The 273,041-nt window shown below is 49.4% G+C and overlaps 17 protein-coding genes and 2 pseudogenes across 44 annotated transcripts; 13 read left to right on the top strand and 6 right to left on the bottom strand.

Annotated features, from left to right (window-relative positions):
* The first annotated feature begins 32,422 nt into the window (after positions 1–32,422).
* Positions 32,423–43,601, top strand: LAIR1 (leukocyte associated immunoglobulin like receptor 1). 3 transcript variants are annotated; one of them, XM_041738845.1, is made up of 10 exons: positions 32,424–32,573; positions 37,115–37,200; positions 37,561–37,596; positions 39,250–39,531; positions 41,539–41,577; positions 41,831–41,941; positions 42,017–42,059; positions 42,146–42,183; positions 42,353–42,405; positions 42,891–43,601. In XM_041738845.1, exons 2-10 carry the CDS (start codon positions 37,167–37,169, stop codon positions 43,035–43,037), a joined length of 783 nt encoding a protein of 260 aa, XP_041594779.1. In that variant the 5' UTR covers positions 32,424–32,573; positions 37,115–37,166; the 3' UTR covers positions 43,038–43,601. The 3 variants fall into 3 exon arrangements, with proteins under 3 accessions (XP_041594791.1, XP_041594779.1, XP_041594786.1); XM_041738857.1 differs by lacking the exon at positions 37,561–37,596 and having other exon boundaries at positions 32,423–32,573; XM_041738852.1 differs by lacking the exon at positions 32,424–32,573 and having other exon boundaries at positions 37,101–37,200.
* A 10,552-nt stretch (positions 43,602–54,153) lies between these two features.
* Positions 54,154–61,551, top strand: LOC121478664 (annotated as a pseudogene).
* Positions 61,552–66,216: 4,665 nt separating this feature from the next.
* LILRA5 (leukocyte immunoglobulin like receptor A5) lies at positions 66,217–73,567 on the top strand. The gene is made up of 4 exons (XM_041733839.1): positions 66,217–66,298; positions 66,481–66,765; positions 66,899–67,201; positions 73,263–73,567. The coding sequence occupies exons 1-4, from the start codon at positions 66,217–66,219 to the stop codon at positions 73,397–73,399; spliced, it is 807 nt and encodes a 268-aa protein (XP_041589773.1). The 3' UTR covers positions 73,400–73,567.
* Positions 73,568–77,585: 4,018 nt separating this feature from the next.
* Positions 77,586–82,196, top strand: LOC121484312 (leukocyte immunoglobulin-like receptor subfamily A member 6). The gene is made up of 8 exons (XM_041743367.1): positions 77,586–77,646; positions 77,888–77,976; positions 78,198–78,233; positions 78,396–78,680; positions 78,834–79,133; positions 79,360–79,641; positions 79,945–80,244; positions 81,916–82,196. Exons 2-8 carry the CDS (start codon positions 77,928–77,930, stop codon positions 82,050–82,052), a joined length of 1,389 nt encoding a protein of 462 aa, XP_041599301.1. The 5' UTR covers positions 77,586–77,646; positions 77,888–77,927; the 3' UTR covers positions 82,053–82,196.
* A 12,831-nt stretch (positions 82,197–95,027) lies between these two features.
* On the top strand, positions 95,028–101,319 carry LOC121484308 (leukocyte immunoglobulin-like receptor subfamily B member 3). 6 transcript variants are annotated; one of them, XR_005985987.1, is made up of 13 exons: positions 95,028–95,111; positions 95,269–95,304; positions 95,474–95,758; positions 95,903–96,205; positions 96,428–96,724; positions 96,935–97,237; positions 97,517–97,567; positions 98,460–98,588; positions 98,915–98,957; positions 99,036–99,073; positions 99,269–99,321; positions 99,834–100,119; positions 100,319–100,421. XR_005985987.1 is itself a non-coding variant. In XM_041743355.1 (13 exons), the coding sequence occupies exons 1-13, from the start codon at positions 95,078–95,080 to the stop codon at positions 100,463–100,465; spliced, it is 1,764 nt and encodes a 587-aa protein (XP_041599289.1). In that variant the 5' UTR covers positions 95,028–95,077; the 3' UTR covers positions 100,466–101,319. The 6 variants fall into 6 exon arrangements, 4 of the variants coding, with proteins under 4 accessions (XP_041599289.1, XP_041599290.1, XP_041599291.1 ...); XM_041743355.1 differs by having other exon boundaries at positions 100,075–100,119; positions 100,319–101,319; XR_005985988.1 differs by lacking the exon at positions 99,036–99,073 and having other exon boundaries at positions 100,075–100,119; positions 100,319–100,411.
* Positions 101,320–111,827: 10,508 nt separating this feature from the next.
* Positions 111,828–117,976, top strand: RPS9 (ribosomal protein S9). Of its 2 annotated transcripts, XR_005985991.1 has the most exons (6): positions 111,828–111,909; positions 112,062–112,177; positions 112,291–112,413; positions 116,710–116,896; positions 116,978–117,154; positions 117,718–117,802. XR_005985991.1 is itself a non-coding variant. In XM_041743376.1 (5 exons), the coding sequence occupies exons 2-5, from the start codon at positions 112,081–112,083 to the stop codon at positions 117,893–117,895; spliced, it is 585 nt and encodes a 194-aa protein (XP_041599310.1). In that variant the 5' UTR covers positions 111,832–111,909; positions 112,062–112,080; the 3' UTR covers positions 117,896–117,976. The 2 variants fall into 2 exon arrangements, 1 of the variants encoding a protein (XP_041599310.1); XM_041743376.1 differs by lacking the exon at positions 116,978–117,154 and having other exon boundaries at positions 111,832–111,909; positions 117,718–117,976.
* On the bottom strand, positions 117,962–124,638 carry LOC121484309 (leukocyte immunoglobulin-like receptor subfamily B member 3). Of its 5 annotated transcripts, none has more exons than XM_041743359.1 (12): positions 124,506–124,638; positions 124,226–124,314; positions 123,972–124,007; positions 123,524–123,808; positions 123,073–123,372; positions 122,565–122,846; positions 121,963–122,262; positions 120,432–120,560; positions 120,038–120,080; positions 119,924–119,961; positions 119,651–119,700; positions 117,962–119,170 (listed from the first exon to the last, which is right to left on the bottom strand). In XM_041743359.1, the coding sequence occupies exons 2-12, from the start codon at positions 124,272–124,274 to the stop codon at positions 118,991–118,993; spliced, it is 1,692 nt and encodes a 563-aa protein (XP_041599293.1). In that variant the 5' UTR covers positions 124,275–124,314; positions 124,506–124,638; the 3' UTR covers positions 117,962–118,990. The 5 variants fall into 5 exon arrangements, 3 of the variants coding, with proteins under 3 accessions (XP_041599293.1, XP_041599294.1, XP_041599296.1); XR_005985989.1 differs by having other exon boundaries at positions 119,054–119,170; positions 119,476–119,700; XM_041743360.1 differs by lacking the exon at positions 123,972–124,007 and having other exon boundaries at positions 123,524–123,716; positions 124,506–124,599.
* An 18,091-nt stretch (positions 124,639–142,729) lies between these two features.
* On the bottom strand, positions 142,730–149,097 carry TSEN34 (tRNA splicing endonuclease subunit 34). The gene is made up of 5 exons (XM_041743371.1): positions 148,941–149,097; positions 148,019–148,265; positions 147,553–147,796; positions 147,146–147,403; positions 142,730–143,226 (listed from the first exon to the last, which is right to left on the bottom strand). Exons 2-5 carry the CDS (start codon positions 148,259–148,261, stop codon positions 143,039–143,041), a joined length of 933 nt encoding a protein of 310 aa, XP_041599305.1. The 5' UTR covers positions 148,262–148,265; positions 148,941–149,097; the 3' UTR covers positions 142,730–143,038.
* On the bottom strand, positions 143,419–143,567 carry LOC121486030 (annotated as a pseudogene).
* A 514-nt stretch (positions 149,098–149,611) lies between the features above and the next one.
* MBOAT7 (membrane bound O-acyltransferase domain containing 7) lies at positions 149,612–161,962 on the top strand. Of its 2 annotated transcripts, XM_041743365.1 has the most exons (8): positions 149,612–149,859; positions 150,578–150,656; positions 150,761–150,890; positions 151,377–151,503; positions 153,388–153,547; positions 155,594–155,954; positions 157,796–157,972; positions 160,958–161,962. In XM_041743365.1, the coding sequence occupies exons 2-8, from the start codon at positions 150,581–150,583 to the stop codon at positions 161,343–161,345; spliced, it is 1,419 nt and encodes a 472-aa protein (XP_041599299.1). In that variant the 5' UTR covers positions 149,612–149,859; positions 150,578–150,580; the 3' UTR covers positions 161,346–161,962. The 2 variants fall into 2 exon arrangements, with proteins under 2 accessions (XP_041599299.1, XP_041599300.1); XM_041743366.1 differs by lacking the exons at positions 149,612–149,859; positions 150,578–150,656; positions 151,377–151,503 and having other exon boundaries at positions 150,777–150,890.
* A 220-nt stretch (positions 161,963–162,182) lies between these two features.
* On the top strand, positions 162,183–175,871 carry TMC4 (transmembrane channel like 4). 2 transcript variants are annotated; one of them, XM_041743353.1, is made up of 15 exons: positions 162,184–162,317; positions 163,237–163,450; positions 165,166–165,311; positions 165,458–165,690; positions 165,784–165,905; positions 171,942–172,089; positions 172,804–172,971; positions 173,175–173,338; positions 173,597–173,723; positions 173,961–174,058; positions 174,269–174,452; positions 174,741–174,871; positions 174,981–175,136; positions 175,431–175,509; positions 175,613–175,871. In XM_041743353.1, exons 1-15 carry the CDS (start codon positions 162,239–162,241, stop codon positions 175,688–175,690), a joined length of 2,127 nt encoding a protein of 708 aa, XP_041599287.1. In that variant the 5' UTR covers positions 162,184–162,238; the 3' UTR covers positions 175,691–175,871. The 2 variants fall into 2 exon arrangements, with proteins under 2 accessions (XP_041599288.1, XP_041599287.1); XM_041743354.1 differs by lacking the exons at positions 174,741–174,871; positions 174,981–175,136 and having other exon boundaries at positions 162,183–162,317.
* Positions 175,872–176,010: 139 nt separating this feature from the next.
* LENG1 (leukocyte receptor cluster member 1) lies at positions 176,011–179,217 on the top strand. Its single transcript, XM_041743372.1, has 4 exons — positions 176,011–176,326; positions 177,225–177,404; positions 178,047–178,309; positions 178,925–179,217. The coding sequence occupies exons 1-4, from the start codon at positions 176,195–176,197 to the stop codon at positions 179,196–179,198; spliced, it is 849 nt and encodes a 282-aa protein (XP_041599306.1). The 5' UTR covers positions 176,011–176,194; the 3' UTR covers positions 179,199–179,217.
* On the bottom strand, positions 179,200–192,252 carry CNOT3 (CCR4-NOT transcription complex subunit 3). Of its 5 annotated transcripts, none has more exons than XR_005985986.1 (18): positions 192,114–192,252; positions 188,565–188,642; positions 188,384–188,451; positions 188,066–188,140; positions 187,854–187,943; positions 187,579–187,707; positions 187,385–187,480; positions 186,180–186,402; positions 185,951–186,084; positions 185,581–185,637; positions 184,032–184,419; positions 183,830–183,953; positions 183,152–183,350; positions 182,104–182,203; positions 181,798–181,996; positions 181,343–181,558; positions 180,694–180,819; positions 179,200–179,515 (listed from the first exon to the last, which is right to left on the bottom strand). XR_005985986.1 is itself a non-coding variant. In XM_041743348.1 (18 exons), exons 2-18 carry the CDS (start codon positions 188,587–188,589, stop codon positions 179,417–179,419), a joined length of 2,265 nt encoding a protein of 754 aa, XP_041599282.1. In that variant the 5' UTR covers positions 188,590–188,642; positions 192,114–192,252; the 3' UTR covers positions 179,200–179,416. The 5 variants fall into 5 exon arrangements, 4 of the variants coding, with proteins under 4 accessions (XP_041599282.1, XP_041599285.1, XP_041599284.1 ...); XM_041743348.1 differs by having other exon boundaries at positions 181,426–181,558; XM_041743351.1 differs by having other exon boundaries at positions 181,426–181,558; positions 181,798–181,963.
* A 2,905-nt stretch (positions 192,253–195,157) lies between these two features.
* Positions 195,158–212,241, bottom strand: PRPF31 (pre-mRNA processing factor 31). 2 transcript variants are annotated; one of them, XM_041743363.1, is made up of 14 exons: positions 212,106–212,241; positions 210,298–210,482; positions 210,137–210,197; positions 207,952–208,035; positions 207,264–207,361; positions 206,262–206,368; positions 204,558–204,727; positions 202,641–202,798; positions 198,882–198,971; positions 197,825–197,952; positions 197,672–197,744; positions 197,080–197,208; positions 196,886–196,984; positions 195,158–195,545 (listed from the first exon to the last, which is right to left on the bottom strand). In XM_041743363.1, the coding sequence occupies exons 2-14, from the start codon at positions 210,472–210,474 to the stop codon at positions 195,420–195,422; spliced, it is 1,500 nt and encodes a 499-aa protein (XP_041599297.1). In that variant the 5' UTR covers positions 210,475–210,482; positions 212,106–212,241; the 3' UTR covers positions 195,158–195,419. The 2 variants fall into 2 exon arrangements, with proteins under 2 accessions (XP_041599297.1, XP_041599298.1); XM_041743364.1 differs by having other exon boundaries at positions 212,100–212,118.
* Positions 212,242–212,297: 56 nt separating this feature from the next.
* TFPT (TCF3 fusion partner) lies at positions 212,298–219,932 on the top strand. 3 transcript variants are annotated; one of them, XM_041743374.1, is made up of 6 exons: positions 212,298–212,694; positions 213,131–213,389; positions 215,814–215,884; positions 219,012–219,081; positions 219,174–219,386; positions 219,778–219,932. In XM_041743374.1, exons 1-6 carry the CDS (start codon positions 212,672–212,674, stop codon positions 219,895–219,897), a joined length of 756 nt encoding a protein of 251 aa, XP_041599308.1. In that variant the 5' UTR covers positions 212,298–212,671; the 3' UTR covers positions 219,898–219,932. The 3 variants fall into 3 exon arrangements, with proteins under 3 accessions (XP_041599308.1, XP_041599307.1, XP_041599309.1); XM_041743373.1 differs by having other exon boundaries at positions 212,299–212,694; positions 219,174–219,392; XM_041743375.1 differs by lacking the exon at positions 212,298–212,694 and adding an exon at positions 212,792–212,972 and having other exon boundaries at positions 219,174–219,392.
* A 44-nt stretch (positions 219,933–219,976) lies between these two features.
* NDUFA3 (NADH:ubiquinone oxidoreductase subunit A3) lies at positions 219,977–222,275 on the bottom strand. The gene is made up of 4 exons (XM_041743377.1): positions 222,178–222,275; positions 221,881–221,955; positions 220,575–220,652; positions 219,977–220,132 (listed from the first exon to the last, which is right to left on the bottom strand). The coding sequence occupies exons 1-4, from the start codon at positions 222,185–222,187 to the stop codon at positions 220,041–220,043; spliced, it is 255 nt and encodes an 84-aa protein (XP_041599311.1). The 5' UTR covers positions 222,188–222,275; the 3' UTR covers positions 219,977–220,040.
* Positions 222,276–222,538: 263 nt separating this feature from the next.
* Positions 222,539–228,463, top strand: OSCAR (osteoclast associated Ig-like receptor). Of its 2 annotated transcripts, XM_041743370.1 has the most exons (6): positions 222,539–222,627; positions 223,011–223,140; positions 223,796–223,828; positions 226,206–226,505; positions 227,367–227,648; positions 228,163–228,463. In XM_041743370.1, exons 2-6 carry the CDS (start codon positions 223,104–223,106, stop codon positions 228,333–228,335), a joined length of 825 nt encoding a protein of 274 aa, XP_041599304.1. In that variant the 5' UTR covers positions 222,539–222,627; positions 223,011–223,103; the 3' UTR covers positions 228,336–228,463. The 2 variants fall into 2 exon arrangements, with proteins under 2 accessions (XP_041599304.1, XP_041599302.1); XM_041743368.1 differs by lacking the exons at positions 222,539–222,627; positions 223,011–223,140; positions 223,796–223,828 and having other exon boundaries at positions 225,957–226,505.
* A 4,686-nt stretch (positions 228,464–233,149) lies between these two features.
* LOC121480672 (T-cell-interacting, activating receptor on myeloid cells protein 1-like) lies at positions 233,150–255,982 on the top strand. Of its 6 annotated transcripts, XM_041737466.1 has the most exons (12): positions 233,150–233,247; positions 240,086–240,132; positions 240,698–240,883; positions 244,093–244,128; positions 244,771–245,061; positions 245,330–245,626; positions 252,305–252,349; positions 252,758–252,841; positions 252,945–252,972; positions 253,373–253,437; positions 253,916–253,953; positions 255,546–255,982. In XM_041737466.1, exons 3-12 carry the CDS (start codon positions 240,841–240,843, stop codon positions 255,687–255,689), a joined length of 1,071 nt encoding a protein of 356 aa, XP_041593400.1. In that variant the 5' UTR covers positions 233,150–233,247; positions 240,086–240,132; positions 240,698–240,840; the 3' UTR covers positions 255,690–255,982. The 6 variants fall into 6 exon arrangements, with proteins under 6 accessions (XP_041593400.1, XP_041593423.1, XP_041593390.1 ...); XM_041737489.1 differs by lacking the exons at positions 233,150–233,247; positions 240,086–240,132 and having other exon boundaries at positions 240,425–240,883; positions 244,883–245,061; XM_041737456.1 differs by lacking the exons at positions 233,150–233,247; positions 240,086–240,132 and having other exon boundaries at positions 240,425–240,883.
* A 3,237-nt stretch (positions 255,983–259,219) lies between these two features.
* Positions 259,220–266,526, top strand: LOC121478660 (T-cell-interacting, activating receptor on myeloid cells protein 1-like). Its single transcript, XM_041733823.1, is given in 6 exon segments — positions 259,220–259,278; positions 263,165–263,196; positions 263,293–263,385; positions 263,972–264,262; positions 264,537–264,833; positions 266,077–266,526. Coding segments are annotated over 6 exon segments (933 nt in total). The 3' UTR covers positions 266,238–266,526.
* Positions 266,527–273,041: the final 6,515 nt, after the last annotated feature.

The raw sequence follows: 273,041 nt of genomic DNA, 5'->3' as shown, positions 1-273,041 counted from the left end.
CATGATGATGGTGGTAATGATGGTGGTGATCGATGATGATGGTGATGAAGGTGATAATGGCAATAATGGTGATGATAAAGGTAATGGAGATGGTGGTGGTGGTGATGATGATGGTGGTGATGATGATGATAGTGATAATGGTGATGATGATGGTGGTAATGATAGTGATGGTGATGATAGTAGTGCTGATGGAAATGATAATGATGATGATGGTGGGGATACTGACACTTAGTGACAGGGAAGAATGAGGATAGCTGCCCTCACCTCGCTCTCTCTCTCATCATCTCTACCTTGGTCTTCTCCAGCACACCTCCAATTCCAACTCCAGTGGTTGGAGTCATGTCCTCCACTGTCGTCAACTAGATAGGCTGCATGGGGCCTGGAGATGACAAAGTTCTTGAGATGAGAAGCCATGAGTTGTGCTACGTGACTCCAGGCAAGTGAATCCCCATCTTGGAGTCTCTGCTTCCCTATCTGTCAAATGAAGGGAAAGAAGTGAGATTAGCCTGTCTGAAAAGCCCTTGTTAGATAATTTTCTACATCGTGTCTGAGCCAATGTTTGCAGAACCAGCAGGACTTGCTAAGGGGGAGAAGAATTCCAAATTCCATAATGTGTGTAGTTGGGCTCATGTATCTGTGGGTGGGCTGAGGTGGTCATTGTGACTCAGTGACTCAAGAGCACTCAGTGGCTCCCATTGCCCATGGGATCAGGTCAAACAAACCCTCTTAGTCTTGCTTTCATGTCTTCCACCATCTGGCCTTATGTCCACCCTCCCCAATATAGATATTTAAGGGTAGTAGATTTCCAACCCATGGAACCTCAACCACACTGAGAAACACATTTTACAGTGTGATCTGGCACACACATGTCAGAAGTGAAAAGTCTCACGAGCAAAACTGACCTCCACTCAGCACGATGCTCTCAGATCTCTCCCATGCTAGTTCTATTTCAGAAATAAAAATCTGGTCACAACCTAAATTTTTCATGACTGGCTAATGGGTCTTGACCTGCAATCTGAAAAACACTAATCTTGAATTCCAGAGAACAATCTGGGTTGGTGTTAGAAAAGGAGTAACTCCTACTGAAAAGATGTAGGCTACATTGGCTTCTGGGTTGGGGGATGGCAATGGTGCAGTGTTTTATTCCTGCACCCCTTCTCACAAAGTGTGTGCACGCATGAACAGACATGCACAAACAGGCACACACCACTCCCTGTCACTCCCCTTCAGAAAAAGGTTTGTTGACTGAATCTCCCACTTTCTCCCTCTGTCTCCTCTTGTATCTCTCTGTCTCTCTCATATGATTTGGGTCCCAGAAGGTCCGCATTCTTTAAGACTTTACTTCCAGCCTTTACTGATTGAGCCCAAGGCATCCATCCCAGTCAATGGGAGAGCTGAGATGATGTCTGACAGAAATTTGTTCTCTTTGACCTCCTCCTGCCCTTGCTCCCTGAGTCTGTTTCTCATGACAAATGTTTTTCCCAGGGTAGTCCCTAAGCATTTCTAGGGTTCTTGGCTGAATACCACTGCAATGCCATCTCAAGCTCTATAGGTGTTAATTCAGGGCTGGGGTCCCTGAGAAACCCCCATTGGAGAAGGGCTCAGAGAATGTGGTTGTTCCTGTCTGGTTTCAGGCAATGATTGCCATATGGGAAGAGGGACCCAGCAATGCCAGATGTTTCAAATTTCCAGGAGAAGACAGAAATTTAGATACTTTTAAAAGCAAAATCCCTCAGCTCTTAAATGTTAAAACTAATTCAAATACCAAAAAAAAAAAAAATACTGTGTGGGCCAAATAAAACCTGTCTGTGGGTTGGAGCTGGCTGATTTATAAGCTCTGGTCTAGCCAGATGCTCAGCAGCACCAGCAAACAGAGGAAGGGACCCACAAAGAGGCTGCGGAGGAGCAGCCCAGAGATGCAGGAGGGAAGCCAGAGACAGGCAGCAATGCCACCTCCTCCAGGAAGGCCTCCTGACCTACCTCTCTCGATGGAAGGCCAAATCAGCTCCTGGCTAGAGGGTTCAGCATGTACTCCACAAGACTCAAACTTTGGGATACTTGTCAGCTTAACAAGGTGGTTGAGTATATGTTGTATGAGTCCAATCTGATGGTGTTCTAGAACAGACGAAACCAACCTATGATACCAACAGAAATCAGAGCAAGGGTTACCTCTGGGAAGGTGGGGACAGGGCTGACTGGGAAGGGGCTGGCGGAAGGCATTATTCTGTATCTTGATAAGGGTTTGGGTTTCACGATTTGATATATGTATATATTACACAATGATTATCACAGTAAGGTTAGTTAGCACATCCATGACCTCACATAGTCGCATTTTGTATGCGTATGTGGTGAGAACTTTCAGAATCTCTCCTAACAACTTTCATGGTACTGTTAATTCAAAATCTCTCTTAACAATATGGTATTGTTAATTATAGCCAAATGCTGTACATTAGATCCCCAGCACAAATACATTTTACACCTGCAAGTTTGTGCCCTTCAACCACTTTCACCCCTTCCCCATCCCCTGCCCCCACCCTGGGCTACCACCAATTTGTTCTCTGTATCTGTGGATTCAGGGTTTTGATTCTACACATGATTAAGATCAGACAGTATTTGTCTTTCTCTGACTTAGCTCATCTAGCATCATGTCCTCAAGATTAATGCATATTGTCACAAATGGCAGGATTTCTTTCATCTTTATGGTTGAATAATATTCCATTTTACATACATATGTAAATGTGTGCATATATGTAAATATATTTGCGATTTATGTATGCATATATGTTGAAAGATTTACATATATGTCATATATGCATATATTTTTTTTAAGATTTTATTTATTTATTCATGAGAAACACACAGAGAGAGGCAGAGACACAGGTAGAGGGAGAAGCAGGCTCCAGGCAGGGAACCCAACATGGGACTCAATCCCAGGACTCCAGGATCATGCCCTGAGCCAAAGGCAGACGCTCAACCACTGAGCCACTCAGACCATATATCTTTGAGTTAGTGGTTTTGTTTTCTTCTGATAAATGCCTGAGGTGGAAATGCTGGATTATAAGTATTTCTGTTTAATTTTTTGAGGAGCCTTCATAATGTTTTCCACAGTGGCTGCACCAGTTTGCATTCCCATGAACAGTGCTGGAGGGTTCCTTTTTCTCCACATCCCCACCAATACTCATTGTCTCTTGGGTTTTTTATACTAGCCAATTCTGGCCGGTGTGAGGTGCTATCTCACTGTGGTTTTGATTTGCATTTCCCTGATGGTGAATGATGTTGCACCCTTTTCATGTATCTGTTGGCCATCTGCATGTCTTCTTCGGGAAAAATGTCTATTCAGCATCTTTGCCCATCTTATAATTGGACTCTTTGGGGTTTTACCCACTGGAATATTTTTTCAACTTCTTTATGTTTGAAATTTTTCGTAACAAAATATTGAGAAGAAAAGAGTGGGGCTGTAACAAGAGTAACAGGATAGATAAAGCAGTATTGGAAATAAATATATATAATCCAAACTGATTTAAATAAATGACTGGATGGTGTAATAAATGTGATAAATGGAAAAGAATAGACAAATCCTATGCAAAAAAATCCCAAATAATTTATGTTGATATTTTGCCCCCAGGAGATGGAGCAAGAACTCCCTACTCTTTGAGGTTGGGCTGAGCATGTTCCCTTCCTTCTAAAGGGAACAGCATGAAAATTGGGGAAAGAGACTAACTTTGTAGTTGAGAAACCTCACCAACACTGCCTCCCAGGGATTAGGACCTGCATTAACCATGATCAGCCATGTTGGTTATGCCCTCCATATGGTATGCTGAAAATAGTACTTACCTCTGTGGTTTTCTTCTCCGTGACCTTAGTCCAATGATGAGAAAAATATCTGTCAATCTCCAACTGAGGCACATTCTACAAAATACCCTGACTAGTGCTTCTCAAAACTGTCAAGTTCATCAAGAACTAGAAAAGTTTGAGAAACTATCAGAGCCAAGAGGAGCAAAAGGTGACTTGGTGACAAATACAATGTGTCCATCTGGGTAGGGTACTGGCTCAGTAGCACACCCGGTAGGAACTAAGGAGATCCTAATACAATGTGGATGTTGGTTAACAATAATGCCTCCACATTGGTTCATCAGCATGACAAACATACCATAGCCATAGTGATAGAAGATGATCAAGCAGGTGTAGGGGAGGCTGGGTGAAGGGTATATGGGAACTCTCTGTACCAGCCTTGAGATTTTTCTGTAAACTTAAAACTAATCTAAAATAAAATTTTTACTTAAAAAAATCCAAATTAAAAAAAAAGGTAGGATAGTAAAAAAAAAAAAAAAAGTCTGGGCTCACTGGTGTGAACAGGAAACAGCTTTATTCTTTCTCACCCTGCCTTCACATACCATCTGTTTGAGTCCCCTGTCCCTCCCCCATGGCTATATCTGGAGCAGATCTTCCAGATTTTCTTGCCATTTTGGGGTTTTCCAACTGTCCCATTTTTGGGGGGGTCAATAGTCCAGCCTAACTCAGTACCAAAACATCCATCTGGCATTCAAAATCATTCCCTGTCACCTGGGGGATCCCTAAGCTGAGATCCCACAGACCAAGGGTGTGGAGGGGGCACAGCGTCACTTCGTCCACTCTCCTCTTTGGATCCTTGCAATGCCACCTCCCTTTCTCTGGGTCTATTAAGAATTTCTGCTTCCCTTCCTCAGAGTCAGATTATGGTGCTTATGTTCTTCAACCAGAGACCACCAGAACACACCTGGAGTGAAACACGATGGGTTTACTCCTCACTGTGGTGGCAGGTGGCACACACCCAATGACAGGCTGCCCTGGCTGCCCTGGGTCCCCCCTAAATTCTTGTGTTGCAGTCCTAACCTCCAACTACCTCGGAGGTGACTGTAATTGGAGACAGGGTCTTTGAAGAGGTAATTCCGTTAATGAGGTCATATGGTGCGTCCTAATCCAATGTGACTGATGCCCTTCTAAGAAGAGGAGATTAAGACACAGAGAGGCAAAGAGGGAAGGGAAGACCGTGTGAAGACACAGGGAGGAGGTGGCTCTGATCCTGACGGCAGTTCTGATGTGTTTTCCTCCCACACCACCAACCAGTTCTTGCATACCAGCTGGGCATCTTCCAAGTCAAGTCAATTCTGACACTATCTATCTGGAGGCAGAGCCAGGTCCCACAGGTTAGGGGTTCAGTCCTACAAGGCTGCCCCCCATCCCCCGCACCCAACACAGAGCTCAGATTCCAATCCCAAGGCCAAGTTGTCACCCAGCCTCCTGACTCAGCAGCTATAGATTCCGGTTCCTGTGCCTCCCTCCTGGTTCCATGGATTTGCTAGAGTGGTTCACAGAACTCAGAGAGACATTATATCAGTTTATTATAGAAGGACGTGACTCCACAGAGACCTCATTACATAGAGCCGTTGGGGATTGAACTGTCTCCAGCCCCCTACCCTCCACACTTAGGAGCCGTCCACAGGTCACTTCTTTATTTTTTTTATTATTATTTTAAAAAATTTCACTGGAGGATTGTTCACCTGGGGCCAGCAAATCTACTACATTTCGATTTGCATTGGGATGTGTTGTGATTTATTTTTTAAAATTTTATTTAAATTCAATTTGCCAACGTAGTATAACACCCCGTGCTCATCCCATCAAGTGCCCTCCTAGTGCCAGTTACCCCATCCCCTCACCCACCTCCCCTTCTGCAACCCTTTGTTTGTTTCCCAGAGTTAGGAATCTCTCATGGTTTGTCTCCCTAATTTTTCCCCCACTCCATTTCCCTCCTTTCCCTTATAGTCCCTATCACTGTTTCTTATATTCCACATATTAGTGAAAGCATATGATAATTGTCCTTCTCCGATTGACTTCACTCAGCATAATACCCTCCAGTTCTATCTATATCGAAGCAAATGGTAGGTATTCGTCCTTTCTGATGGCTGAGTAATCTTCCATTTCATATGTAGATAGATAGATAGATAGATAGATAGATAGATAGATATAGATATAGATATACACACCACATCTTCTTTATCCATTCATCTGTCAAAGGACATCGAGGCTCCTTCCACAGTTTGGCTATTGTGGACATTGCTGCTATGAACCTTGGGGTGCAGATGTCCTTGCATTTCACTACATCAGTATCTTTTTTTTTAAAGATTTTATTTATTTATTCATGAGAAACACAGAGAGAAAGAGGCAGAGACAGAGGCAGAGAGAGAAGCAGGCTCCATGCAGGGAGCCTGATGTGGGACTTGATCCCGGGACTGTGGATCATGCCCTGGGCGGAAGGCAGACGTTCAATCACTGAGCTACCCAGGCGTCCTACATCAGTATCTTTGGGGTAAATATCCAGTAGTGCAATTGCTGGGTCATAGGGTAGCTCTATTTTTAACTTCTTGAGGAACCTCCACACTGTTTTCCACCAGCTTGCACTCCCACCAACAGTGAGACACACCTTCATGTCTCTCATCGCTTGGGGAAATAGCAAGGGCTTTAGATGAAGACCAAATATACATTTCTTATTATAAATTGCAATATGACAACAGCAATCTATAAGCCAAGGAGAGGTGCTTCAGAAGACACCAGCCATACTAACACCTTGATCTTGGATTTCCAGCCTCCAGCACTATAAGAAAATAAATTTCTATTGTTCAAGCCCCTGGTCGGTGGTGCTCTGTTGCTGCAGCCTGGAGACTAGCACAGGGGGTGCTGGTAATGAGCTCTCACGGAATTCCAATGTACCTGGGTCACTTGGGTCACTTTGAACAGGGTCAAAGAAGAGTGATTTGCTCCAGATTTGGGTATTGTCAGAAAGTGGGGGGTTTCAATGAGATTGTTTGCATCTCCAGGCCATCCTGGCGGGGCTGAGAGCTGCACATCCATGCTACAAGTCCAGAGCTCTTTTGTCCCTGTCTCAGTGGGAAGCAGCCTGCCGGCCAGGTCCCCACTCTCATGTCCTCTGGTCCCACCCAGGCCAGAGACTGCTTCTGGCCCCGGAACACCTGCAGAGCTGATGGGCATCAGCATCAGGCTGGACCCAGAACTCCCGCCTGTGTGGTGTGCCCTCTTCCTGGCCACCTGCAGCAGGGTCCAGTCTGGCCTGAGAATCCGGGCATCTGACCTTCACACAGGTTGTGCCAAACCTGGGAAGTGGGCTTACCTGCTCTTCGCCACTATCCTGCCTGACTCTCCTTCCCATGCTCGGCAGGACACATGGGGTCTAGGGGTGGAGGCTCCATTCCACCAGCTCCCGCCTTGTTAGAGGAGGCTTCTGCTAATGTGCTGTGGAGCCAGCCAGGGCGGTCCAGCCAGCTGCTCACCTGAACCCCCATGCTTCGGGGACACCATGCTCTGGCTCAATCCCCTGCAGGCATCAAGAGGCTTTACACTATGAGTTTTGTTATTATTCAGGTACAGCATGGCCAACAGACCAGGAGGCAGGCAGCTGGTACTAGGAGGATGGTTGGTTATAGTCACAGACTCCAACAGGACAGACACCTAGCTGGCAGGTGATGGACGTCTCATCGCATCCTTCCAGAACAGAGAGAGAGAGAGAGAGAGAGAGAGAGAGAGATTCGGCTGGCATGCTCTAATCTCTTCGTATAAGGATGGGGACCCCACCTCATAGCCTTGGCTAATAATCACTTCTGCAAGGCCTCCCTTCCTAAAGGTGTCACATTCAGGGTTAGGGCTTCCACATATGAATTTGGGGCAGGGGGACAAACGTTCAATCCATCGCACCCTACGAGAAGGGAATGCAGGCCCTACTCTGCAAAGTATACTTCAGAGAATACCATCCTCTTATGAGTCTCACCTCAAAATGTGGAACTGGGTCAATGTGGCACTGCTGGCTGCTAGGGACAGGCTCTGTGGGGACGTCTGAAGCCTCTCCCTCACCGGGAAGACGTTGTTGAGAACCTCAACCATAGAGCGGAGACGGTGGGAAAATTTCCCCTCTCTTAAAACCAGCTTAATTGAGGTATAGCTGACATAGAAAAAATGGTACACATGTCTCGTATTTGGTTTGCTGACTCTGGATGCGTGCAAACACCATGACGCCTTCACTACAATCCAGGTGACCTTTGCTGCCAACGCTTCCCAGTTTCCTGCTGTCTCTTTAACACACTTTTAAATACTCTCCTGTGGGAAGGCTTTTGCATCCTTCCAGAAAAACAACCACCGAGCTCTCCAGAACTTTACCTATACATCAGTTTTGTTTTTGTTCTTTTTTATTTTTGCTTTTTGCTGTTTTACATTTTTTTAAATAAAAAATGTTTTAAATGGAGTCAAATCCACATGACATACAATTTAGCATTTTAACCATTTTTTAAAGATGTTAAAATTTATTCAGTTGAGAGAGAGAGAGAGTGACAGAGAGAATGAGAACACAAGCAGGGGGAAAAGGGGAAAGGGAGAAGCAGACTCCTCGCTGAGTAGGGAGCAGGGACCGATATCCCAGGACCCCGAGATCATGACCTGAGCCAAAGGCAGACACTTAACCCGCTAAGTCAGCCAGGCCCCCCCAATCCTAACCATTTTTAAGTGTGCAGCTCAGTGGCATTATATACATGCACAATGTCACACAACCAATTTCCAGAACTTTTTCATCTCACAACACTGAAACTATTCCCACTAATTGTCCCCACTCCCCCTCCTCCAGCCCCTGGTGTTCTACTTCCTGTCTCCATAAATTTGACTCCCGGGTGCCTCACGTAAGTGGAATTGTACACTAACTGTCTTTTGTGACTGGCTTGTTTCACTACACGTCATGTCCTCAAGTGACTCTGTGTTGCAGACTATGTCACCATTTCCTTGCAAAGGCTGAATAATATTCGGTTGTGTGCATGCATGGCATTTGGCTTACCCACTCACCTGCTGGCGGCCTTGGGGTGCTTCCACCTCCAGCTGCTGTGTGTGAACAGTGCTGCTGCGAGCAGGGTACCCAGCTTCTGCTGGAGATTCTGCTTTCCCTTCTCCAACTGAGGGTGCGTCCAGGACGTAAATCACCACTGCGTGTTTGCTTTGTGTTTGCATGTTCCACTTTTTATTTTGAAGTAACTTTCAGATTTAGAGGAGAGTTGCAAAGACAGTCCGGAGTTCCCAGGCACCCCTCGTGCTGTGTTCCCTAAGGTTTAATGTCTGATGTGAGGAGGGTTCACGGTCACGGTCAAAACTAAGGGACCCACACAGGCACAGGAGCATCAGATGAACTACAAATTGTATCCTGGTACCCCAGTTCCCACCGGATGTCTTATCTCCAATCCAGGATCCCATGTGACATTTAATGTCCCCTGCGCCGTGACAGTCCTTGCTCCTTGTTTCTCCTTGTTTCTCACAACCTCAACAGCTTTGAGGAACAGGGATTCTGTCCAAACTCCCTTAACTCGGTTGTGTCTGATGTTTTGGTGTGTGTGTGTGTGTGTCTGTGTGTGTGTGTGTGTGTGTGTTTCCATAATTGGACCGAGACTGTGGATTTGGGGGGGAAGAAACCCCCCAAAGTGATGTGCCCTTCTCGTTACACAGGCTGTTTTTCCCTGATGCTGTGTTATTTTCTGGTGGTGATGGGGACCCCTGTGCACAGCACTACCTATGTATAAATTGTGGAAGGAGCTATGGGAAAAAAAGGTGGAGAGCCATGAGGAATAAAACCAGAGCCTCATTTTATTTGGTCTGATGAGGAAATATTTTAGAGGAAGTGATTCAAGATTGTACCTGAAGATGATAAGAAGCTGTGGAGAGTTTCAGGCAGAAGTCATGGCAGATGCAAAGGCCCTGAGGCAGAGATAAGTTTACAGCTGGAGGAATAGGGAAAAACTATGTGTGGGGGGTGATGTGGACGGAGTGAGCAAGAGGGGCAGGGTGCCAGAGGCTGGCACTGGTGGAGATGCAGCCAGGGCCACCTCCTGCGGGGCCTGCAGTCTAGAGGAGCTTAGAGCTTCTCTTCATGCGACAGAAGCCTTTGGGGGATTCGGAGTAGTGCTGGGCGTGGCAGTGAGTCTGTGAATGCAGTTTGACAGGACAAGGTGCGCAGGCCCAGACACTGTGGATACATTCAGCTCTAGTAGGTGTGCTAGAATAAAACCATTTTCACTATAGCCTGACAGGCACATAGAGACAGGGACTGGCCACCAGCTCAAGAAAAGGCAGCATAACCTGCAGATCCTATAATCCCTTCTGAGCGAGGCCAGACAGGTATGCCTCACCTGTGCTGGCAGAAAAAGGAACATTCAAGGACTTTCCCTCTCTCTCTCTTCTTTCTAATTTCTTTTGCTTTCTCTGCTTTGCACTTGCTGTCTTTGGTGGGGTGAGGGCTTTGACATGGTCCTGCCAGACCGGAAACTTTGCTCAGGAGATTGGGCAGAGAAATGAAACAGAGCTGGTTTGGTGGAGGAAGGGAAGCCCCGCCCCCACAGCATGGCCTTCCTCTGCCCCCACAGGGTAGGTTTTAAAGGGGGTGCCAGACACACAGCCGGGTTCAGATCTCACATCTGCTGCTTGCAGGCCTTGGACCCTGTGACTAGGAATACCCAGTGCCCAAAATGGAGATGACCATTCTCACCTCATCAGGTGCCACAAATTAATAAATCAATGCTTGTCCAGAGGCATCCGTGGCATGTGGCATGCAGTCAGTGCTCAATAAGTGATAGTTCTTATTTTATTTTAATGAGCTGACATTCACAAAACATAAAGGAACCATTTTAAGCATCCTGTTTTGAGGTTCACCCTCCTTCCTGTTTATGACTAACCATCTGTTGTGTGGATAGACCACATTTTCTTTATTATTCTTATTTTCATGATGACTACCTCTATTACCACTATCATCCCTGCTACTGTTGTTACAACTCTTGGGGATGTTTGCCAAAGAGGACGGAGAAGCAAAGTGGACGAGTCTGGAGGGCACTGACATGATTTCGAATCCCGGAACCCTCCCTGTGTAATAGGTCTGTGACTCCATGGAGAACACACTCCTGATCCGGCCTTGATTTTTTTTTTTCTTTTAGCAGCAAAATGAGGCTAATGATCCCCACTTTGGGATAAAGAAGATGTGGTATATTTACACAATGGAAAATTACTCAGCCATCAGAAAGAATGGAATGTTGCCATTTGCAACAATGTGGATGGAGCTAGAATGCATTATGCAAAGTGAAATAAGTTAATCAGAGAAAGATAAATACCGTATGATGTCACTCCTATGTAGGATTAGGAAACAAAATAGGTGAATGTATGGGAAGGGGGGAAGAGAGAGAGGGAAAGGAACCATAAGAGACTCTTAATGATACCTGGAGGAGGAAGGTGGGTGGGGGATGGGCTGGATGGGAGATGGGCATTAAGGAGGGCACTTGATATGATGAGCACCTGCATGTAAGTGATAAATCGCTGAATTCTACTACAGAAACCAGTATTGCACTCTATGTTAACTAACAAGAATTTAAATAAAAATTTGAAAAACAAAACAAAACAAAAAACAATCCCTACTTCTAGAAGGCTGGTTTTTTAAAAGTTTTTATTTAAATTCCAATTAGTTAACATAGGGTTATATTAGTTTCAGGCATCCAATATGGTATTTCATCACTTCCATACATCACCCGGTGCTCATCACAAGTACCCTCCCACATCCCATGACCTGTTTCCCCCATCCCCCCACACTACCCCTTTCTGGTCACCATCCTTTTGTCCTGTATAGTTAAGAGTCTGGTTTTGGTTTGCATAAGGCTCTTTTTAATTTTAACTTTTAATTTTTAAATTGTGGTAAAATGCACACAACATAAAAATTTAGCATTTTAACCATTTTAAGTGTTCAGTTCAGTGGCATCAGATGCATTCACATCATAGTACTGTCACCACCTCCATCCATTCACAGAACTTTTTCACCTTCTAAAACAAAACTAAAACTGTCTCCATTAAACACCACTTCTCCAGCGTCTCTCACCCAGCCCCTGGCAACCCCCAGGCTATATTCTATATCTTTTTTAAATTATTGAATTTTTTAAAAAATTTCATTCATTCATTCATGAGAGACACAGAGAATGAGGAGAATGAGGCAGAGACAAAGGCAGAGGGGGAAGCAGGCTTCCCGCAGGGAGCACGATGCGGGACTCCATCCCAAAACTCTGGGATCATGCTCTGAGCCCAAGGCAGACGCCCAACCGCTGAGCCACCCAGGCGTCCCTATATTCTATATCTTGATAGAGTTTGGGTATCTAATTGTCAAAACACAGCTACTGGTATATTCAAGACCTGTGCATTCCATTTCATTGTATGCAAACTTTAACACAAAATAAAAAGAAAGGAACTCCAAGCAAAGCTTGAACTCTAGGTAGTGAGGCTCTTGCTGAAGCATCCAGGGTGAAGCATACCAATGTCTGCAACTTACTCTGAAATGCACGCAAAACACCCAAGATGGGTTGGTGGACAGCTAGGTGATAAAATAGGTAGAGGAATCTGTTAGTGCTGAATCTCTGTGTTGCACATGTGGGTATCTGCTGTAAAAATGCTTTCAACTCTTCTGTATGTTTGAAAGTGTCTTTTTAAAAAGACTTTATTTATTTCTTCATGAGAGACACAGAGAGAGAGGCAGAGATACAGGCAGAGGGAGAAGCAAGTTTTTCTGTGGGGAGCCCAATGTGGGACTCAATCCCAGGACCCCGGAACCTGGAGGTCATGTCCTGAGCTAAAGGCAAGTGCTCAACCAGTGAGCCACCCAGCACCTGTCCTTCTGCTCTTTTAATGGAGGCTTCATCACATAGCCATGCCTAATGAACTCACTGGCCGCTGGTGATTGATTCTACCTCCAGCCATCATTAGGTGTTTCCCCAAAGTCACTTATTCACATAACAAAAAAACATATTTATCGTTCTCACTTAGGAAATTCCAAGGACTTTAGGAGCTCTGTGCCAGGAACTGGGTGAAGGCCAAATACATATTTCTTATAAATCACAGTATCACAGGTAGATGGTGGGCATGGGTCCTGGGCTCACCCTACACGTAATCTCACGTGGTGATACCTTCCTCTAGAGGGAGTTAAGGCCAGGATGCTTTGCCCCTTTATTTCCTGCTCATTTTCAGGGCTTGATTCTCTCATTCTTCCTTAGATTCCATGAGCCACACAACATCTTGGGAATATATTTCTTCTCTGCCATAACTATCCAAGTGTCTTCTGCTGCTTGTGAACCAGGACTCTGAGTGAGTACAGTCCAAATAGGAGTACAGTCACTTACAATCACTGGTACTTTTACCAACTAACCTGGCATAAGGGCTCAGTGTGTAGACAGTGCTTTCATTCACTGGTCGTAGTCTGTCGAGCTGCTGGAACAAAATACCATAGACCGGGTGGCTTATGAACAGCAGATGCGTATTCCTCAGTTCAGGCTGGAAGCCCAAGATCAAGGCGCCAGTTCTTTGGTGTCTGGTGAGGGGCTGTTCTCTCTTGCACCATATGAACAAACCAGGGAGAGATGTCTTACTAAAACCCAACCCTGCTGGCACCCTGATCTCAGGTTTCCCAGCCCCTCGAACTGTGAAAAACAAATGTTTGTGGTTTAAGCCACCCCGCCTGTGGTATTCAGCCCAAAATAAGACTGGACTGGGTGATTCTTTGCTGTGGGGGCCGCCCTGCACATCTCAGGATGCCTCGCAGCACCCCTGGCTTCCACCTGCTAGATGCCAAGAGATTCCTCTCTCTCAGGTTGTGGCAATCAAAGCTGTCTCCAGACATTCCCTGATGCCTGTATTTGGGACTCTTCTATTATTACTGTTGATTCTATGACTCCATGCTAGTCACCCAGCAGATTCTGGGGACTCCACTGTAATTACCCAGCTGGCTCTGGAGCTCCTCCTGCAATTATCCAGCTGGTTCCTGAGACTACACCATGATTTCCTAGCTCATTCCAGTGACTTTACATCCTTCAGTGATTTTGCATAATTATGGCCAACTCCTAGAACACTGCCATAATATCTGGCCTTCTATAGAAATCCAATCATAATTGCCCAGTTTTCTTACTTTATGTATTATGTAGAGTCCTGTTGAGGTCTCTGGGATTTCAGTCCCTTTTCTGGGTAGCAGGAACATAGATGGAATTCTGATTCTATCTTGTCCCCAAAGAGCTTATAGGCTGTTAAAGGAGAGAAATTAAGGCACTGTATTACCCAGAGACATGACAGAGACAGCACAGAACCTGGTGGGACCACAGAGGACTATAGAGAGAAGACAGCAGGGCTTCCTGGACAGCTGGGTAGTTTGTACACTGCACAACTCCAGGTCACCATTCCACAAACTCTATTTTCAATACAGTCCCCTGGAAACTTTGAACGCAAGACCACTTCTGGGACTTCCCAGACAGGCATCCAGGCCTGCTCTGGAGCTCCTCATGCAATTATCCAGCTGGTTCCTGAGACTACGCCATGATTTCCTAGCTCATTCCAGTGACTTTGCATCCTTCAGTAACTTTGCGTAATTATACAAATTCCCCACCCCTCACTCAGACACCAACCACACTGCTCCCCCTGGTCATCTTTGAACAAGCACCACAGGCATCCACTGCAGGCTTTGCTCCAGCTGCTGCCTCCACTCACTGGGAGCTGTGTACCGCCAGCTGACCACTGACCAACGTCACCTCTTGCTCCAACTGTTGCCACATGCCATGTCCTCACGCTTTCCCTGGCTTCCTCATGAACATCAAATCCCTCCCCTGCCCCCCAGGTGCTCTAGATTCTTGGACCTCCCCTCCACTTTCTAAATTATTTTTTAAAGATTTTATTTATTTATTAATGAGAGACACACACAGAGAGGCAGAGACATAGGCACAGGGAGAAGCAGGCTCCCTGTGGGGAGCCTAATGTGGGACTTGATGGCAGGACCCTGAGAACATGACCTGAGCCAAAGGCAGACGTTCAACCACTGAGCCACCCAGGTGTCTTCCACTTTCCTATTTTCCAAATCACTCTTCTTCTGGTAGACCTCGAATTTACTGCTGTCCGTGGTGTATGGCCTGTTTCCCTTTGCAGAAATATAAGCTTCTCAAGGGCAGGGATCCTTGTCTGTTCATCTGATGAATCTCAAGAGTATCGAATAGTATCTGGAATACAGTAGAGGATCAGCAAATACTTACTGAATGAAAGAAAAATTAATTTCTCAGATGAAAAAAAAAATTGTTTTCCCTTTGACTTCTAAGAGCATTTCTCCACTTTGCCCACAAGAGGGAGAACAAGATACATGCTAATTCCTTGCAGCCCCAGGTGGATGGTCTTTGATGAACCTGCTCCCGTTCTTGGATTTCAGCACCTCTTTGAAACATGGGAGACACAAAGCCCCCATGTGCCTATCTCCCTGTGTTGGTGGAGACCCAGTCACAGGAGCACACTCGAGGAGAAACCCACCTCCAAATCATCGCACTACCAGGAAACCATCAAAGGACGCCAGGATGAGCTCACAGGGGAGGACTCTTATCCAACATTTTGATTTTGTTTTTTTAAAGATTTTATTTATTTATTCATGAGAGACACACACACACACACACAGAGACAGGCAGAGGGAGAAGCAGGCTCCCTGTGGGGAGCCTGATGCGGAACTTGATCCCAGGACCCCAGGATCACGACCAGAGCCAAAGGCAGACACACAACCACTAAACCACCCAGGCGCCCCGAGGATGCCGATTTTCATAAAAGCACAGCCCATGTTCTGAGGTGAGCTGCCGCTGCCCCATCCCTCGGGCACCTCTGTATAAATACCTAGGTGTTATCCTCACACTTCCCTTCTGGGGCTGGTACTAGGAGTCGGTGGCACACAGCTTGGACATTCCTTGTCAGATGAGCCAGGGGGTCTCGCCTGACAGCCTCCTCCCAGTTCTGGGGCCTGGGGGTGCATGCCCGACTCTGGTCGAATGTTAGACTTTCTCACCACATTCTATGCTTGTCTCACATCCTTCCTTGAATATTCTTCAATCTCTCTGTGCCTCCACCTGGGTCCAGTCATCTGGCCACATTTCAGCTCACGATGTCCCTTGTGAGTCCAGTTTACTATCAGTTGAGTTCATAATTTCAGTAGCTACATTTTTCAAAATTCTATAACTTTCATTTATTTTTTATTTTAAAAATATTTTATTTATTTATTCATGAGAAACACATAGAGAGAGGCAGAGACATAGGCAGAGGGAGAAGCAAGCTCCCTGCAGGGAGCCTGATGCAGGACTCGATCCCAGGACCCTGGGATCACGACCTGAGCCAAAGGCAGATGCTCAACCACTGAGCCACTCAGGTACCCCTAGAATTTTCATTTATTTGCATTTATATCCTCCAACGCTCTCCATTTCTTTGTTTGACACCATAAATTATGGTTATTCAACGCCCAGTGTGGTCTATTCTTATTACATTTCTTTCCTCTGAGCTTTCTGGCCTCCTCTTGAACTCATGATACATGGTTGTTTTTGATGACTTGCCCAAAATGCTGTGCAACAAGTTCAAGGCGGCTTTGCCTCTCTGTGGCAATCTTTCTCTGGTTTGGTTTTGCTTCTGGCAGGGAGATGGCTTGGGACCAGGTGCCTCTATTTAAAACTGGATTTCTGCCCTACTGAGATCTTACTAATGTCCAATTGACCTTCATCCCCTCAGGTCCCATCCCAGAGCCTGGGGTATTTATGGTGTCCCTCAACAATGATGGGTCCTTCAGCTTGACACCCTTGATTTGAAATGTCGTTTAATTAGACTGCCAAATGTTCCTTCAGCTTTTCAGCCACACATGTACTGCTTTTACTTTCAGAATCAGTAAACTGTCCATGTAAAACTACCCTCAAAAATAAATTCCCCGATCTTGGCTTTCTTCTGTTTTACATCTTGGAATCATCGATTCTGCCTGCTTGGAAGCTCTCCAAGGCCTGCAAACACATGTTTTTGTTTTTGTTTTTTTTCACATGTTTTAATTTTATTTTGTTTTATTTTATTTTGTTTGTTTGTGTGTGTGGGGGGGTTTGTTTGTTTGTTTGTTTGTTTGTTTTACAGTGGAAAATGTAGTTTAAAACAACCTAGTCAGACGTTTCTGGAAACCAAACCTTCCATCAGCCTCTTTTTGGGGGACTACCTTCCTGTCTTAAGTCCATGCATTTGTATAAATCCAAACAAATCATCTCTCTCCTGGAGGTGGAGAGCTTCCTAACTGATCTAATTACACAGCTTTTGTTTCCTTTAATAAATGTAAAGTATAATTTATTAAATTACTGTTAAACATAGTGTAGCAATACTAGGTGAGAGCATAGGATCATCAGGATTGGAATCCAGGTCCACCTCTTACTTGATGAACATGCTATTCAAATTATTATTATTATTATTATTATTATTATTTTAATTTCAAGTTTTTATTTAAATTTTAGTTAGTTGACATACAGTGAAATACTGGTTTCAGGAATAGAATTCAGGGATTCATCACTTACACATAACACCCAGTGTTCATCACAGCAAGTGTTCTCCCTTAAGGCCCATCCCCCATCCAGCCCATTCCCCCCCACCTCCCCTCCATCAGTTCTCAGTTTGTTCTCTATCATTAGGAGTCTCATGATTTCCTTCCCTCTCTCTCTTCCCCCTCCATGTTTATCTATTTTGTTCTTAAATTCCACATATGAGTGAAATCACATAACTGTCTTTCTCTGATTGAGTTATTTCACTTAGGATAATATCCTCTAGTTCCATCCACATTGTTGCAAATGGCAAGATTTCATCCTTTTGATTTCATCGTCTCTGATAGCTAATGTTATATATAACATCTCTTTATCCAGGCACCTGCTGATGGACATCTGGGATCCTTCCACAGTTTGGCTATTGTGGACATTGCTGCTATAAACATTGGGGTGCAGGTGTACCTTCAGATCACTACATCTGTATCTTTGGGGTAAATACCCAGTAGTACAATTGCTAAGTCATAGGGTAGCTCTATTTTTAACTCTTTGAGGAACCTCCACACTGTTCTCCAGAGTGGCTGCCCCAGTTTGCATTCCTACCAGCAGTGTGAGAGGGTTCCCCTTTCTCTGCATCCTCACCAACATCTGTTGTTTCCTGTGCTGTTAATTTTAGCCATTCTGACTGGCACGAAGCAGTATCTCATTGTGACTTGATTTCTATTTCCCTGGTGCCAAGCAATGCTGAGCATTTTTTCATGGGCTTATTGGCCATGTGTAGGTCTTCTTTGGAGAAATGTCTGTTCATGTATTTTGCCCATTTCTTCACTGGATTATTTATTTTTGGGGTGTTGAATATGATAAGTTCTTTATAGATTTTGGATACACTAATCAAATTAATTAATCCTCTAAGCATCAGTATTCTCATTTATAAAATGGGTCTAGTAATGGAAACTCCTTTCCTGAGCTATGATGATGATTAAGTGAACTACCCATTTGTAAGACTCACAATAGCATCTGGCACATAAGTGCTCAGAAAATGTTTGCCATGATTTTTACTGCCTCCTCAGGTTCTGTCTCCATAAACGATTCATAGTGAATGTTTCAGACAAAAATCTGATTATGCCAGGCTTATGTTTCACACTTCACCCATAATCTTTAAAGATAAAATCCCAAATCTTTACACGGTAATTCAGTCCCCACTATTTCCCGCTTAGTTCTCCCATCTCTGGCTCTTCTGGAATTGCTACAACTTGTCTGAGCTGGCAAAGTTGTTTCCTGACTCTCCCACAGAAGCTTTCCCCTCTGCCCAGACTCTTCCTAGCCCTCCACTCTGCTTTCCCAGGCCAGGAGTTTATCAGTCCATGCACTCCTGCCGAAACAGTGTTATTATATCCACACACAAGGTCAAGTCCCCTTTTCACCCAAGCTCAAGGCCACTGCTTTCTTTAGTGCCCTTCCTCCATGAGCAGGGGTGGCTTACTGAGCACCAGAATGTCATGGCTTCTCTTGGATAGCACGGCATGACCACCAGAGACAGCCGCCCTACTGGGCACAGTGTTACCTGCCTCATGGCACCCACCGTGGACTTGTGACTTGGCCTCACCTTTGGAATGTGAGCAGAAGAGATATGTGTCACTTCAGAGTTTTGTTTTGTTTTGAAATGGATGTACCATTTTTACTCTCTCTCCTTTCTGGTGACAGAGTACTCCAAGGTCTTGGGAGGTGTTGGAGCCAAAATATAGAAGAATCCTGGGAACATGAGTCGCCCCATGGAGGAGCTCCAAGTGTCAATCTGGGACACCCATACCTGACTGAGCAATAAACATTCCATTGCCATGAACTACTGATATTTTTGAGGTTGGTTTATTAAAAAAAAAAAATCTGGGACACCTTGGTGGTTCTGTGGTTGAGTGTCTGCCTTTGGCTCAGGGCACGATCCCAGGGTCCTGAGATTGAGTCCCACATCAGGCTTCCTGCAGGGAGCTACTTCTCCCTCTACCTATTTCTCTGCCTCTCTCTATGTGTCTCTCATGAATAAATAAATAAAATCTTTTTTAAAAAACTAAGGATACTGTAGGTTACATATAACCACTGCAATTATATAATTATTTGAATAGTTCAATAGGTCAGTTCAATTGGTGTCTTCCTCATTAGACCATGAGCTCCATTAATTTGTGTATCTCAAGCATTTGGGACAGGCACAGGCCCCTTACGAAGTACCCAATAAATATGTATTAGTTGGGGGGGGGAAAGAAAATTCACCAAATCACATTTATTAAAATTCCTTGGGGAGATAACTGGCTTGAGGTACTGCATTCTTTGTGAGATACTTACATCTAACACTTGAGTCAGTGCTCGGAATCCCTCCCCACACCCCAGAGCCAGGGTTGCCAATCTGGACTTCATGTTTCAGACTGAAATAATGTTCAAGGAGGGCGTGAGTGTGGAAAAGAAAGTCAGGGAGTGGGATGGAGCAGTTCTGTCCCTTCCTTCTAGTCAAAGGAAGGAGGGACTAGGTCTTATGGATGACCTTTCTGTTAGACCCTTGGTAAGAAAACCACAAGATGGTTGGGACTGAGTCTTTGACTCCCACACTCTGTCCATCTGTCTTCACGCCTGACTGCATAGGAACACAGGCCATGTCTCTGCAAGAGACAGTCACTGTGGCAGCCTAGCACAGTGTCATGTGATCACAGTTGGTGATTTCTGGTGGGACAGATACCCAGATGTTGCCTAATCTTGGGTCTTATTCCTTGTGTTCAGACCAAAAGGAAAATGAATGGGCCCCATGGAGTCCTTCAAGCCCAAAGTCAAGAACCCAGAGAATGGAAACTGACTCCCACTCACATGACTAACCTCTCTCTCTTCTATTTGGTTGTGACAGGTCTCTTCAAGTTAACCAAGATGCATGTTATTTTTCGTGTCTCTGTGATGTTACTCGGAACTCCAATTTGTCCAGTTCCTCCTATGTCTTGAAGAGTCAGTCACCCCAGATGGTGCATAGGATGGAGGGGTTATAATAGTACACTCCCTTGCTATACAGACTCATGTATTTCTTCTTTACTTCCCACATGAGGTGGAGATGTCTGGTTGCTCACTGGGAATGTGTGAGTTTTTCCCTTCGCAAAGGAGGAGTGTCCTTGGGAGATGGTCTCCCTTGCAACCACGTTTGCAAGAAATTGTGTTCTTCAAAATACACCATAGGAGAATCAAGCCTCATCTAGAGCTAGAATAGATATTCACAATGCATATACCTGACGAAGAACTTTGTGATAACAAGAAAAATAGAAAGCTTCCTACCATTTACTCACAAAAGAGAGTCAATGCAATTTTTTAAGATGAGGAAATGAGAAAAGGACTCATAGGGACATTTCACATAAATTAAAAAAAAGATATCCAAATGACCAAAACCATATGAAAATGTTCCCAGCAGTATTAGTCACCAAAGAAGTGCAAACTGAAACCACAGGGAGATACCACAACTGGTAGTGGCATGTCTGCAACAGAATATGTAAAACTCCAGCAGTTGGTAAGGATGTACAGTAACCAAAGCACTCAAATGCACCGTGTATAAATCGATACAATCACCATGAAAAATGTTGGCCATACCTGCTAACAGTGGATAAGAATGCAACACAAAACACAAGGATTACACTCCTACATTTGTACCAACTGACATGCACCTATACACTCATCTATATTAGACTCATGTCTAATAGACATGTCTTAGGCTATTCAGAGCAATACTCTCCGTCCTAGACAAGAAGCTAAATAAATGCCCATTAACACTAATGGATAAATACATTGTGGTTATCACACAACAAGATATTCAAGAGCAACGAGAATTGATGGTCTACATTTTTACACATTATTATGGATCAATCTTACCAAATTTGGTGGAGTAAAAGGAGCCAAACACATACAAAGAGACTGTAGAGTATATTCACCTCTGGGTAAAGAACACAAACAAGCAAATTGAATCCATGCTGTTAGAAATCAGGATATGCATTACTTTTGGAAAGAAGTAACTGGAAAGCAGAATAAGGGGGCCTTGTGTGTGCTAGTAATGCTCTGTTTATGAACCAGGGTGATGGTGACATGAGAGTGCTCCATTCGTGCAGTTTTATTAAACTGTGCATTTGATATGCGTGCTCTTTGTCCATTGTACCTCGGTGAAAGTAAATACAAACACACCCCAAGACTCATCACAGTAAAAGTGCTGAACACAAAGAATCTTAAAAGCAGTGAAGGAAGAAAGGGCACATTACTTTCAAAGGAGCAACAACAGCAATTACAGTTCATTCACAACATAGATGACTAGCATCACTAGGTATTTATCCAAAGGACACAAATATAGTGATCCAAAGGGGTACCTGTACCCTAATGTTTAGAGCAGCAATGTCTACAATAGCCCAACTATGGAAAGAGCCCAGATGTCCATCAACGGATGAATGGATAGAGACGATATAGGGTATATACAATGGAATATTACTCAGCCATTGAGAAGAATGAAATTCTGACATTTGCAACAATGTAGATGGAACTGAGGGTCTTATGCTAAATGAAATAAGTCAATCAGAGAAAGATAATTATCATATCATCTCACTCACCTGTGGAATTTAATAAATGAAACAGAGGATCACAGGGGAAGAAATGAAAAAATAAAATAAGATGAAATCAGAGGGGGAGACAAACCATGGGAGTCGCTTAACTATAGGAAACAAACTGAGGGTTGATGGAGGGTAGGGATGAGGTAACTAGATGATGAGCATTAAGAAGGACATGTGAGGGGTAGGCAAGATGGCAGAAGAGTAGGGTCCCCAAGTCACCTGTCCCCATCAACTTACCTGGATAACTTTCAAATCATCCTGAAAACCTACTAATTCGGCCTGAGATTTAAAGAGAGAACAGCTGGAATGCTACAGAGAGAAGAGTTTGCGCTTCTAACAAGTACAATGTGTTTGTAGCCACTCTGCACTGAGCAAAATGACTAGAAAGAAGAACTCACCACAAATGAAAGAATCAGAAACAGTACTCTCTTCCACAGAGTTACAGAATTTGGATTACAATTCGATGTCAGAAAGCCAATTCAGAAGCACAATTATAAAGATACTGGTGGCTCTGGAAAAGAGCATAAAGGATTCAAGAGACTTCATGACTGCATAGTTTAGATCTAACCAGGCCAAAATCAAAAATCAATTAAATGAGTTGCAATCCAAACTGGAGGTTCTAACAACGAGGGTTAATGAGTGACATAGAAGACAAGTTGATGTCAAGGAAGGAAGCTGAGGAGAAAAGAGAAAAACAATTAAAAGACCATGAGGAAAGGTTAAGGGAAATAAATGACAGCCTCAGAAGGAAAAATCTACGTTTAATGGGGGTTCCAGAGGGCACCGAAAGGGACAGAGGACCAGAAAGTGTATTTGAACAAATCATAGAGCTGAAAACTTCCCTAACGTGGGGAGGGAAACAGGAATTCAGATCCAGGAGATAGAGAGATCCCCCCTAACATCAATAAAAACCATTTAACACCTTGGCATTTAATAGTGAAACTTGCAAATTCCAAAGATAAAGAGAAAATCCTTAAAGCAGTGAGAGTCAAGAGATTCTTAACTATATGGGAAGAAGTATTAGATTAACAGCAGAACTCTCCACAGACCTGGCAGACCAGAAAGGGCTGGCAGGATATATTCAGGGTCCTAAATGAGAAGAACCTGCAGCCAAGAATACTTTATCCAGCAAGGCTCTCAATCTCTCATTCAATAGAAGGAGAGATAAAGAGCTTCCAAGATAGGCCAAAATGGAAAGAATATGTAACCACCAAAAATATTGGTGGTTAGGAAACATATCTTTCCTAAGGAAAGAGGAAGTCCAAAGAAACAATCCACAAAACAGGGACTGAAGAGGTATTATGATGTCACTAAATTCATACCTTTCAATAGTAACTCTGAATGTGAATGGGCTTAATGATCCCATCAAAAGGCGCAGGGTTTCAGACTGGATAAAAAAGCAAGACCCATCTATTTGCTGTCTACAAGAGACTCATTTGAGACCGGAGTACACCTCCAGCCTGAAAATGAAAGGTTGGAGAACCACTTACTATTCAAATGATCCTCAAAAGAAAGCAGAGGTAGCAATCCTCATATCAGATAATTCCAATTTTATTCCAAAGACTGTAGTGAGAGATGAAGAGGGACACTATATCATACTTAAAGGATCTATCCAACAAGAGGACCTAACAACCATGAATATTTATGCCCCTAATGTGGTAGCTGCTAAGTATATCACTCAATTAATAACCAAAGTTAAGACATACTTAGATAATAACACTTATGCTGGGAGACTTCAACATGGCATTTTCTGTAAATGACAGATATTCTAAGCACAAAATCCCAAAAGAAACAAGAGCTTTAAACGATACACTGGCTCAGATGGATTTCTCAGATATTTACAGAACTTGACATCCAAATGCAACTGAATACACATTCTTCTCAAGTGCACATGGAACTTTCTCCAGAATAGACCACATACTAGGTCACAAATCAGGTTTTAACTGATGCCAAAAGATTGGGATTGTCCCCTGCATATTTTCAGACCATAATGCTTTGACACTAGAACTAAATCACAAGAAGAGATTTGGAAGAAATTCAAACACGTGGAAGTTAAAGACCATTCTGCTAAAAGATGAAATGGTCAACCAGGAGATTAGAGAAGAATTAAAAAGACTCAGGGAAACTAATGATAATGAAGATACAACCATTCAAAATCTTTGGGATACCGCAAAGGCAGTCCTGGGGGGGGGGGGGACACATTGCAATACAAGCATCCATCAAACACTAGAAAAAACTCAAATACAAAAGCTAACCTTGCACCTAGAGGAACTGGAGAAAGAACAGCAAATAAAACCTACATCCAGCAGAAGAAGAGAGTTAATAAAGAATCGAGCAGAACTCAATGAAATAGAGACCAGAAGAACTGTGGAACAGATGAACAAAACCAGGAATTGCTTCTATGAAAGAATTAATAAGATAGAAAAACCATTAGCCAACCTTATTAAAAACAAAAAAGACTCAAATTAATAAAATCACGAATGAAAAAGGAGAGATCACCAACAATACCAAGGAAATACAAATGATTTTTTAAAAAATATTATGAGCAGCGATATGCCAATAAATTAAGCATCTAGAAGAAATGGATGCATTTCTGGAAAGCCACAAACTACCAAAACTGGAACAGGAAGAAATAGAAAACTTGAACAGGCTGATAACCAGGGAGGAAATGGAAGCAGTCATTAAAAACCTCCCAAGACACAAAAGTCCAGGGCCAGATGGCTCCCAGGGGAATTCTACAAACGTTTAAAGAAGAAACCATACCTATTTTACTAATGCTGTTTGGTAAGATAGAAAGAGATGGAGTACTTCCAAACTCATTCTATGAGGCCAGCATCACCTTAATTCCAAAACCAGGCAAAGACCCCACCAAAAAGAAGAATTATAGACCAATATCCCTGTAAAGACAGATACAAAAATTCTTAACAAGATACTAGCCAGTAGGATCCAACAGTACATTAAGAAGATTATTCACTATGACCAAGTGGGATTTACCCCGGGATGCAAGGCTGGTTCAAACTCGGAAAGCAATCAAGGTGATAGATCATATCAACAAGAGAAAAAACAAGAAACATATGATCCTCTCAATAGATGCAGGGAAAGCCGTGGACAAAATACAGCATCCATTCCTGATCAAAACTCTTCAGAGTGTAGGGATAGAAGGAACATTCCTCAGCATCTTAAAAGCCATCCATGAAAAGCCCACAGCAAATATCATCCTCAGTGGGGATACACTAGGAGCCTTTCCCCTAAGATCAGGAACATGACAGGGATGCCCATTCTCACCACTGCTATTCAACATAGTACTAGAAGTCCTAGCCTCAGTAATCAGACAACAAAAAGAAATAAAAAGGCATTCAAATTGGCAAAGAAGAAGTCAAACTCTCCCTCTTCGCCAATGACATGATACTCTACATAGAAAACCCAAAAGACTCCGCCCCAAGATTGCTGGAACTCATACAGCAATTCGGCAATGTGGCAGGATACAAAATCAATGCCCAGAAATCAGTGGCATTTCTCTACACTAACAATGAGCCTGAAGAAAGAGAAATTAAGGAGTCAATCCCATTTACAACTGCACCCAAAAGCATAAGATACCTAGGAATAAACCTAACCAAAGAGGTAAAGGATCTATACCCTAAAAACTACAGAACACTTCTGAAAGAAATTGATGAAGACACAAAGAGATAGAGAAATATTCCATACTCATGGACTGGAAGAATTAATATTGTGAAAATGTCAATGCTACCCAGGGCAATTTACACATTCAAGGCAATCCCTATCAAAATACCATGGACTTTCTTCAGAGAGTTGGAACAAATCATCTTAAGATTTGTGTGGAATCAGAAAAGACCCCGAATAGCCAGGGGAATACTGAAAAAGTAAACCAGAGCCGGGGCATCACAATGCCAGATTTCAGGTTGTACTACAAAGTTGTGGTCATCAAGACAGTGTGGTACTGGCACAAAAACAGACAAATAGATCAATGGAACAGATTAGAGAATCCAGAAGTGGACCCTGAACTTTATGGTCAACTAATATTCGATAAAGGAGGAAAGACTATCCATTGGAAGAAAGACAGTCTCTTCAATAAGGGGAAAATTGAACATCCACATGCAGAAGAATGAAACTAGACCATTCTCTTGCACCATACACAAAGATAAACTCAAAATGAAGAAAGATCTAAATGTGAGACAAGAATCCTTCAAAATCCTAGAGGAGAACACAGGTAACACCCTTTTTGAACTTGGACACAGCAACTTCTTGCAAGATACATCTATGAAGGCAAGGGAAACAAAAGCAAAAATGAATTGTTGGGACTTCATCAAGATAAAAAGCTTCTGCACAGCAAAAGAAACAGTCAACAAACCTAAAAGACAACCTACAGAATGGGAAAAGATATTTGCAAATAACGTATCAGATAAAGGGCTAGTATCCAAGATCTATAAAGAACTTATGAAACTCAACAGCAAAGAAACAAACAATCCAATCATGAAATGGGCAAAAGACATGAACAGAAATCTCACAGAGGAAGACATAGACATGGCCAACAAGCACCTGAGAAAATGCTCCGCATCACTGGCCATCAGGGAAATACAAATCAAAACCACAATGAAAAAAAAAAAAAAACCAAAAAAAACAAAACCACAATGAGATACCACCTCACACCAGTGAGGATGGGGAAAATTAACCAGACAGGAAACAGCAAATGTTGGAGAGGATGCTGAGAAAGGGGAAACCTCTTACACTGTTGGTGGGAATGTGAACTGGTGCAACCACTCTGGAAAGCTGCGTGAAGGTTCCTCAAAGAGTTAAAAATAGATCTGCCTATGACCCAGCAGTTGCACTGCTGGGGATTTACTCCAAAGATACAGATGCAATGAAATGCCGGGACACCTGCACCCCGATGTTTCTAGCAGCAATGTCCACAATAGCCAAACTGTGGAAGGAGCCTCGGTGTCCATCGAAAGGTGCATGGATAAAGAAGATGTGGTTTACGTATACAATGGAATATTACTCAGCCATTAGAAACGATAAATACCCACCATTTGCTTCAACATGGATGGAACTGGAGGGTATTATGCTGAGTGCAGTAAGTCAATTGGAGAAGGACCAACAGCGTATGTCCTCATTCATCTGGGGAATATAAATAATAGTGAAAGGGAATATAAAGTAAGGGAGAAGAAATGTGTGGGAAATATCAGGAAGGGAGACAGAACATAAAGACTCCTAACTCTGGGAAATGAACTAGGGGTGGTGGAAAGGGAGGAGGGGAGGGTGGGGGTGAATGGGTGACGGGCACTGAGGGGGACACTTGACGGGATGAGCACTGGATGTTATTCTGTATGTTGGTAAATTGAACACCAATAAAAATTAATTTATTAAAAAAAAGAAGGTGTGGTTTATGTATACAATGGAATATTACTCAGCCATTAGAAATGACAAATACCCGCCATTTGCTTCGTCGTGGATGGAACTGGAGGGTATTATGCTGAGTGAAATAAGTCAATCAGAGAAGGACAAACATTATATGGTCTCATTCATTTGGGGAATATACAAAATAGTGAAGGGATTAAAGGGGAAAGGAGAGAAAATGAGTGGAAAATATCAAATGAGTGTGACAGAACATGAGAGACTCCTAACTCTGGGAAAGGAACAAGGGGTAGTGGAAGTGGAGGTGGGCGGGGGGTGGGGGTAACTGGGTGACATGTACTGAGGGGGGTACTTGATGCGATGAGCACTGGGTGTTATGCTATATGTTGGCAAATTGATCTCCAATTACAAAAAGAAAAAATAGAAGGACGTGTGATATAATGAGTACTGGGTGTTATATGCAACTGATGAATCATGACCTTCACCTCTGAAACTAAAAATACACTATATGTTAATTAAATTTATTTTAAATTTAAAAAATTTAAAGTATAAAATAAAACCACAGGGGAAAGAAAGAAAGAAAGAAAGAAAGAAGAAAGGAAGGAAGGAAGGAAGGAAGAAAGAAAGAACCAGTGTCAGCAACACTAGGATGCAGTCTCTGCGAGTGCTGGAGGAGCTGCCAACCCACATCTCCAGAGTAGGAGCACGCCCTTCAGCTCCAGAGATGAGAAAAAGATTATTTCAGGCAGGGGAAAACTGTTTATCACCAACAGATGGGGACCAAAAGTATAAAAGGTTCAGGGAAAAGGAAATTAATTCTTGCCAATGGGAACAGAGACACACGATGGAGGAAGAGCCTTGGAAAAGATAAATATTTCTGTAAAGATAAGCATTTTGGATGCTGATCTCATCATTACTGAATTAATAAAAACTTTGGCACATGCTTATTATGTATTTGAAAGAGATTTCAAAAATCACTCTACTTTGTCATAAAGTGAAAAATGACCTTGGATGTATATACATGCATGTGTGTATGATAACAATGTATTTATGAAACTGTAAAGGGAAATGTACCAGGATTCCAGATGTTGGTTACTTTAGATGAGGAAGGAACGGGACAGGATGGGCTACCAATTTTACCAATTTTCTGGCTTCCCTACAGGATGTTGATTTCACAGGGTTTGTCTCTAGCATTCTGTTGAATTTTCTTTCTTTTTTTTTTGTAAAGATTTTTTATTATTTGTTTATTCATGAGAGACACACAGAGAGAGGCAGAGACATAGGCAGAGGGAGAAGCAGGCTCCCTGTAAGGAGCCCAAGGCAGGACTCAATCCCAGGACCAGGGATCACACTTGAGCCAAAGGCAGAAGCTCAATCACTGAGCCACCCAGGTACCTCTCTGTTTAATTTTCTTGAAGTTGGGCTCTAACCATCACTCTGGTGCTGTATGTTTAACAAATCGCTCTCTGAAAGAAAATGCCTGATATGCAGCGTTTGCCGATTTCTGTAGTATAAGCACTCAAACCCTGACGCCTTTCAAGCTGCCACAGTGACGTGCCGGAAATAGAGGCTCACAGTCTTGTGTCAGGATCCTGTTTGATCTGGTGGACTCCAGCACATCATCGAATATAGCACTGAGTAAGGAGAAAGTTGTATTCACAAGGGTCTAGGGCTATAGGGGTGTCAGAAAAATAAAGGTCGAGGGAGGGGCAAGGTGGCGGAGGAGTAGGGTCCCCAAGTCACCTGTCCCCACCAAATTACCTAGATAACCTTCAAACCATCCTGAAAATCTACGAATTCGGCCTGAGATTTAAAGAGAGACCAGCTGGAATGCTACAGTGAGAAGAGTTTGTGCTTCTATCAAGGTAGGAAGACGGGGAAAAAGAAATAAAGAAACAAAAGGCCTCCAAGGGGGAGGGGCCCCACAAGGAGCCGGGCTGAGGCCAGGGCGAGTGTCCCCAGGACAGGAGAGCCCCGTCCCGGAGAAGCAGGAGCTTTACCAATCTTCCTGGGCGGAAAGGGGCCCGCAGGGAGTTAGAGCAGGACCCAGGAGGGCGGGGATGCCCTCGGGCTCCCTGGGACACTAACAGACACCTGCGCCCCGGGGGGACTGCGCCACACCCCGCGGCCGAGCTCCCTAAAGGGCTGCAGCACGCGCACGGCTGGACCCGGGAGCAGCTTGGAGTGGCTCGGGCGGCGGCTCCACAGAGAGGGGGCTGCGCGGCCGGGAGCGCGAATCCAACAGCGCAGGCCCGGGAGCACAGGGTGCCGGGGACACAGCCCAGGATCTGGCCTCCCCCCAGGACAGGAAGAGGCCGGGAGGGCCCAGGACAGCAAGGACGCTCCTGCCCCGAGCTGAGCAGATCAGCGGCCCCGCCCCCAGAGCATCCAGGCCCCTGCAGGCTGAGGGCTCCATAGTTACTGCCGGAGCTGACTCCAGGGCTCCAGAGCTGGCCGCCGCCACTGTGGCTGTTCCTCCTGGGACCTCACGGGGTAAACAACCCCCACTGAGCCTCACAGTGGCCTCACCGGATAAACAGCTTAAATATCTTTGGCTGAGCAGCTCCCCCAAGTGCTCACACCTGAAAATCAGCACAGCAGGCCCCTCCCCCCAGAAGACAGGCTTGACGGACAGGGGAAAAACAAATTATTGACCAAGCAGCACTGGAAAGTTCCAGGGGAAGTCAAGGGACTTACAGTATACAGAATCAGAGGATACTCCCCCTTGTTTGTTTGTTTGTTGTTTGTTTGTTTGTTTGTTTGTTTGTTGCTTTTTGATTTCCGTTTGCTTCCCCCCTTTTTTCTTTTTCTTTTCTTCTTTTTCCTTTTTTCTCTTTTTTTCTTCCTTTTTTTCTTTTTCTTTCCTTCTTCCTCTTCATTCTTTTTCTCCTTTTCCCAGTACAACTTGTTTTTGGCTACTCTGCACTGAGCAAAATGACTAGAAGGAAAACCTCACCTCAAAAAAAAAAGAATCAGAAACAGTCCTCTCCCCCACAGTTACAAAATCTGGATTATAGTTCAATGTCAGAAAGCCAATTCAGAAGCACTATTATACAGCTACTGGTGGCTCTAGAAAAAAGCATAAAGGACTCAAGAGACTTCATGACTGCAGAATTTAGACCTAATCAGGCAGAAATTAAAAATCAATTGAATGAGATGCAATCCAAACTAGAAGTCTTAACGACGAGGGTAAACGAGGTGGAAGAACAAGTGACTGACATAGAAGACAAGTTGATGGCAAAGAGGGAAACTGAGGAAAAAAGAGACAAACAATTAAAATATCATGAGGATAGATTAAGGGAAGTAAGTGACAGCCTGAGGAAGAAAAACCTACGTTTAATTGGGGTTCCCGAGGGCACCGAAAGGGAAAGAGGGCCAGAATATGTATTTGAACAAATCATAGCTGAAAACTTTCCTAATCTAGGAAGGGAAACAGGCATTCAGATCCAGGAAATAGAGAAATCCCCCCCCCTAAAATCAATAAAAACCGTTCAACACCTCGACATTTAATAGTTAAGCTTGCAAATTCCAAAGATAAAGAGAAGATTCTTAAAGCAGCAAGAGACAAGAAATCCCTGACTTTTATGGGGAGGAATATTAGGGTAACAGCAGACCTCTCCACAGAGACCTGGCAGGCCAGAAAGGGCTGGCAGGATATATTCAGGGTCCTAAATGAGAAAAACATGCAGCCAAGAATACTTTATCCAGCAAGGCTCTCATTCAGAATGGAAGGAGAGATAAAGAGCTTCCAAGACAGGCAGGAACTGAAAGAATATGTGACCTCCAAACCAGCTCTGCAAGAAATTTTAAGGGGGACTCCAAAATTCCCCTTTAAGAAGTCCAATGGAACAATCCACAAAAACAGGGACTGAATAGATATCATGATGACAGAAAAATAAAGGTCGGGAAGGGGGAGAGGAAGGACTTTTTTTTCCTTTTTTTTATTTATGATAGTCACAGAGAGAGAGAGAGAGAGGCAGAGACACAGGCAGAGGGAGAAGCAGGCTCCACGCACCGGGAGCCCGACGTGGGATTCGATCCTGGGTCTCCAGGATCGCGCCCTGGGCCAAAGGCAGGCGCTAAACCGCTGTGCCACCCAGGGATCCCGAATAAGAGGATTTTAGATAAAATTCTCCAGGAATAGTTTTTATAAGTATCATACCTACTAATTATACAGAATTCCAATGTGTATTCAGTAACTTGTTGACTTTTATGAAGGAAAATTGATGGCTTGATATGTGTACTGAGGCAAAATTCTACTTGGAATAATCATTTTAATTTGTGTGTTTAAAAAATTTTTATGGGGCCTCTGGGTACCTCAGTCAGTTAAGTGTCTGTCTTTGGCTCAGGTCATGATCCCAGGTCCTAGGATCGAGTCCCGCGTCAAGTATCCTGCTCAGTGGTGAGTCTGCCTCTCCCTCTCCCTCTGCCCCTTCCCCTGCTTGTGTGCATGTGCTCTCTCTCTCTAAAATAAAATCTTTAAAAAACATTTTTAAAAATAAAATAATTTTACAAGAACACTTATATATTTAATTGGTAAAGGAATATTTAGTTGGGTAATAATACAACTTTGTAGTTAAGGAAAAAGAGGAAAGAAAAACTTTAAAGGCTTTAACATAAGTGTTTGGTGACAACAAATTGCAATCCCTTTGACATGAAGCTTGGATAGAGCTGGAGCTCATGTCTGGTACTAACCAGGGGTGCAGGTTACCTGATATAGCCCTGGGTCTCCTGTGAAGAAACTATCCAGGAAACTAAGTTCTCTTCTTAGCCCAACCTGGGGACTATCAGAGAGCCCCCCCAGAGCAGAACAAAAACCATTCATTTTTACGGATGATTGCTAGCTCGCAGACTATCTAAACGGCGGTGTTGGTGCCTCCCACACCACATCCTGCACATTTTTCAGCTGTGCCCCAGATCCTACAGAAGCATTTTCACATCCTCACGTTGGTTTCCGTAAGTCCTGGAAGGGACAGGAGGAAAGGGTCATACTGGAATATCCTGTCCCAAAGGGTGGGAGCCCGTGGGAAGTGGGGTCCACTGACAATGTCCTGGCCAGCCTGCTCAGACTCAGAGCCAGGATAACACCAAGTTACTGGGAGCTCAGATTTGTGTGGAAGTGGATCATCATTCATGAGCCTTCCTTGCATTGTTCACGAGCCTTCCTTCCAACAAGGCCAGAGGATCTGGACCCAAGTGGGTGAGTCAGTCCCTATCCCTAGGTTGATTTTTTTTCTGAAGAGGCAGAAGTCATGGAGCACAGAGGTGTGGGCTAATGCAGATGCCTTGGGGAGGGCTTTGCAGTTCAGTCTCCTGGAAACAGCAGGAATCAGAGACATTTGGGCCTGCTAGGCTCAGATTCTGTTCTGCAGACCCCTGATGCTCAGAAATAGGGGTCTTTGAGATCTAATCAGGTACTCCCTTGGGTAACAAGGGAGAGACCCAGAGCCATACTGTGCAGAACCTTCTGAGGACCAGGATCCAGCTCGGGAACCACACGGCGTCTATGAGGTCATTACCCCCATCAAAGTCCCAGGAGGACTGATCTCAAGGAGTGACCCACGCTGTGGTATTTTTTGAATAGTTCGGTTATTCTGATGTGAACACATATTTTTTTAAAAGATTTTATTTATTTATTCATGAGAGACACAGAGAGAGGCAGAGACACAGGCAGAGGGAGAAGCAAGCTCCCTGCAGGGATCTCTGCACAGGATTTGATCCCAGGACCACAAGATCACAACCTGAGCCAAAGGCACGCTGAGCCACCCAGGTGTTCCTTCATCTTTTTGTTTTTAATTGAGATACAATTTCCTCATAACATCGTGTGAATTGAAGGTGTACAACATGTTGATTTGATACATTTATATTGCCATAGGGTTGCCATTGTGGTGTTAGCCAACACCTCTATCATATTACATATTTACTATTTCTTCTTGTGATGGGCATAACTAAGATCTAGTGTCTTAGCAGGTTTAACCTTTAGAATACAGTTTTATGGTCTATAATCACTGTAGTGTTTTGGGGTTCCAGGGTTTATTTACCTACTCATACAAATATACACTCTTGCACAACATCTCTACCAACCAACCCCCCCACACACACACACACAGGTGCTGGTAACCACTCTTACACCCTGTTTTTTCACTGAACTCACCTTTTAGTAACATTTCATGTTGCATCTTATATCACTGTATTCCTATAGATTTTGCCTTTGCAAACATTTAGCTTATATTTAATCAGCAAATTTGTATATGTATCCGAATCTTTTTTTTTATATGTATCCGAATCTATTAAAGCAAACATCAGTCCAAGGAAAGGTTTTGCTGAAGGAAGGTGTGCTCTGCTTATCCCATACTGAGCCTTAACATCAATATTCTCCAGTTTGGGATAAAAATTTTAGAAGAATACAAAGGCCGAGGGGCTTTCTAAGAGGAGTGAGGGATGATAGCTACCCATCACCTTCCCTAACTAAAAAACCACCCAGAATAGCCAACTTGATAGACACTATGACCTCAGTTTTCTGAGGAGCCTATAGTACTGGTGCTTTCAGCCATTCCTATTCTAAATTGCCAACCCATCCCCACATCTTCCTGGGCATATGCAGGTATGTTGAGAGTATTAATTAGGATCCAACCAGGAAAACAGAAAGTCTTTTATGTATTTGAAAAAGAGAAAGAAGTCAATGCAATATGTACTCTGAATTGAATCCTGGCACAGGGAAAGAACATTAGTGGGGAAAAAATGGATAACATCCAAATACAGTCTGTAGTTTAGTTAATTACTGTATCAATGTTAATTGCTTGGTTTTGACAGATGGGGCCCGGTTATGCAAAATATTGATGTTAGAGAGTCTGGATGAAGGGCATGTGGGAACTCTCTGGGGCTTTGCAACTTCTCTGCAAATCTAGCGTTATTTTAGGGTAAGACGTTTGTTTAAAAAATGTTATGGAGCAAATGAATTTTTTCCAAAAAGAGGAGAAAAAGAAAAAAGATCAGTGGTTGCTGGGAGGGCAGAGAGGTTACAAGGACTCTTTGTGGCAACGGAAATCTTCATGATGATGGTGGTTTCACAGCTGCCGGAGCTCATCGGATTGCACACATTTGTGGATGCAGTTTGTTTTATGGGATCATGCCTAAATAAAGCTGATTAAAAATCACTCATAAAGACTACGCAAGGATCCCTGGGTGGCGCAGCGGTTTGGCGCCTGCCTTTGGCCCAGGGCGCGATCCTGGAGACCCGGGATCGAATCCCACATCAGGCTCCCGGTGCATGGAGCCTGCTTCTCCCTCTGCCTATGTCTCTGCCTCTCTCTCTCTCTGTGTGTGTGTGACTATCATAAATAAATAAAAATTAAAAACAAAACAAAACAAAAAAACAAAAACAAAAATAAAGACTTCGCAAAAGGGCAGCCCGGTGGTGCAGCGGTTTGGCACCACCTGCAACCTGGGGTGTGATCCTGGGATCGAGTCCCACATCGGGCTCCCTGCATGGAGCCTGCTTCTCCCTCTGCCTGTGTCTCTGCCTCTCTCTTTCTGTGTCTATGAATAAATAAATAAAATCTTTTTAAAAAAGACTATGCAAAAAACAAAGCAGGGAGGATTTTGTTCGTGGGAGGCATTACTCCAGGGAATAAGGGTTGCAAAGCAAAGCAGGGGACCAGGCCATGATGCTGAGGACAGCTAGTGAGCAAGCCAGAGTTGCAGAGAAAGGAGGCAATGCCACCAGGAATAGATCCCGCAGGGGAGAGGGAGTGGGAAACAAGGGGGGAAGGAGACAGAGACAGAGACAGAGAGACAAATAGATCCCAGGGGGAACACACACAGAGAAAAAAGATGAGGAAGGTGCAGATTCGCGGGGCTGGCTGGTATAGGTCATTTTTCAAGAGCAAGCAGTTTTGGCCTCCTGTTTCAAAACAGGTATTCTTGACAGCCCTTAGAGATGGGTGAGTAATTTCAGTTCACTCTTACAATAAAATGGAAGCTTCAGATTCTGGCCTAGCAAAGGGAGAGTCTCCCCAGACTCCTCCACCAGGGTGACCTCTGGGCTTTAGCCCTTAGCCTCTAGGATATGCAAGGCCAGGGAGAGAAGACTTACCTCATCACCGTCAAGGTGAGAGCCAGGTTCAGCCATCCAGCTTGACTCTGGGGAATCCCAACTTCCTTTAATTTCTGACTATTTAGCCTTCCTATAGCTTTCATATCTTTAAGGCACTTGAGAATATTCTTTAAAATATTATATCAAGCAGCTTTAGGTTTTTAAAAATAATTGTTATAATTGAAGATGGAGTGTTGGTCCATATTCTTATCCAATATTTTGACAGAAAACCTAGGATTTTACTTATTAAGAATTCCAGGGAGAAGGGCACCTGGGTGGCTCAGTGATCGAGTGTCTTACTTCGGCTCAGGTTGTGATCCCAGGGTCCTGGAATCAAGCCCTGCATCAGACTCCCTGCAGGGAGGCTGCTTCTCCCTCTGCCTATGTCTCTGCCTTTCTCTCTGTGTCTCTCATAAATAAATAAATAATAATAATAAAAAAGAATTCCAGGGGGATGGGGTCCTTGGGTTGGTTTAGCAATGCGGGGACCTTCTACAGATTCTAGACCTCATGTTGTCCTACACCAGTTGTTTTGGCCTCCTGTTTTGTTCAAGCTTGTTGCCTCATGGCTGTAAGGTGGTTGCTACTGCTCTATCACATTGTCATGCTACAGTTGCTAGTGAAGAACAGCAGTAAAGGGGCAAAGGTGTCCTGAGACCCTACATTTTTAAGGGAGAAATAGGATTCCCAGTTATTGTGGTATATTCTGCTCTCAGCATCATTGGCCATACTTGGTCATGTGCCCCACTCTGGATTAATTACTGGAAATGGGATTGCCAGATTGCCTTCACCCAAACTTTATTTCCCACCCTGCCAGCCCCAAGCTTAGAGCAGAGCCACTCCAACAGCTCTAGGTTCCTGTTAGGAGGGAACTAGTGAGCAATGACTGCTGTGTCGCTACCATCAGTGTCCCCATGGCCATGCCTGGGAGAAATGGCTCTTCCAGGTCGGCAGAGCAGTGGACACAAGAATCTGTGCCGAGGTTCCTGTCCTTTTGGGCTCTGTGATGCATAAGTGTGCTCCCCACCCCGGTTCTGCTCTTTATTTAAGCAGACGGTTGGGTGTCCCATCTGGTCCCGCGCCTGAGGTCTATGTCCTGGCCATTCCACCCCTTGATGGGTTTTGCATATACTCGTGGGCACCCTACATTTCCCTGGTTCCAATGTCACTGGGGGAAGACGGGAAGGGAACGTAGTGTTAGCATAACATTTTTAAAGTTCTCAACATGTGACTGAGAATTTAACGAATATTATGATAGTCAATGCTGGGAGGAGGATTCTAGGCTTCCCATTTCAAATATGAGGAAATATTGGTGTAAAGTGGCATAATGTCTTGCCCAAGAACAGATGGTCTTTTTTTGGAGCTGGGACAGATACTCAAGTCACTTTGTTGCACACATCCATGTCCTGCCTGGTCCCCGAGGTTGAAAATTAGGTTTTCCCCTCAGGGGTTCATCTGGGGGTGAGTTCAGCCTCATCCAAGCATGAAGGAAGAGGCATCTTTTGGAAGCCAAGGCCCTCGCTCTGTCTCATAATGGGACAAGTGGGAAGGGCAGGGGAACATGCTTCCTCTTTGTGGGGTACTGCTGATGTAGAAACTTGATAACATGCCTCAGCTGACACATCCTGTCCCCGTGTCGGCTGCAGGCTCTATCCTACCCAGTGGCTCCAGGACGGTGCAGGCTGCAGGGATCCCGGCATGTTTCCCCATGTGACCACCTTCCTGGCCCTCAGTGAGTCCCGAAATGGAAATAAAGGGTTAGGGGGACAGCGTGGGTGGGCAGGAGATTTGGGGAGGGGGCCCTGCTTCCCTTCCCAGTCCTGACCCCAGTCCAGAAGACTCCAGGATCCTGGGGGAGTGAAGTAGGTCAACACCCTACCTCCTGCCCCAGACAACCTAGGTCAGGCCATGTGGGTTCAGTTCTAGAACAGAGATTAATTCAGACTCCAGAGGGGCTGGGGGAGAGAAGCACCTATTTGGAAGAGGGGGCCGGGGACTTGTCTTGAGACTATTTCAGAGCAAGAAGATGGACTGGGGTGGCCCCTGATGGAACTGGGAGTGGTCTTCTCTCTCACCAGATCCTCTCTTTCAGCGCTCTGCCTGGGTGGAGGGCTCCACGCACAGCAGGGTGAGTCTCCTCCTCATCCTCTTTGCATCCCAAAGGCAGCTCTGGACAGGATGGTGCTGACCCTGGGAGGGCCTGGGAGGAGGCCCTGAAATTTGCCCCAAATTGCAAACGATCCCCAATGTATGACCCTTGCAAACTCTCTCCCTATTCCCCACCTGTGCTTCCGACAGCCACCCCCCTAAACAATTAGAACTGTGCAGGACCAGGCTGAGCCCAGGGCTCTCCCACACAAGCCCAGACCCCCCTCTCAGCATCCCCTTGGCAGAGAGCAGAGTCGTCAAGTGCCAAGTCCCAGACACCATCCTTGATCCCAACTTCATCCTCGATACAAAACACATCACCAGTGACATGATTTTTCGAGGATAATTTTAAAATTTCACTCACATTTTTGGAATTTATTTTTCATATTTTTTTTCTATTTGGGGCAAAATATTAGAGTTTTAGAGTCCTTTCATCATCTCTGCTCAGATCAAATAAGACCCACGAACTGCTCTTTGGTCTAGATCTGTCCCATCCTCACACTGTCCAGCTCACTTACCTCCAGATACCTCATCTTTCTTTCTCAAAAAACACCATTTCCCCTTCAACTCTGGGCCTCCTCACACACTGATTTTTTTTAGGTCAAATCCCCTGGCTGCTGCTCTCTGCTCAGTGTGCGTGCTTCACACTGGACACTCTGCTCTTAGCTCAGATGCCTCGTCCTTCCAACCTCCCCAAGAGGACCCCTCAATTCCCGTACTCACCCCCAGGGCATGCATCACAGTCTGCATCTGTGGACTGAGACAAGTATTTGATGAGTGTCTGTCCTCCCTCAATACTCAGCCCCGAGAAGGCAGGGATCATGAGTGTGTTTCTCATGTTTGTAGAACCAGTGGCACATGGAGAGCATCTATACATGGATACATAGATGCTAAAATACAGTAGAAGGAAGGAAGGAAGAAAATGAAGGAAGGAAGGAAGGAAGGAAGGAAGGAAGGAAGGAAGGAAGGAAGGAAGGAAGAGAGAGAGTAGGCAGGCAAATGAGCAAAGAATCTCTCTCAGCTCCTGCCTCCTGAGGGATTTTTTTTTCTTTCTTTTTATTGGAGTTCAATTTGCCAACATATAGCATAACACCTGAGGGATTTTGTAACTTTGATGCTGCCTTCCTGTTTTCAGAACTACAAAACCCCTCTTCCTCCACCGCCAGCCTCGCTGAGGCAGATGGGGGTTTTTAGGAACGTTACAAACAAGGAAGTAGAAATAAGGCTGAAATGAAAGTAGAAAAGACAGAGCAAACCCAGAGATGGGTGCTCCACTTGCATTGCAGACAGGAATCCTCATCCACTGAGGTCTGTGGGACCAGGTGAACTGGTGTCCCAGCACACCCCGCACTGGACTTCAGCTGGAGCTTCGTAGATTGCGCCCCCTAGCTGAGTCTAGCCCGTCCAGAGCCATTCCTACAACTCCAGACTCCTGCTTGCTTACCTTGTTCCCACAAATGACCTGTCATCCTCATCCACTGTTTTTGTCCCAGCCCACCCCACCCCCCTTCAGCCCCAGAAAGTGGCCGTGGGTAGGAGCCGTCTGTATGTATGACCTCCCTCCCACCTCCCAGGAAAGGACAGGCTGTCTCCTCAGAACGGACCCCAAGAACCTGCTCTGCTTCCCTCCTAGGGGTCCTGCGCAGCCCCTCCATCTGGGCGGAGCCGGGCTCTGAGATTCCCCGGGGGCAGCCTGTGACCATCGTGTGCCAGGGCCCTGCTGAGGCTGAGACATTCCGCCTGGAGAAGGAGCGAAGTGCTCTACATAAAGATGTGAGGAACCCACAGCATGAGACGCAGGCCAGATTCCCCATCCCTGCAGTGGGTGAAGACACTGCCGGGCGCTATCACTGCCTCTATAATAAAGATGGCACCTGGTCTGTCCGCAGCAAGGAACTGCAGCTGGTGGTGACAGGTGAGGACATCTCACCTCTGCCCTCAGATTTCTCTGGGCCTGAGTGATGGCCGGATGTGGCCTTCAGATGGGTGCTCAGGGTACAGAGAGGCCAGGCTGAGTGGGGTAGACCCTGGGGGTATCCACCTAGCATCGGTCCTTCTGCCCTGGTCACAGAGGACCCCCCTCCCCCAACACACACACACACACACACATCTATTCTTCAGCTGGTGAGTAACAATGCTTGGGGACAGTGCGGGGGGGAGGGGTGCTCTATGCTGGCAATCGGGCTGCAGGCCCAGCCTCCACCCCCTAGGCTTGGGTTAGGGACTGGTGAGACCACAGTGAGGGGCTGCCACCTGCAGGGCACCAGGACACTAACTGGTTGAACTACTTGTGCCAAGTGCTGTGAAAGCAGTCAATGCTGGTAGCACAGGATGTGGGAGGCACTCTCTGACCTTCTGAGAGCTCCCCCCCCAACTCCTCTAATGTGCAAAGCCTTGCAGGTTTCATGCCCAAAGGCACAAAGCTCTGAAGGGGTGGAACCAGCCCAAGGCGGGGTGGGGCAGACCTCAGGTGGTGGCCACCCCCTTGTGGGCAGGGTCCTACTCTTGGCAGCTCTGCAAGGAACCTGGGTCTAGAGGGACAGAGAAACTAACAGCTCATCTTCCAAACTCAGACTCTGCGGGAGAGACCAGGGCTCTTGATGGTTATGTCCCCACAGTGGCATTAGGTCAGGTAGAGGAAGAGAGAGCCCCTCTAGGAGAACCCTGAACCCGATGTGTGGGGGGGCGCACAGCCTCACCCGCTGCCCCATCTATTGCTGTTCAGACTGAAGTTCGGAGCAGAAGCTCCACAGTTCCTGCAGGGATTGAGATTCCAGCCCTGCCTTGGGACTCTGTATCCGGCGGTGAATCACCAAAACCACGCCTGGCCCAATTTCCTTATGTGCCAAGGGGCAATAAGTGTACTGACCCTGGAGCCCTGTTTCAGGGATATAGGGGTTGGTTTACGCAGGGCACGGCACTCAGGTCTGCTGAATGGGACAGCATGAAGACGTGCTGGTCTTACTAACGTGAAGGAACGGTTTTCTTCTTTTTTAAGATTTTTAATTTATTTATTCAGAGAGAGAGAGAGGCAGAGACACAGGCAGAGGGAGAAGCAGGCTCCATGCAGGGAACCGGATGCGGGACTGGATCCCAGGATTCCAGGATCACACCCTGGGCGGAAGGCAGGCGCTAAACCACTGAGCCACTCAGGGATCCCCTAAAACACTAGATTTAAAATGTATATTTATATTTATTATATATGACAGCAGGTAGGGTCCTGCACCATGCATCAAGGACAAGGCAATGAGGGGGGACATTGAGGACTCAGCCTCTAAGGCAGCAGGAGGGAGGGAGCACCGTCCAGAAGAGACGACATGGGGGCTCAACCCTGTGCACTCTGAGGAGCCCTGCAGCACCTCGGTTTGGCTACGAGTGAAATGGATGAGTGGCGCATGCGCAGAGCCCAGGGCCACGCTGGTGCGGAATGATTGGCATCAGGCCACAGGAGGACGTGGAGTCTCGGCCTGTTGCTCACGGAAGGGGGCTGTGAGAAACAGAAAGAGTTCCACCCCCTCCATGGGGGCTGCTGTGAGAAACAGAAGGAGTCTCAGCAATGGGGATGTTTGCACGTGGGATGGGCATCCAGAAGCAAGCAACGGAGGGGAGGGTGGAGGGCAGGACCATCCCACACATCCCGCCAGAAGTCATTAGCCAGTTGTGACCACTGAGCCCAGGAAAAGTGGCCAGCACAGCTGAGGATCTCACTTTTAAATGTATTTAACTTAAATTTCAATGGAAGTAGGCCGGTGAGGTTATCATACAGGACAGCACGATGTAGAGCATGTCCATCCCCGTACAAAGTTCCATGGGTCTGTTCTAGAGGAGCCCCCCTTTGGGGTGCTGGCTTGGGAAGACTCAGCCTTCTCTGTCAGCTCAGGCCTCTGACCTTCTGACTGTGTGCTTCATTACTCCTTCCTAGAAGTCTCACGGGTGCCCTGGGACGACAGTAGCAGTCTCGGTGAGTGAGTGTGCTCCTTGGGGAAGGGGAAGGAATGGACTCTGGTGTTGGTCATCGTCCAGCTCTGCCAGTGCCCCCTGGACAGAGGACTTCAGCACTCAGGAACCTGGTTTTGGAATAATGCTTCTCATGTCATAGGACTATTATGCACTTCAGAGATTTTATACCTAGGTGTGTACATGCCCGGTAATGCAGTAGGTGGTCAATAAATGCACGTCCTGATAATCTGGTTCCATCTTCCCTGTTCCCCCAGGCCTGTCAACAGAGCATGTTTATATTCTTATTGGGGTCTCTGTGGCCTTGTTCCTTTGTGTCCTCCTGCTGGCCCACATCTTCATCCATCGTCAGCAACAGAAAAAACACAGTAGGTCTCAGGGAGAGGGTCGGGGTGTTGGGAAGAAGACCTCTCTTTTTAATTCATACCCCTGATTGTCCTCAGGGCCCTCCAGCAGCAAAGGTGAGGAGCAGAGGACCCAGGAGAGGTAAGGTCCCCGAGACTGACCCTGGACCTTCTCCCAGTCCTCTACCTCCATGCGGGCCCCCAGCACTCACTGTTCTTTCCCTCCAGGGTCAGCCCGGCTGTTGACATCCGAGAGAGGACACCAGGTGAAAGGCCAGGGAGGAGGGACAGGCCTGGGAGAGGGGAATGTTTGGGAACATTCTAGGATGTTCCAGATGGAGTACAAGATTGAAAGCTGAGGCTGTGAATTTTTGGGCAAATTTGCCTTCCGAGACCCACCCCAGAGACCTGACCCCTTGTCTCTCTCTCCTCCAGATCTGGCTACAATCAGCAGACTTCCTGAGAGGGACAGGGAAGGGAGCATCTCCGTAAGTCCTTGTGTGCATTATCCATTGCCACATGATAAATGAGGCTTAACAAAGTTATCTCCATTTGTTTGCTCAGCAATTTGGAACCAGGTTAGCGGGGTAGTTCTGGCTCAGGGTCTTTTTGGAGGTGGCTGTGAAGATGTGGACCAGGGCCGCATCAGCTCACCTAGGGCTGGAAGATCCACTTCCAGTATGGCACCCCTGACTGACTGGCAGGGCCCTCCGTTCCCCCCCACTGGGGCTTCTCCATGGCAGCTCCCCAGAGAGAGGTCACAGAGGGAGGGGCCGAAGCCACATTATCTTTTGTGGCATGCCCTCATTCTGCCGTAGCCTACTGGTCACACAGTCTAGCCCTGATCCTAAGTGGGAAGGAGCTAAACAGGGGTGATCCCAGGAGGTGGGATCATGGGGGTTACATGGAGGCTGGCTACTAGTCTTCCCTTCCCACAGTCCCCTACCTTCTCACCTGGGTCTCTCTCTCTCAGACCCCTACTGCAGGAGGCCCCCAGGACGTGACATATGCTCAGCTGGACCACCGTATCCTCACACAGAGGACAGCTCCAGCCACATCCCCACAGTCTGTGGAGCCCATGGCTGAGTCCAGTACCTATGCAGCCCTTGCCAGACGCTGACTCCATGCCCACCTCGCCTCTGCTCCTGGACGCATGGGGCGTCATTCCTGCAAAAGCATGAAGTGGCCATTTGGAGGGCTTCCCAATGGAATCATCCCTTTCTGGAAAGCCATACAGTCAGAGATCCTGGAGGCAAGGCCAGTGTCAGGAGGCCTCTAGTCAACATTTAGAAGATTCATTAACCATGTGGTCCCTCCTGACATCAACTAGATCCTTGGAGAGAGCCTGTAGCATTTATTTCCAAAGACCCAGCTACAGATTCCTGGTAGTTTCCAGAGACCCAGCTATAGTCACTTGGCTGTTTCCAGAGACCCAGCTATGGTCATTTGACTGTTTCCAGTGACCCAGCTATGGTCTTGCAGTCCCACATATGATTCCAGTTGTGTCCTGTGTATCCCCAACTGCCCCTAGAGGCTCCGTTTTAATTGTCCTCAGCTGGCTCTAAAGACTTTCCAGAGTTTGGTAGTTGATCTTGAACTGGGACTATACTTGCGCAGCTAATATCTGAGACACTGTTTCCTGCACTATGCTTCTCTTTGTTCATCAATAAAAGTTTTCACAGGCCCACTCTGCAGCAGTCCTGTGCAAGGAACCGGAGTACACAGGTAACTCGGTCCCAGTCTCTGCTCAGAGTTTTGAGCAGAAAACAAGATAAAAAAATGCATCAGTGTTTTCTGGATGAGTGTCCTAGGAATGAATGAGGGAGATATCTGAGGGGACGTGTGCCTGAGTAAAAGCGCAGATGATACAGCCCCACACATGCCCACAAATGCATGCATGCACTCACATACACACAGACACACACCCCTGCACACGCACATGCCCACCAATGTACACACAGACACACCTACACAGGCACATGTTCACAAATGTACCCGTGCACACATATACACACAGACACCCCCCATGCCCACAAATACACCCATGCAATGTCCCCACAGACACATACACCTGCACATATGCACATGCCCACAAATGTACCCATGCACACACTGTACACACAGACACACACACCTGCACATATGCACGTGTTGCAAATGCATACACACATGCACGCATGCTACTAGACAGTATATATGGACAGTCTGAGGGAGTTCGTGAGGCCGTGATTGCACAGGGAGGGCTCCTGAGGTGTTCAGTCCATGCGAAGGAATGTGGCAGCTTTCTGCTTCCCATCCCTACTCCAGACTCATCCACACTGGCCGCCCTGCATTTTCCAAAACAACAGGACCGTCCAGCTCTAAGACCTTGTCTTTCATTGATTTTCACTCTCTCATGTCACCCAGCTAATGCTCTTTCAAATTTGGGATTGGACATCATTCTTCCTAACAGGCTTATAGCAACTCCTCCATGTAAAGTGAGGGGTATCAGCTTCCTGCAGCTGCTATAACAGGTGACCACACTCCTAGTGGGTTCAGACAACACAATTATTATCTTCAGTTCTGCATGTCAGGAGTCTGAAATAAATTTCTTTGGGTCCCAAATCAAGGTGTCCACAGAGCCACGTTCCTTCTGGGGGCTCAAAGGAGAGTCCATTTGGTTACCTTTTCTGGATTCTAGAGGCTCCTGCATCCCTTCCTCTGTGGCCCTCTTTTCATCCTCAGGGAGCTCTATGACTTCTTCACGTCCCGCTCTGATTAGGACTTCTGTTTCTGTGACACCTCCTTCCCCTGTCTCTGATCCTCGTGATTACACTGGGACCGCTGGACAATCCAGGATCATCTCCCATCTCAAAATCCTTAACTCACTGACAACAGTAAAGAACCCCTTTGTCATGTGAGATAAGGTAATGTGTAAGGCAGCACATGAACAGGTTCATCTCCCACTAGTCAGCAAAATGGTGGATGTCTGATTTCCCCTGCCCCTAGAACCTCCACCTAAGAGGAGGTCAGATAGGAGACTGTGGAGATTGGAGATCAGGTGCCCACAGCGACAGGTGGCCCCTGTGTGGTGCTGTGGTTGCTCACCAGCACGATACCCTCCCTTCTGGGCTCTCAGTGACACTGTCTTTCCAGCCTCCCTCACAGCTAGGTGTGTCCTGGGACAGGGGCTGTCCAACAGTGTGTGCTCAGGGGTGGTGGGAGCTGCTCCCCAGCCTGGCCTGTGCATACTCTCCCTTTTTTTAATTGAAGTTCAATTTGCCAACATATTGTATAACACCCAGTGCTCATCCCATCAAGTGCCCTCCTCAGTGCCCCATCTCCCCACGCACCTCTGCAACCCTTTGTTTGTTTCCCAGAGTTAGGAGTCTCTCATGGTTTGTCTCCCTAATTTTTCCCACTCATTTTCCTCCTTTCCCTTATAATCCCTTTCACTATTTCTTATATTCCACATATGAGTGAAACCATATGACAATTGTCCTTCTCTGATTGACTTATTTCACTCAGCATAATGAATTCGATGGAACCCTCCAGTTCCATCCACATTAAGCAAATGGTGGGTATTCATCCTTTCTAATGGTTGAGTAAAGTCCATTGTAAATATATACCACAGCTTCTTTATCCATTCATCTGGCAAAGGACATTGAGGCTCCTTCCACAGTTTGGCTATTGTGGACACTGCTGCTATGAACATTGGGGTGCAGGTGTCCTGGCATTTCACTACATCTGTTACTTTGGGGTAAATACCCAGCTGTGCAATTGCTGGGTCGAAGGGCAGATCTACTTTTAACTCTTTGAGAAACCTCCACGCTGTTTTACGCAGTGGCTGCACCAGTTCACTGTTTGCAACAGTGCAAGAGGGTTCCCCTTTCTCCACATCCTAACTCCACCTTTTGATGCAAGGTGGCTGCCAGAGCTCCAGCCATTGCATGTGCTTGCAGATTGTAAGTCAGAGAGAGGCAGAAATAAGGAAAAGGCCCTCCAGGCTTAACTGCCATCCTTTAAGCTGCCGTCCCGGGAATCCCACCACCAGGTTCCTCTGTGTCATTTCACAGACATGGTCACAGGGCTACGGATCTGGGGTTCTCAGTATTAACCTGTGATGCTCTGTTGAACAGTGACGGAGAGCCCAGATGTTGAGGGCAGGAGCCATCTGTATGACCTCCCTCCCACCTCCCAGGGAAGGACAGGCTGTCTCCTCAGAACGGACCCTGAGAGCCTGGTCTGCTTCCCTCCTAGGGGTCCTGCCCAGACCCTCCATCTGGGCCGAGCCGGGCTCTGAGATTCCCCGGGGGCAGCCCGTGACCATCGTGACCATCGTGTGCCAGGGCCCTGCTGGGGCTGAGACACTCCACCTGGAGGAGGAGGGAAGTGCTCTACTTCGATCTGTGAGCGACCCAGTGCACAAGACTCAGGCCAGATTCCCCTTCCCCGTGGCAAGCAAAGACACTGCCGGGCGCTATCGCTGCCTCTATTATAAAGACAGCACCTGGTCTGACCGCAGCAAGGAACTGCAGCTGGTGGTGACCGGGGAGGACATCTCACCTCTGCCCTCAGGTTTGCCCCCAGCTCCCTGAACCCTGTTCCCTGCCGCATCCCCTGTTCACAGGCTCCTCTGCCCTCCTGGCCTCTTCAGGCCCTCTACTCCCTCTCTCCCTCTGCACACCTGTCCCTCTGCCTTCCACCTGGTGGTGTTAGGTCCCCGGAGCCCTGGTCTCATCTGGACACACGAATGGCCTGGACGCTCAGTCCCAGCATCAGTCGGGGAGGCACAGAGCTGGGCATGGGGGCTGAGTGGGGAATGGGCTTCCAGAGACTGAGCCCTCTCACTCAGGATGGTGTTAAACTGTCCTTTCCTGGACGGGGCCAGGATCTGTGGGGCCCCAGGGCATGTGTCTTGCTTGCAGGCAGCCGTGGTCTGAGTGGGGCAGGGTGGACTTCCCCCAAGTGCATAGTGCCGAGTGCCGGGGCTCCCCATGTCCTCCCAGCTCCCACACCAACGGAGCTGAGGGGACTCTGGGGACTCTGTGCCAGGCACTGAGGTGGTATGTCCTCCTGATAGGGACATGCACTGCTCCTCTGCCTTGTGAGGGAAGAAATGAGGTCGTGACTGTGAAAGGCTCCCTGGGCCCCGAGTAGGCAGCCCCAGCCTCAGACTGTTGATCACCCATCCCTCCTGTCCCCGCTGAGTCCGCACACTCTGGCCCTAAACCCATGACCTGGGGAGTGAAAGTCAAGGGTGGTGTTGGTCATGAGGAGAAAGCTCAAATGCACCAAGTCAGGCCCAAGCATTCATCATTGCTTTCTGACTCCTAGCAGCCCCCCACCCATGGAAGGGGGTCCCAGACAGCTGAGTCACCTGGGAATGTGCCCAAGGGCATGCTGGGTTGGGTCAGGTTCTGGCACCCAGTCCCAGTGGTCCTGGGGTGGGCTGGGTCTTACCCACCTGTGAGTGACTCTCCTGCCCTTGTGCTTCCAGCAACCCCCTCCCCGAATTACACAAATTACACGGTGGGGAACTGTGTCCCCCTGAGCCTGGCTGGTATGGTCCTGCTGATCCTGGTGGTGATTCTGGCAGAAGCTTGGTACAGCCAGAGCAGGAGCCAACAGGGAGCACAGGGATGGAGCCAGGAGGTCTCCCAAGGGAGCCTCGACCCCAGGGTCTCAGGGGGGACACCCCCAGGGTGCTGAGGTTCAGGCTGGAGCCCAAGGAGACCTGGCACCGCCCTCGGGCTGTGCGCCCTCGGAGCCCATCCTGGGTAGTGAGTGCAGGGGTGCAGCGGCCATGCCTCCTGCCTCTCCAGCGTCTGCCCCTCTGTGTGTCCCAGCTCTGTCTCCAGGTCTGACCTGCACCATCAGGCCAGCCCTCCCGCCCACTGCTTCCCGGGCGCCCCTCCTCTCGGGGTTCCTAGGCTCCCTTCCCTCCAGCCCCTGCCTCCTCTTCCTTCTCCTCCCACCTGGTTCAGAGGCTCTGTGACGCTCAGCTCAGGCCAGTCCTCAGTGCTCACCTCTCCCTTGGGTGATACCAGCGTCTGGGGCTTCCCTTTCACATTTCAGTGGAGGGCTCCACGGTGGAATCTCCCTCCCCACCCCTCCTGGAGCCTGGCATCCCGGCTGCCCTCTGGGAACCAGGAACTGGCCACCTCAGACCCCAGGGGCTCACTGACTCCTGACACCTGCCTCACTCAGGGAGGCCCCAACTCTACCTGCCCTGGGGCTCCACACACCCTGTGTCTCCTCCTCCAGGATGGTCTCTGCCTTCTTCCCTCTGCAGGCTGCTCCTGGTGTTGCATCGGGAGTCCAGGGAAGGGCATGCAAATGAAAACCTTGGTGCCCTAGCACCACACACTCCTTAGGACGGCTTCTGTGTGTTTCACGTAGTCTCAGGGAAAGTCACAAGTGTCTGGAGGAAGTGGAGAGATTGGAACCCCGTGCAGGGGTGGAGGGTGTACTGGGGGGAAGTTCCTCAGAAAGTAAAGAGAATGTCTGTGTGACCCAGCAGTCCCAGCGCTCGGGGGGCCGGCAGGAGGAAGGGAAGCAGGGACCTGGCAGCCTGTGTGCTCATCCACACCAGGGTCGTGCACAGTCGCCAGGACAGTCACAGCCTCCTGAAACGTGGAAGATGGAACCTGAACCATCAGGGCCAGGGCCAGGCACCCAGCAAGGACTCCACCGGCCAGTCGGGCTTCGAGGATGGAGGAAAGAGCCCCGTGGCCAGGAAGGCGGGTACCCCAGGAACTAGAATCTGCAGTGAACTGAGGTCTCCCCTTGAGGCTCCAGGAAGGGAGGTGACCCCGCAGACGTCCCCTGGCGGCCCCCTGGTGACCCCGCGTCAGGCCTCTGGCCTCTAGAACTGACCTGTTGCTGTGGCTCCAGTTTGAGCTCACCTGTTGTGGCAGATGAGGAGCTCAGGCCCCTGTATCTGACACTGTTCTCAGTGACCCCCAACCTTCTGGAGACGGATTCCTGTCTGGCCTCATCCCCTGACATTTCATCCCAGACCTCTGAGCACCAGTGCCCAAAGCCCAGCCTGGCCACATTCTGGATGCATGGGCTTCACGTCTGAGGCTCTGCAGTGGCAGGTGGGTTTTTGGCAGCGCCCAGCCCCAGCTGCTCATGTCACACTTGTATCTCTGACATTGCAAACCCTGCTCCTAAGAGTCAATGTGACAGTTTTTCCATCTGCCCCGTGGCTCTGGTGTTAATCGGATGGAAGCTTACCTTGACTTTTATTTGTTTATATTCACACCAAGATGTGCTTTTCCCATATCTCATGGTATAACTGTGTTTCGGAATATGCAGAACACTCGTGGGTTTCAAAAGCTAACCCCCCCCGAAGTGATGCGTTCGGGAATGATCCACCTCCTTCATCCCCTTCACTGAGTGCTCCCACACAATGCAGGTGACTATGTTTGTCAGGTTCTGGTTTTCAGGATGAACAGTGATCCCTGGAAAGATAAGTCTGCAGACATGTCATGTTGTTTCACTCCTTTCTTAGAAGGAAGTTAGCCCATTAATGTGAGTACTGTGCACCGTGCTTTCTACCCTTCCAGATTCCTACTGCTCCTGTAAGAAGCTCCTACACTCTCGGTTCTGGGAACTGTGTGCACTCATGCCCCTGTGGTTGTTTGGATGAGGACTCAGACAGGGTCTCCTTGTAGCGGCTAAAGTTGCTAAACAAACACTCATGAACAACAACGGATCAAAGAAAAAAACTAACAGAAACAAAAAAAAACTCTCCAAAGAGACAAAAACAGAAACACACATACCAAAATTTATTTTGGGGCTGCTGCAAAAGCTTTTCAGAGAGCAAAGTTTATCATCATGAATGCATCTCTTAAGAAATTGGAAAGATCTCAAAAACACAAGCTAACTTTACACTTTGAGGGACAAGAAAAAAAATAGAGTAATACCAAAGTTAGCAGAAGGAAGGAAGGAGAGATGAGAGTAGAAATAAATGAAATAGAGACCCACCCACCCCCCCAAAAGAAAAAAAGATCAATGAAACCGAGAGTTTGTTATTTCAAAAGATAAACCAAATTGAACAAACTTTTAACTAGACCACCTAAAAAGAAAAATGAGAGAAAACTCAAATAAAATTGGAACTGAAAGAGTAGGCATTATATCTGACATCACAGAAATAGGTAGAATCGTAAGAGAGTACCACCAATGACTGTGTGCCCGCAGGCGAGATAACCTGCAAAAAATGGATCAATTCCCAGAAACACACAACCTACCATGACTAAATTAGGAAGAAATAGGAAATCTGAAGAAACCAATAACAACCAAGGAGCCAAGTCAGTCATCAAAGACTCTTCAACACAGATAAGTCCAGGACAGCAGACGACTTTGCTGGAAAATTCTCCTGAACATCCAAGGACGAATGAAGGCCAATCCTTCTCAAACTCTGCCCAAAAGTGGAAGAGGAGGGGGAAACTCTCAAACTCATTCTTCAAGGCCAGGGTTATCCTGATGCTAAAGTTAGATGAAGACACTACAGTATAAGAAGGAGGAGGAGGAAGATGAGAAGGAGAAGGAGAAGAAGGAGGAGGAGGAGGAGAAGGAGGAAGAGGAGCAGGAGGAGGAGGAGCAGAAGGAGGAGGAGGAGCAGAGGGAAGAGGAGAAGGAGGAGGAAAAAGGAGGAGAAGGAGGAGGAGGAGGAGAAGGAAGAGGAGGAGGGGAAGAGATCAAAGTTTTTATCTCTCCATCGTCACTCAGGATCAATTTCCCGGACAGATCATTCTTGCTGGCATTATTTTCTTTTCAATGTGTTAATTAGTCTTGAATTTGGATGTCTAAGTATCTTCCTGGACATATGGTTTAGGAAATTCTCAGTTATCATTTCTTTTTTTTTTAATTTATTTTTTATTGGAGTTCAATTTGCCAGCATATAGCATAACACCCCTTGCTCATCCCGCCAATTGCCCCCCTCAGTGCCTGTCACCCAGTCACTCCCACCCCCCCCACCTCCCTTTCCACCACCCTTTGTTCGTTTCCCAGAGTTAGGAGTCTCATTATATGGTCTCATTCATTTGGGGTATATAAAAAAATAGTGAAGGGGAATAAAGGGGAAAGGAGAAAAAATGAGTGGGAAGTATCAGAAAGGGAGACAGAACATGAATGCAGCTATTTTGAAATCTTGGTCAGCTACATGGCAAAATTCCAAGTCTTAAATCGGTTACCGGAGGACTGTTCTGTTTTGGTGATGATGTGTGTCTTTGATTCCTCAATTTCTCACGTTCCTTGGAGTCTCGCATGTTTTAGCATTTGAAGTGGCAGTCATTCCACAGATATTTAGTAGTTGTCTTGTGTGGGAGACATTTTTCATTGGTCCCACTTATAACCTGATACTTTCTCCAGCTTTGCACGGATGCACAAAATTCATAAGCTTGTATTTCCTTTCTAGCTCTTGCAACCCACCAGGCTGGCTGCTGGAAACTCTCCTTTAAAAAAAAAGAAGAAAGATTATTTATTTATTTATTTATTTATTTATTTATTTATTTATTTATTTATTCATTAGAGACACAGAGATAGAGAGAGGCAGAGACACAGGCAGAGGGAGAAGCAGGCTTCATGTAGGGAGCCCAGGATCACGTCCTGAGCCAAAGGCAGGCGCTCAGCCGCTGAGCCACCCAGGTGTCCCTGGGAACCTCTCTTTGTTTTGCTACAAGTTTGTGGTTTCTCTCTTGCCCACAGACCTGAATTTGTTTTCTGAGCCTGCACAAAGATCTGGCCAAGCATGCAGTGAGGTGTGAGTTTTCACACTTGAGGGTGGGGTGTGCCCTTGGGCCGAGGCTCGGGGTGTGGGGGGCAGATTTCCCAGCAGCTCAGAGACAGGCTTCCTGCTGGGGTCTTGAACATAGTCAACAGGAACCACATCTGTTTAATGCCCTTGGACATTTTTATCTGCCTCTTTCCCTGTCTCCTGCTCCCCCTACCCAGTCTGGAGGTCCTGCTTCAATACTCTGGGTGTCTCCAGCAGACCCACACAGCTGGGGAGGCCGGGAAACCACTCACCGCTCTCCCATTACATGTTGGCTAGTTCAGCAGCCCCAACCAAGCCCCCTTGTTGACCAAGTTCCTCTTATCCTCTCAAACGGATCTCCATTCCCTTCATTTACAACAAAGGGTCAAGATACACACATCATTTGTCATTTTTAAATATATGCACCCTAACACTCAGTGGGTGTCTCCGGGTCTCTGTAAAATGTTCAATTACGTATCTCTTTAGCTATTGCAGGCATCACCCTCGCTTCTGTCCTTCTGACAATTACAACACATCCTCGTTCTATTCTCCAAGCATCTCGAATTCCCATGTAGCCTGGTCTCTCTATGCTGCATTTCTCAAAACCCCTCAATACCATATTCCAGTTTTGTAAATGGCTCTTCAGCTATTGTCTTGTCCCTAATGGAATGAGTTTTTTGAATATAATAATTTAACTGGATTTTTCATCTCTAAAATTTCTTAAGTGTTTCAAGAATCACCTATTCTATATTCTTGCATCAAAAATCCAATATCTCAAAAAAATAAATGATTAAAATAATTAAAATTAAAATAAGAAAATCCAATATTTCCTTTTATTTTCTCAGATATTTGAATATGCTTAATTTTATTTTCATATTTTCCTAATGATTCTATTTCCTTGTATATGGTAATTCCTATTAATCAGTGGCTTATTGTCCATAGCACTGTTTACCATTATCAGGACCACCCTCTGATGTCCATTCTTGTTGGACGCTCTCCTCCTACATACCCTTTCGTACAAGAAGGGTCTCTCCTGGGGCTGTTCTGGGAGTCAGGCTGAACTTGAGAGACAATTGCAGCTTCTGATCCGTGGTGTCTGCTCTTTCAAATTCAGCATCTGCTCAGGGTTGTATTAGGCAGGGATGGGTCTGATGCAAGCCTCAAGTTCACGTAAGAGAAAAGCTACAGCAAAACTGTTTCACACATATATAGCGGATGTGACTCAGAGCTGGCTTGAGTCAGCGAACAGAGAAACCCCTGTGCATGTCCACAAACACACCTCACCTGGAGCCCTGCCCCTCGCCTGCCTGTGAGGACCCTGGAGTCCCTGTCTGTGTCTGCACGGGTGGAGGCCTCTACTTGATGGCCTGATGATGGGCCTGGGAATTGGCAGCTGCTCTGCCTTGTTCTCTGTTCTGTCTTGTGGTTCTCTATGATTTGGGGAACTCTCATTTCTCTGTTCCTGCATATGACTATCTCTACACACTTCAGAAATATGGTCAGTAGCACTTATGTGGTATGTGGAGTCCATGAGGAGTCTTGACTGGGTCCAAATTATGGGTCTGACCCCATAATCTCCCATGTACCAAACTCCATTTAACCTGTTCTGAAAACTAACAGTGATGGATTCCCCCCCCCCCGAACTAGGAACCACTGACCCCCCACAACTACTCTGAGGAGTGGGGTTCAGGACAATAAGACTTGTAGACAGGATGTTATCACCCTGGATCACATAGACAAATGGATAATAGATGAATATTTAGATAAAGGATAAGTTTTTCTTCAAAATCAGAGCTCTAAACCAAATATGTGCTCCATACAGCTTACAGACAGGAGGACCCCAGGATGGAGAGGATGGCTCTGCCCCAGGAACAAGGGGCAATGATGAGCTGGGAGGGACTCAAGGGTGTGTTCCCATAAAGGGGATATGGACAATGGCACAGGAAAAAAGAGAAGTCCATGGAGGCTGTGTTAGAAAGAAAGCCCAGGCTCTGGGGTCAGGAGAGGGGCTGTGTTTCTTTCCCTATTTGCCTACATTTCTTTGGGTTCATTGACCTAGATCTGAGGTGAGCAGAGATATTGTATGTCTATCTGTGCTGACATGAGCTCCACAGCACAGCAGGAACCCATGTCCCCTTAAGCATTTCTGGGCCTGGGGACCCCATCCATGATCAGAACTCCAGGGATGTGCTAAGGTTAAAGAACCCCATGGGGGAGGCTCTGGGAGGGAAGTACATGCCCTGGTCTCCTCACCTGGACAGGATATCTGAGAAAGTCTCAGGAATCACTGGCTGCACCATCATGGACCTCAGAGCCAGGCTAGGGGACCTGGGGACCGGGTTTTCCCCTTCCTGTAGTTACATCCTGCTAATGTGACAACCCCATTATGGGTAAGACTGGCCTCCAAGTACCCACACCTTGTGTGTCTGCCTATCCTCTGGGCCTCATGATCCTATCATCTGCAGGGCCAAGGCCAAAGACAGGAAACACCATGACCCCCACCCTCATGGCCCTGCTCTGTTTAAGTGAGATCTGAGGAGGGGAGGGGACACCCTAGTCTGGGAGGGACCCACCTCACAGGCAGGTCCTGGTCTGCCAAAGATCCCAGGCTCAGGAGGCTCATGGGAGAGGAGGGGTTCAGCTCAGGATTTGGGCCAAACCTCTCACAGGGACTCTCTTCCAGGACTGAGTATGAGCTCCAGGACGTGAGTGCAGGCAGGTGAGTCTGTCCCCAGGGGTCCCAGTCCCACCTCCTCACTGAGAACAGGGACCACCCACCAGTCAGGGGCTGGTGATCAGCAGCTCTGGGCAGACAGAGTGGGGATACCTGGGGGGTTGGGGCTGAGCTGGGAAACGGGGGTGTGGAGGGTCTTGTGACCCAGCCTCTGTTTCCTTCCAGGGGCCCTCCCCAAACCGACCATCTGGGCTGAGCCTGGTTCTGTGATCCCCTGGAGGACACCAGTGACCCTCTGGTGTCAGGGAAGCCTGGAGGCCAAGGTATATCGCCTGCATAGAGAGAGACAATCGGTGACTTGGGACAGACAGGAGTCACTAGAGCCCAAGGACAAGGCTAAGTTCTTCATCACACACATGACAGGTGTATATGCAAGACAATATCACTGTTACTATGGAAGCACCACTGATTGGCCAGAGCCCAGTGACTCCCTGGAGCTAGTGGTGACATGTTGTGAGCCCATTCAGGGCCCAGCCCCAGGTGTTGCCCTCAGGAAGGGGGTCTGCTCTCAGGGTGTCACCCTCTCACGGCCGAGTCCTGGGGATCATGTGGGGGGATCTGAGCCCCATTTAACACAGCCCCTCCTCTCACCTAGGATTGCATGGCAAACCCAGCCTCTCAGTCCTGCCCAGCCCTGTTGTGCCCTCAGGAGAGAATGTGACCCTCCAGTGTGATTCATGGACAGGATTCCACAGGCTTGTCCTGATGAAGGAAGGACAATGCCAGCGCCCCTGGACCCAGGACTCCTAGCGAGCACCTAGTAGGGGGATCCAGACCCTGTTCCCTGTGGGCCCTGTGACCCCCAGCTTCACGTGGATGTTCAGATGGTATGGTTATAACAACATCCCCCAGGGTGGGGTCCTTCCCCAGTGACCCCTTTAAGCTGCTGGTCTCAAATAAGGAAGTCAGATTTTTGTCCCATCCATGGTTTGAGGCACCAGACAGGTTACTGGGGTCTTTGCTCCCAAGGGAGCCCCAGATGAAGGGGGGGTGTTGAGGGGACCATGGAGCTCACAGATCAGAGAATCAGAGGGTGAAGGACATGAGACCTGGGGTCAGGATGGGAGAAGGGAGGTTTGGGGAGAATCAGCCCCTACAATCCAGAGCTGGTCTTCTCCCAGGCGTGTCAAGGAAGCCCTCTCTCCTGACCCAGCAGAGCCCTGTTGTGACCTTTGGACTCTCCCGTGCCTCTCTGATGTTGGCTATGACAGATTTGCTCTGTCCAAGGAGGGGCATGTGGCCCTTCCCAGTGTCATGGCCGGCAGTCCCAGGCTTGGCTCTCTGTAGCAGACTTCCTTCCCCCTGGGCCCAGTGAGACCCTCCCACAGGAGCTGGTACCCATGCTATGGTGAACAACCTCTCCTCCCAGTGGTTGGCCCCCAGTGACCCCCCTAGACATCCTGATCGCAGGTGAGGGGCCATGGGTGCAGGTAAGGCCCCAGACTCTGCACAGGTCCCTGTGAGGGAATCCCAGGTGATGGTGGCCAGGGCCAGGGGTGTGAGGTCCCCAGGGAGGGAGGAGACAGAGAGAGAGAGACAGGAGATGGAGATGGGAGAGACTCAGAGGACACAGACAGACTCAGGTCAGGCCAAGGCTGGACCACCCCTCACCCACCCTTCCTCTCTCTAGGACAGTTCCCCTACACACCCTCCCTCTGGGGGCAGCTGGGCCCACGGTGGCCCCAGGTGAGAATGTGACCCTGTGGTTCAGACAGGAGGGTTGTGAACACTTTCCTTCTGTTCAAGGAGGGGGCAGCCTATCTCTCCCACTACTACCCCCAGCCCCCCGACTGCATTTTAAAGTACCAAGCTGGGCTGTACCAGGCTGAATTCTCCCTGAGTCCCGTGACCTCAGCCTATGGGGGAACCTACAGGTGCTACGGCTCATCCAACACCTCCTCCTAGCTATTGTCACATCCCAGTGACCCCTGGGAGCTCCTGGTCTCAGGTGAGGGCCCCCTCACCCTTTCCTGTCTGAGCTCCACCAGCTCAGGACCCTCAGGAAAGCCCTTCAGTAAGAGATGTAGGAGCATTGGAGGCTCCACAGAGGAGGGTCCAGCCCAGAAGAGAGTGGAAAAAGCTACAGCCTCTACCTGGGGTCCCCCATTCTTCAGTCTCAGCAGAAATAAGGAGTAGGCTGCTGCATGAGGGGTGGGTGAGTGAGGATGATCCTGAGTAGACACAGGCCTCCCACAAACCTCCTGCTGCCTCCATATCAGAGAGCCTGAACCATGGTGTCAGCTCCACAAACACTCTCCTAAAGAGAAGCCTCCCTGCCTGTGGGCACTGCTCTGCTTCCCTCTGTGCCCCCTGGGGCTCCCATGACCCTCGGTGCCCACCGGAGCCTGAGGAGGGGCCATTCTTGGCTCACAGGAATCCCCAGGGATGCTGTACCCCGAGTCCCTGAGAACTTGGTGTGCACTCTGCATTGTGTGTGGAAGCTTGTCCAGCATCCCGGTGCCTGCTTCTCACACCTTCTAGACCGACACCTGCACGCACTATGACAGATGTAACTAATGTGACAGAGATGTCAGACTCAGAAACACTCTTCTTATTCTTGTGTCCACTGGAGTTAGATTAGATTCACACGTTCCTTGTGGGGAAGAATGTCTGATCAACACGGAGTCTGAGCACATTTCATAGGAGTCTCATCTATCTATCTATCCATCGTCATCTATTTTAAACTTTAGATTATAACATACAGGTAGTGCAATATTGGTTTCTGGCGTAAAATTCAGTGATTCATCACTTATATGAACTTCAAAGCCTTTGAAGTTTATTTATAAACTAATGTCAATTCATAGACTGTCTGAAGAACTCCTCACCTACTTTAATACCATACTCCTGAGTTGTCTGAATAAGAGTCAGTATGCCTAAGAGAGCTCTCAGTCTGGGCATAGTTTATATGTTGTGAACTCACTCTCTCCCTTTCAACTGGTTCTCATATGTTGTTAAATATTATCATAACCGCAAACACATGGAAATTTCCCTTTTTCATTTTGAAACGCACACCCACTTTTCTCACATCATATGACTGAGTAAATTGTCCTCAAGCATCACATCAGGAAAACAAATTTGAATTCTATCAAACGTTTAAAGAAGAAACCATACCTATTCTACTAAAACTGTTCAGAAAGATAGAAAGAGATGGAATACTTCCAAACTCATTCTATGAGGCTAGCATCACCTTAATTCCAAAACCAGACAAAGACCCAACCAAAAAGGAGAATTATAGGCCAATATCCCTCATGAACATGGATGCAAAAATTCTCAACAAAATACTAGCCAATAGGATCCAACAGTACCTTAAGAAGATTATTCACCATGACCAAGTGGGATTTATCCCCGGGATGCAAGGCTGGTTCAACACTCATAAAACAATCAACGTGATAGATCATATCAACAAGAGAAAAAACAAGAACCATATGATCCTCTCAATAGATGCAGAGAAAGCAGTTGACAAAATACGGCATCCATCCCTGATCAAAACTCTTCAGAGTGTAGGGATAGAGGGAACATTCCTCAGCATCTTAAAAGCCATCTACGAAAAGCCCACAGCAAATATCATTCTCAATGGGGAAACACTGGGAGCCTTTCCCCTAAGATCAGGAACAAGACAGGGATGTCCACTCTCACCATCGCTATTCAACATAGTACTGGAAGTCCTCGCCTCAGCAATCAGGCAACAAAAAGAAATAAAAGGCATTCAAATTGGCAAAGAAGAAGTCAAACTCTCCCTCTTCACAGATGACATGATACTGTACCTAGAAAACCCAAAAGACTCCACCCCAAGATTGCTAGAACTCATACAGCAATTCAGCAATGTGGCAGGATACAAAATCAATGCCCAGAAATCAGTGGCATTTCTCTACACTAACAATGAGCCTGAAGAAAGAGAAATTAAGGAGTCAATCCCATTTACAACTGCACCCAAAAGCATAAGATACCTAGGAATAAACCTAACCAAAGAGGTAAAGGATCTATACCCTAAAAAATACAGAACACTTCTGAAAGAAATTGAGGAAAACACAAAAAGATGGAAAAATATTCCATGCTCATGGACTGGAAGAATTAATATTGTGAAAATGTCAATGTTACCCAGGGCAATTTACACGTTTAATGCAATCCCTATCAAAATACCATGGACTTTCTTCAGAGAGTTGGAACAAATCATCTTAAGGTTTGTGTGGAATCAGAAAGACCCCGAATAGCCAGGGGAATATTAAAGAAGCAAACCAGAGCTAGGGGCATCACAATGCCAGATTTCAGGTTGTACTACAAAGCTGTGGTCATCAAGACACTGTGGTACTGGCACAAAAACAGACACATAGATCAATAGAACAGAATAGAAAATCTAGAAATGGACCCTGAACTTTATGGTCAACTAATATTCGATAAAGGAGGAAAGACTATCCATTGGAAAAAAGACAGTCTCTCTTCAATAAATGGTGCTGGGAAAATTGGACATCCACATGCAGAAGAATGAAACTAGACCATTCTCTTGCACCATACACAAAGATAAACTCAAAATGGAGGAAAGATCTAAATGTGAGACAAGAATCCATCTAAATCCTAGAGGAGAACACAGGCAGCATCCTTTTTGAACTTGGCCACAGCAGCTTCTTGCAGGATACATCCATGAAGGCAAGGGAAACAAAAGCAAAAATGAATTAAATAGGGACTTCTTCAAGATAAAAAGCTTCTGCACAGCAAAATAGTCAACAAAACTAAAAGACAACCTACAGAATAGGAGAAGATATTTGCAAATGACGTATCAGATAAAGGGCTAGTATCCAAGATCTCTAAAGAACTTATGAAACTCAACAGCAAAGAAACATCATGAAATGGGAAAAAGACATGAAGAGAAATCTCACAGAGGAAGACATGGACATGGCCAACATGCACATGAGAAAATGCTCTGCATCCCTGGCCATCAGGGAAATACAAATCAAAACCACAATGAGATACCACCTCACACCGGTGAGAAGGGGGAAAATTAGCAAGGTAGGAAACAACAAATGTTGGAGAGGATGTGGAGAAAGGGGAACCCTCCTGCACTGTTGGTGGGAATGTGAACTGGTGCAGCCACTCTGGAAAACTGTGTGGAGGTTCCTCAAAGAGTTAAAAATAGATCTGCCCTATGACCCAGCAATTGCACTGCTGGGGATTTACCCCAAAGATACTGATGCAGTGAACCGCCAGGACACCTGCACCCCGATGTTTATAGCAGCAATGTCCACAATAGCCAAACTGTGGAGGGAGCCTCGGTGTCCATCGAAAGATGAATGGATAAAGAAGCTGTGGTCTATGTATACAATGGAATATTCCTCAGCCATTAGAAACGACAAATACCCACCATTTGCTTCGACGTGGATGTAACTGGAGGGTATTATGCTGAGTGAAATAAGTCAATCGGAGAAGGACAAACATTATATGGTCTCATTTATTTGGGGAATATAAATAATAGTGAAAAGGAATAGAGGGAAAAGGAGAAGAAATGGGTAGGAAATATCAGAAAAGAAGACAGAACATGGAAGACTCCTAACTCTGGGAAATGAACAAGGGGTGGTGGAAGGGAAGGAGGGTGGGGGGTGGGGGTGACTGGGGAGTGGGAACTGAGGGGGGCACTTGACAGGATGAGCACTGGGTGTTGTTCTGTATGTTGGCAAATTGAACACCAATAAAAAATACATTTATTATTTAAAAAAAGAAGAAAAGAAATGACAAATGCCCACCATTTGCTTCGTCATGGATGGAACTGGAGGGTATTATGCTGAGTGAAATAAGTTAATCAGAGAAGGACAAACATTTTATGGTCTCATTCATTCGGGGAATATAAAAAATAGTGAAAGTGAATAAAGGGGAAATGAGAGAAAATGAGTGAAAATATCAGTGAGGGGGATCCCTGGGTGGCTCAACAGTTTAGCGCCTGCCTTTGGCCCAGGGCATGGTCCTGGAGTCCCGGGATGGAGTCCCGCATGGGCTCCCTGCATGGAGCCTGCTTCTCTCTCTCTCTCTCTCTCTCTCTCTTCTCTATCTATCTATCTCTCTTTCTATCTCTATCTCTCATGAATAAATAAAAGAATCTTTTTTAAAATTGTTTAAAAGAAAATATCAGTGAGGGGGACAGAACAGGAGAGACTCCTAACTCTGGGAAACGAACAAGGCATAGTGGAAGGCGAGGTGGGCAGGGGGTTGGGGTGACTGGGTGACGGGCACTGAGGGGGTCACTTGACGGGATGAGCACTGGGTGTTATGCTATATGTTGGCAAATTGAACTCCAATAAAAAAAAAACTCCTGGTACAGATTAAAATGCAGAACCCAAAGGAAGGGAGCTGGTTGACATGGAACGACATGGGACTCTACTCCACACATTGGCCCCTCTGTCCTCCTGCCAGGAGCCCCTGACACCAATGCCTCTTCCTTGGATGCTGGATTCTTGGCTACTGAATCACTGAGCACTCTCATCTGCAGGGTTGTGAGCTAGGAGGTCTTATGTCCCAGACTGAACAGTAAACATACAAGGACATGATTTCTGTGTTGGGAGGCTATAGTTCTCCGCAACCCTGAGCACCTGAGGCACAGCCAGAATCTATCCAGACTGACTCAGAAGCCAAGTCTGAAATCAAGGGAAAGAAAGAGACTGAGGGCATCCACTGGGGAGAGCAGAGGAACCCCTCTAGTGCAGTGAAGGGCTAGTTTAGGAACTGTAGAGAAATGAGATGATGACAAGTGGAGGGATATAGAACACAGAACAGAGGGCAGGCTGGATGGGGGTCACCAGTTCCTCACCATGTGCTTCCATTTCCCCTCAGGAGTAGCTGACACTGTGAGCCCACCCCAAAATATGTCAGACCCCAGCACTGGTGAGTAAGAGAAAGTCTCAGTTCTCGGGCTGGTGTGGAGGGTGAAGTCCTTCTTGTCGGGGAGAGGTGGATATCCTGAGAGGACATCTGGATCCCAGTTGATTTGGGCCCACCCTGACCTCTGGGACCTCTCTGTCCTAATCCTAACCTCTGACCTCAAGGATTACATGCACAGTGGAGAATCTCGTCCGCTTGGGCATGGCTACCTTCGTCCTGGTGCTTCTCGGCATTCTGCTCCTAGAGGCTCAGCAGAGCCAGAGAAGGACCCCAGGTGTAGCCAGGAGGTAAACACAGGGAGCACACCCACCCTTCCCTGTGGCAGAGCTTTGGACATGAAAGTAATGTGCCTAGGGGGATCTGGAAGAGAGCATGGAGCTCCTGTTAGCTGAGCTGTCTGCTGAGAACACAGAGAGGGAAACATGGTTTAGGGGCCAGGAAGTGTCTGGGCTGTTCCCTGTCCAGGACTCATCCTCCATGATGTGTGATGCTGTCCCTCCTGCCATTGTTGGATGTCCTTGACTGTCCCTCATCTTCCCTCACGCCTGTTTCATGAGGGTATGGCCCACACAGCAGGTTTGGGTTTATACCTTCCTATAGCAGCAGCTTCTGGTCCTATTCGTGGCATACATTTTCTACCTGCTGAGCTTTGCCCGAGTCTGCTCAGACAATGAGCCACATCCCAGGGGAGAAGCTGGGTCTCTGAACAGACACTTCAGTGTCCCGGGGTGTGTGATTAGGAAATAAAACTAGGTTCCTGTGTCAGGACCCATCTTCCCCAGAATCTAAACTGGGATGGAGGTCCTCGGTGTAGACGTGGGGCTACTTCAGAGATGAGGCACAGGTATCTGCAATTTTGTTTGTCAACGTGGATGATCAGGGCCATGATGGCAGAAACCCTTATTCTCACATCCTGCTATCTGTATCTGCTTTAATTATGACATTCTCCAGGTGTTCATGATCCATTTTCTTCTTCCCTTTTCTGAATACTTCATAAATTGAAACCATATTGCATGTCTTACTATTTTGACCCCTTCACACAGTCATCAGATTCCTTCATGATCTTCCTATTGCTCATTGCTAATTACATTGCTGCTTTTTCAGAGGACACATTGCCTATGAGAGCAATGGAAGTAATTGGAGGTCCTTCTAATTTTGCCTAATAATGCTTAACATTTTAGGGACAATATGGGCCTTAAGATGTGCATTCCCTCCTGGTTGATATGTACATGACACCATAGTATTTGTTTGTTCCTTCATTTTATATATAATGTATCACATATCACTCCCTTCATATTTATGTAATATAAGTAATGAAAAGCTTTCTAATATTTGTACTCATTCGATTAAGCATTTATTGTATAAAAATCAGTTTCTGTGCACTTAACCTATCTTATTAATAGACTTGTTAAGGTTATAATCTTGTGGAGATATGAATTTGAATCTCTGCTTATGTACAGCCTTATGCTGCATATATTTCAAGGATGTGTGATTACATATATACATGTACCTGCGATGTCAATATAATTTTAAATTAAGTTATTTTTCCTTATGAAAACATTGTGGGGCAGCCTGGGTGGCTCAGCGGTTTAGCGCCTGCCTTCGGCCCAGGGTGTGATCCTGGAGACCCAGAATCGAGTACCGCGTCGGGCTCCCTGCATGGAGCCTGCTTCTCCCTCTGTGTGTCTGCCTCTCTCTCTGTGTGTCTCTCATGAATAAATAAATAAAATCTTTAAAAAATAGTATTTTAAAAAAGAAAACATTGTGGCTTTACATTTAGTTTTGTTGAATATCTATACCACTATCAGCTAATATTTTATTTTTTTAATTATTTTTTATGACATATATTTGTTTTTTTCTGATTTTATTTTATTTTATTTTTTTAAATGTTTTTTTTTAATTTTTTATTTATTTATGATAGTCACAGAGAGAGAGAGAGAGGCAGAGACACAGGCGGAGGGAGAAGCAGGCTCCATGCACCGGGAGCCCGACGTGGGACTCGATCCCGGGTCCCCAGGATCGCGCCCCGGGCCAAAGGCAGGCGCCAAACCGCTGCGCCACCCAGGGATCCCTCAGCTAATATTTTAAATAAAAATAACAATGTTTTCTAATTTATATTTTTAAGATTTTATTTATTCATTCATGAGAGACACACAGAGAGAGAGTCAGAGACACAGGCAGAGAGAGAAGCAGGCTCCATGTAGGGCGCCCAATGTGGGACTCGATCTTAAGACTCTAGGATCATGCCCTGGGCCAAAGGTGAGCGCTCAACCACTGAGCCATCCAGGCATCCCAACCTTTTCTAATTTAAAATCCCCCTCAAGAAATATCAGAGAGAGTGAGAGAACATGAGAGACTCCTAACTCTGGGAAATGAACAAGGGGTAGTGGAAGGGGAGGTGAGTGGCGGGATGGGGTGACTGGGTGACGGGCACTGAGGGAGGCACTTAACAGGATGAGCCCTGGGTGTTACACTATATGTTGGCAAATGGAACTCCAATAAAAAAAATACCAAAAAATAAATAAAATCCCCTTTAATAATTTTGTTCTCATGAGATTTCATCGTTAGTGTATATCTGTTTTTTTCTGAGGAGCACGCTCTGATCCAATCTGTGATTGGTCAGTTGATCTTTCAATGTTAGTACGAAATGAATCCCCCTGTAAATTATAATCAACATTTTATTTAAGCATTGGTTCTTCATACATTCACATCTGCACTCTCTTACTTTCACTTCCAACACCCAGAATAGTCTTGGGTGCTCAGCATTCACTTCCTTTATGTAATTCCGACAACCAATTTGGTGGTTATATGTGCATTTCTCATATTTGGTAGTTAACCTATTGTTCATTATTGGTATTTAAATTTATCAATTGAACACGTTTCAAATTCACCCTCCCCTTTGGATAAGAAATAGATGATTCACATTAGCTGAACACTTATACAAGACCACTCTTAGAACTTCATTTAATCCTAATTACCAAATATAACCAGGCTGAGGGTTAAGACCTCAACACACGAATTTGCAGGAGAACATAAGCACCCAGTCCAATAACATTAATAAACCCAAAAATATTTATTATTGAGTATTCCCAGAATGCATAAAATCCTACCAACACTCAAAATGAAATAAAAAAAGACACCCACAACCCACATCAGTAATGAAATACAAATCTCACAGGCTTCTATAGTGTCACCTAAATAAAGTCTGTTGAGGGTTTGGAGCAAGCTATGCCTCTAGGGAGGAATTAAAGGAGTAGGGAGCTCAGCTAGAGACCAAGCAGCAATTTCTTGTCTTGAGTCTGGGGCAAAGTCCTTGATGGATGCTCCTGGGTCAAGGGGTAGGTTTCAATTTCTGTAAAATCAGGCAATTACAAGAAATCAGTCTCTCTGATTTTGAACATTGTCTGCTAAGTATACAAGCAGGAAATTCTGCATTTCATGTCCTCCAGTTCCATCTTAGAATCCTTTCACAAGAGATTTAAGTGGACCTTATGAAGAACTTTATCCAATTTGGATAAATGGGTGAATTTCACAAGAACAATTCTAAAACCAGCTCAAGAATAAGTAGAAAACCTGAATCATCTTTGGGCTCTTAAACTATATCTAAAGATTAAAATCATCCTATAAAACTAACTCCAGGTCCAGCATATTTTACTGTGAGTTCCTCCAAACAATTATGGTTGACAAACACCATTTGTATAGATATTTTTATAGAACAAACACATTCCCACACATTTTCAGGGGCTAGCATGAACACCCAACAAGAATACTTAAAGAGAAGAACATCACATTTAGTCTCCCACATACTTAGATGTAAAATAACTTTTAAAAATGTAGGAAGGGAGGCGTCTGGGTGGCTCAGTAGGTTAAACGTCTGACTCTTGCTTTCAGCTGAGGCCATGATCTTGAAGTCACAACGTACAGCCCCACATCCAACTCCTGCTGGGCTGGGCATGGAGCCCAATTGGGAGTCTCTCTCTTCTTCTCCTTCTGCCCTCACACAACTCTCATGCTCTCTCTCTCTCTAAAATAAAATAAAAAATAAAAATAAAATGAGGGAAAATATCTGATTACATTACTGTTCAATTCACATGGTCATAGGTGGTAAAAAATATTTTAATATACATCAATTTTCCCCAACAAATCAGGATTTTAACATACTCATTGCTCTCTACAGTTTACAAGTAGGACTTAAAACAGGGAGGACAGTTCTGCCCCCAATCACATGGGACATTGATGATTCAAAGGGATTCACAGCCATATTCTCATGAGTGGGAGGTGATAGAAAAGTCCAGGAAAATAGAGAAGTCCATGCAGGCTGTGATAGAAAGAAATACCATGCTCTGGGGCCAGGAGAGAGGATGTGTTTCCTTTCCTATATTTCTCTTCTAGGCTTTTTGACACAGTGACCTTGACCTGAACAAGCAGAGATGTCACAAATGTGTCTGTGCTGACATGAGAGCCACAGCACAGCAGGAACCCATGTCTTCTGCAGCATCTCTGGGGCATGGGACCCTGTCCATGGTGAGGACCCTAGGGATATGCTGAGGTTGAAGGATACCCTATGGAGGAGATTCTGGGAGGAAAGAACATATGCAGGTCTCCTCACATGGACAGGACATGTCAGAGTCCACTTGCTGCACCATCATGGGTCTCAGACCCAGGCTAGGCCCCGGAGAACAGGGTGTTTTCCTTCTTGTAGGGTTGCTGACGTGACAACCCCATGATGAGGAAGACTGGTCCCCAACGGGACACACCCTGTGTGTCTGTCCTGTGGGCACTGAGGTTCCTCCATCTGCACAGCTGAACCAGAGAGAGAAGATACCATGACCCCAACCATGATGGCCATGCTCTGTCTAGGTGAGATCTGAGGACAGGAGGGGACCCCCTAGTCTGGGAGGGACCCACCCCACAACCAGGTCCTTGTCTGTCAAAGATCCCAGGCTCAGGAGGCTTATGAGAAGGGATTCTGCTCAGAATTCAGGGCAAACCTCTCTTCCAGGGCTGAGTGTAAGCTCCAGGACCCGAGTGCAGGCAGGTGAGTCTGTCCCCAGGGGTCCCACTCCCACCTCCTCACTGGGAACAGGAACCACCAACCAGGCAGGAGGCATGGAGAGCAGCAGCTCTGGGCTGACAGAGAGGGGATACCTGGGGGTTTGGGGCTGAGTTGGGAATTGGGTGTGGGGAGGATCTTGTGACCCAGTCTCTGTTTCCTTCCAGGGACCCTCCCCAAACCCACCATCTGGACTGAGCCAGGTTCTGTGATCCCCTGGGGAACACCTGTGACCATCTGGTGTCAGGGGAGCCTGAAGGCCCAGGAGTACCTCCTCCATAAAGAGGGAAAGTTATGGCCTTGGGAGAGACAGCCTGCACTGGAACCCAAGGACAAGGCCAAGTTCTCCATCATGTACATGACAGAGCAATATGCAGGACGATATTGCTGCTACTATAGAAGGGCCACTGACCAGTCAAATTACAGTGACCGCTTAGAGCTGGTGGTGACAGGTGAGAGCCCACTCAGGGTCCCAGACCTCAGGAAGAAGATCTGCTCTTAGAGTGTTGCCATCTCACAGCCGAGTCCTGGGGATCATGTGGGGGGATCTGAGCCCCATTTAACACAGCCCCTCCCCTCTCCTAGGATTCCATGGCAAACCCAACCTCTCAGCCCTACCCAGCCCTGTCGTGCCCTCAGGAGGGAATGTGACCCTCCAGTGTGGTTCACAGACAGGATTCCACAGGTTTGTCCTGATGAAGGAAGGAGAAGGCCAACCATCCTGGACTCAGGACTCCCAGCGAGCCCCCAGTGAGGTGTTCCAGGGCCTGTTCCCTGTGGGCCCCGTGGACCCCAGCCTCAAGTGGTCGTTCAGATGCTATGGTTATTACAGCAACACCCCCCAAGTGTGGTCGCTCTCCAGTGACCCCCTGGAGCTGTTGGTCTCAGGTGAGAAGCCCAACCCTGTCCCCTCTATGTCCTGTTGATCTATTCAGAGGTCTTTCCTCAATGGTTACCTGGGCTGGGTTGGGAAAAGGGGGCTCTGAAGGAAGGTCATTCAAAGGGAGATCTATCCCTCAACTCAAAGGAAGCCAACAGGGGCCCTCGCACCCCTGCCCACAATTTGACCCTCTCCGGGGTGGACAGCCGGAAGATCTTCAGGGGTTCAGGGGGCAAGTATAGGAGAAGTTTGGGTAAGATGCAGACTCCTAGATCAGCCCAAAAATCCATCCACAAGACCACTTGTCATCAGGGTGCCACAGGGGTCCCTTTGCTCAGAAGGAGCACACACCACTCCTGGTCAGTTTGAGAGCCCCATCAGAGGATCTAATGCCCCCTCAGATACTCAAACAATCTTGTGTCTCAGGGGGGGCTGAGAGTCCAGCAGAGACACCTAGGGTCCACATGTCTCCAGGGCTCTAGGCTGGGCCACAGGGCAGATGAAGGAGAAGAGTGTGAGCAGAGACAGGGTCTCTAGGAGAAGCTCCAGCCCCCCACCAGTACTGTCCTTTACCCCAGGATTCTCTAGAGACTCGGCCCCCATCCACACTCCCCGGAACCCAGCTCACCAGCTGGTGAGTTACAGGGGCTTCTGTTCTGGGAGTTATCATTTCTCCCAGTCTCTCAAGAGGAGGGCTGGGGGTCAGGCAGGGATGGCAGGCCACCACAGGGCTCCAGGAGCTCTGAGGCCGGCGGAGGAAGATGGCAGAGGGACAGACTGGGGCCCCATCTGGGGGAAGAGCAGCCAGGCTGAAGTGGGGAGCTCAGGAGCCTACCTCCTCACCTCCCTGTCCTTGGATTATGAGGTATGGAGGGGTGCTCACCAGGAGAGGGTGTCTCAGTGCTCCCTGAGATAGTGATTTGGGGCAGGTCCCTGGTCCTAGGTGAGGAGTCCCTGTTGTCCCTGTCCTCTCTAAGCAGAAAAGGTCAGCTCAGTGCCCTGTCTACAGGAAAGTCTGAGACAGGATACGATAAAGGGATCCCAAGCAGCGGTTCCACAGAGGAGGGTCCATGCAGAGAGTGTGGAAATAGGTGGGACGCCTGTCCCGCCTGGGAATCCACATCTAAGCAATCTACACAGGGCTGAGGAGGGAGAGGCAGGGGCCTAAACACCAGGACCCTGAGAGGAAATGAGATCAGACAGGTGACAAGGCAGAGCAAACCCCTCACCCCATGATTTCCTAGTGTCTCTCGCTCAGATGCTGGGCACTGGCTACTAGCCAGGGGCAGGGGCAGGGTAGATACTCCAGGGAGGGGCAGGTTCAACGATATGGGGCAGAGTCTGCAGGTGCTTCTGTCTCCTGGGAGGTGGAACTTCTGAGAAAGGCATTCCCAGTCTGAAAAGGGGGCGGCCTGCACTAAGATCATTTCTCACCTTCACTGCCCGGCCTCTCCCAGGACCTGGGAAGGGGTAAGAAGCCCAGGGAAATGGAGATGCATATGATTTTGTCCCTCAGACCAGGGTCTTAGCAGAACAAGAAGTATTCTCAGTAGGATGGAGACAGCACAGATTAGGAAATGCCCACTGATTGAGCATCTCAGCTCCTCCTCATCCCGTACAAAACCGTGCAATCTTCTAAAAGCCACCTGCCCCTTGTCAGCACACCTCAACTTCTAGGCCAGGTTTGGAGAACGTGTGCGATTGAGGATGAAGAGGGGCAGTTTTGCAGCACTTGGTGTCCAGGCCTGACTCAGAGCACAGGCAGGATATGGGATGATGGAGGAGGGGAGTCTGGGACAGTTGTAATGATGGTCCACATTCCCTCCCAATTTCCAAAGACCCTAAGTATGGAGCCCCTCACCCACACCTGAGGAGGTCTCTGAGCCCTCTCACATCAGGCCTGGAGCTGCTGAGACCAAGGTGGGGTTTGCTGAGAGTGCAGGTGGAGCCCTTACCAGACACATTCCTAGAGAGATGCCTCCCTGACTATGGGCACCGCTCCACAGCCCCCTGTGCTCCCCTGGGGGCCTCCATGCCCCTCAGTGCCCACCTGACATCAAAGGTAGGTTCACACAGACAGAGCACACAGGAGTCCCCTTGGATGCTGTGCAGTGTGTCTGTGTGCAATTCGTGTCTGCTCTGCATTGTGTGTGGAAACTTGTCCAGTGTCAACCACCCTGACTGCTTCTCAGAATGTTCGAAGTGAGGCTTGCAGATGCAAAATACAAATTTACATTATGAGGATTTAGGACTTTAAAATCTCCAATTTCATTGGGTTTATATGAAATGCATATATTCTTTATAGAGAATAATTTGTGATTATAAAGTGTTTTTCTGGCAGTCCCGGTGGCTCAGTGGTTTAGCGCCGCCTTCAGCCCCGGGCGTGATCCTGAAGACCTGGGATCGAGTCCCATGTGGGGCTCCCCACATGGAGCCTGCTTCTCCCTCTGCCTGTGTCTCTGCCTCTCTCTCTCTAGCTGTGTCTCTATGAATAAATAAATAAAATATTTTTTTAAAAATAAAGTGTTTTTCATAAAACATGCTTACAAATATGGTTCATAAAAGATGCAGATATGCTCTGAAGTTTCACTCATGAAATTGTCTACTCTCAAAGCTTAAAATTGTTCAACTACTTGACTTATAAGTATGATTTTTTATTTCTTTATACTTTCTAAAAAAGCAGTTAAGTTCTAATAATCTGTTCTAATACAGTGATATTGATTTAGTTATATTCTTTTTTAAAAAAGATTTTATTTATTTATTCATGAGAGACACAGAGAGAGAGAGAGAGAGAAAGAGAGAGGCAGAGACACAGGCAGAGGGAAAAGCAGGCTCCATACAGGGAGCCCAATGTGGGACTTGATCCCGGGATTCCAGGATCACATTCTGAGCCAAAGGCAGACGCTAAACCGCTGAACCACCCAGTGATCCCCAGTTATATTCATTTTATTCTATTAACTTAGTTTTGATTCTCCACCTTCCCATTGCTTTGCAACTGATCTCCTTTAATTTACTGATAATCATTATATCAACTGCAAAAACATTGAAACTTACCTGTTTATTTCCAGATTATGCACCAGTCTTATTTAAGGTAAAAAATATATATAATAATGACAAGATGTTAACACAAAGCTAAGTGTTGTTTTAAGAAAACATCTAAAGTGATACCCAAATTACTTAATTATTTTAAGTTAAACTCATTTTTAAACCCTGTATTTTTATGTATATAGCAATACTGACCTATTTCAGTCTATTTTTCTGTTATGTTCAGATTTTATTAGGAAAAAAATATGCTCTTCTTAATACGAATTAGGAATGGAATTTTTTCTGGGCTTGTACATTTCCTGACTTATTCTTTTAAATTTGTAGCCCCTGCCCCACTTTGGGCACCAGGGCCCAGCCTGGCATAGGAACCCCGGTAGGTCAGCTCTGCCTGCCTCTTGAAAGCTCATCCAGTCATTGGATTTCTATCATCAGGACCTGTTCTTGAGCCCCCACATCGGGTATAAAATTAAACAAGTAAAATGTGTATGTACCCAACCAAAACAATGCCAGCAACTCAAAGGAAGCTGGGCTCTCACACCTCCGGGGAGCTGGGTGGAAGCCTGCCTGCCCAGTGCTCTGGGCTTCCATGGCCAAGGGAGGAAAAGCTGACTCCCAGCGCCCAGCAAAGGCTCCACTAGGTGCTGGTGGCATCCTCCTTAGCTCCCTCCAAGGGCGGCTCCAGAGGCTCTAGCCACCCAGCACTACTGCGTCCCCTTGTCATTGGGCCCTCACTCACTATCTCCAGAGGAGAGGAGGGAGAGGAGTAGGAGAGGGAGGAAAGGGCAAGGTGGTGAAGGAACCAAGGAAAATGAAAGCCAATCAGAGCAAGGTGTCTGGGGTCACAGGTGGGAGACATTCCTCTCTCTGGAGAGCTGGGGCAGCCAGGGGCCCTCACAGACGCGCAGAAGCTGTGACTCAGCTGGTATTTGCCAGAAGCTTCCCCAGTATCTGGGGCGGCCCCTGCTTCCCTGGAACTCAGAGGGGCGGGGTGGGGGAGGGGCCGAGGGAGCAGGTCCGCTCAGCCAGGTGGCCCCACAGGTAGTCTCACACGCCACCACATTTCCTTCCCACCTCTTTGAACAAGTCCGTGAGAAGATGCTGGGGATCCCCGCGGGCCACTTTTTGGGGCTGAGAAAAATTGATTCTAGTTTTGGATTGGCCGCCCACTGCCTCCTGGGGATGTTAGTGAGCCCTTCTCCTAGGACAGCCCAGAGCTACACTGTCCTCAGGCTGCTACTGAGCGAGTCCAAGCTGAGCCGCATTGTAAATGCAAGATACACTCTGGAGTGTAAAGACTTGGGGGGGGGGGGGGGGGGGGGGGGAGGATGTGTGCAGAATTTCTCTTAGTACGTTTTGTATTGATTGCATGTTAAAATGATGTTTGGGGTGTATTGGGTCGAATCAAAGATATATTAAGATTAATTCACCTGTTTCTTTTTACTTTGTCAATGTGGCTACTAGAACATTTTAAGTTACATAAATAAATAAATAAATAAATAAATAAATAAATAAATAAATTTGTAGCCCAGTGAGATACATTTAAAAGACTTCTTGGTATCAATCATTTGGATATTAACCCAATGAATAATGTCTATACTTTATTCATACTTTCTGAATATATAAGCTTATTTTGAATTTTCACATGGAGATTTATAATTAGAATTCATATATACTCTTTTATCTTTTTGTTTTTTTATCGGAAAATGGGTTAAATTTGTTTGTGGGATTACCTAAGTTTGTGCTCATCACTTTTATAACAATGCCGATTTTCTCTGTTCCTTAAGGATTGGAGGTGAGAGAGGTTGTCTTTGAAGATAAAAATCAAGTGACTTGTGTTCTTCCTTGAAATCTTATAGCAGTTTTCAGAGTTCTTCGTGAGTGACAGAGAAAAAGAGATGAGGAAGAGGACAATGATGATGATAATGATGGTGGTAGTGATGATAATGATAGTGAGGATGATGATGTGGTGGTGGTGGTGATGATGGTGATGGTGGTGATGGTGACAGTGGTGATGGTGATGCTGATGAAGATGATAATTGAGTTCCCTCATCTATCCTGTCACATCTGGCCTGTCTCCATTGCAGCAGGCTCACATATCCTAGTTTCCTATTTTCCTCTGGATACTCCTGTACCCACAGATGTGACTTCATTCCATACTGAAAAACATGTTTAGATCTTCCTAGGGACCTGCTCTTCCTGCAGCCTGTAATGCAGCTAGTCTGGGTCTTCATGTCACTCCCCTCAGCCTCCTTCTCCAATTCAGGAATCAACTTAAATGTCTTCTCCAAAAGCAACCTTCACTCTGACATTGTTCAGAACAGACCTGCCTCCTTCCTACCTACGATATGTCAAATAACTAACACATTTACAATGCATTGAATTCTCTTTCTCTCAATACATTCATATATACCTATTTATTTCCTGTATGTTTAAGACCAACCCCTTATCCGTGGACACTGGATCCTAAAGTGTTGAAAAATTACAAGGTCTCCTATCAAAAGGAAGTAGTTTTCATGCTCAGAATGAACACAGAGAATAGAAGAGCCCAAATACTTCTGTACTGAGAGATGATTTTACCACTAAATTCTGAGCTAAGGGATGCAGGAAGAGTCCAAAGGGACTCAGAAGCAAAGTCTGAATTCACAAAACACTGGGAGACTGAAAGAATCCAATGAGAACAGAGGCATCTTTCTATAGCAGAGAAAGGGTTCATTACAGTCTATAAAGTTATATCATGAGAAATGCAGGAAGGTACAAGAACACTCAGTCAGGGGACAAATTTGAGTCTCATCAGGACTTCATTTTTCCTCATGGTTTTATGGTTCTCAGAAGCATCTGACAACATCAGCTCATCACAAACCAAGTCAGATCCCAGCAGTGGTAACTAGCAGAAAACTCAGTTATAAGGCTGGTGTGGAGGGTGAAGTCCTGTCAAGGGGAGGCAGGTACCCTGGGTGGACATCCAAGATCCCAAATGATTTGAGTCTGCCCTGACTTCTGTGATCTTTCTGTCCTCATCCTTAGCCTCTGACCCCAAGGATTACACAGTGGAGAATCTCATCCGAATGGGCATGGCTACTGTGATGCTGGTGGTCCTCGGGATTCTCCTCTTTGAGTCCTGGTACAGTCAGAGAAGAACCCAAGATGCAGGCAGCAGGTAAACACAAGAGTGAACAACGCAACAATCAAAGTCGCAGAGCCTGGGAAATACATCTCCTGTGCCCAGAAGGTTCTAGAGGAGCATGTAGGGCATGTGCTGTGTAAACTGTCAGCAGGTCATTGTGAAGTGGAGGAGTCATGGCTCATGTGCAGGGGCAATGGATGCACCCTTCTGTCATTAAACTGGACGCACCTTCTCTACCATTGCTGAGTTGTCTTTACTGGCTCTTGTCTTTCCCCATTTCAGTGAGTCCTGCTTATACCCACATGGCAGATTTTAGTCCACATCTCCATACACTGTATGCTCTGGGACAATTTCAGGTAACACATTTTTCTCCACTTCTAATCACTACACACCTTGAGGTACACAAAGGGGTCTCCATCTCTTCAGGTCAGATAATGCAGGTTGTTTTAATGATTCACAAATTGGCATTAAAAATCCACAAAATGCTCCAACACCCTCTATGCATCCACTATCCTTCACTTCCACCAGATGACAGGGTTGTACTGCCTCTGAGAAACCCACTGTGCAAAACACTGATTCTTGGCACTGGCCAGTATCTCTGGTGCATCGCCTCCCTTCATTGGCAACCACAAGGAGCCACTGTGAGGTCCCTGATGGGGAGTGATGTGCAAATACAAGCCAACATAGGACACTTTAGTGCCACACTGGTAGCCCCAAAGTACACCAGGGATTCCCTGCATCTTACGTGGGATGATTCTTTCTACTTCCACTTGTGCCACAGGATCAGTAAATCACACCTGAAGCTCCATCACATCCAGATAAGGTGTAAACAGAAAAGTGTAATATCATTCATGGAAGGGGGCGTGAGCACACACACCTAATGCATTTCTTGTAGGATGCAAGTTACATGAAACTGAGAGAGGGATTACACTATTCTAGTTACAGTGAGACACACAGCTGTGATCTTTAAATATAAACTTTAGAGAAAATGTGTGCATATGCACCAGGATCCATCACAAGAACATTCATATGAGTTATGCATATTGACCAAAAACCATTTTTAGATTACATGCACAAACTATAAAAGAGGAAAAGTAGAAATTATGTATTCTATGTAGGATATACAATACCATATACACAATGTCTATAAAAACACACTGAAAAAATTGCAAATGCTCATGTCCATTTATGTTCAAACATGATAGTGAAAATGTAGGTGAAAAACCATGTGTTTATGATTATTCCACTCACCAAAGGTAAAAAAGACATCATGTATTACTTAGGAATGTGTGTCTAATGGAAACCCAGAAAAAAAAAGGAAAGAAAAGAAATTCATGAAATCCATGTTGGTGGTTACAAATAAAGCCATATTGGATGGTTTTGTGCAAGAATCTTCTGGAATGTGGGCGTGTTGTTCCTCCCAAGCACTGGGTGAGTCATGGGTCCTTTTGTCTTCATGGGTAGACAGAATATCTCTAGTTTCCATGCAAGTTAGTAAATACAATATGTAGTTAAGAATTTAAGAAGGACTTGATGGGATGAGCACTGGGTGTTATAGTATATGTTGGCAAATTGAACTCCAATAAAAAAAATACAAAAAATTAAAATTAAATTAAATTTAAATTTAAATTAATTTAAAAAGAAAGAATAAAAAGGAGAGTGATGCCTGACTGACTCAGTCATTAACGTCTGCCTTTGGCTCAGGTTGTGATCCTGGGCCTGGGAGCTATACTCATTTCAGGTTCTCCACGGGGAGCCTGTTTCTCCCTCTGCTTACATCTCTGCCTCTCTCTGTGTATATCTCATAATTTAAAAAATAAAATCTTTCTAAAAAATCATTTAAGGAGGATTTATGTCAGTTTCTGAACATATCATGAAGCTAGGATCAGAACTGGGATGCAACCCACCAATATAGACTTGAGAGTTATTCCAGAGAGGAGGGTCAACCCTCTCAGAGGGTGACTTTAGAATTACACTTGATTGGTACCTACGTCATACTCAAGGATCTGGTCTTTGCTTGGACCCCATGGAGAGGGAATCGTGTCGAGGTCATGGGGCAGAACCAGCTCCCCTTTGTTTTTTTGTTTTTGTTTTTGTTTTTGTCTTAATTTTTTTTTAATTCATTTATGATAGTCACACAGAGAGCGAGAGAGAGAGAGAGGCAGAGACACAGGCAGAGGGAGAAGCAGGCTCCATGCACCGGGAGCCCGACGTGGGACTCGATCCCAGGTCTCCAGGATCGCGCCCTGGGCCAAAGGCAGGCCCCCAAACCGCTGCGCCACCCAGGGATCCCCCAGCTCCCCTTTGGAAAGGGGTTTGACAGATCCTAAAAACTTAAAGCGAGAATGACTGCATAACCAAGATATCCCACTGCTAGGAGTAAGTTGTAGTTCTGCAAGATAGACAATTCTAGAGAATCACATACAACTAGGTGCCTACAGCAAAACATACAGTCCTGACACAGAGTCTGTAAAGAGGGTAGATCTCATGTTAAGTGCTCTTATCACAATGAAAAACAAGGTAAAGAATTGCACCCAGGAAATCAAGCAGACACTTAAGCAAGTATGTTCACAGAACAACTAACAAGAAACAAAAGGCGGCAACAATCAAGGTCCACCAACGATGATGGATAAACAAGCATTAACTGCTTCCTGCTAGTGCTTTGCACAAAGCATGGAAACAGAATCAAGAAGAGCTAATGGCTGTGGGACAAGAGGCAGAGAGGAGGCAGGAATGACTCAGGTTTTTCTGGAGAGAAGGTGCTGCAGTCACAGAAACAGAGAGTCAGAGAGAGGAAGTGTGTGAGAGAAACAAACCACAAACCCAGGCTCAGAGGTCAGAGATGGTAGTTCTCTCTGGGAGACAGTTAACAGTCTGTAACATATTTCCCATCCGTCTCTGGGGGTCTCTCATCCTGGATAGCCCCACTGGCTCCTCTGGTCAACCAAGGCAGGGCATGAGAGAGCTCTCTGTGCCTCACACCCTTCTACATGACACACGATGACGACTCCACACAGTTCTGCCCAGGAGCCCTCGTTCCATGAATGCGACCATCACCACAGTCAGGCTCAGTGGAAGACTGGAGACATCCTTTTGGAGCCATCACATCAGCCTCATCCCTTGACCCTCCTGCAGGAACTCAGTTCCTGAGACCTGATTACTCTCATGGCTCCAACGCTACCTGTCACTGCTTCTCCCTGCACAAAACCTGCCCACCTTTCTCCACCTCCCTCTAATTACTCCCAATATCTACACCTGCCCATCCACGTGCTGACGACCCAACTGAACTAATTTCTCCAGCCCAGCAGGGCCTGCTCCTCCCCAAAAGCAAAATCATCCCAGTTCACACCCTCCCCTCCCCAGACACACATACAAACTATGTATCTCACAGAGCCAGTCTGAACAGAGCAGACTCCTTTCAAACCTCTCAGGCCATGAAAACTACAGAATCCTCTCACTGGCTCTTCCCACCAACTGTGATAGTATTTGTGTTACAGGGATTATGTGAATGTCTCAAAAGAACCCAGAAGCACCACTTAGGGGCCAACCACCTCATCACATACTCATCAGATTAAAGTCAGAGCGTTAAGATTTCATTTGGAAATAAGAGATTGATCACTGCAGAGTGTACACACCTTCCTCCTACAGAACCTGTGCTCCAAAGTGGTCAGCTCCTCAATGCAGTAATCTGCTCACATATGACCTTCCTGACAATTTTCCTGCTTCCTGAAGGTAAAATCCAGGAACACCAGCATGTCCCCCTCTCCCTGAGGACACAGTTCTGGGAGACTTCACCAGCCAGCCCAAAGACACCACCCCTCAACACTCTTATGCTCGCCCCATCTTGTCTTGGACTCTTTACCCCAGAGGGTCCCCACAATCCTGTGACTAAGCTTGCTAGATGTCTACTTGTGTCTGAGACACTCTGTCTTTGCTTTCTCTCCTTCTCTACAGCTTACCAAACCAATGGCCAGTTTCCCATTGTCAATCGTTCGTATTGTCTGTTGTCACTAATCACAGCCCCCAGGAGTTCAGGGAAAGAGTCTGTCATCTCAACAATGAATCTCCAGTGCGTGGGGTCATGACTAGATGTGGTCACTGCTCGCTAAACACTGCTTGATCACCAGCCTCATGGAAGGAAGGAAGAAAATTTGCATTTACAGAAACTCAGAAAAAGGAAGTGTTTCACCCGGGTCATACAGATTCTGTGATAGGCAGGGGCAGAACTGGAACTGACATTGGACTGGCTCCCAGACCCTGCCCTACCTCCCCAGCCTGGACCTGGTACGATGGCCACTCTCTGGACGTGGACTCCATGAGGAAGACGCAAAGGGAGTGGGGTCTGGGGAAACTCACATCTGGTCTGCAAGGCTCCAAGGCCTGCTACTGTTGGGCCACCCTTCAGGGAGAGAAGAGCAAGACCCTCAGTGGGCTGTTCCCCTTCCTGTGAGGCTGGTCATGAGGGCCCTGTGACTGAAAAAGGGCCTGGTCCATGTTACACCCCATGCATCTGTCCATCCTGCAGGCTCTGGGGACTTTATAAGCTGTCTGAACCTCTGGGGACCATGGAAGGCAGCGCCAGAACCCTGAACTTCACTGCCCTTCTTTGCCTGGGTAAGATCTCTGGAAGAGAGAAGGGATGGGGTTGTCTTCTCCCTGCCCCAGGTCCTGGTTCCTGAGAGACCCCAGGTCAGGGAAGATCTGCCAGGGGGGGCAGAAGTTCTGGGGGAGGAGTGTCCTGAGCCCCAAATGTGACCCCAGTGCCCAGGGACCCACCCAGGCCTGGAGCAACTACGTGTGGGTGGAGGGACCCATTCACAGGCACTCTCTTCCAGGGCTGTGTTGGGGACCATGGGACCAGGCGCAGGCAGGTGAGTCCTCCCCAAACATCCTGCTTCTGCCCATAACCCCAGGACAGCTAGAGGCAGAGCATCAGGGATGATGATGACCAGTGTGGGAGGGGCCTTGGGGTGGAAGGGGGGGAAAAAGGCGTGAATGGCACCTTTGCAACTATGCATCTGATTCCTTTCCAGGGACCCTCCCCAAGCCCTCTATCTGGGCTGACCCAGGCCTCATGGCCACCAAGGGGAGCCCTGTGACCCTCTGGTGTCAAACGTCTCTGCAGGCTGATGCCTACTATCTGTATAAAGAGAGGGTCTCTGGATATTTGTCCATGGAGATCTCCCAGGATTCCAAAACCAAAGCCAGTTACTCCATTGAACTCGTGAGCACACATGAGGCAGGGCGATACCAGTGTGCATATCAGAGCAGGAAGAGCTGGTCACAGCGGAGTGACTTCCTGACCCTGGTGGTGACAGGTAAGGGCAGGTGCTGACCCGACCTCTGGGGCCCCTCTTCCAGGCTGAAGAGAATGGAATGTGGTCTCAGGGGACCCCTTGCTCACAGCACAGAGTACATGGAGTACATGGGTTGACTGCCCGCTGTAACATAGCTCCCTCCTTCTCTCTCAGGACTATTTGGGGCACCCACCCTCTCAGCTAACCCAGGCCCTGTGGTGGCCTCAGGAGTGAACATGTCCCTCTCCTGTAGTTCACGTTACCCATGGTACTCATTCCATCTGCTGAAGGAGCAGGGAGCTGATGTGCCCCAACACCTGGAATTGACGATCCTTCGTGAGAGGTACCGGGCACTCTTCCCTGTGGGCCCAGTGAACACCTCCCATGGGGGGACCTACAGATGCTACATTTCTGAACAGTCGTACCCGTATTCATGGTCACACCCCAGTGAACCCCTGCACCTTCAGGTCACAGGTGAGGCAGCCCCTGCTGCACCCCATCTTTCTCCTGGGCCCATATGACTGACCTAAGCCATATGCCCAATGGAGCCCTGGGAGTGATGCAGGGTGGGTGACACTGGCCTCCTAGGGCCAGAACTACAGGTTGGAGGCTTTGGGAGGGACCCACGGTAGCTTCATGTAGGCCTTGGGCCCAATGCGGGGTCTGGGTCCCCTCAGTGCCACTGTGCCCTTCCATGCAGGTGCCTACCGGGAGCCCTCCCTCTCAGCTCAGCCAGGCTCATTGGTACAGTCTGGAGACAAGCTGACCCTGCAGTGTCGCTCAGAAGCTGGCTTTGATAGATTCGCTCTGACCAAGGATGAGGAGCTCAGACCGGCCCAACATCTGGATGGTCAACCCAGCCCCGACTTCCCCCTGGACCCTGTGAGCCGCACCCACGGGGGCCGGTACAGGTGCTACAGTGGACACAACCTCTCCTCCACGTGGTCAGCACCCAGTGCCCCTCTGGACATCCTGATCACAGGTGAGGAGTCCCCTGCCCCATGTCCTGTCTGCTGAAGGCTCAGGGGCCACTGTCACCCCTGGGTGATGGGGTCCGGGGAGAGGGTCAGGAGCACAGGCTCAGATGGGGCCATGTTCTAGGGACAGGGGCTGAAAAATGGCCGGTGAGGGTCATGGAGATGAAGGACATCCACTCAGAGAGACAAGAGGAGCTGAGAGGGGTCCCACACAGAGTCTCTGGAGAGACGAAGGTGGTCCCCCAGCTGGGTCAAGGGCGTATGTGGAGAGGCAGGCCTCTACACATCACGACCTTCCTTTTCCCCAGGAATATACCCAAAACCATCCCTCTCAGCCCAGCCTGGGCCTTCAGTATCCTGGGGAGAGAATGTGACCCTGCAGTGTCGCTCTGAGATCTGGTTCAATACCTTCCACCTGTCCAAGGAGGGGTCCCTTGCTCCTCCCCAGCACCTTCATCTGCAGGATACAGCTACACTGTATGAGGTCAACTTCACCCTGAATCCTGTGACCTCAGACCACCAGGGGACCTACAGGTGCTACAGCTCACACAACTCCTCCCCCTATCTGTTGTCAAGTCCCAGTGACTCCCTGGAGCTCCTTGTCTCAGGTGAGAGGTCCACTCATTTGTCCTTTGAGGGCCAAGATGCTCGGGTCATTGGCCTGTCCTTGCAGAGATCTGGGCTGGGATGGAAGAGGGAATTAAAGAGCCCAACCACTGGATGATCCTTCTTATCAAGAATAAAAAAAGAGTCCATGCCATGTTCATGTCTTACCTACACCAGAGGAAAAGAGGCAGAGCCAGGCGAGTGTGGGGAGGAGACTGAAGACTATAAAGGAACTGTGAGGAGGTACGGTGGGGTGAGGAGAACAGAGAGAGCCACCACAGCCCCACAGCCTGCTTCTTGTTCCAAGCAGCATTTGGAGACTGCAGGCCCTCACCCCATGGACAATCTTCATGTCTGCTGGGCTAGAGTCTTCTTAGCCTGCAGGAAACACAGCTTTCCCAGGCCTAGGCTGAACTTTGCTGATTCTCTGCACTTTAAATGTTTACAGTGCAGTGGTTCCACAGGACCTGGGGCCAGGAGAGGGCGCTTGAAGGGGGGGGCATCACATCTGCAGCAGCACTGAGCTCATGGGGGATCCACTGGTTGTCAGTGGGAGAGGAAAAGCATGAAGGAGGGCAGCCCAGGTGGCTCAGCGGTTTAGCGCTGCCTTCAGCCCAGGGTCTGATCCTGAAGACCAGGGATTGAGTCCCACATAAGGCTCCCTGCATGGAGACTACTTCTCCCTCTGCCTCTCTCTCTCCCTGTGTGTGTGTGTGTGTCTCTCATGAATGGATGAATAAAATATAAAATAAAATGAGATTTTTTTTATAAAAAGAAAAAGCGTGAAGGAGCCAAATCAAGGTGCACAGAGGTGTGGCCTCTGTCTCTGTCCTTGGTGCTGATATCTAGAAAGGAAGACTACAATGGCACCTGTGGAAACAGGACCCAGATATGTAGAGCCAGAGGAAAGGGTGCCTCCCATTTCCAGGTTAGGAGGCTGGGGAATCTCTGTAAGTCATACCTGCAGCTAAGTTGATCATCCATTCTTGATTAAGACATTGACAAAATTCTCTTCAGATCTGAGACTTTGTTCTCCCTGTTAAATTCTGAATTATCCCGGAGTTAAAAGACTAATTCAGACCTGAAATTTGATGTCCCTGACTTCTCTGGAAGAAGTTTCAGGAAATTCCTCTCTCTTGGTACCTTTTACCTCCTCTGAATGTAATAGTTAGTTGAAGATGGAAAGTGAAGTGGAAATATATAATCACAAGCCAGGGACCAGAAGGAGTTGGTTGGGTGATGTGCAGGAATGGAAAGATAGACCCAACCCCTCCATCCTCCAGGATCCTCATTCCAAGGACGAAATGTAGCCTCTGATGATCCTTTCCCCCTCCTAATTAGATGGATGGTGAGAAGCTGGAGTTACTGACTAAAGGGATTGAGATGGCATTAGCTAGTTTCAGGGACTCCCTGGACATGAGAGAAGGGACTCTTCAGCCTTCCTGTCTCCTCAACCACAAGCTCTATTTCTGACTCTCAGGACTAGCTGATACCATCAGATCATCACATCACAAGTCAGACTCACAAATGGATGAGTGATGAGGATTTCTGTGTGGGGCAATGGGCTCACAGGGTCACATGGTGCAATAAATGCAAGAGGATGGACATGCAGGGATCCCAGGGTACTTGCAGTCTTCCCTAACCACCACAACTTCCTTGTCCACAACCTCTAGCCTCAAACAGCCAAGATTATACGGTGCAGAATCTCATCCGGTTCGGCATGTCCGCCTTGGTCCTGATGGTTCTTGGGGTGCTGCTCTTTCAAGCTCAGCATAGTCAGAGAAGACCCCAAGGTGCAGCCAGGACATAACTGTAAGTGAGACAAGACCGACTGTTCAGTGAGGTAGAACATTGGAAATGACATTGAGGATATCAAGAAGTTCTGGAAGAAAATCTGGGCATAAGCTAGAGAAACAGTCTGCTGAGAATATTCTGTGTATAAACATGGTTTGGGTGCAGAAAAAGTCTGGATTGGTGCTGTAGTGCCTCATATGCAAATAAACTGTAGTCATTTCACTCCCCAGCATTTCTCCTTCCTGGCATTTCCTTGACTTTTTCTGGACTGGCTTCCATCTTTCCTCAACCTATGACATGAGACTACATCCTCCAGGATATCTCTGGGTCCACTTCATGCTCTGCTCCACTTTCATGAAATATAACTTTCTCTATTTTATTTACCGCATTCCCTGGTGTGTGCGCTCTTCGGCTCAGAACACAGATTCTGTTTTAAATAACTAAATAAATGGTAGAGCACCAAGTCCCATTTGCACTTGGGGGAGCTGCTCTGCCCCCTGCCTGGTGCAGGGCTCAGTGGGGGTTGTTTACCCCATGAGGCCCCAGGAGGAACAACCACAGTGGCAGCGGCCAGCTCTAGAGCCCAGGATTCAGCTCCCGCAGTAACTGCAGTAACTATGGAACTCTCCATCTGCAGGGCCTGGAGGCTCCGGGGCGGGGCCGCTGATCTGCTCAGCTCCGGGCAGGAGCGTCCTTGCTGTCCTGGGCCCTCCCGGCCTCTGCTTGTCCCGGGGGAGGCCGGATCCTGGGCTGTGTCCCGGTGCCCTGTGCTCCGGGGCCTGCGCTGTTGGATTCGCGCTCCCGCCCCGCAGCCCCCTCCGCGGAGCCGCCGCCTGAGCCCGTCGGAGCTGCTCCAGGTCCCGCCGTGCGCGCTGCAGCCCTTAGGGAGCTCGGCGCACTCTCCCCGGGGCGCAGGTGTCTGTTAGTGTCCCAGGGAGCCTGAGGGCATCCCCGCCCGTTCTGGGGTCCTGCTCTAACTCCCAGCGAGAGCCTTTCCGCCTGGGAAGGTTGGTGCAGCTCCTGCTTCTCCGGGAGGGAGCTTTCCTGTCCTGGGGGCACTCGCCGGGGCCTTAGCTCGGCTCCTCGCGGGGGCCCCCTCCCCCTTGGAGGCCGTTTGTTTCTTTATTTCTTCCCCACCCCCCACCCCGTCTTCCTACTTGATAGAAGCGTGAACTCTTCTCACTGTAGCATTCCAGCTGTTCTCTCTTTAAATCTCAGGCCGAATTCGTAGATTTTCAGGATGATTTGAAGGTTTTCTAGGTAATTTGATGGGGACAGGTGACTCGGGGACCCTACTCTTCTGCCATCTTGCCCCTCCTCCCAAGTCCCATTTGGAGCAGATATATCGAAAACCATTCTGTAAAACACTATCTGGACCTCTCAAGACATTCCTGGTTCAGCACATGATAAATCATATCAATTCTCCAGAAATATCATCACTGGGAATGAACACACTGGTGTTTGAAGTGAGAGCCAGATGCTGAGTTTGTAAACAGGCTTCAAGAAATTACCATTTGTTCAAAAATCCTGTTGTACTTCCTGATTTTTCGTGAAACTACCCCTTCATAGCCCACTTTAGATGGCTGTGTGAATTCACTGAATGCAGAGTTAGGAGGTGATGATTGGGGTGGTCTCCCCAAGAGAATAAGAACCAACTACAGTACACCTGCTGATAACACCCACCAATGTGTTTATTTATGTCCTTCTATTTTCAAGGTTGTGGTCACTTCTACCTCAGTGTTATGCCACAGTGTCAGGAAATCTGTGATGCCCAATCCTGGTACATCCACTGTGCAGACAAAAGAGAAAATTAACGACAAAAAGCAGCTGCAGATGCTCTTATTGTGTAGTCAGAGCCCCATTACATTTCTGGGAGTCCTAGAAATGGCTTCAGCCAATCTGGGGAGTAGAAAACAATCATCAGCTAAAAGGGAGAGACAGGCAGCTGGGGCCCACAGCTATGAATTCCATATCGCAATGTGTGTCTATGAACAATAATATACTGGTGAGAATACTGACAGGGATGCTGGTCATTTTAGAAACAAACCACAGAAATCACAATCACAAAGAATGAGTATCTGTAGCATATGTATGCAGTGGATATGGTATGGCAGTAAAAATCCACAAATTGGAACTACAAAAGGTAATACAGATCAATTTTCAATCATGACATTGAATAAATGTAAAGGAATCTGAAGAAACATGTGTGTAAGGTTATTCGGGTCCATACAGAGTTTAAGAACAGATGTTTATTATTTAAGGAGGCAGAATTAAGTTTGACTCTGTAAGGCAAAGAAGGGAAAAATCCCAGGTAATCCAGTTGGTGGTATAAGGCAATGTTGCAAGATTTTGATCAAGGTGGAAACCACCATCTGGAACACAGACAATACTCTCAAGGACTCTCCTTTGGTGACTCCTAAGGACAGTTCTTCCTGAAAAGAACCCACATCTGCCTATAACCTATGTCCATTCCCCATACACTTTAGTGAGATGGGACTCCAGTAGAATGGAGCAAGCCTGGGTCTTACCTGACTTGAGGTAGCCACAGAAGTTGCTCCTGAACCACCATAGCAAATACGTCATACGTTGGCATTGAGGTCCACTCACAACTAGATGAGTGGGCACTGTTGCAAGAATAAAAGAGAACTCCATAAAGGGGGCTCTTAGGTAGGAAGAAGCCCACCATCAGGGGCCAGGAGAAGAGTCATATTTTCTTACCACATTTCTCTGCTTTCCTGCTTTGTGCTCAGAACCACAGTGGGGTTGAACTCAGGCCACACCATGAGACATTAAATGCATATGTGCTGCCCTGGGCACTGCAGTGTTGGCTGGCCTGGGAGGCAACCCTGTGCGTGGGTCTTTGCATTCTCTGTTGGTGGGGGGAGCAGGCTAAGACACAGGTGTGCACAACTTACAGCCAACTCTCCTTCCCTTTCATATATTTTGCAAGAGCACAATCCTTTAAAAGGTAAATCAGTGACTACACACATAAGAAAAAACTACAAGTCAACATTGGTATTTGAATCATTGTGAATGAGGAACTAGAATGATGTCAGAAGCTATCTACAGAGGAATCCATGGAGCAGACCACCTACAGGATAGGAATTTTTTTAAAGATTTTATTTATTTATTAATTCATGAGAAACAGAGATAGAGAGAGAGGCAGAGATACAGGCAGAGGGAGAAGCAGGCTCCATGCAGGGAGCCCCACATGGGACTCAATCCCGGGTCTCCAGGATCACGCCCTGGGCCAAAAGCGACGCTTAACCACTGAGCCACCCAGGCTGCCCCAGGACAGGAATATTGAAAGGAATTCCCCAGTGGAGTGCAAATGCTCCTTCCACCTGCTGTTGAGCTCTTGGGGCATTCTCTGTTGGGGCCTGTAACAGAGGCTCCTGTGCTGTGGATTCTTCTGTGGGGTCTGTGACTGGCCATTCTTGCCCTGGAGGGTAGAGTGTGGGAGCTCCCCCTTCTGGCCTCCCCACTCTTTTCCAGTGAGGATTTGCCTGTATTTCCATTCTGGCAACACTCCTTTGAGACTGCCTGATCCAAATAGGAGGGCCAGTTTCAGCAGCACAGAAGCAGAAAGTTAAAACCTCTGGGGTTGGTTATCATCCTTAAGAAAACTCTCCTCACCAGACATGTCTTCTCAATCTAGATGTGGATCCTATGTAAAGAGGGACTTCTTTCTACCCTGGGACCAGCACTGTTCAAATTACACAATGATGAGCAGAGTCTGTTATCTCCATATCACTTAAAAAAAACTGGGGTGTTCACTCAGGGGCTCTTGTCTGAAAACACTAACATAAACCCTAACCTGCAAAATAACCTAAGATCTATATAGCAGAGCAGATCCACACAACATACACTGCACTGTCCCCAGAGAGTATGTCCTCATGGTCATTGCTGACTTTCTGCCACGGCTTTGGAAAATCCTCCAAGGATCTCCATTTATTTCTCATGAGATGGTCCTCCCTTCTGAGTCAGGCATTCAGGGTTCATCCTGAATGAGCGTGGGTAACCAGTCCAGATTTATTCCAATCTGAATCTTGTCCTTGCTCTATCAGTTAATTATTCACAAAATTGGGGCATGAAATAGTAAGCTTATGTTGCTCATGCATTGGGAACCTGCTGAAATATCTGAGTCTCATTCAGCTGTCTGCTTAGTTAGCTTCCACAAATCATGCACTGTCTTTGATTGACATTCTGGGTGTGACGAGGCTTTGCATCATGAATCTCTAACTACCCTGGAGACTATTTCTGGAATACTGTCCAGGTGATGGAGATGTACAAAACAGGATGAGAACACATATGATGCATCTCATTGACAGGGGTCTCAACTGTCAGCCAACTACGTCCAGTTTACTTATAAAATCAAGGAACAGGATGGACATCAGAGAGGAACATAAGCTCCACCATAATGAAGGGCAGTGAAAATACTCCATCCAAAGGATGGAGTGCAGGACGAGAAAACACTAACTCTACAGTGGGGGACATAGGAGAGCTTGAGCAGTCACATGAATATCAGAAGAGGTATATCTCACAGCAAACAATATAATCGAAGGAACAGAGTGGTGTGCATGACCAAAGGGTTTCATCTGCAGGAAAGCATAAGACTTCTCAAAGTGCACCCACCTAAAGCATAGGTTTATAACGCAAGAGACAAAAACTGCTTGAACAGGTAGGGGGTTTTGAGTTGGTGGGGCATGAGACTCAGTTGGCTCAGTTGGTGGGGCATGAGACTCTTGATCTTGGGTCTAGGTTTGAGCCCCTTTAGGCAAGGAGCCTTCTTGAAAAATTTATAAACAAATAAATAAGGTTTTCATTTTTTTACACTTTTTTTTAATTTTTATTTATTTATGATAGTCACAGAGAGAGAGAGAGAGAGAGGCAGAGACACAGGCAGAGGGAGAAGCAGGCTCCATGCACCGGGAGCCTGACGTGGGATTTGATCCCGGGTCTCCAGGATCGCGCCCTGGGCCAAAGGCAGGCGCCAAACCGCTGCGCCACCCAGGGATCCCATAAATAAGGTTTTTAAAGATATTATTTATCATTGAGAGAGGAGGAGAGAGCATGGGCACGAACTGCAGCAGAGGCAGAGGGAGAAGTAGACTCCCCTCTGAGCAAGAAGCTAGATGTGGGGCTGGATCTTAGGACCTGGGATCATGACCTGAGCCAAAGACAGACTTTTCACCAGCTGAGCCACCCAGGAATCCCTAAATAAATATTTTTTAATTTTTAAATGGTGGAGAAATCAGGTACTGTACAACCAGGAAGAGACCTTAACACTCTTCATTAAATATACACTTTACACGCAAAATGTGGCACCACCATTGCTGACTGGAGATGATCTGCAGACTACTTCCTCTCCTGGTCCACTTTCCAATATGCATCACTGTCATCAAGGGGGAGCTCTGGTGAGGAACTCTCTCCTCTGAACCCCGGAGCATCTGTACAGTTGAGTGCAGAGCTATGTCCAGCATCAACATCTGCCTGAGGAGGAAGATTAAACAAGATGGTTTGTCTTGAGATGGTAGAGTCAGAGGTCCTCCTACCCATAGGAGGGGGTATGTCAGGCAGGGCACTGCTTGTGAGAACAGAGAGCTGATCTGCGGGTCAGAAGGAGGATCCTGCCTTCCCATAGGAACAGAGGAATACTCACAACCCTAGCCCATTCCATCCCATCAACCTTCTTCATGGCTTCTCTGGGGACTATACTTTTGGTATCTCCAGGCAGCCAAGCCTTGGGAAGAGGGAGGCTGTCCTAAATCCCTGTCTCTGACACCTCACAGCCAACCACCTGGAAGAAAGCACTCAGCCTCCATCGCCCCTGTCCTGTCCACCCTACAGCCCAGTCTGAGTGCACACCTGGACACAGCTGACCCATGCAACTGCATCCACCACCTTTTCTGGGCTTCTGAGTTCCAGAGCCACCCCCTTCTCCACTTTACCACACACACACACCCATCTCTGCAACTTCCCCTCAGCATCTGTCCCTTCCCTGCCCAGAGTCCATCCATGGTCCATGCCATCCTTAGGATGAACTCCACACTCTTCCAACTGAACCCAAGGCTGTTCCCGGTCAGTGCAGATGTGATGGTCCAACCTCAGCTGCCCTTCGGCCTCCCTCCAACAAGACTGGGGCAGTGTCCAGGGACACACACACTCGTGCACATGTACATGCACACACACTCACACAACCATACTGGGACCGAGGACACAACCCTGATTTCCTGGATCAGCTTTCTGGAAACTCTTCCTCCCCAGCTCCTGTGAAAGTGGAGGCAAAGGTAATGTTTTCATTTCGTCTCCTGTTTAAGCCTGATTGTAACTCATGAGGGATGTGTGAGCTTCCTGTGATAAATCCACATACTTCACTTCGAATACCAGCTGATACTCACAGTTTGCCTTCAATTATTGTGCTTAATTATCTACTTATTTCATTTTATTTAGTCTCATTTCCATGTATTATAGCAGCTAATATGACCTTCATCAAACTGTCTGGTGACAACCATCCTTTTCTTAAATATTCTATAAAGATTGGAAGAGGTGATCACTTCTTTTGATGTATAGACACCAAAGCCAAGCTACAAAAAACACAAAGAACCAGGGAACTGCAACACTGCCATAGGAAACATCACATCTGCATTAGCTGACCATGAAAACAGTGGAGATCTGTGAACTGCCTTACAATTCATATTGCTCTGATTTTTTTTTAATTTTTTGAAATGTAGGCTCTGTGCCCAGTACTGAGGCCAACAGGGGGCTGGAACTCACTGCCTTGAGATCAAGTGTCCAATTTTTAACCTACTGAGCCACTCAGGGGTCTGCCTGACAATTCAAAGTAATTGGCTTAAAGAGCCTCTGATAACTCATCTAACACAAAGGGACCAGGAGTACGACTGACAAAGGACAGGCCCTTGGATAAATGGTGTTGAGAAAACTGGATGTCCACAGGCCACATCACAAAAATCAGCTCACGTGTATTAAAAATGTAAAGGTAAGGCCTGAAACCATAAAACTACTAAAAGAAAACACACGGGAAAAGCTTCTTGACATCGATGTGGGCAATGATACTTTTTGGATATGACACCAGAAACGTAGGCATCAAAGGCAAAAAGAGACAAGTGGGATTATCAAACTGAACATCTGCTCGGCCAAGGAATCGTCAACTGGGTGAAATGGCAACTTACAGAATGGAATAAAATACTTGCAAACCATTCATGCGGTAAGGGATAGCTTTCACATATATAAGGAACTCACACAACTCAGTTCAATATTAGTGATAATCCTAACCCTAACCCACATGAAAATGAGCAGAGCACCTGAACAGGAATTCCTCAGTGAAGACATCCAAGTGACTGGTATGTATAAATGGTGCTCAGCCATCATACATCATCAAGGAAATGCAAGTCAGAACCACAGGGAGACACCAGTTCCCACCTGGCAGCATGGCTTTTATTGGAATTACAAGTTATAACAAGCATTGGCAACAATGGAGAGGAAATGGACCCTTTGTATACAACTGGTGGGAATGAAAATTGGTGCAGCCATTGTGGAAGACCAGATGGACTCAAACAATGGAACATAAAGCAACCCTATGATCCATATTCCAGAGATCCTATGTCTGATTCTATGTCCACAGTAAATGAAATCAGATTCTCAAAGAGACTTCTGCAACCCCAGGGTCATTGAAGCATTATTCACAACAGCCAACATATGGAAACAACCTCAATGTCGGTCTACAGATGACTGAATAAAGAAAATATGGTATGTATGTGAATGGAATATTATTCCGCCTTGAAAAAGGAAGTCCTGTCATTTGGGACAACATGGGTGAACCAGGACGATGTTATGCCTAGTGACATGAGCAAGACACGCAAGGACAAGGGCAGGGTGATCTCACTGATATGTGAAATCTAAAATAGGCAAACTCCTGGATGCAGAGTCAAATAGTAGTTTCAGGGGCTGGGCAAGGGGGAGATGGGGAGATGTGAGTCAAAGGATATGAAGTCTTAGCCATGCAGAAGAGTAAGTTCTGGAGATGTAACACACAGGGATGTGCCTGCAGCAGACAAGACCCAACTGTATACTGCACACTCACTTAGAAGATGTGTCTTTTTTTTATTTGTATATTTTTATTAGAGTTCAATTTGCCAACATATAGCATAACACCCAGCGCTCATCCCGTCAAGTGCCCCCCTCGGTGCCCATCACCCAGTCACTCCAACCCCCGCCCACCTCCCTTTCTACTACCCCTTGTTCATTTCCCTGAGTTAGGTGTCTCTCATGTTCTGTCTCCCTCACTGATATTTCCCACTCACTTTCTCTCCTTTCCCCTTTATTCCCTTTCACTAATTTTTATATTCCCCAAATGGATGAGACCATGTAATGTTTGTCCTTCTCTGATTGACTGACTTCACTCAGCATAATACCCTCCAGTTCCAACCACATTGAAGCAAATGGTGGGTATTTGTCCTTTCTAATGGCTGAGGAATATTCCATTGTGTACATAGACCACAGCTTCTTTATCCATTCATCTTTCGATAGACACTGAGGCTCCTTCCACAGTTTGGCTATTATGGACATTGCTGCTATAAACATCGGGGTGCAGGTGTTCCAGCGTTTCACTGCATCTGTATCTTTGGGGTAAATCTCCAGCAGTGCAATTGCTGGGTCGTAGGGCAGGTCTATTTTTAACTTTTTGAGGAACCTCCACACAGTTTTCCAGAGTGACTACACAAGCTCACATTCCTACCAACAGTGCAAGAGGATTCCCCTTTCTCCGCATCCTCTCCAACATTTGTTGTTTCCTGCCTTGTTAATTTTCCCCATTCTCACTGGTGCGAGGTGGTATCTCATTGTGGTTTTGATTTGTATTTCCCTGATGGCCAATGATGCGGAGTATTTTCTCATGTGCTTGTTGGCCATGTGTATGTCTTCTTTGGTGAAATTTCTGTTCATGTCTTTTGGCTATTTCATGATTTTATTTTTATTTATTTATATTTTTTTATTTTTTATTTTTCTTAATAAATTAATTTTTATTGGTGTTCAATTTACCAACATACAGAATAACACCCAGTGCTCATCCCGTCAAGTGTCCGCCTCAGTGCCCGTCACCCACTCACCCCCACCCCCCGCCCTCCTCCCCTTCCACCACCCCTAGTTCATTTCCCAGAGTTAGGAGTCTTTATGTTCTGTCTCCCTTTCTGATATTTCCCACACATTTCTTCTCCCTTCCCTTCTATTCCCTTTCACTATTATTTATATTCCCCAAATGAATGAGAACATACACTGTTTGTCCTTCTCCGATTGACTTACTGCACTCAGCATAATACCCTCCAGTTCCATCCACGTTGAAGCAAATGGTGGGTATTTGTCGTTTCTAATTGCTGAGTAATATTCCATTGTATGCATAAACCACATCTTCTTTATCCATTCATCTTTCGATGGACACCGAGGCTCCATCCACAGTTTGGCTATTGTGGACATTGCTGCTAGAAACATTGGGGTGCAGGTGTCCCGGCGTTTCGTTGCATCTGAATCTTTGGGATAAATCCCCAACAGTGCAATTGCTGGGTCATAGGGCAGGTCTATTTTTAACTCTTTGAGGAACCTCCACACAGTTTTCCAGAGTGGCTGCACCAGTTCACATTCCCACCAACAGTGCAGGAGGGTTCCCCTTTCTCCACATCCTCTCCAACATTTATTGTTTCCGGTCCTGTTAATTTTGCCCATTCTCTCTGGTGTGAGGTGGGATCTCATTGTGGTTTTGATTTGTATTTCCCTGATGGCAAGTGATGCAGAGCATTTTCTCATGTGCTTGTTGGCCATGTCTATGTCTTCCTCTGTGAGATTTCTGTTCTTGTCTTTTACCCATTTCATGATTGGATTGTTTGTTTCTTTGCTGTTGAGTTTAATGAGTTCTTTATAGATCTTGGAAACTAGCCCTTTATCTGATACGTCATTTGCAAATATCTTCTCCCATTCTGTAGGTTGTCTTTTAGTTTCGTTGACTATTTATTTTGCTGTGCAAAAGCTTTTTATCTTGATGAAGTCCCAATAGTTCATTTTTGCTTTTGTTTCTCTTGCCTTCATAGATGTATCTTGCAAGAAGTTGCTGTGTCCAAGTTCAAAAAGGGTGTTACCTGTGTTCTCCTCTAGGATTTTGATAGAATCTTGTCTCACATTTATATCTTTCATCCATTTTGAGTTAATCTTTGTGTATGGTGCAAGAGAGTGGTCTAGTTTCATTCTTCTGCACGTGGCTGTCCAATTTTCCCAGCACCATTTATTGAAGAGACTGTCCTTTTTCCGGTGAATAGTCTTTCCTCCTTTGTCGAATATTAGTGGACCATAAAGTTGAGGGTCCACTTCTGGATTCTCTATTCTGTTCCATTGATCTATGTGTCTGTTTTTGTGCCAGTACCACACTTTCTTGATGACCACAGCTTTGTAGTACAACCTGAAATCTGGCATTGTGATGCCCGATTTTGGTTTTCTTTTTTAATATTCCCCTGGCTATTCGGGGTCTTCTCTGATTCCACACAAATCTTAAGATGGTTTGTTCCAACTCTCTAAAGAAAGTCCATGGTATTTTGATAGGGATTGCCTTGAATGTGTAAATTGCCCTGGGTAGCATTGACATTTTCACAATATTAATTCTTCCAGTCCATGAGCATGGAATATTTTTCAGAAGATGTGTCTAAGATGTTCCTTCCACACACAGATGCATGCTTACACACAGAGACACACACGCGCACACATGCACACACACACACACACACACACAAATGTTCACCATGTGAGGTCATGGATATATTAATTAGCTTCATTGTGGTGAATCACTACACAACATATACATATATCAGAATACCACGTTATGTACCTGAAATCTATACCATTACTATTTGTCCTTTTTAGCTCAATAAGGCTGAGACAATACTGTTTCACTGAATTACACCAAGCACGTTGGAAGTCATGTCATTTCTCATTTTAGAGAATCGCACTCAAATTTAATATGCGTATTTACATTTCTGAACAAGTGCTCATTACCCTCTCCCTTCAGGTAAGTCCAAGCTCTAGTCACGCATCACCTGTACTCTGAGTGCTCCTCTCTATGTGTGTACACCCATGTGCCTATGTACATGTGTGTGCATACGTGTGTAGTGTATGCATGTGCGTGCAGGTGTGTCTGTCTGTGATATCTTCCAATGCTTATGTTTTAGCCATTTGTCCTTCATCCTGCACCTCATCTTATCCATCCTGGGTTACTGTTCTCTTTCTTTCTTCTTTCTTTCTTTCTTTCTTTCTTTCTTTCTTTCTTTCTTTCTTTCCTTCTTTCTTTCCTTCTTTCTTTCTTTCCTTCTTTCAGAGAGAGATAGGCTGGAGTAAAGGCAGAGGGACAAGCAGTCTCTGAGCTTAGCACAGAGTCTGTCGTAGAGCTTGATATGGGGCTTGATCCCAACCCCTGAGATCATGACCGGAGCCAATAACAAGAGGCAGTTGCTTAAAAGGACTACCCACCCAGGCACTCCCTCGGTATCTGTTCTACCTGAACTTTTGGCATTCTGCTTACTGAGAGTGAACATAGTCAACTATCTAAGAACATGTAGTTCTACAAATGCCTTCCTCCCAGTCTCTCTCTATGGTAAGGTGCTTGGAAACCTTTTCTTATCTCTTTGTGCGAGTATGACTCCAGTCCTAGAGAGGAAGCTACATCTGGTGGTTCAGGGATCTACCCCAAAGCCCTCCTTCTCTCTCAAGAGGATACAGCCTAATCTTTTGCTGGAGCCCTCCCCACTGAAAAGACCCTGGGATCCCCCTTTGCATCCATAAGTGTAGAAACACCCTCCCTTCAACTCCTCCGAGGTCCCAGAAACCAATGAAGACTCAGCTGAGTTCCCTATTCCCTGCTGGGTTCCACCTCTATCTGCAAATTTCATTTCCTGCTTCTCTGCATGTGTCTGTGACTGCATACTCCACACATACTGTAAGTGGCAGTCCTGGGATTCTGAGCAGACAAGGTCTCCAGTGGGCACACGAAACAACCACCAGACTGCAGAGTCTGCCATGGGATCCCATCAACATATCAGGAACCAGCCCATGCTGGTCTTACCTGATCTGGAAACTCACTGCAACCCATCCCTTCTGGGACCTGACACCAAATTGCCACAACCACACTGGGGGTGCAGTTCAGGACAACATCCTACAGATGGGGAACTGAGGCTCAGAGCAAGGATATTACTGCCCAAGGTGATGCAGGCAGTGGATGATGCAGAATTGTTTCAAAGAAGGTCCATCTTAAAAAAAAAAAAAAAAAAGGTCCATCTTCCTTCAGAATCAGAGCCATAACCCAAAAAAATGTCCCCTAACACCTACACACAGGACCCCCTATGCGAGGATGGCTCTGCCCCAGGAACAAGGGGTATTAATGAGCTGGATAGACTTGGAAGTGTGTTCCGAGGAAGAGGATGTGGAGGATGTCACAGGAAAATTGAGAAGTCCATGGAAGCTGTGAGAGAAAGAAATACCATGCTCGGGGGACAGGAGAGGTGTTGTATTTCCTTCCTTATTTGCCTGTATTTCTCCTCAGGGCTCATTGTCTCAGTGACCTCACCTGACTTATGCAGAGATGTCACACATCTGTCTGTGCTGACATGAGCTCCACAGCACAGCAGGAACCCATGTCCCCAGCAGCACCTCGGCCTCAGGCCCCCGTCCATGGTGAGGACCCCAGGGATGTGCTGAAGATGGAGGAGACCCCATGGGGGAGGCTCTGGGAGGGAAGGACATGCCCTGATCTCCTCACCAGGACAGGACATCTCAGGAAGCCTCGGGATCCACTGCAGTGGCCTCAAGGACACCAGAGCCAGGCTAGGCCTCTGGGACTGGCTGTTCCCCTTCCTGTGGGGCTGATGATGTGATAACCCCGTGACAGTGAGGACTGGGCTCTGAGTGGCCACACCCTGTGTGTCTATCTGTCCTGCAGGCACCGAGGTCCCTCCATCTTTACAGCTGGGCCAGAGACAGGAGACGGCCATGACCCCCACCCTCACGGTTCTGCTCTGTCTAGGTGAGAGCCAAGGAGGGGAGGGAATGCCTTACTCTGGGAGGGACCTGCCCCACAGCCAGGCCCTGGCCTGTCAGAGATCCCAGGCTCAGGAGGCTCATGGAGAGGAGGGGTTCTGTCCAGGATTTGGGGCGAACCTCTCACAGGGACTCTCTTCCAGGGCTGAGTGTGGGCTCCAGGACCCAACTGCAGGCAGGTGAGTCTGTCCCCAGGGATCCCACTCCCACCTCCTCACTGGGGACAGAGAACACCCACCAGGCAGGGAGGAAAGAGATCAGCAGCTCTGGGCTGACAGAGGGTCCCCCTTTGGGGGTTTGGAAATTGGGGGTGGGGAGGGTCTTGTGACACAGCCTGTTACCTTCCAGGGAACCTCCCCAAACCCACCATCTGGGCTGAGCCAGGCTCTGTGGTCCCCTGGGAGGCACCTGTGACCATCTGGTGTCAGGGGAGCCTGAAGGCCCAGGAGTACCTCCTGTATAAAGAAAGACACTCAGGGACCTGGAACAGACAGCCTGCACTGGAGCTCAAGGACAAGGCTAAGTTCTCCATCACACACATGACAGATGTATATGCAGGACAATATCACTGTTACTATAGAAGCACCACTGCCTGGTCTAATCCCAGTGACCCCCTGGAGCTGGTGGTGACAGGTGTGAACCCACTCAGGTCTCCAGCCCAGGCTCTGCCCTCAGGAAGAGGGTCTGCTCTCAGGGTGTCGCCCTCTCACAGCCCATCCCTGGGGATCATGTGGTGGGATCTGAGCCCCATTTAACACAGCCCCTCCCCTCTCCTAGGGATACACAGCAAACCCAGCCTCTCAGTCCTGCCCAGCCCTATCGTGCCCTCAGGAGGGAATGTGACCCTCCAGTGTGGTTCATGGACAGGATTCCACAGGTTCGTCCTGATGAAGGAAGGACAACGCCAGCTGTTCTGGACCCGGAACTCCCAGCAAGTACCTAGTATGGGGTTCTGGGCCCTGTTCCCTGTGGGGCCTGTGATCCCCAGCCTCATGTGGACATTCAGATGCTATGGTTATTACAGCAACACCCCCCAGGAGTGGTCACTCCCCAGTGACCCCTTGGAGCTGTTGATCTCAGGTGAGAAAGCCTGGTTTTCATCCCATCCATGGTTTGAGGCACCAGACAAGTTTCAGGGACTAACCTACCAGGGAAGCCCCAGATGTGAGGGTGGGGTCAGGGGACCACAGGGGTCACAGGTCAGAGACTCCGAGGGTGAGGGACATAACACCTGGGGATTAGGACAGAAGAAGGGAGGTTTGAGGTAATCAGCCCCTACAATCCACGGCTGGTCTTTCCCAGGTGTGTTGGGGAAACCCTCCCTCCGGATCCAGCAGAGCCCTGTTGTGACCTCTGGACAGAATCTGACCCTCCAGTGTCTCTCTGATGTCAGCTACAACAGATTTGCTCTGTCCAAGGAGGGGGCACGTGACCTTCTTCATCGTCATGGCTGGCAGTCCCAGGCTGGGCTCTCTGGGGCAGACTTCCCCCTGGGCTCAGTGAGACCCTTCCACAGGGGCCGGTACACATGCTACGGCGGACACAACCTCTCCTCCCAGTGGTCAGCCTCCAGTGGCCCCCTGGACATCCTGGTCGCAGGTGAGGGGCCACGGTGCCGGGAAAGCCCCAGACTCTACACAGGTCCCTGTGAGGGAAGCCCAGGTGATGGTGGCCAACCTGGGAGGTGGGGTCTCCAGGGAGGGAAGAGACAGAAATACGGGATGAGGATGGGAGAGACTCAGAGGACACAGAGAGATTCAGGTCAGAACTAGGGCTGGACAGCCCCTCACCCACCCTTCCTCTCTCTAGGACAGCTCCCCTACACGCCCTCCCTCCGGGTGCAGCCAGGACCCACTGTGGCCCCAGGAGAGAATGTGACCCTGCTGTGTCAGTCACTGAGCTCTGTGGATATTTTCCTTCTGTCCAAGGAAGGGGCAACCAATCCCCCACTGCGTCTTAGATCAAAATACTCTTCTGGGCTGTACCAGGCGGAATTCTCCATGAGTCCTGTGACCTCAGCCCACAGGGGCACCTACAGGTGCTATGGCTCATTCAACACTTCCCCCTACCTGTTGTCACACCCAAGTGTCCCCGTGAAGATCCTGGTCTCAGGTGAGGGCCCCTGACCCTGTCTCCTTCATATGCCACATTGTCCTCAGAGCCCTGTGCCCACAAGAGCACGGGGCTGGGATGGAAGAGAGGGGCTCTGAGGGAGTTCACCCTTTACACTGCCCTCCCACTCCTGCCCCTTCCCTCGCCCCCGTCACCAGAATTTTCCACGTGGAGGAGGAGGAGTACCTGGGAACCTCAGGGTAAATGAAGAGGAGGAGTGTGAGCATAGACAGGGTATTTAAGGGAAGCTCCTGCCCCCCCTCCTGTCTTTTTGCCCAGGATCCTCTGGACACCATGGCCCCCCACCCACAATATCCAGCCCAACAGCTGGTGAGTTACAGGGGCGTCCGTCCAGGGGCTTTGGTTCCAGTCTCTCAGAGGTGAAAGGGGGCCGATGGGCACTTGGGGTCTCGGCTGGTGGAGGAGGCTGGGTGTTCATGGGATAGGGAGGGGTGGGGACCCATCTGGGGGAGGGGCAGCAGGTGCAGTGGAAGCACACAGGCCCTCCCCTGACCCTCTACTGACCCCAGGAGTCTCTGAGGGTAAGTGAGGGTCTCTGTCAGGAGGTAGTGGGTGGGTCATGGGGATCAGGGCTGAGTTACACCCTCACTTCATGACCCTCCACATTCCCTGTCTTGGACGTGCCTCTCCCATGTGTGGGCCTCAGTTTCCCCAAGTGTAAAAGAGAGAGTCATGGCCCAGATTAGATTTGTCCTTGGTTCTGACCATGGCTCTGACCTCTTGGGAGAGGAGGGCTCATGGGGAAGTTACCCAAGTCATGATTCTAGGTGAGGTGTCTGTCCCTCTGCAGCAGTGACAGTGATATTGTAGGGGGAGGGGAGGGGAGGGAAGTTGATGGCTGGGGGTGTTGAGGTCTGGAAGGACCCTCAGCTCAGGATGAAGATGCTGGGACAGATCCTGCCCCAAATGAGGAGCCCAGAGCCTCGGAGTGGTGACCTCACAGGGGAGGCATGAGTAGAGCACAGGGAACCTTCATCCTAACTTCATGTCCCAGCCCTGCCACCTCCACACTGGACGACCTGGGACACGTGATTGACCCCTCTGTGCCTCAGTTTACAGTCTGTGGAGCAGGTGGGAGGGACGGCAATCCCCTGCTGCATGATTGTTGTCAGAGTCACAGGTGCAAGCACAGAGCCCAGCAGGTGCCTGGCACACAGTAGGCGCTCAGTAAAATGGAATCACTGGCTCATTCATGGTATAGCTCCTGCCCAAGGTCCTAGCTGGTACCTGTACGTCCTCATCGGGGCCTCGGTGGCCTTCATCCTGATGCTCTGCCTCCTCATCCTCTTCCTGGTCCAACAGCAACGTTGGGGCAAATGCAGGAAGTCGAGTAAGAAGGGGCTGAGGCACCCCAGGGGTGGTGGTGCTCTGTGGGCTGACCCAGGGTGGACTCAGGGCAGTGGCCAGAGGGAACCCAGAGAGGTGGGAAAGGCCGATGTAGGACACTTCTACAGAATCTCAAGTCAGAGAGTCTAGACAGAAAACACCCAGGTTGGCTCCCATGTGCCAATAGAAGGCGCTCCCCTCTTTTCAATCTTGAGAGATGGAGAAACACACAGGCAATGCGGGTGAAGGGCTCCTTTCCCTGGTATCACATGGAGCGGGGAGGTTGTAACCTTCCATCCCAGAGGGATGCTGATTCCTAATGTCCGGCAGGGGATGCAGACCCAGAGCCCAAGGACAGAGGCCTGCAGGACAGGTAACTCCTGCCCACAGACCCCCAGACTCCCACCCACCCGCCCCCTGCATGCCCTCTGACACCATCTCTCCTCCCCAGCTCTGGCCCAGCTGCTACCACCCAGGAGGAAACCCTCTGTGAGAGGAAGGGGCTGCCTTGGGGGTGGGCTGGGAAGGTTTGGGGTAAGGGGTGAGGACTCAATTCCCACATGCATGACCTTAGCACCTAACCTCATCCCTGGATCCCCTGCGTCACAGCCTCCTCGTCTGGGCCTGCACCCCTGAGAGAGCTCAGGGAACCCGCCAAGACACACACCCCGTTCTACTCCACAGATGCTGCTGTGCAAGACACATGGCCTGAGGAAGGGGTCGAGCTGGACCATCGGGTGAGACCCCTGCTCCCATCTGGACCATAGGGTCCTCTTGGTGCCAAACTTAATCCGATACATGCTTCTCTGTCCTCACACCACCCTGTCTCAGCTCTGTCCCACGTGTACCCTCTCCCTTCTTGGGTACCTGGGTCATCCCGCTGTGACCTCCTGGGCCCTCCTCCCCATGTCTGGCTACCCATCCACTGTCTGACTTCTTGTTGTTGGGATGCATACCCAGATCTCAACAGGGTGCATGAAGAAGTGAATCACCCACAAGTCTCTAGGCCTCCTTCATTCATTCACTCAGCAGAGGAGCACGAGCAGTCTAATATTACCAGGCCCCACCTAGTGTTGCAAGCTCAACAGTAAGCAAAACTGAACCATACTCAGTGAGCTCTCCTTGTGGGTGTCAGACAATATGCAAAGAAGCTGCAGCATCCTCAAGCACAAAGTGAGGCTAAGAAATATAAAACAAGATATAAGAGTAGCAAGTGCAAAGGTCCTGAGGCAACAACATGGTTTTTCAGGAACATGGGTCATATAGCTGGTGCCAAATGGGCAAGAAACAGTGTCAGGAATAGAACCAGAGCCATAGAAAGAAAACATCACATGCTTCAAGGCTCAGGAAGTCCCTGCAGAGTCCAGCAGGAAAGTGATCTAATCTGCCTGAAAGTTTGAAAGCATTACTCTGGCCACAGTGTGGCAAAGTGACTGAAGTGATGGAGTGAATTCAAGGAGACAAACCTCCCCTTCACTGTCTGTCTGCAGAAGAACACACAGGATGAAGAACCCCAGGGAGACATGTACGCCCAGGTGAGCTACTCATGATCAAGTCCCAGGCAGGTCCTGCCCACTCCTGCTTCCTCCCTTTCAGGAGGATTGCAGGACTCAGAGGACAGACAAGCAGAGGAAGATAGGTGGATGGACAGTCAGGTGGGCCCTGTCTTCTCTGATCTCCCTGGCTTCTCCCCACCCCAATGCCAACCTCCCCTCTCACTCTCCCCTGCTGCAGGCTGCTGCGTCTGACACCCCCCCAGATGTGACCTACGTTCAGCTGAACCACTTGACCCTCAGACAGAAGACAAGTGCATCCTCTTCCTCCCAGTCAGGGGAGCCCCCAGCAGAGCCCAGCATGTATGCTGCTCTGGCCATTCACTAGCCCAGGAAGGACCCAGACCCCAAGAACCCAAGGAAGGCACAGGACCTGCCCATAGTGGGTGCTACCAGCCAGCCTGGACTCCTCACACAGACCACTAGGAACTCCTGGGACCCTTTGCAAGTCACCCAGTTCTGCCCTCAAAGATAGCTAATATCCCTACACTATGGAAATTAAAGCAGTGGACTTCTCAATAACCCAGGAATTTAATGAGAAAACCAAAATGGAAATGAGAGAATGTTTACACTGAGGGATAATGTAAATGTTACACATCAAACCTATGAAATGGGAAAATTAAGAACCAAATCAATGACCCAAGGTATCATACCAAGAATTTAAGGAAAAATATAGCAAATTATTCCAAATGAAGGTAAGAGGAGGGAAATTATAGTGATACAAGAAGCTACTAATGAGGACAAACAAAAAATAGAGAAGAATCAATAAACCTAAAATCTTCATTTTTGCAAATATTAATCACATGTATAAATCCTAGCTACAACACCCAAGGAACATAAAGAAAGAAGGCTTACATCACCATTATCAGTATGGCATCTCAGCCTACAGACTTTAAATCAATAACAGAATGTATTATGTTCATTTGTTATTGGTTGTTATATTATGAACAATTTTATGACAAAATATTAGAAAATGTAGATGAAACAGAAATATACGTTACCAAAAAATAAATAATTTAAAATTAAAAATGAAAATAAAAAAATAAAATAAAATAAAATAAATAAATAAAAAGAAATATACGTTACCAAAATGATGGTCACAGGAATAAATAGAAAAATCAGAATTGCTGTATGTATAAAAACATGGTGAATATGTAATTAAAATTTTTCTGACAAAGTGAACTGAGTCTAGAAAATTCCACTGGTGAATGCCTCCAAATACTGATGCACTCATGAAATACACACACACAGACACATGGACACAGCCACATACACATGAATATGTGAAAACGCACAAACATGCAAACACACATGAGCACACCTACAGATGCAGAACACAGGAATACACATAAACACACATGGACACACAAGGATACACTTACATACACAAGAACAGACACATCTATATACACACAAACATATGAACATACGTGAACACTGAGACACATCTTCATGCATGAACATGTGAGCACACACTGACACATGCATACAAGTACATGAATACATGTGAACACAAACACACATGCATGTGAACACACTCACATGAACACAAGACCCGTATACACACAGGAGCATGTGAACACATATGGACACACAGACATACTTGCACAAATGAACACACATGTGAACACAGAGACCCATATGAACACAAAAACACATGCAGACACATGACATACTTGCACTCGTGAACATGTGGACATACACTGACATACATACAAACACATGTGAATACACTCACAGGAACACATGAACACACAATGAACATACAGGCCTTATGAACACATGAACATGTGCAGACACACAGACACACCTGCACACATAATTATGTGAACACACATACACACATACACATACCAAATTTTCACAGGCTTCCCTTGAGAATAAAGAAAGAAAGAACACTTCCCTAGCACATTTAATCAGGCCAGAAAAACAGAAATTGACATGAAAACCTGACAAGAAGAACCAACCAATTAAATAAAGGGGAAAAAATAGGATAAGCACTGAATGGATAGAATAAAATGGTATTGATTATTCATGGATGACAAAATTGTGTGCATGGACTATCCAAAATGATATAAAGATCTGTTATTACTCTAATCTGAAAAGGATTTACACCATACCATTGGAAATACCATCAATATACAAAACGTGATTGGGCACCTGGATGGCTCAGTGGTTGAGTGTCTGCCTTTGGCTCAGGTCATGATCCCGGGGTCCTGGGATCGAGTCCCACATCAGGCTCCCTACAGGGAGCCTGCTTCTTCCTCTGCCTATGTCTCTGCCTCTCTCTCTGTGTCTCTCATCAATAAATAAATAAAATCTTTTTAAAAAAATACAAAAATCGATTGCATTTCAGATGTTCAATGTGGGGCCAAGAGGAAGTGGATGTATGTTTCCCTACATAAAGCACAGCTGAAATTCCTACATCACATGAACAAGAAACATAAGAATACTCCAAAAAGCAGAACAAAGGTGGCTGCCCAGCTAAAATCATGAAGACCCCAGGAATAACACAGCAGGTGTCACAGGAGGGCACATGGGGACCTGGACTGTGCCTTCCACCTGGCAGTAATGAGTCAGTACCCCAGCAATGTGTGAGAAAGACTTCTGTGATAGAAGATTTAAATAGGATCCAGACCCTCAAAATATATCCAAATGCCCAGGTTTCAGGACACTTGGGTGGCTCAGTCGGTTAAGCATCTGCCTTTGGCTTAGGTCATGATCCAGGGTCCTGGGATTGAGTCCTGCATCAGGCTTCCTGCTCAGCGGGGAGTCTGTTTCTCCCTCTTCCTCTGCCCATCCCCCAAGCTCTGTCTCGCTCTCTCTCGCTATCTCAAATAAATGAATAAATAATGTTTAATGCCCAGGTTTCAATTTTTAAAAAATCATTCATCATAACAAGAACCAGGAAAATCACCTGTGGAGTGAGGAAAGAGCACTGTGCACAGATGCTAGCTCTCAGATGCCACAGGTGCTGTTACCTGAGAAGGACTATAAAGTAGCCATAATAGAATGTTGCAAGGAGCCGTTAGACACAAACACGTGCTTCAGATAAATCTAAAAAGAAGGAAGAGGAGAAGTGGAAAATAGAAGATCTCAGCAAAAAAAAAGAAATAAAAGATATATAAAGAAGAGCAAAAATGGACATTTTAGATGGGAAAAAAATACAGTAATCAGAATAAAAGGCTCCATGAATGGCTGGACTTGATGACAGCATGGAGAGCACAGAGATGATGAAAGACGAATAATAGAAAGTACTGGCCATGGGATGGAACACATTAGGGAAGGAGATGGGCCCCTTGGCGTGTTAACAGGAGATCTACCCTCCATGTGATCACAGTCCTAGAAGCAGACAAGAGGACAGGACTGAAAAACAAACCAAGAAATAATGTCTGACACAAAAGTCCAGGGCCGGATGGCTTACCAGGGGAATTCTGTCAAACGTTTAAAGAAGAAACCATACCTATTCTACTAAAGCTGTTCAGAAAGATAGAAAGAGATGGAATACTTCCAAACTCGTTCTATGAGGCCAGCATCACCTTAATTCCAAAACCAGACAAAGACCCCACCAAAAGGAGAATTATAGGCCAATATCCCTCATGAACATGGATGCAAAAATTCTCAACAAAATACTAGCCAATAGGATCCAACAGTACCTTAAGAAGATTATTCACCATGACCAAGTGGGATTTATCCCCGGGATACAAGGCTGGTTCAACACTCATAAAACAATCAACGTGATAGATCATATCAACAAGAGAAAAAAACAAGAACCATATGATCCTCTCAATAGATGCAGAGAAAGCAATTGACAAAATACGGCATCCATCCCTGATCAAAACTCTTCAGAGTGTAGGGATAGAGGGAACATACCTCAGCATCTTAAAAGCCATCTACGAAAAGCCCACAGCAAATATCATTCTCAATGGGGAAACACTAGGAGCCTCTCCCCTAAGATCAGGAACATGACAGGGATGCCCACTGTTATTCAACATAGTACTAGAAGTCCTAGCCTCAGCAATCAGACAACAAAAAGAAAAAAAAAAGGCATTCAAACTGGCAAAGAAGGAGTCAAACTCTCCCTCTTCACAGATGACATGATACTGTACTTAGAAAACCCAAAAGACTCCACCCCAAGATCGCTAGAACTCATACAGCAATTCAGCAATGTGGCAGGATACAAAATCAATGCCCAGAAATCAGTGGCATTTCTCTACACTAACAATGAGACTGAAGAAAGAGAAATTAAGGAGTCAATTCCATTTACAACTGCACCCAAAAGCATAAGATACCTAGGAATAAACCTAACCAAAGAGGTAAAGGATCTATACCCTAAAAACTATAGAACACTTCTGAAAGAAATTGAGGAAGACAGAAAGAGGTGGAAAAATATTCCATGGTCATGGATTGGAAGAATTAATATTGTGAAAATGTCAATGTTACCCAGGGCAATTTACACGTTTAATGCAATCCCTATCAAAATACCATGGACTTTCTTCAGAGAGTTGGAACAAACCATCGTAAGATTTGTGTGGGATCAGAGAAGACCCCGAATAGCCAGGGGAATATTAAAAAAGAACCATAGAGGGATCCCTGGGTAGCGCAGCGGTTTGGCGCCTGCCTTTGGCCCAGGGCGCGATCCTGCAGACCCGGGATCGAATCCCACATCGGGCTCCCGGTGCATGGAGCCTGCTTCTCCCTCTGCCTGTGTCTCTGCCTCTCTCTCTCTCTCTGTGACTATCATAAATAAAAAAAATAAAAAAATAAATAAAAATAAAAAAGAACCATAGATTTCAGGTTGTACTACAAAGCTGTGGTCATCAAGAAAGTGTGGTACTGGCACAAAAACAGACACATAGATCAATGGAACAGAATAGAGAATCCAGAAGTGGACCCTCAACTTTATGGTCAACTAATATTCGACAAAGCAGGAAAGACTAACCACTGGAAAAAAGACAGTCTCTCTTCAATAAATGGTGCTGGGAAAATTGGACATCCACATGCAGAAGAATGAAACTAGACCATTCTCTTACACCATACACAAAGATTAACTCAAAATGGATGAAAGATATAAATGTGAGACAAGATTCTATCAAAATCCTATAGGGGAACACAGGCAACACCCTTTTTGAACTTCGCCACAGCAACTTGCAAGATACATCCATGAAGGCAAGAGAAACAAAAGCAAAAATGAACTATTGGGACTTCATCAAGATAAGAAGCTTTTGCACAGCAAAAGAAACAGTCAACAAAACTAAAAGACAACCTACAGAATGGGAGAAGATATTTGCAAATGACGTATCAGATAAAGGGCTAGTTTCCAAGATCTATAAAGAACTTATTAAACTCAACAGCAAAGAAACAAACAATCCAATCATGAAATGGGCAAAAGACATGAACAGAAATCTCACAGAGGAAGACATAGACATGGCCAACACGCACATGAGAAAACGCTCCGCATCACTTGCCATCAGGGAAATACAAATCAAAACCACAATGAGATCCCACCTCACACCAGAGAGAATGGGCAAAATTAACAGGACCGGAAACAACAAATATTGGAGAGGATGTGGAGAAAGGGGAACACTCCTGCACTGTTGGTGGGAATGTGAACTGGTACAGCCACTCTGGAAAACTGTGTGGAGGTTCCTCAAAGAGTTAAAAATAGACCTGCCCAACGACCCAGCAATTGCACTGCTGGGGAGTCACCCCAAAGATACAGATGCAGTGTAACGCCAAGACACCTGCACCTCGATGTTTATAGCAGCAATGTCCACAATAGCCAAACTGTGGATGGAGCCTCAGTGTCCATCGAAAGATGAATGGATAAAGAAGATGTGGTATATGGGATCCCTGGGTTGCTCAGCGGTTTGGTGCCTGCCTTTGACGCAGGGCGTGATCCTGGAGACCCGGGATCCAGTTCCGCATTGGGCTCAAGGCATAGAGCCTGCTTCTCCCTCTGCCTGTGTCTCTGCCATTCTCTCTCTCTCTCTCATGAATGAATGAATAAATAAATAAATAAATAAATAAATAAATAAATAAATAAATAAATCTTAAAAAAAAAAAGAAGCTGTGGTCTATGTATACAATGGAATATTAGCCATTAGAAATGACAGATACTATTTGCTTCGATGTGGATGGAACTGGAGGGTATTATGCTGAGTGAAATAAGTCAATCAGAGAAGGACAAACATTATATGGTCTCATTCATTTGGGGAATATAAAAAATAGTGAAAGGGAATAAAGGGGAAAGGAGAGAAAATGAGTGGGAAATATCAGAAAGGGAGACAGAACATGAGAGACTCCTAAATCTGGGAAACGAACAAGGGGTGGTGGAAAGGGAAGTGGGCGGGGGGCGGGTGGAGATGACTGGGTGACAGGCACTGAGAGGGGCACTTGATGGGATGAGCACTGGGTGTTATGCTATATGTTGGCAAACTGAACTCCAACAAAAACAAAAAAGAAATAATGTCTGAGGGGCACCTGGCAGGTTGCATTGGAAGAGCATGTAATCCTTGATCTTGGGGTTGTGAGTTTGAGCCTGATGTTAGGTGTAGAGATTATTTAAAAATAAAATCTGAAAAGGAAGAGGAGGAGGAGGAGGAGGACGAGGAGGAGAAGAAGAAATAAGTCTTTCTTTAATTTCTCCGAATGTGCCAATGGTCATTCATGAAAACTCAGTGAACCGCAAACAGGATAAGCCGAAGAAACCTGTGTCAAGGTGCATCAGAATCCAAGTAAGGAAAACAAAAGACTAGGGAGTCTCTTGAATGCAGTGAGACAGAACCAGCACCTCACAGCGGGCTTCTCATAGACACTCGGAGGCAGGAAGGAGGTGGCATTCTAGGTGAAGGGAATTAAGAGGATTTAGCACAAGTAGACCTGCTGTGACGATAAGCCAGAGGGAGTTCTTGACCTGGAAAGAAAGTGGTACCACCAGGAATTTCAGAGCATCAGGAACAGAAAGCAGAGATGGGGTCACCAGCACAGCATGAGGGCAGAAAGGCAGAAACTGCAAGGCTCCTTTCCCTTCAGAGCATTCACAGCACATTATTTTAAACGTTGAGGCAAGGGAAAGCCAACATACACCAATTATCATCCAATGATGCTTGCTACCTTCTGTTAATCTACCAATATTTTAAGATATAAGAATAAGTTAGTTTAAATCCCAGAGCTCACGAAATGTTAGGAGGTGTTGGAACTCCATGCAATTGAGGCACATTTCATCTTATCATACTTCACTTTATGACGCTCCAAGATTACTGCGTTTTCTACAGACTGAAGGTGTGCGCCAACCTTACGTCAAGCAAATACATTGCTTCCCAACAGCATTGATCACCTCCTGTCTCTGAGTCACATTTTGGTAATAATCCCAATATTTCAAGCTTTAGTCTCATTATTATATTGTGATGGTGATCTGTGATCAGTGATCTTTGATGTTACTATTGTCATTGCTTGGGACCCCACAAACCACACCTGCATAAGATGACAAACTTAATATATGTGCATGTTCTCACTCCTGTTCCAACCCACCGTTCCCCATCTCTCTCCCTTTCCTCAGGACTCTCTGTTCCCTGACACACAGCAGTATTGAGGTTATCCCAGTTAATACCCCTACAGTGGCCTACAAGTGTCCAAGTGAAAGGAAGAGTTGCACGTTTCTCATTCTAAATCAACAGCTAAAAAAAATAAAAAATAAATCAACAGCTAGAAGCGATTAAGCTGAGGGAGGAAGATAGGTCGATGGCCAAGACAGGCCCAAAGCCAGGTCTGTTGTGCCAGACAGCCCAGCTGTAAATGCAGAGGAAAAGTTTGTGAAGGATATTGAAAGTGCTCATCCAGAGCAAGGCCCTGACTCCCTTCAATTCTGTGAAGGCTGAGGGAGGCTGGAAGCTGCAGAAGACCAGTTTGAAGCTAGTAGAGGTGGTTCAGGACATGGGAGGAAAGAAGCTATCTCCATAACATCAAGTGCAAGGGGAAGCAGCCAGTGTTGATGTAGAAGCTGCAGCAAGTCACCTAGAGCTAGTAGCTAAGATGATCCGTGAAGGTGGCTGCACTACACACAGATTTCCAGTGTAGATGGAACAGCCTCCTACTGGCAGAGGATGCCATGTAGGACTCTCATGGCTACAGAGAAGTCAATGCCTGGCCTCAGAGCTTCAGAGGACTGGAGAACTCCTGTTAGGGGCTCATGCAGCTGCTGGCTCAAAGTTGGAGCTAGTGCTCAGTGACCATTCTGAAGCTCCCAGGACCCTTGAGGGTGATGCGCAATCTCCTCTGCCTGGGCTCCATGAATGGAACAGCAAAGCCTGATGACAGCACATCTCTTTACAACACGACTACTGAATATTTTAAGCCCACTCTTGAGACCTACTGCTCAGAGAGGGGGAAAATACTTTCAAAATACTACTGCTCACGGACAATGCACCTGGTCACCCAAGAGCTCTGATGGGGATGTTCAACAAGATTAATGCTGGGTTCATGCCTGCTAACAACACCAATCCTACAGCCCACGGATCAAGGAGTAATTTCAACTTTCAAGTCTTAGCATTAACGGAATACATATTGTAAGGCTGTAGCTGCCTTAGACACTGACTCCTCTAATGGATCTGGGCAAAGTCAATTGAAAGCCTTCTGGAGAGATTCTGCATTCTCGATGCCATTAAGAACACTTGTGATTTGGGGCACCTGGTGGCTCAGTTGGTCAAGCATCCAACTCTTGATCTCAGCTCAAGCTCGTGTTGGGCTCCGTGTTGGGCTCCATGCTGGGTGTGGAGCCTATTTAAAAAAGAAGAAAGAGAAAGAAAGAGAAAGAAGAAAGGAAAGAAAGGAAAGGAAGGAAGGAAGGAAGGAAGGAAGGAAGGAAGAAAAAGAAAAAGAAAGAAAGAAAGAAAGAAAGAAAGAAAGAAAGAAAGAAAGAAAGAAAGAAAGAAAGAAAGAAAGAAAGAATACTTGAGATTCGTGGGAAGAGCTCCCAATAACCATATTAACCAGAGTTTGGAAGAAGCTGATTCCAGCCCTCATGGATGACTTTGAGGTGTTCAAGACTTCATGGGAGGAAGTGACTACAGATGTGGTGGGAACAGCAAGAGAACCTGGGTTAGAAGTGGAGCCTAAAGATGGGATCACATTGCTGCAAGCTCATCGTCAAACTGAAACAGATGAGGAGCTGCCTCTGAAGGATGAGTGAAGAACGTGGTTTTCTGAGATGGAATCGACTCCTGGTGAAGATGCTGTGAAGATTGTTGAAACGACAGCAGTGGATTTAGAATATCACATACACTTGGTAGAGCAGTGGCAGGGTATTAGAGCATTGACTCCAATTGGGAAAGCAGTTCTACTGAGGGTAAAACATTATCAAACTGCATCAGCCACCACAGGGAAGTTGTGACAGAAGAGTCAACTGATGTGGCAAACTTCACTGTTGTCTTTATTTTTTTTAATGTTTTATTTATTTATTCATGAGAGACACAGAGAGAGGCAGAGACACAGGCAGAGGGAGAAGCAGGCTCCATGCAGGGAGCCCAAGGTGGGACTGGATCCTGGGTCTCCAAGATTACGCCCTGGGCTGACGGCGGCGTTAAACCTCTGAGCCTCCCAGGCTGCCCCAACTGTTGTCTTATTTTAAGAAGTTGCCCCAGCTACCCCATCTTCAGCACCCACCACCCTGACCAGTCAGCAGCCAACAATGTGGAGAAAATGTTACAGGATTTTTGTTCCCTTAATGCTCGTGGCTCTTGATCATGCTGCCTCAAAGAATGAAGAGGTAGACCAGATGAACAGTGGTGGACAACAAAGTAGTTTACTGACCAATAACACAAAGTTCCCAGGGAGGAAGGGGAGCCGAGAGGGTTGCCATTTTGGCGTTCCAATTTAGGGGGTTTTATAAGCTCCTTGGAGGAACTATCTTAAGTATCCTGAGAACATGCCCCTGTGAATTGGCCGCTAAGGTGTGCCAATCAGTTTTGATCATGCATCCATCTACCTATTGGGTTATTGTTCGAATGTTGACGGTCTTGTGGGCTGACATCTGAGACGAACTGCCTGAACTTGTGATCATAACCCATGTTTCATGGTTGTTTTGTTTCAGGATGTCTTGCAAGTCACTTCTGCAGAGGCTGCTAGACAGGATGCTATTGCAGTCTTGTCTAAACTGTCAAATAGGATGCTACTGCAGTTCTATATTCACTGTCCCTGGTCCCTTTTTATTGTGGGGAATCCTGGTCCTGACACCTAAGTGTCTAATTAACTCCTAACAGCAGGATCCTCCAGAAGCTGAAAGATTACCACTGAAAGCTCAGTTGATGATTAGGACTTGTTAGCAATAAAATATTTCTTTTGTGTACATTGTGGTTGTTTAGACATACTGCTATTCCACACCTAATAGACCACCATATAATATGAACAGAACTTACAGATGCACTGGGAAACCAAACAATTCATTTTTCTTTTGCAACATCTGCTCTCTTGCAGGCCTAGAACTAAGACCCCAGTGTCCCCAGGGTGTGCCTGTCATCCCAGAGTCCCTGGAAGGGTAAGATGTCCAGAAAGGAGGTCAAGAAATGGTGTAAGTGCCTGCAGGTGATAAATGGGACCAAGGGGGAGGCCAACAGGTAGCAAGAACTTTTTTCTTTTTTCTTTTTTTGCTGTTAGAAATTTTTTTTAAAACTTACAATTTGTATTGGCTTTCAATTTGCTAACATAACACCCAGTGCTCATCCCGTCCCCCTCAGCGCCGGTCACCCAGTCACCCCATCCCCCTGCCGGCCTCCCCTTCCACTACCCCTTGTTCGTTTCCCAGAGTCAGGAGTCTCTCCTGTTCTGTCACCCTCTAATTTTTCCCACTCATTTTCTCTCCTTTCCCTTACAATCCATTTCACTACTTTTTATATTCCCCGTATGAGTGAAACCATATAATGTTTGTCCTTCTCTGAATGACTTATTTCACTCAGCATAATACCGTCTAGTTCCATCCACCTCGAAGCAAATGGGTATTCGTCGTTTCTAATGGCTGAGGAATATTCCATTGTATACATAGACCACAGCTTCAACCATAGCAATAAGTTTCAAAACATTTCTCCTGTCCTGGAAACCCAAAGGCAACCGCAGGCTACCCTCGGCGGTTCCGGTGAATGAGGCCTGCGCTGCAGGAGGGCGACGCCCCGGGACGGGGAGCCAGACGGGGGAAGGCACCAGGCGCGCGCGGGCCTTCAGGTGAGGCCCAACTCCTGGGATGAGGACGCCAGGGAGGTCGAACTGCAGTCCTGCCGGGACGCGAGGACGCGGGGGGCGCGTTCGGGCAGGGCTCCCGTGTGCCCCCGAGGCCGGGCCTGTGCACCTGCTGCCCGACCTGCACCTGGTGTGTAGGTGCGCCCTGCTGGCTCCGGCCGTGCTTCAGCAGGACGCTCCTCCTCCGACATGAGAGCCGGCCACATCGGGGCTCAGGAACTTCCGGGGCCCCTCCTGGAAGGTCGCCAGGCCCCAGTTCCACCGAGCGGGAGCGACTGCGGCCCCGGGAGCACCGACACCAGCTCCCAACTCAGAGGCTCGCCAGCCGGGCGGGCCAACTGCCCCCTTCCCGGCGTGCCTGCCTGCGCGCGCTCGTCGCTCTGGCCCAACCTCTCGTCTCGAATGCTTTTTCCCGTCCGCCTACGCCTCTTCTGATTGGTGCAGATGTGCGGCGTGCGCGCTGACGTCACCAGGCCGCGGCGTTTCTATAAAAGCGTGCTCGGGGGGCCGCGTGCTTCTCTTTCTCCGGTCTGGGAGCCTACGGTAAGGAGTGGTGTGTTGTGCCCGCGGGTTAGGGGGTGGGTTGCGAGGTCGGAGACGGTCAGATGAGACTGCAGCGCGGGAGTGTGGGTTCGCTAGGGGGCCGCGTAGGCGCCGTCCACGCCCACACGGGCCCTTCTTGCCCTCCTGCGCAGGCGGACGCGCGGAGCCAACATGCCAGTGGCCCGGAGCTGGGTGTGTCGTAAGACTTATGTGACCCCTCGGAGGCCCTTCGAGAAGTCGCGCCTCGACCAGGAACTGAAACTGATCGGTGAGTAGCCTGGACCCGGCTTCCGCTTCCGGGTGAGGGGTGGGCGAGGCCGCCGCGTGCTGGCTCTGCGCCACCAGCCCGGCCCCCCGCCAGCCAGCGCCCTGTCTCCGCAGGCGAGTACGGGCTCCGGAACAAACGTGAGGTCTGGAGGGTCAAGTTTACCCTGGCCAAGATCCGCAAGGCCGCTCGGGAGCTGCTGACGCTGGACGAGAAGGACCCGCGGCGCCTGTTCGAAGGTGTGTATGAGCGTGCACGGGCCTGTCTCCCATGAGGTGGGGATAGCAGGTCTGCATTCAGGTGTACCCCTCTCCCTTGGGTGCGTGACACCGGGCTCCCCAGCACTGCCCGCTCCGATGAGGTGGTCCGGGGCTGTGGGTGGGTGTTCCGGGAGAAACTCGTACTTTCCAAAGTCTTCCACTCTAGCTATTCAGGTTAAGGTCCCTGAATTTCTTTTCTGAGACAGGTGTTAGCGAAGGGCTTCCCGGAGCAAGGACTGATCGCATTGAAACTTTAACATACCTTTTCTATTGTGAGGTGGCAGTGACGTTAAAGTAGCTGGAATTTCCCAAGGTTTCCCTAAGTCCTTTATTTTTCTTAAGACTATTCATGAGAGAGAGGGACAGTGGAAGAAGCAGGTTCCTTGCAGGGAGCCTGATGCAGGATTCCATCCCAGGATCATGACCTAAGCCAAAGGCAGACGCTCAGCCAGAGCCACCCAGGCATCCCTAACTGCATTCTTTTAAAGTGCTTCTTCTGAGTCGTTGGATCTGCACGGAAGCCTTACAGTGGTAGAGGGGCAGTCAAGGGTCTTTCACTGTAGTGGGACTGGGGGGCGAACTGCGGTGGGGATGGGCTGTGATTTTAGAGGAAGCTTAGGGAACTTGGCCTACGGTTGAAATGCTACCTGTGAAAGGTAAAGGTCTTTGATAATGTACTGGTTTGGAAGGAGGTGGCTTGTGTTTTATAAGTGCTTACGTGGGAGTAAATTACCACACAGGTTGCTTGTTTTGCGCCAACCCCTAAAATTGGCTGCCTCACGGCTATCCTGATGTTGCTTTGGGCCTGAGCTTAGGGAATCTTGGTTTATGGTGAAAGGCAGGAGGGGCTGGTTTTTTTCCTGAATTTTCAAAGTTACTAGTTTGATTTCTTTCTCAGTGTATACTTAAAAAGGAAACTTAACTTGAGTTGTCACTGTTAAGTGTGGGTGGTCTTTAATTTTCTATATTGAGGAGGACTTGAAGGCGGTTTAACATTGCAGATTCATTACACAATTCTGAAAATTCAGGAAACCTCCCCTGTGGTTGCTTGCAGGGGACTTTATCCCACAGCTAGTTGAAGGTGGAGGAACTTTGTGAAGATAGAGCTACTAGGTCAGGTCCTTGGTTGCATAAGCATTCACTTGGCCGACTGGGTGGGGTTGAGCAGCAGGTAACCCAGGAGTACTTGTGGTTCCCTGTGGCAGAAGGGGAAGTGAGTTACAGGAGATAGGCAGCACCACAGGTTATAGGCTTTCAAGTAAATAAGGCATTTAACTCCAAGGGACAAGAAGGAGGAACCTGGAAGCTCTGCCAGTCTATTGGAGAGGTGTCTCATTCATAGAGCCTGGGGTCCAATCCATCCCACTGAGGCCTATGACTTTGGGCAGAAAACTTCTCTGCTTGCCTGTTCAAGAGACCAACAGCCAACGTGTGGCGGAGGGTTCATCCTATTCTCACGGCAGCCGTAAAGAACCTGGTATTGCATCCGTTTTTCAGATCAGAAACTGAGGTGCTTGAGTTGCTTTGTGTCATGACAGGGAAAGACTTATGCATCTGAGAATTGTCCTCATTGCTTTTACGTTTGTAAAATGTCCTGATTCTTGTTTTGGCCAAACAGAGCCCACGTGATTTTTCAGTGGTTGGACATACTCCTGTTGAAGATGCAAAGTTTATTCAGTGTGCATTGAAAATTATTTTAGTTCTTATATGTAGATAAGGCTGTTCTGGTGTTGATGGAATGCTGGCTTTCCTCAGTGTGTAGGTGGTTTAATAGTAAACAAGAAATAACGTTTGTTTCTGATGATGGTGGTCTTATTTTCCCTAGAAGTCTCTAAAGAGATTAGTTTGAATTCTCATCAAGTTTGTGTTTTCTAGCATAAGAACAAAAAGGCGTTAAGTGTCTTACTGGTAGGTAATCCCAATTGCCTATGAATATCTTTTTTGTATTAGTATTTGAATGTAACTGGGTTTTTTTAAACTACGGTTTGATGTATAGCAGTGATTTGATATTTCTATATGCCTGAAATGATTACAATAAATCTAGTTAATTTCTGTCACAAAGTTTTAAAAAATGTTATTTTAGCAACTTAGCAATATTCAGTATCCTAACTGGAAGTTTATTATTTGAACACCTTGACCCATCCCCCCTGTGCCTCTGGCAACCACCATAATCTATTCTCTATGAACTTGATGTGTATTTTGGTGGTGATGATGGTTTTGTTGTCTGTGTATAAGCAAGATCATGGGAATTGATTTAGTCCACTTGGCACAGTGTCCTCAAGGTCCATCCACGTTCTAGGTGGTGAGATTTTGTTCTTATTGTGGCTGAGGAATACCCCCACACCGCCACCCCAGTGTGTGCATCTTACCACCTCTGTTACTTGTTCAACCATCCGTGGGCTCTCACATTGTTTGTGTCGTGGCCCTTGGAAATAATCTGCAAGGGAGCTTCTCTTCCAGTTAGCGATTTCATATCCTTTGGATAAATACCCAGAAGTATGAGATCCGTGGGTGGCTCAGCGGTTTAGTGCCTGTCTTTGGGCCCAGGGCGTGATCCTGGAGACTGGGGATCCAGTCCCACATCGGGCTCCCTGCATGGAGCCTGCTTCTCCCTCTGCCTGTGTCTCTGCCTCTCTTTCCACTCTCTCTCTCATAAATAAAATATTTCTTAAACATTTTTTAAATGCCCAGAAGTGGGATTGTTGTGTGTCATCATTCTGTTTTTGTCTTTTGAGGAACCTCCGTACTGTTTTCCATAGTGATTGTGCCACTGCATTCCCACCAACCCTGCACAGGGATTCCCTTTAATCCACATCCTCAACCAGCACTGATGTCTCTTGCATTTAATCCTAGCCGTTCTGACAGGTGTGAGGCAACCTCGTTGTGGTTTTGATTGGAATTTCCCTGATGGTCAGTGATGATAAGCACCTGTTGGCCATTGGCCTTCTGGGTCTTTGGGAAAATGTCTATTTGGATGCTCTGCCCTCCCCCCCCTATCGAGTTGTAGGAATAGCTTGTATTTTTGGTGTCAACCCCTTGTCAGATACATGATTTACAAACATTTTCTCTTTTTCAAGATTGCTTTGGTCTCTTTTATGATTCCATACAAATTTCAAGATTTTTCTGCTTCTGTGGGAAAATACCATTGGAATGCTGGTAGAGATTGCATTGAAGTTATTTATTATTTTGGGTAGTAGTGTGTGTATTTTAACAATATTTTCCCAGACCATGACTATGGAATATTTTCGTTTTCGGTATACAGGTTTTTCATTTAGTTAAATCTATTTTTAAATCTTTGATGTTTTTGTAAATGGGAGATATCATCTTAAGTTCAACGCTTATTACTGCAAAAAAAAAAAAAAATGAAGCCATGTTACAATTTGGGGTATTGGGAAAGATACTGTTTCTCCATTTTGATCCTATCTCTTTTCCATTAAGTGTGCTAAGATTTTCAGTGTCTTCATAAAGTCCTGCAGCTTTCCTTGGGGGCAAGAGGTCACGATGCACAGAATATTGGAGATGACCAATAATATGGAGCTTGCTTGAATAGAAATAATGGTTACTTCATAACATCCTCTTTAAGGGAAAGCACGGGGGAAAGGGTTGGGCCTTTAACCCATGACAAGGTGTTGATTTGCTAGGAGTCTGGTAATCCCAGTGAGTATGAACTCTGGGGCCAGGGTTTGCCCCCAGGGTCCTAAGGGCAGTCCCCCGTGGAGCCGTCTGGAGCCATGGACACATAGCAGGGCCTCCTGTGCCTGGGGCTGCTGGGTCACTTCTTGCCATGCATTGTTAAAATCACACGATAATTTTTTAGTGGAAAACCACAGATAAAATAGTAAATCAAGTAACAGATACTCAAACACGTGGCCAGTTGGGGATTTTTCTCAGGCCTACAAACTAGGTACTGACAGTCTAGTATTATCGCTAAGGAGGGTGGTGTTTAGTTTTACAGGGGTTACTAAGTCCTTTTGCAGGGATTGTGTCATTTCTCTCCTGACAATTCCAGGGAAGGTTCTACTCCTTTTTCAGATGAGAGCAGAGGTGTGTGTGGTCACCTGCTCTCCTGGTAAGATGGGTATGGTCATTATGATTTGCCTTTGGATTGTGTGAGGACTGCAGAGGTTACACAGTGGCTCTATGTTAAAATCTTTTATCAGAATTGGTTCTTAACTTCCTGCTCGAATCACAGCTCCATGATAATGGAGCTCTTCAAGAGGTGGGTTTGAATCCAAGATGTCTAAAGTGATCAGTGCTTCCTTCCCCTCCTATCAGGTAATGCCCTACTGCGGCGACTTGTACGCATCGGGGTGCTGGATGAGGGCAAAATGAAGTTGGATTACATTCTGGGCCTGAAGATCGAGGATTTCTTAGAGAGACGCCTGCAGACCCAGGTCTTTAAGCTGGGCTTGGCCAAGTCCATCCACCATGCCCGTGTGCTGATCCGCCAGCGCCATATCAGGTAACACATCTAGGGGTCTATCTTCTCCATCCCCCTTGGTGGTTGCCCTCACTAAGCTTGCTGTCCTTATCCCCTATGCAGCCCTCGGAGGTGACAAAGGTGTGAACACACCTTGAGGGTACAGATTGACACCTGCAAAGTGCTCATGGGTTGCTGGGGAGAGCCTCATCCCCTGCCCCGTAGCCCAGCGCAAGGGTCACTGCGGCCTAAGCCGTACACCTTGCGAAGGCTTCTACAGGCATGCATGCAGCCAGACAGGTAACCGTTCTCGGTGTGCCTGGTGAAGAGAGAAGTCATTGGGCCTGGTTTGGGTGGGTGTGTGGGTTCAGTTGGACCCACTTGTGGAATCATTCAGGAGCCTGGTGGTCATCGTGTCCTGGCACACTGTCTGTGTTGGTGAGTTGACCATAGTCCATGGTCTGATGGTCAAGTGCTGGGGCCTGTGGGAGTCTGGCTGGCTCAAGAAGACAGGGCAGATGGGTCTTTTATCCGGGTGCTCAGTTTGACCTTTGTCAGATTTTGTAGACTGGAGTCTCAGGTGAAGGACAGTAAGGCTGCTCCTTAGATAGTAAAGCCCAGTGTCTGGCACACTTCACTTTGAAAATCAGACCCTGGAATTACTGACTGCCACTGGCTCCCCTCCGTCCTTTGTGGTCTTGTTTGAGTTCCTCCTGAATGCATCCACAACGCAAACAGGAAGTTCCACGCGTGTGAGTTGAGTGACATTCTAAAGCTCTACAGAACACACAGGTGCTAGAGGGGAAGAACACCAGAGGGGAGACGCTGACCTCTCAATCCCTCACCTGCCATCCCCCCTCCAGGGTCCGAAAGCAGGTAGTGAACATCCCGTCCTTCATTGTCCGCCTGGACTCCCAGAAGCACATCGACTTCTCCCTCCGTTCTCCGTATGGGGGTGGCCGCCCAGGCCGCGTGAAGAGGAAGAATGCCAAGAAGGGCCAGGGTGGGGCTGGAGCCGGTGATGACGAAGAGGAGGACTAAACCCACCCTTCCATCCCTTTCAGGGCCCGTGGATTATCTAGTTTTCTAGACCAATAATAAAACAAGTGTTTTGGAATCGTTTATTGGTGTGTCTCCCTGTTCTGAACATACAGCTCCCTGTGGTGGGAAAAGATGACAGCTGGGTCCTCCAACCAGGACCCTCCCTGGAGGGTCCCGGGGAGCCTACTAGCAGGTGGTCCTTGTTCTTGGGGCATGGGTATGATCTGGTACCCTCCTGAGCAACACAAACACACCACTTCCTTATTTCAGTGGGGATGCCAGCTGTGCTAGGGGAAGTTTTCAAGCCACCTATTTGCATGGTGGTGAGCAGGGAGCCCTTTCCAACAGGGGAAGTATGGGTGGAGGTTGGTTGTCATGGTCAGCCCAGCCCTTCTAGCCTTTGGCAAAAAGAAGTCAGGTTCAGGTTGGCAACTGAGCGCTGAACCATGGGTTACAAGTGAGAATGAAACAGTTTAATTGGGTTTTGCTGGAGAGCATTGGACAGGAAGGACAGGCCAGTTTCAAAGCTTATTTCGGTGTGGTCGGGAAAATGGCTGAGGCACCCTGCTCCCTCCCCCCTGCATCTGGAGTTTGTGAACCGGTGAGTCAGGAAGGAGACTGGCTTCCATTTTCTCTGTCTTGCTGAGAAGCTGGATCAGGCAGAGAAGGAAGGGGCTTGGTCTCCGGAAACACAAAGCCCTTGGCATTGAGCAACGCCTCAAGGACTGTGGCACTGCTGGGCTCTGAGGTCAGTGATGGCCTGGGACGCTGCCAGGCTGCCATGGAGCCTGCAGGAGGTCCCCCAGTCCTTGCAACTTAGTGCTGGGTTCCCCAACACCACAAGGTTGCCATGTGGTAATAAATGGTGTTAGCATTTCCTTGGCATCTTACAGAAACTCTAAGATGAGCTGTGTACTGATGGGAATTCTGGAAGCAATCAACTCAATAAGACCCCAGGAAGTTCCTGGTGTTCCTTGTCCTGCCTCCAGGCTGGCTGGGGTCAAGTGGTACCTGCTGTGAGCAGCTCCTGTGCCTTCCGGGGTCCCTGTAGGGAGTCTTAGGACCTCTGGAGTGTGGGGTCTGAGTCCTTCTGGGCTAGTGGAAGGCCAGAGCAGCATACACACTGGGCTCCTCTGGGAGCTCCTCTGATTGGGAGGGAGAGGATGCGCTTGTTTCCTGTCCTTGGGAGGGAGAGGATGTGCTTGTTTCCTTTCCGAGGGTCAGGTGGTTCAGTTGGATATAGATCACATCTTGCTGGTCCTCAGATATGGCCACCTGGAGCAGGGGGAGAGGAAAGGCACGTGGCTGAGAAGAGGATGTGCTCTCTGGGGGTCTGAGGGCCCTGAGCCCACTCCTGCCCTCTTGCAGTCAGGGTATCTGGGGAGGCGGGGTACAAAGTTGAAATGCCTGTGGTGCAGACATGGGTGGTTGGCCGTGGGAATCTGGAGGAAGGGATTGCAGTAGGCCATCAGTTGGAGGGATGGACAGACCCCGGCACCCCGGCAAGGGGTTCAGCCCAGTGTGAACTGTGAACCAGCCCATAGGTTGTGGGGGCAGGGCACAGGCTGTTCAGTCCTCACCTCCAGTTCTGCCCACTCGACCCAAATGTCCCAACAGCTGGAGATCAGAGGAGGCCAGGGGGAGTGAGGTCGCAGCACCACAGACCGCGGTGCTTCCAGAAGGGAAGGCCCACTGTGGGGTGGAGCATGTACAGGGAGGCGGGGGGTGCCCTGGTCAGGAGCACAGGGAGTTCACCTGGCTGTCCTGCTGGCTGTCCTCAGGCTGCGTGTCTTTTATGACGGCATCTGGTGAGAACAGAACAAGGTGGCCCCTCTTACTAGGATGCCCTGAGATCTCACATGGCAGGAGCCCAGAGAGGGTCAGTGATGTTACAAAGCCACACAGAATCAGATGCTGAACCGCACCAGATCAGATCCATTTCCCGCCAATCCCTGCCTCCATTGGCCATCCCCCACATCTCTGGGCCCCCCTACCCCCAGCCCCCGGCAGCTCCACACTTCCCCTTACACAAGTTCTCCTCCTGGGTGGTGGCAGCAGGACTGGAGCTGGGGAGGAGAGGGGGTGTTAGGGGCGGTGAGTGGGCCACTAGCCAGCGGGAGCGGGATCTGGGACAGGTCTTACCTCCCGGGAAGGCCTCTGTCCTCAGGCACTGCTGCTGCCACTGCTGCAGGAAGTGGGAAATCAGCCTCAGGCCCCCCATCTGGGAACCCCCCCTGGGGCCACCTTAAGCTGAGGCTCTACATATTCCCTGCCCATCACCAAGTAGAATTCAAGAGGAAAGGGTTCTAAAAAACAAAGCTTGTATGTGTGTTCAAACATTTCATAAGCTTGAAAAGGCAAAAGAAATATTCACAAGTATACTCACATGGACCCCTCTTTCTGGGTTTCTCATTGGGAGATCCTGGAGTCCTACGCTGGCCTTCCCACCTCTCTGGGTTCCTCTGATCACTGCCCTGAGCCCACCCTCGGTCAGCCCATGGGGCACCACTAACCCTGGGGCCCTTCAGCTCCTTACCCGGCTTCCTGCCTTTGCCTCGATGCCACTGTCGGACCAGGAAGAGGACGAGGAGGCAGAGCAGCAGGACGAAGGCCACTAAGGCCCCAACAAGGATGTACAGGTACTGGTCTGAGGCTTGAGCAGGAGCTACAGCATGAATGAGTCAGTGATGCCATGTAACTGAGCGTCTAGTGTGCCAGGCACCTGCTGGGCTCTCTACACTCCCCTCTGACTTTGACAACCATCATGCAATGCAGCAGAGGACTGCTGTCCTCCCATCTGCTCCACGGACAGAAACAGGCACAGAGAGGTCAATCACGTGTTTCAGGTTGCCCAGCGTGGAGGTGGCAGGGCTGGGACTGGAACCAGGGGTGAGGGTTCCCTTGTGGGATTTTGGGGTTCTTCATGCTGTCCCCTTACCCTCTGGGCAGAACACTGAAATGGAGACCTGCCCACCAAACCCAAGCCCAGGCCTGTCTCCTGCACTGCACAGCCTGACACCCCCAGAGGAACCTGTGGGGACCTGGAGTGTGTGCACCTGTGGGGGGCTGACGGCTTTCACCAAAATCTCACAGGAGCCCTGAGGGAGGTGGTGGGAGCCCTGTTGTGCAGATCGTGAGCCTAGGCCTGGGCTTGGGAGAGGGATGTGACTTGTCCAGGATCCCGCAGCTGGGAAGTAGCAGAGCTGAGGGCTGAACCTGGGGGTGTGACTTCCAAGCCTTGTTCTTGCCCAGACTCCACAGCCACTCTCAGGCTGAGCCCCCCTTGCCATCTGTGAAGGAGAAGTCAGACTCCCCCTGTGTGTGTGCCCGCTCACCCACCCCGCCCCTGGTCCCACACAGTGATGAAACCACCTTCTTGCACTTTGCAGTCACGTTTGCTATCAGAGGGATTGTCCCAGTGACAAGCAACTTCTCTGGGGTGTAATCTCAGGAAGTGACTGAGGCAAGCCGAGGCCTAGCTCCTCCCACCCACCACCTCCTGACAGCGACCCTGCTTACCCCGTGTGGGAAGAGGGGTGCATCCTCAGAGCCTCCTGGGGACCCGGACAGGGTGGGAGGAGCAGGGCTCCTCCCCAGCTGGGCCCCACCCTCTCTCTGCCCTCACTCTACCTGCGATCCGGCCCAGGCTAAGAGACCCCAGAGCCCTGTGGTCACCGCAGACACAAGCCATGCCAGAGAGGGTGACCTTGGTCCCTCCAGGGGTCCAGCCTCTGCTGGTCACACACTCTGGTGTTGGTGTCTCTGGAGGAGCGGCTCCTAGGACTGGAGACTGGAGGAGAATGAGCAGGAAGGGCCTCTGGCCTTCCCTTCTGTCAGCCCTGAGTCCTCTCCAGTCTACGTCACTCCCCTGTCACTACAGGGCCTAAGGGGAAGGGGAGAAGTCAGGGATGGTGTTGTCCTGACTATCCCTCTGAGAGTTGAGGTCCCCTCTGGATGATCTCCTAATTCTGTGACCCCTCACTCCCATCCCAGCCTAGCACTGCCCTGTGGGCAGGTCCATGAGCTGACCATGAGGACACAGAGGGAGAGGGTCAGGGGCCCCTCACCTGAGACCAGGAGCTCCAGGGAGTCACTGGGACTTGACAACAGATAGGGGGAGGAGTTGTGTGAGCTGTAGCACCTGTAGGTCCCCTGGTGGTCTGAGGTCACAGGATTCAGGGTGAAGTTGACCTCATATGGTATAGCTGTGTCCTGCAGATGAAGGTGCTGGGGAGGAGCAAGGGACCCCTCCTTGGACAGGTGGAAGGTATTGAACCAGATCTCAGAGCGACACTGCAGGGTCACATTCTCTCCCCAGGATACTGAAGGCCCAGGCTGGGCTGAGAGGGATGGTTTTGGGTACATTCCTGGGGAAAAGGAAGGTCGTGATGTGTAGAGGCCTGCCTCTCCACGTACGCCCTTGACCCAGCTGGGGGACCACCTTCGTCTCTCCAGAGACTCTGTGTGGGACCCCTCTCAGCTCCTCTTGTCTCTCTGAGTGGATGTCCTTCATTCCATGACTCTCACCAGCCATTTTTCAGCCCCTGTCCCTAGAACATGGCCCCATCTGAGCCTATGCTCCTGACCCTCTCCCCGGACCCCATCACCCAGGGGTGACAGTGGCCCCTGAGCCTTCAGCAGACAGGACATGGGGCAGGGGACTCCTCACCTGTGATCAGGATGTCCAGAGGGGCACTGGGTGCTGACCACGTGGAGGAGAGGTTGTGTCCACTGTAGCACCTGTACCGGCCCCCGTGGGTGCGGCTCACAGGGTCCAGGGGGAAGTCGGGGCTGGGTTGACCATCCAGATGTTGGGCCGGTCTGAGCTCCTCATCCTTGGTCAGAGCGAATCTATCAAAGCCAGCTTCTGAGCGACACTGCAGGGTCAGCTTGTCTCCAGACTGTACCAATGAGCCTGGCTGAGCTGAGAGGGAGGGCTCCCGGTAGGCACCTGCATGGAAGGGCACAGTGGCACTGAGGGGACCCAGACCCCGCATTGGGCCCAAGGCCTACATGAAGCTACCGTGGGTCCCTCCCAAAGCCTCCAACCTGTAGTTCTGGCCCTAGGAGGCCAGTGTCACCCACCCTGCATCACTCCCAGGGCTCCATTGGGCATATGGCTTAGGTCAGTCATATGGGCCCAGGAGAAAGATGGGGTGCAGCAGGGGCTGCCTCACCTGTGACCTGAAGGTGCAGGGGGTCACTGGGGTGTGACCATGAATACGGGTACGACTGTTCAGAAATGTAGCATCTGTAGGTCCCCCCATGGGAGGTGTTCACTGGGCCCACAGGGAAGAGTGCCCGGTATCTCTCACGACGGATCATCAATTCCAGGTGCTGGGGCACATCAGCTCCCTGCTCCTTCAGCAGATGGAATGAGTACCATGCGTAACGTGAACTACAGGAGAGGGACATGTTCACTCCTGAGGCCACCACAGGGCCTGGGTTAGCTGAGAGGGTGGGTGCCCCAAATGCTCCTGAGAGAGAAGGAGGGAGCTATGTTACAGCGGGCAGTCAACCCATGTACTCCATGTACTCTGTGCTGAGCAAGGGGTCCCCTGAGACCACATTCCATTCTCTTCAGCCTGGAGGAGGGGCCCCAGAGGTCGGGTCAGCACCTGCCCTTACCTGTCACCACCAGGGTCAGGAAGTCACTCCGCTGTGACCAGCTCTTCCTGCTCTGATATGCACACTGGTATCGCCCTGCCTCATGTGTGCTCATGAGTTCAATGGAGTAACTGGCTTTGGTTTTGGAATCCTGGGAGATCTCCATGGGCAAATATCCAGAGACCCTCTCTTTATACAGATAGTAGGCATCAGCCTGCAGAGACGTTTGACACCAGAGGGTCACAGGGCTCCCCTTGGTGGCCATGAGGCCTGGGTCAGCCCAGATAGAGGGCTTGGGGAGGGTCCCTGGAAAGGAATCAGATGCATAGTTGCAAAGGTGCCATTCACGCCTTATTTTCCCCCCTGCCACCCCAAGGCCCCTCCCACACTGGTCATCATCATCCCTGACCCTCTGCCCCCAGCTGTCCTGGGGTTATGGGCAGAAGTAGGATGTCTGGGGAGGACTCACCTGCCTGCGCCTGGTCCCATGGTCCCCAACACAGCCCTGGAAGAGAGTGCCTGTGAATGGGTCCCTCCACCCACACGTAGTTGCTCCAGGCCTGGGTGGGCCCCTGGGCACTGGGGTCACATTTGGGGCACATTACACTTCTCCCCCAGAAGTTCTGCCCCCTCCGATTCTCCCCAACCTGGGGTCTCCCAGGGACCAGGACTTGGGAGTAGGGAGAGGACAACCCCATCCCTTCTGTTTTCCAAAGATCTTACCGAGGTAGAGAAGGACAGTGAGGTTCAGGGTGCTGGTGCTGCTTCCCATGGTCCCCAGAGGTGCAGACAGCTTATAAAGTCCTCAGAGCCTACAAGATGGATAGATACTCAGGGGGTGACAGGGCCCAGGCCCTGTGTTCCCCGTTGTGGGTCTCTCATGAGCAGCCTCACAGCCCTGCCTAGGGCCTTGCTTTGCTCTCCCTGAAGGGTGGCCCCACAGCAGAAATCCCTGGGACCTTGCAGACCAGATGTGAGTCTCCCCAGACCCCATTCCCTCTACCTTTTCCTCACGGATCCCATGTCCAGAGAGTGGCCATTGTACCCGGTCTCCAGGCTGGGGAGGTTGGGCAGGGCCTGGGAGCCAGTCCAATGTCAGTTCCAGTTCTGCCCCTGCCTGTCACAGAGGTTGTGTGACCCAGGCTGAGACACTTCCCTTTCCTGAGTTTCTGTAAATGCAAATTTTTTCCTTCCTTCTACGAGGCTGGCAATCAAGCATGTTTAGTGAGAGGTCATCACATCCAGTCATGGTCCCCAGCACTGGAGATTCATTGTTGAGGTGACACACTCCTTCCCTGGACTCATGTGCTATGATTAGTGACCAACAGACAATACAAATATTTAGGGGATAAAACAATTCTACTATGGTCTAATAAGACTCTTCCAAGTTGGAAGAAAAAAGAAACAGGGAACCATGAGATTTGGTAACATGTAGATGTCATACAACCTGGATCCTTGTCATGAGAGGTCCTTCTGGGGGATGGAATGATGGAAGGCACAAGCCAGGGGTATGCAGAGACGAGAGTGGGGGACATCCTCAACCAGAAAGATCTTGAGCTGTTCTCAGAACCGAGAGTGATCAGGAGGCCAGGACCTTGTCATGCAGGACTTTGAGCCCCAAGTAAGCATTTGGGATTTCTACTTTAAGGCAATGGGAAGAACCAGCAGAGAGTCAAACAAATTTCTGTCTGGAAAAGACTAACACTGTAGGAAATACTGACAATTAGTAGTAAAACCCCAGCATTCATGTGGTCTCTGGGTTGTGCTGATCAGTATTTAAGCCTTACATGAACCTATCATACAAAACACATGTACAGTTGAGCAGAACGAGCCAGGATGGCTTCTCCATCTGGCAGGTTGGGGAGGAGTTGGCCAGGTTCAGATTGGCTGAGGGGACAGCCCGAGAAAAGGCGTGGAATTGTTGAGGAGCTCAGGGTGTGTTGCTTGGGAAGGTATTTGGGTGGGAGGGGAGTTGTGTTTGCTGGGGCTAGTGGGTTTAGCTCTGGCCTGATGGTCACAGCCTTATAGATGAGATAGTGCAACTTATATCTTTCTGAAGGAGAATGTGGGGAGGGTTTTGAGCATCCCACAGGATGAGCCCAGCCTGGTGATTAGTAGGGTCTTCTAATCTAGAGGTGGTGAGAGGAATGCAATGGGGAGAGGGGGGCCTGCTTGGAGGAGCAGTGGCGTGGCTGACCTGCTGACGCACACAGACTTCTTGAGTCTTGCGATGGGTTGGACATTTTTAAGAAGGTCTCAAGAGGGATGGTGGTGTGTATCCAGAGACTGTCTGTTGCCTGGAGGAGCCAGTGGGGCCATCCCAGGAGGATGACCCAGGAAGAGGCAGGGACTGGGAGATGATTTGAAGACAGATCATCATTTCTCAGAAGGAAGCATGACCCTTCCTCCTACCCTGACATTGTGGATTTTCTTTGTACCCCACACTTCCCTTCACTGACTTCCTTATTTCTGTAAGTCAGCACCATCTTTCTCTTCATCACTCCTAAACCTGAGTCATTTCTGCCTCCTCAGGGCTCTGTCTTCCCCTGGGCAGGGCTCTCCATCCCATACTGGGAATTACTTCTCCAGGCACAGGGTAAGAGCACGAGTTAGAGGTAATTCAGAGGTTTAATTAAAGTTAGAGCTAAAATACTACTGTCAATCTTTAGCAGATACTTACCCTTTCTGAGTCTTCTGTTCTTCATAGTGACGAAATAGTGGCCTCTCCTCTCAGGATTGCTGTGGTGCCTGAGACATGGAGGGGCTCCAGCCGGGGTAGTTTCATGTGTAACTTGTAGGCATTGAGATGACTGCAGTGTCAGAGTTAATATCATGGGGCAGATTGAAGACCATAACCAACATTCACTGCAAACACATATAAATGCCAGATAAAGGTTTGTAAGATATGTGGCCACAGTCAAACTAGAATAACTAAAGCCCCCGAAATGTAGAGTGAATCCCTAGACATAACTAGAAACCAATGCTGAGTAGGCTTGGTGATGGGTCCCACGGATGGGAACCAGGACCTGGTTTGCTGTGTACCTACGGAGACAAGTGGCAAAGCCCCATAGGAAACAGAATTCCTGGTATGAAGCTAGGAGCTCTGACTCTGCTGCCTGTCTAAACGGGGGCTGTAGTATCTCCACTCGGTGATCTGAGGTCATGCTCAGAATTCAGCTCCTTTCTCCAGGTATGAGCAAAAAATATCTAGTACAATATGGGCAGGTATCACTGTAGTATGGAGGTCAGTTTTAAATAATCCATGCATTGCTAGAATCCTGTGTTTGGAACACCTGCAAATCATAAATCTGAAGCAGTTTCAAGGTGACCACTTGTTTAGAACTTCATAGTGCAGGAAAATGGGATAATGACTTCTGTGAAGGGTTAGCTCAGTGGCAAAATGACCAGGTATATATGATCAACTATGCCATGAAAAATAGAGTACAGATCCAGTCAGTGTGGGAATTCCCAATGAAGGCAAGGGAGATAAATTGAAAATTGAGAAGAGACTTAAAAATAAGCATGCTTTAAATCCTCAAACAGTTAAAGGAAGTTGTGACATTCATGGTACAAGAAGGGTTTAGTGGGAAAAAAGATGCTAAGAAAATGTCATAAATAAAAACTCATTAGTCGAATAGAAGGATTCCAAAGATCTATTCCATAATAGATATTAGATAGCTAATCATAAAATTGGAATTGAAAAATGGAATTTGAAAATGAAACTCAGGAAGTATCCCAGAATGCAACTGAATATCATAAAAATAGAAACCAAAAAGATATAATCTGACACGTGGAAAATAGAATAACTAGGTCCTAAGACACATTTGTCCTTCATTTTAGTGGAGGAAATGAGAGAATAATAAAGTGGCAGTAATCAGATATTGTTGTTAAGGGTTATTTTGGAAATGAAACCAGAGAAATGGTCAGCATGGGCTGTGACAGCCAAACTTACTGGGAACCGCATCCTCGAAAGCAGGTCAAAATGTCAGTACCTAGCTAGACTGATAACCTGCTCAAAGAAACAAAAATCCACATTCCCCACAAGATTTTATCAGAACCCAGTGCCTTCTAACGTAATTAATTTTCAAAGAAACAGGAAAGTCTCAGTAATGATACTCAAAGGAAAAATAACAGACACCAACTCTGAGTTAACCAACAATTTAAAGCCAGTTTTTAAAAAGATTGATTGATTTATCTATTGGAGAGAGAGTGGGGTGAGGGTCAGAGGGAGAGAGAGAGAGAATCTCCAGCAGACTCCCCACTGAGCGCAGAGCCTGATGAGGGGTCTATCTCATGACCCTGAGGTCATGACCTGAGCCAAAATCAAGAGTCAGATGCTGAACCAACCAAGCCACCAGGTGGCCATAAAGCCATTTTTATAATCGAGCTTCATAAAATAAGTGCAAACACTATCGAAATAAATGGAAAAAATAGAATTCTCTCAGCAAAGAAATAAGAGGGAGAAAAAAAGAAAATTTTAGAACTGAAAAATTCAGTAACTGAAATAAATTCCTTGTGTCTAATGACAGAATGAAAATGACAAAGGCAATCAGCGAAATTGAAAACAGAACAAGGGAAATACAATCTGAACAGTAGAGAAAAAAAAAGATTTCAAAAAATGAACACAGATTCAGGGATTTGTGAGATGACTTATATAATTGATCTGCCAGCAAAAGGAGAATGATATCAATAAAGAAAAAAGTTTGAAGAAATAAATAACTGTCCATTTCACAGGTTTGTTGAAAGTCATACATTTACATGTCCAAGATGCTCAGCAAATGCAAAATAGGATAAGCTTTAAAAAGCCACCCACACACATAATTAAACTAGTCAAAATCAAAAAAGAAAAAAAAAGTAGAGAAAATGCCACATTACATAAAGATGGAAAACGATTTGAGTGATAAGAGATTTAATGTCAGAAATCATCAACCTTTGTCAGAAATCATCAACTTTAAAGTTCTGAGAGCAAACCTAGAATTCTTCTGGATATATTGTTCATGAATGGAAGCAAAATAAAATCATTCTTAGAGGAAGGAGCACAGGGAGAATGTGTTGCCAGCAGCTCTGCTGTACAAGAGATGATAAGGTAAGTCTTCAGGCAGAAAGGAATTAATTCTGGAGGGAAACTGGGAAGAAAAAAAGGTAAATATCTAGGTAAATGTAATAGCATACTTCTGTCCTCTTACATTCATTAACATGTATGACTGTTGAAAGCAAAACCGATAAGCTCTGGTGGGGTTTGAATGTATGTAGAGGTAACACATAGGACATCGGCAACATAAGGGGGTGAGGTTGAAGGCCCTATACACTTGTAAGGCTTCTATTTTTTCTGAAAGAGGTGAAATATTAACTCTATGTAGACTCTGAAATTAGGTATGTATAATACCTACAGTGGCCACTTTAAAAACAATATACAAAGAGTTATAGTTAAAACACCAATAGATAAGGGCACCTGGGAAACTCAGTCAGTTAAGCCTCCAGCTCTTGATTTTGGCCCAGGTCATGATCTCAGGGTCATGAGATCGAGCCCTGTGTTGGGCTCTGCACTGGGCATGGAGCCTGCTTCAGATGCTCTCTCTCCTTCTCCCTCTGCCCCTCCCTCCACCCTCCCTCCCAAAAGAAGTTAAAATGGAATACTTAGAAATATTCTAGAAATCCAAAAGACAGCAGGAGAGGGAAAAGTGAAAAACAAATGATAAGTAAGAGGGAGACAAACAGAGTAAACAATAAGATGGTAAATGTAAAATCAATCTTATATCAGTAATTACATAATGTAAATAGGGAAAGCACAATTAAATGGCAGAGATTATAGGACTGGATTACTACCACCAAGACCCAACTCTGTGCAGTCTACAGGAGGTAAAGGTACTTAGTGTTATATGCTGTCAAATTGAATTTACATTTTAAAAATGTAAAAAAAAAAATCTCATATAAATTTTAAAATATATATATTTTGCAAACATCAATCAAAAGGAAGCTTAAGTGGCTATGTTAATTTCCTATGGCTGGTGTAACAAATTACCATAAACTTGGTGACTCAACAACAAAGATGTATTGTCTTACAGTTCTTGAGGTCACAAGTACAAAATCACTGGCCTAACACCGAGGCATCAGCAAGGCTGCTTGCTTTTGGTAGCTGTGCAGTGAGAATGTGTTTCCTTGCCTTTTCAGCTTCCAGAGACTGCATGTGGCATATGGCTCCCTACCCCTTCCTTCCATCACTGCAGCCTCTTGATTCTGTCTTCACCTCCCCTTCCATTGACTCTGATCCTTTGGCCCCCTCTAATAAGAAGCCTCTGAATACACTGGGTTCACCCAAAAAATAAGGGTAATGTTCCCATATCAAGGTACTTACTTTAGTCACATTTTCAAAGTCCCCTTAGCTTGTAAGGTAACATGCTCACAGGTTTCAGGGATGAGGGCATTGACACCTTTGGGAATTGGGAGGTAGCAGCAGCTTTCCATCTACCACAGTGGCCATACTGTCCAAGACCATACAGTAAAAGATACCAGATCAAGTAGGCTTTTGAATAAGAAAGTTATTGGGAATAAAAAGGTCAATTCAACAAAAAGACATGGTATTCCTAAATGTGTATGAACAAAACCACAGAGCTTCAAAATACATAAAGCAAAAACTGTCAGAAATGAAAGGACAAATAGGTAAACAGTTATGGTCACAGACTTTAACACTCCTCTCTTGATAAATGATAGAGCAAATAGATAGTAAATCAGCAAGGATATAGAAAACCTTAACTACACTATCTACCAACTTGACCTAATTGACACACAGAGAGCACCCAACCAACAGCAAAGTACAGTCTTTTCAAGTGCACATGGATTATTGGCCAAGATAGCTTGTATCCTTGGTTACAAAACAAAGCTTAACACATTCAAAAGAATTAATATCCTACATCACTTCTTTCCATAACCTAATGGAATTTACATTAAAATCTATTACTAGGGCAGCCCGGGTGGCTCAGTGGTTTAGCACCTGCCTTCGGCCCAGGGCGTGATCCTGGAGACCCGGAATCGAGTCTCACATTCGGCTCCCTGCATGGAGCCTGCTTCTCCCTCTGCCTGTGCCTCTGCCTCTCTCTCTCTGTGTCTCTCATGAATAAATAAATAAATAAAATCTTTAAAAAAAATTTAAAAAAGAAAACATTGTGGCTTTGCATTTAGTTTTGTTGAATATCTATACAACTATCAGCTAATATTTTAAATAAAAATAACAATGTTTTCTAATTTATCTCTAATTTATCTAATTATTTTTCTCTCTAATTCTCTCTAATCTCTGTGTCTCTCATGAATAAATAAATAAAATCTTAAAAAAAAATCTATTACTAGGGCAGGCCCCGTGGCGCAGCGGTTTAGCACCGCCTGCAGCCTGGGGTGTGATCCTGGAGACCAGGGATCGAGTCCCATGTCAGGCTCCCTGCATGGAGCCTGCTTCTCCCTCTGCCTGTGTCTCTGCCTTTCTCTCTCTCTCTCTCTCTCTGTGTCTCTATCAATAAATAAAATATTTTTTAAAAATCTATTACTAGAAAGATAATCTGGGAAATCTTCAGTTGTTTAGAAATTAACACTCGTCTAAATAATTTGTGGGTCAAGGAGGAACTCGAGGAGAATTGGAAATTATTTTGAACTGAATGAAAATGAAAACAGCATTCAAAACTTTGTGGGATGCAGCTAATGTGTTTAGGAGGAAAGTACAAGCAGCAAGCACTTATATTTTTAAAAAGAATGATTTCTAGTCACTAACCTAACCTTTCATCTTAAGACACAAGAAAACGAAGAGTAACTCACCCCAAACTGAGCCTGTTAAGGGGCAGAAATTAATGAAACCAAGAACAGAAAAATGGTAATAAGTCAGTGAAACCCACTGCTGATTCTTAAAGACCAATATAATTGCCAACGCCTAGCCAGGCTAATAATGGACAAAAGGAAGACACAACTTGCCAACATCTGGAATGAATAACAGGAGATCTCTATAAACCACACTGACATTAATAGGATGTAGGAGAACACTGCAAACTCTGTGCCCCAAAATATTGGCAACTTGAATAGTCCAACTCATTTTTTTAGGATAGTTGACACACAATGTTACATTAATTTTAGGTGTGTAACTTAGTGATTTGACAAGTTGATACATTATGCTATATTCACAAGTGTAGGGATCCCTGGGTGGCGCAGCGTTTGGCGCCTGCCTTTGGCCCAGGGCGCGATCTTGGAGACCCAGGATCGAATCCCACATCGGGCTCCCGGTACATGGAGCCTGCTTCTCCCTCTGCCTGTGTCTCTGCCTCTCTCTCTCTCTATGACTATCATAAATAAATAAAAAATTAAAAAAAGAATTTAAACAAAAAACAAATATATTCACAAGTGTAGCTACCATCTGTCACCATACAACACTATCACTGTATCATGGACCACATTCCCTGTGCCTTTTATTCCTGTAACTTACACCATAGGTGGAATCCAATATCTCCCTCTCCCCTTCACTCATTTTGCCCATCCTTCCACCTTGCTCCTTTCTAACAACCAAATGTTTGTTCTCTGTATTTATAGGTCTGATTCCGCTGTTTGTTTGTTTGTTTAGGTTCTGCTTATACGTGAAATCATATAGGATGTGTCTTTCTCAATCTGACTTGTTTCACTTAGCATTATAACCTCTAGGTTCATTGTTGAATGGACCAACTCCTAAAAGACACAAAAGTACTGGGCAGCCCCAGTGGCGCAGCGGTTTAGCGCCGCCTACAGCCCGGGGTGTGATCCTGGAGACCTGGGATTGAGTCCCACATCAGGTTCCCTGCATGGACCCTGCTTCTCCCTCTGCCTGTGTCTCTGCCTCTCTCTCTATGTGTCTCTATGAACAAACAAATAAAAATATTTAAAAAGACACAAAAGTACCAAGACTCGTTCAAGAAGAAATAATCTTAATATTTCTTAAAATATTAAGTTGCATTTGTAGTTAAAACATCTTTCCAACAAAGGAAACTCCCAGCCCAATGTTCTCACTGGCACAAATCACTGAGCACTTGGGTAAAGAAAATAACATTCTACACAATCTCTTCCATAAAGTAAAAGAGAAAGGAAAACTTTGCAGCAATTTTATCAGCAAGCAGCACTCCAAATGCAGCAAGCAGCACAAATCAGACAAGACAGTACGAGGAAAGAAAGCTGTAGACCGATATCCTTCAAAAACATAAATGCAAAAATCCTCACTAAAATTTTGGTAAATAAAAAATATTGGTTCATTTAAAATATAAGAAAATGATAATAGCATCACAACAAAGTATAATTTATCCTCAAATGATAGGCTAGTTGAACATCTGAAAATCAATAAAGTTAATTCACCATGTCAATAGACTATACAAGAGGGGCCCCTGGGTGGCTCAGCGGTTGAGTGCTTGCCTTCGGCTCAGGGCATGATCCTGGGGTCCTGGGATCGAGTCCCGCATCAGGCTTCCTGCATGGAGCCTGCTTCTCCCTCTGCCTGTGTTCCTGCCTCTCTCTCTGTCTCTGTCCCTCGCAAATAAATAAATAAAATCTTTTAAAAAATAGACTATCAAAGAAAAAGCACATCATGATATAAGTGCATGCACAAAGATTCAATAAATAAAATGCTCAGCTGCATGGGAATAGAAGGGAATCTCCCTAATCAGATAAAGAACACCTATGAAAAACCTTTAATATCATACTGAACACTTTCATGTTATGAAACAAATCAATGATACTCTCATGACTTCTATTCAGAACTGGCGAACAGTAAAACAAGTGAAAGGAATAAAAAGCATACAAAGGAGGAAGAACTGTCAACTGAATTTTATTCTATAAATTAATGAACAATTGGAAAGTAAAATTAAAATACTATTATAATAGCTCCCAAAACTATACACATGTAGGGATAAGTATGAGTATAGATGAAAGTCTCCAAATCTGGAGACTAAAAACTATAATACTTAGCTAAGAGAAATTAAAGAACTGAAAAAGAGATAACCACATTCATTGATTGAAAGACTCAACATTGGGGGCAGCTGGCTGGTTCATGCAACTCTTAATCTCAAGGTTATAAATTCAAGCCCCATATCGGCCATGGAGCCTACTTAAAATACAAATAAATAAGGACTCAACATGTCACAAAAAAAGAATGAAGTCTTTCCATTTGCAAGAGAGTATAATGTTAAGCAAAATCGGTCAGAGAAAGACAAATACCGGGATGCTGAGTGGCTCAGCAGTTGAGCACCTGCCTTCGGCCCAGGGCATGATCCTCGTGTCCTGGGATCCAGCCCCACATCAGGCTCCCTGCCTGGAGCCTGCTTCTCCCTCTGCCTATGTCTCTGCCTCTCTCTCTCTCTCTCTCTCTCTCTCTCTGAATAAACAAATAAATAAATCTTCAAAAAAAAAAAGTAGTAAGCAAACCAAATCAAAATCCCAACTAGCTGGGGCACCAGGCTGGCTCATTTGGAAGAGTGTGTGACTCTTGATCTTTGTGTCATGAATTCCAGCCCCACGTTGGGTGTAGAGATTACTTAAATATTTTTTTAAAAATCCCAACTAGCTATTTTAGTGGTTGACAAGCTGACTCTAACATCTGTGTGGAAATATAAAAGAACAATAATAGCACCACAATTCTGAAAAAAAAACAAAGATTGGACGTCTTCTTCCTCCAAGACTTTCTGTGGAAGGAATAAATGTAATGGATGGTGTGGCATTTGCATAGGGATAGGTAGTTGGAAAAAATAGAGATGCCAGAGGTAAACCCACACATATATGATTGATTTTTAACAAAGCGACAAAAGCACTTCTTGATGGAAAGATAAATCTCAACAAATGTTGCTGGAACAACTAGATATGTGTTTGAGGGGGAAAAAAAAGAACCTTGATCTTTACTTCACACCATCACCGTACACAGTAATTCACATGAAACGGATCATAGACCTTATAGCAAAAGTCAAAACCATAAGGCATCTAAGAAAAACAAAACACTTTTTAAAAATCTTCACAAATTGGATTAGGCAAAGATTTTTTAGCAAGGTACAAAAAAAGAAAGGTTTTTGGACTTCATAAAATTAAACTTTTTTGCTCTTAAAAGACAGCATTAGGTAATGGAAAAGACAAGCCAGGACTAAGAAGTATGTGTGCATGTACATATGTGTATCCAATAAAGGATTATGTAGAATAAATAAGCACTTTTACAAGTAATAATAAAACCCTCCCACATGAGCAAAATAATTTGAACCAACATTTCTCAAAGAAAGTACATAAATAACAATGAACACATAAAAATGCTCAACATGTATAATCATTAGAAAAATGAAATTCAAAAAGACATCAATAAAATGGATGAGATTTTTAAAAACAGACTGCACAAAAGAGGGCAGACATGACAGGAGTATATATCTTATGGTTTCATTTCTGTAAAATTCTACAATGAACAAGAGTAAGACCTAGAGAAAGAAAGCTAATTGCTGTTTGCTTCCATCAGGTTGACTGGAAAGCTCACCGTGGAACTTTTAGGAGTGATGGCAATGTTTCATGTATTGATTGTGGCGAAGGTTGTTAACTGAGTGGTACATTTGCCAAAGCTGATCATACTGCACAACTAAAGGGGGTACAGTTTACACCCCAGTGACTATATATGCATATCAGTTAGGCTCCATTCGCGTCCATTCCACTGCAGATGAAATCATCTTGCAACCATATGTCTGCTTTGCTTCCATAGAAATGATACAAAGCTAAGGACTCAGTGTTGGTCTCCGCTGCTGAAGCGATGGACATTGAGCAGTGTCTATAGTTAGGTCACTTTCAATAAAGGCAGTCCATGTTATGAGACTCCTGAGCACCCTCCGCCTCTGCCACCACGGCTACTTACTCCATAGGCTCACTGCACAAACACTGGGACAAGGAAGAACAGAGAGGCTGGCTAACATCTACTCAATGAGCCACCCTGTCTCCTTGGCCAGAGAGTCTGCAGGGGATATTTCTATCTGATTCAGAAATCCAAGTACTCTGTGCCCACTCCTTTCATCTATGCATACACATGCCTCCTTCCTGGATAACCCTGTACCCTCCCACTGATCCTGCTCCTTCCAGTTCCCTGATCATATATGCGAGGCATTTACTACTATCCAGGAGTCTGTGCACATCTCACACCTAGTTCGATCTCTTTCCACAAAATGTGCATTATCTGGGGCACTTGGGTGGCTCAGTCGGTTAAGTGTCTGCCTTCAGCTCAGGTCGTGATCCGAGGGCTCTGGGATCGAGTCCCACATGGGGCTTCCTGCTCAGCAAGGAGTCTGCTTCTCCCTTTCCCCCTTCCTCCTGCTCATGCGCTCTCTCTCTCAAATAAATAAATAAATAAATCCCTTTTTTAAAAAAGTGTATCATCCTGTTCATTACCAAAATATCTGCTCACTGGTATTTTTAAGAGTCCCACTGGTGTGGCTGTAGAGCAACACTACTCTGAAACATCACACTACCCAAACACGACCCAGGTCACAAAGTTGTTGATGACCACTGAAAAGAGGTGTCATTGTGACAGGGTAAGTGTGTAGGTGTATGCTTGCAATCCCCACATTTGCCCCCAGACCTATTCATGGCCTAGGCCTACCCTTTACCCAACAGTGGCCAACAGTAAGTGTGAACTTAAACCTGAATGGAAATAACCATACCCAGCTCATCATGGATAGGTCCAGTTGCATACACACTCATGTCTCCTGTCATTCGGTTTCTGTTGGGACCAGTGGCACGTCAGAGGCAGCTTTTTAAATGGTACCTAGCTCTCTTGCACAAGTGTTGTGATGACGTGAGCCCAAAACCAATTGAGGCTCAGCAGAGGGATCACATAGCATCTCAGCACATACGCCTACTCCTAGCAGCATAATGTGGTAGGTCATGGCTATGGCCATAAGGTCCTGGTGGATATAAAAATGTTATGCCTGGGACACCTGGGTGGCTCAGTTGGTTGAGCAGCTGACTTTTGATTTCGGCTCAGGTCATAATCTCAGGGTCACAAGATCAAGTCCTATGTCAGGCTCCTTGCTTAGTAAGGAGTCTGCTTAGGACTCTCAATCTCTCTCTCTCCCCCTGCCCTTCCCCTCACTTTCTCCCTCTCTTTTTCTCTCAAAAATAAAAACAAAAATTATGCTTACATGATACTGTAGTTTATTAAGTGTGCAATAGCATTATGTCTAAAAGGACAATGTACGCACCTTAATTTTGTTTATTTATTCATGAGGGACACACAGAGGGAGGCAGAGACATAGGCAGAGGGAGAAGCAGGCTCCCCGTAAGGAGCCCAATATGGCACTTGATCCCAGGGCCCTGGGATCACACACTTTGAGCCAAGGGCAGACGCTCAACCCTGAGCCACCCAGGTGTCCCTTATGCACCTTAATTTTTTAAAAAAATATTTTATTTATTTATTCATGAGAGACACACACACACAGAGGCATAGGGAGAAGCAGGCTCCATGCAGGGAGCCCAAGGTGGGACTTGATCCCCAGTCTCCAGGATCACGCCCTGGGCTGAAGACGGCGATAAACGCTGAGCCCCCCGGGCTGCCCTGCACCTTACTTTTAAAAACACTTTATTGCTAACAAATGCTGACCATCATCTGAGCTCTCAGTGAGTCATAATCCTTCTGCTGCTGGAAGGTCTTGCCTTCACGTTGGTGGCAGCTGACTGGTCAGGGTGGTGGGTGCTGAAGATGGGGTAGCTGGGGCAACTTCTTAAAATAAGACAACAGTTGGGGCAGCCTGGGTGGCTCAGCGGTTTAGCACCACCTTCAGCCCAGGGCATGATCCTAGAGATCCAGGATCGAGTCCCACACCAGGCCCCCTGCATGGAGCCTGCTTCTCCCTCTGCCTGTGTCTCTGCCTCTCTCTGTGTCCCTCATGAATAAATAAATAAAATATATTTTTAAAAATAATACAACGGTGAAGTTTGCCACATCAGTTGACTCTTCCGGTCATGACTTCCTGTGGCAGCTGATGCAGTTTGATAATGTTTTACCCTGAGTAGAACTGCTTTCCCAATTGGAGTCAATGCTCTAAAACCCTGCCACTGCTTTGCCAAGCTTATGTGATATTCTAAATCCACTGTTGTCGTTTCAACAATCTTCACAGCATCTTCACCAGGAGTCGATTCCATCTCCGAAAACCACGTTCTTCGCTCCTCTTTCAGAGGCAGCTCCTCATCTGTTCCAGTTTGACCATGAACTTGCAGCAATGCAATCCCATATTCAGGCTCCACTTCTAACCCAGGTTTTCTTGCTGTTCCCACCAAATCTGTAGTCACTTCCTCCTCTGAAGTTTTGAACCCCTCAAAGTCATCCATGAGGGCAGAGCCACAGACATGGCAATTCTGGCAGAAACTCAAGCAGGCAGAGGAGGAGGAAGCCTACAGTGGAAAACATGGAAAGCTGCATGTGAGCCCTGACCAGAGACTGTGGGCCCAGAGAACCTAGAGGCAGGCTCACCAGGAGTCGCTGTCCTATGCCATCGGTTAGGAGAGCATATTTGGATCTTTCTAATTGGTCTTATATTAGAGCCAGCAACAAAAAATTAGAGAAGTTGTCAGTTATTAGTCAAGTCCTAGCCATTTTGGACCAATGGTTACAGGGGTATGGTATGGCTTCCTGCACTGCTCCTAGAGGGAGCAGGCTGGCCTCCCTCAGAATTCTATCTTTGTGCATGGTCTGACCATTGTCCATTTTTCTACACAGTCTCTCAACAAGGGAAATCAGGTCAAGGTTGGAGTTGGGACTGGCCCTGTGGCCTGGCCCTGTGGCCTGGCCCTGTGGCTGTGCTCTTGAGCACTACTTTGCACTGTTGTCGTTCTGTGCTCCCAACAGGCAGCGTCCCCACCTCAGGGAGGCACCTCTAGCCAGACGCCTGGGCTGAAACCCTGCAACCACCGAACTCCCTTGGACAAGTTTCTCCACCATTCTCTGCCTCAGCGTCCTTATCTGTGAAATGAGGTTGTTGGTGGTGCCACCTCATAAGATTACAGTGGGGACTGATGGTGCACAAAGAAGGCGCTCACTATTAGGAATCATCATCATTGTGGTCTCATCATGTATTGCTAGGTCTTTTAGGCTACCTTGTTCATTTTGTTTTCTTATTTACAGATTAGCTCCCAGACAAAAAAGTTATAGGATGGCAGGGGTCTCATATTTCCTTTTTATCTGTGTCTTAGCAGAGGATCAACTATAGTTGACAGTGTTAAATTTATTAATAACTAAATATATACTCCATCTACAGATGGAAGTTTCTCACAAATATCTCCTCCAGTTCATTAATTTACTAGAGTGGTTCACAGAACTCAGAGGCACATTTTACTTACCTGATCATTGGTTTATTATGTAAGAATGTAACTCAGGGACAGCAGATGGGAGAGATGCATAGGGCCAGGCATGGGAAGAGGACCCAGAGCGTGTATGTCATCTCCATATGTTTGCCCACCCAGAAGTTCTCAACTCCCGTCCTTTGGGGTTTATAGGGTGGCTTCATTACTTAGCCACAATTAATTAAATCATGGGCAATTCATGAATGACCCAACCTTCAGCCCTTCTCCCCCCACCCCCCAGAGGTCATCTCATTAATATAAACTCAGGTGTGGTTGAAAGGGTTTTGTTAGGAATAATAAGACATCTTTATTGCTCTTAGGAAATTGCAAGGGTTTTAGGAGGTCTGTGCCAAGAATGGAGATGAAATCCAAATGCACATTTCTCACTATAAATCACATTAGTGATAAATGTTAAAGCAAATAAATGAAGAGGGAAGGGACATACAGGAGGGATGTTAACTATAAAGGTAGGGTTATCATGGAAGGCCTGAGAAAGTGACATTGAAGCAAAGACCAGTGGACTGTATGGGACAAGACCATGTGGCCATCAGGGGAAGAGCATTCCAGGTAGAATATAGGGGTAGTGTAAGCATAGACAAGAGACATGGACAGGGACAGGGAACATACAACATCGAGCCTTTGCTTTTCCTTTGAGATAGGAAACCACTGGAGAGTTCCAAAGAAGAGGGACTCGGTGTGACCCACCTTTTAACCCAATTATGCCAGCCATTCTGTTGAAAACAGAGCATAGAGGGGCGAGGATAGAGTCCAAGGAGATGAGTCAGGAAGCTACTGCAATCATCCATACACATGAGTGATGTTGCTGTTGCTGACATGGTGGCTGAGAAGATGGAGTGATGTGGTCAAATATGGGTCTACAGTGTTTGAAAGGTAGCGCCTATGTGGGTTTTTTAAAGACCTGTTTTAGGGTCACAGCAAAACTGAGAGGAAGGTACAGAGATTTCCTGCATGCCCCCACCCCCACTAATGCACAGTCTCTTCCAACATCAGCATCCCCCACCTGGGGGTCCATTTGTTACCACTGATAAGCCTACATCAACACCTCATTTGCACCAAGCCCTATAGTTCACGTTAGAGGTCACTCGTGATGTGCGCACTATGGGTTTGGACAAATGTATAGTGATGCATATCCACCAGTATGGTCTTAGTAGTTTCCCTGGCCTACAAATCCTCTGTTCTCCTGTTCATCCCTCCTCCCTAACTTCTGGCAACTATTCATCATTTTATTGTCTCCAGTTTTGCCTTTTCCAGAATGTCACACAGTTGGAATCATACAGTAAGCAGCCTTTTCAGATTGGCTGCTTTCACTTAGTACTGTGCATTTAAGGTTTCTCCATGTCTTTTCATGGCTTGATACTTTGGCTCTCTTTGACACTGAATAATATTCCATAGTCTCGATGGACTAGTTTATTTATCCATCTACAATGGACGTCTTGATTGTGTCCAAGTTTTGGCAACTATGAATAACGCTGTTATAAACATCTGGTTTTAATGGGGCCATAAATATTCAGCTCCTTTAGGTAAATACCAAGGAATATACTTACTGGAAACAGTCACATCAATTGCATATGGTGAGAGTATATTCAGTTTTGTGAGAAATCTCCAGACTGTCTTCCTAATTGGCTGTGCCATTTTTTGTTCCCACCAGCAGTGAATGAGTTTTGGTTGCTCATCTCGCCAGCACTTGGTGGTGTGTTAATGTTCTGGATTTTGGCCATTCTTACAGGTGTGTAGTTGTATCTCACTGTTACTTAATTTCATGTCTACGTGACACAACATGTGGAGCATCTTTTCATGTGCTTACTCACCATCTGTAGAATTCCTTCAGTGAGGGGTCTGTTAAGGTCTTTGGCTTTTTTTTTTTTCGGTCAGATTGTTGTTTTATTTTTTTTTTAAAGATTTTATTTATTTATTCACGACAGAGAGAGAGAGGCAGAGACGCAAGCAGAGGAAGAAGCAGGCTCCACGCAGGGAGCCCGATGTTTTTAAGTAGGTTCCCACACCTAGTGCAGAGCCTAATGCAGAGCTTGAACTCATAATGCTGAGATTAAGACCTGAGCTGACAGGATGCTCTGCTTTTGTCTCAGGGTGTCATCCTGGAGTTCAGGGATCTAGTCCCACATTGGGCTCCAGTGGGGTGTCTAACCGACTGAGCCACCCAGGTGCCCCTGGTTAGGTTGTTTCTTACTGTTGAGGTTTAAGAATTATTTCTATATTTCGGACAACAGTCTTTTATCAGCTGTCTTTTGCAGTACGGCCTCAGTTTTTAATTTTAGTGAAGTCCACCTTATCAATTCTTTCATTGGTCCTGCCTTTGGTATTCTGTCTGAAGTGTCATGGCCACAACCATGGTCGTCTAGGTTTTCTCCTATTATCTCCTATGAGTTAAATAGTTCTGCATTTTATACTGAAGTCTATGATCCATTTTGAGTTAATTTTTGTAAAGGGCATAAAGTCTACATTTCCTTCTTCTCTTTCTTCTTTTGCATGTGGAAGTCCTTACAAGTTGTTGTTGTTGTTAAGTAAACTGTAGACCTAGACATGGAGCTTGAACTCATGACCCTGAGATCAAGAGCTGCATGCTCTACTAACTGAGCCCACCAAGTGCCAAGTTTTTAATGAGGAATTTTTGAGGGAAGACAGAGGTACTCAGTACTGAGTCAACTAAGTGCTTTGTTGTAGAGAAGAGAGAGCCTGGAGAATAGATTTGCAAACCAGTTATCAAAGAGGCACAAAGAACAGTGTTAATGAGGCAGGGATTAGTGTCCTGTTTTAAATTAATCTAAGTTTACAGGAAATATGAGGTTCTAGCAAATTCGTTTACTGAGAAGGATAGGAAAGAAAGAAGAAATTGGCAGCCCAGACATTGAGAAACTAGAGATAGACACTTTCAGCTCCAGAATCATTACCATGTGACTGTATTTCAGTAACAAAATCTATGTAACAAACTATGCATTTTTAAAGTATATATGTAAATATTGAAAGTCAGTAGTGATAACGTTCAAGCAATTTTTCAAGCAGAAAGGCATCTCACAAATGTGTATTTTCTTTGGATGTGTTTCAACTTTTTAAGAGAGGGTGGAACAGAACACACATATAAAAAAATGATCTGAATCATAAATGTATGGTATAAAAAATAATGCTACACACCTGAATAAACACCACCCAGGCCAAGAAAAAAACCACCAGCAGCATTCCACAGCCCCAAGTGTCCCTCCTGACATTCCCTCCCCACCTGAACCTCTGTCCTGAAACTGCAACACTCATGTGCCTTTTCTTCATGTTACTTTTATTTATGTCTTTGTGTGCACCTGAAACACTCTGTGAAAATCTTCTCAAAAGGAAGTTCAGTGTGGTGGGAAGAGTGCAGACCCTGGATTCAGAAAGACCAGGTTTTTTTAAAAAAAAAAAAGAAGGATGGAAGGAAGGGAGGAAGGGAGGGAGGGAGGGAGGGAGGAAAGAAGGAAGGAAGGAAGGAAGGAAGGAAGGAAGGAAGGAAGGAAGGAAGGAAGGAAGGAAGGAAGGAAGGAAGACCAAGTTTTAAATCCCAGCCCCTGGGCAGCCCTGGTGGCTCAGGGGTTTAGCGCCGCCTTCAGCCCAGGGTGTGACCCTGGAGACCCGGGATTGAGTCCCATGTCGGGCTCCCTGCATGGAGCCTGCTTCTTCCTCTGCCTGTGTCTCTGCCTCTCTCTCTCTCTCTCATGAATAAATAAAATCTTAAAAAAAAAATCCCAGCCCCACTGGCTACCCACTAGCAGCAGGACTCCTCCAGGCATTCCCTCCTCTGTATAAGCAAATGCAAACACCCACAATGCCAACCCCCCCATTGCCATCAGAATTCAAAACACAGACTCCGTGTTTATTCAACAAGTTTACTGAGACCTCTTGGCCCTAAGCCCTGTAGAAACTGGAGATGAATCAAACCCAGTCTTCACCCTCAAGAAGCCACAGCTTGGAAATAGGTAACTACAAAAATATCACAGCCAATAAGTGCTTTGAAACAGGGAGGGAAATAAGAAGGATGTAGTGTTTATAAATCCGGAGTCAAAATCTAACCGCAGAAAGAGGCAGGAGGGTTTGCAGCCTCCCATTTGCAGAGATGAGCTTGGGACCATCTAGAAAGGCTCTTTCCACAGATGCAGCCACATCCCCACGGGTCTCTGGAGTTCACTGTAGGCTGGCCCACTGCAGGGAGGTATAGACCACTTTACCATCAGGCTGAGGGGAACAGAGCAGCAGCGTCTTTCTGACGCTGGTCCCCAGGCGGCCAGCAGAAACCAGGTCCTGGAGTGGAATGGGGTCCCCAGGAGCCCAGCACTGAGCAATGTAGTGGGCGTGGAAACGAAGTGGGTCACCTGGGTAAAAGAGAGACATGTAGCAGTTCCCAGTGGTAGAAGGCTAGAAGACACTGGAATGTCTACAGGTAGGAGACAGGAATCATTTAAGTAATCACTATGAATATTTCAAAATAGCTCTTCTTGTACCTAGCAGTTCCACTTTATGGCATTTTTTACTTATAAGGATAGTGGCACTAAAATATATCTATGAAGATGTTCACTCTGTTATCATTTACAACTGCTAAGAAATGGAAACAATCAAAACCACAGACTTGTTAAATTTGTGGTCTCTCCATAAGACGAAATAATATATAGCTGTTTAAATGCACTTGATCTTAGCCAAAAGGCTGAGAAGCAATTATAGCTGTTAAAATGAAAAGAATGGGGATCCCTGGGTGGCGCACCTGGGCCTGCCTTTGGCCCAGGGCACGATCCTGGAGACCCGGGATCGAATCCCACGTCGGGCTCCCGGTGCATGGAGCCTGCTTCTCCCTCTGCCTGTGTCTCTGCCTCTCTTTCTCTCTCTCTCTGTGTGACTATCATAAATTAAAAAAAAAAAAAAAAAATTAAAAAAAATTTTTTAAAAAATAAATAAATAAATAAAATGAAAAGAATGTACCAACATGGAAAAATAAACAATACCCTGCGTGGGGAGGGGCAGGTGGGGCAAACTGCCACAGATGTATGGCATAATTGTATTCAAAAAACAAAACAATTGAATATATCACTGTCGTGATGTAAGAACTAGGACCACAAAGTCAGTCAAAGCCATGTCATGTGAATATCCAAGAAGTGACTCTAACAGAGTAAAAGAAGAAAAGAATTGGGGATCCCTGGGTGGCGCAGCGGTTTGGCGCCTGCCTTTGGCCCAGGGCGCGATCCTGGAGACCCAGGATCGAATCCCACATCGGGCTCCCGGTGCATGGAGCCTGCTTCTCCCTCCGCCTGTGTCTCTGCCTCTCTCTCTCTCTCTGTGACTATCATAAATAAAAAAAAAAAAAGAAGAAGAAGAAGAAAAGAATTTACAAAAGGATGGAGTGATAAATAGATGCGATAAAGGAGCTAACACAATTTTTCAGAAAAGGGCCAGATACTAAATATCCTCCATTTTGTGGGCCATGTTACAGGTACTCACCTCTGCACTGTAGCACAACAGGAGCCACAGACTGTACGTCAACAAATGGACAGGGCTGCGTTCTGGTAACTTTACCTTTAAAACCTGTTGGACTGCATTTGACCTGGGGTTGTGGTCTGCCCCTGAATTAGGTAAATCTGATCAAATAGAGTAGGAACCAGAGTGGGGTACCATACAGAAGATAAAGGGGTAGGTAATGTAAACCTACAAGAGCAAAGCGGTGAGATATCCCACATGAGAGGACTGTTAGCTGGATTTCCAGCCAGAACACAGCCAGGAGCCAGGCATCACTCTGTCTGGTGTGACACCTCTGCCGGCTCAGAAGGAAGCATCAAAACACTTGAGAAGATACCCCAAAACTGTTCTAAAAGACTTAGTGTCTTTTAAGATTGGGAAGATTTACTGTTAGAAATATTTAAGGGATTCAGACCTTGAAGACTTTCATCTTCAGGGAATAAGGATTTTATGTATATCTCATATATATCATTTATGCATTGTTTTAGAAATATTGATGTATTAGAACAGGTCAGGGATGCCTGGATGGCTGAGTGGTTGAGCATCTGCCTTTGACTCAGGGCATGATCCCAGAGTCTGGGTCAAGTCCACATTGGGCTCCTTGCGAGGAGCCTGCTTCTCCCTCTGCCTATGTCTCTGCCTCTCTTTCTGTCTCTCATAAATAAATAAATAAGATCTTAAAAAAAAAACCTAACAGGTCAGCCTTGTGGGCCAGTTTCAAATGTGTGATTAAGTTGTTGGTGTATTTAACCTTATTTCATTGTTATTTTATTACTTTTTTAAAATATTTTTTTTATTTATGAGAGAGAGAGAGAGAGCGCACACACGTGCATGAGCAGGGGGTAGGGGGGAGAGGAAGAGGGAGAAGCAGACTCCCCACTGAGCAGGGAGCCTGATGCAGGACTCAATCCTGGGACCCTGAGATCATGATGCAAGTTGAAGGCAGATGCTTTACCAACTGAGCCACCCAGGTGCTCCAAATTTATTTTTTTAAGATTTTATTTATTCATGAGAGAGAGACAGAGACAGAGACAGAGACACAGGCAGAGGGAGAGAAGCAGGCTCCATGCAGGGAGCTTGACATGGGACTCGATCCCAGAACTCCGGGATCACGCCCCGGGCTGAAGGTGGTGCTAAACTGCGGAGCCACCCGGGCTGCCCAGGTGACCCAGATTTAACCTTATTTTAACCTGTAGTTTTAGTAAGACTCTTAACCGTATTAGAACATGTAAACTTAAAACTCAGCCCATTTGCAATTTATTAGATCTGAGTTTTTGGCAAGTTCTATAACCAGAAAACCATACAACTTAAAAAGGAAAAGAAATACATTAAAATTTAAAATGCAGCTTCTAACGCTGAAAACCACATAAGGCCTTCTGTGAGTAGGATCACACAGGGACAAACAGTCCCTCAAAATCTGCTAGATTGATGGGGATCCCTGGGTGGCTCAGTGGTTTAGCGCCTGCCTTTGGCCCAGGGAGTGATCCTGGGGTCCTGGGATTGAGTCCCACATCTGGCAACCTGTGTGGAGCCTGCTTCTCCCTTTGCCTGTGTCTCTGTGTCTCTCATGAATTAAAACAAAACAAAACAAAAACCTGCTAGATTGGAAAGAAGGATTTGTAACCTGAACTGAAAGCTTAGAAACTAGATTATGAATTATTATGAATTCAAAATTTTATGAATTCAAAATATTATGAATTCAAAATCAAAATCACCTTTTATGTACAGAAGTCACAAAAAACCAGCAGCAAAGTAAGGACAGTGGTTCTGTAGAGCACAGGGCAGGTACACTGTCTGTCCTAAGTCAGTCCCTCAGTTGAGTGTTCGGTCTGAGAAGAGATGAAGGTTCTCAGCTCGTGTGCAGAAGACACGGTCGGTCTTCAACCAATAGCTAAGATTTGACTATGTATCAGGTGTTTCTATCCTTCTGCGTTCTCAGGAGGAACAAAAAAAGGTGATTTGCCTGCAGATTTACTTTTTTAACCTTTAAGTTACACAATAAAGGCATTCTTACTAAAAATTCAAAAATGAACTAATACACTGAAAGTCTCCTTTACCTATACCCAATGCACATTCCTTCTCAGAGGTAACCACTGTACTTGGGCTGGAGTACGTTCTTTCAGGCCTTCTTCTCCTTGCTAGTTACTTTCCACTCCATACTTCACCTTAAGTTCTCATATTCTTTCACTAGAGCCATACGGATTTTTTTTTTTAAGATTTTAAGTAATCTCTTCACCCAATATGGGGCTGGAACCTACAACCTGAGGTCAAAAGTTGCATGCTCTACCGGAAGAGCCAGCCAGATGCCCCTAGAGCATAATTTTTAAGGCTATTCAAATAACACGTACATAACTGCATCACAACAGAAAACATAATGTGCTTTTTACTGTACCTGTTTCCGACAAGTGGTTCTTTTTCCCCCCCTTTGGTCATTTTTTCATAAATGTACATGGACCTACATTACTCTGACAACTAACACCAGTGTGTAACCACTAACCTATTAATAATCATTCTGGTCGCTAATATTTCACTACCGTAAGGAATCCTGCAGTGATGATTCCTTGTACGTTTTGTGCACATATCTAAGAGTCTCTGAGTGAAACTTCTGGATCAAAGAAAGTGCTTAGATTTACTATACTGCCCTTCAAATGGTTCCCAAGTGTTCTTGTCCTTCCATGGGTTTCAGAGGCTGAGAAAAGACAAAAAGGTGGCAGGCTTGTGAAAAAAGGTGAGGGCTTTGAGAAAAAGGAGGTCCCTTTCACAAGGGGAGGTCCCAACAAAACTCACCAGGATAGACCAGGAAGTCACCCCCGAACTTGCCAGCTGCACTGAGGAAGAAGCCTCGTTCCCACAGGTCTCTGTAGATGCTATACCGAAGCTCATGGGCAGGACGGCCAGCATGCGGCCAGTCTTTGGACTGGACACGCCAATCCAGGGGCCTAGCCTTGATAGGTCGAGGCCTAGCAGTGGCCAGCTGGACCAGCAGAGCCGACCTGGGCAAAGGGGCCACCCCATTTGATGGTCCTGGCTGAGGAGAGGAGGAACCTGTGGGAGGTGAATGCAAGAGTCTGATGCATCCAAGGACAGGTCTTCCCATCCCCCAATGAGCCCCAGGCCCTAGATTCCCAGCCAGGATTCCCAAAAGATCTCCCTCTCCCCTGCTCCTGGTCCGTGGACTCCACTCCCACCCTCACCTGCTTCCTCCGGCTCTCCAGGAGCCTGGCTCGCACCAGCCTCACTCTCTGCGGCAGCCGGGTTCGCACTGGCCTCCTGGCTCTCGCTGGCCACCGATTCCTGCTCCAGCTTCTGTTTCTTCGCAGCCTGGCCCTCCGCAATCTTCTCTAGGAGTTCCTGACGACGAGTCTCACGGGCCTCCGCTGCCAGGGCGCTTTGCTCCTGGAAGTCCTGCTCTTGCTGGCGTTTGAAGGATGCCAGAGCCTGAGAAGTAAAGCGGCGGGAATCCCAGGATCCAAGTCTGCCCTGCCTTAGGAAGCCAGGAACCCTGGCTCCCTGACTCCTCCCTAACCCAAAGCCTGAACCTGGGGATCCCAGTCTCCAGAATCCAAGGCGCCCAGACCCCTCCCGCAGAGACCCGCAGTCTGGGTGTCCTGCCTCCACGTCCTGAGCGTTTGCACCGCCCCCACCCCGTCCGCCCCTTACCAGGCTGTGTTGGCGCGGATCCGGGCGCGGGGCGCTGACCAGGGTCACCGCGCCGATCTCGGCCAGAAGCCGCGCCTCTTCGGGCATCAGCAGCAGCGGGAGGCCCAGGCGCGAGTTCTGGCGGGGCCCGCGGGGCAGGGCGCCCACCGTGCGGCCCCCTACTCCCAGACGCTCCCGCAGTGCCTGCACCGCCTCGGCCCCCCATACCAGGGAGCGGCCGTTCGCCACCTCCACCACCAGCATCCTCCTGCGGGGGCCAGGGAGGCACAGCGGTCACCGACAGAGTGCTCCCACCGGGGGGTGGGGGTGGGGGTGGGGGTGGGCGTGGCGGTGGGGTGTCTCAGCGACGCCCCGCCCCTGAGCCTGGGGGGTGGAGCCTCGCCGGGGCCGCGTTCGCCACCTGCCAATTTTCCACACCAGGCCCCGCCCCCTGGCCGCCGGGCCCGCCCCCTGGGCCCCCCGGACCCCGCCCCCCGGCGATCCCACCAGGCCCCGGTGCCGCCGAGACGAGGCCCCGCCTCTCGCCGAGACGCTGGGGCCCAGCTCGGCCCTCCGGACCCTGCAGTCAGCGTTCCGGTCCTCTGCTCCCCTAGCGCGGGGCCACGCCCCCTTCCAGTGCCCCGGAACTCGGCCCCTCCCCTTTCCGAACCAACGAGGCGCGGCCTCAGGCCCTCCTCTCGCGGGGTGGGACACCCACAGCACAAGCCCCGCCCCTCCCGGGTCGGCCGAACTCGCAGCCCCGCCCCCTCCCGAAGGCCGGCGTCCGGGCTCCCTCGGCTCCCGTCAACCAGCAGCCAGGCCCCGCCCGCTCCGGCCGCAGGCGCTCCCGGCTGGGGAGTACCCGCCCTACTGAGCGAGCCCCGCAGCCGGAGGCCCCTCCCCCTGGGCACCCGCCGTCCGTTCCCTGCTCGGGCGGGCTCACCTCCTCGTGAGCGTTCCCCTCAGAATGCGGTCCCGTCCTCCGATAGAACGAGCTAGTCACCGTAAACACCAGCTCGCAGCCCCGGCGGAGCCACCCCTACGTAGCGCGCCACGCGCAGCTTCCTCCACCCCTCCCCACTCCGACCCCCTGCGTCAATCTCGTCACGCCGCCACCTCAGCCGAGCGGGAACTCTGGGATCCGCCCAGCAGCACCGTAGCCCCGCCTTCCCGCGAAGGGGAACAACCTGGCCCCGCCCCCGCGAAGCGAACCTCCCTCCGCCTCTACGGTTCTGCCTCTCGGGTGTGGGAGGCTAGTTGCCCTGGCCCCGCCCCCGCCCGCCCCGCCCCGCCCCGCCCCCGCGGCTGACAGGCCAACGGGGGCCGCCCCTCGGGCTGGGCCACTGTAAGCCCCGCCCCCTCCCGATCCCGGCCTGTGGCCCCGCCTCCTCAGGAAAACACAGACTCCGCCCATCTCCTAATCCGAGCCACTGGTACCCAACCATCTCCGCACAAAACCGACGCTATGACCCCGCCTACATCCGCCCGGAGCTCTTGGCCCCGCCTACACCCGAACAGAGACTTCCGAAGTAAACCGAGGCCTGTGGCCCCGCCTCCAAGCTGCCGCCGATTCTGCCCGAGGGAACCCGAAGCGGAGGCCCCGCCTCCTTCCAAGTCCGAGGCCTCGCCTCTTTACGTGCTCTGGGCTTGGCTGCCGGGAGGTCCAGGTGCCGCGGCCGAGGGGTGCTCGCGGGCGCGCGGAGCAGGTCGCTTCCCTGCCTGGCCCGCAGCCTGACGGAGCCGCGCCCCCGGCCCGGGACCGCGCGCGCGGGGCGAAGGAGGCGTGGCCGGATCCGGGGCGCCGGTGGGCCGGGACTGCTCCGCCGCCTCCTGCCCGGCGGGCAGCGCGGAGCCGGGCCCAGGTGGGCCGGAGCGGGGCGCCTCGGGGGCGAGGCGGGGGCGAGGCGGGGGCGAGGCGGGGGGCGCCTGCGGACCCGCCGGCCGACCCGGGCGGGTGTGGCGCCGAGAGCGCGGCGGAGCGCGGAGTGGCGTAACCGCCTGTGGCTCTGCCGGGAGGTCTGACTTGCGCTGGGGGGACTGGGGCGCTGGGGTGGACCGTCCTCCGGGCTTCAGGTGGGAGAAGGGTCTGCAGCTCCGGAGGAGGTGGAGGCTGGAGGCTGAAACCTGGGTTATCGGAGAGGGAGGGTTGAGTTCCTGGGTCCTCGAAGGAGGGAGGAGGAGGCGGGGAGATCTGGAATCCTGGGCTCTCCAAGGGAAGGGCCTGGGACAAGGGTTGTTGCTGGGTTCTCAGAGCGGTATCTCAGTCCCTGGGACCTCAGGGGGGTGGGGGGAGTTGCTTTGATTTCTGGGATCGCAGAGAGCGGGCCTGAGAGGTCTGGGTTCCTGGTTCTCTCAGGGGAAGAGGACTGGTGGTCCGGGTTCTCAGAAAAGCGGAGCTGGGGGGTAGATTTCTTTATCCTCGAAGGAGGAAGGTTCTAGAGGTACAGATTTCCGTGTTCTCAGAGGAGAGGAGCTGAGGGTAGCACTCCAGGACCCTCAGAACTGGGAACTACGGGGGAGTGGGTTCCTGAACCCTCCAGGGGGGAGGGGCCTCACTAGGAACCTCTGCCCCTCCCCCAGACCATGTCGCCTGAAGAATGGACTTATCTAGTGGTGCTTCTCATCTCCATCCCCATCGGCTTCCTCTTTAAGAAAGCTGGTGAGTTAGGTTCCCTCCCTAGTGGAAACTGGGGGAGGGGTGGGGGGAACCCGGCAGGAGCTCCCTGGAAGGTTCCAGGCTTATGCTCTCTCTTCTCTTTGCAGGACCTGGGCTGAAGAGATGGGGGGCAGCAGCCGTGGGCCTGGGGCTCACCTTGTTCACCTGTGGCCCCCACACTTTGCATTCTCTGATCACCATCCTTGGGACCTGGGCCCTCATCCAGGCCCAGCCCTGGTGAGGATTTGGTGGGAGGGGGAGTGGGGAGGAGGTCTGTCCCTTTCTGCCTCTGTCTCTGGACATCTCTTGCTTATCTCTGAACTCACTGTGTCGTTTGGTCTGTTTCTCTTCCTCTCGTGCCTTTTCTTCTGGGTCTCATCCCTGTGCGATTGACCTGATCCTTAACATCCAGATCCTGTATTCAGGAGGAAGGGGCGTTTGTGTGCTGGCCCTGCCACCATTCGTGTTTGTATTATGTCTCTTTCTCCCTCCTTTTTTCTTGCCTCCTGCAGAAAAGATGGAGGCCCTGTGGGTTTTTCACCCTAAAGCTTCTCCTGACCCCTTCTCATGCTCTTCTCTAGCATGGCGCATTTCTGTGGGGCTGCGCCCCTTCTTCTACCATCCCCCATTTTTGGGGTGGTGGTGGGGGAGGTTCTGGAGCTAGACTCTGGGGGAGGCAAGGGCCCTGCACTCAACACAGCCTACGGCCTTCCTCTGTCCCAGCTCCTGCCACGCCCTCGCCCTGGCCTGGACCTTCTCGTACCTGCTCTTCTTCCGTGCGCTCAGTCTGCTGGGCCTCCCCACCCCCACGCCCTTCACCAATGCGGTTCAGCTGCTGCTCACACTCAAGGTCAGATGCCCCTCCAGCCCCTCTTTGTACCCTTGAACTCCCATTTTCACCTCCTCCTCCCCTGACCCACTCCTGTGGGGAGCAGGGGAAGTGGGATCTTACCTTCCCTGCACCCCAGGACGTGGGTGATCTGCCCCTTCATGCTCTGGGCAGATCTTCACCTCTCAGCTATTCCCTGGGGTAGAGAAGTACACCCACACCCCCATCTATGTAATGTAACCGTAGGTGTTTGCCATTTGCCAGAGGTGAGCTAAGTGCTTTACCAACGTGTTCTCCAGGAGCACGTGTTGGTAGCAAACCATTTAGCAAGGTAGGAGAAACAGCTTTGGAGAGAAAGCACTTCTCTAAGGGCACAGAACCAGGACACCCATGTCTGGCTCTTTATCACCTGGGAGAATGGGTGAAAGCAGATTCCCAGGCCCCACCCCGGACTGAAAAGTCAGGATTTCCCATGTGCCAGGTTCCAGCAATATATCAGGGCACAGGATAGTCACACAAGGTTGTGAACCCAGTGTCCTCAGTGTCCCAGGTTCTCGGGTGGCAAGGCAAGGACAGGCAGGAGTTGGTCAGCAAAGAGTTGGAGGGAGAGCCTTTCAGGATGTAGCACCAGGGTGTGGAAGGGAGCAGGCTGGGTTGCATCAACGGTGTGCCAGCCATAGCGAGTGTGCATCGGGAGAAGGAAGGGGAATGGGCCCAAGGTGTGGGCTTTGGGCTTCTTATGGGGCCCAGGAGCCACTGGGAGTGGTCTTTTGGTTTGTTGCCAGAAGAGGTAATGGGACCAGGTTTATGTGTTTGGAAATATGCTCTGGATGCTAACAGAATTGCCACAGAAAGGGCAAGAAGGGATGAGGATGGTCTCCTTGATCAAAGTCCTGCTGACTGGCAGTGGCAGCTTGATACAGTCAGAGCTCCAGCAGGAAATGCTGCATTTGGGACACTTTGAGGAGTTCTTTTTTACAGCAGTGTGGGCAGGATGTAGAAGAGCCAGAGGGGACAGTGCAGGAATCCTGGACCAGCAGCTGGGGAGCCCAGGGCCGAGAAGAGGGCCAGGTAGTGCAACCTGAAGGGAAGACATTGTGCAGAGCCCTCCCTCCACCTTGACATGATCCGTCCATCAGTGAAGGGGCACTGCCAGGCCCTGGGGGATCTTACAAGGGAAGAAGAGCCCAGTGCTCAATCCTGCCTGCCCCCTCTCCACCCTGGGCTTTCTATGGGCCAAACCTGAGAGGAAGCTGGAAGCCCAGCTGAGGCCTGCTGCTGTAGGCTCAGCCTGAGGTCTGCAGAGAAGGTGGGGGGGTGGGGTGGGGGAACCAGGGTGAACCCATTCAGCCTCAGCGGAGTGTGGGGGACAGACTCCGAGACCTGCGGGATCAGATCTGGGAAGTAAGGCAGGTTCCTGGTCTGAGCGTTCAGGCTGCTGGTGGCCTTTGCTGAGGGGAGTGGGAGGGGACCCGCTCTGTGGAGTGAGTAGCACCACACTCCACTCTGGATGTGTCAAGTCTGAGGAACCCTGGCAGGTATCCAAGTCCTAATGACAGGAGTCACCCTGAGTGGTTTTGGGGGCTGGAGGGAGGAACCCAGACTAAGGATACAGTTTGTGGAGGTCATGAGATCGTGGCTGGTATCAAGCCACAGAGGAGAGAAGAACCTGGAAGGGGGAACAGAGAGATGGAAGGGCCCAGAAAGGAGTGCCCAAAGCCCTCAGCTAGCAGAAGCTGCTACCGGGCCACTCCTGATTCCAGAGGCCCAGAGCTGCCCCTGGAATAGAAGCTCGGCTCCCAGTGGCACGCCGGCCGCAGCACCCCTTGGCTGCTGAGAGGAGTGGGGGCAAGGAGGTCCTGTTGTCTGATGTGTCTGTACCCTACCTGTGCCCCCTGCTCCCAGCTGGTGAGCCTGGCCAGTGAAGTACAGGACCTGCACTTGGCCCAGAGGAAGGAAATGGCCTCAGGTTTCAGCAAGGGGCCCAGCCTGGGGCTCCTGCCCGACGTCCCCTCCCTGATGGAGACACTCAGCTACAGCTACTGCTACGTAGGAATCATGACAGGTGAGTGTGCCTGTGCCCCTATCCCGTCACCCTCTCGGCTCCATTCTGCACCCTGACTTTGGTGCCTGCCCTGTGTTCCTGCCTCCATCCCAGTGTCTGCTCCTCTAAAGGATGAGCATCTAGGCCTGGGTTTATGTCAAGCTTTCCCACTGCTCCTCCAGAGTAGAGACAGACTGTTCTCCGCCTAAATGATTTCCAATGGCTTCTTGGGAGCAAATAGGAGATGAGGGAGAATGACCTATGGAAGCCTGAGGTTTCTGCCATGCAGGGAATAAATACATTCCACTCCCATGTTAGCCTCAGGAAGTAGTTTCCACTGACGCTGACCTCCTAGGCGGTTTTCTGTTTGATGACTGCTGTCCTGATCTCTGATCCATGTGTTCGCCCACTTCAAACTGCATCCCATTCACTAGCTTTAAGTCCAATTGCGGAGCCATGCAACCTTCACCACCACATCACTGTAGGACAGTTGTATCACCTTCCCAGGCCCCAGCTCCTGGAAACCACCGCAGACTTGTCGCTTTGGATCATTACGAATGGAATCCCACTCAGTCTGGTCTTTTTTGTGACATGTGACGTGGCCGCTTCTGTTCATCCCCACGGCCCCCTCCCCAGGCCAGGTCATGAGTGTATCTCCGGCTTGACAGCTCTTTCCTGTCTTCCTTTCCATCAGTGACCCCTGGCAGTCTCAGCCCTGCTCGAGGGATGAAGGGAAATGCTATTTCGCACTTCCCAGCACTTCCTAGCCTACGCTGGTTTCCTAGCTCTCAGCACAGAACACCCCCCCGCCCCCATCCTTGGTGCCTGCAAGGCCAGCAACCCGGCCTCTGCGACCCTCTGGCTTCTTCTCCCACCTTTCTCTTCCTCTCCAGATGCACCACTCTACCTTCTCCCTCATGCAGAGCTCACTCCCATCCCACAGGGTCTGGCTTATGCATCCCCATCTTTCTCGAGGTCTCCATAGCCCTCCTTCTCTAGGTCTTTGTTCCTCACCATCTGGCTGCTCTGCCCTCTTTCTCTCTCAGTCCTGTGAACTCCCTCTCTCCAGTGTCTGTCTTTCTTTTCTTTAAGATTTTACTTATATTTTTAGTTTTTTTCCTTCCAAACTTTTATTTAAATTCAATTTAGTTAACACATAGTGTCAGATTGGTTTCAGTGGTAGAATTCAGTGATTCAGCACTTACATGCAACGCTCAGTACTCATCCCAGCAAGTGCTCCCTTAATGCCAGGGACCCATCCTGCCCATCTCCCACCCATCTGCCTCTATCAGCCCTCAGGTGGTTCTGTATTGTTAAGAGTCTCTTATGGTCTGCTTCCCCCCACCCTTTTTAAGATTTTATTTATTCGTTTGAGAGAGAGAGAGAGCACAAGTGGGGGGGGGGGGCAGGAGAGGGAGATTGAGAAGCAGTTTCCAGCTGAGCAGAGAGCCTAACACAGGGCTTAATCCCAGGACCCTGAGATCATGACCTGAGCGGAAGGCTGACACTTCACCAACTGAGCCACCGAGGTGCACTGCTTCCCCTTCCCCTGTGTTCATTTGTTTTGTCTCCTAAATTCCACACATGAGTGACAGCACGTGTGTTTGTCTTTCTCTGACTGACTTATTTCACTTAGCATAGTGCCCTCTGGTTCCCTCCACAGCTAGGATTTCAGTCTTTTTGATGGCTGAGTAATATTCCATTGTAGATACACACTGCACTTAAGATTGTTTTTTTTAGTAATCTCTATACCCAGCACCCAATGTCGCGCTGGAACTCATGACCCCCAAGATCAAGAGTCTGCTCACTCATTGATTTCTTGTCCTTTTTTCTCTGAGTGTCACTCCCCTTGTTCTGGGTTTCAGACCCCTCTCCCTCCTCCTCGCCCCTCCCCCCCTTCTCCCCAATCTCAGGCCTCTGGCCTCCTTCCTCCTGTTGGAGGTTTCATAACCCTCTCCCCGCAGCTCCCCAGTCTCAGGCCCCCCCGGACATCAGACACTAGCTGTGGCCACCCTCCCAGCCAGGGATGTCTGACCAGCCACCCCTCCCTCCTCCCTCCTGCCACAGGCCCGTTCTTCCGCTACCGCACCTACCTGGATTGGCTGGAGCAGCCCTTCCCGGGAGCCGTGCCCAGCCTGCGGCCCCTCCTGCGCCGAGCCTGGCCGGCCCCCCTCTTCGGGCTGCTATTCCTGCTGTCCTCACACCTCTTCCCGCTGGAGGCCGTGCGCGAGGATGCCTTCTACGCCCGCCCGCTGCCCGCCCGCCTCTTCTACATGATCCCCGTCTTCTTCGCCTTCCGCATGCGCTTCTACGTGGCCTGGATTGCCGCTGAGTGCGGCTGCATTGCTGCAGGCTTCGGGGCCTACCCTGTGGCCGCCAAGGCCCGGGCCGGGGGCGGCCCCACCCTCCAATGCCCACCCCCCAGCAGGTCAGGTAGTGGGAGGGAGGCTTCCCAAGACCCGGCAGGCCCCATCACCACAGGCTGGTCATGCCCCTAGCAGGGAGGAGAGTGGGGAGCAAGGGAGCAGGTTCATCACCTGTTGTCAGAAGAGTGTCGCCCACCTACCCCTGTCCTAGGGAGCAATACTCCCCATACCTTCCACTGCCCCCTGTGCTACTGCTTGTCACCTCTTGGGATGGCGAACTGCTCTCTGTTGCTAGGAGAGGGAAGATGGTCTTTTAGCAACCATGCACTGCCCTTCTGTTGCCATGGAAATGTTACCCTGGTAACTCGGTTGTTCCTGGTTACTCCAGATACCATCTTTGGGCTGTGATGGGGCCTCATCCTTTGTTGCTAGGGAAATGGTACCCTGGCAACTAGACTGCCCCTCTATTCCAGAGAAGCGCTTCCCTAGCAACCGTGGCCTGCCCCTTCCAGCCACAAGACTTGCTTTTCATTGCTATGTAAATAGCATCCCCTTTAAACTGCCCTCTGTGGTGGCTAGAAGCCAGCACACACACCCCCAACCATGGGCTGTCCTAGCAGCCTGCACCTTCTAAGCAAATGGCATCCCTGACCATGCTGCCCTCTGCACAGAAGGGATGGCACTCCTAGCCACCGCAGGTCACTTTCCTACCATTGCCAAGGACATACCCTGGTAACTATGGAGTGACCTTGTTGGCAATGCTGCAGCCCTCACCTCACCCCTTTCTTTAGTTGTTGGGTAGGTCACACTGCCAGTAACTAGGGGCATCTTGTTGCTAAGGAAGTGTTGCCCCTATGTTGCTAGGGAAATGATGCTCCTAGCAACTGGGAATGGACTGCCCCACTGTTCTAGCAAACATGGGTGGCCTTCTACCTGGGGCTGAGGCTGGGCAAAGCAGCCTGTCTATGTAAATTATGAATTCCTCCTTGCCCAGATTGGGGCATCCCCTAGTAGTCACAGACAGCCATTCCATTAAGGGGGAAGTGGCACCCCCAAACGAATTTCAGCCACTGCCCTGGTAACCACGAGTGGACCTCCAGTTACTAGAGAGAGTGTCTCCCAGAAAATGTCAAGCAGAAACTGAAGGCTTTTCTAAATCTACTGAGCCCCACTTTTAATAGATGGCTCCCATCCCATTATCAGAAACCACCAACGGCTCAGATGGGTGCAGAATGTTGGGGATGTTGACACCAGTGATCCAGGAACCACCGTATTGCTGTAGATGACACTTCTTAAGTCATCATAGGACCAATAACCAGGAAAGGCCCTTTCTGGAAGCATTTCTAAACATCCCAGGCCTTTTTGCTAAGGAATGCCCTTTTTCTAGCAACAGAGACCGTCCTGGTGTCACATGGGTCAGAACATCTCCCTAGCAACCACAGACCACCTCATTGTTAGGAATGCTACTTCCCTAGCAACCACAGTATCTTCCCCACTTAGAAGGGACCATACTTGGAAGCTTCTTGGAATATAGTGAGCTTGGTTGCTAAGGAATGGCCTTTCCCTAGCATCAGAGACCAGTGAAGGATCAGGTTGCTAAGGACTCCTAGCTTAGCAACTATAGCTCTTCCAGGCTCTTCCTTGCTGTTGCAGCCCTGTTACCAAGAGGAGGACCCCATTGTCAGTGAACTGTGCTCCTCACCTCCACTAGTCTTAGTCCTGGAAAAGCCCCCCCCCCCCAACCCTGTTGCCCTAGCAAATGTGACAGCCAGAGCTATTGCCTGGCCGTGATCCCCTCCTGAGTGTCTGGGGCTAGGACAGTAGCCAGCGTCGGGAGGGGGCCTGGCTGAGCTGCATGTCTGTCCCCCACCCTCATCCTCCACCCCCCACCCCCCACCCCCAGTCCGGAGAAGGCGGCTTCCCTGGAGTACGACTATGAGACCATCCGCAACATCGACTGCTACGGCACTGACTTCTGCGTGCGGGTGCGGGATGGCATGCGGTACTGGAACATGACGGTGCAGTGGTGGCTGGCACAGTATATCTACAAGAGCGCACCTGCCCGCTCCTATGTTCTCAGGTGAGCCCGCCTGCCTTGGGAAAACTCGGAACTACATCTTCCGGCAGCACCTGGGGCTGCCTGCTGGCTCCGCGGTGGGGTCTCCTCCCAATAGAGTCACGGGAGTTGTAGTTTCTCGAGGCTGTTGCCCTGCCATTGATTTGCATTCCTCTGGGAGGTAAATCATTCCCTCTCTCTGGGCCTCAGTTTCTACTTCCGTCCTGTCAACCTCATTCGACAGAAGCAGTGTATTGAATCCTATGGACTCTGGTCAGACTTTCTGGAATCTTGGCCCTACCAACTACAGAGAAACCTTAATGAATGAGCTGACCTGTGTCCTCAACTCCTGAATGGGGGTCATGATGTTACCTGCTTCATAGTTTGATGTGAGGATGAAGGGAGATAAAGTGTGAAATGTAGTCACTGTGGGGCCTGCCAGGTGGGTGGTCACTATACATTAGATTTTTTCCATCATTCATCTTATATTTCTTGAGTGAAAGCTTTGTGCCAGATACTGCTATGTTTACAACCTTATGATGTAGAAGTGAGGCTCAGAGGGTTAGGTAACCTGCCTAGTGTTACTCAGCTTTCCCAGAACCAGCAGATGAGGTCAGGACACAGCTGACAGAGTCTTGTAATGAAGCCAGACTTACTGGGTGCTGGGGTCAGGGTCTGGCACCAACTGGATGTGGGAATAAGAAAGTGCAGAGATGACACAGCACACCAGGTGGTGGCTGGGGGAACCTAGGGCACAGAAGGGCCATTCCCGAGATGGGGAGACTGGGCAGGAGGCAGTTTCAGGACTGGGTCAGATGAGGGAGCAAAATGGCTCTAGTGTCACTTAACCCGGGGTGACAGTTGCGTTCAGCTGAAGTTACCGAATAGGCCGTTAGTTACGTGACTCTGGCACATAAGGAGGTCGGTGTGAGAAGCAGACACTCCGGTATCATCAGGTAGAGGCAATATGGAAGGCTCTGGAGCCGAGCACCAGGTCAAAGTCCAGGGGGCTCCAGACATTAGACATTTTCAATGGGTGGGGGAGGGAGAGTTTGTGCCACACTCCTTGGCCGGGGGGCGGGGGGCATTCATCAACAGCTAGAAACGTTGTCATAACCGGGAGGTGCTACTGGCATCCAGTGCTTAGAGGCAGAGATGCTCCTCAACATCCTGGGAAGCACAGAATGGCCCCCACCATAACACAGAATGACCTGGCCCCAAATGTTGGTAGTGCTGAAATTGAGAAACCCTGGTGTGGACTAGGGACGAGGAGGAGCCGGCAAAGACACAGCCCATGAGATAGGAGGCCAGTCAGGAAAGTGTTCCTTCCCAGGTGGGAGCCAAGTGAACAGAGTGTTTCAAGGAGGGAGGGGTTACTTGTGTCTGGTGACGTCAGGAGCTTCAGCGTGGGGTTGGGAGGGGAGGAGAAAGTCTCCGGCAGCCTTGATGTAGCCTTGACAGGAGCAGTTTGGTGGGTGGAAGCAAAAGCAGTTGGAGTGGGTTCCAGGGAGGACAGAAACGGGGAAGGGTTGAGGGGAGCGTGGGCTGGTCTTTGGAGAGTGTTCACTGCCAGACAGGGCGAGCAGAGGAGGATCCATGCCCAGTGTTGCCCTGTACCTGTGTGGGATCCTAGGTCCCCAGGCGCCATCCGTGTGCACGCTGCTGCCCTGCTTCCCCCTGTTGGGGACCATCATTGCAAAGTTCCCGACCCAGGGAATTCTTCCTCCACTATAGGTGGAAAAGAAAGAAAACAGTTTTGTTAATGAGCTAGCATTAAGCCAGGCTGTGATGCACGTCGTCGCTTGTAACCCACTAGGGAGATAACCAACACGGAAAGCTCACCTTCTTGTAGACCCACCTGTCCCAGCCCACTGCGCAGCACGTGCTTGAGAGACACGAGGGTAACTTGCCCTCCGGCAGGGACTCAGCAGCTCCGTTTGCCACCCATTCCTTCATGTTCTTCCTCAGTTGGGCTGGTGACCGGGGGCAGCCACTGGTGCTGCTCAATAGGAAGACTGGAACGTGTGCCTATGATGAGCAGGTGGCAGCGTGGTGCCAGGTGCTGGGATGGGCCCCCACAGTGGCGGGGAGACAGGGACCCTGTAGATCTCGCAGAGGTGGCACCACCTCCCTCCAGAAAAACATTCATGGATTGTGATGTTTTCATCTACACCCAAAGGACAGAGGAAAGAGTCTCAAACACTAGGTTTTCCAGGGAAGTAGCCAAGAAGAGAGAGAGAGAGAGAGAGAGAGAGAGAAAGGTCTCCCCTTTCAGTAGCAAGGAAAATTCAGCCTTTTTATGGACTCTGTGTGCCCCCCAAGAATGAGAGGACAGCATCATTGTGTCACCAGGTGTCATCAGCACCCTGATAAGCCAGAGGGAAAAGTTGATGCCACAGACCAGGAAGAGCTCCATCCCCACCCCAGGCCGTGGTCCATGGCAGAGCCTGCTGTGACTTCTGTGTCTTCCATGCGCGTGCCTGAGTTTGTGGGTCTTCTATGGAAAGCATGTTTGGGTCATAGAAAGAGGAGACCATGGCTGGAGATTTCTGAGTCCTCATGAATCAGGAATTATACTGATCCCAAAAGGAAGTGGCTGGAGGCTCAGGTTCTTGGGTCTTAAGGACAGATATGATAAGAGGGGGTTAACCATATTCCTGAAGAGTAGTGACTCCTGGGTCTGAGGGAGGAGGGGGCTGAGGGGCCTGAACTCCTGGGTCTGAGGGAGGAGGGGGTTGAGGGGCCTGAACTCCTGGGTCTGAGGGAGGAGGGGGCTGAGGGGCCTGAACTCCTGGGTCTGAGGGAGGAGGGGGCTGAGGGGCCTGAACTCCTGGGTCTGAGGGAGGAGCGGGCTGGGGCCTGTACTCCTGGGTCTGAGGAGGAAGGGGCTGGGGCCTGAATTCCTGGGTCTGAGAGAAGAGGGGGCTGGGGGGCCTGGACTCCTGGGTCTGAGGGAGGAGGGGCTAGGGGGCCTGGCTCCCAGGTCCTGAATCTCAGCCTCTCCCCCAGGAGCGCCTGGACCATGTTGCTGAGCGCCTACTGGCACGGCCTGCACCCTGGCTACTACCTAAGCTTCCTGACCATCCCGCTGTGCCTGTCGGCTGAGGGCTGGCTGGAGTCAGCCCTGCGGGGGCGGCTCAGCCCCGGGGGCCAGAAGGCCTGGGACTGGGTGCACTGGTTCCTGAAGATGCGCGCCTACGATTACATGTGCATGGGCTTTGTGCTGCTGTCCCTGGGAGACACCCTCCGGTACTGGGCCTCTGTCTACTTCTGCATCCACATCGTGGCTGTGGCCGCCCTGCTGCTGGGGCTGGCCCTGGGTGGGGGCAGCCCTGGCCGCAGGAAGACGTCACCCCAGGCCGCCAGCCTCGCCCCAGAAAAACTCCGGGAGGAGTAGGCCACTGCCGTGACACCCCTTTGCCCGCCACTGCAGCCACTAAGCTTCTGCCTGGGAATTCCATGAACCAGGCTGCTGTCTCCTTTCCCAGAAAGAGCCCCTGATTGGGCTGGGCCCTGGAGAGGATTCCCTCAGCTCTGCACCCCACCCTCCCCCAGCAAGGCAGGGCTGCTCTCTGCTCCCCTGCCCTGACCCGAGGGCTCAGGAAGCTCAGACTTCCCTTCTGGAAAGTTCAGGTGTTGTCTAGAAGAATCTCCCTTGGTCCCTGCCCCAGCTGCCAGGTCTTCAGAGTGAGCTACCCGCTCCCCAGCCCCCCAACAGGGCCACGGGGATTCTTGGGCAAATTCCCTGTTTCTGGCTCCACGGTGTGGGGCCAGGAGCCTCAGGGCAGGCCCTGGGAGTGGGAACCTCTCTCATGGGCTTTCCCCCTTTCATCAAGCAGTGTTTCAGGCCGGGAAGGGAACATTTCACAATGGGTAAACTGAGGCAGCTAGAAGCTGCAGCTTCCATCTGAGCCACCTCAGGGTCCCAGTGCTTCTGTCACCCTCTTGTCATTTTCTGGCCTAAGGTAGGGTCAGACTGTGTGAACCTCCCCCAATAAAATGTTCCAAGAGGTCCGTATGTGTGTCTATGAGTGACCACCAGGTGTGGGGCCCACACGGGCGCTGCAGGATGGGCTGGAACCAGGCTCCCTGGTGTCACACTGGCATCCGGGGATTTCGGTTCCCAGAAGACCTTTCGAGCGGCCGCCCTGTTGGTTGATGACAAGTGCTTCGGATTCCCCTCCCTGAGCCACCTGGTGGCCAGGTATGGACCTGCCCATGTCCCTTCCTTACCTGCGGCTGACCGCGCCCAGCTGGCCGCTGGAGACGGAAACAGTTTCACCTGCGGCCATGGAAGAGCGCCCGACATGGGAACCGGAGGCCTGGGGCTCCCCTGGAGGGTGGCTGGCACCCCGGGAGGCCAGAGCAGGTGGGGGAGTGGGAGGGGCCCAGCCCCTTGGGCTGGTGGAAGTCCTGAGGGAGGCAGGGAACGGAGGCTGAAACTCCAGGGTCCAGAAGGCAGAAGGGGGAGGGTTAAATTCCTGGTTGTCTGAGGGAGAAGGGAACCAGGAGCTAGGACTCCTGTGTCCTGGGGAGCAGTAGAGGGGGAAGAGGGGGGCAGGGTCGCAAACTCCTGAGCAAGAGGAAAAAGGAAATTGAAGACTGGGTTCCTCAGCCCTGAGGAAGGAGGGGTCTAGGGAGCCCACATTTCAGTGCTTACAGAGGGGACATGGGGCCTGCACTCCTGGGTCTGAAGGAGGAGGGACTGGGGACCTGGATTCCTGGGTCTGAAGGAGGAGGGACTGGGGACCTGGATTCCTGGGTCTGATGGAGGAGGAGCTGGGGGCCTGGACTCCTGGGTCTGAGGGAGGAGGAGCTGGGGGCCTGGACTCCTGGGTCTGAGGGAGGAGGAGCTGGGGGCCTGGACTCCTGGGTCTGAGGGAGGAGGGGCTGGGGCCTGGACTTCTGGGTCTGAGGGAGGAGGGGCTGGGGCCCTGGACTTCTGGTCTGAGGGAGGAGGAGGCTGGAGCCTGGACTCCTGGGTCTGAGGGAGGAGGGGCTGGAGCCTGGACTCCTGGGTCTGAGGGAGGAGGGGCTGGGGGCCTGGACTCCTGGTCTGAGGGAGGAGGAGCAGGGGCCTGGACTCCTGGGTCTGAGGGGAGGGGCTGGGGGCCTGGACTCCTGGTCTGAGGGAAGAGGAGCAGGGGCCTGGACTCCTGGTCTGAGGGAGGAGGAGCAGGGGCCTGGACTCCTGGTCTGAGGGAGGAGGAGCAGGGGCCTGGGCTCCTGGGTCTGAGGGAGGAGGCTGGGACTCCCGTGCCCTCCCAGCCCCTTCTCTTCCACCCCAGGCCCATCGCTCTCCTCTGTGCTGAATGAGCTCCCCAGTGCTGCAACCCTTCGGTACCGAGGCCCTGGGGTTCTTCCGTGGGGGGCATCGGAGGAGGAGGAAGAAGATGGAGAGAGGAGACTCCAGACCATGGCAGAAGTCGCCCAGCAGGAGCTGGAGGAGCCTGTCCCTTCCCGGGAGCTGCCATGGCCCATGCAGGCCCGCCGGACACACAGGTGAGGCTCCGCTCTGGCTTGCCAGCGTGTGTCCTCTCCTCCTCCCTCAGCCTCTCCCTGCTTCTCTTGCCTTCTTTCCCTGTGCCTGTGTCTCTGCTTCTCTGACTCCCAGGCCTCCTGCCTCCCTGGCTCCTGGCTCCAGAACGCTCCTGTCGCCCGGGTTCGTGTGCTGGCTCTCTGCTCTGGCTCCTTCTCCCTGTGCCTGGAATCTGTGTAGTGTTTTTGTTGTGGCCTTCTGTTTTCCGAAGTTTGTCCCTCTTCCTTCTTTCCCTTCCTGGGCTACACGATGTGCACGGCTGCTGAACAACGAACATTCTGGAGAGCTCCGGCAACACTGACAGGTTTCCCTGCTATCCAAAGGACAGCGTTGCTATGAAACCTTTCATAAACCTGCTTGGGGCATCAAGCAAAGGGTAACACAGGTCTTTCCTAAAAACAAAGGCCTGGGCCTGGAACTTTGGGAAAGTGTGGGATGCCTGTGTTGTGCATTTCCACCAGGAACAGCAGGACAGAAGAAGCAAGCACAAGGCCCTTCTGAGAATGGGGCCGTGTGTCTTGAAATTGTTCTCCAAACCCCATCATTTTGTTTTTATTCTTTATTTTTTTAATGTATTTATTCATGAGAGACACAGAGAGGCAGAGACACAGAGGGAGACGCAGGCTCCCTGCGGGGAACCTAATGCGGGACTCGATCCCAGGACCATGGGACCACAAACCGAGCCAAAGGCAGACGCTCAACCACTGAGACACCCAGGCCTCCCTCGTTTTGGGTTTTTATGGTGATTTTGTTGCACAGGCGTGCTTGGTTAAATCTGTGGGCATTGGCCATGGAACTCAGCCTGCAGCCCCTCTCTCTCCCTCCAGTCTCAGGGCTGGCTCCCCCCCCCCCCGCCCCCGCAACGAGGCCCCCACTCTTAGTCTCATCACTCAGGGCATTCCAAAGATTTTTAAAGCTCTGTGCCAGGAATGGGGACAAAACCCAGATATATATATTTTTTTTTCAAATATATATTTCTTATTATAAATCATAGGATCACACCTTCCTTTTTTTTTTTTTCCTTTTAGATTTTGATATTTGCCTACAGAAAAGTGCATGAAACATTGTGTATACGCAGAGTATTCCCATCACGGGAACCCACGGAAACTCCACGCAGGGCAGGAGACACAGCTCCACAGCTTCCAGAAGCTGCCCATGGGCCCCAAGTCACCCCCACCTCCCCACAACATCCCTTCCCAGACTTTTAAAAAATATTTGATTTATTTATTCATGAGAGACACAGAGAGAGAGGCAGAGACACAGGCCAAGGGAGAAGCAGGCTCCCTGCTGGGACCCTGATGTGGGACTTGATCCTGGATCCCAGGATCACACCCTGGGCCAAAGGCAGATGCTCAGCCACTGAGCCACCTAGGCATCCTATCCTTCCCAGACTTCTATGATGATCTGTTCCTCATTCTCCTGTCCAGCTTGGCCACCTGCAAGTTCATCCCTGAAGAGCACAGTGTGTGTGCTTGCTCCAGAGCTCCTGCGGTATCTACAGCCTGCCTGGCCTTCTATGCATTAGCTGCGTCTCTTCCTATTGCTGTAGAGGATTCCGAGTTATCGATATATTGCAATTTACTTCCCGCTCCTGCTGTTGTGTTGTTTCTCCACTTGGGGGTGTCCATTGGGAGCTGCCAGGTCCTTCCTATTCTGTCTCTGAATGTTTCCCTACCAGGAAGAGCCATGCCAGGGACCAAGTGGCTCAGGGATCGGGTTCCAGAGCCTCAAATTGCGCCCTGAAGTTCCGGAGGTTGAAGGAGAAGACGAAGGAAGGCCTGCACACCTTGCAACCCTGGGCGTGGACACTGAAGAGAATTGGGGGTGCGGTGGGGTTGAGGCTGGCCCCATTCCTGGGTCTGAGGGAGGAGGGGCTGGGGAATCAGGACTCCCAGGTCTGAGGGACTGTGTGTCAGGGTCCCGACTCTGGACCTGGAAAGGAGCCCCAGGCCTCTCTGCACCCCCTGTAGGCCAGTTTGGTGCCGGCACCGAGTCCTACTTCTCCTTGCTGCGTTTCCTGCTGCTTCTCAACGTGCTGGCATCTGTAATTAAGGCCTGTATGACACTGCTGCCCACCTGGCTGGAAGGGACCCTCCCGGGTCCCCCTGGCTCTGACACCTCCTCGCCCTGTGGCTTCTACAACCCCAGCCCCCAAGGCCTAGTCACCTTCCCCACCCATCTCCTCAACTTGCTGTCAGGAGAGGTGCGTCCCTGGAGCCCTGGGAGACCCCCCCACCGAGCCTCAGTACCCCCTGATTCTGATTGCCTAAGCCCACGGTGAACTTTTCCTCTCCAGGGTTTTCTAGAATGGTCTCCTCTCTTCTATGGGTTCTACCCACCCCGCGCACACCTGGCAATCACCTATCTGTGCTCCGTCTTTGTCATTGGCCTCCTGTATCTGCTGCTCATCCTCCATCGGTAAGTAACAACCGCACTCCATCCCCACCCTGGTGTCGTGGGGAAGGAGTGGTGGTGGTAGAGGACCAGTCCCCAAGAATCCAGAGTCCTGCTCCATGATCCCTTTCTCTAGTTGTATTGAAACCAAATTTTTAAAATGCCAAAGACCAGTGACAAAGATGGACAGTTTCAACTTCCTGCGTCTTAGAAGCTTGTAGGGGAAAGTAAGATATTAGCCCAGCAAATTAAATACATCTTTTCTGGAGGGGAGAGTGCTTTATAGGAAACCAATAGGGGTGATTCATTCATTCTCACAAATATTTATTAAGCCCCTACTATGTTCTGGTCACTGTTCTAGACAGTTGGCAAAACAGGACAACAAACGAATGAAAACCTGACCAAGGGGCACCTGGGTCGCTCAGTGTTTGAGCATCTGCCTTTGGCTCAGGTCATGATCCTGGGGTCCTGGGATCGAGTCCCACATCAGGCTCTCTATAGGGAAACTACTCCTCCCTCTGCCTCTGTCTCCATGAATAAATAAATTCTTTTTAAAAAAAAGAAAACCTGACCAAGTTCTGTCCTGATGGAGCTGACAGTCTTCCTGGTGGAGACAGGTGATAAGCAATAAGCTATAAATGAGTCCATGACGTGGGGCTCTGGACACACACAGAGCAGGTGAAGTGGGGTGCCAGTGATGATAGGCCAGGCTGCTCTATGAATAGGTGCCCAGGGAAGCTTCACTGAGACAAGATCTTTATTTTTTTTTAAGATTTTATTTATTTATTCATGAGACACACAGAGAGAGGCAGAGACACAGGCAGAGGGAGAAGCAGGTTCCATGCAGAGAGCCCGACTTGGGACTTAATCCCAGGACTCCGGAATCATGCCCTGAGCCAAAGGCATACGCTCAACCGCTGAGCCACCCAGGCGTCCCAAGACAAGATCTTTAAATGAGGATGTTGAGAAGGAGAGGGATTTGGTCAAGTAAACACGCAGGGAAAGAGCATTGCAGGCAGAGGGCCCGGCCAGAGCAAGGTAGGAGGAGAGTGGTGTGCTGGAGGGCGCACTAGGCAGCCGGCTGGGGCCAGAGCAGAGGGAGGTGGGGAGAGCGGTGGAGATGCACCTGCACTCCAGAAAGGATTTGGCTGCTTTTCTGAGTGAGATGGGACTCACTGCAGTTTCTTGACCAGATCAACCTGATTTGATTTCAGGTTCTGGCCCTGAGGGAGGGAGAGGCAAGAAGGAAAGGAGGGAGGAAAGACAGTAAGGGATGAGCAAACCCACAGCAGGTGAAATAGTCACAAAGGTTTTGCAATCCAGGCAAGAGACAGTGGTGGCTTGGAGTAGGGTGGTGGTAGTGGTCAGCTTGGGATTTTTCTTTTCTTTTTTTTTTTTTTAATTAAAAACATTTTTTTTTTAATTTCTAAAAAAAATTTATGATAGTCACACACACAGAGAGAGAGAGAGGCAGAGACATAGGCAGAGGGAGAAGTAGGCTCCATGCACCAGGAGCCCGACGTGGGATTCGATCCCGGGTCTCCAGGATTGCACCCTGGGCCAAAGGCAGGCGCTAAACCACTGTGCCACCCAGGGATCCCTCTTTTCTTTTTTTTAAATTGAATTTCTACACCCCCTCCCCCAGCTGTCTTGAGATACAATTGGCATAAATAACATTGTGTAAGTTTAAGGTGTACAAAGTGTTGATTTGGTACATTTACATATTGCAACATGATTACCGCCACAGCAATGGCTCATACCTCCACCCCCTCACATCATATCATGTCTTTTATGATGACATTTAAGATGTACTCTTGTAGGGACGCCTGGGTGGCTCAGCGATTGAGGGTCTGCCTTCAGCTTAGGGCGTGACCCTGGGGTCCCAGGAACAAGTTCCGCATCGGGCTTCCTGTGTGGAGCCTCCTTCTCCCTCTGCCTATGTCTCTGCCTCTGCCTCTCTCTCTCTCTGTCTCTTGTGAATAAATAAAATCTTTACTCTTGTAGCAATTTTCAAGTATCTAACATAGATAGTACTGTTAACTATATTCAGAATGTTGTACATTAGCTCCCCAGAACTTATAATTGGAAGTGTGTAACCTTTGACCTCTACGTGTCCCCATCCCCTGGTAACCACCAGTTTACTCTGTTTCCATGAGTTTAACTTTTTTAGATTCCATAAATAAGTGGTATCACACAGCGTTTGTCTGCTCTTACTCACTTAGCATAATGGCCTCAAGGTCTATCCATGTTGTTGCAAATGGCAGGATCTCCTTCTTTCTCGGGGTTGAATAATACTGTTGTTATATGTGTACGTATCAGATCTTTATCCATCCATCCGTTGGCAAACAGGTTGTTTCCATATCCTGGCTATTGTTGATAATGCAATGAATGTGGGGGTGCTGATGTCTCTTGAGATCCTCCTTCCATTTCCTTTGGACATATACCCACAAGTGTGCTTCTGCGATTGCTGGATGAAGTGGTAGCTCTATTTTTAACTTTGGGGGGAACTTCCATACTGTTTTCCATAGTGGCTACACTGATTTACATTCCCAATGGGGCACCAGGGTTTTCTGTTTGCCACATCCTCACCAACAGGTCTTATCTCTTGTCTTCTTGATGACAGCCATTCTGACAGGCGTGTTGCTCATTGTGGTTTTGATTGGCATTTCCCTGATGATCAGTGATGATGAGCACGTGTTTGCATACCTGTTGGCCATCTAGATGTCTTAAAAAAAATGTCTCAGTTTCTCTGCCCATTTTTAAATTGAAATTTTTTTCCTGTTGAGTATTGTATGTGTTCTTTTTCTATTTTTTTCAGTTAATCCCAGTGACAGATATGATTTGCAAATATTTTCTCTTATTCCATAGGTTGCCTTTTCATTCTATGCATTCTTTTGCTGTTCAGCGGCTTTTAAGTGTGATGGAGTCCCACTAATTCATTTTTGCTTTTGTTGCTTATGCTTTTGGTGTCCTAGCCAAAATATCATCCCCAATGAATGTCAAGGAGGTCTTCCATCATTTTTTTTTCCCTAGGACTTTTTCTGTTTTAGGTCTTATGTTTACATGTTTAATGCATTTCTTTTTTTAAATTTTTTTAAAAATTTTTATTTGTTTACGATAGTCACAGAGAGAGAGAGAGAGGGAGGCAGAGACACAGGCAGAGGGAGAAGCAGGCTCCATGCACCGGGAGCCCGACGCGGGATTCGATCCCGGGTCTCCAGGATCGCGCCCTGGGCCAAAGGCAGGCGCCAAACCGCTGCGCCACCCAGGGATCCCTGTTTAATGCATTTCAAGTTAATTTTTGTGAGCAGTTTAAGATTGAGACCAGGTTCATTCTTCTGCATGTGGCTCTCCAGTTTTATCAGCAACATTTGTTGAAAAGACTATCCTCCCCAAGGGAATATGTGGGCTCCCTTGTCAAATCTTAGTGTTGTGTGTGTGTATATATATATATTTTTAATATCACACATATCCAGAAAAATGCAAAAATCAAAGAATAGAGCTTGGTATGTCCCCATTCATATCAAGAAATAGAACATGACCAGCCCCGGAAGCCCCCTCAAGATCTCAGGTTACTGCATTTCCCCTGAACTCTCCCCACCCCATCCTTTCTGTTTAACCCCATCATGGGCTGCTCTGGCCTGTTTTGTTCTTCATATAAAAGGGAGACTCTGGCTGTATGTTGAGTAGAGCCCAGAGGTTTCCCTAATGATTGGATATGGGGCGTGGTGAAGCTGGGAAGTTAAGAATTACTTCAGGTGTGTTGAGCCCGAGCCCCTGGAAGGGCCACATTGCTGGCAGTTGTGATGGCAAGGGCCATGGAGAGAGTAGCCTTGGTGGGGAGCACAGTTGTGGCCGGTTGGTTCTGAAGTGGCTTTTGGACAAATGAAGGGAGTAGGTGGTTGCCCACATGGGTTCTGGAGATGGATCCAGATAGAGATGCCCATCTGGGACATGCTGGCATTCAGGCAAGACTGGGAATCCCTCAAGGGCAGGGGCTGTGGTCAAGAAGAAAATCATGGGCTTAACAAAGAAAACGTGGAGGGTCTCCTAAATGCCAGGCACTGGGCCAGGGCCATCAGATTGGGTCCCCCTACCTTTGCACAGTTCACACAGTCCAGGAGGAGAGAACTGTGAGATAAAGAAAAAGCAACTTTTACATTAAAAATCAAATCAGCTATTTCAGTGTGAGAGCAGTACTATATTAAAAACAAATGGGGGGCCCCTGGGGGGCCCAGTCGGTGAAGCATCTGCCTTTGGCTCAGGTCACGATCTCAGGGTACTGCAATCGAGCCCCACTTCGGGCTCCCTGCTCAATGGAGAGCTTGCCACTCTCTTGCTTGTGCTTTCTCTGTCAAATAAAATCTAAAAAACAACAGTTTTTTTTTTTTTTTTAAGAGAAAAGGGATGAGATGATAAAGCAGAGATCAGCAATTTGTCCTGATAAAGTAAAGGCCTGATAGGAAATATGTTCACCTTTTCTGGCTATATGGTCTGTGTCTCAAACTCTGCTGTTGTAGGGCTAAGGCAGCTATAGCCAGTAAGTAAATGAGTGGATGTGGTTCTGTTCCAATAAAACTTCATTTACAAAAAACTGGCACCATAATTTGCCACCCCCTGTGATAGAGAATGGGAGGGGACCCTCATTAAATGAAGTGGTAGTAAAGGACTGACCTGTAGGTAGAGACCAAAAGATGAGAAGGAACATGCCAGGTGAGCAATTAACGACCTGGACATTCTTGGCAGCAGGAACTGCACATGCAAAGGCCCTATGGTAAGAAGAGGTTTGGAGTGTTCTGAGAAATGAAAGGCCAGGAGGAGGGACAGGATTTGAGTTTCAAGAAGTAGGTGGGGGCTAGATTAGGTGTTTTCTGGCTGGCTGTGCTATGAAGGAGCCTAAACTTCCAGAACAAGGACGAGCTGTGGAATAGTTTTTAAGTGGTAGTACCATCTAATCTGCATAGGAGAAGGTTCCAGGGCAGCCCCGGTGGCGCAGCAGTTTAGCGCCGCCTGCAGCCTAGGGCATGATCCTGGAGACCCTGGATTGAGTCCCATGTCAGGCTCTTTGCATGGTGCCTGCTTCTCCCTCTGCCTGTCTCTCTCTCTCTCTCTCTCTCTCTCTCTCTGTGTGTGTGTCTCTATGAATAAATAAATAATCTTTTTTTAAAATAATCTTAAAAAAAAAAAAAAGAAGGTTCCACCAGTGTGGGAACAGAATGGATTCAAGAGGGCGAGGGTGGAAGCAGAGGCCAGGTGGCAGTTCTCTGTAGTCATCCACTCAAGAGATTCTGGGGGCTTGTGGCAGGTCATTGAGGGTGGATATGGAATCTCTTTGCCCAGTTTTCTCTGCTTCCTTGTCCTCTCCCTGGGTCTTTGCCCCACTTCTTCCTTCCCTTCCCTTCCCTTCCCTTCCCTTCCCTTCCCTTCCCTTCCCTTCCCTTCCCTTCCCTTCTATCTATCTATCATCTATGAATGACACAGAGAGGCAGACACAGACAGAGGGAGAAGCAGGCTCCCCACAGGGAGCCCAATGTGGGACTCAATCCCCAGACCCAGGATCATGCCCTGAGCCTAAGGGAGACGCTCAACCGCTGAGCCACCCAGGCGTCCCTGCCCCATTTCTTTGAGTCTCAGTCCTCCACCCTTTGGGTCTTTCTCCCTCACCCCCTTCTCTGGACGTCTGTCCTTCCCTCTGAGTCTCTGACTTCTCTCTAGACCTCTTCCCTCATTTCCCTGTCCACTTTCTCTGAATCCTTTCCCAGTGGGGTCACAGTCTCCCCTCTACATTTGTGTCTGTCCCCAGGATCTTTGTCACTCTGGGTCCCGGCCCTCTGCTCTCTGGAGCGCTGTGGCTCTCTGCGGGGTGTCTACCTTCCCCAGTCGGCCCCTGAATCCCTCTCTTGGTCTTTGGCTCCCATGACTGTGTGTGTCTACACGTCTCTGACTCTACTTGTCAAATTCCCAAGGTCCCAGGGTTCATTTCCCTGCTAGTCCCATAAGAGGGGTGACCCCGCCCTCACTGACCTTCCACACCCCGTCTCTGGGGCCTTCCTCTCTCAGCTCCGTGTCAGGACTGAAACAGACGCTGGTTGCTGAGTCGGGGGCCCTGACCAGCTACAGCCATCGGGTGTTCACCGCCTGGGACTTCGGCCTCTGTGGGGATGTCCACGTGCGGCTGCGCCAGCGCAACATCCTGTACGAGCTGCAGGTGAGCTCAGGGAAAGGACCAGTGGGGCGGGGCCGGGAGTCTGGGTGGGGCCCAGACCCGGGACGGGGCTCAAAGCGACGCTGGGCGGAACTTTCTCCTAAGGAGGCGGGCCTTGCGAAACGAGAGGGCGGGACGAGGCCCCAGTAGGGATACCTGATGTCAAAGGGGACAGGAAAAAGCAGGCCGCGGGAAGGGGGCGGGGCATGAAGCTCCTCTGCCCTGGGTGAGGACTTGGGCTTGGCCAGAAGGAGGCTAAGAAAGTAGAACTGGAACTGCGCCCCAGGCAAGAGGGCTGGGCGGGGCCTCGGAGGGGCGCGGTGTGGAGCCCTGGGCGGGGCTGTGGAGAGGTGGGAGATCTAAATTGTCCAGTAGAGGACCATGGGGGGATTGGGACAAGAACTGCAGAAGTCTTTTTTTTTTTTTTTTTAAAGATTTTATTTATTTATTCATGAGAGGCACAGAGAAAGGCAGAGACACAGGCAGAGGGTGAAGCAGGCTCCATGCAGAGAGCCTGATGCGGAACTCGATCCCGGGACTCCAGGATCACGCCCTGGGCCAAAGGCAGGTGCTAAACCACTGAGACATCCAGGGATCCCCTGCAGAAGTCTTTAGAGGGTGCTGCTGTGTCAGTTCATGTTGAGCTGGGGTTCTGAACCACCTGCCGGGCCTGTCTGGGGGACTTGAGCCCACAAAGGACGTCTTTCCTGGCCTCAGGTGGAGCTGGAGGAAGCTGTGGTGCGGCGCCAGGCTGCAGTGCGGACCCTGGGCCAGCAAGCCAGGGTGTGGTCAGTGCGGATCCTGCTCAATCTGCTGGTGATTGCACTCCTGGGAGCGGCCTTCTACGGAATCTACTGGGCTACAGGGGCCACCGTGGAGCTTCAGGTGTGGAGGGTCCTGGGGGAGGAGAGTCCTTCCATCCTGGAACTTACATTTCCAAGGTTGGAGGGCATCTTAGGAGGGATGGGGGTGTATGTTTGGACTTTGGGGTGCTGGAGGAAGAAAAGGCTGGGGGAGGACATTTAGCAAGGTTCTGGAGGACCAGAAGCCCGGAGCTTCTTTGCTTGATTCACCACCCTCTCTCCCAGGAGACGCCCTCTGTCCAGCAGATGCCACTGCTGAAGCTCCTGGTGGATTACCTTCCATCCATCTTCATCTCTGGGGTTAACTTCTTGCTGCCACCTGTGTTCAAGCTCATCGCTCCGCTGGAGGGCTACACCAGGAGCCACCAGATTGCTTTTATCCTGCTCAGGTTCTACCTCTGTGGGTGTGCTGGGGATGACGGCAGGGCTGGTGTGAAAGACACTGGCTCTAGTATACAAGGCACGGAAATCCCCAGGATATGGGACCCAGTGAGATCTGGATTCAAATCCTGACTTGTTCCAATCAGAGCCTCAGTTTCTTCATTTGTGAAGTGGGAAGAATTGTGAGCGTGTTCCACATGTGGGGGGTGGAGGCGGGCTGGCACGTGGTGAACACTGGTCAGGGCTGATTCTGTTCCCCTTGCCAGGACCGTGTTTCTCCGCCTGGCATCCCTGCTAGTCCTGCTCTTCTCCCTCTGGAATCAGATCACTTGTGGGGGCAAGGCTGAGGCTGAAGAGTGTAAGACCTGTGGCTACAATTACAAGGAACTACCGGTGAGAAGGAAAGGGGCCCCAAATCCTGGGTCCTTGAAGGAAAGCAGGAACTAGATGGGTTCAGACTCCAGGTTTAAGAGGAAGAAGGAGCTTAAAGTGCTAGAACACCCTCCCTTTAACGCCCCCCCCACCCCAACAAAGGGTTGTTAGGATCACTTGTGATTTGGAGACTTGGATGCTTGGACCTCCAGGTGCCTGGATCTGGAGGTCTTTCTGACCCATGCCTTCCTTCCTCAGTGCTGGGAGACCCGGCTGGGGCAGGAGATGTACAAACTCCTGCTCTTTGATCTGCTGACTGGCGTGGCTGTCATGCTGCTCATCCAGTTTCCTCGGAAGTGAGCCCCCACCCCTACCCCATTTCTTTGACCTTTTGTCTGCAGGCCCCGCCCCCTCTCACCTAGTTACTTCCCTCTAGACACACCCCCTCCAGGACTGAAAACTCCACCCCTATTCAAATATATTCACTTCTGACTGGCGGGCAGGACGGCAGGGGCGGGGCAAGGCGGGCGGGCTTGCCTCTGACTTGGCCCCGCCCCGCCCCTCAGGCTGCTCTGTGGCCTCTGTCCCGGGGCCCTGGGTCGCGTGGTGGGAACCCAGGAATTCCAGGTACCCGACGAGGTGCTCGGGCTCATCTACGCACAGACGGTGGTCTGGGTAGGGAGTTTTTTCTGCCCTCTACTACCTCTGCTCAACACGGCCAAGTTCCTGTTACTTTTCTATTTCAAGAAGGTGAGGAGTGTGGTGGATTCCTGGGTCCTGAGGAAGGAGGATGTGAGGGTCCCCAGCTACTAGCTCCTGAGAGAGAAGGGTCTGGAGGACAGACTCCTGGATGTGGGAGGAGGGGATTAGGGCGTCTCTTCCGTCCAGGGGAAGAGGGGATCCGGCCTCCCAGATCTGACGGCAGCAAAGAACCAGGGATTCTGTTTCCCTCCTGAGGAGGGGCCAGGGACAAGGACTCTTGGACGATGAAAAAGGACAGGCCAGGGCTCAGGGTCTTGTGTCTCCTTCTCCCCCCAGTTCACCCTTTTCTCCACCTGCTCCCCGGCCTCCCGCACCTTTCGGGCTTCCACAGCGAACTTCTTTTTCCCCTTGGTCCTTCTCCTGGGTCTGGCCATCTCCGCTGTTCCCGTACTTTACAGCATCTTCCTGTAAGTGTGAGAGGGGCCTGCCTCTCCCTTCTCCTTCCCTCCTTCCTTCCACCCTCATCCAGGATTCTGAATCTTGGTCATCCTTGAACACTGTCTCTGACTTCTTCAGGATCCCACCTTCTAAGCTGTGTGGTCCATTCCAAGGGCAGTCGTCTATCTGGGCCCAGATCCCTGAGTCTATTTCCAACCTCCCTCAGACCGTCCAGAACTTTCTCTTTTTCCTGGGGACCCAGGCTTTTGCTGTGCCTCTTCTCTTAATCTCCAGGTGAGGGAGCCCATAATCCTGGGTCTGAGTTTGTGTTCCCTGGGGGCCCCTACTGCCTGTTTCTAAGTAAGGAGGGGCTGGGGGCCAGGACTCCTGGGTCTGAGGAAGGAGGGGGGCTGGGGGCCTGGACTCTTGGGTCTGAGGGAGGAGGAGCCTGGACTCCCGGGTCTGAGGGAGGAGGGGTCTGGCGGAGGGGTGGGGCTGGGAGTCCAGATCCCCGGTTTCTATGGAGCCTTTACACTGAAGATATGCTAAGAGCCCCCTGGGTACGGCTTCCATTTCCGTCTCCTCTAGCATCCTGATGGCATATACCCTGGCCTTGGCTAACTCCTATGGACGTCTCGTCTCTGAGCTCAAACGCCAGATAGAGACGGTGAGGCAAAGCGGGTTCATGGTAGGGGGTCCTGGATATTGAAAGAAATGTGGGGAGCGGTCGGCCTCACCTGCACTTCTCTTTACCCTTTACCTCTACCCAGGAGGCGCAGAATAAGGTCTTCCTGGCACAGCGCGCGGTGGCACTGAGCTCGGCCACCGGGGCTCTTCGACCTCCCTAGCCCTGCTCGGGACCATGGCCCACTTCATCCTGCCCCCGGACCCTTTGGAAGCCCGCACCTCATCTGTAAAAGAGAACTTGAGAAGACCCTAAGTCCCCGGCTGCGGAGGTTTCCGGGGCCCTGACGCCCCCTCACTCTCGCGTTAACCTTTCTCGTACCAATAAACGCCGCCGAGACTGCAGAGCGCTTTGTTTGTAACTTGCATCCTGAGCCGGCCAATCAGAGGTATCGGCCTCGAGAAGGCCAGCCAATCAGCGGCCGCGTCCCGTAGCTTGAGGGCGGGGACAAGTGATTGGCTCAGAACCTGGTGAAGAGGCGGTCTCCAGGCTACACCAACCCGAATTCGGCATCTCAGCCAATCAGCGCTCGCTACGGACTTCGGGGGGCGTGGCAGCCAGCCCAGGGCCAATCCGTAGCTGAGGCAGGAACAACAGGGAACGGCATCCTCTCGCCAATAGAAAGTGCTCAGAGGCGGGCCTGCAGTCGGTGGACGGCTACGACGCCATGAATATCTTGCCCAAGAAGAGTTGGCACGTCCGGAACAAGGACAATGTCGCCCGCGTGCGGCGTGACGAGGCTCAGGCCCGAGAGGAGGAGAAAGAACGTGAGCGGAGGGTGCTGCTCGCTCAGCAGGAGGTAAGCCCCGAGTGCGGTCGGACGGGACTCCCGGGCCGAGCGCGCAGGCGCGTGGGGGAGGGGCCGGAAGCGGGATGGCGCACAAGCGCAGTGCCTCCCGTGAGGCCGGAGGAGCTGGGCGCGGTTGGAAACGCAGGGGCTCGCCTGCGCGGGCCCTACCTGAGGCTTCCCCACCTGGGCCTCCCCTTTGCCCTGGTTTCCGCCACTCGGTTTTCGTGAGGCCAGGGTGTGCCTGGCTTAGAGTAGGGGCTGCTGAAAAAATGAATCCTGTGCAGTTCAAAGAAACGCAGACCCACGTTTAGTGTTCCTGCCCGACCTCTCTGGAGCGTCTGCTGTATGCTCGCCCCGAGCAGAGCGCTGGACCTGCTCTGTTCGTGCCCAGAGGGCACTGCCCTCCGCTGTGCAGAGAAGTGGGACATACCCATCCCCCTGTGGGGCGAGCCCTCTCCCCGCGGCCCCCAACCCCGGGGGCTCTCGGTGTAACTTCTAGCTTCTAGTGTGCACGGAGTTTGAAGTTTGTTAACGAATCTGGCCCTCACCGCTGGCCGGGAGGTGGTCTGGGCTTTTAAAGCTCACTTTTGGCAGAAGATTGCATGTGGTCGAGGGACAGTGATCTGGAGCCTTACCTGTATTTCTGGTCGCCTGTTCGCAAATTTTGGGCTGCCTTCCTAGCTGTTTTTATTGTGCCAGCTGAGGTTGGGAAACCCTTCTGGTTCACCAAAGGCAGCGTACAAACCCAGGTGTCACCTCATTCTCCCATCCTCTCCCCCAGGCTGGGTGATGCTCTGATGAGCCCTCAGCACCAGCACAGGGATTCTCTGTGCTTGGCACCGGTCTCACAGCTCTCGGAGGCACGGCTAGGCAACGAATGCTCTGCCTGTAACTTTCTTTTCCCCAGGCCCGCACAGAATTCCTACGGAAGAAGGCCAGGCACCAGCACTCGCTACCTGAGCTCCAAGCAGCAGAGGCGGGAGCCCCCAGTTCTGGCCCTGTGGACCTATTTCGGGAGCTGCTGGAGGAAGGGAAAGGGGCGACCAGAGGCAATAGAGAGTATGAGGAAGAAAAGCGACAGGAGAAAGTAAGCTGCGCGGCCCCCCCCCCTGCCCCCCCCCCCCCCCCCCCCCGTCCCTGTCAGTCAGGGGTAAAGTCTGGGGTGACTGATGGGAACAGAGAGGTAGGGTGGGGATGAAATGAGCTGACACAGAACTCAGTACTGGAACACAGCACTCCAAGTGTGGGTTATTGGCACCCTCCCTGCAGGGGCTTGGAAGTGGGTGCACGGCACCGTCAGGTACAGACCCCTTGGGCTGATGTCAAGACCCTGTGGAGGTGTATTAGGAAGCTTTTTCACCTAAATCAGAACCTGGGTCCTGTCACTTACCACTTTCAGGGGTTCCCACCAAACTCTGAACTTGCCTTTGTCTCGCCTCGCTCCTTTGCCTTGCTGGCAGGCTTTCAGGTTCATCTTCAAAGTATCTCCCCAAAGATGCTGCCTCTGAACCCTAAAGCAGTTGCACCCCATCCTTCCCCCTTGTGTTTTTTGTTATTGAACTGACACTCTGCCCAGTGCAGGAGGCCCACCTGTCCTTGGAAAAATGGCTGAGTTGACTCATGCTGCTTCTACCTGTCCAGGAGCCTGGGGGATTCTGTTGTCACAGGTAGGGCTCCCTGAGTGGAGACATCGCTGACATCCTCAGTTCCCTCTTTCTGTCCCCCTCAGGAGAGGCAGGAGAAAGCTCTGGGCATCCTGACCTACCTGGGCCAGAGTGCAGCAGAAGCCCAGACTCAGCCGCCTTGGTACCAGCTACCCCCACGGCAAGGGGCCCCCCAGCTCGGCCCAGGTCCAGATGAAAAGATCAAGAACCGCCTGGACCCTCTACAGGAGATACAGAAGCACTTGAGGAGGAAGAGACGGCACAGTGGGGACAATGGTGGCCATGGCAGGAAGGGGAAGGAGAGGCCTGAGAAGCAGCGGCCTGAAGTGTAAGGAAGTGGGCGGCTGCATTGGTGCTGTCAGGGTGAGGGGCTGGGGGCCTGGGGAGGCAGCTTGCCACGTGTGGCTTTGGGGCCCCAACACCCTAGCAGGGGGTCTGCAGAGGCAAGCTGGTTTTCCTGAGCCCCCGTGACCCTTCACTCAGCCTTGATTGTCCAGTGGCTTTTGGAGAGACAGGGTGTGAAGAGACACTGTGGTGACTGGGGAGGTAACCTTGTTTCAAGGTTTTCTCGCTTCTATGCAAAATAGCAATAGATGAAACCCACTGAAACAAAGCTTTCTGGGGTCTAGTTTGAGAACCACGGGGTCAGTCAGAGCAGGTTTGTGTCCCAAGGAGGACAAACCTGAGCAGGTCTCCTAGCTACAGAAGGGGAAACTGAGGTCCTGGCTGTGCTCATCATCATAGCTCGTGATCTGGAGGGGCATCAGGGGCAGTGATGGCAGTCCTGGGTCCTTGCACAGCATGAGGCCAGCTTCCCACCCACAAACCTCTCAGACCAGAGCAGGTAGGGGTGGATGGGGTTCCAGGTGGGGCAGCTCCTTCTTGGGGGACAGTGGGACCTCTAGGGGCTACAAGCTTTCTGACCTGAGTGTTCTCCCCCCAGACCCCCATCCCTGGACCAGCTTCGAGCTGAACGTCTTCGGCGGGAAACAACAGAACGGGCTCGGGCAGAGGCCCTGCTGGCACGAGTCCGGAGCACAACCCCCCAGGAGAAGCAGCCTGAGGAGGAGACAGATGAACGGCGGAGGCGGTACAACTCCCAGTTCAATCCCCAGTGGGCCCGGCGCCCCACCAGCAAGACCCCAGCGCTCACTGACTCCTGGGGGGAGAGGAGAGGCCGCAGCTGCCAGCCGTCATATAAAACTATTTATTCATAAATATTTTCCAAAATGAAAATAGGTTTACCAAAAAATGTCCCTCACTGGGGAGGGGAGGAGGGGGCAGCCCTCGCCCCCGGGCCCCCAGGGTGGGGCTGCTTCCTGGGGGTGAGGGCTGCCCCAAGGCCTGGGGCCTCCCCCAGTCTTCCAGGGCCGGGCCCTAGCCTGGGCAGGGGGGTCAGCATGCGGGGGGGCGGGGGTAGAGGGAGGGGCCGGTGTCACTGGAGGTCCCGGTCCTCCAGGTAGCGGTACTCAAAGGTGAAGCCTTCCTTCTTCCGCTGGCCCCACTTCTCGTAGTCAAAGTAGATGTAGGTGCCCTGCCCAGGGGAGAAGGTGGTCAGTGAGTGGACGAGCAGGTGGCCAGGAATCTGGGCCGGACCGACTGACAGAAGGAACGGATCTCTGGGCCAGGGACGTGCCAGGGACGTGCCAGGTACCAGGCCCAGCGGCCTGCATGCACGTGCCAGTTCCCTCCACCCTCACCAGGCTCTTTTCGGGCAGGACAAGATTCTCCTGCCCCCTTTAAAGGAACCGGGGAGGCAGAGGCGCACCGAGGCCAGCATGGGGCCTCAGTCCCCCGCATATTTACACAGCATCTGACTTCTCGCGAGGGCTGCGGCGCTTGAGCACAGGAGCTGGTGCTCGGCCCTCGAGCTGTGTGCTAGCATTGACCTTCACACAACCCCGAGGCTGTTACCCCATCCTAGAGAATGGAATAGGCTGAGTCTACGTCCAGGCACGCTGTTGGGATAGATGTTTTATTGGTGACAGTGGTGGCGTGGGTGTTTCTGAAGGAGGGAGGCCTTGCCATGGACTTGGAGGATTACTTTGGCCCAAACCAGGATAGAGAGAGGAGTCTGCTTAATGTCAGAGAGGACACGGGGAAAGGGCCGGGTCTGCATCAGTATCTGAGATGCTGCAAAGAACCTGAAAAGAACTGAGGGAGGGGACTGAGTTCTCTGAGGATAGAGGCCTTGTTCAGAACTTGGCATCAGGCAAATATTGGATAGAAAAAAACATTGTGAAACACAACAATTAGAAGTTATCAGAAGCCAACACCCCCAGGGTACTACAGAGCGGGCACCACAGAGTACTCACATGTCATTAACTCATCTAATCCTTGTAACAACTGCACACATGGGGTTTGTCAGCTCGTGTTTATACATAAGGGCATGGAGGCAGGTCCAAGCGACTTGCCCAAGGTCACCCAGCTGGAGCTGAATTCAAACCCAACACAGCCTGGCCACAGAGTGTTGTGCAACAAGTAGGAGGTTCTGATTTTCACCATGTGGGAAGGTCATTAAAGAATACAGCTTCCCTGTTTGTGTTTGCCAAGGAGTCCCTGATCTGCTAGGTGTGAGACGATAGGCCAGGTGCCTCCCTGGAGGACGGGACACCATGGTGATGCCCCAGGGGAGGACCAGCAATGGGGTCGGAGGAAGAGGAGGATGACGACGGGCCTGGGGGTGGGCAGGGCACAGCGAGGGGCCCTCACCTGCTCAAACTCATCTGTGATGGTCTTGGGCTCCTCGTGCCTCTGGAACCACATCATGTACTTGGTGTGGAACCGCCACGACTGCTTCTTTAGGGCCTTGGCTGCCAGATACTGCGCCTTTGTACCCTGGGGGAGGAAGGGAGGAGCCAAGGATCAGGGGGCCCCCAAACTGGTGGGGGCAAGGGGCACAGGGCATCAGGGCTGACCCGGGCCCCGCCGTAGACCAAGGGTGGGCTGGACAGTCCAGGTGGAGATGGGTGGGGACACAGAACATACCACTGCTGGTCAGAAGAAATTGCTTTCAGGGAAGCTTTGAGAAGGAAAAGAAACTACTGCGTGTTGAGAGCTGAGAGCAGGCAGTTCAGGAAGCTTCCCAGGGCAGGATGAGAGTGGGGCTGGTTCTAACTCCCTGGGGTCATGCAGAGGGGACAGTTCTCTAGTGGCCTCCAGAGGCCGTGACTGCACTGTGACAGACACCGGGGCACACCCAGAGGAGGCTGGAGGGGCGGGGGCTCCCAAGCCCCCACAGTGGACAAACCTAGCCTGAGCTGAAGTGGGAATGGGGACAGGTTTGCCTGGGGGGTGAGGGGAGGGCAGGACTGGGGACAGGGAGGGGGTGCGGTCCCGGTGGCCGCAGTGGGGCACCCACCTCACCCCTCCAGCCCGAGGGGGGACGGCGGCGGTGGCGGCGAAGCCGGGGGGCCCGAGGCTGCCCCGGGGGCCCTGCTGTACCTCCAGATAGTAGAAGATGAAGAAGAGCGTCTCAGTCGACAGGCGCTGGTAGAACTCCACGGTGTCCGAGTGTGGGGGTGGCATCTGGTGGTGGTAGGGGGGTGTCGGGCAGGGGTTCCGGGGGAGGTACTGCCTGTGGAGGAGAGGCGGCTTATTCTAGTGCCTGATGATTCCCACGGTCTCGAGGTAGGGGTAGAAATCTAGCCCTGATCTGACCACAGCCGCCCACCCCACGGATCAAGGGAGCTTCCAGGCACCCAATCACCCCAGCATGGAGGACCAGCAGCAAGCTTCACACAGTGTCTCTGGACTGGGGAACCATACCCAACCATCAGGGCCGCCTCCCCACGCTCAGGGGTCTTGGTCCCTCACCGGATACGCTCGGAGTCTGAGGGGTGGGGCATATGGTGCCAGGCGGCCTCTTCCATGGCCTGCTGGTAGAGCTGCTCCTTGGTGAGGGGCACAGGCCCCAGGGGACACACGCCCAGCGAGAGCGGGATGTTCACTTCTGACAGCTGCAGGGGCGGCTGAGCTGAGGCTGGTGGGGCGGACGTGCTGCTCAGGATGATGTCTGCAGGGCGGTGTGCGGGGTGTGGCAGGGCCAGGCCCTCCGGTGAGGCTGGAGTGTGCCATTACTCCTGCCCGGCCGCCCCGCCCCCACCTCACCCAGACCCTCACCTCGCTCGGTTAGGTGCAGCGTTGGCACAGGATCCTCGATGCCGGAGCTGATGGCTGCCCGCTCTGCCATGGACTTGAGAGAGCTCAAAGGTTCCGGGGCCTGTGGGGAGAAGACAGCTGCCACCCATGCTGTTTCCCCCTCTGGCAGACGCTTGGCTCAGCCAAGGCTACCAGTTCTTCACCAAGGTAGCTGGCAGTGGGGAGAAAATCTGGATGTTGAGGCATAGGCAGCATCAGAGGATTGCCTGGTGAGCAGGGCCCCTCCCGAGCCGGACCATGACCGCGTGCTGCACATGGCAGACCAAACTGTGGTGCATGGATGCGGCACCACCACCGCTCAGAACATGTGGTAGCACACAATTCTCACACCTACACTAGCACCCACTCTGCTGGCGGCCATGCCATGGGAGGCTGCTGTGGGGCAGGGATCTGCACGTACCCCAGCTCCCATGGCAGCCATCCCAGAACTCTGGCACAAGAGAACCACTCCTTCCCTTAGCCTGTCCTGCTATAGGGACCTCACCAGACCCCAGGACCCCCATCACTCCCGGCTCAGAGGTCTCTCCTTAGAGACCTTGCTGGGCCACCTCCCCAGGTTCAGTACAAGACATTTCTACGGCTCCACAGCACGTGCTGCCCTGCCCCGTGCAGTCACACGCAGCTTCCTATACAGAAGGCGGGACCTGGGTGTATTCACCCAGCATGAAGTGCATCCCAGAGTGGGCATCAGTGTTTTCTCAATTTAGGCAGTCCCTCGGAAGGGAAAAGGATGGTGGTGAGCTGGATGATGGGTGTCTGAAGGAGTGAGCAGAAATGGGGACAGAGATGATGGGAACCCAGAGTGCAAGAGGGCAGGTCCCAACAGGAGCACAGGAAAGTGTCCCAGAGGGCAGGATGGTGGAGGAGCTCAGAGACCAGGCGAGAGCACAGCCAGTGGGGAGAGCACACCAGAGCCCCCCAGAGGAGTTGAGGGTGGCAGACCTGCAGGTTGGGGGACAGCAAATGTACAGGAGGATGGCAGGACAAGGACACAGCAGCTGGGGCCCACCTTGATCTCTGGGGCGGTGCTGAACTGTGGAGGTCCGTTGAGCAGGGCGCCAGCTGCCTTGGCCTCACTGAAGCTAGGTGTCGGGGAGCTGGGAGGGTTCACGGGAAGCGGCACCAGGAGGCTGGGTCCTCCTGTATTGTTCCCTGAGCCTGGGGCCACACCCCCAGCCCCTGCAGGGGCTGCTGCACTGGTTTCCTTCCTGGGCAGCAGAGAAGGAGAGAGGGCTCGGTGCTCCAGGGACGAGTCAGGCCGCGGCGACGGCACATGGGGTGGGGAGCATGTGGGAGGTGGATGTTCCACTTAGGTGCATGGACACAGGGCAAGTGCGTCCATCCCTTGGGGCAGCCCACCCAGAGCCTGGTAAGGAGGCAGACCCAGGGAGCAGCTCTTCACTCCTCCCTTTCTTGGGGCCATCTTCTGAGAAAGGTCTGACCTGAGGTATGGAGCGGCAGCTCTCTGAGGGGAGTCAGGTGAGCCTGAGGCAGGTCACCAGAAAGGGGATATATGGAACTCTGAGAACACTCCCAATTAACCAAGGAACGTTTTAAAACAGTCAAAAGGGTAAAGCTAGGGGACTGGTGTATACGATGTTCTGGCTGGAAAGAAGTTGGACACGACACCCAACCCAGTGGGAGAAGTCCTGGCAAGGACAGGGGCTGCTGAAGGCCAGACACTCACGAGGTGCTGGGAGGTGGGTTGTGGGAACCTGATGGGGGGCCCAGAGCCTGGCTGCTGGCACCACTGCCCCCACTGCTGCTGAGAGCCACCTCTGCCGGGCTGTCGGCCACCACTGAGCTATAACCTGGGGGTGGGAAGAGAGAATGAAAAGAGGCCAGCCAATCCCAGAACCCCCCCAACCCCCTGCAGTCCTCCCACTTACTGGTGGCGCCGTTCTGTTTGCCAGCACCTCCACCTCCACTGCTGTTACTACTGCCACTGCTGCCACTGCTGCCTCCACCACTTCCCCCTCCCCCACCGGGCTGGACACTGGGAGGCCGGGGCTGGGTGGTGCTGGACCCGCTGGGGGCTGGTGGGGCCACGGCCTGGGCGTAGGGGGCAGGGGTGCCGGAACTGTGGCTGGGAGCTGGGCTGGCCTTGGGGCCCAGGGCACTTGTGGGCGCTGCTGGGGTGGAGGCCCCATTGTTGCCAGGAGTGGTGCTAAGGGCAGAGGTGGCAGGTGGGGGGCCAGGTGGGTAGCTGGGCGGCACGGCCGGAGACTGAGGATGCTGGTTGCTGTGGACAGGCTTAGAGCCATTTTTGGCTGGAGACTACAGGTGGGAGAGAAGAGGATCAGGATCCAGTTGACCAGGTCTGCTGAGCCTCCCACATGCTGCCCACCCTCCCCACCCCAGCACCCCTCCTCCAAGCTGGGTTGCCGTCCTCACTGGGCCTGGCTGCCTGAGCTTCCTCCCCCTGCTGACCTCACCCTCAAGGCTTCAATAACCACCTTCACACCTAAGACACTCACATGCATCCCAGCCCCCACCCCAGCTCCCCATGTCCTACATGGACGCCTCCCCAAAACATCTGGTGGGGGTTTGACACACAACCTGGGTGCCGGTCACAGACACCCATCTGAGGGCAGGGAGGTAACTAAATGTCCTCAGTATGAAATTAGTCCAACCAGCTGAGTCCAAGAGAAGAAAAAAGTCTAAATTGGGCAGCAGTTCTGAATGTTACTTCAAGAGTCACAAAAACTACTTGAAGGGCTGCTGATGACCACTACCTAGAGAGCAGAGTGACACGCCCAGGGCACAGTGGCAGCTAACTGCTCCCCACACCTCACACATGCCACATGTCAAGGAATTATGAGACCAACTGGTTCCTGGCCCCCCCAGGGCCCAGAGCAGCCCTACCGGTGCCCTCCCACCAGGCTCCTCCCTAACTAGGACCCTGGTTCGAGGACCAGCTCCCGTCCCAGAATCCACAGGATTCACTGGGGGAACACAGACGGCCTGAGAAGTGCCTCCCCTCTTGGAAGTCCATGATGTCCATCACTAGCACAGCCAAGACCCAGGACAAGGCCCAAAGAGGCCCAAAGAAACCCGTGTGACTTCTGAGTAGTCGTTTCTCCAGCTGGTGGGGCCATTCCACAGCCACTCCACAAGGGGCGGGGGGGGGGGGACCCTCGGCCTGAGCCAGGTGGGTCATCTTTGGGCACCACCCACCTGTCTGCCCGCCCCCTTCTCCCCACCTGGTAAACCATAGTCTTCCCCCCACGTCAGGGGCAAGGGGTCTTTCTGGAGCAAGGTCTCCTGACCACCCAGGCCAGGCCACTACTCCATGCCACACACTCAACCACAGCACCAGCCACCTGCTTGCCTGGCCCTCCACACCTGCCCTAAGTAAGGCTACTGGCCTTCCTCGTGCACTCAGGCCTTTGTGAGCCCTGGGAGCCAATGGCAGACTGATATGCCCGTCACACCTACCTGGCTGACTTCGCTATCTGTTGAGCGTCCTCTCTTCTTGTCATCTTCAGAGTTTTCCTGAAGTGGGAGAGGAGCAGACGGAAACCTGTGTGACCCCTAGGGCCCCAACAGAGACTCCAATCTCTGAAGCTCCCAGGGCTGCTGCGGGACCTATGCCCTTAACCTCATCGGGGTACCCAGGGTCCTTGTCTCCTGGGAGCCAGCACCCCCTGCCAGCGTCTCACAGGCCTGGCAGCCTGCTCTCCTCAGGGAATCCAGTCCTGGATCCCTGCCTGAGCCACTCCCCACTGCCTGGCCTCTGCCGCATGCCCCAACCCGTGACACCAAGACCCCACTTCCTTGGTTACCCTCCCCTGGGCTGCCTCCTCACCGTGGTGCAGTTGGCCGGGCTGGGCGGGATGGGAGAGCTGGAGGTGGTCGAGGTGGGTGTGCTGCTGGACTGGTTGAAGATCTCATCCTCCATATGACTGTGGCTGGGGGGGGAGGTGGCGACCAGCGCCTGTGCTGTTGGGGGCAGGGAGGGGCATGCTGAACAGGCTCGGACACCATCCCACCTGGCCCTCACTGCCCCATGCCCACAGGCCAACCCCGGGCCTCACGAATGTCCTCGAGGTCCAGATCGTCATAGAGGAACTCGTTCTCCTCGAAGTCAGGGTCCTGGGACGAGTCGACATAGTACTCAACGTCATCCTTGATCTTGCGAATGGCATCGACAAGGATAGAATCGTTGTCCAGCATGCGCAGGATGGTCTCCAGCATGCGCACGTGGTAGCGGTGCTTCTCGATGTGCCGCTTCAGGCCCTCGATCCGGTCCTGCTTCTGCTGGCGAGCCCAGGGCCAGGCTCAGGGGCTGCAGGGCACCTGCCCAGGCCCCTCCTGCCCCCGCAGAACCCGTCCTCAGTCCCCGACCCCTGCAGAGATGCAGGAGGCTCCACTCCAGCCCCTCCTGGCACGGGCAGTGAGGAGTCTGCCCGCCCCGGCCCCTCAAGGATCCTCAGCTCCCACCCAGACATCCCTGGAAACCTCCCAACAGACCAGAAAGCCCCATGCCTCCTACACTGTGGCCCTCCCTGCAGCTCCCCTGACAGCCCAGATCTCACAACTGCAGCCCACCCCCCTCACCCCATCTTGCTCTAACGGCAAATGATGATGCCTGTTTGCAGCAAGCTTGCTGTTTATGACCACCGTCATCTTTGTCCTCACAATCCCCACCCCTAGGGGTCCAGATTCAGCAGCTTGGCTCGGGCTCTCCAGCCACCTGCCCCTTCCTCAGTTCTAAATATCCCCATCCTTTCCACAAGGACCTGTTGTGGCTCCAGCTTCCCAAACTCCTCGGAGTCTGACACCCAGATTGGGCACCTCTCCCATGCCCCCTGCCCCTGGACCCAGCTCTCCGCTCCCTGGGCCATCAAGTACATGACGTTTGCATCCCCCTGAATCCACACCCTTCAGCACTGGAGTTCTGGAATCTGGGAACCTAGACCTGGCTCTGCCCTAGATGGCTCTTCTCAGCCCAAATGAGGCTCGCCTCTGCTTACTGCCTCAGGACCTGAGCCTTCTCGGAGCCAGGAGGCTTCAGCTCTCAGACTTCTCCACCCTGTATGGCTATCTGCTCTCACCTAGTCTGCAACCCCAGCAGAACCCAGCATGTTCCCCCAAACCACTCCCCCTTTCCATGGTGCCACTGCTGACCAAGGCTGGAGCCCTGACACTGGCTCACCAACAGGTGCTACCCCCAACTGGCCACATGCCTCCCACTCGCCAGCCCATCTCTGTCCCCTGGATGCAGTGTCCCCCTACTCACATCCTTGTCACCCTTCTTCTTGCGCGTCTGCACGGACAGTGACTCCACTTCACTCTCAAACTGGTCCACCTGCATGTTCAGGGTGTCAATGGTGTTCTGGGGGAGAGGGAGTGGAAAGGCAGCTGGTCAGCAGGTCTCTGTGGATGCCTGGAGGTTAGGGCCCCAAAGGTCATCTCCTCTCTTTCCTGACTCACTGTGAGCCACTGGCCGACCTCCTCCTTCTCCTTCTGGGCAGGGTCCACCTTCTGTGCCAGGCCCAGGCCCTCTTTGCTGTAGGCTTTAGTCTTGGTCTCTCGCTCCACAACTTTGAACCGTTCCATTTGCTGTGGAGAGCGCAGTTGGCAGGAGATCCCAGCCCATCACCTCTCCCCTTAACCTTGCCGGAGAAACCATCCTCTTCCAGAGACTTCTTGGGCCCAGGGAGTCCGGCCACCTCCCACCTCTCAGGTACCAGGCTCTGAGCTCCTACCGTCTCAATGAGTTTGCGGTTGTCTATGAGCTGCCTCTTGTCCTTGATCTCGTTGGATGCTACCCATGTCTTGATCTGGTCCCTCAGCCGCTGCAGATGGGGAAAAGCAAGAGTCACATTGCCTCAGGACCTGGGCACCAAGGCTGCCAGCCCCCTCCTCCCTGTTCCCTCTGCCCTCAGGATGCAGGAAGCTGGGCCCCTAGGCCCCTCACTTGAAGCTTCTTAATCTCCTTCTTTAGATCAGCTTCATACTTTTCTTTCTGGTTCGCGTTGGCTGCATTGTGGAGCTGCGGGATGAAGGGAACCCAGGTGTCAGTGTGGGGCTTGCCATCCTAGTGCCCATTCTAGTGGTGAAGCTCCAGCCTCTGAGGGGTATGGATGCCTCCACCCCCATCTGTCTCAGAACTGTTCCTTCTGTCCTCAGCACCAGACCCACAGCCCCTCTCCCTGGCCTACACCCAGAGACCCTGAGCCTTTTCCCGTGCTCTTCTCCTCTAAGACCCAGACTGTTAAGGCCCCAGGCTCTGTACCTTCTGCCAAATATCCTCAAACTGTTCCACGCCCTCGGACACCTTCTTGAGGCAGCGATCAATCTCACCTGGCCAGGGAGGAGAGGCTATTAGCACCTTGCCCAGGCAGTAGGCACCCAAGGGGGAGTTCTAAAGATAGTGGGCACGAGGCCACACAGGCAGTGGGCAGGGAGACCAGTACCTTGGAGTTTGCGCTTGTCCGCCATCTTCCCTGCCCTACAGACGCACTCTCTTCATACTCTCTTAGAGACGGACGCTGCTGAGAGACAAGGAAGGGGGACATGTTTATTCCCTGTCTGTTCCAAACACAAACATGACGAGGCTGGGAACAGGAATACATGGAATGGTAAAGCGAAGATGCGTTCACTCTCTGATGAGAGATGAGGCCAAGTTCTACTTATGCTGCCCTGACAGCCCACTGCAGGGGTCTGAACACTCTGGAAGTTTGCTGAAACAAGGAAACAAATGTACTTTTCGTGTACCTCCGACCCAGGAAGTGGAAAGTACCTAGAGCACGGGATACTTTCTCACCAGATGACACTCCAGACATTTTAGAGCAAGAAGTCAAGCAGCCCATCGCTGAATGCTGGGGATGAAAGCCCACAGAGGGGCACGGTACACAGGTGTCTAGACTCCTAACTCGGGGAGGTTACCCCTCAGGTCAGAGACAGTTTTCAGGGAGAAAGTTCAGATGCTGTCTGCTGTCTGTGAGAACTGCAGGGGAAGGAGGGGGAGCAGCGGGAGATGGGAAATACCTGGAATCATGAAGAGCTAAACCCACCCGTCGTGACAGGACTGGGTCCCAAACAGAAGAGGGCCTTACACCACCAAGTTCATTCCAGAACAGAATCCTTAAAACACAAGAGACACCCAACCCAAAGACACCGATACCAAGATTTAGACACATGGGGGTAGAAAGCATCACCCCCGGAGGGCCAGCAAGGTGGATGGGGACCAGAGCTATGAGAGAGCCATCTGTGCACTCGAAGGAGTTATGTATCAGATATGGTGGTAACACAGACTCAGAGAAACATAAACCGCCAGGACCAGGAGAGAGGGGCATCTTCACCCTAACAGTCTATGTAACCCAGAAGACGCTGAGGTCAAAGGGGAGCCACCAGGAGCTCTGGCCCAAGGAAGCCACAACTTAGGGTCGACACCAGGATCAGGGGGGATCCAGGAGCCTTGCAGGAGGGTTATGCCAGAGGTCACTCCCCAGAGAGGGGGTCTCTCCTGAAGTGTGGCTGAGATAGGCCCAGGGCAGGGAGCCCAAGAGCAGCCTTACCCACAGCCAGGACAGACTGCCTCACCAACAGCCCTATCCAACAACACTTTCTACGACGACAAAAATGCTCCCTATAAATGCTACCTATGTCTCTAAACACCACTATGAAAAACTAGAACTTTGCATTTTTATTTCAATTACACACAGCTAACGGCTAGTGTATAACATGTACGAAAGCACACGGCATGAGAGTATGCTGGAGAAGGACCAAGGCCCCGAGGCTGTCTGCACCAGCATCCTCCACGAGAGCCCATTCTGGACACTGAAGAGCGGGGGAGAGGGATGTCACAGCTCAGACTTGAGGGAGTATACATCTCCATAAGGGCCAACCCAGATGATGGCTCCACCCTCGGCCCCAGGCCAGCCGACACACCACAGTGGGGCCAGATCCCCACACAAGAAGATCCCTCCAAAAAGGAGGCAGCCAGAGAAGCACCTAGCAGACAGTTGCACAGAGAGGACCAAACTGAAATGGAAGAGCCTTTGGCCTGGGAGCTTGGGAGAGGGCCAGGACCCCAACACAGGAATGCCTCTTAAGGCCAGGGGCAGCCCGGAGGGAGAGGATGCATGCCACAGCTCAGGGGGGAGGTGATACCCCAAGAGGGGAGCAGACTGTGGCAAGTCCTGAAGGAGTGAGAAGCACGGTGGCAGGGGAACAAGAGGCCTCACCCAGGAGAGGACATCTTGGGCCCAGGGAAGACAACCCTGTATCTGTGGGAGGCACCAGGGCCCAGGGTACTTGCACCTTCTGGGCTGGGTGCTACAGTGGACAGGAGCCTTCGCTGTGGGAGCAACAGCCCCTGCCTTTGAAGAAAGATGCTCTCCCTCCCCCACCCTGAAACAAGGGACCAGAGATAAAGAGAACTAGAGCCTGGGCCTTGAAGTGGAGGTACCACAATGGAAAAGCCCCATTCTTAAAGAGCTGGGAACCCCCATGGCTCCTGGGGGATCCTCAAGGAAAAGGTAATCACAGTAGGCCCACCGAGACAGGGGATCTCAGGCACCGAAGAGCTCGAACGCTCATGGCAAAGTGTTTCAAACACAACTGAGGAAACAAGAAGCCCCGGCCCAAGAGGCTTCACCAAGTCTCATCCCTCCCCAGGACCCCATTCTGGGATTGGGGTTAAGTAGTGCGCCAGACCCATGGGAGGCAACAACCATTTCAATGCGGGACCAAAACGACAATCATGGACAGCCCCCAAAACCTCAGCTCTGGGGAAAGGGCACAGTCACAGAGAGGCCTTGCCAGGGACCCAGGGAGGAGGGCAGAAAGCCTAGTCCTTAACCCCGGGGGCTGTCACAGTGGACCAGGAGCTTTGGCACACTGGGAAGTGATGCTGGAGAGCAATCCTTAGCCCAGGAGGCTGCTGAGGGAGCCACACAATGCTCCTGAGACCCTGGAGGAGGGACATGTAGAGCCTAGGGTGCAGGTAGTCACCTCCCCCCCACACACACACACAGGGAGGCTGACACCAAGGATGGGGGCCTGGGAACCCCACCCGGGGAATGACTACAGCAGAGGAACCTCTGTGCTTCGCAAACTGACAACGGCGGGGGTCTCCCAGCCGCTGAGAGGGTGGAAGCCTTAGAGTCACACCTGAGAGCATGCAGGAAGGGGCAGAAGCGCTGCCCTGTCCACCTACACCTAACACGGGCCCTGGCCCACCGGGGCAGGAACCCGCTGCCTGGGGGAAGCAACACCGAGAAAGTTTCCTTGCCCTGGAGGAGAAAGCACACCCCCCCAGCAAAGTGCACATGTCTCATTGGTAGGGGAGCCCCAGCCCTAGGAGGCCTCAGGCTCCCAGGGGTCCCCGGTACCTGGGAGTGGGGTGCCGTGTGCCCGGGACCCAGCACTGCGGACACCAGTAGGGACCGGCACAGACGCCGGGGGGCGGGCCGGGCCACGGGGGGGTGCACTCCACCAAGGGCTGATGGGAAGGGGGCACGCTATCGGCACACCCAGGTCCGTGGCGGGCGCCCCAGACCCGCGAAGCCGAGGGAGTGGGAGTGACATCACCCGGCCCGAGGGGCAGCGCAGGGGGCTGCCCCGGCCGCCCCGAAGGCGCAAGGCCCGGGCCCCCGACTTTCCGCTGCGGGGCAAACTTTGGCGGAGGCTGCCGGGGGCCGGCGGCGGGCGGTGCAGGGGGACCTGGCCCCGGGGTGGAGACCCCCTCCCCGAGCCGCCGCCCCCGACGCGGAAAGGGGCGGCCCCGCGCGCCCGCACCACCGGACCCCCGCGGGGGACCTCCGGCGCCGCCGCGGGGCGCGGACGAGGGGGGCACGGGGGGCGGGGGCAGGGCGGCGGGCGCCGGGGCCGCCCCTGCCGGGAGCCGGAGATCCGCCCGCGGGGGCCGGGGGTGCGGGGGCGGCCATGTCGCGACAGGCGGTGGTGGCGCCGGGGGAGGAGGGGAAGGGGTCCGGCCCAGTCGAGCCTGACGCTCTCACCACAGGAGCTGGCGCCGCCGCTGAGGAGCGTATCGCGACAGGCGGGGGAGGCGAGCACCCGCCGCCTTTTTCTCGCGCCCCGGGCCCGGGCGCTATCGCGATAGCGGCGCGAAGCGGAAGTGGGGTGGGGGGGAAGTGGGCCCGGGGTTGTTCTGACGACGGGGTCGGGGCTCAGGGGAGGCCGCGGCGTCTGCCGATGGCTCCGCGGAAGCTGACCGGGCCCGGTCCAAGATGGCGGCGGCGGAGGAGGCCTCCCCTCCTCTCTTCTCGTCTCTGGCGCCGACCCGCCCCCGAGCCCCGTGCACAGGTCTGTGATTGCTCCGGCGGCACGTCGCTCTTGCCCTTCGGTCGCACTCTATTGGTCTTTGGCCAGGACGCAGCCGGCCCCCTCTCCCCGATTGGGCAATCCCTCCAAGGCGCGGCGTTCGATTGGCCTCCCGCGCAGGCTACTAGGATTGGCTCGGGTTTTCCTCCCCGCTCCGCCTCCTCCCCGCCTCAGGGCACAACACGCCAGCGCGAGGGCCCGCGCGTCCATCAAGACGCCACTGTCGTGCTGATTGGATACACCCGCCCCCCTCTCCTAAACCAATTGGCCGGGGGGAGGAGCTAGGCTGATCAGGGGCGGGAAGTCAGGCGTCGAGTTTAGGGCCGTTTTTAATTGGTTGTGAGGGGATCTTCTGCCCCGAGGCCATTGGTTGGCTCCGGAAGTGGGTGGGGAAAGCGGAGGCAGGCGTGGAGCGTGGGCGTGAAAGGCCTTACACCTAATGGGAGGAGGACAGGTGCCGAAGTCGCCTGCCAATTAAAGCTGCGCTGGGCTACGGGGCGGAGCTGGGCCGGCGGGCCCGCCCCTCTCCGCTCGTTGGCCAGGACGGCTGTCGCTCACCGCGGCCAGTCCAGGGGCGCAGCGAGGGGGCGGCACCGGCCTTCGCGGCGTGTGAAACGGGGCGTAGCAGGCGGGCTCGGCTCCCGGGCGCGTAGTGCTCCTCTCGCTGCCTGTCTTTGCGATTCTCACGTTTCGGACTCAGGGTTGTAGATCGGAGGAGGGAGGCAGTGGTCACCGGCAGCTCCGCGCTCACGGGGCGGGGGCGTGCAGTTTCTGTACTGCCTCCGCCTGGCTCCGCGGCGGGGGAACAGGAGCTTCCTCTGCACGTCCGCTTCCTCTGCGTCGTGAGGACAATGCAGAGGATACGCAGGAGATCGCCCTGTGCCCTCCCGCGCCCCGGCTGCCCTCCTGGAGCTGGCATCCGCAGGAACACAGTAACTGTTTGCTCAGTGAAGGAATGAATGAATGCATGTGCATGCAAGCGAGGGAAGACTTGTGGTCGACGACTCGGGAGGCACTGGTGCTTTCACGAACCCTGAGGCATTTGCCCAGGGTCAGACGGTCTGGTCTAGATGGGAAGGTGGGGAAGGACAAATCCAAGGAGGGTGCAGGTGAGGGCTGCATCGGAATCACCTGGCAAAGGAGGGGAAGGGTTTGTGAAAACGCAGTGTTCCCAGGTGCACACAGATGGAGATAGCGAAGCCTAGACGTCTGCACTTTTACACACTTCCCTGGGTGATCCCCATGCTCACTGGAGTTGGATGGCCATTGATCTAGAGCCACAACACTCTTCAACGTGTGGTCCCTGGATGGAGCAATGCCTCTCTCAGACATCTGGAAACCAACTGGAGATTTGTTAAAATGCATATTCTGATTCGGGAGTTGCCAGGTGATGCTGATGCTCCACAGTTGGCACTTTGAGTAGCAAGGATACAGAGCAGTGGTTCTCAAATTTGGTTGCACGTGGCTACAATACCCTGGGTGGCTTGAAAAAAAAAAAAATCCAGATACTCAGGCTTTACCCTAGACCAGTGAAATCTGAATTTCTGGAGACAGGAACCAGACAGTAATTTTTAAGCCTACTGAGATGATTCCAACATGTAGCTCATCTGGTACAGAAAATTTTCTAGGGCAGTGGTTCTCCAGTGAGGTCTCAATCAGCAGCCTAAACATCACCTGGGAACTTACTAGAAATCCACACTTTTGAGTTCCCACCCTAGACCAACAGAAGCAGAAACTCTGGACTCTGCAACCTTGGTTTTAACAAGCCACCCTGGGTAATCTGAAGTATATTTAGCTTTGAGAATCTCTAAGACTTCGCAGGACTGCAGCACCAGAGGAGTCAGATCCTTTCTTGACTCCGGACAAGTGGGTGAAGGTTGTGAAGAGTGGCGGGCAAAGCACCCTTCCAGCAAACTCATCAGCAATCAGCCAAGTTTTTAACTTTCCAACAGGGCTGATCTAAAGGCTCAGGGATAAAAGTTGGAGAAACCGAGTGACGTAACCTGGGGTAATTTGGCCATTAGAAGGAATCTCCCAGGTGATGGAGACTCTAATGTGAGGGGAGAGGTTCAAAGAGCTGCTGAGGTCCCCAGAGCGAGCCCTGAACTGAGACACACTCAGAGCAAGCATGACAGTAGGGGGTAGGGGGCAGCCCAGAAAGAGGAAAAGAGAGGGAGATAGATCTCGGACAGCCAGAGCCCCAGAGAGAAAGTGTGAACTGCAGGGCAGGAGATGGGCAGAGGTAGGAGGCAGCACCTTCCTACAGGGTAGGCTGCCAGTAGGGAGCCCGCTTCGGCCCCATCAGGGCTTGGGGCACCAGGGTGGATGGGGAATCCTCCACAAATACTGGACCCTGTCAGGGAGCCCAACACTAAGCGCCTCCCGAGCATGTCTCACATGGTCATGGGTGACCCCGTAGTGTTCAGGGTGGAGGCCTGGAAAGGCATGGCCACTCCCCTGACATCACAGCCACCCAGGTTGGCAAGTTTTCAAAGCCAGGGCTTTCAGTAGCCACATCAGAAGTGTCAGAACTTGAGTGTCAGAACTTACGTTCTCCAAGGAGGTTTGGACATAGAGAAGGCTTTTCTCTTCCTGGGGTCCATCACAGGGAAGTGAAAGGCCAGGGAAGGGCCCAAGCTCTGTGCCCCCAAATCCCCACAGCTCTGACTCCTCCAGTCACGCATGTGTTTGACAAATGATCACTCCCCAGGAACGGAACTTGATAATGTGCTTTTTAATCGTACTTTTTCCAAAAGTATCTTCCTTTCTAGTTAAAAAAGGTGAGGCATGATGAAGACTGGCTCTGCCCCCCTGCAATAGGGAGCGATCTCGTGCGTGGGGACTGGGCCTCCTCCTGAGTCTCCCTGGACAGTCCTGGCATTGGGCTGAGGACAGAACCTCCCAGCCCTATCCTGACCCTGATCCCTTCAGAAGGGCAGGGCCTGTGTAGCTTCAGGGGCAGCCACCCAGGGTACAGCCCCTCAGGTGGACATGATGCCGCTTTTCTCGCCCTTGACCTTGAGGAACTCGGCCATGCTGGAGAAATACTTCTGGTTGGCTTCAGCCACCTTCTTCTCAGCTGCTTGTGGGTTCACAATCTCTAGGCCCTGGGCAGGTGAAGGAGGTGATGATGGGGTGGGGAGATGGGCTGGCCCCTGACAAGGCCCCCTTACCCAGTAAGAGAACTGTGACATGTCGGGGAGGCCCTTTTCAATGGTTCCGGGCTCCAGGTGATAGAACAGTTTTCCAATTACCAAATTGCCCCCACCCCAAACCTGGGGAGATTCTAACTGTGGCTCTGGGAAGGGGGAAGAGTGGGGAGGACCTGGGCATCCGACTTTTTATCAAGTTCTCTAAGCAATTTTAAAAACATCAATGTTGGGCAGCCCAGGTGGCTCAGCGGTTTAGCGCCGCCTTCAGCCCAGGGCCTGATGATCCTGGAGACCCGCGATGGAGTCCCACATCAGGCCCCCTGCATGGAGCCTGCTTCTCCCTCTGCCTGTGTCTCTGCCTCTCTCTCTCTCTGTATGTCTCTCATGAATAAATAAAAATCTTAAAAAAAAAAAAAAATCAATGTTTCAGAACAGCTGACTGGGTTTGGTTCCTGAATAAGAAAACTGAGTCACAGAGCTACGTGGCTAACCTCTGGCCCTCATGCAAATTACACCAAGCCCACTGGTGACAGGGCGTCCAGCTCTGGGGGCTCCACACTGGCTGGCACCATTCCCAGTATCTTCCACAGGTAATTCTCACCTTCTCACTGAGGCCTCCCTGGGCGGGTCCAACCCGATGCCTCCCTCCCTCTCCCCTTTCTTCCCTGCACTTTCCACTTTCCACCAGGCTCCATATCTTATCTGACCCCTGCCACCCCACAAGCTCCCTGAGGGCAAGGCTTGCTGTCTTGTGCTTGTGGCTCTATCCCCAGTGCCTGCAACAGCACCTGAAACTTAGGTGCTCAGTACCCCCTTGCTGATGTTGCCAATGAACTCAGTTATTCTACTCGATGCTATGGGGCATGCTGGCGCTATCTGTGGGTAGGCTGAGAAATGGACAGATGCAGAGGCTCTGTCCTGTGCATGAGTGGCTGGGCTGGGACCTCTGCTTCCCAGCCAGCTACCTTTGAGTTTTCTTCCGTGGAGCCCTGAGGTTGTCCCAGCCACCTAGCACCTCAGGGAGGAGCTGAGCCCACTTGAGGTCAGGGGGAATCAGTAGTCACCCCTAGTCCCAGCCCGATCCTAAAGCCAGCCTGCACTTGCAGGCAGACCTTTTCCCTTTTGTTCCCACTAACCTGAGCACCAGGAACTGAGCTGTACCTTTCAGGGGCTTCACTGATACACAAGGCTGTCCACAACAGCCCTGCGAGAGGAAGGGGCTTGCTCAGGGCCACTCAGAAAGCTGGGAGTAGAGCCTGCCCAGAACTGGGCCTCCTGACTCAGGCGCACAGTACCTGCAAAGGGGTGAAAGCCACACTGGAAGCAGTCCCTGAGGAGCGGTCACGGATGGTGGACTTCCCGCCATACACGACACTCTGTTTCTGCAGGGTCCGCTGTGTGGAGGGGAGGGGACAGGATGTTTGGGCTTGGCTTGGGCTCTCCTGCTGGAGCTCCCAGACTCCCAGGCCCACTCAGGCCCCGCCTGTACCTGCAGTGTCTTAGAGATCCTGGCTTTGGTGGCCTCGTTCACCTGTGTCTGCCGTACCCGCCCGCTGCCTGATTTGCCCAGATGGCCCAGGCTGAAGCCCAGGTCCTCTTGGTAGGCGTCTTCCTCGATCTGGTGGGAGGGGAAGGTAACCAAGAGTTAGCCATCTTTCATCAGCCGGATGCCCCAGGCACTGACCCGATTCAGGTGCCTGCTGGGGCCCAGTGAGGAGTCCAGTCCTATTACGGCTCCCTGAGCTGACAGTTGAGGGAAGCTGTGAGTGTTCATGTATGCAGTGTCAACAACCAAAACTGGGCTTGCTGACTAGAGGGTGTTTGAGCTGGTTCTTGCAGGACCATGAGGATGATGCTCGGGTAATGAGTCTGGCAGAGGTGAAGCCTGAGGAAAGACCCTCCCTGGGCAGATCCAACCCAACAGGGAGGTGTGTACAAAAGGGTGGGGGTGGGGGGACAGGGCCAGCACTGAATGCTGCATAGGTCCCTTCAGGGTACATGGATGTTCGGGGAGGCTGGAGGTGAGGTGCTGCCTCAGCCGAGAAGAAATGTGGTGGGCACATCCAGACTAAGGCTTTGACCTCTCCGAAGCTCATGCGGTTGGCCTGCTTCCGGATCTCGGTCAGCCCTAGCCGCTCCTTCATCTTGCGGTACCTGGGGAGGGGCGCCAAGGGTCAGCCGGGGTCACAAGCCCCTTCCCCTCCTCTTCACCCCCACTGGCCCTCAGGGCCTACCTGCGGCCGCCTCGCTTCTTGCGCTGCCCATCCAGGGGTGCAGGCAGGGGCTTCACCTGCTTCACGGGCGGCGGCTCCTGCCATTTGTCAAACTTGCGCTCAATCTCATCCTTCAGCTCATAGCCCACCTGGGGAGGGCAAGGGGTTCCATTGAGCCTTGCCCGTCCCTCTGCCTGTGTGTGGCACCTGTTCCCAGGCCTGGGGGGCCTGTGTTTCTTGGGAGACTCAGACTTCTCCCAGCACCCCTCATATAATTCTGTCCTTGATGGGGGAGAAGGAGGGCAGCCCCCGAGTGCAACAGGGCCAAACCCGCACTCCTGCACCTCTTCCCCAGCCTCCAGCTCCAGCCTGCACAAGTTGGTAAAGGGAGGTCACTTGGGAGCCTCACCTCTGGCTTCTCTCCCTCTGGGCTTTTCCTTCAGTTAAAACCCGAAATCGCACCCCTCAGCACCTCTGCTACAGCCAAGGTCTCTCTGGGGCACACAGGCTCTGCGTGACCTGTCCCATCCCACAGCCTCCTCTCCCTGGCTTCCTGTGGGCCAGGCTCAGGGCCATTGCACTGGCTGCTTCTCCTTCCTAGGACTCTTCCCCCAGGCACTCACTTGACTTACTTGCTAACTTCACTTGAGTGCAGATTAGACCTTTACCTTTGCAGCGAAGCCCTCCCCAACGTCCGGGTTAAACTCAACCTCCCTCACCAGCCCAGCACCCTTTGATCCCACCCTAGCAATTATGTGGCACCCCTGAACACACCACAGATGGCCCGTGTCCTCACCCCGCCCCCAGCCAGAACATGAATGCCACAGGGGCATGGCTTTGGTCGGAGTGCTCACTGCTGTCCCCCTGGAACCTCAACCAGTGGTCAAGAGGAAAAGTGGGGGGGCAGTGAGAGAAAGAGACTGAAGCCTGGACACTGTGCCAGACTGCACAAGACAAGACATACCCACTTTCATGGAGCAAGTCTGCCAAGAGAGACAGAGGTAAACTCAGTGATGACCTGAACAATGACAAGTCTGGTAGAGGAGACAGACCCACACAGATGCCTGCTGTGCCTCACCTTCCCTTCTGTGCTCTCGTGGAAGCTGTCCACACGGGCTGCCAGTGTGCACTTGGCAGCCACCAGCCGAGCCGCTTTCCGCCGGAGATCCTGAGGCAGCAGAAAGGGGGCAGAGTCAATGGGAGGATTCATCCGCCAACACCGAGCATTTACCAGACACCAAGCGTTTCCCAAACCCCAGATGCCACTGGCTCACTTCCCATGGGTCAGCGGTTCACCATCTCACTATGTGTTACCGTAATAACGTGTCATGGCAACAAATCTTCACTGTCACGGTTTTCTTTCAACCTACTTTTTCATGAAAACGGGTTCTTCATAGACAGCTGGGGTACTGCAGGAACAAGACTCAGACTAAAACCAATGACTGGGGGATCCCTGGGTGGCTCAGTGGTTTGGCGCCTGCCTTTGGCCCAGGGCCTGATCCTGGAGACCCCGGATCAAGTCCCGCATCGGGCTCCCTGCATGGAGCCTGCTTCTCCCTCTGCCTGTGTCTCTGCCTCTCTCTCCATGTCTTTCGTGAATAAATAAATAAAATTAAAAAAAAAAAATACCAATAAGACCAATGACTGAAGAGGGAACATTCCTCAGCATCTTAAAGGCATCTATGAAAAGCCCACAGCAAATATTCTCAATAGGGAAAAACTGAGAGCCTTTTCCCTAAGAATCAGGAACACGACAGGGATGTCCACTCTCACCACTGCTATTCAACATAGTACTAGAAATCCTAGCCTCAGCAATCAGAAAACAAAAAGAAAAAAAAGGCATTCAAACTGGCAAAGAAGAAGTCAAACTCTCCCTCTTTGCAGATGACATGATACTGTACATAGAAAACCCAAAAGACTCCACCCCAAGACTGCTAGAACTCCTACAGCAATTCAGTAATGTGGCCGGAAACAAAATCAATGCCCAGAAAGCAGTGGCATTTCTCTACACTAACAATGAGACTGAAGAAAGAGAAGTTAAGGAGTCAATCCCATTTATAATTGCACCCAAAAGCATAAGATACCTAGGAATAAACCTAACCAAAGAGGTAAAGGATCTATACCCTAAAAACTCCAGAACACTTCTGAAAGAAATTGAGGAAGACACAAAGAGGTGGAAAAATATTCCATGCTCATGGATTGGAAGAATTAATATTGTGAAAATGTCCATGCTACCCAGGGCAATTTATACATTCAAGGCAATCCCTATCAAAATACCATGGACTTTCTCCAGAGAGTTGGAACAAATCATCTTAAGATTTGTGTGGAATCAGAAAAGACCCCGAATAGCCAGGGGAATATTGAAAAAGTAAACCAGAGCTGGGGGCATCACAATGCCAGATTTCAGGTTGTACTACAAAGCTGTGGTCATCAAGACAGTGTGGTACTGGCACAAAAACAGACACACAGATCAATGGAACAGAATAGAGAATCTAGAAATGGACCCTCAACTTTATGGTCAACTAATATTCGAGAAAGCAGGAAAGACTATCCACTGGAAAAAGGACAGTCTCTTCAATAAATGGTGCTGGGAAAATTGAACATCCACATGCAGAAGAATGAAACTAGACCGTTCTCTTATACCATACACAAAGATAAACTCCAAATGGATGAAAGATCTAAATGTGAGACAAGAATCCATCAAAATCCTAGAGAAGACCACAGGCAACACCCTTTTTGAACTTGGCCACAGCAACTTCTTGCAAGATACATCTATGAAGGCAAGGGAACCAAAAGCAAAAATGAATTATTGGACTTAATCAGGATAAAAAGCTTCTCTACAGCAAAAGAAACAAAAGACACTAAAAGAAACTAAAAGACAACCTACAGAATAGTTGAAGACATTATGACATTATCAGATAAAGGACTAGTATCCAAAATCTATAAAGAGCTTCTTAAACTCAACAGCAAAGAAACAAACAATCCAATCATGAAATGGGCAAAAGACATAAACAGAAATCTCACCAAAGACATACACATGGCCAAAAAGCACATGAGAAAATGCTCTGCATCACTTGCCATCAGGGAAATACAAATCAAAACCACAACGAGATACCACCTCATACCAGTGAGAATGGGGAAAATTAATAAGACAGGAAACAACAAATGTTGGAGAGGATGCGGAGAAAGGGGAACCCTCTTGCACTGTTGGTGGGAATGTGAACTGGTGCAGCCACTCTGGAAAACTGTGTGGAGGTTCCTCAAAGAGTTAAAAATAGATCTGCCCTACGACCCAGCAATTGCACTCCTGGGGATTTACCCCAAAGATACTGATGCAGTGAAATGGCAGGACACCTGCACCCCAATGTTTATAGCAGCAATGTCCACAATAGCCAAACTGTGGAAGGAGCCTCGGTGTCCATCGAAAGATGAATGGATAAAGAAGCTGTGGTCTATGTATACAATGGAATATTCCTCAGCCATTAGAAACGACAAATACCCACCATGTGCTTTGAGGTGGATGGAACTGGAGGGTATTATGCTGAGTGAAGTAAGTCAATTGGAGAAGGACAATCATTAAATGGGTTCACTCATACGGGGAATATAAAAAATAGTGAAAAGAATTACAGGGGAAAGGACAGAAAATGAAAGGGAAAAATCAGAGAAGGTGACAGAACATGACAGACTCCTAACTCTGGGAAACGAACAAAGAGTTGTGGAAGCGGGGCAGGGGGATGGGATGACTGGGTGATGGGCACTGAGGGGATCATTTGATAGGATGAGCACTGGGTGTTATACTATATGTTGGCACATCGAACTCCAATAAAAAAAGATACATATTAAAAAATAATGAAGGAAGAGAAAAAAAAAATAAAACCAATGACTGAGTAGAAACATCCATTTGTGTAACAGAAAGCTGTATCCTGTGTCACCAAAGGAAGGTGGTTCTTGTTCTGAGACACACCAAGAGGGTACACATAAACCCCCAGCCACACGTCTCAATTAATAATGATGATAAAACAAAGTTAGTAGTGGCTATGTGCAACCTTGCCCTCAGCTCCTGGGCAGTGATCTTTTGGCCTGGGGGCCTCGGACAAGGCAGAGACCAACCGTGTTATTTAGGGTGAGGTCTTTGGGTTACAGGCTCTCAACCTGGAGCCCAGATCAACCACCTGGGCTACCCAGGCACATCTATTCAACTAAGTCCCAGGAAAGACTGAACTTCAAGGCTCAGCTGGGCCTCCCTGGTGGCGGTTCTTTCTGCACGCTGTCACATGTGGAGGCCAGGAGTGACATGTCCTGACGGAGAGGATGACTGGAAGCGCTGAGGCTGGCACTTCTGGTTCCTGCCCCATACACTTCCTCCAGTGGCTGAAATGAGTCTGTCCTTTCACGCCCTCAAACCATAGCCCAAGTGGGTCAGCTTGGAGTCTGTACACCACTCTAGTGGGCTACTGAACCCAAGGATGGCTTGGAGACCCCTGCAACTTGCAAGCTAATGACATCGCTTGTTATGTGCAAGACCTGGAAGTGTTTCATATAGGAGTCCTAATCACAACCCCAGGAAGCAGGTTCTATTTCCCCCATTTTACAACACTGAGGCATAGCTCATGCCTCTTGCCCAGTTGTTAAGTAGAGCTCCAGAATCCCTACCCCCGTACATCTGCTATGGGGTCCTTGTTCCTATCCCCCGTGTGACCCTATCCTCTGAGCTCCTGGTCAATGGGAACTGAGGAGCAGAGGAGGCAACTTGCTTGGGCTCACACTGCCCTCTGGACAAGGCTGCTTCTGGCCCAGCAAAAGGCTCCGCGGGGAGCCACATGCCAGGGGCACTCACCGGGGGCAGAGACTGCACAATGTCGCTGTGGTAGATGTAACCAGTGTGGGGCAGCACAGACGTGGACGAGAAGCCGGACAGTGTCTTCCGCTGGGCCCCAAGCAGCATGATGTTGCAGGCGGGCATCTTGGAGAGGTTGGTCAGGCCCCCAGCCACCCCTGCAACAGGAAGGAGGGGAAACAGGTCAAAAGGAACACAGGACATTTGTTTGGGGGCTCACCGAATGCTTTGTGCCTTTAGGTGAGTTTCTGGTTGAATTTCTGGGTGGGCCCTGCCTGGGAGGGCCTGACAAGTCCCCTTTCAGAAGGAGGATTCAGAGGAGGCTCAGAGAGGTGAAATCACCTGCCTGAGGATGGAAAGTGAGGTGGCAGCCCAACAGGAACTTGCCCCCAAGTCTGCAGAGCTACACAGCCCCTGCTCTGTTTTATAACAGTTACCACTATACTGGGGACACCCTGATGACAGGGCCTAATGTGAATCATCTCTGGGTTCCCGTGAGCACATCTGCAGGCCCAGGGGAGGGGAGGAAGAGCTGTAGGTAAAAATGCCTACCTCTGACAGGGGTCTGCTTGTGCCAGGCCCTGCACTGGGTGTTTTTAAGGACTAGGTCAACTGTTTGATCCAACACACGCTTCCCACACAGGCATGGCAATCCATGTGTGAGCAGAAGAACGCCCCCCCCCCCCCGCCCCACACAGACATCACAATCCCTACGACCTGTGACCCTATGCAGATATAATTATGCGAAGGGCCTTGAGACAGGGTAGTGGAAGGGAAAGGCAGAGTCACAGGGATATGAAACAGGAGACTTTCAGGTGGGAGGATGCAGGAAGCTTCTAGAAGCCAGAAAAAGCCAGAAGTGGATCCCTTCCCGGAAACTCTATACAGGAACTAATACCTTGATTTTAGCCCCGCAGTCATAGGACAGGAGCAAAGCCCCACACCACCAGGGAAACCAAGGTACGAGATGTCACCTGCCCAATGATGCGAGGTCAGCGAAGGGGGAAGGAGGATCCACACCTAAGTTTATCTTGCTCTGAAACCACTGCCTCCTTCTGCCCTGCAGCTGTGCACACACCTGCCACCCAAGGCTGTGCTACGAACTGAGCTGTGTCTTCCTGAATTCCTGTGTTGAAGCCCTACACCCCAGTACCACAGAATGGGACTGTGTTTGGAGACGGGCCTTGAAAGCAGTGATTAAAAGAATGACATCATTGGATGGGTCCTGATCCAGTGTGACCAGCATCCTCGTAAGAATAGACGAGGACACAAACAGGCAGAGCGGAGGCCATGTGAGTAGATGGCCACCTACAAGCCGAGGAGAGAGGCCTCTGCAGGGCACAGCCTGCTGACATGCTGCTCCTGGCCTCCCTGCCTCCAGGGCTGTGTGACAATGAACCCCCGGTAAGGCCCCCACTGCCTGCCCCGACCGGCGACACTTTGTTAGGGCAGCCTGAGCAACCTAGCACAGCTGCTTTACCAAACTCCCCCAAAGAGTTCCTCAGCTGAGGGGGCTAGGAGCCCAAGAGGGCATGCTGGCAGATGAGGCACCCTCAGCCCTAACACATCATCCCGACTGGCACCCCACCTCATGCATGAAACCGAGATCCTAAGAGCTGACACAGCCAGTGCCAGGCAGCCCTAGGGTCTCTGCAGAGTGGAGAGCTGAGGAGGGCCAGCCTCTCCAGCAGCCATGCTATCTCCTCCTGCGCCTGCCTAGTCCAGCCTGGCTCAGGGCTGCCATCCTTTCTCCGTGTGTGCAGGAATAGCAGGCTGGGTGACCTCTGTGATCTCTAGGAGGGATGACAGGATGAGGGTGAGGGGGAGTAGGATCCTGTCCCGTAGAGGAGGGACGTGGCTTCAAGGTCACACTGTCCGAGGATGGCCCCATATCTCCACCGCACCCCAGGGCCTCACCCATGATCTTAGCAGCTGTGGATGCCCCAATGATGATGGAGAGGTTGGGTGCGATGAAGGACATCCGAGACTCCACATATTCGTAGATGCGGTGCTTGGAGGCGTTCAGCTCTAGTGCCATGTCACAGGCCTCCTCCAGCCGCTCTAGCTCCTCCTCTGACAGCTGCTGCCTGCAGTGGTTAATGATGTGGCTGGGTCGGACCCCTGCCCCTCCTGGGGATCCCACCTGACCAGCACGAGAGCCCGTGTCCTCCTAGCGGTGTGTGCACGTCTGTACACATATGTGCACGTCAGGGCAATTCCAAGTCCCGTCAGCCCTAAGGCCTGGAAGCAGGAGCTGCCAGGAATCCTAGGGCACCACCACCCTTGCCGGCCAGGGCCTGCCTGCCCATGCCAGTCTCTGCCAGGTGCAAGCCGGTGTCAGAGCCTTTGCCTGTGGGCCCCCACTACTCTTCCTCATCCTCTAGGTCTCTGCCTCACCAGCCAGAGGCCCGCTGTTACCAGCTGCCAAACTGTGCCTGTTTACAGCCTCCCCACTTTCCGCCCACTTCTGACGGGAGACAGTCAGCCCCTGAAGAGGGACCCCACACCTGATCCTCAGCAGCATGGCCAGCCCATCTCTGGTACATGGAAGATGCTGACCAAGTACTTGTGGAAGAAAACCATAAAGGGGGGCTGTCATCACTGTCGTTTTACAGAGTGGGGCCCGAGGGTGAGATGGCAAAGGGGACTGGCCTAAAGCCGCAGAGCTGGTAACCACACCCAGCCACACTCTTCCCTCAGTTACCCCACCCACGCTGTAAAGAGCACTAAGGGGGACCATGGAGGCTGCCACAGGCCCTGCAACCAAAGTCCAGTGGGTTCATGCTCATAGCTGCCCCCATCAGGGACAAGCTGAGAGCCCACTTGTTCTCCCACTAGAGCCTGGTCCCTGCCTGAGGTGGAGTCGTCACCTCCTCCAGGAAGCCACCCAGCCCAGCAGGATAAGTATCCCTTGGCACCCCATCTGCACTCTGACACTTCCCCTCCAGCTTGACCTGTGTGTGCACCTGCTTCCTCCTAGATAGGAGCTCGGGCAGAGCAGCCTCCCCTTTGCAAACTTCTCTAATCTTTGCCCTCAGAACAGTTCCCCGTGCTTGGATAGCATTTATTCAACAAACAGAATGAGAGCCCAAGAGAGGTCTCCACAACCCAGGACTCTGCTCTGGGATTCAAGACAGTTCCTCCTCTTAGGCACAGAGGCCAGAGGGGAAGGTGGAGACCAAGGGGCCAACACAAGGTCCCTGACTTCAGACACTTTCATTCCAACGAGGGAAACATGCCCGAGACAAACATTCTATGGGATGGCCCTCTGCCTCTGCACTCAAGGCTTCAGGCTCCCCACTGAATGAGCCCCTCCAGGCCCAGCAGGGTACCTGGCTCACCTCAGCACTCAAGGCCTGACTCCTCACTGACCAAGCACCCTGGGCCTAGCAGTGTACCTGGCTCATCTCAGCACTCAAGGCCTCAGGCTCTCCACTGACCGAGCACTCCAGGGCCCAGCATGGAACCTGGGTTACAGGGGGTCCTTATTAAACATTCGTGAGACAGAAATAAACTGTCCTCCTGAGATGGACACCTGTATCGCTGGGACCCCAAGATCCTCATCTGCTGTTAGATGGGCTCGAGGGGGCTGCAGTACATGGTCCCACCCTATGCACGCACCCCTGGGTGGTGGAGGCAGTCACGCTGACGACCATGATGGTGGCGTTGGTTAGGATCTGCTGTAGGTTTTCGTTATTCTTGCACTTGTCCAGGCTGTTGCCCAGCTCCTGGAGGTGAGAAGGCAAGAGGGGGAGGCGCAGGGACTCAGGAAGGCCTGAGGAGCTCTCTTGCCCCTGCACCTAGCTGAGTCTCTTCTGGGGACATCTGGGGTCTGGACGAAGGCTGCCTGCTCCCAGCTCCCAGGACTTCACCACTCAGAACATCGGTACCATTGCTCCTGCACTGATGGTCTAGAACCAGAACCAGGCAGACCCACTGTCTGCAGCAACTCAAAATGCAACTTTGACCACACTGCTTCCTGCATGGATACCCCCTGCACCATCCTCACCTCCTCCTGGCAGCACACCGGAATCTCCTCACTGGTGTCCCCACTCTCACTAGTACCTGGCCCTCTCGTGGCTTTTCCAGAAGGCCCAAAGCCTTGGGGGTCACAGGGGATGCAACCTCATTGACTTTGCCCTCACTTCCTCCCTTCTGAACATACCACAGCTTGTCATTATCTCCCGTTCTTGGTACTCCAGGCTTTTCGCCCCATATCTCTGCATGGCTGCCCCTGCATCAACCTTTAGATATTGACTCAATGCCACCTGCTCCAACCACTGTTGGTGGCATGAGGGACCCCCTCATCTCCCTCCTTGCTTCCTCAGCCTCAAACAGCTCCCAGCCCTTCCAAGGAAGCAGCAGGATTGGATGGGTGGCAGAGGAGCCATGAAAACATCCTTTCCAGGCTTCATCCCTTTCTTGCTGGGGAGCCTGGAGCAGCTGAGCCACCACTCGGCCCCCGCCAGTATCTGCAGGCCTCAATAACGAGAAAGGTAGCTGAGGCCTGGAGCAGCCTCACTAACCACACTCCAGGTCATTCACCTGCTCCCTGCTCCCCTTCACATGAGGGATAGTCAAGAGGACTCCACTGTTCCTGAGTCCCCACCTCTGTCCACTCACCTTGACCGTGCGGATGTAATCCAGTGCATTAGGGACCAGAGACTCCAGTTCAGGGAAGCGCTTTGAGTACTTATCCCGGATGAACTTATGGATGATGTCTAAGGTAAGGAGGACAGGTAGCTGATAAGGGGGCAGGCAGACTCCGCTGGATGTCCGCAACACCCATCTCCCCGCTTCTTTTTAAATAACTGAACCCCTGAATTTAGCTGGGTTCGTGGGTACCCAGCAAAAATGCTACTCCCCTGCTGCCAGGTGTGGCCCTGCAAGTTAGTTCTGGTCTACAAGATATCATCTGAAGTGACGCATGCAATTTCCAGGTCACCCCCTTAAAGAACTGTGCCCTCTTCTTCTTCCCTGTTCTGCTGGTGGGGATGTGGAGGTGATGACTGGAGGTGGACAGTCACCTTGTGCCCTGACACAGGTGGCAGGTCAAGACAGAAAGAGCCTGACTCCAGGGCTGGACTCCTCATCCAGATTCTCACATCGGAGAAAAGCACACTTTTTTTTTTTTAAGCTGCTGTTATGGCAGCTGAATCTGGACTACAGCTAGTATGAGGAGTCTGGGGGCAGGATCTTGGGGAAAGCCAGTGGGGAAAGCAACCAGGGTCCTGCCTGTCCTCTCCTTGTGGATGGGAGGAGGGTGTGAGGGACAGCAGGCGGGGCCATCTCTGCCCTTCCTGCCACTCACTCAGCTCATTCTCGATCTCCACGGTCAGGTTGTTAGCATCCACGATGACTCGGTATTCAGGGGCCGCCTCAACAGGTCCCATCACTGTGAAGATGAGAAGCAGCCTTGGTGGGTGAGTGTCTAGGCTCCCACAGCCAGGGGAGTCAGGAGGTGTAGTTGGAAGGGAGCTGGGAGGCTAAGAAGAAAACCTGGAGGTGGGTTTCCATGCTGGCACACCTCCCATTTCTCTCCCTCCAGGCCAGTCTAGCTACCACGGTGTGTCGCCCTGGAACTAACCCCTTAGGGGATCCCCACACCACTGAGGCCGAGGTGCAAGCTCCCCAGACGGGAAACACTGTGAGGACAAGTTCTGCGCCCCCAGTGCCCAGATGCCCACAATAGTGCCTGGCGCACGGGCACTGCTCTGTAGGTACCTGCTGACTCTCCAACTCCACAGTCTGGCCTTTGCACTGTCCAAGCCCCACTCTTTCAAGACACCACCATCTTATCACACACCAGCCAGGAAGGACTGACTGCAGTGCCCGAGCACTCACGGCTGCTTCCTCTCCTCTGGGCCTCTGCATATGCTGTTCCCCCTCCCTGGCATGGCCCTTCCTCACATCTGTTTCCAAAAGGTTCCTCTCCAGGTTTTAACAATGATGACAGTGAAAACATGGTCACAGGCCGTAGGTGCAGTGGCCAATACACATGGGACTTACCACGTAAGTGCCACTACTCTATGTGCCTTACAGTTATTAACCTGTTTTACCACTATCACCTGGGGAGGCTGGCATCACATCAGACCATTGAGGCAGAGAGAGAGAAATGGAGGGATGTGGCCTAAAGCCATGGACCCAGCAGATGGCAGACCTGAGATCTAGCCCCAGCACCTGCATTCTTAACCCTGATCACTCAAATGTTTCTGCATCTTGAGACTCAGACAGCACCTCAGGATCCTTCCCTCCCCCTTCAGGAGGGTCAGATGTCTCCTCTGTGCTCCTGCGGAACTCCTGCCACATCCGTTAGACATAACCGTCACCCAGGTTGGAGGTGTTCTGTGTTCACCTCCTCCACCAAACACCAGGTGAGATCAGGTCTGACCTAACCCCGAGCCTGACCCGACATCAGGGAGTGTCCCTTCTACCGCTCCCCACAGCTCGCTGGCCTGGTGCTCAAAATCCTGCAACATCTGGCACTTTCTCCTGCTGCCTCTGCCACTCCAGACATGTGAGGCTTTGCACACACAGTTCTCTTTCTCAGGGCATATAGCTGCTGTTCTTGGCCTGGTATGTGTATTCATGCTTCAAAGCCAATTTCAGGTATGGCCTGAGGCAGGGTCAGCCCCGCTCTGGTGGCTCCAATGCCCCCAGCTTTCCCCACCCCAGCAGGCACCGCCCACAACCACTGCCCAGATCTGACCTATCCGCTTTGCCAGACACCGAGTATCCTGAGAGCAGAGAGCTGGGTGGGTTCCCCAGTACACCCAGTGCCCATGCAGGCTTGCCACAGGGCACCTCATGAAAACTTTACAAGGAAGGAAAGAGTAGGTCTGCCTGCAACTCTGCTCTGCCCACACCACTGCTGCACTGACAACCTCCCATGGCTGCCTCTGCCAATGAATTCCATTCCGGAACTCCAAACTGTTAAGAAGGATGGGAGGCAACAGGAGAAGCCTCTCAGAGCTGGGCTAAGTATTCAGAGGCAATGTAGCAAGCCCCAAAGCTGATGATCTGAAAACTGTTTTAGAATTCTAAAACTGTGTTTTAGAATTACTCTCTACTTACCAAGTGATACCAGTTTTCTACTCGCAGTAGCAAAAACTTTCCTTTTTAGGTAAATTCAAAGAAAAGAGTACACTGATTTGAAAAAAAAAAAAAAATTAAGTGAAAAACAAAACAAGTGTTCACAGATGTGGCAAGATCCTCGAGCAGTCACATGAATCCCTGAAGCCGGAGGAATCTTGAGGCAAGACCTACTGTGGTTAGTAAGTGCTCAGCACAGAGCAAGGACTTAAGGAACATCAGCTTTATGATGCGATGTGTTCTCAGGGGAGAAGAGACTGGGTTGGGATGGAAAAGAAAAAGAGGGCTCTCAAAAAGGCTGAGAGGCAGGCAGACCAAACTTTCAAAGCTGTACGCAGCAAAGGAGCCCAGGGGCTGGGTGGACACAGCTGGGTGGGTGAGGGGGAGCAGGAGGGGAGAGGTACCTTCCGAGGCCTTGGCCTGCTTGCTGATATACTCCTCAATCTTCATCATGATCTCAGCAAACTGTTCAGGGAGGACAGAGAGCCAGAACTCAGGACTCTCAGAAAGAAGAGCAACTGGACACATCAGCCCTCCCGGCAGCTTCTCTCTACAGCCCGCTCACCATCTTGCTGTCCCACAGCTTGGCGATACTCTTGACTGAATCCCCAGAAAGATCCAGCTGTGTCTCCTCCTGCACATCCTCGATTGCTGGCTCCTCTTCTTCCTCCCCATAGCTTCCTCCTTCTTCCTCCTCTGCCGCCTCCTCAAGGTCGGCCAGAAGCTCATCTGCCAGAGACATGCCGAGGCCTATGGGAAGGGAAAGCAGCATCCCCTCTCATTAACGAGAGGGGCTTGGCCTGGTCCTTCACGGGTCAGCCCCACAAGCATGCAGGCTCCGTAAGCACGGGTATTTTCTTTTGCTTTGTTCTTTGGCACCTAATTGTGCCCGGCACCTAATTGTGCCCGGCACCTAATAGATGCTCGTTAAACACCCGCTGAATCACCTTGTGAACAAACCTCCCAGAACTAGGTGATCTCTGGTCACAGCTCACACCACCTTCCCTTCTCACACTTACTTCACTGGAAAAGACACAGCATTCCCCTCACACAACCACTTTAAAAGACTTGAAGACTTTAAAAACCTCCCCTTGATGAGATGGGATCTCTCTTCTGACCATTTTTCTCCCATACAGAGACCCCTCCTCAAAACTGTTGGGTGACAGATATCCTAAAATACCAATCTCCCCAGCCATCATGGCAACCATGTGGGGCCTCAAGTGTCTGGAGCCCCCAGGCTAATCCCCTCTGGCCATGAGCAGTCTCCTCATCTACTCCAAGTGTTGGACAAAACGAGTATTTTCTTTGAGTCCCATGATGTGGAAAAGAGCAGGAAGCACGACTCAGCAAGGTACAATCCCGCCACCATCCTCCCGCTGCTTTTACTTCTTTAAAGTGAGAAAGCTCTCCTCCCTCCTGTGCTTTCACTGTTCCAAAGAACAAATCCCTCATTCCCTTCCCTTCGACACCATGCCCCCCTGAAACATAAAACCAGAGGCTTAGCGGGTGACTTGTGGAGTGAAGCCCGCGCGGTGACAGGGGTGCAGAGAGCTCGGGGGCAGTGTAAACGTGCGTGCAAGTGGGGCTGTTGGTTGCATGGCGGCAGGTTTTCTCAAGAGATTCAGGATTTTTATGTAGAATCTCTCAAAGTTTCCTTGTGATTATTCAAGGGGATGATTTAACTAAAACTAAAGAAAGCCTCGCCAAACCAGCACAGCACAGGTAGAGTCCGACAGGCTACAGGCCAGGTCTGGCCCTCGAGGTGGCAGTTTGGGACCTCTGGGTGTCCAGCTGTCTGTCTGAGGTCAGTTTCCCCTCACGCCCTCCTCTCTCCCTCGGACGGGACATCCCCTTTATACTTAGTCACCTCTCCCTCTCCACAAGACACAGCATTCCTGCGTGGTCTCATACGTGCCTCCCTCATTCACGTTCTCTGCAGAAAAGCTCTCTTCCCACAGAACACACCTTGCTCCCCATACGCAGGACGTGGGTATCTGTGCGCATCCTCTCCCGTTTCCCCACTTGACTGTAGGCAGACCCGGGCACCACATCTGTTCCCAGCTACACCAGGAGGCCGCCCACTCCCCTCCTGGCCCGACCCCTGCTCAGCCCCCGGGTCTCCTCCCGTCACCCCGGGAGCCCCGCGCGTCCCAGACTCTCTAGCGACCTAAGCCCGTCTCCTCAGGAACCAGCACAGCACAGACACGGCAGGAAGAGGGTCTGCTCCCGCTACACCGCCAGAGCGCGGACGCCGCAGAGGCATAGAGGACCGTCGCGCCACCCCTCCAGTAAGGTGTGTCTGTCTCCCTGCACACTCCCGCCCCGGACCCGAGAGCCCGGCCTCCTCACTCCCCTCGTCTCCCTTACACTCACTTCTCTCCGCCTCGCACGACGGTTTCTAGGAGAGTCGCTTCCGAACAGTGGTCGGCGCCCACCGATGACGTCCCAGGCTCGCGACGGCGTCGCGACAAACCCGCGCTCTGATTGGCTCCCGCCCTCGCGTCATTCCCGGACGCCTTTGGAACAACAACTTTATTAGTTCCTGCAGCGAAGCGGAGAAGGGGTAAGCAGAGGAGAAGGGACTTGTCGGGCTGACGGCCCGCCGAGTACTGAGCCTGCTAAGCGGAGCATCGCCCTAGCCAGTGAGAAGGTGCCCAGACAAGAATAAAGACGGGGACAACTAAGACGACCGAGGAAGGAGTGAGACGAGAAAGCAAGGCCTTTAAGCAGGGCGGAACTCCGGGTGGAGGTGAAGGTGGAGGGGGGTAGGGAGCGAAGCCGGAAGCAGGGAACTACAATTCCCAGAAAGCCCAGCGGCAAAGACCCGGATGCCGAGGCCGTGAAGCCCGATGGGACAGGTAGTTTTGCGAAGGACTTAACCTAGAGGTTTGCGAGGCTGGGCGTTCTGAGACCCGCGGTGGCTGGAGCTGGAGAGAGACATGGAATTGGAGCAGCGAGAGGGGTGAGTGGCTTTGGAGGAAACTACCGCTCCCAAAAGGTATTGCGGCTGCATCGCGTACACCCATCTGCGCTTTTTTTGAGGGCGGATGGGGATTGTAGTTCATGCAGCTGCTTTCGCTGAGCCCTCTAAAGGACCGGGGTCTGCGCTTGGACGTCCAGGGGGAAAAAAGCTAGGAGTTGGAGTTCTGAATCTGAGAGACAGACGAGGTTGGAGGCCCCGGCTCCTGGGTCTGAGTGGGGGCTTGAAGTCCCCGCGATCCTCGGGGAGCAAGTCTGGGGGTATGGACACCTGGATCCTGGGAGGAGGGGTCGGGGCTCGAACTCTAGTGGGACTCCCGGGTCTGAGGGAGGAGGGGCTGGGGGTCTGGACTCCCGGGTCTGAGGGAGGAGAGGCGGGGGCCGGTGGTTCAGGATTCCTGAACCTACTGACCTTACAGGACCATGGCAGCCGTGGGCTTTGAAGAGTTCTCGGCGCCGCCAGGCTCGGAGCTGGCGCTGCCGCCGCTGTTCGGTGGTCACATTTTGGAGAGTGAGCTGGAGACGGAAGTGGAGTTCGTGTCCGGGGGTCTGGGTGGCTCAGGGCTCCGGGAGCGAGATGAAGAGGAAGAGGCTGCCCGGGGCCAGCGGCGGCGCCAGCGGGAACTAAATCGTAGGAAGTACCAGGTGCTAGGTCGGCGCTGCCGGGAGATCGAGCAGGTAGGTGAGTGCGGATTCCCCCGTTCTGGGGTCCCCTGGCCTAAATTACCCCTTCTCTGTCCACATGCCTGCCTTCCTTACCTGGCTGAGTGAATCGTTCAGTGGTTCTGTACCTATTGTGTATCAGGCACCATACAAGGCACTGGGAGAGCCCTGTGCTCTGAGCATCCCTGGTGACCCAGCTCAGCTCACTGATGTTTGTAGGTGCCTCTCATGTTCCCCGCTGATCAGACTTTTCAAGTCTCCTGTACCCTTCTCATCAGGTCCTCCTGTCCTGTTGGATCCTTCCCCTGCCCCCATCCCCATGGCTTCTGCCCCAGACACAGGTTCTCAGCTGCATCACTGCATCAGCTCCTCCGTGAGAATGAGGAGCATGCGGTTGGCCTGGACCAGATCTTGAAAAGCCGGGAACACCGGGGCATGAAGTTTGGCGTTTGTTTTAACATTTAAGTGAGGGGTAAGGGACAGGGTCAGGTCTAGGTGTTTGAAAGCCTGAGCATGGTCATGTTAGTCTTAGTGCCACGAACGGGGCGCTAAATAACAGAAGTGTACTGTCATGGCTCTGAGGCTGCCAGTGCAAGATCAGGGTGTTAGTCCACAGTTGGTTCCTTCTGAAGGCGGTGAGGAATCTACCACGTGCCTCTCTTTGCATCTGGTGCTTGCTGACACCCGACTGGTAGGTCTCTGCCGTCACCCACATGGTGATCTCCTGGGGGGGGGGGGTCCCTGTCTTTGCCCTGCTTTTCTCCTTGTATGAGGACGTGGTCATGTTGGGTCAGGTGCTTACCGACCTCATTTCACTTGATCATCTCTGTGAAGACACCATCTCCAAAGAAGGTCACATTCTGAAGTACTTTTTTGGGGGGACACCATCCGACCCCTAATGGCAGTGTTGGGGAGCTGGGGAAGAAGGGAGGCTGGTGTAGGGGCCTGGGCAGGAGAGGATGCAGTCTGCACTGGAGCAGGGGTCAGGAGGCAGAGCAGGTGGAGAACCAGGGCGGACGTTGAAGCCATCTTAGGATGAGTGCATCAGACTGCCTGAAGCCGAATAGACACTTGTTTTGGCAGGAGATGTTGGGGAGAACCGCATGGGAAGTGAGGGCAGTGGGAGTGCTTGGAGCAGGTCAGCCCCAGAAGCTGCTCTGAAGCTGAGTCTACGTGCACCTGGGAACAGCTAGGGTGATCCAGGATGCTATTTGCCATATGGTTTTATGTGTGTTCACATGTGTTGGTGTAAAATAGTGTGGAGACAAATCAGATGTGATATCCGCAGATACTATACATCTTGTACTAGGCAGTTGTTGGCCCCACCCCGACCTCCCTCCTACCTCTTCTCTCCTGGAGACTCCTCACCTGAATCCTATGGTAGCCATAACATTTCATCCCTGGCATTCTGTGTTCACAGGGCTTCTCAGTACATGGGTGCTGACGTCAGAGCGACCACTGTGACATGGGAGCACCCACCGTGTTCCAAGCCTGCCCTAGGCTTTACAAAACACGACATCTCAGGATGCCCTGCTACCTCTACCTACCCCCCCACCCCCAGCTCCCCCGACTTGCAGCGGGGACCCCAAGCCCTGTTTAGCACACAAATACCAGGTCCAGAGGGACTCAAACATTTGCTCAAATGTATCTGGCATTTGATTTTCTGCTCTTAATCTGCCCCATTAGAACAGGTGGCGTTATTCAAGACAGGTGGTGAAATGCAAGACTAAGATAGGTTAGGTAACTTGCCCAAGGTCACACAGCTGAGAGTGGCAGGCTGGGGTTTGAACCCAGGTCTTTCCGATCTAGGGAAGTACCTGCTCGTTCGTGTCTCAGCCCACATGCCTCTGATAGTCCTGAAGTAGGCCACCTCCTCCTCGTCTCCAGCATGTGAACCTGCCTGCTGTCCCCCACCACTGTACACAGTAGGAAGGCATGCATTTAGCAAATACTGATGGAGCCCCCCCGCCCCCTACAGGGTTCTGCTTAGGGAGTGGGGACACAGGCACAACCCCTGTCCTTTGGAGCTTATGGTCTGGTGGGAGAGGGTGAGCAAGAGAAGTGGATAGGCTAGAAGGCGGCAAGGAGCATTTTAACGCAAGCCAAAGCAGAGGAGTAGCTGGGTGCACAGTTCTGGTAGGGGGAGTCAAGAGGGGGTATTGCTGTGTGGTGGGAGGTCTGGGTGGACTCCCTGAGGAGGTAACCTCTGAGGTCAGGCTTGAGGGAGGGAGCTCCTCTGGCATGTGGGAAGGCCCCCAGGACAGGAGGCAGCCAGCTAGGGAGGCGCAGATGCAGGAAAGGAGTGGGCGCAGCAGCCCCAGAGGCCATGGGGAGTGTGGCCGGCTCCCTGAGGCCCGTGGGCCCCCGCTGGCGCTACATTCATCCCACATGGAATAAGGAGCAGAGTCCAGGTGACCTGTGCCTTCTGGCTCCCTGCAGGTGAATGAGCGGGTCCTGAACAGACTCCATCAGGTGCAAAGGATAACACGGAGACTGCAGCAGGAGCGGAGGTAAGCCCCTGCACGCCCCCCTCCCTGGGCCCCAGGCCTCTGCTCCCAGCTGCTGTTTCTACCACCTCTGGCGATTCTTGCCTCCTTCGTGTCTGTGCAGGCCTCACCGGATGGGCTGAAGGAGGCTTGGGTGGCAGGTGCACTCCTTTTGAATGGGAGGTCCAGCAGAACAGGATCATGATGTAGAGTCACACACTTGGTTTCAAGCAGTTTTGCTGTGTGATGCTCAGCAAGCCACATACCTCTCTGAGTCTGTTCCCCGTCTTGGTTGAGATTGGGTAACGCCAAAATCTCAGTAGCTGCCGAGTACTGAAGAGGAGTTCATGGGCTGTGCCCAGAGCCTCCGGCCACGTGCTATGTCCCAATGTCTGTGACCTATATTCTGAGAAGGCGCCAGGATGCTGAGCCCTGGTCAGTCCTCAGCCATGCACTCACCTGACCCACAGGATGCGCCCACCTGGAAGCAGGTCCCTCACTCACCTGGACTCCCCCACTCCCTGGCCCCAGTACCTTGGCCCTGGGTGCCCTTGCATCTACACCTCCACTGTCCAGCATGGTAGCCACAAGTGCTCACCTAATCTGACAGTTTATTAAAACTAAAATTTAACATTAGTCAAAATAAATTTTAATTGATTGACACAAAATAGAAAATTCAGTTCCTTCAGTTGCACTGGCCTCCGTTCACATGCTCAGCCACTACCAACGGTGATTTTTACCCAAACTAAAATGAAATGAAATGAAATGAAATGCTCCCTCAGTGGTGCTCCTACACTGCAGCTCAGTAGCACAGGTCACAACTGACATCAAAACTGAAATAAATGACCTCAAAAAGTTCCTTCATTACTGTCACCACACGGCGACAGGTGGCCAGCAGCTCTGTGGTGCGTGGCACAGGTACAGGGCGTTCCTGTCCTCACAGAAGGTTCTGTGTGCACTTCTAGAACATCTCACAGCATCGTGGTCGGAAAGGACATCTAAACACCGCCAACCTTTCAGTCCTGTCTGCAGCTCTTTCAGCTGTGTATCCCCTCTGTGGACCGTCTGCTGGACAGTGGCTTCTGGTCACCTCACACACATGCAGAGCTAGCCCTGACCTCGCCCCTGCCCCCCGTGTGCTCCCCCTCAGGCTGCTTCATGTCGGGGAATGAACCCTCCCATTGGCTTATCTCCCACCTCCTGGTCTGACGCGCCCTCAGAACAGACCCTGGGTGTCAGCACCCTGAGCCACAGGCCATGGCTCCTTGCCCATGCCTGCCACACTCTCCCTGGCCTCCCCTCACCTCTCGCAGGGCTCCTGTCACAACACCTTGGGTGAACCTTTTTTTCTCTAGTTGTACCATCCGCCAAGATTCTTTTACAGTAAAACCAAGAGAGTTTATGAAAGGGGAGGGTGGCCTTGATGGCTATAAGGTCAAAAGTCTGGGAATGGGATCTGCAAATGCTACACTTGCCTTAACAGTACAGATCAGTCAGGGTGATCACCTTCTCTGAGCGGCCTCTCTTGAATGCTGCTCAACCCCGAGCTTCTCAGTGTGCAGCCCTTGGACCAGGAGCCCCAATGCCACATGGGAACTTGCCACAAACCCAGGTTCCAAGGCCTCACTCACCCCAGATCTATGGTATCAGAGATTCAGGGGCTGTCCACTTATAAAACCTAAGACAGGCCACTGTGTAAAAATAGTATGGCAATTCCCCAAAATTTAAAAACAGAATTATTATATGGTCTAGCAACTCCATTCCTAGGTATACCCCCCCCCCAAAAAAAAAGATTCAAACACAGGGCCGCTGACCGATATGCATACACACGGGATCCTAACAGTATTCACAGCAGCCAAAATGTGGAAGCATTTTATGGATAGACGGATGAACGGAACATGGTCCACACGTAGGATTATCATTTAGTCTTAAAAAGGAAGGAAATCCTGACCCACATTACACATGAACCATGATTACGTTATTTGAGTTGGTCCCAGGAGGACAAATACTCTGTGATTCCACTAATATAAGGACTTAAGTTCATAGACCTGGAGAGTGGTGACTGCTAGGGGGAGGGGAGTTAGTTAATGGGACAGTTTTACTTTGGGAAAATGAAGAGTCCTGGAGACCAACGGGAGTGATGGTTGCACAACACTGAATGTGCTTCATGCCCCTGAGCTGTACTGGTTAACTTAAAACTGGTTAAATTGGCAAACTATGTTATGTGTATCTTACCATAAATTTTTAAAAATTCTTTTTCAAAAGTAAAAAAAAAAAAGAAAGAAAGAAAGAAAACCAACATAAGAGGTAAGACAGACCAAGTCACCTCTCAGAGCAAGATCATCCTACAGTAGCCAACAAGGCCCTATGTTCAAGGGCCCGTCACCTCGCTCTACCAAGAACACAGCACGCATGCTGCTCCCACCTCAGGGCTTTTGCACTTACTGTTCCTTCTGCCAGAAGTGTTTTTCTGCCACTCCCTCACCTTCTCAGTGAGGCCTTCCCCACCGACTTTCAGAGGTTTCAGCCCTCTTCCAGGTATCATGCATCCTCCTTCCTACTACTGTTTGGCTGATTTGCTGATTGTCCCAAGTTCGGTGCAGACAGGGGTTTTTGTTTGGTTCCCCGATGTATCACTAGCACCAAGACACGGTACAGAACAGGTATGGACACATACCTGGAAAGAGATTGTAGGTAAAGCACTCCACCCAGGTGCTTGCCCCCAGATAGCATTCAGAGCTCTCAGAAGCAGGGACCAGGGAAGCAGAGAAGGTCATGTCAGCAGGAGGGCTCTTTGTCTTGCCCTTCAGTTACTAATAAAGATAGCTGACACCAGAACATGGGCTGAGCACAGCAGATGCCACTCTCCAGCTGCAGTGTCACCCTCAGGTGGCCCGCCCACTCAGGGCTGTCGTGTGTCTTGTCAACAGAGTGGGAAGCAGGTGCAGAGAGGTCCCCTGGTCTGGTCCAGTGTCCCCTGCTGCTCAACTACTTGGCAACCAGGTCTCAGATTTGGCAGCTCTGAATCTTCTGGGTTTATGGGTCTGGGACAGCCTTGGTTTCCAAGCTGGGGCTGGGCTGTCGGGCGCCCCTTTCTCCAACCACCAGATACTAAGGTTGTGCCTCCCCAATGGCCTCTCTCCGGACGCAGGTTCCTCATGAGAGTGCTGGATGCTTATGGTGATGACTACCGTGCCAGCCAGCTCACCATAGTCCTGGAGGTGAGCATGGCCTCCTGGCAGGCAGGGGGGTGGGTGTGGGGGGACAGGGCACCAGGACACAGCCTTCACCTGCCACCCCTTCTCCCCACCAGGATGAGGGCAGCCAGGGCACAGATGCTCCCACCCCCGGCAATGCTGAGAATGAGCCCCCAGAGAAAGAGGGGCTGTCCCCACCCCGAAGGACACCCGCACCTCCAGAACCCAGCAGCCCAACCCCCGGGGAGGGGCCCAGTGGACGCAAGAGGCGGCGAGCACCCCGGGACGGACGCCGAGCGGGAGCTGTGCTGACTCCAGAACTAGCCCCGGTACAGGTGGGACCAGGGCCTTGGGTTTTGCAGCAGTGCTGTGGGAGCTGGGCCTTGCAGAGACTCGGGCTCAGGGCAGGCTCAGGACAAGCTCAGGGCAAGGGACAACTGGAGAAAGGAGGTGGGTCTGGGAGGGGTGCAGGTGGGCAGGGAAGAATAAAGAGCTGGAAGAAGCCAGGTGAGGGCTTGGATGGAAAAGGAAGGAGAGCGATCTGGAGGAAGCTGGGGGTGGGTGGGTAGCAGGAGGGTCAGAGAACATGGGTGGAAGGGAAGGTGGGACCATTGGGATTTCTCCCAGGTGCATAGAGGAAGTTGAGGAGGTTGAATGGTGAAGCTGCTGGGCCTTCTCGAGATTCTAGGCCTGCTTACGCTGGCTCCTTCTCTCTCCCAGATTAAGGTCGAGGAAGACTTTGGCTTCGAAGCGGATGAGGCCCTGGACTCCAGTTGGGTTTCTCGGGGGCCAGACAAACTGCTGCCCTACCCCACCCTAGCCAGTCCCCCCTTTGACTGACCCCCCATCCCCAATAAACTCACCCGCAGACTCGCCTTGGCCACTGTTTCCACCTCTGATCACACTCAAGCTCAGATTCTGGGGTCACTCTATGCATTTTATTGACTACAGGGAAGGGGCCACCTCCATATCACCAGAGGTGCTCACAATTTCTTCAGCCACTCCAGGCTGGGGCCCTGGGGGTCCTGGGGGTGGCTGGGCACGTCAGGCATGTTCCCATCATCTCGGAGGGGCACTGTGGGGCAGGAGGGTGGGCCATTGAGACCAGCAGGTCTTGGGAGGCCCATAAAGGCTAGTCTGTCAGTTTGGACTCAAAGAGAGAAATGGGACCCCAGGGGAGAGGTGAGAGAGGGGATGCAGAGAGAAGCAGTGAGATAGAGACCTGGAGGTACAGAAAAGCAGAGAGACAGAAACAGGACAGACACGTAGAATGACAAAAGTCCAGAAAGGAATACAAATCTGGAATGACAACAGAAACTCAAAAGTGCAAAAACAGACAGGAATGATTTTTATGGCACATGGATCAGATCTCAGAAAAAAGAAAGTCCAGTCCACACAGCAGGTTCTCAGATCCCTGCTGAGGAAGAACCTACCCAAGATTATTCCTCCCCCAGCGCAGGAAGGTCCCTCCTCACCCTCCACCCCTGCTTTGGGCCAGCCCTCCAGCTCCCACTCACCTGGATAGTTGTAGGGTGTGGCCTGGTTGATCATGGTGGCATATTTGGTGAAGGGACTGAAGATGGGCAGAATCACAGCTGTGGAGAGACGGGTGAGGCCCAGGAGAAGGTGGCTTTCAGGACAGGGGAGGGGCAGAAGCTGAACCTCAGCAAACTAGGAGTCAGGTACTTGGGAGGAGGGGAGCGGGGAGGTCCTGCCCCTCCAGGAGACCCCATGGCATTCTGAGATCCCCACTTATCAGTGGACGGAGCGGGAATGGGACCTAGAGGGCACAGAGGAGGGAAGACATGCGGGTGGTCACAGAACGAGGGCATGAGTGTAGAGGTGTAGAGGTGGTCAGGGAGCACAAGGTAGTGGGTGAGAGGAATGGTTTGGGGATCTTCCAGTGGAATCATGAACTGTTACAAACCGAGGAAAGGAAGGGTTGTCTCAGAAATCACAGTCCACCTAGGGTGGGCACCAGGAGTCCCAGGGAGTAGGGCAGGGATGGGGGGTAAAAAGAATGTTCTAGGCCAGCACTGTCCAGCAGAAACATAAGAGCCACATATTTAGTTTCACACCTTCTAACAGGCACATAAAAATAAAAGATACAAATGAGTTTTTAAAAATGACTTAACCTGGCATATTGGAAACATCATTTCAACACCCCATCAACATGAAAGAAGCAGAGATATTTTATATACCTGTCACTCGCTTTGCAATCCAGTGTGTACTTTACACAAAGCCTACCCAGCTCAATTCACAGTGGTTCGGTTTCAGGCGCTCGGTGGCCGGTGTGGCCTGTGGCTGCTGCCATGGGGGACAACTGCTCTAGAACCTCAGCGGGCTGCGGGCGGCCTGCAGACCAGCAGCGCTGACAGGACCTGGGACCTGGGGGAGATGCCGCATTCCCTGCCCATCCCTGACCTATGCCGAGAGCCTGCCAAGACCTCCCGCACGTTAAAGTCTGAGCAGCTCTGCTCTAGAACAGAAGCTGTCAGTCAAGGCAGCCCGGAAGAGGCTTTTCACGGGAGATTCCCCAGCCCTTGATCACTCCAAGCTTAGTGTGGGGCGGGGCGGGGGGGGGGGCAAGGGTGAGGAGTGGTAGGATTCTGACCGTGCTCTGAGAACCTCGCCCTGAGGGTGGGGTGGGGTGGGGTGGGGGAGGGTCATGGACCCCCCAGGTAGGTGTGTACAGGGTGGTCCTAATAGTGGGGGTGGGGCGGGGTGCAGACACACGAGGGGCCCTAGAACGTTGAGGGTACAGGGCAGAGCGCTAGTGGGGAGCGACGGGACCTTGGGTGAGGGCGCAGCACGCTCACGCACCGAGGCCCCCGATGGTGAAGGACGCGACCAGCACCGGCTCTTTGGCCCAGGCATCCTTGAGGAAGGCGGCGAGTCCTGGAGGGGAGGGCGAGGGGGGTCATTCCTGCAGGGGACGCCTCCGGTGACCTCTAACCCTCTCGCACCACCCCCGCCCCGGAGGAGCCCTCTCGTGATCTCGGCGCCCCCCTGTGGCCCTGCCCCCACCGCCTGCACGGAGGCTCCGCCGTGCCCCAGCGCCGGCACCACCGGGGCTCCGGGAACCAGCGGACCCAGCGCGCCGCGGGCGCCCTCACTTACTCCCGGCCATCTTGGTCTCGGCGGCGGCGGCGGCGGCAGCACGCGGCCGGAGCACTCTGGGAGTTGTGGTTCCCGCGCCCGAGGCTCCGCAATCTGAGTGTGCGCATGCGCACTGGCACAGAACTGCGGCCCGGGGCTGTGGCGAGGACGCGAAGCGCTCTGGGAGTTGTGGTCCCCGCGCTCGAGCCCCCGCAGCCTGAGTCCGCACGCGCGCACTGGAGCAGGACAGCTGTCAGAATCCGCGGAAAGAAAGCAGGCGGCACTGCAGATTTAAGTGCAAATCTGTCTCCGCCTAGGAGTCGTGCCTGAGGAGTACTCCCAGTCCTGCAGCTGCGACTCATCCGAGGCGGAATGCAATAGTCCTCATTTTAGAGTTGACTCATGAAAGCCCATTTCACAGATGAAGAAGCGGAGGCTGGGAGAGGACAGATAACTTAGCTATCATTTGAGGTAGCAGCTCAAAATCAGTTCATCCTGGAAGCTTTAAGTCTCATCCCAGAAGGGTTAGGGGCCTTCTGTGGACTCTCTCAGTGCCACATATGACCTTTTTTTTTTTTTTTTTAACTCACCTGGTCTGCCTCTGTTTTTACATCAGACTGGGAGCTTCTCTAGGGCAGTAATGGGGTCTGATCCTTCTCTGTGTCCCCAGAATAGCGCAGCACAGGGTATGGCACATCATAGGTGCTAGTTTTAGTCTTTTTTTTTTTTTTTAAGTTTAATTAGTGAACACAACTGGTTATGACTGCCCCATCTCCCAGGCTTTTCCACAGCACCATGGGGCTGTGACACAGTCACCCAGAGGCCCCCACTTCCCTCCTCCCTTCCTTAAACAGAGCTCTGGCTTTCTGGTATTGCATTTCCTGAGAAGTGAGAGGGCACCGCTGAGCCCTGGCTCCTGCTTCTGCTCCAGCCAAGATCTGCCCACCATGGCTCTGGCGCTGATCCTCGAGCTGCTGATCCTCTGTGAGCCACCCCTTCCCCTTCTCCCTGGGTCCCAGGCTGGCTTGGGTGCAGAGAGACAGGCTCTGGGGACCTGGACACTCTGAGCAGGGAGAGGGAACGGAAGAGGACTACTGAGTCCCTCTGAGGGTAGGTGCGGGATGGTCAGACAGCACTAGCTGAGGGTTCAGAATTCTAGACCCAGAATAAGGGGACAGGACCCAGATCCTTGGGTCCTAACACAAGAGCACACAGAGGTCTTGAATTCCTTCCTAAGGACTGAACTCCTGGGAATGACAAATGTAGAATCCTAGACTCTGATGTGGGAAGAAGAGGAAGCCAGAAGACCTGGGTCTCTGGGAAAGAAGGGAGCTGGGGACCCAGACTCCTGGACCCCAGGGAGGAGACACTGTGGGCTCAGATTACTGTCTCCTGGAAAAGGTGGAGTCCAGGGATCTGGACACTGGGTGTAGAGGCAAGATAGAAAGGGGGCTGGGGCCAGACTTCAGACTAATGAAGTAGGCAGGGATTAAGAGCCTGCAATTCTGGCTACTGAAAGAGGACATATGGGTAAGATTCCTGTTTCCCAGAGGAAGATTTAGATTCCTGGGTTTGCAGTGAGGTGGAGCTGGGAGAAGCCTAGAACTTTGAAAAGACTTAGCCCCTCCATGATCTACAGGGCCTCTGTGTCATTCAGACATCACTCCAACTGGTGAGTAATATCCCCCAGCCATTCAGCTGTAAGCCACTGACAGCCCATTTCCAACTACTCAGATTTTATTTTGGTGCCCAAGCTCACCCCAGATTTCCAGATTTCCCTCCCTCCCGCTCCTCTCTTCTTACATCTTTTCCTTCCCTTTCTCCCTCCTTTCTTTCCTTCTCATCTTACTCCCTTTAGTGACCAGGATAGGTGAGTAGTAAAGACCATGAACTTTGGAACTAAAGATCTCTAAGCTAGAACCCCACTTTCACCATATTATTCACTTGCAACTTTGAACAAAGCACCACTTGCTACTCAGTTTCCTTCTCTGTGAAATAGGCTATTGTGAGGATTTAATAAAATCACCGATGTATACTGGGAACCTGGCTAGCTCAGTCCGTAGAGCGTGGGACTCTTGATCTTGGGGTTGTGAGTTTGAGCTCCATGTTGGGTGTAGAGATTATTTTTATTTTTTTTTAATATTTTATTTATTCATGAGAGACACACAGAGAGAGGCAGAGACACAGGCAGAGGGAAAAGCAGGCTCCCCCAGGGGAGCCCGATGTAGGATTCGATCCCAAGAACCCGAGATCACACCCTGAGCTCAACCACTGAGCCACACAGGCATCCCAGTGTAGACATTACATTTAAAAAATATTTTTTTAATAAATTTTAAAAATCATGTTGTAAAACCCTTGACTCAGAGCTTGGTGTAGTGCAGGGCTCAAGAAATAGGATCTCAGTGCCAATTATTCCCCCATTTGGAAGCCCATTTGGATAGGAGTAGGGATCCTCCATCCTGAGAGAGCCTTGAGTTTCCTTCTAGGTTTTCCGATGGGTGCGATCTCTTTCTCTCAAACCTCCTCACTACACTACACCTTCAAACAAGAATCACCTGGAAAGCCACTGAAAACCACCTTAACTATCAATTTATTTTAAATTAATAGATTTTAATGATACAGCTAACATATATTCATGGTTTAAAAAATCATTACCAAAAAATAAAAAAAATAATAAAAAAATAAAAAATCATTACCAAAGGACATATAACCTCCCTCTTCCCCTTCCTCATCTTCCTTAAATAAGCTGTGATTCCTTACCAAAAAATTTCCATGCATTCAGACTCATATATGTACTTATATACCTTGTTTTCTTACCAAGGCAAGATTGATATTTCATGACCCATGTTGTTCTGCATCTTCTATTTCTCACTTTACAATCTCTCTTGGAGATGTTTCTATATTATTATAACTAACTACATTTTTTTAAACTGCTGCTTACCATTTGCTATGTATGGTTGGAGTCTAGTTTATTTGGCCCTCTTGATATATATTTAGGTTGTTTCCAGGGTCTTTCTCCAGTCTCACCCTAATTAATGCTTCAATGAGTGCTCCAAAGTGAGCTTGTTGTGCCTCTGTGTGTATGTCTGTCTAGGGTGAAACAATGGAATTATTAGGGCATGCCCTTTGTGGATTTTGATAGAAAGAGATGAATGAACTGCCTTCACAAAAGGTGCACTCAAGTATACCTACCTACCTGTTTCACCACATCTTCACTTAAACAGGAGATAAACAATTGTTTTAATTTTTGACAACCTGATAGGCAAAAATATCTTACTGTTGTTTAAATTTTTAAAAAAGATTACTAGTAACATTAAGCAACTTCCCCCGCTCCCTATGTGTTTTCACACCTTGGATTTCCTCTTTTGTGTACTGCCTTATTCATGTTTTGTCCAATTTTCAACTCAGCTGGGTTTGGGATTTCTTTCTATACTCTTAATCTATGTGATGAATGAATAAGTCATTTCTGCCAGTGCTGTTGATTGTTTTCTAGCTCCATTTGTCTAGTCTCATATACAACTTCAAAATTTTGCAGTCATCAAATTAATTAACCTTGTCTCTTCTGAATTTTTTTGTTCTGTATTTTAAGATAGCTTTTTCTACCCCCAAGACAGATATATTTTCCTATATTTTCTTCTAATACTTTTACAGTAAAATAAAACATTTAACCTGGAATTGGTATTGGGGAATGGTCTGAGGTAGGGATATACCTCCCCCCCCCCCCCCCCGCAGTAGATAGCAAATTTGGCAACTACTGAAATATGCTGACTATGATACAAATAGTCTGAAGAACAATTTAAAATTGCAGATTTCAGGGACCCAATCCCTTGACACTATGTTTAAAAAACATGGAGTCAAGAAAGCTCAGGAGTGGCCCTGCTATTCTAATTTGCAGCTAGTCTTGACAATCCTTGACTGGGGTCCAGCGCCTTCCCTATTTTATAAGCAGGGAACTGAGGTTGAGAAAGAGGCAGGGACTGCCCCAGGTGATTCTCTTCCCACCCCACCTGCCCAGGAAGCCCAGGGACCCAGGAGTTCTGTTTATTCAGTCTCCCCAGCCTTATACCCCAAGCCATGGCTGGAGGCTCAGCCTGCTGCAATTGTAACCCCTGGGGTCAACGTGACCTTGAGGTGCCAGGCACCTCAACTTGCCTGGAGGTTTGCACTCTTCAAGTCTGGAGAAATCACTCCTGTGCTGTACCGGGATGTGTCCATGGAGCTGGCAGAGTTCTTCCTGGAGGAGGTGACCCCAGCCCAGGGGGGCAGTTACCACTGCTGCTACCGGAGTCTTGGCTGGGACCTGGGCATCTGGTCCCACCCCAGTGATACATTGGAACTGCTGGTGACAGGTGAGGTCCTGGCGTGGGGCACTGAGGGGAAAGAAGGGACTTTGGGGTGTGATGAGGGAGGGAGAAGGAGGGACTGAGAGATACAGGAGATACGGAAAAAGACATACAGAGACAGGCTTGTACAATGACCCAGAGCAAAAATTGCTACATGAGGGAAAGAGAACAAGAGAAATGGATGATTCTTTACTAGGGACGACTGTGCCTCCCAGGTGACCTTTGGCAATACCTGGAGACATTTCTGGTTGTCACTATATTTTTGGGCTATCCCTACTACCAGAATTGCTGCAAAACACCCAACAATGCACAGGACAACCTCCATCCTCACCCCATACAACAAAGAGTTATCTGGATTTATCCAAAATGTGACGAGTACTGTGGTTAGGAAACCTTGGGAGAAACCCAGAAGCACCAGAAGAAACCATTCGGCAGACACTGCCTCGGAGATCCAGGGTAGTGAAACACACAGCGCGGGGGAGATTAAAACAGGGACGTACAAAGAGAATTTCAGTGAACCACAGGCAGACAGACAAGGGGACATCCGGGGACACAGAGGCAGAGACTGCAAGAGAAAGGTGTGCTCGAGGATGAAGATACAGGGGGAGCCACCGACTAGGATGCAAAGGACACAGAAGCAGAAATAACGAGAGACACAAAGAGATGTTGGGAAGGAGGGAGAGAAATGCAGAGTGAGGTAGGGCAGGGGCGTCGGTGAGCGGGGGAGAGGGAACGAGAGCAGGAGGCGGAGGCAGCGGGAGAAGGGGGCCAGGCCCGGCGGCACAGGGCCGGGGGAGCGGGAGGAGGGGCGCAGGGCCGGGGGGCCAGCCCCGCGCCAGCGCTCGCCCCCGCCCGTGCCCCTCGCAGACCAGCTGCCGCGCCCATCGCTCGTGGCGCTGCCCGGGCCGGTGGTGGCGCCCGATGCCAACGTGAGCCTGCGCTGCGCCGGCCGCCTGCGGGGCATGAGCTTCGCGCTGTACCGCGTGGGGGTGGCGGCGCCGCTGCAGTACCGCGACTCGGCGGAGCCCTGGGCCGACTTCCCGCTGCCCGGAGCCCGCGCGCCGGGCACCTACAGCTGCTACTACCACACGCCGTCCTCCCCGTACGTGCTGTCGCTGCGCAGCGAGCCGCTGGTCATCCGCGCTGACGGTAAGGGCCGGGCGCCCGGCCGCAGCCCCTGCTCCCTGTGCCTCCCTGCTCCCCAATCTAGGGGTCCGGGCCCCCAGCCTCTCCCTACTCCCCCTGCCAGGAGTCCGGGCCCCCTGTTCCTCCCTACTCCCCAGCCCAGAGATCCAGCCCCCCCTTTGCCCCCTACTCCCCAGCCAGGGGATCCAGGCCTCGGGTTCCTCCCTGCTCCCCAACCCTGGAGTCTGGGACCTGGTTCCTCCCTGCTCCCTATCCCAGGTGTCTGGGTTCCCAGCCTCTTCCTGCTCCCCAGCCCAAGGTTCCAGGCCCCTGATTCCTCCCTGCTCCCCAGTCTAGGGGTAATGACTCTACCCCCTTCTCCCAGACCCAGGAGTCCAGGACCCCTGCTCCCACTGACCCATCTCAACTTTGAGACTGGGAGCTGTGTCCCCACTATCACCCTGTAGGTTCAAGACCCGGATGGCAGGCCCAGACTCTGGGTTCTGGAGCTGAAGGCCTCTCTCTTGCTGTCCCACAGGCTCAGGCTCCTTGGACTACACTCAGAGCAATCTCGTCCGCCTGGGGTTGGCTGGCCTGGTCCTCATCTCCCTGGGTACACTGGTTGTTTTTGACTGGCACAGCCAGAGTCGCACCCAGGCAGCGTCAGGCTCTGAGCCCCAGAGGACTGGATACAGATGCCTCCATGTGTGACAAGACTTCCCAGAGATGGGGAGAAGAAATAGGTTTCCTGGGGTTGGACAGGCCCTTTCAAGAGCCCCTCAGTCCTTCTGGCTGAGCTCAGCTTCTGAGTCACAATAAACTTCCTACTGTGTTCTCTAGCTCCCTTCTGGGTCATTCCTCTAGTAGATCAGTGGAAGGCTCTATCTATGGTTGTGTCTTCCTAGTCACGAGGCCTGGGTTTGAGTCCCCGTGCTGCTGCTCACTCACTGGGATATTAGGAAAGCGACCTCTCCCAAGTCTAAATTACCCTAACTGTAAAATGGGCTCAGTGATAATACCCACTTCGTAGTCTTGTTGTAGGATTAAGTGGGCAATACACACAAAGCCCTTAAAAGTGACTGGCCTATAGTAAACACTCAGTAAATGTTAGCTCTTATATAACTGTAGTTTCTACCAGATGCACAGGACTGGAATGAAGTTATAGGGTTTGTTTGTTTGTTTGTTTTCCATTGTGCATGTTCCAGCTGAACTTTTAAGCAATTCACTACCATTTCCTTCATGACATCATTCTTGGTCGCCAAGCAAACCTCTTCTGAACACCTCCTCAGACCTTCACCAAAGTCTAGACCAAGATCAGACAAGGTAGAACTTTTTCCCTATACAGCTTCGTTTGTGTGCAGTGCAGGTTGTTTTCTTGAGTCATTGTTATGATTAAGCAGTCTGTTGCCAAGGCTACAGCAAGAGCAGTGTGCACACAAGAGCTTTGACCTAGACATTTATACGTTGCACCTGCCCGCTTCCCACCGACTCTTGGCTGCTTTCACCATTGTGGGGTTTGTGTGTGTGTGTGTGTGTGTGCGTGCGTGTGTGTGTGTGTGTGTGTGTGTTTAGATTTTATTTATTTATTCATGAGAGACACACAGAGAGAGGCAGAGACAGAGGCAGAGGGAGAAACAGGCTCCCTGTGGGAAGCCTGATGCAGGACTCAAACCCAGGACCTTAGGATCAGGACCCAAGCTGAAGGCAGACAGTCAACCACTGAGCCACCCAGGCACCTGCATTATGCCTAATATTGATGGAGCATACATCCTCTTCTTTTGTTACTAAATTTTCCACCTTCCCCTCCTTCTCTCCCCACTTTATCAAGAAGAGGATAAATTCCATTTTTTTGGACAGCCCCAGCTCCATCACTCACTAGCGGGATAGCCTTGAGCAATCTCTAGAGTCTCTTGAATTGTCGTCTGTGAAAGAGGAAACTAAAAATATCTACCCTCTTGGTTCAAGAGAACCAAACAACTTGTTCCCAACATGTGGAGAGAGATCATAAAAGCGCAGATCAGCTGTTTTAACCTATTCACTCCGTTTTGGAGAGACATTGAGTAGGAAGCAAAGCTTACATCACAGCCCTGTACATGCATCCACTTACATCTATAAACTAGAATTCAAGTTCTATGAAGCAATATCTACTCCCACTATTTTATTATAATCTGTTTTATTTAAAATGCTGATCACGACTCCTTTCATTGATACAACAGCTCACATGCCTAACATACACGGTGAGACATGACTTTAAGAAGTTGAGCAATATTTGTTCTTTGGTTACAGAAACTGATTTCTGGACTTGTATAAAGACCAGTAAATTCAAAATATGGATAAACAGTGTAAAATGATGCTATTTCAACACCCAGTTCTCCTAGTAGTTGAGATTTGGGTACTGAAATTCAGCAGCACTGAAATTTTGGAATCAAAGTAGCCACCTGGGTTCATTGACTTTTGCTGAAGAGACAAGAGGAGGGACTTCCAAGCAGGACTTTCTGGGTTTGCACTTAGTACCAATGGGGACTCCTGTGGAGCATGCCCTGGGCAATCTCTCTGTGAACTGCGTGTGGATATCGGAAGTCAAGGGAGAAGCAGAGACCCAGGTTCACATGAAGGAACCAGATGTGGATGGGGCTGCAAAGTCATCAAATCCAATCTTCTCATTTTATGGATGGGAAAATGGTGGAATGGAAGGGTGGCATGGAGCTCCCCTAGTCATACAGGAAGTCAGTGTCACACCAGGAGGCTCCGTCTATTCATTCATTAGTTCCTTTACTATTCAACCACTTATCCCAGTCATTCATTGTCATCCATCCTTTTGTTCATTGATTCTCATCCTAGTTTCTTTCTATTCATCCACCCATCCCCTTTCCTCTTGCTCTTATTTGTTTTTTTTCTTGCTCTTATTTAAATATCTATCCTTTCTTTTGCCCTTATACCCATCACTCATTCATTCTCACATCCATTCACCCATTCCTCCCTTTACTAATCAGTTAATTTATTAATCCACTCACCTATTTATTATACTTATTCAGTATCCATCAACCAACCTATGCATTTACTTATCCAAAAACTTGAAGGTCTCTTCTTCAGTAAGTGGGGAGAGGGGGAAGGGACATTGGAAAATTTAATAACAACAGAAGAGGATGTGTGCTCTACCAAAATTAGACATAAATCAGGAATGGAACACATGAGTTTTGAGTGGTTAGAAGTGCTCTGAGGCGGAAAATGTGTGTACGAGAATGAGAAAGGAATAAAGGTTAGCCAGATGAAAACTAGAACGTTATTGATAAATAATATTATAAATAGACTATTATTATTTTTACTTTTAAATATTTATTTATTGGGGCACCTGGGTGGCTCAGTGGTAGAGCATCTGCCTTCTGCTCAGGTCATGATCCCATGCTCTGGGATCAAGTCTGCATCTGGCTCCCTGTGGGGAGCCTCTGCCTGTGTCTCTGCCTCTCTCTCTGTCTCTCATGAGTAAACAAAATCTTTTAAAAGAAAAAAATATGTATTTATTTATTTATTTAGAGAGAAAGCACGTGTGAGCAGGGTGAGAAGCACAGGGAGAGGGAGAGAGGATCCTCAAGCAGACTCCTCGCTAAGCGCAGAGCCCGACACAGGCCTGGATCTCGGGACCTTGAAACCACGACCTGAGCAGAAACCATGAGTTGGCCACCCAACCAACTGAGCCACCCAGGTGCTCCTGTCACTTCCACTTTTGAATGAGGAAGAGAAAGGGGAACATTATTACATTTAACCATTGCAAAGCAATTCACCATTCCTGAGGCAGTGGTTCCTTTTTCTTTTTTCTTTTCTTTTTTTAAGATTTATTTATTTATTTTAGAAGGGGGAATGGGCACAGAGGAAGGGGGAGAGCATCTCAAGCAGCCTCCATGCTGAGTGCAGAGCCCAATGAGGGGCTTGATCCCATGACCCTGAGATCATGACCTGAGCAGAAACCAAGAGTCAGACGCTCAACCGATGACACCCTTAGTGGCCCCCAGGCAGTGGTTCCTTTTCTTTGTCACCCACAAATGCTCACAAGGTGTTTGAAGTGAGATTGTGACACATCTGCTACCAGCTCTACCAGCTCTCCTTTTCTATCTGCCCTTGCCTGGGTCTGCACTCATCCTTCTGGTCTCAGGTTAGATGCTGTTTCCCCTGCAAGCTTGCCTGGCCCACCTGTGTTCCCATAGTTCCCTGAGTATTTACACTGTATTCTGATTCTCTCCCTGCCACCCAATAGACCACAAGCTCCTCCCAAGAGGGACCAGGCCGTTTCATTTCTGTGTCTCCAGAGCCTGGCATAGGTCTTAGGAAATGTGCACAGTGTATCTGGATGAGGCTCAGCACCCTGACAATGATCTAAGTGAGTTCCGTACTTTTTTTTTGCCTTTGTGCAGTGGGCAGAATGATGCAAAACTGCTCCCCGCTGCCCCTGCCAACAAGTGATGTCCTGATTCCTGGAACCTGTGAAAATGTTGTGCATGGCCAAAGGGACTTCCTAGGTGTGATTAAATTAAGCATCATGAGGTGGGGAGGTTATGCAGGATTATTTAGGTAGGTTCCATGTAGTCACAAGGGTCCTTATTTATAAGAAGGAAGAGGTCAGAGTCAGAGACGGGAATGTAGAGACAGAAGCAGAGGCCAGTGTGATGCAGGGTCATGAGCCAAGGAATACAGGCTCCTCTAAAGCTGGAAAAGTCAAGGAATTGGATTCTCCCCTAGAGCCTCCAGAAGGAATGCAGACTCTTAACCCATTTTGGACTTCTGACCTCCAGAACAGAGAGAGAAAACATTTTTGTTCAGGCTACTAGTTTGTGACAATTTGTCACAACAGCAATAGCAAAACTAATACTCTTAGCTTCAATGAGACCTCTTTCCTTTTCCCACAAACCCAGGTATGTTCACCCTTAGGACTTCCACTTCGGTCCCCAATCTTGCTTCCCCCAGGTCCCCATTCATCCACTTGGCACACATTTTTTCAATGCCCTCCACGTGTGGGGGGGGGGGCACTGTGCTGGGTGCTGGGGACAAGCGGGGAATGACAGCAGGCATAAACCCTACTCTCATGATGCTCACTGAGAAAAGCATTAACCAAATTGCTACTCACTGTATTGATGAGGGAGCACTTTGAGCTGCTGTAAAAAAAGAGAAGGAAAAAAAAAAACTATTTAATTTTATGTCTCTTTCACTTCACATTATATAGTTGAAACAGTCTGGGACTGTTTACCAACAGCTTTGCTCTTGTCAACATGCAGCTTTCCGGTGTGGTTTTGAGGCACCATGAAAGGAGGAAGAGAGAAAGACAGAGACAGAGAGAAACAATCATTTTTAAAGAATAAGACCCAGGATTTGAACATGTCTCCTCTACTCTCTCATCCCAGAACTCAGTTCTATGGCCAGGTCTAGCTGCAAAAGTGGCTGGGCTCTAGCATGTGACCTTCTAAAAATGGGCAGGTGGGTTCTATTACTTAAAGGAAGAAGGGAAATTTGGATGCTAGGAAACCATTAGCCATCTTCATCAGTACAACTATAGCAAAACAGAAGAGAGAGATTTGGTCTAATCTTGGAGCTCGCTGATGGCTTACTGAAGTGAAGAGGTGAGATCTGAAAGGTGAGCAGATTTTAACAAGGTAAAGGTGCTGGAAAGGTGTCCTAAGCAGAGGGAAGAGCATGTGCAAAGCCCCCCCTCCCCCACCCCCACCCAATGCCGGGGGAGGGCACTGGGATTGAGAGATGCAAAATTGTGTGCTCCTGCCACCTTGTGGTCACACCTTTTTCCTTGCAATCCCTGAACTCCCTAACAGGCACATCATAGGACTGTTAGCCATCCTTGTCTATTCTGGCTCGACACTGAGTTGCGAATGGCAGTGACCAGTGTCACTTCCAAGCTGGAGTGTTTAATTTTAAGGACTCCCTCCTCCCCACTCCGAGCTCCCTCTTTTCCTAGACAGAGTGACCAGCAATGTCAGAAATGGTGGCTGCTCCACTGGTCGGGGTGCATGAGGGACAAAGATGAACCAGACCCCCCCCACCAGCTGCTCCTACTAGAGTCTCCCTGCCCTACCTGGCTCCAGGCACTCCTCCTAGGAGCCAATCAATATTACCATCTTTATGTATGCCTGTCTTGGTCAACTTGGGCTTTTTAAAAATGCCATATGCTGGGTGGCTTGAACAACAGAAACTTATTTCTCACAATCCTGGCAGCTGAGTGCCAGCATGGTTCTTGTGAAAGCCCTCTCTCTGGCTTGCAGGTGCCCTCTTGTTGTCTCACATGGCAGGGGGAGAGGGAGAGGGAGAGGGAGGGAGGTGAGGGAGAGAGGGAAAGAGAGACCTGAGGTTCTTCTCATGTCTCTTCTTATAAAGGTACTAATCCCAACCATGTGGGCTCCACCCTCATAATATCATCAAACCTAATCACCCCCAAAGGTCTTACCTTTATACCTTACCTTACCTTAATACCAGCAGACTAGGGGTTAGGGGCTTCAACATAAGAATTTTGGGGAGACACAGACATTCAGCCAGTAACAACATCCTTCTGGAGATCTTGTACCCATTGCTTATTTTTAAAGAACTCTGGAAAGTTCATGCCACGGGAAGGTGGTGGTGGGCTCTGCTATGGCATCCTGGAAACCCTTCACGTGGCTACACAGTCAGAGGCTTGAACTGCAGCTAATCTGAGTCCGGGCACAATGCCTTATGATCCCACTGGAACACGCAAGGATGGGAGGTTTGTGAGGAGCTGCTGTGAGCCCATCTCCCACTCACCTTATCTTCCCCCCGGGAGACTTTGGCCAGACAGCTTCTCATTGCTTCTCAGGTTCCAATGAGGCATGATGCTTTCTGCCCTGCTCCCCTCAGACTGCAGCTCCAGAATACAAAAATGCTCAGCTGCAGTCTAGATTGGGCTCTTGTGGGTCTGCAGAAAGAGACGTGGTCTTTATTTCTGGTTCCTGGCACAGAGCTCCTAAAACTCTTGAGATTTACTGAGTGGCCAGGGTGACAGAAGCATCTTTTGTTCTAATGAGGCCACACTTGGTGAGCCTCTAGGTAGCTTAGGATGGGGACTGATCATCAGAAAGACCAGCCATGGGACTGGAAGCTTGGAATCTTCAGCACCATCCTCATCTCTGGGGAGAGGGGAAGAGGCTGGGTATTGAGTGATTAACTCAATGGCCAATAATTTAATCAATCATGCCTCATAGTGGAACTTCCATAAAAAACACGTGATGAAGAAGAAAGATATTTCTAAGTCATACAAATTATTTAAGAAATCTGGTTACGGGACACCTGGGTGGCTCAGCAGTTGAGCATCTGCCTTCAGCTCATGGCGTGATCTCAGTCTGGGGATAGAGTATGACATCAGGCTCCCCACAGGGAGCCTGCTTCTCCCTCTGCCTGTGTCTCTGCCTCTGTGTGTGTGTGTGTGTGTGTGTGTGTGTGTGTGTGTGTGTGTCTTTCATGAATAAATAAATAAAATATTAAAAAAAAAGAAATCTGGTTACAGGGGCTTGGGTGGCTCAGTCGGTTAAGCATCTGACTCTTGATCTCAGCTCAGGTCTTGATCTCAGGGTTGTGAGTTCAAGCCCTGTGTTGGGCTCCATGCTGGGCTCAAACTTAAAGTCAATCAATCAATCACTCAATCTGATTAAAGTGTTGAGGTGTAAGCTTTGCCAAAAGTATCAGTGTTGTTTTCCGGTGCAATTAGGAGAATCACATAAATAATTCATTTTAGTATATTGTTCTCTACTCTGTTGAAATAAATCTACACAGAGAAGTGTTATTTAAACAAAAGGGTCTCATAAGAATCTCAAGACTTTATTTTTTTTAAAGATTTTATTTTTTTAAAGATTTTTATTTATTTATTCATGAGAGACACAGAGAGAGAGGCAGAGACATAGGCAGAGGGAGAAGCAGGCACCCTGTGGGCAGCCTGATGTGGGACTCTATCCTGGACCCTAGGATCACACCCTGAGCCAAAGGCAGACTCTCAACCACCAAGCCACCCAGGCATCTTGAATCTCAAGACTTTAAAAATCATTGCCATATCTTTTGGAGATCACCTTCAAAGAAACTCCTGTGATTATAATTGTTTTCTCTCCCCGATAATTCGTTGCCTTGTTGATTTTTCTATATTACTGAACAGAAAGATAAGTAAGCTCTGTCAAGACAATAGTCTCAGGGGCATGTTGCTTTTCTTCCAAATTAATGGTGGAAAAGATCATAAAAACCTATGATGTGCTTGGCTTCTTATTTTAACAAAGACATTGGGAATTTTGTCTTAAATTGGCCTATGGATCAAATACAGCTTGTCGACTTGTAGATTTGAATCCTGATTTTTATTTATTTTTATTTATTTTTTATTTATTTATGATACTCACAGAGAGAGAGAGAGAGAGAGAGAGAGAGAGAGAGAGGCAGAGACACAGGCGGAGGGAGAAGCAGGCTCCATGCACTGCGAGCCCGACGTGGGATTTGATCCCGGGTCTCCAGGATCACGCCCTGGGCCAAAGGCAGGCGCCAAACCGCTGCGCCACCCAGGGATCCCTGAATCCTGATTTAAAAAAAAAAACTGACAGGGATGCCTGGGTGGCTCAGTGGTTGAGCATCTGCCTTTGGCTCAGGGCATGATCCCAGATTCCCAGGATCGAGTCCCACATTGGATTTTTTGTGTGGAGCCTGCTTCTCCCTCTGCCTGTGTCTCCACCTTTCTCTCTCTCTGTATCTCTCATGAATAAATAAATAAAAATCTTTAAAAAAAAACTGACCAAAGAATATATTTGATATTATTGAGGAAATATGGATACTGGCTGGATTATGAGATGGTAGCAAAGATACTACTATGATATTGCTTTGGTGGTTATTATATATTTTTAAAAACAGATTCTCATCTGATAAAGATAGCTATGTACTAAAATATTTTGGGATTAAAAAGATACATTCACAAGAAATTTACTCAGTAAAATCTAATTATTTAATAGCTACTATTACTTAAAGTTTTTTTTTTTTTAGTATAGTTGACACACAATATCACTTTGTTTCAGGTGTACAAAAGAGTGATTCAACTTCTCTATATGTCACACTGTGCTTACCACAAGTGTAGCCACCATCTATCACCATACAACACTATCACAATCTCATGGACCATACTCCCTATGCTGCATTTTATATTCCCATGACTTACTCCATAGCTGGACACCTGTATCTCTCTCCCCTACACCTATTTTCCCCATCCCTACCCCCTTTCTTTCCGGCAACCATCAATTTGTTTTCTGTACTTTTAGGTTTGATTCTGCTTTTTATTTATTCAGTTTTTAGACTCCACATATGAATGAAATCATATGGTATTTGTCTCTCTTAGTCTGACTTACTTACTGACTTACCTACTTACCAAGTGTTGGCACAATACCCTCTAAGTCCATCTGTGTTGTTGCAAATGACAAGACCTCATCCTTTTTATGGCTGCATAATATTCCTCTGTGTGTGTGTCACTTCTTCCTTATCCATTCATCTATTGATGGGTACTTAGGTTGCTTCCGTATCTTGACTATTGTAAATAATGCTGCAATGAGTATAAGGGTGTATGTATCTTTTCGAATTAGAGTTTTCATCTTCTTGGATAAACACCCAGTAGTGAAATTATTGGATCATAAGATATTTCTATTTTTAATTTTTTGAGGAACCTCCATACTGCTTTCCATGATGGATGCATCAGTTTGCATTCCCACCAACGGTGCAAGAGGGTTCCCTTTTCTCCACATCCTTATCAACACTTTTATTTATTGTATTTTTATTTTAACCATTCTGACAGGTACTTCATTATGGTTTTGATTTGCATTTCCCTGATGATTAGCAATTTTCATCATCTTTTAATGTGTCTGTTGACAATCAGTATGTCTTCTCTGGAAGAGCATCTATTCAGATCATCTGCCCATTTTAAAAATTGGATTGTTGGTGTTTTTTTGGTGTTGGGCTCTATAAATTCTTTATATACTTTGAGTATTAACTCCTTATCAGGTATATCATATGCAAATATCTTCTCCCATTCAGTAGGTCGCTTTTTTGTCTTGTTGATGGTTTCTTTGCTATGCAGAAGCTCTTTATTTTTATGTTGATGTAGTCTCAATAGTTTATTTTAGCTTTTTCCCCTTTGCTTGAGGAGACATATCTAGAAAAATGTTGTTATGGCTCACGTCAGGGAAATTACTGCCTGTGTTCTTTTCTAGGATTTTTATGGTTTCAGGTCTCTTAGATCAGAAACAAGACAAGGATGTCCATTCTCATCCATTTTATTCAAAATCATCCTAGACGTCCTAGCTATAGCAATCAGACAAGAAATAAGAGGCATCTAATCGGTAAGGAAGAAGTTAAATTTTCACTATTTGCAGATGATATGATATTGCACAAAGAAAACCCTAAAGACTCCACAAAAAAATATAAGAATAAATGAATTATGTGAAGTTGCAGGATATAAAATTAATATCCAGAGATTGGTAGCATTCCTATATAGACTAATAACAAAGTAGCAGAAAGAGAAACTAAGAAAACCATCCATTTATAATTGTACCAAAAAGAATAAAATACCTATGAATAAATTTAATCAAGGAGGTGAAAGAACTGTACTCTGAAAACTATAAAACATGAATGAAAGAAATTTTTAAAAAAATTTATTCATGAGAGACACACAGAGAGAGAGAGGCAGAGACATAGGCAGAGGGAGAGGCAGGCTCCATGTAGGGAGCCCGATGTGAGACTTGATCCTGACACTCCAGGATTATGCCTTGAGCCCTGAGCAAAAAAGCAGACGTTCAACTGCTGAGCCACCCAGGCATCCCTGAATGAAAGAAATTAAAGAAATAGAAAGGTATTCCATGTTCATGGATTGGAAGAATATTGATAAAATGTCCATACTACCCAAAATAATCTACAGACTTGATGTGATCCCTATCAAAATAGCAACAGCATTTTACACAGAACCAGAACAAATAATACTAAAATTTATATGGAATCACAAAAGATCCCAATATAGCCAAAGCAATAGCAATTACTATAATCATAATATATCAGGCATAAGCATGGCCCTATCCATTCCCCTCCACCCCTAAAGGTAACCACAACCTGGTGCAAGTCTCTTTGTTTGTTTTATTATTTTAGAGAGAGAGAGAGAGAGAGAGCAAGAGCACCTGCATGCGCCCGCGTGCGCATGTGCATGTGAGAGCACGGTGGCAGGGGGAGGGGCAGAGGGAGAAGGAGAAGCAGACTCCCCACTTAGCAGGGAGCCTAATGTTAGGCTATGCAGTTTGAGAGTCAGGGGACATGACTTTTCTTCTTGGTGCCCTGCTACAAGGACACACATGCAGTTTCCATAATTGTATCAACATTTCTTATCCTATAGTTGCTCCTCTCATTGCCTTTCTTGCTTCTCAGCTTATATCCTCCTCATAAATCCCCTTTCAATGAAATTTTGGGAAGAAATGTGTTATGTCCCATTGGCATGTTTATGTGAAAGTCCTTATATCTGTCCCTAAATTCAGCAGTCCCAAACTCTAAGATTTTATTTTCTAAGATTTTATTTATTCATGAGAGACATACAGAGAGAGGCAGAGACATAAGCAGAGGGGGAAGCAGGCTTTCTGCAGGGAGCCCAATACGGGACTCGATCCTAGGACCTGAGATCACACCCTGAGCCAAAGGCAGACGCTCAACCACTGAGCCACCCTGGTGCCACCCTAATTCTAAGCTTTACAAGAGTTCACTTTAAAAAAAAGATTCTATTTATTTGTTCATGAGAGATGCAGAGAGAGAGGCAGAGACATAGGTAGAAGGAGAAGCAGGCTCCTCACAGGGAGCTGGATACAGAACTCGATCCCAGGACCCAGGACCATGACCTGAACTGAAGGTAGACGTTCAACCACTCTGCCACTCAGGTATCCCAAGTTCACTCCTTTTTTCAACCTTGAGTTTTTCTCATTCACAGCACTTCACTTAAAATTTAGAAAACCTTAAATTTCAATAATATTTAAAGGGTTAAAATTCACATATCAATTTCAGCCAATTTAGAAAACATATATAACCAAAGGAAAAAAAATACTGAGCACAATTCTACTACTCAGAAAATAACACTTTAAAAATACTAGATATACCCTTCTAGATTTTTCCATGTGCAAGTCAGCTCCTGCCCATTGCCTGGGTCCACTGTCTGGATTGTCTCCTGTTCTGTCTACACTTCAACCAGATGTGGAACATGACTCCCTGAGTTCTTCTGAAGGGCTTCGTTACACCAGAGATCTAATGACAGAAGATTTCACAGAAGAGATTTCACCCACAACGTAGTTCACATCACGTTCCATAGCAAACAACTTACAAACCCACCGCAGACATTTCCTTCTTCAAATTCCTTTTCTGCCATACTGCCTTTCAGTAAGTGTTCTTGTCTTACCCTTTCTTTATAGGGCCTGTTCTCTTGTTCTCCAGGATCCTGACCCTTCCCCGATGCCCTGTGAGTTCTCATCTCTTTGCCCTCCGCCCTGGCCCTGCTCTTGCCTTTAGGGTTCCTGGGACACAAGCCAGAAGTTGTTCACATTACTTTGCTCCATCCTATGAGCAGAAGAACCCACAATTTCCTAAGGCAGAGAAACGCTGTTTGTTTGTTTTTAAGATTTTATTTATTTTATTGGGGAGGGACAGAGGAAGAGGGAGAGAGAGAATCAGACTCCCTGCTGAGTGCAGAGCCCAATGCAGGGCTCACAAGGCTCAATCTCATGACCCTGAGATCATGCTCTGAGCTGAAACCAAGAGTCAGATGCTCAAATGACTGAGCCACTGAGGTGCCCTTAGAGAAATGTAGTTCTTATTCTGGATTGCTGGGAGCCCAGCTATTTGCTGTCACTGTGCAGAAGGGGACGATGGTGATGGAAATTCAGCTAGCAGTTTCTCCCATGCTTTGCATATTCATGGATATGCCTTAGAAGTGGGTGACTGACTTCTGTGCTGTTAGAGGACTCAGTGGGTCAGGCCTGTAGGAAGTGACTTGAGAGTGTATTGCAATAGTCATTTCCTGATAGAGACTAGAAGACAGAAACTGCGGGCATATAGAGTGGAGGGCTGAAAAACCAGAGGCCAAGCTGTTCCTGCATGTCCTGGAGTCGAGAACATTTGGCTAATCACCAACAGCAAGACTGAAGGAAGATCCTTGGAAGAGGCTTGTATGGCTGCCATGATGTCCCAACTCCTGGTTGTGCTCTATACTGGTAAGTCTTGGGGAAGGGCAGTCACTATGGGAGGTGGGGCTGGTCTGGGGCAGCAGCTGGAGCTGGCAGGGCCTGCAGGGCAGGGTGTGGAAACACAGACTAGAACCTTCTACAGAAGTTTTATTAAAACTAGAACCCTGAATACAAATTCTGTACACAGGACATGTTGGGGGCTTTACACACATTTTCCTGTTTCCACACTCAGTCAACCCTGAATTTCCTAATGACATTTTCCCCTCTGTACGTGGCATCTGTATTCTTTCCTATGTTATCTTCCTCTTCAAATTCCCCAGATTTTTAATGTTATTATTTTTGTACTCAACTCTATCTTAAAAGAAAATCTGTAGAATACTTCTATTAATGGAAAATCAGTGTCCATCCTCAAAAACAGACCCTCTGGTCCCTGGGCCACAGTTTTCTGTTTCTGAGAGGTAGCAGTAAATGCGAGAAGCTGGCTGCAGACCAGCACTGGGCTGTGGTATTCCTCCATGGGATCGGAGAGAGAACCAGGAACCCAGAAGAGAGAGATTTTCTCACGCAGGCTCAGCGATACTCTCCTGTCATTGCATGACCTTACATCTCTTAGAGAAATTCCCCCAAATATTTCTCTTCCCCATACTTCATTCAAATAATCTGAAACTCACAGCTGAAGTATGTGCCAAGGCCACTCAGCTACTATGTGAAGAAGGTGAATTCAAATTCTGGTCTGCACAGTACCAAAAGCCATAATTTTCTATTGGGCAATATGAAGGAATTTAAAAGGTCCTAATTTGGGGGTCTAGGGGTAGAAATGTCTGGAGGGTGAGTGAAGGGAGTTGTGGCTAGAAAAACCTCAAGAAGGTAAGTGAACATTGGATCCAGTGATCTAAATAGGTGTTGGCAATCTTCTCCTGTATAGGGCCTGATAGACAGGCTCTGTGGGCTGCATGATCTCTGCTGCTACCACTCAACACCTGTCAGAATGGCTGTCATCAAGAAGACAAGAGGCAACAGGTGTTGGTGAGGACGTGGAGAATAGGGAATCCTCACGCACTGCTGGTGGGGATGCAAACGGGTGCAACCACTGTGGAAGACAGTATGGAGATTCCTCAAAAAGTTAAAAGTAGGGCTCCTGGGTGGCTCAGTTGGTTGGGTGTCTGACTCTAGATTTTGGCTTAGGTCATGAACTCAGGGTCATGAGCCTGAACCTCATGTTGGGCTCTACACTGAGCATGAGCCTGCTTGGGATTCTTTCTCTCCTTCCTCTGCTCCTCCCCCACATACTCACAATCTCTTTCTAATAAAAAATTTTTTAAAGCTAAAAGTAGAACTACTATATGATCATCAATCTCACTTTGGGGTTACATATCTGAAGAAAATGAAAACAGGAAATTGGAGGAATGTCTGCACCTCCATGTTTATTACAGTATTATTAACAACAACTAAGGCATGGAAATGACCTAAGGGTCCGTCATGGATAAATGACTACAGAAGATGTGGTCTGTATGTATAATGGGATATTATTCAGCCGTGAGGAAGAAGGAAATCCCACCATTTGTGACAACATGGATGGACCTTGAGGGTTTTACATGAAGTGAAACAAGTCAGACAAAGACAAATACTGCATGATCTCACTTTTAGGATCAGTTTGGTCTAGATCTGAAAGTAAGGCCACCAGAGGGGGTAGATGGGGAACATACACTTCACCCTTGCAAGCAATTCCGATCTTATATTTTTGAGATTTACTCTGGGGCACCAAGGAGATGACTCATGCCAACCATCATACCAGGGATGCATTTAGGCTATTCCCCAAGGGCAGACAAGTATCTTCACACAAAGGACTGCATTCTCAGCAGCTACATGTCCCTTATCATAGGGTAGGGATCTCCCCACCTCCTTCCCCTGCTCTCAGTTGACGCAGATGGTTATGCTATCGTGTTGGGAGGGAATTTGGGAAATAATTTCTGGGACCTCAGAAATCTTTGCAAATGACTCTCTTTACATAAGATTCAGACTCCATTGGTAATCATATATTTATTGAATATTTGCCAAAGTCTGCACTGTGTTCTAGGTACTGAGGATGTATTCTCTGCCCTCAAGGAGCTTAAATTCTAGTGACTCCAAATCTCTTCAGGACCCAATAGCATCAGGAATAATAGGTGTCTCTAGAACCTAAGTGGTTGGATTTCCCCTCAGTCAAATGGTTTGGGTCATAATTAAGATCTTTCTCACACTCTAGAAGCCATGGTATGAGGGGAAGAGTAGATCCTGTGCCCTCTACAATGTTTACATGCTCAGGAGACAGCTTGAGTAACACACTTAGCATAACAGGGATAATCAGGAGCCAAGCATAGTGCCCCATGTCCTTCACCATGCCCTCCACCATGAAATCTTTTTTTTTTTTTTCCACCATGAAATCTAAAGAGGACATCACAGAATACAACAGATGAGTAGGGTGGATGGATAAAGGGTGGGGGAAATCCTTGGACTCTGAGGCAAAATGGCAAGGCCATCTAAAGTCCTGGGGCCATTGTAAGGAGAGAGGACCCTGGGATGGTGAAGTGGGACAACACGAGAAATGACAGAGAGACTGAGATAGACTCCCAAGGATGTCTGTGTCCTGACTCCCTGGAGCTGTGGGTACATTCCTGGATGTGGCAAAGAAAATCCAAGTGGCAGGTAGTATTATAGTTGCTTATCAGTTGACCTTAAGGTAGGGAGTTGCTTCTGAATTATTTGGGTGGTCAGAGTGTAACCACAGGATCCTTAGAGTGTAGCAAAACAGGTATAAGAGGTGTCAATGCACCAACCATTGCTAGTTTTAGAGCCAGAGGAGGAGACCACCACCAAAGGGTGTGGGCGTGTCTAGACATGGAAAAGACCAGGAAATGGGTTTCATCTATAGCCTCCAGAAGGAAATCATCCCCAAAGAACCCTGGTGTCAGCCAGTGGAACCTGTGTTGTTGGATTTTTGTAACCCACAGAACTGCAAGGTAATAAATCTGTGTTGTCAGGAGCCATTAAACTTGTGACAATTTGTGACACCAGCAGCCCTAGGAAATTAACGTGAGGGGAAAACCAGCACCCATGCCAGATGGGCTCTCCTGCAGGAGGCTGAGACTGTCACTGAGTGTGATGACGGGAGTACATTCTCAGCAAGAGCCCCAGGGAGGCCCCTCAGGACAGGGCTCCAGGCGGATGCTCATGTCTCATGGATGATTTTCTCACAGGGCTGTGTGCTGGCCGAAGAAACAGGATGACTGATGGTGAGTTTCTTCAGTTAGATCCTCTCTCTCCTTCACTCCAAACTCCCCGTGTCCCTTCTCTTTACTTTTTTTTTAATAATAAATTTATTTTTTATAGGTGTTCAATTTACCAACATACAGAATAACACCCAGTGCTCATCCCGTCAAGTGCCCCCCTCAGTGGCCGTCACACATTCACCCCCACCCCCCTGCCCTCCTCCCCTTCCACCACCCCTAGTTCGTTTCCCAGAGTTAGGAGTCTTTATGTTCTGTCTCCCTTTCTGATATTTCCCACACATTTCTTCTCCCTTCCCTTATATTCCCTTTCACTATTATTTATATTCCCCAAATGAATGAGAACATACACTGTTTGTCCTTCTCCGATTGACTTATTTCACTCAGCATAATACCCTCCAGTTCCATCCACGTTGAAACAAATGGTGGGTATTTGTCGTTTCTAATGGCTGCACCCCGATGTTTATAGCAGCAATGTCCACAATAGCCAAACTGTGGAAGGAGCCTCGGTGTCCATCAAAAGATGAATGGATAAAGAAGATGTGGTTTATGTATACAATGGAATATTACTCCCTACTCTTTACTTAAAGGGACTTCCTGAGAGCAGCTCAGGCACCAAATCCCATCCCCAAATCTGCTTCCTTCCAGAGACCCTTCCCAAGCCCTCCCTCAGTGCCTGGCCCAGCTGGGTGATGCCTCCCAAGAGCAATGTGACACTGCAATGCCACACTTCCACCAATGATGTCAACTTTGCTCTCAGAAAGGGAAATGTTCCTGTGGAGTTCCCACAATCACCAGATTCCACAGAGGGCATGGCTCGTTTTCTCCTCACTGACCTACAAGCCAGCAACTCTGGACCGTACACCTGCGAATACTACAGACGAGAGCCTCCCCAAATAAGTTCACAGCCCAGTGACAGCCTTCTCCTGCTGGTGACAGGTGAGGAGGGTGCTTCGGAGTGACAGGGGCAGGTGTGGGGGAGGAACCCCAGGGAGGCGGGGTGGGGGTGGTGGTGGCAAGAGGAGATGGAGAAACACAGCAGCAGAACGACTTGGCTGGGCATCACCCAGGGCTTGTAGTCAGAGTCAGAAGAGGGTGAGACCAAGGATCTGTCATCTCTCCTGCTTGGCGGGACCCCTGCCAGGAGAACGGGGAGGGGGGGATCTTAGGCTTCTCCCCGTGACCTTGGAGCCCTCTTCTCTTCCAGGAGAGTTCCCTAAACCTTCCCTCCAAGCCCACCAAAGAGGTGTGGTGACCGCAAGAGAAAACGTGACCCTGCAGTGTCAGAGGCTAAACAATTCTTTCGAGTCTGTAATGTTTGCTCTGCTGAAGGCGGGAGCAGCAGAACCCATAAGGGTCCAGGGTCCAGCAAAGGAGAAGATGGACTTCTCCCTCAGGAGTGTGACAGTCAGTGATGCTGGGAACTACAGCTGCGTGTACTTCCTGATGAAGGCTCCTTTCTGGGCCTCGGAGCCTAGCAACCATCTTGAGATCACAGTGAAAGGTGAGGTGTTTACTGTCAGGAGGACGGCAGATGGATTACCTGCCTGCTGAGCTGCTGGGACCTGAGAGAGTGAGGTGTGGACACAGTCTGTCTCCACAAGACTCTGCAACTTGGAGAAATCATTTAGGAAAATCCAAGTGAGGGCCAGTATTCTGTGGAATAGTGTAGAGGATCTTGTGCCAAGGAAGGAGTGCAAATGGTGGAGAATCATATAAAAGGAGGCTGGGTGTGGGCTTCCCGGTGCAGGTGGCCAAATATGCTCTGAGGACGCCAGGTGTGGGTGAGGGGGGATTTGCAATTGACCCCCACTAAGAAAATAAGAAGTAGCCACAAAACTGTCACATATATCCTGGGCAGGCACAATTCATTTAGACTAACATGTTAATGACACCTCCTGGGGTTAGGCAGGAGGAGCTTCTAGAAAAATGGTGGATGAGGAGGGAGAGAATAACAGAGAGCCCAGGAGCATCTTTCTGAGAAAGACTCAGAGACTCAAGGAAGATCTGTGTTCCATTTTCACTGGAACTCTAGCACTCTTGCCTTTTAGCTCAGCTGAGTTGAGCTTTTCTCTTCCCTTTCTTTCTTTTGGAGAGGAATGATTTTAATTTATTTTTATTTTAAAAAATATTCATTTGAGAGAGACTGTGTGTGCATGAGTGAGTGCACATGAGTGGGGCAGGGGCAGAAGGAGAAGCAGACTCCCTGCTGAGCAGGGACACCAATGTGGGGCTCCATCCCAGGACCCCGAGATCATTACCTGAGCCGAAGGCAGACACTTAACTGAGTCACCCAGGTGCCCAAGGGGAATGATTTTTTAAAAACCATGGCAAAAGTGCCTAACATAAAAGTTACCATTGTAAGTATTTTCAAATGCACAGCTTAGAAGTGTCAAGTGCACTTGCACTGTAGCCTAGCTGCTGTCACCACCACCAACACCTGCCTCCAGAATGCTTTTCATCTTGCAGAATCGAAACTCTGTCCCCATCAAAGAGCCTCTCCACACCCCACTCCCCCAGCACCCTCCATCCTATGTTGTCTCAATGCATCTGACAAATCCAGGAACCTCACGTAACTGGAATCATACCGTATCTGTCCTTTTGTGACTGGCTTTTCTCACTCTGCATCATGTCTAAAGGTTCATGCATATTGTAGCAGATAGCTGGATTTCCTTCCTTGTCAAGGTTGACTTTATGAACGGACCACATTTCATGTACCTATTCATCCACTGATGGATATCTGGGTCATTTCCACCTATTTGACTACTGGCCCATCACCTGCTGGCCACCTATTGGGTATCAGTTATTTTGGATGTATACTCAGAAATGGGATTGCTGGATCACAGGAGAGTTCTACTTTTAATTTTTTGAGAACCCACCACCATCCTGTTTTTCATAGTGGCCACACCATTCTACATTGCTACCTACAGTGCATATGGGTTCTGTAGGTCTGTTCAGGAAAGGGATTTTTTTTTTGTTTATTTGTTTGGTTTTTTAAATATTTTATTTATTTATTCATGAGAGACACAGAGAGAAGGCAGAGACATAGGCAGAGGGAGAAGCAGGCTCCCTGCGGGACTCAATCCCGGAACTCCGGGATGACACCCTAAGCCAAAGATAGACAGACGCTCAACTTCTGAGCACCCAGGCATCCCAGGAAAGGGATGTTTTTTTACCCTTGTGCACCAGGGCTATTTTGTGAGTTTGTCCAGGATGAGGGTAGGAAGAGAGGCCAGTAGGAACCAGGCATCCTCCTGGATGGGGGCTGAGTTCCGCTGTATTGATACAAGGACCAGAATTTCCTAAAAGCTCATGGGGCAGGGATTCAGAGGTCCTGAGAAATGTCATACAGTATATGAGAAGAGAAGTCAGCTGCCCTGAGTTAAAACTATAGCTCTGGCACTCGCTGTGAGTATCCTGCAACTCATTTCTTTGTATGCCTTTCTGGGGGGAGCAATGCACACATCAGACCCATACAACTTCTATGAGAAGGAGAGGGAATATAGCTGATCAATTATAACAGACAGTTTTCATGATTGTATTAGTCAAGACACTTGGTTGCACCTACTTTGAAGTGACCTAGGAAAAGTTAGGGGAATCTATCAGCCTTTGGAATTAAAGAGGTCATTCAGGGTGTCCTAACCTGGCACTACTGACACTTTTTTGCTGGATAATTCTTTTTGTGTGTGTGTGGGTGGGGTGGGGAGAAAAGTGCATCCTGTGCATCATAGGATGTTCAGCCCCATCTCTGATCTCCACCTGCTACAACTGTCCTTTGCCAGCTGTGACACCCACAAGGTCTCCAGACACTGCCCAATGTGCCACGGAGGCAAGGCGAGGCCAGGCCTGGCTGGAAACCACTGGGATCACAGGCCAGGAAATCGTGGGAAGTGCGTGGATGCCACTTGGCTTCAGAAACTAGAATGAAAAAAAAAAAAAAGGAAACTAGAATGAGGGACTGGTTTCATTCTCTTTTAGTGGGGACCAGCTCCTTCTTTTGGGCAGAGAACATGACTTTTAAGAGCTGAGTTTGCAGCTCATAAATTCTACTCCTGGAGAACCATCTGACTCTCCTTCCCAGACCCAGTTCAAAACAGACACACACAGACAAAGGGACCTGGGGCAGAGGATTGGGAGATGGGGTGGAGGTTTGTGAACAGGTCTGGTCTGCTCAGCCTCTAGGTTGATCTTAGAAAATGCTCTCTCAGGAGGATGCTGCGCAAGAAAAACTCAGGTCCATCCTGGGTGACTTGATTGTAGGAGGCAATGAGCAGTTCCTAAAACAGAGGAGAGGTGATACCTTCTGATCCTAGGGTCTGAAAGTTGTGTCCCTCCTCCCTGCAATTTCATGTTGAAATCCTAACTCCTGATGTGACAGCATCAGGAGGTGGGGGCCTTTGGGAGGTGCTTCAGTTAAGAGTGGAGCCCTCCCTTCCACTGGGTGAGGCTATCGAAGTTTGCCACCTAGAAGAGCCCCAATATCCCTGAACCATGCTGACACCCTTATCTCGGACTTCTGGTCTCCAGACCTGTAAGCAAAAAATGTCTGTTGTTCACCAGCCCCCTGACCTGTGGCATTCTGTTAGAGCAGCCCAAATGGACTGAGACAGCTAAGGAGGGTGAGGTATTTGCTCAGTAAGGGTGTTTGCTCCAGAATTATAGAGCCCTGGACAGAGCAAGAAAATTCTAAGGTCCTGATGCTGATTTGGAGACCATCTGGCAGCACCAGGTAAAGGCGTTTTATCTCTACCCCAGGTTGGGGCCAGGGAGTGAGGTGGGGAATTCACAGACCTAGGGACACCTTTCCTGTATCTAAGATCCACTTGCTCCATTGATTTCTAGGTCAGTGTGAAGGGCGTTCCCCCCAGGGGCATAAGTCAGGTAACTGGGTGAAAGGAAAAAACATTCCAGCAACGGTAACCACCCATCTGTCACTTAGGTAGATGGCACTACTATCCGGAAGGTGTGTACCTACTCTTGTTTTGCAAATTAATTACAAGTGTTTGGATTTGGGTTGGGGCCAAAGATTACTCTGCCCCTGTCTGCCTCAGCTTCTGTCTGTTAAACAGGGTTGATAGTGGTACCTACATGAGGGACTTGGGGTGAGATTTTGAGGAGTTAATTTACCTAAATCCAGGCAGCCCCTGTGGCGCAGTGGTTTAGTGCCACCTGCAGCCTGGGGTGTGATCCTGGAGGCCTGGGATCGAGTCCCACGTCGGGCTCCCTGCGTGGAGCCTGCTTCTCCCTCTGCCTGTGTCTCTGCCTCTCTCTCTCTCCCTGTGTGTGTGTCTCTATGAATAAATAAATACAAATCTTTAAAAAAATTAAGTTTTTTTAAAAAAACAATAATTTACCTAAATCCTTTCTAAGCTGTGTCTGGTGGACAGCAAATATCATCTAAGTATTTACTATTATTATCATTATCAACATCCCAAATTTCTCCCTTACATGTTGAAACAGCTTTATCAAGAACTGCACTCCTAGTGGGAGACTTTCTAGGAAACAGAGAAGGTACTTATCCTTCAAATGATAACAGTAAATATCCTCATGGTTACAATGAATTATAAATATTAGTGGAAAGCTGCATGACCTCTCAAGATCTTCCAGGTTCTAAAAAGGCCAAGGGTACACGTCTGTGTCTCTAACTCAGCTCAACTGCACGTGACAAGGTACAAGCATTAAGCACAGATGAGACAGTCTTTTCAAAATGTGATGCTCAAGGAGACAAAACTGGAAGACAAATATTGTAGGCTGGATTTGCTTTCTGTAGAAGGGAGAAATTTTAAATAATTTGGGGTTATTCAACAACTGGTGAGTCATTTTTTTCCCTCTCCCTTATCCTTGGCATGTAAGGAACCTTCTGAGTTTCTTGTGTGATGGTCACACATACTGCTTCTTCTGGTGTGAATACGTGTAACGGAACGGCTCACCTGGAGGCTATTGATAAGCTCAACCACCTTTCCTGTGTTCTTTCAGCCACTGTTCACATCCGGGCAACTGTAACCAAGGGCAACAGGCTGAAGAAGACAGGAAGATGTCACCTGCAGAGGGATGGGGGCGGGGAGGAGTTGGCAGGTGGATGACTGGATCCAGGTGCATGGACAGATTATCAGCAATGGAGCCCAAGAGTTTCCTTAGGGATTCGCCAGAGCCTTTTGTACACCCTTACAGTCTAACGCAGTTCTTACAGGGCCAGACCCCCCAAACCAGCTGCTACACACCAGCCTGTTTAACTTGTGGGGATGAGAGGGTCACCTGACTGGCCAAGGCAGGAAGCAGGCATTCTGACAGAGGACAAGGAAAGAGAAGTTGCTCATCTTAGGCTCCCCTCTTATTTTCTCCAGTCCAGTGGTTCTCCACGAGGAGCGATTTTGCTACTCAGTGGCATATGGCAATGTCTGAGACATTTCTGGTGGTTGTGGCTGGGGATGGGGGATAGGCGATGCTCATGGCATCTAGGAGGTAGAGACCATGGATGGCCACAAAACAGCCGATGATGCACAGGACTCCTCCCCACCAAGAATTATCCAGCCCCAAATATCGGTAGTGCCCAAGATGAGAAACTCTGCTCCAGACCTACTGTCTCATTTCCAGGTCGACACCACAGTTCCTTCAGGGATTTTACAGGTGGAGACCATACTCTCCTCCAACTCCTAAAGCCTCTAATTACTTAAACTATGTGCCCCGGACCAGTAAGCTGCTTCAGATGCTACTTACCAGAATACTGGCTCAACCACCTTTCCTGTGGTCCTGTCTTCCTTCAAGGTCACTTGAGGTGTTTGGTTTTTTTCTCCCTTTATTCCAAAGTGTGATTTGTGTCCAGATTCCCAGTGATTTCTTTGGAGCCAGACCCTAGAAGCTTGATGGTTCGTGGGGTTTACTCATCGTTTCTGAAGTCAGAACTGTCAAAGCAGTCTCTGGTCAGGAGGAGAGCAAATGCAACTGGCAGGGGGTGGGAGGGGAGGGTGAGTAGACAGGAGGTGTTTGAGACAAACAGTGCCCCCCTTTCTGACACTGTGGCTCCCTAGGACACACAGGTGAACAACTACGAGTGGTCCGATAGAGAACAGCACAAACAGTGGCCTGGGGTGAAGTACAGGGCTGGGAGGAGCTGGGGTCTTCGGGTGGTCTCAGAGGTCTACTTCTTCTGCTGTGGTCAGCTCCTAGAGATGGAGCCAGCAAAGCTGTGGGTGGTAAAGGCAATGAAGAGTGACATGGTGAGTATCATATCAGCAGAGCTTCATGAAGCTTGGTCCCACCCTGGCTCTGCTACTCACTAACTGTGCGACCCCGGGCAACTCACGTTGCCAGCAGGCTAGAGACCCTGGGGAAGAGCTGATGTTGAGTCTAGAGGGGGTAGCTGTAAGAAGAATTCCTTCATCCCCAAAGGAGATCAGTCTTTCTCTTTTGGCCTTCAACTGATTGGATGAGGCCCACCCATATTACAGAGACTAATCTGCTCCACTCAAACTCTGCAGACTTAAACGTTAATCACGTCTTTTTTAAAAATGAATTTAGGTTAAGACTGCATTTGTTTTAATTCCAGTGTAGTTAACATACAGTGTTATATTAGTTTCAGGTGCCATCTTCCTGGCAACCAGTCTAGACTGGTATTTTACCAAATAACTGGGTACCATAACCTAGTCGACACATAAATCTAACCATCACACCTGCCTACACAGGAGGCTTGGGGTCCCAGAATGGGATCCGGACATTCCTGGAGTACACTCGCTTTTTCTTTCTGCATCCTATCTTACTTAATTCTGTTCCCTGGATAGATCTAAAACTCAGAAAACCTTCCTCCCACAAACCAGCAAGAAAACTGATAGGAATTTCCTTTCTTTTGAGAAATCTGAAAAATACTACCTAATTGAAGTAACCATCAAATAACAGTTACATATCCACCACCCAGAATTATACTTGCTCACAGCTCATCGTATTTGTTCTAAACTGTTTTCTTTACACACACACACACACACACACACAAAGATTTAAAGAGTCCTCTTTCCCTCTCAACATTATTTTTCTCCTTCCCAGTAGAACCCTCCACACTGTGGTTAGTGTTATTTCTGTGCATGTTTTTATACTTCTACTACATAGGCATGCCTTTGTAAATAATGCATAGAGTTTTAAATTTTATTTAAATTTATTTAAATTTAAACTCAAGAATTCTGTCTTCTAGATAAAACTGAAAGAGAGTCTCCCAAGATGGCAGAAACAGGAGTAGGTAAGACAGTAGAGCTTCCTGGGACAAAAGGTCATTCACCCGTGGGATGGGACATCCTTGTGAAGTCCTGAGTTATCCACCTCTGGGAAAATTCTGGAAGATGTCTATCTTTCAGTGATGCCTGAAAGCTGTGGCTCAGTGGTAGGTCTTTTGAGGTGGGGAGGATCAGAGGCACAGCTCTGCATATTCAGTAGCTGGGCCACTTTGGAAACGGTACTTCAATTCTCTGACGCTCAGCTTCGGCATCTGCACAATGGGGCATCACTTGGTCTCCCTCCCAGTATGAGAAAAACGTAGTGAGGTAGATCTCCAGCACGCAGCAGGAACTCAATTGATGGTAGACACACTGAGGCACCAGAACATGTCTCAGGAAATGGAGGGCGCTCTCACCTCTTCTCCTCTCCCCAGGGACCGTGGAGCTCACCCTCATTGTGATCTTCATCCTTCTCTTCATCCTCGGAGTCTTCCTCATCTACAAATACACCCGGTGTGGTGAGTTCAGGAAAGCAACCGCTAAGTATTTGGGAGGAAATGGAAGAAATGGAATGGGAAAGTTAACACCACAGGGTTGATGCTGTCTCTCTTTCATCCCCAGGGGCAGCTCCTAACAAGATGACCAAATGGTAGGGCTACTCGGAGGATCCCATCAGCCCATACTTAACTCCTCCTCCACTGCTGCGTTGATTCCTCAGCACCTTTCTTACCCCAGTGACCACCCCAAGCATCTCTCCATGTCTTCTCTTCTTACGACCACCCTTCAATTCTCACCCAACGCTCTTTCCTCGGAGCCTGTCCTCATGGACCACCCAGCCCCCAACCCCTCCCCCCTCCTCTCACAAGACTCTGCTGGGCACCCGAACAGCCTGGGGACCCCAGGGAGTGGTACATGAGTGTGGAGGAGGTGGGGGGATTTTGGTTTACACACAATCTTGCTTGCCACCTCACCTCCGCCCACCCACCATGATCCCAGTGTCTCACTCCAATTTCCTTCACCTCCAACGCTTCAATGTTTCTCTCCTTCAGCTCCCGCTCTTCTAAGGACCCTCAAGAGCAGAGGACAAGTGTTCAGCCTGGGAAAGAAAGTGATGGTGGGTCCCCTGTGTGTGTGTATTTGTACGTGTGCAGGGTGTGCACATTTGCGTGCTGCCTGTGCCCATGTAAGCATGTGTATTTGAGTGTGTACATGTGAGTCTGCACATGTAGGTGCGCAGGGATGTATGCATGCATGTGAACATGTGTATGCATGTAACAGTGCACAAATGTGTGTGTACGTGTGTCTGTGAGTGTGTGTTTGTAGATGTGTGTGGTTGTGTAAGTCTGTGTTGCATGTGTTTGTGTGTGGTTTGTATGTTCATGTGTCCGTGAATGTACGTATGCGAGTGTGTGTGTGTAGGAGTACTTGTGAGTGCACATATATGTGCATGTGTGTGTGTGAGAGGATATACAGGGATAGGTGTGTGCATGTGAGGGTGTGTATGATGAATGTCCGTGTGAGTGGTGGTGTGTGTGGAGATTTCACCCTGGGAGCCTGGGGGCGCAGCAACAGCAGATTCTTTTCCTTCCCAGATCTGTCCATGGCTATCACAAGCTGTTCTCCTGCCTTGGTGAGTTCCCACTATGGCCACCCCATCATCACCCCTCCTTGTCCCAGGTTCTCTGTCACTCTGCCTGGTTTTGTCAATGGTTTGGGCCTCTGCATTCCTCCTCACCGCCCCCACCCCAGCCCTCACTCAACTTTCCAGAGGAATCTGGGTTGAACTCTTCATCCCATGACTTGTCCTTTCTGGGGACATTTCCCCATGTGGCGTGGGATGCAGGCCACCTTCTCTCTAGAACTAATGGGATGATTTAATGAGCTCAGAGCCACACAATGATCGTCAGATCCCAGGCATGGCATTGTGTTCAATACCCCTGAACGTACTATTATTATAAACTGTTAGAATCTCGGGCCAGTGACCTTCCCATCCTGAACCTCTGTTTCTCCATCTGGACAATGGGGATAATACAGCCCACCTCTTGGTGCTCTTAATGAAAATATGGTAAGATCCCCTGTAAAGCACCTACCATGAAATACATCCATAGTACATCCTGCAGCTATTGATAGTCACCCTTATTTTTTTACAGTTAAATTTTTAAAAAATTACAGCAAAATTCACATCACATAAAATTCGTAATTTTAACCCATACAATTTAGCAACTTTTGGAATATTCACAATGCTGTACAATAATCACCAATATCTAATTCCAGAATGTTTTCATGGTGCCCCAAAGAAACCCCACAGCCTTTAAGCACTCTCCACATGCCCACACCCCCACCCCAAGCCCCTGACCACCACTAGCTTTCTGACCCTAAGGACATTTCATATTAACACTCACTCTGATGGCTGTGGGTATTAATTATCTATGGTTCATAACAATTCATCCCCAACATAGTGGCTTAAGCAACACTTAATGATCTCACAGTGTCTGCAGGTCGGGAATCTGAGTGTGACTCATGCCGGGTCTCACAGGTTGGGATTCAGGCTTGATGAAGAGAGGATGTGTTTCCACATCCACTCACTCAGGTGGTGGCTGGGGGAATTCAGTTCCTCACTGGCTGTTGGCCAGAGAGCATCCTGACCATATGGGCCTTTCCATAGGACAGCTTATGACACAGCAGCTGGCTTGATCAGCGTGAGCAAGTGACCAGTGTGAACAAGATGGAAGTCAGTCCTTCATAACCTAGTCTTGGACATGATGACATACAACAGCCCACCCTTAATGCTTATTCTGTTTGACAGATGCACATCCCTAGATTCCATCAAACTTCAAGAGGGTAGGGGAACACAGCAAGACTTGAAGAGTGGGAGGCTCTAACACAGTTGTCTACCACAACTTGTCCCAAACGCTCAATCTTCACAACCCAACACTTCTTCCTGGGAGTACTTTTTTTTTAATTTATTATTTATGATAGTCACACACACACACACACACACACACACACAGAGAGAGAGAGAGAGAGAGAGAGAGAGAGAGAGAGAGGCAGAGACACAGGCAGAGGGAGAAGCAGGCTCCATGCACCGGGAGCCCTGACGTGGGATTCGATCCCGGGTCTCCAGGATCGCGCCCTGGGCCAAAGGCAGGCGCCAAACCGCTGCGCCACCCAGGGATTCCCTCCTGGGAGTACTTGATCCTTTTCTCCTTGCTTCCCTTTCAGGATAAAGCATCCCAGGTGTCAAGAGCTGAGGAACCCCACACAGTGACTTATGCTGAGCTGAACACCAGAGCCCTAAGAGAGGGTCTTTCCCGGCAGATGGAGCAGCCCCTGGAAACCTGCGTGTATTCGACCCTTAAGGGATAGCCAGAAGGGCACCTGTAGCCCAGGAAAGAACTTCTAGCACGGAGATGGAAGATAAAGAGAGGAAGGACCCTTGTGACACTAGGCAAATGGGGATCCCTTCCCCCAAATCTTCAATGAACACTTGTTTCCTTCTTCTAAAAATTTGTTTTCAAATGAGAGGTATCATTTGCACAGAGTAAGATGCACAAACCTTACATAGCCAAGTGACTGTGTGCGTGTGTATATATATAGATCTCAGTGATAGATCTCTACCTATTCCCTTTGGTATAACTACTGTCCAAATAAAAACAGCATTTCCAGCACTCCTTCTAGAAGGTTTCCTTGCACCACTCTCCAGCTAACCACCATTTTCACTGAGATCATTCCTTTCTCTGACTTGTGTCACCTTGGATGACTTGCCCGTTCTTCATATGCACTCATACACCTGCGATACACCACACGTACTCTTCTGCATCAGCTGCTTCCACACGCATGTTATTTCTGAGGCTCATCCCTGATGTTATTCATATCCATATCTTCTTCCCTTTTTACTGCTGAGTATTACTCTGTTGCAGGGTCATGCCACAGTTTGTTGATCCACCTTCAGGTGGATGGACATCTGGGTTGCTTCCAGGCTGACGTTTCTATGGGTCAGGCTGCATGAACACTCTTAACTATGTCTTTGTGGCATACACGCAGGCCTTTCCCTGGATTGTAAATAGTGGGATGACTGGGTCAAAGAACAGGTGTGTGCTTCATTTCATTAGACACTTCTGAACAGTTTACCAGAGGGGTTGTACCACTTCCTGTTTCCTTCTTGACAAGTGCCCAGTGCCTTTCTTAGTGGCCACACTCTGTTCCCACTCCCTTCTCTCCACATAACCTTACACAAGTCTGTGGACTTGAGCCAGCCTTCACTGTGGCTTGTGACCTCCAATGACCCTCATTGCTGGTCTTCGTGCCCCTATGTAATGCCCTCCCCTGGCTTTGGGAGACTTGTTTCTAACCTACAGAATGAGGCAAAGAAGGCAGGATGTCAGTTCAGCGCTTGCATTACTGAAGAATACAACTACCACCTAGACAGCAGGCTCTCTCTTGCCTTCTAGGATTGTGCACTTGCTTGATGATGTGAGCTCCCCAGCTTGGAGAAGCCCACTTGGCAAGGAACCAAGAATAGTCTCTAGCCAGTAAGGAACTGACTCCTGCCAACAAGCATGTGGTATGTGTTGTGTAATAAAGAATATGGCTGGTCTTTTTCCTTGGCTTCTGGGAGGTAATCTCTAAGTGCTCAGAATCTCTCGAGAAACAGGAGTATCTTTGCTATTCACAGTGGGTGCTTTGTACCACAGCTGCATTTATGCCAGTCAGATGACCCGGGATGGAGGTGGTGATGCTAGAAAGACCAACTATATGATTACAGGGTTACAACCTTGACCTCTGGGGATCAGAGGGGGAGACAGTCAGTTATGTGGGTAGTGATTCAATCAAAATCACACCTATGTGAAGATATCCTGATGAAAACTCTGGACACCACTTGGGGAGCTTTCTGGCTGGTGACACATCCTGAGAATATAGGAAGCTTTGCTTTGGGGGCCCTCCCAGACGTCCCCCTGTGTGTCTCTTCATCTAGGTGGTCTTGATTTGTGTCCTTTGTAATGAAAACTATAAACATAAATACAGTACTTCCCTGAATTCTTTGAGTAGTTCTAGCAAGTTATTGAATCTGACAGAAGCAGGAACCTCCAAAATTTTAGGTCATTGGTTCAGAAGTGCAGGTGACTCAGGATACCTACATCTTTAGCTTGTGTCTGCAGTGAGGACAGTCTTGTGGGTGCTGCATCGTCAGCCTGTGAAGTCTGTGCTAACTCTGGGTGGGTTGTGTCAGAATTGCATTGGAGCTCGGAAGCAGACCCTTCCTCAGCTGAACTCTCAGATTAGACCCCAGCCTTGGCTGACACCATGTTGGTGGTGGTGGGGCTTCAAATGGTTTTCTGGAAAGGGACTGGGCTTCTGACACAGAGCTGGGTTCCAACTCCTGCACCTGCCTCTTTTATGTCTATGTCTTTGCACAAGGGAATCTGCCCTGCTGCCCCTCACTTTACATATTTCCAGTGAATCTTCCCCTGGCACTCTAATTTTACCAAATATGATTTGGCAGGAAGCACACTGGTTCACCTGTACCATGAAGTCAGCAAGTTGGTAAAAATGTAGGTAAACCGGGATTTACATTTTTAAGTTGCAGAGACACATTTTGCTATCTAGAGACAAATCAGTGAGGGTGGTGGAAAAGAATGGAAAGTTGCCATTTCAGATCTTCTGATAATTTCATTTCTTGGCTAAGTAAGAGCCTGTGAGTCACACACAGCTTTCCCAGCAGACAAAAACGATTGTGGGTGTAGACACCATGGCTTCACCAAAATCACTGCAAATCCTGAAGAACGTGGCACTGTGCCCACGCATGATGGTTCTTCAAGCATGGTGCTGACACACGTGTACCTCATGACAGGGACCTCTGGTCATGGAATGAGGTCTAATGATTAATAGTGTTGCTCTGCAACCATAGGTCCAAGCAGTTCTGGAGAGGTCTGTGCCAGCTTCTCAGTGCTATTTACTGGTCAACGTGAGAAGGATGATTCACACTGGGTCCTGTGAGACCCTCCAGAGGCCTCTGCCACTGGGACGGCCAACATGCCTGTCATGGAATAGGAAACCCCAGCCAAACACCCATTTTGGGTTTCCTTGTTCTGAGACACTTTGTGAACATGCTGGTGACCCTCTGACCCAGGAGAGAAAGTCCATCTAGGCAGCTGAGAGGAGAGAAATCCTTTTTTTGTCTGGGATGCACACTCTCGTTGTAATGCTCTACAGCTTCTATATTGTATCCTTCCCCTACAACACACAACATGTGGGTTCTATCAGTCTGCTTTAGCAACTGAACCTCATGGCATAGTTAGTAAAAGAACTATTTGGTGGGATACCTGGCTGGCTCAGTCAGTAGAGCATAGGACTCTTGATCTCAGGGTTGTGAGTTTGAGCGCCATGATGGGCACTGAATTTACTTATAAAAAAAAAAGAAAGGGATGCCTGGGTGGCTCAGCGGTTGGGAGTCTGCCTTTGGCTCAGGTTGTGATCCTTGATCCATGGATCGAGTCCCTCATCAGGCTCCCTGCATGGAGCCTGCTTCTCCCCCTGCCTATGTCTCTGCCTCTGTCTCTCTCTCTCTCTCTCATGAATAAATAAATAGAATCTTAAAAAATAAAAAAGAAGAAGAAGAACTATTTGGCTATAGTCCTTAGCTCTTAAGACAGTGGGGAAATGTTTAGCAACCTGAGTATCCAGGATTTTCCAATATTTTCAACAGTGAGGTACCTTTATCTCCTCTTAGGAACTCTTCAGGCTCAAGCCTTGGGCATCTGGGGGGAGGGGGAGTCACACATTTGATGCCTGAAATCTGCGACAGATGAGGATTTTCTGTGAGCCAAGTCTTTAAAGCCAAGCGTGCAAAGAGTATGTTGCAATCGGCAGCATGAACAACATTTTCAGAAAGCGGCATGGAAGGAGGAACTGAAAAGTCTGAGAAAAATCATTACTTCGACACTGTGGATTCAGGGCAAGGCCATGGCCACCCCAGCTCCTCGCCCACCCGTGGACTGCAGAACTGAAAGTAGGCGTTGGACAGGCAGAAAGTGACGTGCTGCCATGATTTCCCAACTACTCCCACTCCTCTGTCTCAGTAAGTGTCACAGGGCACACATTGGGACCACAGAAAACAACAGAATTGGTAAGAGGTTTGGTATTGCTTCTCGGCCTCTTGGCTAAGATCAAGTGGGGTAAGAGATTTGGACTGGGGATGGAAAGAGAAAATAAAACATCAGCTTTGGTTTATCTTGCTGAGTGCAATGCATATGCTACATAATGTAAGCCGGTGCTTTACAAATTTCGATTAGTCTTGTTCCAAGTTCAGGGTTTCTGCTGAATGCCTTTGCTACCTGTACTTTATTGGCTTAATGTGTTTTGTTTTTAATATAGACTCAACCTTTTTTCCTTAAAGAAAAGTGCTTACAATAGAAAAAATCTTGATACTATCAGCAAAAACCTTGATACTATCAGAAAAATCCAGGTCAAATACAAGGACTATAAAGTAAATTCAGTGATAAGGAAACAATGTTAGGATATTGTAACTATACACTGGTCCTCATCAAGCTTCTGAGCCTGAGACCTGCTAGTTCTTTGCTCTAAAGGCAATAAGCCACGATCCACATATATCAGAGGCTAGCTTCAAGGAAGTTTCCTTGGTGATATAATCAGCTCTACTGGACTGCATACTGCATGCAATCATATAGTGCTTTTTTTTTTTTTTTTAAAGATTATTTATTTGAGGGACACCTGGGTAGCTCATTCGGTTGAGCATCTGCCTTTGGCTCAAGTCATGATCCCGGAGTCCTGGGATTGAGCCCCACACTGGGCTCCCTGCTCGGTGGGAGTCTGCCTCTCCCTCTCCATCTGCCTTTCCCCCCACTCATGCTCTCTCTCACATTCTCTCTTTTTATTTATTTGAGATAGAGAGAGTGGATGCACACAGAAGGGTGAGGGTGAGGGACAGGGGGAGAGGGAGAGAGAGAATCTCAAGCAGACTCCATTCTGAGCGCAGAGCCCCAGGCAGGGTTCCATCCCACAACCCTGAGATCACGACCTGAGTGGACACCAAGAGTTGGATGCTTAACTCTGTCACCCAGGCACCCCCATGTAACGCTCTGATTGTCCTTTCTTCCACCTAAAATCATCACACATAAAACTGATGGGATGTGTTCTACATTTGGGAAATATCACTCTGATCTGCCCCCCCCTTAAAAAAGAAAAACCCTGCAAGAGAGAATGAGGTACATTTTTATAGATCAGGCATCAAATTTGAGTCTGCAAAGTGAGCGAGTTGCCTCAGATTGCACAGGTGGTAAGGAAGCCAGATCTCAACCCAGAACCGCTCAGCTCCAAAAATGTTTCCACTCAGCCATGATGTCAAATTAAGAGGAACACACACGTGGGGTCTGTGGTATGCAGCACCTTAGGCATGTCTGAAAGGACTTCGGAAAAAGCCTGAGGAGGTAGAGTGGTTCCGAATGTCCCTGGTTATGGAGCTAGAACTGTACCTCAGAATAAACTGGTTTCCGGACACCAACAAAGCTTGTTATTCAGAAAAAGTTAGGGGAGGAGGACCCTCCTCTGCATGGTCCTCTGCACTCAGCTTCCTGCTACCACTACAGTTCTCTGATCCCCAGGCTCCAGGCTCCTCCCTGGAGCACCCCTACCGTCAAAGACTCACCTTGGGAGGACACACCTGTTTGTATGCGAGAGAACGCAGGGATGTGATGAACACAGCATAGTTCTGAGGATTCCAATCCTGCACACAGTCCTTGTGGGGCCTTGAGGAATACACGTCCATGGTTACAAGTTCCCTCATCTTTCACAGTTACCTTCAAAATCAGGTTCAAGCACACATGATCAGTCGATGCTCAAAAAATGATCTTTTTATGTTCCTAATTCCTTACTTCATTCACTCTCCTCTGCCTGATTTAGACACTGATTCTACCAGCATCCCTTCCAGAGATCCTCCCAAGCAACTTGTATGAAATTTTCATTTCTTTTTATGGCTGAGTACAATTCAGTTTTATGTATGGATCATGTTTTGTTTACCCACCCACCTATTGGTGGACACCTGGCTTGTTTCTACCTTTCAAATGTTCCTGATCTTCCTCACGTCAATGAGATCAACCTTTTCTTTGTCGTGTTTGTCTTTGAGAGACAATGAGTCTCTCCTAGTGGACTTCCTGTTGCTCCCCTAAGTTACCAGGCCCCTGAGCAGCTGCCCTGCTGAAGACGGAGATGAGATCAGATGAGATGTCCTAGGGTCTGGAATGTATGACCAATCCAATCTAACCTGAGGGTGTGTCCACTGATCTACCGAGCTGTGCAAAGCCCTCAACCCACTTTTTCAACATCCCTGACATAAATTCTGTACTCATTAATCAATAAGCTTTTTTCCTCTCTTTCTCTCTGGCCTCCTGATAACCTCTGTTCCACATTCTATCTCCATGGAGTTGCCTATTCTAGGTACTTCAGGTAAGTGGAGTCATAAATATTTGTCCTTTTATGTTTGGCTAATTTCACACAGAATAATGTTTTCCAACTCCACTCATGCTGTAGCATTTATCAGAATTCCACTTCTTTCTATAGAAGAATAGTATTCCTCTGTTGTACAGACCACATATCTGTTCTATATCCATTTATCCTTTGGCGGATGCTTGGGTCTTTTCACCATTTGGCTATTTATCACTTTCCTTTTTTTATTTTTATTTTTTTAATAATAAATTTATTTTTTATTGGTGTTCAATTTGCCAACATACAGAATAACACCCAGTGCTCATCCCGTCAAGTGCCCCCCTCAGTTATCACTTTCCTTTTGCAAACCGTGCAACGTAATATTTTGGAGTGCCCATGGAATTTTAGCACAAAGGCCTGGGAACTTTCCCCTTTTCACTACTAAGACACAAAACTGTTCCATTAACATAGGCAAAAAGGAAAAAGAGTAAACAAATCTCTTAGAAACACAGGTCCAAACAGTATCTGCTGAGTTAGAACAATCTCTCTCTTCCAATAAATTCTGTAAGCAGGCTTGATGTTATTTTTAAAGAGATCTTAGAACTCAGGCAAAACTGTATATACCACATTTGGGCATTAATGGCAGGATGCCTGTGATGGTCAGAAATGCACATAACTACTGTCACTTGCAAGTTTTTTCTACACCAACATATTCCAAATATCTATGATGCAATCTTGAGAAATGTTTATCTAGGCTTGGTTACTCAGCTGAATACTTGTATCACCTGGGAGATTTCAAAAGTTTGGTGCCTGAGTTCAATCCAAGTGATTCTGACTCAAGGCTTTTGTGGTTTGGTCTGTGCCCTGGGATCTTAACAGTCTCCACACCAAGGAGAGCACAATGTGCGGCCAAGGCTAAGAACACCTGAGTTGGAGTACCTCACAGATGCACCTGTGTGGGGGGCAAGGAAGGAAGGTATGTTTTCTCCTTTCTGGAATATCCATGTGGATTCTTTGAGGCTTGTTTCAGAGGACCAAGTGGTAAACTCTGTCCTGTTGGAGTATACAGGGATGAAAAGAGATCATGGAAAAGATGGGATCAGAAAGCCCTCAGATTAAAGGCTGAGGTTGACTTAACTAGCCTTTTCCAGGGACAGAGCTGGATCCGTCTCTGAGCCAAACCTTACTCACAAGAGGACATGGGTGACCTGGGGAGCTGTGAAAACAGCTGGCCTGGTGGGATGAGAATGGGGAAGTTATGGTGAGGTTGCCTCTTTTCACATCCTTATAAAAGCTGAGCTGTGTTTACACAGGCCATCTCGTCAGCCGATCAGTGAGCATTCGCTGAGGTCCTACTATCTGCCACGACCTGAGTGGATGCTGGGGATGCTGAGGTGAAGAACAAGACTCCCTGGCTTCCACCTCCTCACAGGTAGTGATATCCTGCATCTTCCGTGGTATTAGGTCCATAAACTCCCACGAGTTCTCTTAGTTACAAACAATATCCATCTTAATTTGTTACTCAAAGCACAGAGCAGCCTTCGGCACGGGGGTTCTTCTGGCCTCGATGAGACAATCAGCAGAACTTCTCGTCCACTCAGAATCACAAACAGCTTCAGAGGTGGGCTAAGGTCACATTCAAGCCTCGTGCTCCCCTATCTTTCTCATGGTTCTTACCTCCCATTCCTCCTCTGTGGGGTGAGGTGGGGGGGTCCCCAACTATAACACCAGATTGAAAGAAATGCAAGATTAAGAGAAGTTCAGGCAGAATAGAAACTGAGAAAAGAGGGGTTTGTGGATCATCTGTGGAACCAGGACCAGTCCTGGGGCCATGTGAGGTGAGGGACACACAGGAGACCTTACTGGAGAAATGGGGCAGGAGCTGAGAGCACAGCTGCAGCCACAGTCCAGTGAGGGGAAGTAAGAACCCAGGTGCATGATCTCCAGGGTCTGTTCTCAGCAGCAGCGCCCCCCCCCCGGGAGACCCCTTAGGATGGGGCTCCAGGCGGGTGCTCGTGTCTCATGGATGATTCTCTCACAAGGCTGTGTGTTGGCCAAAGTAGCTGGATGACTGATGGTGAGTTCCTTCAGTTAGACCCTCTCTCTCCTTCACTCCAAACTCCCCATGTCCCTTCTCTTTCCTTAAAGGGACTTCCTGAGAGCAGCTCAGGGCACCAAATCCCATCCCCAAATCTGCTTCCTTCCAGAGACCCTTCCCAAGCCCTCCCTCAGTGCCTGGCCCAGCTGGATGATGCCTCCCAAGAGCAATGTGACACTGCAATGCCACACTTCCACCAATGATACCAACTTTGTTCTCAGAAAGGGAAATGTTCCTGTGGAGTTCCCACAATCACCAGATTCCACAGAGGGCATGGCTCGTTTTCTCCTCACTGACCTACAAGCCAGCAGCGCTGGACCATACACCTGCGAATACTACAGATGAGAGCCCCCGCAAATAAGTTCACAGCCCAGTGACGTCCTCCTCCTGCTGGTGACAGGTGAGGAGGGTGCTTTGGAGTGACAGGAGCAGGTGTGGGGGAGGAACCCCAGGGAGGCGGGGGGGGGGGGGCGGGGGGCGGCAAGGGGAGATGGAGAAACACAGCAGCAGAACGACTTGGCTGGGCTTCCCCCAGGGCTTGTAGTCAGAGTCAGAAGAGGGTGAGACCAGGGATCTGTCATCTCTCCTGCTTGGTGGGACCCCTGCCAGGAGAACAGGGTGGGTGGGGGATCTCAGGCTTCTCCCCGTGACCTTGGAGCCCTCTTCTCTTCCAGGAGAGTTCCCTAAACCTTTCCTCCAAGCCCACCAAAGAGGTGTGGTGACCGCAGGAGAAGCCGTGACCCTGCAGTGTCAGAGGCCAGACAATATTTTCATGCCTATAAAGTTCGCTCTGCTGAAGGCGGGAGCAGCAGAGCCCATACGGGTCCAGGATCCAGCAGGGAAGGAGACAGACTTCTCCCTCAGGAGTGTGACAGTCAGTGATGCCGGGAACTACAGCTGCGTGTACTTCCAGATAGGGGCCCCTTTCTTGACCTCACAGCCTAGCAATTTTCTGGAGATCCAGGTGAGAGGTAGGTTTTGCATGATTCTTAGGACATTTTAAAGTTTTAATTAATTGATTAGTTTCTTTTTATTTTGGCTATTTTATTTGTTTTCTCTGGTTCTGTTGACCTATATTGACTCATCACATTGCATCCGTTTCAGGTGTACAACATATATATATATTTTTAACTGGAGAGCATTTCTTCTGTTATTTTCCAATTTCTGTTTCTCCTTTGTTTTCACGGTCATCTCCTTTTTAAGTCTTCCTTTCCTACTTTCTAGTCTTCAGCCTTTGTTGTTTGGCCTTCTTGGATAACATCTCAAGTCGTTCCTCCAAACGATCCGTCCCGCCACCACCAGGGCCCCTTCTGCCACCTGTGTGTCATCCCGGTGATGGCAACGTCATGGCAGTACCTTTGTCATTCTTAGAACGTGGTGCTTCCCCACTTGCCTGCTTTTGTGGCACAGATGTGGTGTCTTCTAAACTGATCTTCTGTGTTTGGCAGAACGTTACTTCACTGGAGGCCATGCCATGCTTCCTGGGTGTTTTAAGTGTTTGTGTGTGTGCCATGGTCCGCAAACATCCTGTAGTTAACAAGCAAGGTCTGGGTGGGCAGCCCTGAGAGGTGCAGAGGGCATCACGGGGGTCTCCCTGCAGACTCTGCCTCCAGGGAGCATTGCTGCTGATGGTCTCGGACAGGAGCTCTGCACTCATGGCATGTGTGGGTTGGAAGATGCAAATGCGGGTCCTCTCTAGGAACCAGGGCCAATGCCGAGCCCTGGCTCTTCTTGGGTGAAGCTGAAATGAAATGCATGGAGGTCCTGATGCTCAGCCTCTAAGCTTGAGTCTCCTTGAGCTCCCTGGCTGCAGTAAGTCTTGGCAGGAGGAGGGGAGCAGACGCAGCCACTGAGGTATTTCAGCGCTCTGTGCAGCAACTTGGGTTGTGGGGGTTCCTCCTAAGCCTGATTCCTACCACAAGGAGGGAGAAGGGGAAATGGCAGTGTGGGAGGGTGGAAATGAGATGAAGAGCAAAGAAACACAAGAAGAGAGGTAAAGCAGAGAGAACACAGAGGGAAGAAGGCAAAGGAAGACCCCACTACAACTCTCCTGAAGTCTCACGTTGTGTTTTCAGTGATCCCGATGTCAGGGAAGGTACAGCTGACCACTGGCCAGGAAATACAAGCAGGTGCAGAGAGTCACACTGGGCAGATCCACTTGAGAAGGAAGGATGCTCCTCTCCTGGCTGGTGCTCATCCTCTTCTCTCTCCCAGCTCCTCCAGGTGCCACGTCGGGGGATTACACCACGTCGGGGGATTACACCACGGACAACCTCATCCGCCTGGGTCTGGCTGCCATAATTGTGGTGATTATGGGGGCTTTCCTGGTGGAAGCCTGGTGCAGCCAGAAGGAGCCTCCACGTGGATCCGTGTAGAACAGCTGAGTGCTTCTCTTGTTCATGGGTGGTATAGCGGCACGGGGTTCTCGAAACACCAAACTCTGCTGGGGGGACTTCTTGTGTTTCTCAACATGGATACAAATGGCATTTTTGGTGGGGTATTTCTTCACCTTATGGGACTGTCCTGTTCATTGTGGGAACATTTAGCACGCTTTCTCTTTCCCATGAAGAAGCCCTAATTATTGTGGGAGAAGATAACAAGCAAGGACTACTGTACTTTTTCCAACACCCCTAGATGTGGAGGATGGGAGTGGGGCGGTTTTCCCTCGTGGAGAGCCTGTGTTTGGAGGCCAGGGAAATAATATTCTTCCCCTTCCTCCCTCTTCTGACCTCATGTCTATACTACTCATGTGCCCCTGGCTGCCTAGGGAATGATGAGTGTTGATGGAGAGACCTGCTGATTCTTAATTGTCCTGTGGAACCTGCATTCTTAGTTTTATGAAGAACCGCTCGAGGACAAGAGGGTTCCCTCTTGCTGTAGCTTCACTTGGGGCAGAGAATAGGCTGGAGCATAAAAACATACCTGATAAATTTGGATGACTTGAAAAAATACTTAAAGCTTCAGAGTCAAGCTGTGTAGCCTGTGCAGTCACTTCTGCAGGAGCTTTTATTCCATTGAAAAGTGGGGAAAACAGTGCTTCCTGCATAGTTATTGACTCCTCTCCATTCTCCATTCTGGGCTTTTGGACCAGCAATTAGTCAACAATTTAAATTTACGTACTTATCACACATGCCTTTTACATTTAATTAACAAAGCCCCAATATTTTACCTAATTTGGGGAGACTTCCTCTTGGCTTCATAGCATCAAATTGCTCATGAGTTGTCCCCAGAATTTTTTCATCTTACTGTGCAGGTGTGAAATATTACCCATGATATTTGCTTTTCAAGGCCTGTTGTTTGTTAATACTCTTGATCTTTTTCACAAATACTTATTCTTATGTTTTTAAAGATTTTAGGGACGCCTGGGTGACTCAGTGGTTGGGCGTCTCCCTTTGGCCCAGGGCATGATCCTGAGGTTCATGATCGAGTCCCACATCAGGCTCCCTGTGAGGAGCCTGCTTCTCCCTCTGCCAGTGTCTCTGCCCCCGCCCCTCTCTCTGCATCTCTCGTGAATGAATAAATAAAATCTTCTAAAATTTATTTATTTATTTACTTAAGAGACAGCAAGAGAGCATGAGCAGGGGAGAAAGGCATAGGGAGAGGAAGAAGACTACCCACTGAGCAAGGAGCCAGATGTGGGGCTTGATCCTGGGATCATGATCTGAGCTGAAGGCAGATGCTTAACTGACTGAGCCACCCAGGCACCAGCCCTCATTCATACTTTACAACTGTTATCTCTTCTCTTATAACTCAGGAGATACATTTATAAAAACCTAGTTCTGATCAGAGAAGCAATTCTTGCCAAAGCAATTCTTCATTTCATCTGCTTCCTTTTGTTACATTGGCTTTCATCAGATCATGGAGGAGTCTTGCTTCAGGGTGCTGGAGGCAGACAGGTGCTTTTCCTGGGCTGTGTATGTTGTGGCAGGCTTTCTCAATATGGATGCTCTGGTAGGCTCAGGCAACAGGAGAATGTTTCTGTCCCTTCCACTCAGCATTTAAAACTCATGGTTCCTCCTGAGAACAGACCTCTTTCATTGCTCTCTGGTCAAGAGTGGTCAAAATGGACAGAACTCGGGATTTACAGCCAGCACGGGTGTGGCACATCAAACATACACGAGCTGCTCAGTCTACATAACCACCTCTTGCTGCAGTCTCTGCCTTGGCCATGCACGGAAGAGCCTTTGTGATGTTCCTGCTCCCTAATGTGCAGCTGCCCACGTCTGCTTTAGGCTATGTTTCGTCTTCAATCAGAATCTACTTTTACTTTCACATCCTTTGAATTGCAGGAAGTTGCAAACTCAGTACAGATACTTCCACCTTGCACCCGGTTTCTCCAATGGTTCCATTATTGTCCATGACGATATCAACACCAAGAAGCTGACACACTAGTACAATGGGTGTGCAGGGTTCTTTGTTTTATCACGTTCAGATTCATCTGGCCACTGGCACAGTCAACATACTCACGTAGTCTATCCCCATAAAGATGTTTCTTGCAGTGTGCCTTACAGTCACACCCACCTCTCTTCCCAAAACCACTGCAGCCAACCAGTTTGTTCTCTATCTTTAAGGTTTCGTCATTCCCAGTATGCTTTATGTCACATTACCTGGTCTTTATTTCCTGAGTGGGGGTGTGACACAAAACCTATGGATCACGTGAGAAGGAAGGAACAAGCTGGAGGACAGAGGTCAGTGCCCACACCAAGCTTCCATTTGTCCCATAGTTGTGAAGCTGATGAGAGGCCTGTAGAGCAGGCTGCAGGGCCAGTATGATCCTGGGACTCCTTTCCCTCCTCTGCTTTGGTAAGTTCCTTAGGATCGTGTGCTGGGGTTCAAGATGAGGGTGGGATAACAGATTGAGAGGTGTGAAGAATACAAAAGAGGTAACACGGGCTTGTATTTACTGACTGCTTCACACATGTCAGGACGTGCACTGGAGGCTTTACACACAGCCACCACTTAAGTTTTTTCCAATATTCAGATTTGTACATTCCACATTCATGAGGGTATGCTATGCCTACACCACCTTTACTTATTCAATAATTTACTAACAGTGAGTCAACATTTTTTTCTTTAAATAAATACTTATTTGAAAATGGAAGCTACTTAGCAATAGTTTAATAATGCACTGTCACACACTTGATAAAGGAGAATTAATATATAATACCATGAAAGGCAGAAAATGTTAGGACATTTTAGCCTCATGCTCTTGTCAGGTTTCTGAGCCCATGGCCAACCACTTCCTAGCTATAAAGGGCAATGAGCCAGAGATAAAGTTGTTCTAAAGAAGATCCATAAATGGATCTTCTCTCCTCGTTGTGATCAGAAGGGCCTGGCTGAATGGGTAATAACTTTCCGATGCTGGGATCAAAGCTATAGGATAATGTGTCACTACACTACCTAAAATAATCTCCTTTGACAACCTATGGTTCATATTCCACCCTACAGGAAATACCACTCTGACCCTTGCAAACAGTCCTGCGTGGTGGGAATCAGGCCTGCAGGGATAAATGAGAACCCTGAGACTAACTCTGAGGGTTCCTGCTCAAGGCCACACATAGAATGAGCAGAACAGTTAAAACACAAGTCCAGCCTGTCTGTCTCTAAAGTCATTACTGTTTCCAGCGGGTTAAAATAGGAAATTTGGGTGGATACAAGTATGGCATCCTCAAAACAGAAATGTCCTTGGGAGTAACGAAACTGATGCTGAATAGGGGAAATTCTAAAGACAAAAGAGGAATAGCTCAACATGGTAAGTGAAAGACCAGTCATGAAAGACCCATGCTACACAGTCCCATTCACATGAAAGTCCAGAATAGGGAAACCCACAGAAAAAGTAGGTTAGTGGTTATTTAGGGCTGGAGATGGTGGAAGTAGGGAAAAGCAACAAAAACTGAAGAGTAATGCAGTGTCATTTTGAAGTCATGGAAGTGTTTTAAATTTGACAGTGTGAAGTTTGCCCATATTGTGAAGACAGAAAAGCCCAAAGGATTGTCCATTGTAAATGGATGAACTATACAGCAGGTGAATAACATCTTGATAAAGTTGTTTTAAAATTTCCTGGGTGTGGAATGGGGTACAGCTCAGGATGTCTGTTTGCAGGGTTTTTGTGCCAAAACCCCGAGTTTCCTTAGACAAGGATAGCATGTGGTTCTCAGCTCTGTTTTGGGCACCATGACTAGATGTAAGTTCTTACCACATTTCTCTGACCTCTAGATTCTAGAGGCTCATTAAATCTTCTCACTTTGCTCTGTGCTATTACATGAGGTTGTGTGATGTAGGTCTTTCACCTTCTACTCAGTTTCATCAATATCTGAAGTGGCTTGTATCCTGTTCATACAGGGTGGTCCATTACAATGAGGAAGCTCCTGGGAGCTCCATCCATTCTGCAGGGACTGGGCAGAAAGGACAAAGGTCCACGTCTTTGATGCATAGGGACCAGGCTCCATCCAGAGGTGGGGGTCAATGCCGTTTCCCATGTGCAACTTCCAAGTGGATTCAGGTGTCCACAGGCCTCTGCTATCTCTACACTTGTCCTTCCTCCATTTCCTGGGTTCCTCTGACTTCAATAGCTTTCCTTCACATACCTTGGAACATGTCCACTATCTTCCATTTTCACAGACTGCAGATTTAATTTTCTTGATGTATGCATGTGTTTACACCTAAAAGTCCTAATAACTTCTCACTTTTCCCCTGAAACATTAAACTGTTCCTCCATACAGGAAAAAGAAAGGAAATTTCCGTTCTTAGAAACACATGTCTGGCTTATATTGAGGTGCCTGAGTGGCTCAGTTGGTTAAGTGTCTGCCTTGTGCTCAGGTCATAGTCCCAGGGTCCTGGGATCTAGCCCTGTGCTGGGCTCCCTGTTCAGCAAGGTGTCTGCTTCTCCCTCCCCCTCTGCCTCCCCTCCCTCCACTCGTGCTCTCCCTGTCTCACTCTCTCTCAAATAGATAAATAAAATCTTAAAAAAACAGATTATATCTCATAGGTGATTCTTTTACAGGGTTGTGTGCTGGCCAAAGAGACACAATAGATGAATGTGTAGGTGAATAGGTGAATGCTTTTTTAACTAATGCAGCTTGCCTTTTCATCCCAAATTCTCCATCCTTTCCTTCCCCTTCTTTAGATGGAAAGTAAGGTGAGTGTGTTCTGATCTGAACTCTACTACTTTCCAGGATCACTTCCCAAGCCTTCTCTCAGCAACTCACCCAGTTGGGTGGTATCTCCCAAAGTAATGTGATTCTGACATGCTCAACTCTTACCAGGAAGGTAAAATTTGTTTTCAGAAAGGAAGGAAAGCCACTCGTGGATCCCATGCAGCTACTCAGTTCTATAGGGATCCAGGTTAAAATCTAGCTCTTCAACCTGACTCACAGTGGTGCTGGGGAGTACACCTGCAAATACTCCATGGAAAAGGCCCCTTTCAGAAACTCTCCAGCTGGTGGTTACAGGTGAGGTTGGTCTTGGCCTGACACACAGTCTTCCTTGGCACAGAGAATACGGAAGAACAAAAGACTGGAAGATAAGGGGCTCTCACCCTCCATGTCCCTAACTGAGAAAAACAGAATAATTCAGAGTCAGCTGATTGAATCCAGGCCTTGGTGGAAGCAAAATCACTGCCCTGGTATTGAGAGAGGGCCAAAATCAAGGATCTTCCATTTTTCTCCTGTGTGAGAGCTGCCTCCCAGAAGGCCAAGAGAAGGAGAGAAACCAGGCTACCTCTGACATTGTTACAGGAAGTGACCTTACCTTGCAGGAAGTGATCTTCCCTTACAGGAATTAATCTTCCCTTGCAGGAAGTGATCTTCTCTTACAGGAAGTTTGCCCAAACCTTCTCTCCAAGCCTAAGGTGACCCAGGGAAGAAATGTGACTCTGTAGTGCCACAGGCCAGAATATGCTTGAACATGTGATGTTGGTTCTCCTGAAGACAAGTAAGTACTAGAAAGCATGTACAGCACCATAGACCTGAAGGAAAACGGGCAGACTTTTCTCTTCAAAACGTGACAGTCAATGATACTGGAAACTGCAGAGGTGTCTACCACCAGATAAAGGCTCCTTTCTTGACCTCACACCCAATAACCACCTTGAAATCTTGGTAACAGGTAAGGTTTTGCATGATAAGGAAAAAAAATGTATATATATCAGAGAGTGTTCTGTTAGTCTCTGATTCTCATTTCTCCATCATGTCCATTATGTCCTTTTTAAGTCTTTCATCATTTCCATTTCTTTGTCTTTTTTTGTGCCTTCTTGGATGATTTCTCATGTCATTCTTTAAGATTATTAAGCTAGTCATCTATTGTCTGCAGCTATTACAATTTTGGTTTATGTTGGCATTAGTGATTTCATTCCTGATAACTCTGTCTTGTTTTCCAGATATCGTGTTTCCCCAGCAGACTGCATCATGCATGTAGTACCTACTTGTGTCTCCTGGCCCATACTACTCATCACCTTCTAAAATTATCTTTTGTTTCCTACTATAATTCTGCTACCTTGGATGCTAAACACTAATTTCTCAGTTTATAACTTTGTTTTTTGTCTTACTGATTCTTCTTGTAGTCAATGAATTGAATGTTTTATAACTAGAAATAAAGGTCTGTATGGTCGGTAATGAGAGGTGGAGGGGGTTTTCTAAATATGGTAGCATCATTACGAATATCTCTCCGTGGGCCTTGCCTCAGGGAATATTGTTACTGATGAATTTACTTATTTTTAAAAGATATTTATTTATTCATGAGAGACAGAGAGAGTGAGGCAGAGACATAGGCGGAGGGAGAGGCAGGCTCCCTGTGGGGAGCCCAATACGGAACTTGATCCCAGGACGCCAGGATCACAACCTGAGCCAAAGGCAGATGCTCAAGCACTGAGCCACCCAGGTGTCCATTACTACTGAATTTAGAGACAGACTCTGCAGTAACTGGGATGCATGAGGTGAGACATTCCCTGTTCATATGCAATAGCTGTGCCCAGCTCTACTGGGAGGGATGGCACATGTGCAGGCTTCTCATTAGGAACCAGAGCCACTGCCAATCTCAAGCACTTTTTGATGCAACGAAATGCACCCTGGCCCAGATCCTTAGCTGCTGAATTCTGAGATTCCTGAGCTCACTCCTTGTATGAAGTTAAGGCTCTGAGGAGGATTCTGGGGCAGATACTAGATCTCAACACTCTGTTGGTGCTA

This window comes from Vulpes lagopus, chromosome 2 (assembly GCF_018345385.1).
Source record: "Vulpes lagopus strain Blue_001 chromosome 2, ASM1834538v1, whole genome shotgun sequence".
Classification (NCBI taxonomy): domain Eukaryota; kingdom Metazoa; phylum Chordata; class Mammalia; order Carnivora; family Canidae; genus Vulpes; species Vulpes lagopus.
This window is presented reverse-complemented; position numbering and strand designations above follow the sequence as displayed.

Excerpts from the sequence above, each read along its gene's own strand:
- LAIR1 (XM_041738845.1), top strand. The coding sequence starts at position 37,167 with ATGTTTCCCCATGTGACCACCTTCCTGGCCCTCA. Across the intron at positions 37,597-39,249 it reads AGGGCTCCACGCACAGCAGG|GGGTCCTGCGCAGCCCCTCC; the intron begins GTGAGTCTCCTC and ends CTTCCCTCCTAG. Across the intron at positions 42,406-42,890 it reads ACAGGGAAGGGAGCATCTCC|ACCCCTACTGCAGGAGGCCC; the intron begins GTAAGTCCTTGT and ends TCTCTCTCTCAG.
- LILRA5 (XM_041733839.1), top strand. The coding sequence starts at position 66,217 with ATGAGAAGGGATTCTGCTCAGAATTCAGGGCAAACCTCTCTTCCAGGG. Across the intron at positions 66,299-66,480 it reads CAGGACCCGAGTGCAGGCAG|GGACCCTCCCCAAACCCACC; the intron begins GTGAGTCTGTCC and ends GTTTCCTTCCAG. Across the intron at positions 67,202-73,262 it reads CCTGGAGCTGTTGGTCTCAG|CCTCTGACCCCAAGGATTAC; the intron begins GTGAGAAGCCCA and ends CCTCATCCTTAG.
- LOC121484312 (XM_041743367.1), top strand. The coding sequence starts at position 77,928 with ATGGAAGGCAGCGCCAGAACCCTGAACTTCACTGCCCTTCTTTGCCTG. Across the intron at positions 78,681-78,833 it reads CCTGACCCTGGTGGTGACAG|GACTATTTGGGGCACCCACC; the intron begins GTAAGGGCAGGT and ends CTTCTCTCTCAG. Across the intron at positions 79,134-79,359 it reads CCTGCACCTTCAGGTCACAG|GTGCCTACCGGGAGCCCTCC; the intron begins GTGAGGCAGCCC and ends CCTTCCATGCAG.
- LOC121484308 (XM_041743355.1), top strand. The coding sequence starts at position 95,078 with ATGACCCCCACCCTCACGGTTCTGCTCTGTCTAG. Across the intron at positions 97,568-98,459 it reads AATATCCAGCCCAACAGCTG|CTCCTGCCCAAGGTCCTAGC; the intron begins GTGAGTTACAGG and ends TTCATGGTATAG. Across the intron at positions 100,120-100,318 it reads AGGGAGACATGTACGCCCAG|GCTGCTGCGTCTGACACCCC; the intron begins GTGAGCTACTCA and ends CCCCTGCTGCAG.
- RPS9 (XM_041743376.1), top strand. The coding sequence starts at position 112,081 with ATGCCAGTGGCCCGGAGCTGGGTGTGTCGTAAGACTTATGTGACCCCT. Across the intron at positions 112,178-112,290 it reads CCAGGAACTGAAACTGATCG|GCGAGTACGGGCTCCGGAAC; the intron begins GTGAGTAGCCTG and ends CTGTCTCCGCAG. Across the intron at positions 112,414-116,709 it reads CCCGCGGCGCCTGTTCGAAG|GTAATGCCCTACTGCGGCGA; the intron begins GTGTGTATGAGC and ends CCCTCCTATCAG.
- LOC121484309 (XM_041743359.1), bottom strand. The coding sequence starts at position 124,274 with ATGGGAAGCAGCACCAGCACCCTGAACCTCACTGTCCTTCTCTACCTC. Across the intron at positions 120,081-120,431 it reads AGGCAAAGGCAGGAAGCCGG|CAGTGGCAGCAGCAGTGCCT; the intron begins GTAAGGAGCTGA and ends CACTTCCTGCAG. Across the intron at positions 119,701-119,923 it reads CACCCAGGAGGAGAACTTGT|ATGCCGTCATAAAAGACACG; the intron begins GTAAGGGGAAGT and ends TGTTCTCACCAG.
- TSEN34 (XM_041743371.1), bottom strand. The coding sequence starts at position 148,261 with ATGCTGGTGGTGGAGGTGGCGAACGGCCGCTCCCTGGTATGGGGGGCC. Across the intron at positions 147,797-148,018 it reads ATCCGCGCCAACACAGCCTG|GCTCTGGCATCCTTCAAACG; the intron begins GTAAGGGGCGGA and ends TTTACTTCTCAG. Across the intron at positions 147,404-147,552 it reads TGGAGAGCCGGAGGAAGCAG|GTTCCTCCTCTCCTCAGCCA; the intron begins GTGAGGGTGGGA and ends CACCTCCCACAG.
- MBOAT7 (XM_041743365.1), top strand. The coding sequence starts at position 150,581 with ATGTCGCCTGAAGAATGGACTTATCTAGTGGTGCTTCTCATCTCCATC. Across the intron at positions 151,504-153,387 it reads AGCTGCTGCTCACACTCAAG|CTGGTGAGCCTGGCCAGTGA; the intron begins GTCAGATGCCCC and ends CCCTGCTCCCAG. Across the intron at positions 157,973-160,957 it reads GCCCGCTCCTATGTTCTCAG|GAGCGCCTGGACCATGTTGC; the intron begins GTGAGCCCGCCT and ends CCTCTCCCCCAG.
- TMC4 (XM_041743353.1), top strand. The coding sequence starts at position 162,239 with ATGGAAGAGCGCCCGACATGGGAACCGGAGGCCTGGGGCTCCCCTGGA. Across the intron at positions 162,318-163,236 it reads ACCCCGGGAGGCCAGAGCAG|GCCCATCGCTCTCCTCTGTG; the intron begins GTGGGGGAGTGG and ends CTTCCACCCCAG. Across the intron at positions 175,510-175,612 it reads TCAAACGCCAGATAGAGACG|GAGGCGCAGAATAAGGTCTT; the intron begins GTGAGGCAAAGC and ends ACCTCTACCCAG.
- LENG1 (XM_041743372.1), top strand. The coding sequence starts at position 176,195 with ATGAATATCTTGCCCAAGAAGAGTTGGCACGTCCGGAACAAGGACAAT. Across the intron at positions 176,327-177,224 it reads TGCTGCTCGCTCAGCAGGAG|GCCCGCACAGAATTCCTACG; the intron begins GTAAGCCCCGAG and ends TCTTTTCCCCAG. Across the intron at positions 178,310-178,924 it reads GAGAAGCAGCGGCCTGAAGT|ACCCCCATCCCTGGACCAGC; the intron begins GTAAGGAAGTGG and ends TTCTCCCCCCAG.
- CNOT3 (XM_041743348.1), bottom strand. The coding sequence starts at position 188,589 with ATGGCGGACAAGCGCAAACTCCAAG. Across the intron at positions 186,085-186,179 it reads TCTGGACCTCGAGGACATTC|CACAGGCGCTGGTCGCCACC; the intron begins GTGAGGCCCGGG and ends TGCCCCCAACAG. Across the intron at positions 183,351-183,829 it reads AACCCACCTCCCAGCACCTC|GAAGGAAACCAGTGCAGCAG; the intron begins GTGAGTGTCTGG and ends TCTGCTGCCCAG.
- PRPF31 (XM_041743363.1), bottom strand. The coding sequence starts at position 210,474 with ATGTCTCTGGCAGATGAGCTTCTGGCCGACCTTGAGGAGGCGGCAGAG. Across the intron at positions 210,198-210,297 it reads AGCTGTGGGACAGCAAGATG|TTTGCTGAGATCATGATGAA; the intron begins GTGAGCGGGCTG and ends CTCCCTGAACAG. Across the intron at positions 197,953-198,881 it reads ACGAGAGCACAGAAGGGAAG|GTGGGCTATGAGCTGAAGGA; the intron begins GTGAGGCACAGC and ends TGCCCTCCCCAG.
- TFPT (XM_041743373.1), top strand. The coding sequence starts at position 212,672 with ATGGAATTGGAGCAGCGAGAGGG. Across the intron at positions 213,390-215,813 it reads GCTGCCGGGAGATCGAGCAG|GTGAATGAGCGGGTCCTGAA; the intron begins GTAGGTGAGTGC and ends GGCTCCCTGCAG. Across the intron at positions 215,885-219,011 it reads AGACTGCAGCAGGAGCGGAG|GTTCCTCATGAGAGTGCTGG; the intron begins GTAAGCCCCTGC and ends CTCCGGACGCAG.
- NDUFA3 (XM_041743377.1), bottom strand. Across the intron at positions 220,653-221,880 it reads CTTCACCATCGGGGGCCTCG|CTGTGATTCTGCCCATCTTC; the intron begins GTGCGTGAGCGT and ends GTCTCTCCACAG. Across the intron at positions 220,133-220,574 it reads CACACCCTACAACTATCCAG|TGCCCCTCCGAGATGATGGG; the intron begins GTGAGTGGGAGC and ends CCTGCCCCACAG.
- OSCAR (XM_041743368.1), top strand. The coding sequence starts at position 225,992 with ATGTTTAAAAAACATGGAGTCAAGAAAGCTCAGGAGTGGCCCTGCTAT. Across the intron at positions 226,506-227,366 it reads ATTGGAACTGCTGGTGACAG|ACCAGCTGCCGCGCCCATCG; the intron begins GTGAGGTCCTGG and ends TGCCCCTCGCAG. Across the intron at positions 227,649-228,162 it reads GCTGGTCATCCGCGCTGACG|GCTCAGGCTCCTTGGACTAC; the intron begins GTAAGGGCCGGG and ends GCTGTCCCACAG.
- LOC121480672 (XM_041737466.1), top strand. The coding sequence starts at position 240,841 with ATGGCTGCCATGATGTCCCAACTCCTGGTTGTGCTCTATACTG. Across the intron at positions 240,884-244,092 it reads CCTGGTTGTGCTCTATACTG|GGCTGTGTGCTGGCCGAAGA; the intron begins GTAAGTCTTGGG and ends ATTTTCTCACAG. Across the intron at positions 253,438-253,915 it reads GCCTGGGAAAGAAAGTGATG|ATCTGTCCATGGCTATCACA; the intron begins GTGGGTCCCCTG and ends TTTCCTTCCCAG.